This window comes from Puma concolor, chromosome B1, assembly GCF_028749965.1.
Source record: "Puma concolor isolate L17-30 chromosome B1, mPumCon1.1.hap2, whole genome shotgun sequence".
In the NCBI taxonomy this organism is placed as follows: Eukaryota; Metazoa; Chordata; class Mammalia; order Carnivora; family Felidae; genus Puma; species Puma concolor.
This window is the reverse complement of record NC_141670.1, coordinates 43529099-43817456: the sequence shown is the minus strand read 5'-3', so window position 1 is coordinate 43817456 and position 288358 is coordinate 43529099. Positions and strand designations below refer to the sequence as shown.

General features: G+C 36.1%; 2 protein-coding genes and 1 pseudogene across 10 annotated transcripts in view; all 3 read left to right on the top strand.

The window, feature by feature from the left end:
• Window positions 1-93452, top strand: part of LOC112858926 (disintegrin and metalloproteinase domain-containing protein 5-like) — a 141417-nt gene extending 47965 nt beyond the window's left edge. For both annotated transcript variants that reach the window (XM_086703653.1, XM_086703652.1), the window contains 13 exons: window positions 1-98; window positions 831-912; window positions 20100-20236; window positions 22992-23181; window positions 28222-28317; window positions 43481-43676; window positions 52401-52491; window positions 53017-53236; window positions 71649-71735; window positions 72432-72543; window positions 81639-81798; window positions 83744-83794; window positions 93299-93452. The exon at window positions 1-98 is cut by the window's left edge and continues 66 nt beyond it. In XM_086703653.1, the coding sequence (XP_086559779.1) occupies window positions 1-98; window positions 831-912; window positions 20100-20236; window positions 22992-23181; window positions 28222-28317; window positions 43481-43676; window positions 52401-52491; window positions 53017-53236; window positions 71649-71735; window positions 72432-72543; window positions 81639-81798; window positions 83744-83794; window positions 93299-93311 (1533 nt within the window). In that variant the 3' untranslated portion in view covers window positions 93312-93452. The remainder of the gene's footprint in view (window positions 99-830; window positions 913-20099; window positions 20237-22991; window positions 23182-28221; window positions 28318-43480; window positions 43677-52400; window positions 52492-53016; window positions 53237-71648; window positions 71736-72431; window positions 72544-81638; window positions 81799-83743; window positions 83795-93298) is intronic.
• Window positions 80359-81011, top strand: LOC147581602 (large ribosomal subunit protein eL15 pseudogene; annotated as a pseudogene).
• Window positions 93453-118585: 25133 nt separating the features above from the next.
• LOC112858927 (A disintegrin and metallopeptidase domain 3-like) lies at window positions 118586-279241 on the top strand. Of its 8 annotated transcripts, none has more exons than XM_086703646.1 (21): window positions 118586-118720; window positions 119287-119366; window positions 123735-123790; window positions 131372-131450; window positions 158573-158649; window positions 159350-159527; window positions 172500-172565; window positions 178027-178098; window positions 178335-178501; window positions 180091-180172; window positions 182332-182468; window positions 193985-194171; window positions 208690-208788; window positions 210385-210580; window positions 211059-211149; window positions 211659-211848; window positions 221675-221761; window positions 225832-225946; window positions 272363-272525; window positions 275798-275848; window positions 279066-279241. In XM_086703646.1, the coding sequence occupies exons 1-20, from the start codon at window positions 118663-118665 to the stop codon at window positions 275844-275846; spliced, it is 2229 nt and encodes a 742-aa protein (XP_086559772.1). In that variant the 5' UTR covers window positions 118586-118662; the 3' UTR covers window positions 275847-275848; window positions 279066-279241. The 8 variants fall into 8 exon arrangements, 7 of the variants coding, with proteins under 7 accessions (XP_086559772.1, XP_086559771.1, XP_086559770.1 ...); XM_086703645.1 differs by lacking the exon at window positions 279066-279241 and adding an exon at window positions 277200-278295 and having other exon boundaries at window positions 118609-118726; XM_086703644.1 differs by having other exon boundaries at window positions 118611-118726.
• The last annotated feature ends 9117 nt before the right edge of the window (window positions 279242-288358 follow it).

Sequence of the window (288358 nt, the reverse complement as noted above, 5' to 3'; positions counted from 1 at the left end):
ATTTCTACTACAGGGAATCCTAATATTATATTATCTAGATTTTTAGAATGGAAATACAAACATGTCTCCCAACCTCATCAGACTGCATACTTATTTGCGTGAGTATAGTATTCCATTTTTGTATAGCATTAAACAAATAACCCAAAATGATTTCATATGTTAATTATGAAAATAAGCATTTAATGAATATATACTGTGTCCTATAAATTTGATAGACACCATGGGATGGGAAAAACATGTAAATTTAGAAGTCCTTGTTTTCAAGGAGCTAATGTGAGGCAAGACTTAAAAACTTTTAAAACTCAACTGACATAAAATGACCTGATAAAAGTAAAATTACATGAAAATACTGAAATAACTAAAGAAGGTTAATGATGAGTGATATAATTTCTTTGGCTTTCCTTGTTATACTACTTGCTCTCTCTACATTTTTGTCTCCATTTGTTTTTTAAATAACATCAATATATAGAATTTATACATGCTCTAGAATCTAATGCACAGAAAAATCTATGCATCTTTAAGGAGATCACAGAAAACTGAATGTACAGGAAACCAGAATAAAAACTATAAACGTTAGTGCAGTAGCCTTTTGCATAAGCTATTAGGCCTTATCCTTATTACACTTCTGGAAGTTTATTAAATTTACAATTTACAAAATATCGAAATATTCTTAACACTGACGATTTGAAAAACGTATATTTAAATAGTTTAATTCAGAGTAGCATAGTGCTTAGGACATAGTAATTGTTTGATAATTCTTGCTATGAAAATGATTATCATTAATAATACCATTCTTAAATGCAATTCTGAGGAAAATTATTATTTTTTAGCTTCAAGAAACATCCTAGTTTTATAGGAGCCACATTTCCTGGGAAAATATGTAATAAGAATTATGCTGTAGGAGTTGCTCTGGTATGTAATTATTTTCCAAATCCTCATATTTTCATGTTTTAAAATTTTCTAAATATTTTAAATGAATAAGTATATTAGTTTAATCATCCTTTAATAGTTTTTATATTGCTAAATTGGAGCATTAATACTAAACTATATAATTGCTTTTTTTTTTAATTTTTTTTTAACGTTTATTTATTTTTGAGACAGGGAGAGACAGCATGAATGGGGGAGGGTCAGAGAGAGAGGGAGACACAGAATCCGAAACAGGCTCGGGCTCTGAGCTGTCAGCACAGAGCCCGACGCGGGGCTCGAACTCACGGACCATGAGATCATGACCTGAGCCGAAGTTGGATGCCCAACCGACTGAGCCACCCAGGCACCCCTATAATTGCTTTTAAAAACACAACAACTTTAAATTAAACTGATCACAATGCCATACTATTTTTAAAAAACATATTTGACTAAGTAAAAGTTTAATTGTTTTGAACAGTGGCATGCTTGTATCAATATTTATTATATAACCAATGTAATTTTATTGTTAGTTATTAAATGTCAGCTTCTTACAACATTAATAATTGGTGTAAATTCATGTGCTTTTTTATCACATGACTTTTTTTTTATTTTAACATAACTTTTATTGCATTCAATTCTTTATTATGTTTGGGATGAGCAGACTGTTGGAGGAAGAAACAGCCATCAAATGTTCATAACTACTGTTTTTTGGCAAAGTAAAAATGATCTCCTACTACAGAATTATATTCCTTTTACAAGTTATATAAAAAATGGGGAAGGGAACTAAAAGTACTTCAGAAGTCTGTGCTATGATTTTTTTTACTGATCCGTTTGCACAATTGGTTGTGTTTTAGTAGCAAGTAAAATGAAGCAAATTGCTATTGACAGATATTTAAAATCAGTTCTAGGGCGCCTGGGTGGCTCAGTCGGTTGAGCGTCCGACTTCGACTCAGGTCATGATCTCACGGTCTGTGAGTTCGAGTCCCATGTCTGTGGGCTGTGCTGACAGCCCTGAGCCTAGAGCCTGGAGCGTGGAGCCTGCTTCGGATTCTCTCTCTCTCTCTCTCTCTCTCTCTCTGTCCGTCTCAAAAATAAATAAAACATTTAAAAATTAAAATCAGTTCTTCACTTGTTAATATTCCTATAAAATACATATTGATTGATTAGATAAATCCAATAACAGTTGTGGGGTTGTTACTATGGGTAGAGAACAATCATACATTTCATAAGGATTTGTGTTTATTCTTAGTGCCTAGTTTTGGTTTTCTCTCAGTGAAAACTTGAGGAAAGACCATCAGAAATTGTCCAGGTCTTCATTGTTGTTGTTAATTCTTCTTTGAAAACAATGTTTCATTGCTGAAGACTAATTTTTAGATCGTGTGTGTGTGTGTGTGTGTGTGTGTGTGTGTGTGTGAAACAAATAAAGCAGACGATAATTATGGAGTATAAGTGGTTAGTATGTGTATGTTTTTCTGAGGCATTCTTTAAGACTTTAGTTTTGATTGGAATTTTTATAATAGGAATTTGTAAATAAAAAGGTGAATACACGAGTTAAGCAAGAATGCTATTAAAATATCAGTATAACATTAAAATATAAATATAAAAATAAATTATTTCTGATTGTGCCAACAACAAAGAGTTTGAAGATTAGATTTCAAAAAGATAGCTACCAGTCATAATATTCCAGAAGTTTTTTTAAAATTAAAAATTACTTCCTTGAATATTGTGGCTTTATTAAATGTCTTGAAATCACTATAGTTTAAGTCCTCTGACTTTGTTCTTTGTCAGTACTACATTGTACATAACTTTGCATTCTCATATAGATTTTAAAACCAGCTTTTCTAGTTACACACACACACACACACACACACACACACACACACACACACGCACACACACACACACAGGCTTAGATTTTGATTGGGATGGTGTATAATTTATGAATGAATTAGAGGAAATGATGTATTATCAACATTGGATCTTCCCATCCACTAACATGGTTTATGTCTCCATTATTGATGTCCTTAAAAAATTCTCTGTAGAGATTTCATACATCTGCTAAGTTTATTCATAGAGATTTTATATGTTCTGATGCTGTTGCAACTGGTATTGTTTAAATTTATCTTCCAGTTTTTCACTGCTAGTGTATATATATGTGGTCTATTTATGTATGTTTTTTACATATGACCTTGATGAATTTATATAGGAGATCCATTATTTTTTCCAGCTTTAATGAAATATAATTTTGCATATATCATTGTTTAACATGTACAGCATAATGATTTGATATATGTCTATGTTGTGAAATGTTTTCCACAGTTAGGTTAGTGAACATATCCATCACATCTCACATAACTGCCTTTGTGTGTGTGTGTGTGTGTGTGTGTGTGTGTGTGTGTGTGTGTGTGGTAAGAACCTTTAAGATCTACTCTATTGGCAACTTGCAAATGTACAATACAGTACTGTTAATTATAGTCACTATGCTGTACATTGCATCTTCAGAAACTAGAAGTTTGTACTATTTAACTATTGGCACTTATTCCTGCCCCTAGAAACCACCACTCTGTTCTCTATTTCTAGGATTCTGGTTGTGTTAGACTCCACATATGAGGAGATCATACAATATTTGTCTTTCTCTGTCTTATTTCACTTAACAATGCTCTCAAGATTCATACATGTTGTCACAAATGGCAGGATTTCCTCCTTATTTATGACTGAATATTATGTATATATGAATATATATCACAATTTATCCATTCATCTATCAGTGGACACTTAGGTTGTTATCATGTCTTGACTATTGTGAATAGGGCCACAGTGAACATGGGGTAAAAATGTCTCCTTGAGGCAGAGGGTTTTATTTTTTCCAGATATATACCCAGAAGTGGAATTTATGATTCATATGATAGCCCTATTTTTACTTTTTTCAGGAATCTCCACACTGTTTTCCATAGTGGAGGTACCCATGTACATCAGCAGTGTACAAGGGTTCCATTTTTTCCACCAGCATTTATTATCTATTTTCTTTTAGATAATAGTCATTCTATTAGGTGTGAGGTGATATCTCTTGTGGTTTTGATTTGTAATTCCCGGATGATTAGTGATGCTGACCATGTACCTTTTCACCTACCTGTTGGCCATTTGAATATCCTCTTTGGAGACATGTCTATTCAGGTTCTTAGACCATTTCTTAAACAGATTATTTGGGTTTTGGTAGTGAGCTGTATGTGTTCCTAATATATTTTGAATATTAACCCCTTATCAAATCTATAGTTTGAAAATATTTTTCCCAATATCTAGGTTGCCTTTTCATTTTATTGACTGGTATTTTGCTGTGCAGAACCTTTTATGTTAAATAAGTACTACTTATTTTTGCTTTTGTGGTTTTGTGTTATATCCATAAAATCATTGTGTAGACCAATGTCAAGGAGATTTTTCACTATGCTTTCTTATAGGAGTTTTATGATTTCACTTCTTACGTTTAAGTATTTAGTTCATTTTCAGGTAATTTTAGGAAGTAGTATGAGATAGAGGTCCAGTTTTGTTATTTGCATGTGAATATCCAGTTTTCCCAACATAATTTATTGAGGAGACTATCTTTTCTCAATTGAGTGTTCTCAGCTCCCTTGATAAATATTAGTTGACCATATACATGGAAGGGTTTATTTTTGGGCTATCTGTTCTGTTCCACTGGTCTTTGAGTCTGTTTTTATGGCACTAACACTTTTTGATTACTATAGGTTTACCATACAGTTTGAAAACAGTAAGTTTGATGCTTCCACCATAGCTCTTTTTTGAGGGAGAGCTTAAACAACCAATATTGTCACAATTCTGGATGCAAGAAAGTCTAACATCAAAGTGCTGACAGATACAGTGTATGGTGAAAGCTGACTTCTTGATTCATAAAACAACTTTTTCTTTTTGGTACTTATGTTTTTTTGTTTCAGTTTTTATCTAATTCTAGTTGGCTAACATATAGTGTAATATTGGTTTAGGAGTAGAATTTAGTGAACCATCACTTACATATAACACCCAGTGCTCACCACAACAGATGACCTCCTTAATACCCATCACCCATTTAGCCCATTCCCTACCAATCTCCCCTCCAGCAACTCTGTTTTTTGTCCTTGGTTAAGACTCTCTTATGGTCTTTGTCTTGCTTTGACTGACTTATTTCGCTTAGCATAATACACTCTAGATCCATCCATGTCGTTGCAAATGGCAAATTTTCATTCTTTTTGATCACCAAGTAGTATTCCATTGTGTAAATATATATCACATCTTTTTTATCCATTCATCAGTTGATAGACATTTGTGCTCTTTTCCTAATTTGGCTATTGTTGATAATGATGCTATAAACGTTGGGGTGCATGTGTCCTTGTGAATCACTATTTTTTTTTATCATTTGGGTAAATTCCTAGTAGTACAATTGCTGGGTCATAGGGTAGTTCTATTTTTAACTTTTTGAGAAACCTCCATACTGTTCTCCAGAAGGACTGCACCAGTTTGCATTACCACAAACAGTGTAAGAGGGTTCCCCTTTCCCTACATCTTTGCCAACATTTGTTCTTTCTTGTATTGTTAATTTTAGATATTCTGACAGGTATGAGGTGGTATTTCATCATAGTTTTGATTTGTAATTCTGTGATGATGAATGATGTTGATCATCTTTTCATGTGTCTGGTAGTGTCTGTTAAGTCTTTCTTGGAAAAATGGCTATTCAGGTTTTCTGCCTATTTCTTAGCTGGATTATTTGTTTTTTGGTTGTTGAATTTGATAAGTTCTTTATAGATTTTGGATACTAACCCCTTATCAGATGTGTCATTTACAAATATCTTCTCCCATTCCATGGATTGCCTTTTAGTTTTATTGATTATTTTCTTTGATATGCAGAAGATTTCTTTTTTTTTTTTTTTATCTTGATGAGGTCCCAATAGTTCATTTTTGCTTTTGTTTCCCTTGCCTCTGGAGATGTATCTTACTACATACTAGAAGTTGTTAGAGCTGAGGTCAAAGAGGATGTTGCCTGTGTTTTCCTCTAGGATTTTGATGATTTCCTATCTCACATTTAGGTCTTTCATCCATTTTGAGTTTATTTTTGTGTATGGTGTAAGAAAGTGGTCCAGGTTCATTCTTCTGCATGTCGCTGTCCAGTTTTCCCAACACCATTTGTTGAAAACACTGTCTTTTTTCCATTGGATATTCTTGCCTGCTTTGTTGAAGATTAATTGACCATAGGGTTGTGGTTTCATTTCAGGGTTTTATTCTATTCCATGGATCTATTCCATGGATCAGAACTGTCTTGATGAGTACAGCTTTGTGCTTGAAGTCAGGAATTGTGATGCTCCAGCTTTGCTTTTCCTTTCCAAGATTGCTTTAGTTCTTTGGGGTCTTTTGTGATTTCATACAAATTTTAGGTTTATTTTTTTTTAGCTCTGTGAAAAATGCTATTGGTATTTTGATAGGGATTGCAATACATGTGTACATTGCTTTGGGTAGTATAGACATTTTAACAATATTTGTTCTTCCAATCCATGAGCATGGGATGTTTTTCCATTTCTCTGTGCCATCTTCAGTTTCTTTCATCAGTGTTCTATATTCTTCAGAGGACAGATCTTTACCTCTTTGGTTAGGTTTATTCCTAGGTATCTTATGGTTTTTGGTGCAAGTATAAATGGGATTGATTCTTTGATTTCTTTCTTCTGTTTCATTAGTGGTGTATAGAAATGCAACAGTTTTGGTATGTTGATTTTGTATCCTGTGATTTGGTTGAACTTGTGTTTTGGTTCTAGACATTTTCTAGTGGAGTCTTTTGGGTTTTCTATATAGAGTATCATGTCATCTACAAATAGTGAAAGTTTGATTTCTTCCTTGCTGATTTTAATGTCTTTTATTTCTTTTTGTTGTCTGATTGCTGACTTCCAGTACTATGTTAGGTAACAGTGGTGAGAGCGGATATCAGGTTTGTTCCTGACCATAGAGGAAGAGTTCTCAGGTTTTCCCCATTGAGGATGATGTTAGCTGTGGGGTTTTTTATATGGCTTTAATGATATTGAGGTATGTTCCCTGTATCCCTATTTTGTTGAGGGTTTTTATGAAGAATGGATGCTGCATTCTGTCAAATTCTTTTTTGAATCTATTGGAAGGATCATGTGGTTCTTATTCTTTCTTTATTAATGTGGTGTATCACGTTGATTAATTTGGAAATATTGAACCACTCTTGCAGACCACAACTAAATCCCATTTGATTGTGGTGTGTAATTCTTTTAATGTACTGTTGGATATGATTTGCTATTATCTTGTTAGAAATTTTTGCATCCATATTAATTAGGGATATTGGCCCCATAATTTTCTATTTTAGTGGAATCCTTGTCTGGTTTTGGATTGAAGGTAATTCTGGCTTTGGAGAATGCGTTTGGAAGTTTTCCCTCCATTTCCACGTTTTGGAACAGTTTGAGAAGAACAGGTATTATTTCTTCTTTAATTTCTGGTATAAATCCCCCAGGAAGCCATCTGTCCCTGGACTTTTGTCTATTGGGAAATGTTTGGTTACTTATTCAGTCTTTGCTAGTTATGGATCTGTTCAAATTTTCTATTCTTCTTGTTTCAGTTTTGGTAGTTTATATGTTTCTATGGAAAATTCTTTCCATTTCTTCTAATTGCTCAATTTGTTGGCATATAATTTTTCATAATATTCTCTTATAATTATTTGTACTTCTGTGATGTTATCTCATTTGTGATTTTACTTATTTAGATCCTTTCTCTTTCTTTTTGGTAAGTCTGGCTAGGGGTTTATCAATATTATTAATTTTTTTTAAACAACCAGTTCCTAGCTTCATTGATCTTTTCTACTTTTTAAAAATTCTATGTCATTTATTTCTGCTCTAGTTTATATTATTTCCCTTCTTTTGCTGGATTTAGGCTTTATTTGCTATTCCTTTTCTAGCTCCTTTCGGTGTAAGTTTAGGTTGTGTGCTTGAGACTTTTCCTTCTTCTTCAGAAAGCTCTGTATTGCTATATACTTCCCTCTTAGTACTGCTTTTGCTGTATCCTGAAAGTTTTGGACCGTTGTGTTTTCATTTTCATTGGTTTCCATGTATTTATTTCTTCTTTAATTTCTTGGTTAACCCATTAAGTCTTTAGTAGGATGTTCTTAATGTTTTCTTGTGGTTGACTTCCAAGTTTCATAGCATATTGGTTAGAAAATATGCATGTTATGACCTCAGTCTTTTTGTATTGTTGAGGCCTGATTTGTGACCCAGCATATGATCTCTTCTGGAGAATGTCCCATATGCACTAGAAAAAAAATGTGTATTCTGCTCCTTTAGGATGATATATATGTGTTAAGTCCATCTGGTCCAGTGTGTCATTCAAAGCCATTGTTTCCTTTTTGATTTTCTGCTTAGATGATCTGTCCATTGTTGTAGTGGGGTGTTAAGGTCCCCACTATTACTGTATTGATATCAATGAGTTTTGTTGTATTTGTTATTTATTACTTTTTTTAGAGAGAGAGAAAGTGCGAGTGGGGAGAGAGGCAGAGAGAGAGAGAGAGAGAGAGAGAATCTCACACAAGCTCCATGTTTTCACAGATAGACCCCTTTATTATGATATAGTACCATTCTTCATCTCTTGTTCCAGTCTTTGTTTTAAAATATAGTTTGTCTGATATAAGTACAGCTACTCCTGCTTTCTTTTGATGTCTCATAGCTTGATAGATGGTTCTCCATCCCTTCCTATTCACTCTGCAGGTGTCTTAGGTCTAAAATGAGTCTCTTGTAGGCACCATATAGATGGGTTTCATTTTTTTTTTTTTAATTTTTTTTTCAACGTTTTTATTTATTTATGGGACAGACAGAGACAGAGCATGTACGGGGGAGGGGCAGAGAGAGAGGGAGACACAGAATCGGAAACAGGCTCCAGGCTCCGAGCCATCAGCCCAGAGCCTGATGCGGGGCTCGAACTCACGGACCGTGAGATCGTGACCTGGCTGAAGTCGGACGCTTAACCGACTGCGCCACCCAGGCGCCCCAATTTTTTTAAATCTGTTCTGATACCATATGTCCTTTGATTGGAGCATTTAATCCATTTACATTCAGAGTGATTACTGGTAGATATGAACTCATATACTGTCCAGGGCCTTGCACTTCAGGAAGTGTTTCTGGTATATGCTATGTGCACTTTGCTGTTGTGTTTTCACTGCTCTTAACTACTGATCAGTCCTCTGAAGGGTTTTTCCTTGTCTGCAGCGGGTATTATTTGGACCTTGTCCACTGTGTGGTGACAAGTGTGCACCATTCACTGAAGTCCATCGCTGCTGATGGGCAGGGGTAGAAATTGTGTCAGCCAGCTCTATCATCTTGGAGAGGGGAGTTCATGCCCACCACTGTTCAGGAATTCCCCACAGAAGAGCAAATAACCTCCCCTCAATTGTCCCAGGCATCCTTCAGATCTTTTACTTCACCCTGTCTTTGTCTGAGCCATCTGCCCACCTGGTATAACAGTGCTCCTGTGTTTTATCTCTGGCACAGAGCTGTGTTTCAAAACTTCAAATTTTAGGGACCCACTGCAGCACAGATTTGTGCTGATCTTTTGGGGGAGGTCTTGCTGTGCTGTGGCTGGTGCCAGTTTGTCCCAGAAGAGAAGTCACGTGAATGTACAGGGGCTTGGAGTTTATGGTAAAGAACAGCACAAAGCCAGAGTTCAGGTTAGCTGCCCTCAGCGGGTGCCTCTGTTCCTATGCTAATGAATGGGGAAGCTCAATGGTGCCCACCAGCTCTATTGTCCCCAGAAAAGCAGTGCCATCTTTCCCAAATGCACTCTAAGAAGGGGCACTGTCCCTTCCAGTGGGACCCAGGGGATATTCAGACCACGCTATCTGCTCCAGGGCCTCTGTACCCCTTCTCCACTGGAGCACCTCTATACCCACCAGACTCCACCCTGTGATGGTTTGGACTTATAAAACTTAAGACTTTGGGCTATGCTGCTTGTAAAAACTTGCAATCATCAGTCTCTCTTGTTTTGCCCATCTGTGATTTGGGGGATGTGTTTTTATTGTGCAATGCCCTGCACCCTGTTTTTTCTCTCTCTTTCCTCTCTCCTTGATCAGGGCTTCCTCCCCTCCACTGCATGGGTGATTCTTTTCTCCCCCCAGTCACATCTCTGAACCTCCTACCTTCCTTGATGTGGCCTCTTTTATCCCTCTAGTTGTGCAGTTTGTTCTCTCAGTCCTCAGATTGATTTCCTGGGTGTTCAGAATGATTTGGCATTTATCTAGCTGTGTTTGAAGGAAAAGGCAACTCTAGGGTCCCCCTACTATTCTCCCATCTTAGCTCCTGGTCTAGAAGGGGAATATGGGCATTTTAACAATATTAATTCTTCCAGTCATAGAATATCTTTCCACTTATTTGTGTCATCTTAAGTTTCTTTCATCAATATCTTATAGTTTCAATGTGCAGGTTTCTCATCTTCTCAGTTAAATTTATTCCTAGATATTGGGGCACGTGGGTGGCTCAGTCAGTTAACTGTCCGACTCCGACTCACATCATGACTCGTGGTTTGTGGGTTTGAGTCCCAGGTCACACTCTGTGCTGAAAGCCTGGAGTCTGGAGCCTGCTTCAGATTCTGTGTCTCCCTCTCTCTTTGCCCCTTCCTTGCTCATGCCCTCTCTCTCTCTCAAAAATAAAATGAACATTTAAAAAATTAAAAAAATTATTCCCAGCTATTTTATTCTTTTTAATGCAATTGTAAATGGGATTGTTTTCTTAACTTCTCTTTCTGATAGTTAGTTATTAGTGTATAGAAATGCTGCAGATTTCTATATATTGATTTTGTACACTGCAACTTTACTTAATTTATTAGTTCTTTTTTTTTTTTTTAACGTTTTATTTATCTTTGGGACAGAGAGAGACAGAGCATGAACGGGGGAGGGGCAGAGAGAGAGGGAGACACAGAATCGGAAACAGGCTCCAGGCTCTGAGCCATCAGCCCAGAGCCTGACGCGGGGCTCGAACTCACGGACCGCGAGATCGTGACCTGGCTGAAGTCGGACGCTCAACCGACTGCGCCACCCAGGCGCCCCTAATTTATTAGTTCTAACAGTTATTTTTTTTTTTTGGTAGAGTTTTAAGGTTTTCTATATTTGCAAATAATCACTGTTTACTTCTTTCAATTGGATGCCTTTTTTTTCTTGCCTAATTTCTTTCGCTAGGACTTTCAATACTATGTTAAATAAAAGTAACAGTAATGGAATTCCTGTCTTGTTTGTGATCTTAGAGAAAAAGCTCTCAGTTTTTCACCTTTGAGTATGATAGCTGTGAGCTTGCCATATATGGCCTTTATTATGTTAAGGTACATTCCCTCTAAACTCACTTTGATGAGCAATTTTAATCATAAATTGATGTTGAATTTTATCTTCTATTCATTGTCCTGTTTTTTCTTTTTTAATCTTTCTCTTTTTTGTCTTCTATGGTTTTCATTGTACATTTCATAGGATTCCATTTCCTCTCCTCTCATCATATCATCAGTTATATTAAGAAACCTACTTAAACATTTGTCCTAGAGTTTACATATACACTTGCAACTAACTTAATTGTAATGTAGTTTTAATTAACTAGACTAAGCTAACTGAACTAAAATAGCACTAATCTAGATGGGAAAAAAATTTAAGGTTACCTAGGATTTATTTTCATCAGATGTTAAAAGACATACAGACATGTTAATGACTGTCATGGAAGAGGGGAAGATGGCGGCATAGGAGGACCCTGGGCTCACCTCTTCCTGCTGGTCACATAGATTCCACCTACACCTGCCTAAATAACCCAGAAAACCGCCAGAAGACTAGCAGAATGGATTCTCAGGAGCCAAGCACAGAGGAGAGGCCCATGGAAGAGGGTAGGAGGACGGAGAGGTGGTGCGGGATACACGGACTGGAGGGAGGGAGCTGGGGCGGAGGGGCAGCCCGCCGGCCAAGCAGAGGTCCCAAGTCTGGCTTGCAAAAGTGGAGTTGCCGGACGGAGTGTGTTCGGACAGCAAGTGGGACTTAACATCTGGAAGGTTATAAGCTAACAGCTGTGCTCGGAGAGTGGGAGGGCTGGAGGACAACGAGAGGGAGAGTTGTTGAGCCCTGGACGACAGAGCTCAGCTTGGCCAGGAACAAAGGTGCTTGCCAGCACCATCTCCCTCGCCCATCCCCCAGCCGAAACCACAAAGGGAACCAGTTCCTGTCAGAGAACTTGCTTGCACCCCGCAAACACCCAACGCTGTGTTTCTGCGGATCCATCCCTCCTGCGGCTGGTCTGACTCCCTCCCGGTGCCGCAGGGCTCCTCCTGAAGCAGATCACGAAGGATAAGCAAGCTGAACCTGCCCCTCCCGCCCCAGTGCAACTTGCTGATCCACCCCAGCTAATACGCCATATCCCCAGCACCACAAGCCTGGCAGTGTACAAGTAGCACAGACGGGCCATGCCACTCCACAGTGAATCCCACCCCTAGGAGGGGGGAAGAGAAGGTACACACCAGTCTGACTGTGTCCCCAGCTGTAGGCTGGGGGCAGACATCAGGTCTGACTACAGCCCTGCCCACCAACGCAAGTTATTCAAGACAGCACAGGGGAAGTGCCCTGCAGTTCCGCACCACTCTAGGGACTATCCAAAATGACAAAAGGGAAGAATTCCCCTCAAAAGAATCTCCAGGAAATAACGACAGCTAACGAACTGATCAAAAAGGATTTAAACAATACAACAGAAAGTGAATTTAGAATAATAGTCATGAAATTAATCGCTGGGCTTGAAAACAGTACAAAAGACAGCAGAGAATCTCTTGCTACAGAGATCAAGGGACTAAGGAACAGCCAGGAAGAGCTAAAAAATGCTATAAATGAGCTGCAAAATAAAATGGAGACAACCACAGCTCGGATTGAGGAGGCAGAGGAGAGATGAGGTGAACTGGAAGATAAAATTATGGAAGAAGAGGAAGCTGAGAAAAATAGAGATAAAAAAAAATCCAGGAGTATGAGGGGAAAATTAGAGAACTAAGTGATGCACTAAAGAGAAATAATCTACACATAATTGGTGTTACAGAGGAGGAAGAGAGAGGGAAAGGTGCTGAAGGTATACTTGAAGAAATAATAGCTGAGAACTTCCCTGAAGTGGGGAAGGAAAAAGGCATTGAAATCCAAGAGGCACAGAGAACTCCCTTCAGACGTAACTTGAATCGATCTTCTGCACGACATATCATAGTGAAACTGGCAAAATACAGGGATAAAGAGAAAATTCTGAAAGCAGATAGGGATAAACGTGCTCTAACATATAAAGGGAGACTGATAAGACTCGTGACGGATCTGACTACTGAAACTTGGCAGGCCAGAAAGGAATAGCAGGAAATCTTCAATGTGATTAACAGAAAAAATATGCAGCCAAGAATCCTTTATCCAACAAGTCTGTCATTTAGAATAGAAGGAGAGATAAATGTCTTCCCAAACAAACAAAAACTGAAGGAATTTGTCACCACTAAACCAGCCCTACAAGAGATCCTAAGGGGGATCCTGTGAGACAAAGTACCAGAGACATTGCTACAAGCATAAAACCTACGGACATCACAATGACTCTAAACCCATATCTTTCTATAATAACACAATGTAAATGGACTAAATGCGCCAACAAAAACACTTAGGGTATCAGAATGGATAAAAAAACAAGACCCATCTATTTACTGTCTACAAGAGACTCATTTTAGACCTGAGGACACCTTCAGATTGAAAGTGAGGGGATGGAGAACTATTTATCATGCTACTGGAAGTCAAAAGAAAGCTGGAGTAGCCATAGTTATATCAGACAAATTAGACTTTAAATTAAAGGCTGTAACAAGAGATGAAGAAGGGCATTATGTAATAATTACAGGGTCTATCCATCAGGAAGAGCTAACAATTATAAATGTCTATGAGCCGAATACGGGAGCCCCCAAATATATAAAACACTTACAAACATAAGCAATCTTATTTATAAGAATGTGGTCATTGCAGGGGACTTTAACACTCCACTTACAGAAATGGATAGATCATCTAGACACACGGTCAATAAAGAAACAAGGGCCCTGAATGAGACATTGGATCAGATGGACTTGACAGATATATTTAGAACTCTGCATCCCAAAGCAACAGAATATACTTTCTTCTCGAGTGCACATGGAACATTCTCCAAGATAGATCACATACTGGGTCACAAAACAGACCTTCATAGGTATACAAGAATTGAGATCATACCATGCATACTTTCAGACCACAATGCTATGAAGCTTGAAATCAACCACAGGAAAAAGTCTGGAAAACCTCCAAAAGCATGGAGGTTAAAGAACACCCCACTAAAGAATGAATGGGTCAACCAGGCAATTAGAGAAGAAATTAAAAAATATATGGAAACAAATGAAAGTGAAAACACAACAATCCAAACGCTTTGGGATGCAGCGAAGGCAGTCCTGAGAGGAAAATACATTGCAATCCAGGCCTATCTCCACAAACAAGAAAAATCCCAGATACAAAATGTAACAGCACACCTAAAGGAAATAGAAGCAGAACAGCAAAGACAGCCTAAACCCAGCAGAAGAAGAGAAATAATGAAGATCAGAGCAGAAATAAACAATATAGAATCTAAAAAAAAAAAACTGTAGAGCAGATCAATGAAACCAAGAATTGGTTTTTTGAAAAAAATAAACAAAATTGATAAGCCTCTAGCCAAGATTCTCAAAAAGAAAAAGGAGATGACCCAAATAGATAAAATCATGAATGAAAATGGGATTATTACAACCAATCCCTCAGAGATACAAGTAATTATCAGGGAATACTATGAAAAATTATATGCCAACAAACTGGACAACCTGGAAGAAATAGACAAATTCCTAAACACCCACACACTTTCAAAAGTCAATCAGGAGGAATGAGAAAGCTTGAACAGACCCATAACCAGCGAAGAAATTGAATCGGTTATAAAAAATCTCCCAACAAATAAGAGTCCAGGACCAGATGGCTTCCCAGGAAAATTCTACCAGACATTTAAAGCAGAGATAATACTTATACTTCTCAAGCTATTCCAAAAAATAGAAAGGGAAGGAAAACTTCCAGACTCCTTCTATGAAGCCAGTATTACTTTGATTCCTAAACCAGAGACCCAGTAAAAAAAGAGAATTACAGGCCAATATCCCTGATGAATATGGATGCAAAAATTCTCAATAAGATACTAACAAATCGAATTCAACAGCATATAAAAAGAATTATTCACCATGATCAAGTGGGATTCATTCCTGGTATGCAGGGCTCGTTCAACATTTGCAAATCAATCAACGTGATACATCACATTAATAAAAGAAAAGATAAGAACCATATGATCCTGTCAATTGATGCAGAAAAGGCATTTGACAAAATTCAGCAACGTTTCTTAATAAAAACCCTCGAGAAAGTCGGGATAGGAGGAACATACTTAAAGATCATAAAAGCCATTTATGAAAAGCCCACAGCTAACATCATCCTCAATGGGGAAAAACTGAGAGCTTTTTCCCTGAGATCAGGAACACGACAGGGATGTCCACTCTCACCGCTGTTGTTTAACATAGTGTTGGAAGTTCTAGCATCAGCAATCAGACAACAAAAGGAAATCAAAGGCATCAAAATTGGCAAAGATGAAGTCAAGTTTTCACTTTTTGCAGATGACATGATAGTATATATGGAAAACCCGATAGACTCCACCAAAAGTCTGTTAGAACTGATACATGAATTTAGCAAAGTTGCAGGATACAAAATCAATGTACAGAAATCAGTTGCATTCTTATACACCAATAATGAAGCAACAGAAAGACAAATAAAGAAACTGATCCCATTTACAATTGCGCAAGAAGCATAAAATGCCTAGGAATAAATCTAACCAAAGATGTACAAGATCTGTATGCCGAAAACTATAGAAAGCTTATGAAGGAAATTGAAGAAGATATAAAGAAATAGAAAAACATCCCGTGCTCATGGATTGGAAGAGTAAATATTGTCAAAATGTCAATACTACCCAAAGCTATCTACACATTCAATGCAATCCCAATCAAAATTGCACCAGCATTCTTCTCGAAACTAGAACAAGCAATCCTAAAATTCATATGGAACCACAAAAGGCCCCGAATAGCAAAGGAATTTTGAAGAAGAAGACCAAAGCAGGAGGCATCACAATCCCAGACTTTAGCCTCTACTACAAAGCTGTAATCATCAAGACAGCATGGTATTGGCACAAAAACAGACACATAGACCCATGGAATAGAATAGAGAACCCAGAAATGGACCCACGAATGTATGGCCAACTAATCTTTGACAAAGCAGGAAAGAATATCCAATGGAAGAAAGGCAGTCTCTTTAACAAATGGTGCTGGGAGAACCAGACAGCAACATGCAGAAGGTTGAAACTAGACCACTTTCTCACACCATTCACAAAAATAAACTCAAAATGGATAAAGGACCTGAATGTGAGACAGGAAACCATTAAAACACTAGAGGAGAAAGCAGGAAAAGACCTCTCTGACCTCAGTCGTAGCAATTTCTTACTTGACACATCCCCAAAGGCAAGGGAATTAAAAGCAAAAATGAATACTGGGACCTTATGAAGATAAAAAGCTTCTGCACAGCAAAGGAAACAATCAACAAAACTAAAAGGCAACCAACGGAATGGGAAAAGATATTTGCAAATGACATATCGAACAAAGGGCTAGTATCCAAAATCTATAAAGAGCTCACCAAACTCCACACCCGAAAAACAAATAATCCAGTGAATATATGGGCAGAAAACATGAATAGACACTTCTCTAAAGAAGACATCCGGATGGCCAACAGGCACATGAAAAGATGCTCAACGTCGCTCCTCATCAGGGAAATACAAAGCAAAACCACACTCAGATATCACCTCATGCCAGTGAGAGTGGCCAAAATGAACAAATCAGGAGACTATAGATGCTGGAGAGGATGTGGAGAAACGGGAACCCTCTTGCACTGTTGGTGGGAATGCAAATTGGTGCAGCCGCTCTGGAAAACAGTGTGGAGGTTCCTCAAAAAACTAAAAATAGACCTACCCTATGACCCAGCAATAGCACTGCTAGGAATTTACCCAAGGGATACAGGAGTACGGATGCATAGGGGCACTTGTACCCCAATGTTTATAGCAGCACTCTCAACAATAGCCAAATTATGGAAAGAGCCTAAATGTCCATCAACTGATGAATGGATAGAGAAATTGTGGTTTATATACACAATTGAGTACTACGTGGCAATGAGAAAGAATGAAATATGGCCCTTTGTAGCAACGTGGATTGAACTGGAGAGTGTGATGCTAAGTGAAATAAGCCATACAGAGAAAGACAGATACCATATGTTTTCACTCTTATGTGGATCCTGAGAAACTTAACAGAAACCCATGGGGGAGGGGAAGGGGAAAAGAAAGAGATTAGAGTGGGAGAGAGCCAAAGCATAAGAGACTCTTAAAAATTGAGAACAAACAGGGTTGATGGGGGGTGGGAGGGAGGGGAGGGTGGATGATGGGTATTGAGGAGGGTACCTTTTGGGATGAGCACTGGGTGTTGTATGGAAACCAATCTGACAATAAATTTCATATATTGAAAAAAAAATGACTGTCATGCAGGAAGAAGTTTATCATACAGTTCCCTAGAAACAGAAGGCACACCATGCAGGGACCATACAAGGAAGCACCAAGATTGTTCAGACAGTGTAGTCAGCAAGGGGTAACATGGACAAAAACTTCTGTTGTTGTTTCTTTGGGGAGGAATGGGTAAGGCAAGGTAAGCAGGTCTTGGATTGGCTCATTTAAATAATTTCAGCAGTCTTTCTCGCATGGAGGCTGTACCTAGTTGTCTGGTGGTTAACTCTGGTGTGGTTTGGGCAGATGAAGAGTGGCCTAGGGTATGTCAGCCTAATAAAAGAAGGGATAGGGCATATGGGCTCTAGGTTCGTTGATTTGCATATGAAAGATACACTTGCAGGTAAGTTGTTTACTATTTTAAGAAATTGGGTAACCCTGGGATGGGAAGTCTAGCATTGGCAAAGCCCCAGATATTAAAGCATCACAATACATAAAATAAAATACATCATTAATACAATTAGCCCATTAATACAGTTTGATACATTACCAAATTTAAGGGGTAATAAAAGAGAAGACTTTTATATAGTAGGGCATAAGTTGTGTGAAACAGCACAGAAAACATTTTATTATGAGTAAAAGGGAGAAACACAGGTAGAAGTATAAGAAGTCTTAGAAGTGAAATGTGTTTCTTAGTTAATATTATTGATCTCTATAACTCTGGAGGGGATGCAGAATGTCCTGGCAAGTCATTGTATACTGTCCTAAGAGCTGCTCCTGATGAAAAGCTTGGATGGAGGAAGAAGGTGGTGCTTGAGTTCAAGCAGTTTTCAACTAAATGAAATTGCTTTTCTCTGAAGGTGGACTGAAATGTCTGATGCACCAGTTGATTGCTTTAGTGTCTGTAGTTGAACTATTAAGCAGCCAGCACAATATTGTGGGATGGAAAATTTAGAAACGTCTTCATGGATCATGGATGCCTTCTCTGAACTCTTCTTTATTTGCCATCTGTTCATAGTGCTTTAGCCTGGGTCATCAGGAACCCATCACTTTTTTTTAAGACTATTTTTTTTTAGAACAGTTTTAGATTTACCACAAAACTGAGGGTAAAGGTACACAGATTACCCATATACCTCCTGTCCCTAACATGCACAGCCTTCTGTATTATCCACATCCCTCACCAGAATGGGATATTTTTGTACTAAGGATGAACCTCATTGACCCATCAAAATCACCCAAAGTCCATAGTTTACCTGAGGGTTCAGTCTTGGTGTTGTACATAAGTTAGGGCAAAAGATGATAGATATCTATCATTTATGGTATTATAACAAGTGTTTTCACTCCCCTAAAAATCCTCTGTGTTCTGCCTATTAATTTCTCCCCTCCCTGTCTGCAACCACAGAGCTTTTTATTGTCTCCACAATTTTGTTTTTTTCTGGAAGTGATACAGTTGGATTCTACAATATGTAGCCTTTTCAGATTGGCCTTTTTTCACTTAATAATATGCACTCAAGCTTCCTCCATTTCTTTTCATGACTTGATAGCTCGTTTGTTTTTAGTGCTTAATAACATTCTGTTGTCTAAAATGTGCCACAGTTTATCTGTTCACCTACTGAAGGACATTGTGGTTGCTTGCAAGTTTTGGGAATTATGAATGAAGCTTCTGGAAACATCTTTGTGTAGAAATTGGAAACTATCCAAAGATGAACAATATACCTATTGAGGGTGTTTTGGTTTTCTATTGCTATGTAACCAATTATGCCAAAACTTAAAGAGATAAAAACAAGAGAGTTCTGTGGGTCAACAATTGAGGAGCAGCAGACAGGGTTATCTCATGGTTCAGCATGGGCAGGATTTTCTTCCAAACTTAGTCATTTGGCTGTGGTAGACCTCAGAAAATCTGTTTCCAAACTCATTCCTGTGGGCCTCTCTACAGGACTACTTCATGACATAGTAGCTGGCTTCCCACAGAGAGACTGAGACCTAGAATCCAAAAAGTCAGTCTTTTTATAATCTGTCTTGGAAATGGTGAACCATCTGTTCCTCTACATTTAGTTAATTAGAGGCAAGTCAAAAAGTCCAGTTTACACACAATGGAATGGAAATACTCAAAGACATGAATACCAGGAGGTAGATATCTTTGGGACTCATTTTAGAGTCTGCCTACTGGAGAGAGAATGTAAAATTGATTATTAAAATAAAAGATTAAAGTCATTTTCTTTAAAATAACTCAAAGAGGCAACATAATATGGTGCTTGAGACTCAGTTGGATTAGCTAAGATAGCTGATATTGTCATGAATAGTATTTTGAAATTAAACTACTGTGTTTACTTATCTATGTTTAATAAATCTATTATCCAAATGTTTATATAACTCTACTACAATTGCATTTACATAGGCATCTTGGATGCATTGATTTAAAAAATGAGTTTTATGTACTAATTTTTTTACTATAATTGTATTTAGAATAGTATATATATAATATACACTAATTTTTTATAGTATAGTAATTTTAATTTTGTTATAGTATAGTATACTATAGTATTCTTAGCTAACTCTTTTCTTTTTCCTTGTCTTTAGTATCCAGAGGATTTATCCCTGGAGTCATATACTATCAGTATTGTGCAGTTGCTTGGCTTTAATCTGGGATTGAGTTATGACAATCCTGACACTTGTTATTGTTCAGAAGATGTTTGCACAATGTCACCTAAAGCAGTGTGAGATAATTTTCTTTATTACACATATTCCTTTATTTATTTATTTTTGTTTGGTTAGGACCTTTTACACTTCTATTAGCCAAACTGAAGTAATTGACAATTATAGAACACTATACCTAACAACCACAGAATACACATTTTTCAAGTACAGCAGAACACAAACCAAAATAGGCCCACCACCTCCCCCATGTGTCTCCATGCCTGGAGAAATTCTCTTCCTCCTTCCTGCATTCTGGAGTCTGACTTGTATTTTTCTCCCCTGGCCAGATTGAAAGCACCCTCAAAGGAAAAGCCATATGAATTGTGTAATTTCAGTGATTGTGCATAAAGCTAAATTAAATGCTTTGATATTTGCATTTAAAACTGGCATTGTACGGTATAGGGATGAGTGGTACAATTCATGTTAGTAGTTTCAATTAAGAATTTTTTTATTTAGAAAGACATTAAATTGTAAATAAATAATAACACCATGACCCATTGAAAGACTGCTGAAGAAAGGAAAAAAGCCTTTATTTTAGAACCATTAATAATACATATTCCCTGCTCTATTTCTTAAATATATTTTTAAAGTTTATTTATTTTGAGAGAAAGAGAGAGAGAGAGAGAGAATGCACAAGTGGGGGAGGGACAGACAGAGAGGGAGAGAGAGAATCCCAAGCAGGCTCTGTGCTGTCAGTGCAGAATCCAGCGTGGAACTCAATCCCATGAACCGTGAAATCATGACCTGAGCCAAAATCAAGAATCAGATGCTCCACTGACTGAGCCACCCAGGCACCCCTTCTGTTGGTTTTTTCATCATTTCAACATTCTATTTGTTTCATATATTTTTCTCCTGATGTTCATGCTTTTTGTCCCTAAGAAGTACTTGGTCTACTTTTTACTACACACCTATTGCCCAGGAGAGTGCTCAGTAAATATGTTGCAAACAGTGACTAAATCAGCTCAGTATATTTTCTCATTATTTCATTTTATCCTTTGATTACTGAATCCATGATACCCCGAAGTTTTGTAAAGGCACAAAGTAGATAATAACTAAATTTATTTCTTCTTCCTTGGATAAGTGGTTACTCAGAAGAATATCCATTCTTTCACCATCTTCTTGAGCATTTTATTTATAAACTTTATAAAAATTCAACTTTGTCAAGGTATGTTTTTTGCTGCAATAAAATTTGTGCACTGTAAGTGTACAAGTTTATGACTTTTGACAAATACATAAATATCTTTGAACCACAGTATCAGTGAGATTATGCAACAGTTTCATTTCCCCAAAAGTTCCTTTGTGACCCTTATTGTCCTTCTACCTTTTATCCTTGCCCCAGGCAACAACTGATCTGATTTATTACTACAATTAGTTTTCCTTGCTTCAGAACTTTATGTAAATTGAATTAGTTGTGCTCTATTTTGAGTATTGAATCTATGACTCTGAATTATGTAAACATTTTTCTTTAATTATTTGAATATTTATAGTGCTTTAATTTAGGTATTTGTATGCCAAATCGTAACATCTGGACCATCTCAGTTTTGATTTCTTTTGACTGCTTTTTTTTTTTTACATTGACTATGGATCACATTTTTTATTTCTTTGTGTTCCTGTTGTTGTTATTATTATTATTAGCATATTAGATATTTTTGATAATACAATAGAAAGCTTGGATGCTCCTACCTTCCTCTGAAAAGCATTGATTCTTGGAAATTCAATTATTGGCTAATTATATTGAATTTTATATGCTTGGTTTTACACTTTGTTAATATGGATCTATAGAAAGCTCAGGTTATTTTAAAACCCCTATAACTTGGCCGGATTGAACTTCCAAATTCACTCTCTTCTGGGGATCTTGTCAGGGTTTGAATTTAGGCTCTATTGGAATTGAGATAGAGTAGATTCTAGTTAGGGCAGAGGTCAGCAAACAACCATCCCCGAGCTAATTTCGGTGGTAGCCCGTTTGTAAATAAAATTCTATTGAAATACAGCTAGACTTATTGTTCTACCTATTGTTTATGGTTGCTCTTGTACTACAGTGGCAGAGTTGAGTAGTTGTACCACAGTCTATGGCATATTAGTCTATAATATTTATTGCCTGGCCCTTTACAGAAAAAGCTTGTCACCCCCTGGTCTAGGACATGATCTTTACTCTTAAGTCAGATTCTTTATAGTGTTTTAGTTGGATGCTGAGCTATTACTAGAGAGCTATTACTAGCTAACAGCTCTCTCACTGTCAAGACAAGTACTTATGGTGCCCCTCCCATTGTGTAGCTCAAACCACAGGTTTTTATTTGAAAAATGTTTAATTATGTTGAACAAAAGCCCTAATATGTACTTAAGTTAATGCAAACATGTTTATATTGGCATTACAAGAAAAATGCAAGACATATTAAAAAAAATAAAAAAATGTGCTAAATACTGAGGCTAAACATTTAAAATTCAATTGTTTGGCATTGGCAAAGTAAATAAAGTGAACACAGTTCTTATGTTTAAAGGTTTAATAAATGTCATAAGACAGGTAAATAACACATCTTGTTTAAAACAGGATGAATGGCAATGAAAAGATTTTGGATTTTTTTTTCATTCCAAGAATTTTCATGGTGAAATTTTAAAAATATGGTAAAACATATTATCAATGCAATGAATAGTTTTCAAAATGTGCTTTTTTTCCCATAATGCTTTTTAAATATCTTTCTAAAACATCATACATTAGTGGAAATGCAGAGATATACAGCAATAATTTTTGTCATACCCATTTTTAAAATATTTTAGGCAGTCTCGGGGTGTAAAGGATTTTAGCACCTGTACGTTGGATGACTTTAAATACTTGGCCTCACATTCCGGCCTTGGATGTCTTCAGAGAATCCTTCCTGAAATGCCAGTTTATAAACAACAAAAGAAAAGGACATGTGGCAATGGACAATTGGAACAGGGTGAACAGTGTGATTGTGGCACTGTAAAGGTTAGTAGAAATTTTTTCAATTTTTAAAATTTCCTGTATATGTGTGTAATAGAAAAGAAGAAGATGAAGACCTTGTCTTTTAGAAAAATAAATTTAAAAAGACCTTCTTTGGGGAAGATGGAAGCTTTTAAGTTTCCTAATTTTGCTATTTTTTAAAGTGGACAGCAAAAGCCTTTTAGATAATATTTACCTTCTGACATTCTTTAGTGTATGCATCAACTCCAAACAAAATAATTACTTAACACAAAGAGTGTCTAAAGAGTTGAAGAAATATACTTTTAACATCAAGCAGTAACAAAAACAGGAATATCTAAAGACCATAGACTATTACCAATGGCATAGCAAAATGCATTGTTTGCTAATATAGAGTGAAAAGTGTGCTATTGGCAGGTGATGTCAATTAAAAGTATTTTTTAAAAAATCTATCACCTGTAGAAAATATATAAATATAGAACCAAACCCAAAGAAAGATGAAAGATGATAGAGGAAGCATTGACAACAAAGTGAAGTAGTCATAGGATAATAAAATGAAACAGCAATTGTAAAATATGGAACATATTATTAACTATATATTAATGTTATTAAATATACAATATGTAAAAATATGTAATACATTATATATAGACATATTTATATTTACTATATATGTGTGTATGTGTGTGTGTGTGTGTGTGTGTGTGTGTGTGTGTGTGTATTTAATGGCACTGGAACACATTTAAAAGAAAGAAGCCAGAGGAGAGTTTACTCTTGAAAAATTGCAGCTGGAACAGATAAGAATTGTGAGTTTATTTTTTCCTAGTCTTGGGTGCTCCTCTACTTCCACAGTTGTGGCAGAATGAAATAGCTGTGAAAAATTGCAGCTTTACTGACTCGGTGTGACAGAAAACAGATTTCAGGGATGAGAATCACTGGAAATTTAAGGGGAAAACCCTGAAAATAAGACAACTGTGAAAGTGCTAAAACCTAAAATCTGATGACTGATTTTACACATATTTGGCTGACTGCTAAAATATGCATAGTCCAGAAATACCCCACGGAGGAAAAAAGCAGGGTGAGACCATTGAAAGACACCGGTGCACCAGGTGAACCCTGTGAGTTCGATGATTTTTTTTGAGAGAATATTTTCTAACCATGTGCAATTCAGGCAGCAGAAATCCAAAGCCCTACTGGTTTCATTTATCAGAATGTAGAGCCTGAGACTGGCTACAACTGGAAATTAAAGAGGAATCTTCAGAAACAAGGCAATTACAGGTAGATTATACCCTGAAATCTAAGTACTGTCTCTGCCTAAATCCTTGCATGAATGCTACATTACATCAGGGAATCTGGCTAAAAATTCAGCAGTTGGAAGCCATATGAATTGAGCAAAGATAGCTGCGGTACATTGTAGGGGAAATAAAACTTACAGTTTGTTTCCAGGTTACTTAATTTCCTGTTAGAAAAAAAAAGCCTCTAGAAGGTCACAGCTGAATATGGGCATTATATCATTGTATCTATATTGTCTAACTTATTAATAAAAAATTAATAGACATTCAGAAAATTAGGAAAATGTGAACCATATTTAGGAAAATACGCAGTTAAGGGAAACTGACTCTGAGAAGTCCAAATATATTGTATTTTGCAGATAAAGACTTCACAGTAGTTATTTTGAATATTAGGAGCATGAAAGGACATTATGCTCAAACCATTTAAGGAAAAATTATCATAGTAAGTGAGCAGCTAGAGAATCTCAACAGATATAAGTTAACTACAAAAACCACATAAATTTAAAGTCTAGAAGTGAAAAGTACAACAAAAGCAGAATCAGTGAACTTGACCAAAAGCAGAGTAATCAATGAACTTGACCAATAGAACATTAAGAAAATATGATCTGTAGAATAGAGAGAAAAAAAATTGAAGAAAAATAGCAAAAAACCTCAGACACCTGAGAGTAGATATTTCTTATTTTTTCTTAAAAATTTTTTAATGTTTATTCATTTAATTTTGAGGGGGAGAGAGAGACAGACAGACTGTAAACAGGGGAGGGGCAGTGAGAGTGACACAGAATCCGAAGCAGGCTCCAGGCTCCAAGAGCCAAAGTCAGATACTTAACCAACTGAACCACCCAGGCACCCCAGAAACATTTTTCTTAAAAATTATTTATTTATTTTGAGAAAGAGAGAGAGAGAGAGAGAGAGAGAGAGAGAGAGAGAAAGTTCGAGCTGGAGAAGGGCAGGGAGCGAAGGAGAGAGAGAGAATCCCAAACAGGTTTCACACTGTTAGTGCAGAGCCCAATACAGGACTTGAACCCATGAATCGTGATATCATGACCTGAGCCAAAACCAAGAGTTGGACGCTTAACCAACTGAGTCCACCTGAAAGGAAATATTAAGTGGTCCAATGTAGGTGTAATTGGATTTCAAGATAAAGAAAAGAGAAAGTAGGCGGCAGAAAAAAATATGCAGGAATAATGCTGATTATTTTTCAAATTTGAAGGAAAATGTTTGCTTACAGATCCAAGATGCTCAGCAAACTACAAGCACATAGACACAAAAAACCCCACCTCTATACTTAGAGTAAAACCTCCCAAAGCCCCAAGATAAAAAGAAAAACTTAATTTCAGCCTAAAAAAAACAGGTTAGATACACAATACAGTGATACAAAATATAGCTGACTTCTTATAACAAATAATGGAGGTCAGTAGACTTTGAAATAACAAAAAGTGATGAAAGAAAAAAAAAGGTCAACAATCAAGATTTCTAGATTCAAAGTAATTACCCTTTAAAATGGAAGCAAATAAAGTTATTCTCAGTTAAGCAAAAGCTGAGACAATATGTCACAGTAAACTTGTACTACATAATATCCTAAAAATTTAAAATGTTTGAAGAATTAAAAATTCCTGAACACAGGAATTGGTAAATATGTGGGTAAAAATAAGTAGTTATATGTATGCTTTCTTTTCTGCTCTTAATTTTACTGACTACATTATATACATGCACAGATATGTAAATGTATACACACTTATTCACTGCATAAGTGATACAATACATATATGTGCCTATAAATATGTATTTGTATGTATATATACTAAATATACAAATATGTATGGGTATGTTTGTGGATATGGATGCATATATGTTTATATGCATATAAACACACAAAAATATATATGTACATATACACATTATGTGTATATGTGTGTGTATCTACATATCTACATCTATACAATAACAGCAGCAGCACTAAATGTGGAAGGTGAAATAAGCTGTTGCAAGATTTCTATTATTTACGTGAAGAAAATCAGTATTAATTCTAAGTAGATTAGAGTATTTGAAAGATACATACTATAAATCCCAGAGCAAATATTGAAAAATTATGCAGAGATACCGCTAAAAAGCCAATAGAGGAGTTTTAATGACATGCTAAACATATTTCATCAGCACAAAATAAGACAAGAAGAGAAGAATTGAGGAACAAAAACAAGATGAAATAAATGGAAACAAATGGTAAAATAACAAATTGAAATACATAAATATTAATAGTTACATTCAATGTAAATAGGCCAAGCACTCTGATCAGAAGCCAGAGATTATCAGACTACAAAAAAATCAAGAGACAAGAGATATATTTTAAGCCCAAATGCTCTGTTTGGCAGAAAATAATAGAATGGAAAAGGATATAACAAGTAAACAGTAAATATAAGAGAGCTAATAAGAGCTATATTAATATATAAAATAGAGATATACTAATGCTTCAAAATTATAAAAGGATAAATACATAAGGAAGTTATAACAATAATAAATATGTATACACTTATAAAAATATATCTACATGTACACACACACAGTAGATCTTCAAATTTCATGAAGCACTATCTTATTTGGAGGTTTATTTCACATCTCTTAGTAAGTGATAGAACAACTAGACAAAAATATCAGTAAGGATGTAGAAGACCTGAATAATACTACTACCAACCACCTTAATATAATGATATTTATAGGCCACTATATTTAATAACTTAATATAAAAATTACTTTCAAGGGAACTTGGAATATTCATCAGGATGTACTACATTTTGTGACATGAAATAAATCTCAAAATATTTTTTGTTGAGAATTAAATTAGAAATCAAGAATAATAAGATATCTTGAAAAGTTCCCAAATATTTAGAAATTAAGCTACCACTTCTAAATGGCTCTTGGCTCAAAGAAGAAATTACAAAAGCAATTAGGATATATTTTTAACAGTTATGAAAATTTGAACATAACATCGAAATCTATGAGATTCAGTTAAAACTGAATTATAGTGTTATGAGGAAAATCTATAGCTACAAATGCTTATAATGGAGAGAAGAAAGGTCTAAAATCAATGATTAAGAATGCTACTTCGGGTAACTAAAATATTAGTCCAATTAAATCCATGATAAGTAGAAGGAAATAATGATAAAGATAAAAGTAGAAATCAATGAGCTAGAAATCAGAAAATGAATATCAATGAAAATAAAGCCAGTGCTTTGAAAATAATCAATATATTTGATAAATCTCCTGCTGTTCTGATGAAAGAGAAATGAAGAAAAGAAAGAAATTCCCAGTATCAGTAATGAAAGAGGGTACGTAAAGAATATTAAAAACTACTTTATGTAAATAAATTTGACAATTTAGGTGAAATTGGCAAGTTTTTTTTTTTTTTTTTGCTTTTTAAAAATATTTATTTATTTATTTATTTATAATATGAAATTTATTGTCAAATTGGTTTCCATACAACACCCAGTGCTCATCCCAACAGGTGCCCTCCTCAATGCCCATCACCCACTTTCCCCTCCCTCCTACCCCCAATCAACCCTCAGTTTATTCTCAGTTTTTAAGAGTCTCTTATGGTTTGGCTCCCTCCCTCTCTAACCTTTGTTTTTCCTTTCCCTCCCCCATGGTCTTCTGTTAAGTTTCTCAGGATCCACATAAGAGTAAAAATATATGGTATCTGTCTTTCTCTGTATGATTTAAAAGATAAATTATCATAACTGATGTCAGAAGAGACAGTTCGAATTTGTCTATTTGTTTACAGAATTGTACACATAAAGACTGCTGTGATCCTAAAACATGTTCAATGAAAGCAAATAAACAGTGTGGCTCCGGGGAATGTTGCACACAAGATTGCAAGGTAAGAGGCAATCTATTTTAGAGTAGCTCAGCATTAAATTTCTTGAAATACTGTTTCAAAGAGCTGGGAAGTATGTCAATATCCTATCTGCCTTTCCCATTGTATTATATCCAAGTACACTGGACCCTTCTTACACTTCAGTCCATTTGGTAATCTGTCATTTCCAGAAGTCTCATGTACATATGCCTGATGATTCTTCTTTCCCAACTGTTACAAATCTTTCTTGTACCTGTTGAGACATTCCTATGATCAACATACATCTGAAGCAACCCACTTTAGTAAGGTCTTATTTTTTAACACCCTACCTTACATGGGGTCAAGAAGTTAGATTAGATTTTTTTTTGTTATTGTTGTTAGGTAAATTCTTTTTACCATCTTCTGGTAAAGTCTTCTGTTCCTTTGCAGTTCAGTTATTGTTACAATTAATTAGGTGCTCTTTATTTAAAGCATTTAAAGAATCCCTGAAATTGCCCCACACCCAGAAAAATTAACTGGAAATATAAAGAAAAAAGAAGCAAACTATGAAAAAAGTAAATGGCAGATGTTCAGATAGGATTGGAGTAAGAATATGCTTTTATCTTTAAAATTTTGTTCCTGGGGTGCCTGGGTGGCTCCGTTGGTTAAATGTCTGACTTTAGCTCAGGTCATGATGGCACGGTTCCTAAGTTCAAGCCCCACATGGGGCTCTGTGCTGACAGTTTGGAGCCTGGAGCCTGCTTCAGATTTTGTGTCTTCTTCTTTCTCTGCCCCTCGCCCACTCATGCTCTGTCTCTGTCTCTCTCTCTTAAAAATAAACATTAAAAATTTTTTTAAAAATTTTGTTCCCAAACTTTATTGGGATGTAATTGGCATATAACATTGTGTAAGTTTAAGGTGCACAATGTAATTACTTCATACGAGTATATATTGTGAAATGATTATAATAAGGTTAACACATCTACAACTTTACATAGCAAAAATATTTAACATTTACAAAGAAAATTTCAAATATACAATACATTATTAACTATAGTTACCATGCTGTACATTAGATCCCCATAGTGATTCATTTTATGGCGGAAAATGTGTACCCTTGACCAACATCTTTCCATTTTTCCCCACAGTTTTACTTCTTCCTTTCTTTAAAAACAATTTTTTTAATGTTTGTTTATTTTTGAGAAGGAGGGCATGGAGGGGCAGAGAGTGAGGGAGACAAAGAGTCTGAAGCAGGCTCCAGGCTCTGAGCTGTCAGCACAGAGCCTGATGTGGGGCTTGAACCCACAGACCGTGAGATCATGACCTGAACTGAAGTCGGATGCTTAACCGACTGAGCCACCCAGGTGCCCCTATTTCTTCCTTTCTGACTTGGATATCTTTTATTTCTTTTTTCTTGCCTAATTCCTCTGGCTAGGACTTCTAGTACTATGTTAAAAAGGAGTAGTAAGAAAGAAAAACTTTGTCTTGTTCCTGATCTTACAGTAAAAGATTTCAACTTTTCACAATTGAAAATTATGTTAGCTACGCCTTGTCATATATGGCCTTTATTATATTGATACATTTGCTCTATACCAAACTGTTGAGAACTTTGGTCATGAAAGTGTGTTGAATTTTGTCAGATATTTTTTCTTCATTTCTTTGGAGGATTACATGAATTTTACCCTTATTTATATTAATGGGGGTGTATTATGTTTATTGCTTTCTGTGTCATCCTTACATCCCAGGGATAAACCTCACTTGATCATGATATATGAAACTTTTAACATGCTGTTGAATTTGGTGTGCTGATATTTTGTTGAGAATGTTCGCATCTATGTTCATTAGGGATATCAGCCTGTAATTTTCTTTCTTTCCTTCTTTCTTTCTTTCTTTCTTTCTTTCTTTCTTTCTTTCTTTCTTTCTTTCTTTCTTTCTTTCTTTCTTTCTTTCTTCTTCTTCTTCTTCTTCTTCTTCTTCTTCTTCTTCTTCTTCTTCTAGTGTCTTTGTCTGTCTTTGGATCAGGGTAAAGCTGGCCTTGTAAAATGAGTTTGGGAGAGTTCTTTCCTTTTTAATTTTTGGGGGAGTTGAGAGAAATTAACATTAATTCTTTAAATATTTCATAGAATTCACCTGTGAAACCATCTAGTCCTGTTCTTTTATTTGTTAGGAAGTTTGATAACAGACTGAATATCTTTAGTTGTGATTACTTTGTTCAAGTTTTCCATTTCTTCTTGATTCAGTTTTGATAGATTGCCTGTTTCTAGGAATTTATCCATTTCTTGTAGTGTTATGCAATTTGTTGGTGGATAATTGTTATGGAAGTCTCTAATGATACTTTGTATTTCTATGGTATCAATTTCAGTGTCTCTTCTTTTCTTTCATAATTTTATTTTATTGAGTAGTCTAGCTAAAGTTTTGCCATTTTGTTTATCTTTTCAAAATCCATCTCTTGGTTTAATTTATTATTTTCCTATTGTCTCTCTGGTCTCTATTTCATTTATTTCTGCTCTGATCTTTCTTATTTCCTTTCTTCTACTAACTTGGGTCTTAGATTGTTTTCCTTTTTTAATTCCTTTAGGGGTAAAGTTAGGTTATTTGAGATTTTTTTTAATATAGGCATTTATTGCTGTAAACTTACCTCTTAGAATTGCTTTTGCTATATCGCATATGTTTTGGTATGTTGTTTTTTGTATTTGTTTTTGTTTATTTTAAGATACTTTTTATGATTTCCTTTTTTCCTACTTCTGTGGTCCATTAGTTCAGGTATGATGTTAAATTGTACATTTTGTGGATTTTTCAGTTTTTTTTTCTCTGAAGTTTCATAACATTGTGCTTGGAAAAGATATTAGATATTATTTCAGTTTCCTTAAATTTCATAAAACTTGCTTTGTGGACCAACATATGTTTTGTCCTGGAGAATGTTCCACATGTGCTTGAGAATATTTTGTTCTTATTGGACATAATGTTCTATATATGTCCTTAAGGTCCATTTGGTTTATAGTTTTATTCAGGCCTGCTATTTTCTTACTAATTTTCATTCTGATTGCTCTGTCCAATGTCAATAGTAGGGTATTGAAGTCCTCTACTATTATTGAATTGCTGTCTGTTTATCCCTTTGGTCTGTCAATATTTACTTAAGTTTTTAGGCATTCCAATATTTCATGCATGTGTAGTTACAAGTGTTATATTTTCTTGACCTTTTTTTTGTGATTGTTTTAATTGAAAGTCTGTTTTATATTACATAAGTATAGCAAACTCTGCTATACTTTTGGTTACCATTTGCATAGAATAGTTTTTTCTTCCCTATACTTTCAGCCCTTGCATGTCCATAAAGGTAATTTGAGTTTCCTATAGCCAGCTTATTGTTGGGTTCTACAATAGAAATTTGATTGGAAAAAATCCGTTTACATTTAAAGTAATTATTGATAGTTAAAAGGACTTTCTATTGCCATTTTGTTAATCATTTCCTGGTTTGTTTGTTTTAGTTCTTTTTTTCCTTTATTCCTTTCTTACTCTCTTCTTTTGTGATTTATTTTTTGTAGTGCCATTCCTTAATTTGTTTCTCTTTATATTTTGTGTATCCACTGTAGGTTTCTTCTTTGTGATTGTTATAAGGCTTACATAAAAAATTTTATAGATATAATAGATATAATAGTCTATTTTTTAAGTTTTTATTTTAATTCCAGTTAGTTAACATACAGTGTGTGATAATAGTTTTAGGTATACAATGTAGTAATTCAACAGTTCCATACATCACCCTGGGCTCATCACAAAAAGGGCACTTCTTAATTTTCATCACCTATTTAACCCATAACCCCACCTACTTCCTCTCTGATAACCATCAGTATGTTTTCTATAATTAAAAGACTGTTTCTTGCTTTGACTATCTCTTATTTTTTCTCCTTTCCTTGTTTGTTTTGTTTCTTAAATTCTACATATGAATGAAAACATATGGTATTTGTCTTTCTCTGTCTAACTTATTTTGCTGAGCTTGTTGTTGCAAGTGGCAAGATTTCATTCTTTTTTATGGCTGAATAATATTCTGTTGTATATATGTATATATACCACTTCTTTATTCATTCATCACTTGATGGACACTTAGGCTGATTCCATATCTTGGCTATCGTAAATAATGCTTCAATAAACATCAGGGTGCGTGTATCCCTTTAAACTAGCGTTTTTGTATTCTTTGGGTAAATACCTAGTCATGCGATTATTGGATTGTAAAGTAGTTTTATTTTTATTTTTTTAACTTTTTGTTTACACTTCTAGTAGTTAACATACAGTGTAATGTTAGTTTCAGGTGTACAATACAGTGATTGACACTTCCATACAACACCTGGTATTAATACTCATCACCTGTAATAATCTATTTTAAGCTGATAATAATCTACCTTCAATCATATACTAAAGCTCTACATTTTAAATTCTCATTTAATTCCCCCACATTTTGTGCTATTAATGTTACAATTTGCATCTTTTTATATTGTGCATCCTTTAACAAATTATGTAATAATATTTACTTTATAATACTATTATCTTTTAACTTTTTACTGGAGATAAAAGTATTTTGCCACCATTACAGTATTAGGGAATTATGAATTTGATTATATATTTACACTTACCGGTGCATTTTATACTTTTATGTTTTCATGAGTTATTGTCCTTTCATTTCAATTTGGTGAACTCCCTATAGGATTTCTTATAAGACAGGTCTAGAGGTGATGCACTCACTTAGCTTGTATTTATCTGGGAATGTCTTTAACCCTCCTTAATTTCTGAAGGAAATTTTTGCCTTGTATAGTTTTCTTATCCAGAAGTTTTTTTTTTTTTCTGCTGCTTCATTTTTGGTGTATAGAAATGCAAAAGATTTCTGCAAGTTGATTTTATATCCTGTGACTTTGCTGACAGTTTGAGAAGAATAGATGGCTTGTGAAGTCATCAGGCCCAGGATTCTTGTTTGTTGGGAGATTTTTGATAGATGATTCAATTTCTTTGCTGGTTATGGGTCTTTTCAAGTTTCCTATTTCTTTCTGTTGCAGTTTTGGTAGTTTGTATGTTTCCAGGAATTTATCCATTTCTTCCAGATTGCCCAGTTTGTTGGCATATAATTTTTCATAATATTCTCTTGTGGTGTTGGTCCCTTCTATTTCTGTGGTGTTGGTCCCTTCTTTCATTAGTGATTTTTATCTATTTGAGCCCTTTCTCCTTTCTTTTTGATAAGTCTAGTTAGGGGTTTACCAATTTTGTTAATTCTTGCAAAAAACCAGCTTTTAGTTTTGTTGATCTGTTCTACTGGTTTCTTATGTTTTTTTCTATATTATTTATTTCTCTAATCTTTATTATTTCTCTTCTATTGGCTTTAGGCTTTATTTGCTGTTCCTTTCCTAGCTCCTTTAGGTGTAAGTTTAGATTGTATATTTAGATTGTATATTTCTTGCTTCTTGAGATAGGCTTGAATTGCAATTTACTTTCCTATTAGGACTGCTTTTGCTGCATCCCAAACTGTTGTGTTTTCATTTGTATTTGCTTCCATGTATTTTTAATTTCTTCTTTAATTTCCTGGTTAACCCATTCATACTTCAGTAGGATGTTTTTTAACTTCCATGTTTGAGGGCTTTTTTTTTTTCCTTGTGGTTGACTTCAAGTTTCATAGCTTTATGGTCTGAAAATATGCATGGTATGATCTCGATCTTTTTGTACTTATTGAGAGCTGATTTGTGATCCAGTATGTGATCCCTTCTGGTGAATGTCCCATGTACATTTGAAAAGAATGTGTATTCTACTGCTTTAGGATGAAATATTCTGAATGCATCTGTTAAGTTCATCTGGTCCACTGTGTTATTCAAAGCCATTGTTTCCTTGTTGATTTTCTGCTTAGGTGATCTGTATATTGCTGTAAATGGGGTGTGAAAATCCCTTAGTATTATTATCAATGAGTGTCTTTGTGTTTTTTATTAATTTTTTTCTATATTTGGGTGCTCCTAATTAGAGACATAAACATTTTTTTTGTTAGAAAACCATGTTTATTAACATAATCATGAATCTTTTACATTTATTTATTTTATTTATTATTTATTAAATGTTTATTTTGAGAGAGAGAGAGAGAGAGAGAGAGAGAGAATGCATGCACGCAAGTGGGGGAGGAGCAGAGATAAAGGGAGAGTGAGAATCCCAAGCAGGCTCCACATTGTCAGCCCAGAGCCCAACTCGGGACTTGATCTCATGAACTGTGAGATCATGACCTGAGCTGAAATCAAGAGTCAGTCACTTAAGTGACTGAGCTACTCAGGCATCTCAGAAGTTTTTAATCTTAGTCAAAGAAAGTTGAAGTCCAAACGGATATAATATAACTGCTATAACTCTTCTTATACACAGGGAATAATGACAGTCATAAAACACAAAATAATATGAGACCACAGAGATTCACTGAGGCTATGTTTCTATTTCTGAAAGTGACAAATTCCATTGTTTTATATAATGGCTATGGTAAGCTTTTAAATGAAAGCCCCCACTCCCCACCACTTCCTTAACCCCTCCTTCCATATACAGATTTGGATAAGTGTAAATGGGATACTTTGCCTTATCCGGAAAACTTGTTCTGGAAGAAAGTAGAAGGAAGTTGAAATTGAATAAGGCTTGTGGGATTTTCCAAAGTTCAAAATACTATTGTGACTACTTGTGTGGTTCCCTGCCCCCAAATACATGCCCTACCAGATACTAGAGTGCTTAAAATTTCACAATGGATTTATTACTTTGGGTTTTAAGATGTCTTTGGGGCATGGAGAATCTCTCTGGGAGTGATAACACCCAGTATGACACATAGTGAATGTCCAATAGATGTTTTTTTGTTTGTTTTTTCTTTATTTTTAATCATTTTATTTATTCTTTAAATTTACATCCAAGTTAGTTAGCATATAGTGCAACAATGATTTCAGGAGTAAATTCCTTAATGCTCCTTACCCATTTAGCCCATCCCCCCCACAACCCCTTGAGTAACCCTCTGTTTGTTCTCCATTTTTAAGAGTCTCTTATGTTTTGTCCCCCTCCCTGTTTTTATATTATTTTTGCTTCCCTTCCCTTATGTTCATCTGTTTTGTCTGTTACAGTCCTCATATGAGTGAAGTCATATGATATTTGTCTTTCTCTGACTGACTAATTTTGTTTAGCATAATATCCTCTAGTTTCATCCACATAGTTGCAACTGGCAAGATTTCATTCTTTTTGATTACTAATACTCCATTGTATATATATACCACATCTTCTTTATCCATTCATCCACCAATGGACATTTGGGCTCTTTCCATACTTTGGCTATTATCAGTAGTGCTGCTATAAACATTGGGGTGCATGTGCCCTTTGGAAACATCATACCTGTATCCCTTGGATAAATACCTAGTAGTGCAGTTGCTGGCTCGTAGGGTAGTTTTTATTTTTAATTTTTTGAGGAACCTCCATACTGTTTTCCAGAGTGGCTGCACCAGTTTGCATCAGTGCAAAAGATCTTCTTTGTCCTCATCCTTGCTAACATCTGTTGTTTCCTGAGTTGTTCATTTTAGCCATTCTGACAGGTGTGAGGTGGTATCTCATTGTAGTTTTGATCTGTATTTCGCTGATGATGAGTGATGTTGAGCATTTTTTTCATGTGTCGGTTTGGCCATATGGATGTCTTTTTTTGAGAAGTGTCCATGCCCATGTCTTTTGCCCATTTCTTCACTGGATTATTTGTTTTTTTGGTGTTGAGTTGGATAAATTCTTTATACATTTTGGATACTAACCCTGTATCTGATATGTCATTTGCAAATATCTTCTCCCATTCTGTCAGTTGCCTTTTAGTTTTGCTGATTGTTTCCTTCTCTGTGCAGAAGCTTTTTATTTTGATGAGGTCCCAATAGTTCATTTTTGCTTTTGTTTCCCTTGCTTCCAGAGATGTGTTGAGTAAGAAGTTGCTGCGGCTGAGGTCAAAGAGGTTTTTGCCTGCTTTCTCCTCGAGGATTTTGATGGCTTCCTGTTTTACATTGAGGTCTTTCATCCATTTTGAGTTTATTTTTGTGTATGGTGTAAGAAAGTGGTCCAGGTTCATTCATCTGCATGTCGCTGTCCAGTTTTCCCAGCACCATGTGCTGAAGAGACTGTCTTTATGCCATTGGATATTCTTTCCTGCCCTGTCAAAGATTTGTTGGCCATACGTGTGTGAGTCCATTTCTGGGTTCTCTATTCTGTTCCATTGATCTGAGTGTCTGTTCTTGTGCCAGTACCATACTGTCTTGATGATTACAGCTTTGTAGTATAGCTTGGAGTCTGGGATTGTGATACCTCCTGCTTTGGTTTTCTTTTTCAAGATCACTGTGGCTATTTGGGGTCTTTTTGGGTTCCATACAAATTTTAGGATTATTTGTTCTAGCTGTGAAGAATGCTGGTGTTACTTTGATAGGGATTGCATTCAATATGTAGATTGTTTTGGGTAGTATCGACATTTTAACAATATTTGTTCTTCCTATCCAGGAGCATGGAATCTTTTTCCATTTTTTTGTGTCTTCCTCAATTTCTTTCATAAGCTTTCTATAGTTTTCAGTGTATAGATTTTTCACCTCTTTGGTTAGATTTATTCCTAGGTATTTTATCGTTTTTGGTGCTACTGTTAAGTGGGATCAATTCCTTGATTTCTCTTTCTGTCACTTCAACCGATTTCTGTGCATTGACTTTGTATCCTGCAACTTTGCTGAATTCATAGATCAGTTCTAGCCATTTTTTTGAGGAATCTTTTGGGTTTTCCATGTAGAGTATCATGTCATCTGCGAAGAGTGAAAGTTTGACCTCCCCCTGGCTGATTTGGATGCCTTTTATTTCTTTGTGTTGTCTGATTGCTGAAGCTAAGACTTCCAATACTGTGTTGAATAACAGTGGTGAGAGTAGACATCCCTGTCTTGTTCCTGACCTTAGGTGGAAAGCTCTCAGTTTTTCCCCATTGAGGGTGATATTAGTGTTGGGTCTTTCATATATGGTTTTTATGATCTTGATAGATGATCCTTCTATCCCTACTTTCCTGAGGGTTTTTATTTTTAATCCATTCTGATAACTTATATCTTTTGATTGGAGCCTTTAGTCCATTTATACTCTGAGTAATTATTGAAAGAGATGAATTTGGTGCCAATGTGTTACCTGTAGAATTGATATTTCTGGTAATGTCCTTTGGTCCTTTCTAGCCTTTGTTGCTTTTGGTCTTTTTTTTTTTTTTTGACTCAAAGGTTCCCCCTTAAAATTTCTTTGTAGGGCTGGTTTAGTGGTCATGAAGTCCTTTAGTTTTTGTTTGGGAAACTCTTTTCTACCTTCTATATTGAATGGCAGCCTTGCTGGATAGAGTATTTTTGGCTGCATATTGTTTACATTTAGCACATTGAATATATCTTACCACTCCTTTCTGGCTGCCAAATTTCTGTGGAAAGATCTGCTGTGAACCTGATCCCAACCTGATCCCTTATAGTTTAGGGACTTTTAAGTTTTTTCAAGATTCTTTCCTTGTCTTTGTATTTTGTGAGTTTGACTATGATATGTCTTGGTGATGGCTGGCCTTTGTTGAATTTAATGGGAGTTCTTGGTGCTTCTTGGAACACAGATTTGAAGTCTGTGTTCTTCCCCAGATTAGGGAAGTTTTCTGTGATAAATGGCTTACATAAACCTTCTGCCCCTTTTTTCTCTCTTTATCTTCTGGCACTCCTACTATACAAAGGTCATTATGTTTTAGTAAGTAATTGAGTTCCCTAATTCTGCTTTTGTGTCCCTGATCTTTGTTTCCCTCTTCTTTCCAGCTTCATTATTTTCCATAATTTTATCTTCTATATCACTAATTCACTCCTCTGCCTTACCCATCCTCATTTTTATGGCCTCCATTTGGGTTTGCATATTGGTAATAGCATTTTTAATTTCAGCCTGACTGGATTTTAGCTCTTTTAGCTCTGCAGAAACGGATTATCTGATGTATTCTATGCTTTTGCAAAGCTGCCTAGTATCCTTATCATTGTTCTTTTAAATTCTAGTTCAGATATCTTACTTATAACTACATTTACTAAGACCCCGGCTATCATTTCTTCTTTTCTTTCTTTTGAGTTGAATTCCTCCATCTTGTCATTTTGGAGGAAGAAACAACAACAACAACAACAACAACAACAACAACAATAATAGAATGAAATAAAAACAAAAATTGTGCAAAAATCAAATAAAGGAAGCTAGATCCTAGGTGTGTTTTGGTCTTCCTGTTAACACAAGCTTGATAGAAAACAGAGAAAAGAGCAAAAACTAAAAATTTTAAAAATAAAAAATAAAATAAAAAATTTTGCTTTTTCTGCATCCAAGACACAAAAGAAAAATAACAACAACAACAGCAAAAACCAACAACAATAATGAAAAATGAATAAACAAATTACAAACAAAAAATCCCAAATGAAGCTAGATCCAGTTTCCCCTAGAGCTAAAACCTTGCAGCAGTCTGTGGGCAGTAGATTAAGTTCGTGGGAGGGATTCACGCTGGTCTTCTGAGGGAGGAGCTTGCTGTTCTGATTCTGAATCCTACTTGCTCTAGTGGAGATGTGCCTCGAGGGCCGGGAGTGTGTGGGCTCTTGGTGTAACAGCTCCATTCTCCATTTGGTCATGCTTTTTAGCTTCCTGGTGTCCGACAGTATTGGTGGACTAAAGGTGAAAATGGCTTCACACTACTGTCTAGTCTCCAGAGTAGGAAATTCATGCCCTCACAGACACAGGATTGCATATCAGTCACCGCTCTTATATCCCCCACTTCTGTCAGCACCCTGCCTTCCCCTGTGTCCCAGATGTCTGCCTACCAGGCAGCATCTCTTTCCAGAATTTTATATCAGGTATGGTTGTGTTTCAAAATACTTCAGAGACCCTTGGGATTTGGACGCAGTGATCTTCTGGGGGAGGGTGTCACCACACTGTGGCCAGCATGTCTCAGGAAATAGTCATGCCACTGCTCAGTGGCAGGGACTCAGAGTTAATGGGAAGTCACAACACACAACTGGCACCAGGGTATGCTGCCTTCAGCCAGTGTCTGTGTTCCTTTATGGGTGAATGGGTGAAGGTGGCAGCTTGATGGTGCCAGCCCTGTCTTTTGCCCACAGAGAGGCTGTATCATCTCTACCAAGCATACTCCAAGCAGGGGAACTGCTTCTCCTTGAGCAACCCAGGTTATCCTCAGATGGCTCTGCACACTCCAGGGGCTCCACCCTGCTTCCTCCTGGGAACACCACCAGGGGCTGACCTCTGAAACTTCAGACTCTGTGCTCCACTCTTCGTAGAAAATACTGGTGGTATTGAAACTGTCCTTTTTCCTCTGTCAGTGGTTTTGGGGAACAGTTTTCTTATGCAGTCCCCTATGGATGTTTTCACTCTTTCTCTCTTGCTGCTTTCAGGGGGGAGTGCTTTCTTATGCAAATCTGATGCACTTCTCCTCCTACCTCCCATCTTTCTCCTCTCTGGGAAAACGGCTGTCTCCCCTCTGTGGCACCGGCACTGTGGCTATTCTCTCCCCCAGTTCACCTCTTTGCACCATGTACCTGTTGTGTTCTCTCCCTCAAATTATACAGGTTGTTCTGTTAGTCCTCAGATCAATTCCCTAGGTATTCAAAATGGCTTGATGTCCATCTAGCTATGTTCAAGGGACAAGACAAACCCAGGATCCCCTTACTACACCATATTAACTGCCCCAAGCCATAAGCTCTCTTTAATATTTTTTCTTTTTTGTTCTTCTGACTGGATAATTTTAAATGATTGCCCTTGAGTTAACTGTTTCTTCTGCTTGATCAGCTGTGCCTTTAAAGCTTTTTAATAGAATTTTTCAGTTCAGTCATTGTATTCTTCAGATCTAGAATTTCTTCTGTTTGGTTCTTTTTAAAAAAAATTCTCTCTTCTTTGTGAAACTTCTCATTTCATTCATGTATTGTTTTCCTGATTTTGTTTATGTCTATCTGTGCTCTCTTGTCTGAGCTTATGATGATTATTTTTAATTTTTTGTCAGACACTTTGTACATTTCCATTTCTTTCATTTGTCTTCCACAAGACCTCTCTTGTTGGCATCACGTTTCCTTGATTCTTGATGTTTCTTGAAGTCTTGAACTGCTGCCTTCACAATTGAAGTGTTTCACATCTCTTCTAGTGTTTACTAGCTGGCTTTGAGAGAGAAAGAAACCAGTCAGTAGTCAGACCAACTAGAGTTTTGGGGGTCTCTCAGACCTTTTTTATGGGTGTGCTTGTTCCACTCCTCTTCCCGGGTTGTTTCACACCTCCAGAGGGCCAGAGTTTAGGGTTGTACACCTTCTCTCAATCCCAGAAAGTCAGTATGGCTATGGAGAGCCCCTCAGAAAATTTCCATAAAACAGTGCCTTGAAGTGTTCAAGGTTGTGCAATTCAGCAAAGTCCAGCCAGGTGCTGATATCCATGTGTTGTCTGCAGGATTGTGCCCACTTGTTGGAGCCTCATGTGTGCCATCTGCTGGAGAGTTTGTTGTTCTGGCGACAGGTTGTGAGTGTGGAGTACTGGGGGTGTTAGTTGGCTTGTTGTGGGTGTCCTCAGATAACGCATCCTGTTGGCTCATGGGTGAGGTTCTTGCTGAAGTCTGTAAGACAGTTAATTAGATATGTGGCTGGTTGTTGTAATCTATGTGCTAGTTGATGTGAACCCCCATCTCTTTTCCCTACTCCTTGGTATCCCAAGACTATTTAAGTATGCCAATTCCCTAAGTGGTCTGAGTCGGGTGAGACAAAAGTAAGTCTCTTGGACAGTGTTTTGCAGGGCTGGGGAAACCAGCTTATCATCACTTTTATTTTCCTCTGTCAGAGAAATCACAAGCCAAGAGTCTCTCTTGGCATTGAGCTGTGCCACCTTGAGGAACGGATAATGTGGGTAAAATCAAACTGTTCTTACCATCTTCCAATGAATCTACTCTCAGATTTTTTGCTTCACCTGGGGACTAGAACCTTTCAGCCAGATTGTCATTCAAGGTAGTTGTTAAAACAGGCATTTCTGTGTGGATATGCAGCCAGGAATCTCCTATTCTAACATTTGCTGATGTTACTCTCCTCTTCTTTTCCATTATTTGATATAATTTAGTCATAATTATTCATATTAAGGGTAACTTTAAAAAAATTGACTAACCTATCAAACACAAGAAGTATAGAAGATTACTCAGTTTCCTGACATTGCTGCGTCAAAAGGGAATAACTTAAACCAGTTGTATCAACAGGGATATGTGAACAAGTGCTATTGAGACTGGAATAGTCGTTGGGCCTAATTATCAAAAGGTACATAGCCCAAGCTATGAATTTTCTGATATACATAATACTCTCTTTACTATGCAGTCAAGGCTGGTGTGGTGGTCAGAGGCAATAAATTAACCCACCCATTCCTTATTAGTTGTGTAAAGGGTCATAGCCCTGACAATGAATGACACATTACATGTACAGACTGAAAGTCTTGGCAAAAAATAAAAATAAATTAAAAACAAAATAAAAAAACAAAAAAGATTTTAAGAGAAAGCACTTCAGAAACAAGGAGTCAGCCATTTTTAAGTTTTAGGGCCATTTTGGAATTAGGGAGCCAAGTAAAGAAAAATTAACACCTCTTAATAAAGGAGCAAGTAGGATGATAAAACATTTGAGGAACTGCACATTTATAAGTAGTATTGAAAAAGAAGTTGGGTGAAAGAAGCCAATCTGAAAAAGTTACAGACTCTATGATTCCAAATATATGACATTCTGGAAAAGGTCAGACTATAAAAAGGACCATAAAAAGATCAGTGATTGTCAGGGACTGAAGGGGAGATGAATGGGCAGAGCATGAAGGATTTTTAGGGCAGTGGAAATACTTTGTAAGATACCATAACAATAGATACATGTCATTATACATATGTTTAAGCCCATAAAATATATAACAACAAGAAAGAACTTTCATGTAAACTATGGACTTTGAGTGATTATGATGTGTCACATAAGTTCAATTGTAACAAATGTACCACTCCAGTTGGAGATGTTGATTAGAGGGGAGGCTTTGTATGTGCTGATCAAGGGTTATATGGGAAGTCTCTGTACTTACCCCTCATATTTTCTGTGGCCCTTAAACTGCTATAAAAGACAGTCATAACAATAGAGGAAATTAGAATAAATGTAATATTTCCATTTATACATATTTATAACAGGAAGCATATTTTAAAGAAAGTAATATTAATACTTTTTCATTATACTTATATGTATTTTCCTTTAGAAACAATTTTGGTCATTGTTTTTTATTTGATTGTTAACTCTATAAGCTTGGGTGACACAAGTATTGTGTTTTGTCTTCCCACCCATCACTTGAAGAATTTGTGTCAGAATTGCTATATATTGCAAATACTTGCCAACATGGAAAAAAGTATACAGAAAACCTATTTTGGGGGTGGTGAATGTTACAGAGGAGCCTCTAGGACCTTTGAAAGCTAGAACAAATTTGACTTGGTTTGCATAGGATAGTGATGATAGCGATGAGGAACTGGGGCTTAGGTTGAGGAAAGGGTTTGCAGTGATGATATTTGGGTATTTGTTGGTGAAGACAGGTATACAGGAAATGAATCCTGGAAGCTATTAGCTAAAGCATAAGTGCTAAAGAGATCAGAGATATGTAATTGAGGACATTATTTTTTTACAGTTGTTTACAATATGATATGTGAAATAAACATTTCCTGTGTGTCCTTAAATTACCTTTAAAAACATCTAGAAACTGTTTTCTAAATCTTTATCATGTATATTTATTGTTTTGTAAATGGTTGATTTCTGCTTTAAGGAACAGCATATGGAGAAACCAAAGGCTGTCCATGTGAGCATAGCCATAATGGGTTGGAAGTAACTTTTTTGAAAGTAATTTTTATGTTAATTCCTTAGCTGTGCTTTTTGTCTTTCTTTTTTTTTAAAAAAAAATTATGGTAGTCTACTTATCTTTGAGTTTCTCACTTCTCTCACGAGCATTATCCACTCCTTTATCCACAGTAAATTTAGTTTTTTAAATTTCTGTGCAATGCTTAAGTAGTTAATGAGAAGACTTAATTTTCTCATTGCTCTTAGCAACTTAGGAAAAAGTAAATGAGTGAAAATTTAAAACTTGAAGGGAAGTAGAACTTGAGTATCATTAATGCATAATCTTTTCTTATGTTCCTTTTCCCTTCTAGCTAAAATCAATTGGTATACAGTGTAGGAAATCATATGACGAATGTGATTTCACTGAATATTGCAATGGAGTTTCCCCACACTGTATGCCTGACACTTATGCACGTAATGGACAAAGTTGTGATTCAGGCGATTCCTTCTGTTACAAAGGACGATGTCGCATATTTACCAAACAGTGTAAAGAATTGATTGGAGGAGGTAATGACCATAATTTTCTCCTTAGTTCCTAAATTCTGATTATTACAAGCTTTGTTATTCAATTTTATAGAACAAAAGTAAATGTGATTTTTAATGAGTGACATCTTGCCTAGTATGTATTAGTGTTAAAGGAAATAAAATTTTCTTGATTCTGAAAAATGAAAAAAAAAAACCCAGAATTTATATGGAATTCTTGTTTGCAAAGGAAGAAACCTCAAGTGGAAATGCAACTTGTCAGAATATTATATAGAATTTGTGGTGATGGGGTTTAGTTTAGGCTTAAATGAAACAAGGTTTTTACTAGAACAAAGCAGAGCTTACCAAAGCCAGTAGGGAGATTCAAGACACCCTCTCGTTAGAGATTCTTACCACAGTGCAGTGCCTTACAAGCAGGGAGAAAACATCTAGCTCTCAGCTTCACCCAGCAGAGAAGGATTTGCTTAGATATCCAACATGCATACATTTTCAAGGGGGATGCCCAAACATCTGGAATCTGTCCTGCCAGTTCTGGGAGCTCTGATGGGTCTGAACTGTCTAGATGTCCAGGGGCAACAGGGGTGGCAGCTTGAGCTATTAGACATCAATGGTACTCCTCCTGCTCACCACCAAGTGAGTAGATAAATAATCCTAGTTCCCAGCTTTCTATTTGGGAGGCAAAGACTTGATCCATTAGTCCAGATCCCCAAGTACCAAACAGAAATCATGATGCTTATAATATACTAACAACTCAAAAATGCGTTAGAGGTATTCAACAGCAGACTAGATCAAGCAAACAAAATGACCAATGAACTCAAGGAGAAGTCACTGGAAACGATTAAGTAAGAAGAGCAAATAAGATAAAGGAATGAGAAACAGTGACTTAAAGGACTTATGGAGCACCATTAGTGGGACTATATGCATTATGAGAGTTCCAGAAAAAAGAACAGAGAAGAAAAGGATCAGAAAGCACATTTGGGGCACCTGGGTAGCTCAGTGTGTTGAACATCTGACTCTTGGTTTTGGCTCACATTTGGTTAGTGGGATCAAGCCCCACATTGGATTCTGAACTGACAGTGTGGAGCCTGCTTGGTATTCTCTCTCCCCCACTCATGCTTGCTCTCTCTCTTTCCCTCTCTCTCTCTCACTCTTCCTAAAAATAAATAAATAAACTTTAAAAAAGAAAGAAAGAAAGCATATTCTAAGAAATAATGGTTAAAAACTTCCGAAGCTGGAAGAAGGAAATGGGATATCCAGATTGAGAAAGACCAAATAACCTCAAATAAGATAAACCCAAAGAAATCCATAAAATACATTATAATATAATTGCCAAAATTCAAAGACAAAGAGAGAATTTTTTAAGTAGAAAAAAAAGTAAGTTTTTACATCTAAAGGAACCCCCATAGGACTATGAGGAAAGTTTTCATCAGAAATCTTACAGTCTAGAAGGTAGTGGGAAGATATATTCAAAGCACTGAAAGAAAAAGCTACCAACAAAGAATATTATATCAGGCAAAACTGACTTTCAAAAATTAAGGGGATATAAAATCTTTCCAGACAAACAAAAGCCAAATGAATTCATGACCACTAGACCTGCCTTACACAAAATGCTAAAGGTAGTAATGCCAGCATTATGGTGGCATAAGACATCCCTCTTTTTGTGTTTCCCTTTTAACAAAAAATCCACATATATTTATTATATATAAGGTCTATTTTAGGAAGAACAGAAGATGGGAAAATTGTTCCCAAGCTCTAAGAAATTAAAATTTAGATGTAAACACCTAAAAGATGATGTTAAGAGTAAAATACTAATTAGTAATTAGTATTAGTAAGAAAATAATGCAATGAAGCTTTAAAAATGTTTTAGCTGAATTATTTTAAATAATATATAAGACAATGTCTACATATCAAATGAAATGTGTTCTTTTGTCTTTCCACAAATTTTTTATTGTGTTAAAATACACGTAACATAAAGTATACCATATTGAGCCATTCATAACTTTTCATCTTGTAAAACTGAAACTCAATACCTATTAAACAATAACTTTCCATTCTTTCTCCTTCAGTCCCTGGCAACCACCATTCTACTTTCTGTATCTTTGATTTTGACTATGCTAGGTACCATATCAGTAGAATCATATAGTATTTGTCTTTTTGTGACTGGCTGATTATTTCACTTAGCGTAATGTCCTCAAGATTCACCCATGTTGTAGAATATTGCAAAATTTCTATCCTTTTTAATGCTGAATAAAATTTCATTGTTTGTGTGTATATAGCACATTTTTATTTTTCCATGCATCCATTGATGAACACTTGGGTTGCTTTCAAATTTTTAGTTAATTTTTATTTTGTTTTTTGAGAGAGAGACAGAGTATGGGGCAGAGAGAGAGAGAGGGAGAAAGAGAGAATACCAGGTAGGTTCCATGTTGTCAGCACAGAGCCCGATGTGGGGCTTGAACCCACAAACTGCGAGATCATGACCTGAGCCGAAACCAAGAGTAAGACTTTGCCTCAGGTCATGATCTCACAGTTCGTGGATTTGAGCCCCACGTTGGGCTCTGTGCTGACAGCTCGAAGCCTGGAGCCTGCTTCAGATTCTGTGCCTCCTTCTCTCTCTGTCCCTCCTCTCTCCCCCCCACCCCCGTCTCTCTCTCAAAAATAAATAATGGGGGAAATAAAGATGTTATTTGAGTATTGAGTTTTTGTTACTCTACCTCCTTAAATTTAAATTTTGCACCATTCTAATCCTGGTCCTTGGGTAGAATTTGGAGGATTTGAGAAGTTTGAACTAGATTTAATCAAACCAAATCAAATCAAATCAGTAATTTGGGACAAGGCAAACAGATGCTAATTACTTATTGGGTGGGTTCAAGAGTAGGCCTTTTCAAAAGAGAATTGCTTATTATGGTAGATTCCGCTCACAAATCTATTTGTAGATTGTGTTTTGTAGCATCCTTTATGTGTATAGGTTGTGTCAGGAGAGAGAATGAAGTTTATTGAGCATGTTCTTCAACTATGAGAACTGTAAAGTTGCTAAGGAGAGCTCCTTTGCCAATTAATAGTGGTGACAAGAAAACATCTCAGTTTTTATTACATGTGACTAACATGATCAACACAACACACCTCTAAATAACCAAGTCAAAGTGATGGGGCAGCTATTATTACATTTGAATTTTTTGTGATTTAAAAATTAGACATAACTAAACATATGACAGGGTGAAGTAGGTGCACATTGGCGTCCTTCCTGATTTTAAAATTCAGTAATTATTTTTTTTAAGATTTTATTTTTTATTTTGAGAGAGTGTCAGTGGGGGAGAGGGGCAGAAGGAGAGAGAGAGGATCTTAAGCAGTTTCTGTGCTCAGCATAAAGCCAGACGTGGGGCTCAATCCCATGACCCTGAGATCATGACCTGAACCAAAATCAAGAGTCAGAAACTCAACTGACTGAGCCAAAAAATTATTCTTTTTTTTAAATTGAAGTATAGTTGACACATAATGTTACAGTAGTTTCAGGTGTACAACTTAGTGATTCAACAACTCTATACATTATGCTGTGCTCACCATAAGTGTAGCTACCATCTGTCACCATACAACACTATTACAACACCATTGACTATATTCCCTATGTTTTACTTTTTATCCCCATGACTTATTAATTCCATAACTGGAAGCCTGTATCTCCCATTACCCTTCACCCATTTGCCCATCTCCCATACTCCTTACTGGCAACCATTAATTTATTCTTTGCATTTATGGGTCTGTTTCTGCTTTTTGTTTTTGCTTTTTGTACATGTTTTGTTTCTTAGATTTCACATATAAGTGAAATCATATGGTTTTTGTTTTTCTCTTTCTGACTTATTTTACTTAGCATAATACCGTTTGGTCCATAAATTTTGTCACAGATGTCAGTATGTCATTATTTTTATGGCTGAGTAGTGTTCCATTGTGTGTGTGTGTGTATATATATATATATATATATATATATATATATATAAAAAGAATATTACATCTTCTTTAACCATTCATCTATTGATGGATGCTTAGGTTGTTCCATATTTTGGCTACTGTAAATAATGTTATAATAAACATAGGGATGCATGTATCTTTTTGAATTATGGTTTTTTTTGTCTGTTTGTTTTTTTGGGTATATACACAAGAGTGGAATTACTGAATCATATGATATTTCTATTTTTAATTTTTCAAGGCACCTCCATACTATTTTCAATAGTGGATACACCAATTTACATTCCTACCAAAGGCGCACAAGGGTTCTTTTTCCTTTACATCCTTGTCTTTATTTTTATTTTTTTTTACTTTTAAAATTTACATCCAAATTAGTTAGCATATAGTGCAACAATGATTTCAGGAGTAGATTCCTTAGTGCCCCTTACCCATTTAGTCCATCCCCCCTCCCACGACCCCTCCAGCAACCCTGTTTGTTCTCCATATTTATGAGTCTCTTCTGTTTTGCCCCCTCCCTGTTCATCCTTGTCTTTAATTGTCTTTTTGATTCTAGTCATTCTGAAAGGTATAAGGTGGTGTCTCATTTTGTTTTTTCTTTGAATTTTTATGATAATTAGTGATGAGTATCTTTTCAGGTGTCTGTTGGACATCTGCATGTCTTCTTTGGAAAATGTCTATTTAGGTCCTCTGCCCACTTTTTAAATTGGATTGTTTGCTTATTTTTGGTGTTGAGTTGTGTAAGTTCTTTACATAATTTGGAGCTTTTTTTTTTTTTACATAATTTGGATCTTAACCCTTTATTGGGTATATCATTTGCAAATATATTCTCCTATTTAGTAGATTGCCTTTTTTCTTTGTTGATGGTTCTCTTTGATGTGCAAAAGATTTTTAATTTGATGTAGTCTTGTTTATTTTTGCTTTTCTTTCCCTTGCCTGAGGAGACATATTTAGAAAAATGCTGCTATGACTGGTGTCAAAGAAATTACTGCCTGTGTTTTCTTCTGGGAGTTTTATGGTTTTGTGCCTTACTTTAGGTCTTTAATCCATTTTGAGTTTATTTTTGTGAATGGTGTGAGAAAGTAGGCCAATTTTTATTCTTTTTCATGTAGCTGTCCAGTTTTCCAGCACTATTTATTGAAGAGTCTGCCTTTTCCCCAGTGTATATTCTTGCCTCCTTTGTCATAGATTAATTAACAATGTAAGTATGGGTTTATTTCTGGTCTCTGGATTATGTTCTGTTGATCTATGTGTCTCTTTTTGTTCCAGTACCATACTGTTTTGATTACTACAGCTTTGCACCATATTTTGAAACCTGGGATTGTGATACTTCCAGTTTTGTTCTTCTTTCTCAACATTGCTTTGGCTGCTTGAGGTCTTTTGTGCTTCCATAAAAATTTTAATATTATTTGTTCTATTTATGTGAAAAATGCTGTTGAATTTTTGACAGGGATTTCATTGAATGTGTATGTTTTGGGTAGTATGAAAAATTTAATAATATTGATTCTTCCAATCCATGACCATGGAATCTTGCATTAGTTTGTGTCATCTTCAACTTCTTTTGTCAGTGCTTTAGTTTTCAGAGTACAGGTCTTTCACCTTGGTTAAGTTTATTCCTAGGTATTTTATTATTTTTTGGTGCAATTGTAAATGGAGTTGTTTTATTAATTTCTCTTTATTCTACTTCATTGTTAGTGTACACAGGCACAAGAAAATTTTGCATATCACTTTTATATCATGCAACTTTAATGAATTCTGCACATTTACTGAATTATTACTTCTAATAGTTTTTTTTGTGGAGTCTTTAGGCTTTTCTATATATAGTATCATGTCCTCTGCAAATAGTAACTGTTTTACTTCTCCCTAACCAATTTGAATTTCTTTTATTACTTTTTCTTGTCTAATCGCTGTGGCTAGAATTTCTAGTACTAAGTTGAATAAAAGTGTTGAGAGTGGACATTCTTGTATTTTTCCTGATCTTAGAGGAAAAGTGCTGTTTTTCACCATTGGGTCTGATGTTAGTTTTTCATATGTGACCTTTATTATGTTGAGGTATGTTCCCTCTAAACCCACTTTGTTGAGATTTATCATAAAAGGTTATTGAATTTTGTCAAATACTTTTTCTGCATTTGACGAATGATCATATGATTTTATCCCTCATTTTGTTAATGTGGTGTATCCACATTATTGAACCATCACTGCATCCCCAGAATAAATCCCACTTGATTGTGGTGGATGATCCTTTTCATATATTGTTGAATGTGATTTACTGATATTTATTGAGGATTTTGTATGTATGTTACTCAGAGATATTGACCTGCAGTTTTTGTTTTGTAGTATGTTTATGTGGTTTTGGTCTTAAGGTGATGCTGGCTGCATAGAGTATATTTGAAACTTTCCTCTTCTTTTATGTTTTGGAAGTTTGAGAAGAATAGGTATTAATTATACTTTAAATGTTTAGTAGAATTCTTGACCTTGACTTTTATTTTTTGGTAGTTTTTTGAGTTCTAATTTAATTTCATTACTAGTTATTGGTGTGTTCAGATTTTCTATTTATTGTTTTGTTAAATTGTTTTTTTAAAGAAAGAGAGAGTTTACATGAGCAGGGGAGAGGAGCAGAGGGAGGGAGGGAGGGAGAGAAAGAGAAAGAGAGAGATTGAGAGAGAGAGAGAGAGAGAGAGAATCTCAAGCAGGCTCCATGCTCAGTGCAGAACCCAACATGGGGCTTGATCCCATGACCCTGGAATCACAACCCAAGCCAAAATTAAGAGTTGCTCAACTAACTGAGATGCCCCTAAATTTTCTATTTTTTCTTGGTTCACTTTTGCAAGATTGTATGTTTCTAAGAATTTATCTATTTTTTTCTGGATTATCCAATTTGTTGGCATATAATTTTTCATAGTAGTCTCTTATAATTCTTTGTATTTCTGTGGTGTCAATTGTTATTTATGCTCTTTCATTCTGATTTTATTTATTTGAGTCCTCTCTCTTTTTTTCTTGATGAGTCTGGCTAAAGATTTATCAATTTTGTTTATCTTTTCAAAGAACCAGCAAGCTTTTGATTTCATTGATCTCTTCTGGTTTTTTTTGTTTGTTTGTTAAATTTTTTATTTATTTCTACTCTGATCTTTATTCTTTCCTTCCTTCAACTAACCTTGATCTTTGTTCTTGCAAGCTGAAGTGGGTGCAAACTGGCAGTGGGAGGGAGAGGGGAGAGTCCCAGAGCTCTTTGCACAGAGTGCAGAACTGAAACTGAAGTGGGTGAAGGTCATGTTGTCCCAGGGCACTCCATGCACAGGGTATCTAAAGCAAGGCAGGGCATGGGCTGGAGGTTCCCAGGGCACTTTGTGGGGTGGCTGGAGCTAAAGCAGGTGTGAGCTGGGAGGTCCCAGGGCATTCTGAGCTGGGAGTGCCCCCATAAATCCATCTATAGTCAAGGTGGTATGGGCCTGGTGTTTTCCCCGGGTGCTTTGCACCTATGTCAGTTGGGCAAGATGGTTGGAGCTGTAGTGAGCATGGACCAGGGGTGCCCTGGTGTGGCTTTGGCCACCTTGGTGGGATTACTGGGGATGTCATGGACTAGGAGCCTGGGACTCACTGAGGTAGTAGACCAGCTAGGGCACCCAGGCCCCTTTCCTGTCCATGCTATCAAGGTAGAAAGAAGATGCAAATCGTGGTGCTTGCCAGCCCCTCCAACCCAAAGGAGTTTTAGTAACTTCCCTGCCATGAGGCAAGATTCTAAGGCTAGTTCTTTTATATTCTAGCTGCTCCTTTAAACCACAGCTTTTTATCTGTGCCAGTAGGGTCCAGGGCTGGTATGGGCCAAGGACCCAGATCTCACTGAGAAAACTGTCAGCTGTGGTATCAGGATCCTGCTTTTGCCTATGCTATCAAGGTGGAGGGGATATGTTAACTGTGGTGCTTGCCAGCCCCTCTGACCCATAGAGAGTTCCAGCAGCTCTCCTAGTATTTGGCGGAGTTCTAGAACTGCATCTTTTATATTTTAGTTGCTCTTTTAAATTGCATCTTTTCCCCCTGTGATTTCAGGGCAGATGAATCTGCTCATGGTCCCTCAGTCCTATCCCTCCCTACTGGAGCATCAAGGGTGGAAGTTTCCTTTGCTACCATGTCTCCACCTCTCTTGTGATTCTCTTTATGGTCTTTCTGTCTTTCATTGTGTAGAAGCCATTCACTCAGTACTCAGTTCTTCAGGAGGAATTTCTCTATAAATAGATGTAGATTTGGTGTGTCCATGGAAGGAGGAGAATTCAGGGTCTTCGTAAGTTGCCACTTGGGACTGGAGCCCTTCAAAATTCTTTTTTTAGTGATTGTTAGCATATTAGGAAACAGAGATGAGGGCTTAAGTGTGGAAGAAGAAGAGTTAAGTCAAATGCTCTTTGGGTTTCTTATCAGCATTGCATTATAGATACTCTTTCTCTCTTGTTTCATTTGGACTAAGAACAAACTATGTTTTCACACTGGATAGGAAACTAAGACAGAAAGTAAACAATTTAGAGGACAAAGAGAGAGCTATAGCTACTTATATTCCTAATAATGTAACAGCATTTGAATAATTTTGCTGGTTATTTTCTGTTTGGTGCAGAACAAAGTCTATAGATTTAAAATGAGAAGCTCTCTTCTCATCAGATCTACTCCAGCAACTTTTTAATGCTAGGCAATTATAAGCCTCCTTAGGTATCACATTATAATTTCCAAAGTGAGTTTATTATTTATATAATGATTGTTGGAATTATGTTTTGTAATTTACTTAAATTTTTTTTCTTTCAGCTTCTAGAGGTGCTCCATTTGCTTGTTATGATGAAGTAAACTCAAGAGGAGATAGATATGGAAACTGTGGCCGAGACCATTGTAGTTATGCGTATGTATTTAGAAAATTATAATTGTGTTTGGGATGTTGGTTATATATTGCCAAGATCCTAGAATGTATATGATAATATATCTTATATCTTATTATATGGCAGTTTATCACACATTTCTTTGTTTCATGATCTGAGCTGAACAGTATTACCCATTGCCTACAAATAACATGTGCTCAGTGCCTATAATGTTATAACAACAATATTTATAGTGAGAATTATTTATCCTGTTTTACTAATGAGAGAATTGAAAACCAGTGATAATTTGCTCAAATTTCATAAGCTAATATCAGACAGATCAGGGCTGTCAGGTTGCAAATATCATTAATTTTTCCCTTGCCACTTCGCCTCACAAAACAAAAAGAGTCACATCATACATAAGTCACTGTGCTCAAAAAATTTGCTGAGAGAAAATTATTGAGACCTGGAGTTAAATTAGTAAGACACTTTTTAAAAAAACTTAGGTATATCAGCAATCTATGTTATTTCAGTAAAAAGAGAATATTTTTTCTGCCTTATGCTTCTAGTCATCTTCTATGTGGAAAATTAGTTTGTGCTTGGCCACACAAAGAATTAGTGTCACGTGCAAATTTATCTGTGATTTACACACATGTACGGGAAGAAATGTGTGTATCTACATATCGGAACCAAAACAAGGCAAATAAAAATCCATGGACAACAATTGACAGTCCTGAAGAAAGAGATGATACATTTGTAGAAGATGGATCTGTGTGTGGTCCTGATATGGTAACTAGAACAACAACACTTAAAGTGTTTTAAGAATTTTTTTATGGTTATACTCATTTTGAACATATACCAAACAATTCATTTTTAAACAGACTTATTGAGATATTATTTACCATAAAAGTTACCCATGATGTGTACAAATATTTGCTTTTGATTAATGTATGGAATTGTACAACCATCACCACATCCAGTTTTAGAACATAGCATTACTTCCCCAAATTTCCCTCTTGCCCATCTTTCCCCATAAGCAGCACATCCTATTTTCCCAGATACGAACATCTAACCATAATATGGTACATTTGTTATAATCAGTGAACTAATGCTGGTACATTCTTATTAAATAAATTCCATACTTCATTCAGATTTCTTTTACCTAAAGTCTTTTCCAGGATTCCACTCAGGATACCACATTACAATTATTAGTTATGTATCCTTAGGCTTCTCTTGACAGTTTCTCATAGTTTCTTTGTTTTTGATGACCTTGACAGTTTTGAGGAGAACTGGTCAGATACTCAGTAGAATGTCCCTCAAATTAAGATTTGTCTGATGTTTCTCTTATGATTAGGCTTGGGAGAAAGACCACAGAGGTAAAGTGCCTTTTCACCATATCATTATCAAATGTACATAACTTGTTGATTTTAACCTTGATGGCCTGCCTGATGTAATGTTTGTCAGATTTCTCACTGTAAAATTACTCTTTATTTCCCTTTCCATGTTGTCCTTCCTTGAAAGAAGTTACTGTTCATAGTCCATATTTCAGGAGTAGGAAGTTATGTTTCACCTTGGGGGCTCAATAGCTCATCTATTTTTCTCCGTTTATTTATTCAATCATTTATTTGTAAGATTATAGACTCATGGATATTTATGTTATAGTCTGGGTTATAAACCAGTGCTACTGTATTTCTTTCATTGTTCAACTTTTTCTAGCTTTGGCCATTGGGAGTTTTCTTTTAGTTGACTCATGTGTCTCTTTGACAAACTCCTAACATTTTGAGTTTTCGTTGTTGTTGTTGTTGTTCTTTTTGAATGCTTCCTTACTTTCTGGAATCACAAGATGTTCATTCATATTGTATGTTTCCTACCCCAGTTTCTAAAATCAGCCATTCTCTAAGAAGCCCTGGTTCATCTGAATGGGAAATGGTATTTAGAAAACAAGATCTAGAGGGTTGGAGGGAAGATGGCGGCGTAGGAGGACGCTGGGCTCACCGCGCGTCCTGCTGATCACTTAGATTCCACCTACACCTGCCTAAATAACCCAGAAAACCGCCAGAGGATTAGCAGAACGGAGTCGCCGGAGCCAAGCGCAGACGAGAGGCCCACGGAAGAGGGTAGGAAGGGCGGCGAGGCGGTGCGCGCTCCACAGACTGGCGGGAGGGAGCCGGGGCGGAGGGGTGGCTCGCCGGCCAAGCAGAGCCCCCGAGTCTGGCTTGCAAAAAGCGGAGGGGCCTGACGGACTGTGTTCCGACAGCAAGCGCGACTTAGCGTCTGGGAGGTCATAAGTTAACAGCTCTGCTCAGAAAGCGGGAAGGCTGGAGGACAAAGGGAAGGAGAGCTGCTGATCCCCGGACGACAGAGCTCAGTTTGGTGGGGAACAAAGGCGCTCGCCAGCGCCATCTCCCCCGCCCATCCCCCAGCCAAAATCCCAAAGAGAACCAGTTCCTGCCAGGGAACTTGCTCGCTCCGCGCGCAAACACCCAACTCTGCGCTTCTGCGGAGCCAAACCTCTGGCAGCGGATCTGACTCCCTCCTGCTGCCACAGGGCCCCTCCTGAAGAGGATCACCTAAGGAGAAGCAAGCTAAGCCTGCCCCTCCTGCCCCTGTGCACCTTGCCTACCCACCCCAGCTAAGACACAAGATCCCCAGCATCACAAGCCTGGCAGTGTGCAAGTAGCCCAGACAGGCCACCCCACCCCAGAGTGAATCCCGCCCATAGGAGAGGGGAAGAGAAGGCATGCACCAGTCTGACTGTGGACACAGCGGTGGGCTGGGGGCAGACATCAGGTCTGACTGCGGCTCCGCCCACCAACTCCAGTTATACACCACAGCACAGGGGAAGTGCCCTGCAGGTCCTCACCACGCCAGGGACTATCCAAAATGACCAAGCGGAAGAATTCCCCTCAGAAGAATCTCCAGGAAATAACAACAGCTAATGAGCTGATCAAAAAGGATTTAAATAATATAACAGAAAGTGAATTTAGAATAATAGTCATAAAATTAATCGCTGGGCTTGAAAACAGTATAGCGGACAGCAGAGAATCTCTTGCTACAGAGATCAAGGGACTAAGGAACAGTCACGAGGAGCTGAAAAACGCTTTAAACGAAATGCATAACAAAATGGAAACCACCACAGCTCGGATTGAAGAGGCAGAGGAGAGAATAGGTGAACTAGAAGATAAAGTTATGGAAAAAGAGGAAGCTGAGAAAAAGAGAGATAAAAAAATCCAGGAGTACGAGGGGAAAATTAGAGAACTAAGTGATACACTAAAAAGAAATAATCTACGCATAATTGGTATCCCAGAGGAGGAAGAGAGAGGGAAAGGTGCTGAAGGGGTACTTGAAGAAATCATAGCTGAGAACTTCCCTGAACTGGGGAAGGAAAAGGCATTGAAATCCAAGAGGCACAGAGAACTCCCTTCAGACGTAACTTGAATCGATCTTCTGCACGACATATCATAGTGAAACTGGCAAAATACAAGGATAAAGAGAAAATTCTGAAAGCAGCAAGGGGTAAACGTGCCCTCACATATAAAGGGAGACCTATAAGACTCGTGACTGATCTCTCTTTTGAAACTTGGCAGGCCAGAAAGAATTGGCACGAGATTTTCAGTGTGCTAGACAGAAAAAATATGCAGCCGAGAATCCTTTATCCAGCAAGTCTGTCATTTAGAATAGAAGGAGAGATAAAGGTCTTCCCAAACAAACAAAAACTGAAGGAATTTGTCACCACTAAACCAGCCCTACAAGAGATCCTAAGGGGGACCCTGTGAGACAAAGTACCAGAGACATCACTACAAGCATAAAACATACAGACATCACAATGACTCTAAACCCATACCTTTCTATAATAACACTGAATGTAAATGGATTAAATGCGCCAACCAAAAGACTTAGGGTATCAGAATGGATAAAAAAACAAGACCCATCTATTTGCTGTCTACAAGAGACTCATTTTAGACCTGAGGACACCTTTAGATTGAGAGTGAGGGGATGGAGAACTATTTATCATGCTACTGGAAGCCAAAAGAAAGCTGGAGTAGCCATACTTATATCAGACAAACTAGACTTTAAATTAAAGGCTGTAACAAGAGATGAAGAAGGACATTATATAATAGTGACAGGGTCTATCCATCAGGAAGAGCTAACAATAATAAATGTCTATGCACCGAATACCGGAGCGCCAAATATATAAAACAATTACTCATAAACATAAGCAACCTTATTGATAAGAATGTGGTAATTGCAGGGGACTTTAACACCCCACTTACAGAAATGGATAGATCAACTAGACACACGGTCAATAAAGAAACAAGGGCCCTGAATGAGACATTGGATCAGATGGACTTGACAGATATATTTAGAACTCTGCATCCCAAAGCAACAGAATATACTTTCTTCTCGAGTGCACATGGAACATTCTCCAAGATAGATCATATACTGGGTCACAAAACAGCCCTTCATAAGTTTACAAGAATTGAAATCATACCATGCATACTTTCAGACCACAATGCTATGAAGCTTGAAATCAACCACAGAAAAAAGTCTGGAAAACCTCCAAAAGCATGGAGGTTAAAGAACACCCTACTAACGAATGAGTGGGTCAACCAGGCAATTAGAGAAGAAATTAAAAAATATATGGAAACAAACGAAAATGAAAATACAACAATCCAAACGCTTTGGGATGCAGCGAAGGCAGTCCTGAGAGGAAAATACATTGCAATCCAGGCCTATCTCAAGAAACAAGAAAAATCCCAAATACAAAATCTAACAGCACACCTAAAGGAAATAGAAGCAGAACAGCAAAGGCAGCCTAAACCCAGCAGAAGAAGAGAAATAATAAAGATCAGAGCAGAAATAAACAATAAAGAATCTAAAAAAACTGTAGAGCAGATCAACGAAACCAAGAGTTGGTTTTTTGAAAAAATAAACAAAATTGACAAACCTCTAGCCAGGCTTCTCAAAAAGAAAAGGGAGATGACCCAAATAAATAAAATCATGAATGAAAATGGAATGATTACAACCAATCCCTCAGAGATACAAACAATTATCAGGGAATACTATGAAAAATTATATGCCAACAAATTGGACAACCTGGAAGAAATGGACAAATTCCTGAACACCCACACTCTTCCAAAACTCAATCAGGAGGAAATAGAAAGCTTGAACAGACCCATCACCAGCGAAGAAATTGAATCGGTTATCAAAAATCTCCCAACAAATAAGAGTCCAGGACCAGATGGCTTCCCAGGGGAGTTCTACCAGACGTTTAAAGCAGAGATAATACCTATCCTTCTCAAGCTATTCCAAGAAATAGAAAGGGAAGGAAAACTTCCAGACTCATTCTATGAAGCCAGTATTACTTTGATTCCTAAACCAGACAGAGACCCAGTAAAAAAAGAGAACTACAGGCCAATATCCCTGATGAATATGGATGCAAAAATTCTCAATAAGATACTAGCAAATCGAATTCAACGGCATATAAAAAGAATTATTCACCATGATCAAGTGGGATTCATTCCTGGGATGCAGGGCTGGTTCAACATTCGCAAATCAATCAACGTGATACATCACATTAACAAAAAAAAGGAGAAAAACCATATGATCCTGTCAATCGATGCAGAAAAGGCCTTCGACAAAATCCAGCACCCTTTCTTAATAAAAACTCTTGAGAAAGTCGGGATAGAAGGAACATACTTAAAGATCATAAAAGCCATTTATGAAAAGCCCACAGCTAACATCATCCTCAATGGGGAAAAACTGAGAGCTTTTTCCCTGAGATCAGGAACACGACAGGGATGCCCACTCTCACCGCTGTTATTTAACATAGTGCTGGAAGTTCTAGCAACAGCAATCAGACAACAAAAGGAAATCAAAGGCATCAAAATTGGCAAAGATGAAGTCAAGCTTTCGCTCTTTGCAGATGACATGATATTATACATGGAAAATCCGATAGACTCCACCAAAAGTCTGCTAGAACTGATACATGAATTCAGCAAAGTTGCAGGATACAAAATCAATGTACAGAAATCAGTTGCATTCTTATACACTAACAATGAAGCAACAGAAAGACAAATAAAGAAACTGATCCCATTCACAATTGCACCAAGAAGCATAAAATACCTAGGAATAAATCTAACCAAAGATGTAAAGGATCTGTATGCTGAAAACTATAGAAAGCTTATGAAGGTAATTGAAGAAGATTTAAAGAAATGGAAAGACATTCCCTGCTCATGGATTGGAAGAATAAATATTATCAAAATGTCAATACTACCCAAAGCTATCTACACATTCAATGCAATCCCAATCAAAATTGCACCAGCATTCTTCTCGAAACTAGATCAAGCAATCCTAAAATTCATATGGAACCACAAAAGGCCCCGAATAGCCAAAGTAATTTTGAAGAAGAAGACCAAAGCAGGAGGCATCACAATCCCAGACTTTAGCCTCTACTACAAAGCTGTCATCAACAAGACAGCATGGTATTGGCAGAAAAACAGACACATAGACCAATGGGATAGAATAGAAACCCCAGAACTAGACCCACAAACGTATGGCCAACTCATCTTTGACAAAGCAGGAAAGAACATCCAATGGAAAAAAGACAGTCTCTTTAACAAATGGTGCTGGGAGAACTGGACAGCAACATGCAGAAGGTTGAAACTAGACCACTTTCTCACACCATTCACAAAAATAAACTCAAAATGGATAAAGGACCTGAATGTGAGACAGGAAACCATCAAAACCTTAGAGGAGAAAGCAGGAAAAGACCTCTCTGACCTCAGCCGTAGCAATCTCTTACTCGACACATCCCCAAAGGCAAGGAAATTAAAAGCAAAAGTGAATTGCTGGGACCTTATGAAGATAAAAAGCTTCTGCACAGCAAAGGAAACAACCAACAAAACTAAAAGGCAACCAACGGAATGGGAAAAGATATTTGCAAATGACATATCGGACAAAGGGCTAGTATCCAAAATCTATAAAGAGCTCACCAAACTCCACACCCGAAAAGCAAATAACCCAGTGAAGAAATGGGCAGAAAACATGAATAGACACTTCTCTAAAGAAGACATCTGGATGGCCAACAGGCACATGAAAAGATGTTCAGCGTCGCTCCTTATCAGGGAAATACAAATCAAAACCACACTCAGGTATCACCTCACGCCAGTCAGAGTGTCCAAAATGAACAAATCAGGAGACTATAGATGCTGGAGAGGATGTGGAGAAACGGGAACCCTCTTGCACTGTTGGTGGGAATGCAAATTGGTGCAGCCGCTCTGGAAAGCAGTGTGGAGGTTCCTCAGAAAATTAAAAATAGACCTACCCTATGACCCAGCAATAGCACTGCTAGGAATTTATCCAAGGGACACAGGAGTACTGATGCATAGGGGCACTTGTACCCCAATGTTCATAGAAGCACTCTCAACAATAGCCAAATTATGGAAAGAGCCTAAATGTCCATCAACTGATGAATGGATAAAGAAATTGTGGTTTATATACACAATGGAGTACTACGTGGCAATGAGAAAAAATGAAATATGGCCTTTTGTAGCAACGTGGATGGAACTGGAGAGTGTGATGCTAAGTGAAATAAGCCATACAGAGAAAGACAGATACCATATGGTTTCACTCTTATGTGGATCCTGAGAAACTTAAGAGAAACCCATGGGGGAGGGGAACAAAAAAAAAAAAAAAAAAAAAAGAGGTTAGAGTGGGAGAGAGCCAAAGCACAAGAGACTGTTGAGAACTGAGAACAAACTAAGGGTTGATGGGGGGTGGGAGGGAGGAGAGGGTGGGTGATGGGTACTGAGGAGGGCACCTTTTGGGATGAGCACTGGGTGTTGTATGGAAACTAATTTGACAATAAATTTCATATATAAAAAAAAATAAATAAATAAAAAAAAATAAATAAAATATATATCAGGAAAAAAAAAAAAAAAAAAGAAAACAAGATCTAGGTATTAATTGTGCTTTTTCTACTGGAGTGTCACTGCTTCTTGTCCTATCAACAGACAGAGCTAGGAAATCTATGTCTTTATAATATTCATGTCTATGTAAACATATGGATAAATACATATGAATATATGGTGTATGTATACATGTATATATATTCACACTTACACTCATTATATGGGTGTGTGTGTGTGTATATATATATATACACATATATATGTGTATATATATATATTTCTATATATACCTACATTAAAAAGAATGAGGTCAAAATTATACTTCCAAATTGAATCCACAATATAAGGTTCATTCTAGCCTCCTACCTTTTCATATTTGTGACTGTTTTCAAAAAACCAAACAAAAGAAATAAAAAATATTTTATTCAAGAATTATTTGGGTTAATTCATTTTTCCTACGTGATGTGGTTATATTATTTATTTGAAAACAGTACACTTTGGGATTTTCTCTTGTCCTTGTTCATTTTATTTTATTTTAGTTATTGATATGTGAAATATAAAATAATTTTTAAGATTCAGAACTATATATGATTTTACTCAGAGAATTATCATCTTTTTATCCTTCTACTCCATTCCCATTCCTACAAACTTTCTATCCCATTCCCATTACTCTCCCCTACTCCCAATAGAAAAACAATTAGTTTTTATTATTTGTTTCTATTATCTTAGTTTTTATTTAATTTCTAGTTATCTTACCTTTTAGTTTTTGCACAGTGGAGCTGATACGTGCATTTTTTATATCTCTTTTATTAAACAAAAATTAGTATACTATATATGATTTTGCACTTTTTGCTTAACACATTTTGTTGGAATTAATCAGCTTTAGAGTGCTTCCTTATTATTTTACATTTTCTGGCTGAATTTTATTTGATTTATTAAAATTAATGCAATTTTTAAATTATAAAAAAATACAAAATGACTTGAAAATAGAGAAGAGGAAAAAGAGGAAAAAAGCATTCATACTATCATCACATAGAGATAAATTCTCTTTGTATTTCAGAACACTTATTTCTAGTATTTTTCGTGATTATGTTTTCACTGTTTTAATAATACAAAATTAATAAAAATGTAAATTATAAAGGTAATATATCTTTGAATAATTTTTGAAATGGCAAAAAATATGAAGAAGGATAACCATTACACAGAATCCATTTACTTAGAATTAGCCACAGTTATTGGTGGTCTTTTTTTTCAATTAAACTTTTTATTTTGAAATAATTACACTTTAATGGAAAGTAAAAATAGTTCAGAGAGGCCTTGCCTATCCTTCACCTAGATTGTCTTAATGTCTTTAACCTGTATGGTATAAAAAACAGGAAATTGACTTTGGTATAAACCTTATTTAGATTTCATCTCTTTTTATATGAGTGTGTGTGTGTGTGTGTGTGTGTAGTTCTGTGCCATTCTATAGCATGTGTATATTCATGGAACCACCACTACAATCAAGATACAGAACTGTTTCATCACAAAAATGGAACTGTCTAATGGCTTTACTTTGTATTCATACCTCTCCCCTCTATCCCTAATCCCTCATTCTAATCAATTCTCTATCTCTATAATTCTGTCATTTGGAGAATGTTATAATAATAGAATCATGTAGTAACCTGTAGAGATTAGTTTTTGTCACCCAGGGTAATATCCTTGGGATCTATTTAGGAGGATGCATGTGTCAATAGTTTCTTCATATTTAGTGCTGAGTAATATTCCATTGTATAAATGTACCACAGTTTGCTTAACTATTCATTCTTAACCATTAAGAGTATTTGGGTTTTTTCCAGTTTTCATCTATTACAAATAAAATTGCTATTGACATTTGTGTATAGGTTTTGTGTGGATGTAAGTTTTCATTTCCTGGAGTACAATTGCTGAGCCATGTGGCCAATGTATAAGTTCCTAAGGAATTGCAAATCTATTTTCCAGAGGGTTGTACCTTTTTACATACCCATCAACAATATATGAGAGATCCAGTTCCTCTGCATCTTCACCAGCATTTGGTATAAACAATAATTTTTATTTTAGCCATAATAATAGATGGATAGTGATATCTCATTGTGGTTTTAAGTTGCATTTTCTTTTTTATTTATTTATTTAAAAAAATTTTTTTTTAACATCTTATTTATTTTTGAGACAGGGAGAGACAGAGCATGAACAGGGGAGGGTCAGAGAGAGGGACACACAGAATCTGAAACAGGCTCCAGGCTCTGAGCTGTCAGCACAGAGCCCGATGCAGGGCTCAAACTCACGGACCCAGAGATCATGACCTGAGCTGAAGTCGGCCGCTAAACCGACTGAGCCACCCAAGCGCCCCTTAAGTTGCATTTTCTTTTTTTATTTTTAAATTTTTTTTTCAATGTTTATTTATTTTTTTTGGGACAGAGAGAGACAGAGCATGAACGGGGGAGGGGCAGAGAGAGAGGGAGACACAGAATCGGAAACAGGCTCCAGGCTCTAAGCCATCAGCCCAGAGCCTGACGCGGGGCTCCAACTCACGGACGGCGAGATCGTGACCTGGCTGAACTCGGACGCTTAACCCACTGCGCCACCCAGGCGCCCCAAGTTGCATTTTCTTAATGGCTAATGATGTATATCTTTTCGTGTGTTTATTTGCCATTTGTATATCACTGTCAATAAAATGTCTCCTGAAGTCCTTTTTGCATTTTCTGGTTGGATTTTTTTATTTATTTTTGCGAGAGAGAGAGTGAGCGAGGGAGGGGAAGAGAGTGTGAGACAGAGAATCGCAAGTAGACTCTGCATGGTCAGCACAGAGCCTGACTCAGAGCTTGAACCCATGAATCATAAGATCATGACTTGAGCCGAAATTGAGTTGGATGCTTAACTGACTGAGCCACCAAGGTGCCCAGTTTTTTTTTTTTTTTTTTGGTCAAGTTTTGAAATTTCTATACTGGATGCTAGTTTTTTTTTATCAGTTATGTGGCTTATAAATATTTTCTTTTAATCTGTAGCTTAATTTTCATCCTCTTCACATGGGCTTTCACACTTTCAAGTCAACTCAAAAAGCGCTTTGCCTAGTCCTAGATACCCAAAGTTTTCTCCTATCTGTTTTTCTAAATGTTCTTTATCTTGAGTAAATTTTTGAATAAGGTGTGAGATTTAGGTCAAGATTTAGGTCAAGATTGTGGATAATGCATTATGGTTCTGCAGAGAAACAGAATAGTGTCTGTGTGTATTTACAGAGACAGGAATGGCTTATTTCAAGGAATTAGGTCATTTAACTGTGGGCAGTTGGCAAATTTGAAATCTATAGGGCAGGCAGGCAGTCTGGAAATTCAGTTAAGAGTTGATATTACAGTGTTGAGTCTGAATTCTGCAGAGCAGCAGGATGGAAACCCTGGTTGGTTTCTGTGTTGCAATCAGGAGAATAATTCTTTATTGGGAAAACGTCAGTCTTTGCTCCTAAGGCCTTCAACTGATTAGATGGATCCCACCCACATTATGTAAGGTAATTTGCTTTACTCAGTGTCTCCTGACTTAAATGTTAATTGCATCTAAAAAATACCTTTCACATCAAACAACTGTGCGTCATAGCCTGTCCAACTTGACACGTAAAATTAGCCACCACAGTTGTGTAATTGTTCTGGTGCCATTTGTGGAAAAAACTACACTTCATTCATTACATTGCTTTGCACTTTTGTTCAGAAACTATTGATCATACTTATGTGGGTATATTTCTGGGGTTTTATTGGTTGGTTTTATGTTCCTCTACCAATAACACAGTGTTGATTACGTTAGCTATATAAGAAACCTTATTTTGTGGTAGAGTGATTCCTTTCATTTTATTCTGTCAAGATTGTTTTAGGTATTCTATCACTTGTACTTACCAATATAATTTTAGAGTAAGCTTCTTTTTTTCTTACAAGCCAACCTTGCTGAAATTTTAATAGAAATTGCATTAAACTTATATCAATTTATAGAGAATTGACATCTTTGTTACACTGGAACTTCCAACCCATGAACTTGGAATATTTCTCCGTTTATTAAAGCTTTCTTTGATTACTTCTATCATCATTTTGCATTCTTCAAAAAACCAATCTGGTACATTGTTTAAGTGTATACATATTTTTTTCATTTTCTTTTGAATGATTGTAATTATTAGAACTTTTTTTTATATAGTTGACACACAACGTTCCATTAATTTCAGGTGTACAACTTAGGGATTCAACTTCTTTTTATGTTATGCTATGATCACCACAAGTGTAGCTATCATCTGTCACAATACAATGCTCTTACAGTACTACTGACTATAGTCCCTGTGCTGCACCTTTTATTCCATGACTTGTTCATTCCATAACCAGAAGCCTGTATCTCTCATTCCCTTTCACCCATTTTGCTCATCCCCCCCACTTCCCTTGTCAACCATCAGTCTGTTCTCTGTATTTGTAGGCTGATTCTGCTTTTTTTGTTTGTTTACCCATTTTTGTTTTTTAGATTCCACATATGAGTAAAATCATATGATATTTGTCTTTCTCAGTCTGACTTCTTTCACTTAGCATAATACCCTCCAGCTCCATCCATATTGTCACAAATGGCAAGATCTCATCATTTCTTATGGCCGTGTAATATCAGAGCAGTACAGTACTGGCACAAAAATAGACACATAGATCAATAGAATAAAATAGAGAGCCCAGAAATAAATCCATGCCTGTGTGGTCAATTACTATATGACAAAGGAGGCAATAATATACTATGGGGGAAAAGACTGTCTCTTCAACAAATGGTGTTGGGAAAACTGGGCAGCTACATGCAAAAGAATGAAACTGAACCACTTTCTTACACCAGACACAAAAATAAATTCATAAGGTATTAAAGATCTAAATGTGAGACCTGAGACCATACAAATCTTAGGAGAGAACACAGGCAGCAATTTCTCTGACATAGAAACATCTTTCTAGAGATGTCTCCTAAAGCAAGAGAAACAAATGTAAAAATAAACTGTTGGGGCTACATGAAAAAAAAAAAACACTTTTGCACAGTGAAAGAAATTCTTTTGTGCTTTTAAACGTTTGTTTCCTCATGTTCATTGTTAGTTTATAGAAATGCCATTACTTTGTGTGTGTGTATCTTGCATCCTGTAATGTTGCTGAACTAACATACTAGTTCCAGGATTTTTTTTCAGAGTTTCTTTGGGATTTTCTACATAGACAAATCATGTAATTTGGAAATATAGACAATATTGTTTCTTCCTCATCATTCTATATACTTTTAATTTCTTTTTATTGCTTTACTGCCATGGCTAAAACTTCTAGTGCAGTATTGAATATAAATGACGAAAGTGGACATCCTTGCCTTGTTCCTGATCTTAGGGAGGAAAGTGTTAGGCCTTTGCATCACTAAACATGATGTTATTTGTAGTTTTGTTTTGTTTTCTTTTTGTAGATGCTCTTTATCATATTGAACTAATGTCCTCTACTGCTAAGTTACTGAGAGCTTTTATCCTGTGCCTTGGGTTTTTAATTTTTTTTTATTTTTGTCACATGTTTTTTTTCTTTGTCCTTTGATGTAGTCATATGATTTTTCTTCTTTACTTTGTTGATATGTTGGATTACACTGATAGATTTTTGAATGTTGAACCAGCCTTATATACCTGATATAAATTGTTCATGGTTTATAATTCTTTTTATACATTATTGGATTTAGTTTTCTAATATTTTGTTGAATAATTTCTGTATCTAAGTTCATGAGAGATATTGGTCTCTAGTTTTCTTTCTTTATACTGTGTTTATCTGATACTGAATATATTATATGACTTCATAAAATGAGTTTGGGAAGTACCCCCTTCTTTTCTATTTTCTGGAAGAGATTATTTAAAAAATATATTAATTGGTCTTGAAATGTTGGTTGAATTCTCCCCTGAAATAATCTAGGTCTGGAGTTTTCTAAGGAACTTTTAAATTATGAATTCAAAGTCAGTTGTTATAAGTATCTTCATGTTATCAGTATCTTATTGGTGAATTTTGGTCATTCATGATTTTCTAGGAGTTGGTCCATTTCTTCTGAGTTTTTGAATTTATGTCTGCAAAGTTGTTCATGGTATTTCTTATAATCTCTTTTAATGTCTGAAGGATTGGGTAGTGATAACCTTGACTCAATTTCTAATACTGGTGATAGTTCTTCTCTCTTTTTATACTTCTCAGTCTTGGTAGATATTCATCAGTTTAATATGGGTTTTCAAAGAACAATGTTTTTGTTTCATTGGTTTTCCACATCATTTTCCTATTTTCAGTTTCATTAATTTCTGCTCTTACTTTCTTTCCTTTTACTTTGGGTTTATTTTCCTCTTCTCCAGTTTCTTGAGGTAGTAACTTAAATTATTGATTTAAGGCCTTTCCTCATTTTGAATTTAAGCATCTTGTGCTATAAATTTCTGTCTCAGCACTGCTTTAGCTGTACCCCACATATTTTGATATGCTATAGTTTCATTTCCTTTCAGTTCTATGTGTTATTTACTTCCTTTGGGAGTTCTTCTTTGACATGTGAATTATTTAGAAGTGTGGTGCTTCCTGAAGGGATAGGAGGAGTTTCCCCAGGCCAAGCAACAGCACATCTCTCAGGGAGGAGGGGTGTATTAGAATCCTCCATTTGGTCCCTCCATCCCTTTCACCCCTACAGTTACTTTTATGTGTCTGGGTAGGGAAAGGACTCTCAGATCACTAAGATCTGAGAAGATCAAAAAAGCTTGCTGAGCTTATTTGTTTGTTATGTTTGCATCTCCCCTTCTGGTTGTACCCATCCACCCTGGTTCATCTAGACATGGTAATGGCTTTCCTGGTTTGGCTGCTTGCTCTGTTTAGGCTCCTTCTCCAATATTACTTGCCTGTCCCGGCACTTCCTAGAGAAGGAAAGAATCTCTAGAGTTTCAAGTTAGTGGGGCTGTGGGGTAAAAGTAGCTTCTCAACTGGACTGTTTGCCATGACTAAGTCCCTCTTGCTGGTTTTGCCCAGCTGTCCTTTTATTAGGAGGAAGAGAGGAGAGTCTTAGGTCCCAAGTGGAAGGAGAAAGATTCCTCTGGCCATTTACTATTGGTGGGGTTCTAAATGCATCCCTCTTGCAGCTGATGGTGTTAGTCTTGATATCCTCTGATGTTGTCAAAGGGGATAACATTTGATCTGGGGAAGGAATGAGCCTACCTGGATTCCCTTCTGGTACTAGTTTGAGGTGCAAGATCTGGATGGACTTCTGTTGGGTTGGAGCAGAGGGGAGATGGGGAGAAGCACAAGACACACTACTGTTCTTCCAGTTCAGGTCTCAAACCAACTAACCCTTTTTCTGACCACCATTGAGTTCTTCTTTTTGTCTCCCAAGCCATTTATAATTTTATAATATTTTATAATTGTACTTAGCAAGGACACACAGAAACAGGTCTATGTTATCTTCTCTAGACTCAAAATCATAATGAATTCTTTGAATATTTATTGTGATATTGTTTATATTTCCTATAAATTTTGCTTCATGACTTTTCAGTGCTAAGTTATTCCTTTCTTGTGTGTGTGTGTGTGTGTGTGTGTGTGTGTGTGTGTGTGTTTGTGTGTTTGTGACTTCCCGCATCTTTTCCAGACAAATGAATCCATGTAATGATATATAAATGTATCAAGTCTAAAGTCTAATCAGCAGTAAAAGCAAGTCAAACAAGGTTCAGGCCCCTACCATATTGAAATAATTCTCAGATGAGGAATTCAGATCCCTCTTTGCCTTATTTCCAAGTTTGAATAGATTTTCTTAAAAGTATTACATTTTGATCATTAATAATGTCAAATATTATTTCTCAGCATTAAAATGATGGGTCTTGGTTTTGGGTTGATTATATCAATAGGTGAACATACAATTTTGAGCAAACTAGAACCAGAGAGTTACTGTCTGACAAATTCAGAAGGAATTTGGTCTGGATCTTTAAAATGATATTTTACTATGAGGCTAGGAAACCAAGTCCAAGAAATTTTCCCTACCATATTTCACTTGAAATATTTATAAATATAGGTGAATGTCTCTCTTCCCAAGGTTCTGAAAGGCTGCTGATGTCCTTGGCCTGTCAGGAAGAACACATTCTTACTAAATGTGAACTCTCTATAAGTCTAGAACAGATATTATGGAACAGAAATCTTTTATCTATGATTATTTTCATTTCATATACTGTAGTTTTTATTCTAGAAGTTCTGTTGGTTCTTTTTAAAAATGTTTATTTATTTTTATAGAGCACACGTGAGCAGGCAAAGGGCACAGACAGAGGGAGAGAGAATCCCAAGTGGGGCTTGGACTCAGGAACCTTGAGATCATGACCTGAGCCAAAAGCAAAAGTCAGATGCTTAACTGACTGAGCCACCCAGGCGCCTCCTATTGGTTCTCTTTTTTTTATATCTCCTAATGCTTTTCTCATTATGTTCAGGTCCTTTTTATATCCTTGAGCCTATAAAGTTTGTTTATAACAGCTATTTTAACATTCTTGTCTGTTATTTCCGTCACTTTTAACATTAGTAATTATGGGCTCCGTTGGCTTGATTTTTCTACTATTTATGGGCCACATTTTCCTCCTTCATATTTTTATTACATACTGAATTTTATGAATTGAGTATTATTGAATGACTTCTTGCTTTAAAAATAATTGAACTTCTTTAAATTACTTGCAGGTTAGTTTCCTTTCAAGACTTGTTGTTACATTCTTTTTAGGGCAGAGAGTAAATTTGCCGCACTTCTAAGTTATGGCCCTTTATGGTCTCTACTGAATGTTCTGTGAATTCAACAAGGTCTGTATGTTTGGGCTGGTAGGACCTTGGACAATTTCCAGACTTCTGTGATTTTAGAAATTGTTCATCTTACAGATGTTTATAATCTTTCTTTCTCTGGAAGTTGTTCTTGGTCAGTAATTCCCTCTTATGAAATAGTCTTCCCAGCAAATTCTAGCTTCCAGCCTCCTAAGCCTTCATTTACCCAAATCTCTGTCTATTAGATTTTTAAGCTGTGTTTGGGTGTCATCTCACTATACCTTAGTCAGGAAATTCCTTTTAGGCAGAGAGCCTGGACAGTGGGAGGCCTCACCTAATTTGTCTTTCTTTTTTCTGAGATAATAGTCTTGTGCTGCTTGTTTTCCATTCTCCAGAAATAGTTGTTTCCTATTCTTTACCTATTTTTCTACTTTTTTATGGTAGAAAGGTAATTCTGGACCTTGCTATTTTAATCTGACTGGAATCATAAGTCCTTAATTTTTTTTGAGCCTGCATTGCCATGACAAGTAAAGAAACAGTAAGAATATTGTTTCTGATGTTTGAGGAATCAGTGAGAATCAGTTACTAGTTTTAAACTGCTTTAGTTATAAAAGCATAGATACTAAATTGAGGATTAGGGATGCAACAAGTAGAAAGGAAAAGGGCTTCCTCACGTACCATCAGAAAAGTAAAAAAATATAAAAGAAACCACAATTAATTTTCCTCATCATTTAATTCAGTCCTGTATAATTACATCGTATCCCTTGGATCGTGAATTAGTAGTTTGTTTCCATGTGGCCTGATGCTTCTGAATGTAAAGGATTCTAGTAAATCCTCCTGTAGCTTCGTAGTGTGGTCTGAAAATTGTCTAATTCATGCCAGCTTAAGCCCCACATCCTATATCTGTGAGTCTAATTCTTCAAGAATTTTTTATTTATTTTTTTTTTTTTTAATTTTTTTTTTTCAACGTTTTTTATTTATTTTTGGGACAGAGAGAAACAGAGCATGAACGGGGGAGGGGCAGAGAGAGAGGGAGACACAGCATCGGAAACAGGCTCCAGGCTCCGAGCCATCAGCCCAGAGCCTGACGCGGGGCTCGAACTCACGGACCGTGAGATCGTGACCTGGCTGAAGTCGGACGCTTAACCGACTGCGCCACCCAGGCGCCCCAAGAATTTTTTAAGTAAGTTTGTTAAATGAGTGAAAGAGAATGCAGGAGGCATTTCTGGTCACTTAGTGTATCCAGTTCCTTGGCTTCCAGACATTATATCTGGGTAAGGATATAGTTAGACAAGGTCTACTCCATTTTATTTCTAAGCTTACCATTTTTTAAAAAAAAATGTTTATTTTTGAGAGAGAGAGAGGGAGAGAGAGAGGGGCAGAGAGGGAGAGAGAGAATCCCAAGCAGGCTCCACACTGTCAGTGCAGAGCCTAACTTGGGACTCGATCTCATGAACTGTGAGATCATGACCTGAGCCAAAAACCAAGAGTCAGATGCTTAACCATCTGAGCCACACCAGCACCCCAACTGACATACATTTTTTGAGAGAAAGTCTCAAGATGTGCTTGCTAAATTCAAATTTATTTCTATATAATATATTTTGATAATAGTCCATGAAAATAACCAAAGTTTCAGTAACATCTTGCTCATCTGGAAGCATGTGGAATACAAATTTGATCTGTGGTCTCTTTCCCCTTCAATTCTAAATGATAGTGTATCAGATCTCTTTTTTCCAGTGTCCTGGTCCTCCTCTTTCTGCACACCTGGTTGTTACTATGATCCAAAGACAAAATTTACTCAAAAAGTAAAATCCTTTCACAAAGTACTGAATTTACTCAAAATTTTTCGATAAATGAAAAAAGTCACAAAAATTAATGCCATAAATTAGAACCGTATAAATCCACAAATTAAACATTCCTTTTCTTTGAAGGCTTTTTAGCCATCTCATAGTTGGGAGTCTTTCATTGCCCTATTATCTCAAATAATTATCTGTCATCCTTGCTGTTCTCTTTCTCATTTTTTTTTTTAACATGGAATCATAAGCTGTCTTCCTTTGCTGCTCATACCATGATATTAAGATCTCAACCTTCCACCTCATAGTTCTCAACCTTAACTGCCTGCAATAATGAGGGGACCCTGCCCCCAGAAATTTCAATATAAATGTCTCAGATGCAGCCCAGGCATGGGTATTTTTTAAACGCTTTTTAGATAATTCTTGAACTCCAGGAATTAGTCAAATTATTCTTCCAGATAGTTCTCTTTTTAAGAGGGTTTTTAGTGTTAGATGGTAAGAAAATAAAACTTCTAACTTCTCACATGTGATTACATCTTTATAATCTGAAGGCACATAGCTTATTTCACATTTATTTCAATGTTTCAATTATTACCTTTTTTTGTATTTTTATGCCAATTCTTGAAAGTTTGAGTTGTGAAATTTTCTTGTATTTTTCTTCTGTATTATCCAGGCACACAATCTGATTATTATGCCTATTTTCACTTCCTTTTGCTTTCAGTACTGTGTCAACTTTAACTGTGTAGAAATTCAATACCAGGTAAATTATCAGACGTGCAATTCTTCTCATCATTGCAATAGCCATGGAGTAAGTAATTTCAATTTTCATTTTAAGCAACATGTTTAACATTTCAGTAAACAGTTTGGAGACTTTTAAAAAAATCATTAAAATGACTAAAAATCATTTTCATGCTGCTAGGTGTCATTTAATAGTCTATAATTTATAACTTCAATCTTATTTTCTCAAGAAGTCTTGCCAAACTGTTTATTAGAGAAGATAAAGTAGAAACATTTAAGATGACTCTGGATGTATAAAGTATTTGGTAAATATATGGTGCAAATGTGCTATATGCACCATGAATTATTATACAACCAAAATAATCTTATTTTCACAGAATAAAGGTAGAAACTAGTAAACAAGGTCATTAGAATTTTCTTACTAGTCTTGCTCGTTAGAATCTGGGCTGTTCTGTGAAACTATCAACTAAATGATAATTAGTGGCATGTTACCGGTAATTACCAATATTTGGGTCTGGTTGTGGAAAGAGATGAAGAATTTTTAAAAAAATGCTTTGGCAGCAGAAGCTAAATATACTTACTAAAGTATGAACAATTTCAAGAGAAAATTTGTGAAAATTGTTGAATTTGTCTATTCAAGTTAAATTCTCTGGAATGGATAAACTCTCTGAAATAAATTCTCTGTTGAATAAGTATAGAATATTCATTGGTCTCTATTGAACCATCTTGGTCCACAAAAAAACGTTCTATTTTCTGATTACTCCAGATTTGCAACAATTTGAATCACTGCCATTGTCAAAATGGGTTTGCTCCTCCTGAATGCCTGGAGAAGAAGGGAGAATTTGGAAGCATAGATGATGGACACATACCTCCATCTGGTTAGTGTCTTTAAAATTTCATTATTCGAAGATAATATGTAAGAGAAGAAATTAAAATATAGATTCCAAGCTAGATTGCAAAACAACTGATACCAACAAGCATGGTTTTGTTTTATTTGTAAGATTTTTAAAAATCTAAGACGGTAGAAGTTTGATCTGTACTTTTATATTTTTTTTAATCTTTTTTTTTTTAACATTTATTTATTTTTGAGAGACAGAGAGAGACAGAACATGAGCAGGGATGGGCAGAGAGAGAGGGGAACACAGAATCTGAAGCAGGCTCCAGATTCTGACCTGTCAGTGCAGGGCCCAATGTGGGACTTGAACTCACGAGCCGTGAGATCATGAGCTGAGCCTAAGTTGGATGCTTAACCGACTGAGCCACCCAGGCACCCCTGTTTTATACTTTTATATTAATATTGATGTGGTTTACTAACAAAAAGTACACCCAATTAAATGTTAGACAATTTAAAAGTAGAAATTTCAGTGCATAAAATTTGACTAGTTAATTTAGATTGTTCACTTAGGGTTGTCTTATACAATTCTGGTTTAAAATAGTGTTTGTTAGTAGTTGTTATATTAATGCCACCAGAATTTTTCAAGCTATCTTTTATTCCTTTCTGCTGCATTGTAAGGGCTCTCATCTAATCTTTAGAAATATCCTCTCTAGAATCTCTTCCCTGAGTTTTCTGAGTAGTATTTTGAGTTTAAGCAGATCTAGGCAGGCCTGGGTATATCTGGGGGATAGTTCCTGGTTTTAGAAGATATTGGAGCCCACCTAGAATAACCTGGAATCAGAGGCTAGCCGTCCTTACCCCTTTCCTTTTGGGGAAAATAATGAAATTCCTTGGCAGATTTACATGAAGCTTGGATACTAGGGGAAAGGCAAACCTAGGGTGACCAACTTTTTACAGAGTTAACACACAGCCATATTAGACTGTGTTTTAGAACCCCCCCAAAAAAAGGGAATAATAATTTAACATGCAACATATAAGTATATATATATTTATTTTTACATATTTATTTATTTTCACATAAATATGTATAAAATAGATGTTTATTTAAAATTATATTATTCTGTGTTATTGATTGTTTTGTTACATGAATGCTCTTATTTAAGCAAAACACTAATAGAGCTCATTACCAGTGTCAATTGATAATAGTTTACAGTACAACAGATTAAGCGAATAATATATGTGAGCAAAAATATAACAATATTTAATAAGGATAATATTTTATAATATATTGTTTAATATAGCAATTGATGTTTACCTCTTTTTAAAAGGTCTTTACTGGATATTTAAATTTTGTAGGCTATTCTGTTGTATATTATTAAGATTCATAAATGTAAGACTTTTCAAAAGGACAGTATAAATATAATAGGATTAAATATATGCTCTATATTTAACAAAAAATAACAATGACATGATTCTTTTTGTCCTATGATATGGTCAGGTATAATTTTGACCCTTTCCATTTAATTGTCCAATTATCCTTCTCTGAATTGCTTGCAGACTTTCAGACATCCTTTCTTTTAAGCAGCAGCAAAATGGAATAGAGCCAAATATATAATTCCTTTTGACTTGAAGCTCTGCTTTATCAAGCCACTTAATAAATTCAGGTGTCTGTCCATTGTGATGGCTTCAGCCAGGGATCTTTTCAACAAATGTATTTGAACATGGCATACTTTGGGCTTTATTTGCTAGACACAGTAGGTTTTTATAATTGTAGAAATTAGTTTTCAGGTCTCCAAAAACTTTCATTAGCTTTGTTTCTACAGGTGTCTTCTGGTAGACCAGGTATCTTATGAATCAGTTCCTTTGCATATTTAAATTCATCATACAGGCTACCCGTTTCAAAAATTCTCATCATTTTTAAACAGTGCAAAGCACATTGGATGTCATAAGTAAAATTTTTTTTTCTTAGAGAACATGATTTAAAGCATAGAAGTAATTTGAGTTTGTGAAATTTAAGTTTAATTACAAATAAATTACAATTTTAATTGGGACCTGAGAAGGTCCTGTTTAACTTCTTGCCTTTTTCTAGTTACATTTTTTGAATTCTTAAACAGCCTTATTTCCATTATTTCATTGTATGAGTTGATGTCACAGCCTATGTGAAATTTTTGCCCCTAGGATTCACATATTATCAAATTGTTTCAGAGAAACAGTTTGTCAATTTCTGTTTTTACTGCAACCTTTCTTTCTATTTGAATCCTCAATGTATTGAAAAATTATAGAAATACATTCTTCTTGTCCAGTGTTTTAAGAAAAAGGTGTTATGTCAGGCCAGTATTTTCAACACATTTTCTATAGCCGGTAACACTAAGAGCAATCTTGTGCGTGTCCACTTCTGAAGAAGCATCACCTTCCATTTCATAAAGTTTAAAAAATCCCATTATGAGCTTCTACACACTTTGAGGAAACAAAAGTGACCAAAAGTTTTCATGATGAAAGCCTCTATATTACAGGTAAACATATCTCACTCCATTCAGCATTGTGTCCAAGGTGTGTAGGATATTTAGCAGGTAGGATCTTTTCCTTGTCTTTGATAAGAAGTTTATAGACTGGATGGGACTTGCAGAAGTTTACATTTGCACTGCCTGCTAAGTATGCATACAGATGAGCAAAGTCTAGTTTAGGTTTGAGCAAGATAACAAAATTTTTGCTTTATCTTATCTATAATTTCATTAAAATTTGCATAGAAATTAAGAAACTTTTTTTAAACTTCATTTTTGAAATCAAATTACGTCAGAGCTGGAGAAATACTTTGCTATCATACTCACTTGGTAGGACAGAATCCTTGCTACACTTAAGGGGCCAACAGATGTTATCAAAATTTTCACATTTTTCTCCCACCGGAAATTTTAGTGTAATCAGTGAATCAGGAAATGTAACTTCATTTGGTTTGGTAGGGGAATGAGTGATAGGGCAGTGCATGTTTGTTCCTATAGTGTGCTCAAGCTAATTTGCTGGTTATTTTTGTCGGGACTTTGGTGTCTTTTGGGGAGAGAAAAGTTTTTTGTTTGTTTTTATTTGGGAAACAAAAAGTGGAGTTGATTTAGACATACTTGCTTATTTCATCCAAGAAATTTGAGATTCAACCTCCAAATGTGCTTTCACATACCTATTGCATATTCCTTTTTTATTGAGATATAATTGACATATAGCATTATATTAGTTTCAGGTGTACAGTATGATTCAATATTTGTATATATTGTGAAATGATTGCTATAAGTCTAGTTAGCATCCATCACATACAGAGTTGTAGGTTTTTTTTTTTTTTGTGATGAGAACTTTTAAGGTCTATTCTGTTAGAAACTTTCAAATATGCAATACAGTATGACTTACCATAGTTACAATGCTATACATTACACTCCTAGGATTTATTTATTTTATAACTGGAAGTTTGTACCTTTGACCCTCTTCATCCATTTCATTTACTGCCACTCCCACACCTCTGGCAACCATCAATCTGTTCTCTGTATCTATGAGCTTGTATTTTTTTTTTTTTACATATAAATGAGATCATACAAATGTACTGTCTTTCTGTCTGACTGATTTCACTTAGCATAATGACCTTGAGGTCTATCCATGTTGTTACACATGGTAAGTCTTCATTCTTTTTATGGCTGAATAATATTCCATTATATATATATAACCCCATTTTTTATCCATTTATTCATTGATAGACATTTAAGTTGTGTCCATATCTTGGCTATTATAAATAATGCTGCAGTGAACATGGAAGTGCATATATAGTTTTGAGTTAGTGTTTTCATTTGCTTTGGCTATGTACCCAGAAGTGAAATTGCTGGATCATATGGTAATTCTATTTTTAATTTTTTTAAAACATGTGAGGTGATATCTTCTTATGGTTTTCAATGGTATTTCCCTCTTGATTAGTGATGTTGAGCATCTTTTCATGTATGTTAGCCATTTGAATGTTTTCTTTGGAAAAATTTCTATTCATGTCTTGTGCCCATTTAAAAATCAGATTTTTTTTTTTTTTTGCTGGTGAGTTGGATGAATTCTTAATATATTTTGGATATTAACCCCTTATTAGATATATTATTGGCAAATATTTTCTCTCATTCAATGGGTTGCCTTTTAATTTTGTTGATGGTTTCCATTGCTGTGCAGCTTTTTAGTTTGATGTAGTCCCGCTTGTTTATTTTTGCTTTTGTTGTTTTTACTTTTGATGTCAGATTTCAAAAAATTATCACCAAATCAATATCAAGGAGCTTACTACCTGTTTTATTCTAGGAGTTTTATGGTTTCAAGTACATTCAAGTCTTTAAAACATTTTGAGTTAATATTTGTATATTATGTAGAATAGTCCAATTTCATTCTTTAGCATGTGGATAACCAGTTTCCCCAATACCATTAATTTAAGAGACTGTCCTTTCCCCATTTTATATTCTTGGCTCCTTTGTCATAAAATAATTGACCATATATGTGTGGGTTTATTTCTGCATCCAAATTATTTTTGTCATATTGTGTAATATGCTCTGTTTGGTTATTTATATTTTCAATCCAGTGATATTAAAAATAGTCATGTAGGGTCACCTCATGACTGGGTGAAGGTCACCCAGTCTGGCTCTTGAGCTGGGCTCAGGTCATGATCTCACAGTTCATGGGTTTGAGCCCCATGTCAGGCTTTGTGCTGACAGTGCAGAGCCTACTTGGGATTCTCTCTCTCTCTCTCTCTCTCTCTCTCTCTCTCTGCCCCTATCTCTCTGCCCCCCCTCCACTCGTGTGCTATCTCTCTCAAAATAAACAAACTTAAAAAAAAATAGTCATTTAGTTTTCATGTTCAGTGATGTCCGGGTCATGCTGGTGTTAGTATTGTAATGATTCTGATTATCATCATCTGAGCTCTTAGAAAACATGATTATAATATTGACAATAAGAAAAATTATATTAGCACTCTCTTGACACAAAGCACAACAGTTAATCCAAAGACTAAGTCAAAGATGGACTGTTAATGATTTCAATACCCTTAGGCTGCACACTTAAGTCGCATCACTCAAAATGAACCACAAATTAGGGGTGCCTAGGCGGCTCAGTCACTTAAGTGTCCGACTTCGGCTCAGGTCATGATTTCACAGTCTGTGAGTTCGAGCCCCGCATCAGGCTCTGTGCTGACAGCTTAGAGCCTGGAGCCTGCTTCGGATTCTGTGTCTCCCTCTCTCTCTCTGCCCCTCCGCCGCTCATGCTCTATCTCTGTCTCTCAAAAAATGAATAAACGTTAAAAAAAATGAACCACAAATTACAATTGTCAACATCTGCAGTCAGAGTTAAAAACAGCAACCATAGAAGGCAGATAATTTATGCTTACTCATTTGACCCCAAAACAACGTTGCTTTTAGTTCCTGTTTTTTGTTTTTTTTTTTTTAATTTTTTTTTCAACGTTTTACTTATTTTTGGGACAGAGAGAGACAGAGCATGAACGGGCGAGGGGCAGAGAGAGAGGGAGACACAGAATCGGAAACAGGCTCCAGGCTCTGAGCCATCAGCCCAGAGCCCGACGTGGGGCTCGAACTCACGGACGGCGAGATCGTGACCTGGCTGAAGTCGGAGCTTAACCGACTGCGCCACCCAGGCGCCCCAGTTCCTGTTTTTTTTAACTTCCAAATGGATTTTGTTCTTTAACTTCAACCTTCCAAACCAGTTTTCATAACTCAGAAAATTTTGCATCTCAGTATTGGATTATTTGGTATTTGAGACTTCCCATATGACAACTTTGATGGTCCCAGGCAAATGTTTATGGTTGCTTTCCCTATATCACTCTGGGTCCAAATGGCAGTAGAATGGTGGCACTTGAACCTGGGATCAGAGGAAACCTTTTAATCCAACTAGTTTCCTTTGGTCAGCTGCCATAAGGTCTGTCTTAATCCCTTATATTCTGGGGCCTGTATGTCTACTATGAAAGCTCCTCATGCAGGAAGAATCCTTTCTTATTCATGGATGAATCAGTGTTTTTTGTTTTATTAAGGCCTCCAGCTGATTGGATGAGGCTTACTCACATTAAAGAAAGCTATCAGCTTTACTTAGTCTACTGGTTTAAATGTTAATCTTATTCCAATTCACACTCACAGAAACACCCAGGATAATATTTGACCAAATATCTGAGCATGTTGTGGCCTAGTCAAGTTGGACACATAAAATTAACCAGCACACACACTAACAATAGTATTTGCTAATAGGAAGATACTAGGAGCCCCTCGCTATAAAATTTTTTTGGTAGGGTGTACTTATCTGTATACATAGATTCTTCTTTTTTTAAAAAATTAATTAATTAATTAATTTTGAGAGAGACAGAGTGAGTGGCGGAGGGGAAGCGGGGGGAAAGAGGATCTGAAGTGGGCTCCATACTAATAGCAGAGTGCCTGATGCAGGGCTTGAACTCTCAAAGCATGAGATCATGACCTGAGCTGAAGTCGGACACTCAATTTACTGAGCCACCCAGGCATCCCTGATTATTCTAAATAAACCTGGAATCTATCTATTTATGGCAGAATAGCCAGTTGGAGAAACTGGGTAATCATGTAAGCTGCATAATTAACAGTGCCATTCATGACTACTTTACTCAAAGCTCTCATCTGTTTTTTTCTGAAATCATTCTGAATGTAGGGGAAAAAGGAAAAGAAGGGAAACTTTTAGGAGTTGCAGCTGATGGATTCAAGCTCTTTCATGAAAAACAAAACAAAACAAAACAAAAACACCTTTTTTCTGTACCTGATGTTTGCCTATAAAGTTTGGCAAGGGTAAGACCTCTGTTTTAGGGAGTCTGATTTAACAAACTCTTGAGCCATAAAGGCTAAGACATTTGGGGTAATAAAAGGGAGGAGGTGAAACACCATTAATAGTTAAATGCCTGAAAAATTCACTACATCTTTGGAATTAAGTAAAAGAAGCTTGAGGGAAGATTACTGGGGACTAATCTTAACCAATGTAAAATGGAGACCCAGAGTAAATAAGTGAATAAATATTCTTTCATGGTGGTTACTAGTAGTGTCTGTTAAAACTAGACAATAGGAGGTAAAGATGTAAGACCAGTTTTTTGGGTTTCTAGAAATCCTACTCATGTTCTGAGGCTTTCTGGGCATATATTACATTCCTTTTCGAATAACCCATGTGGCATCATTGATCATCCAAAAGACTATAAAACTGGCTGAGAATCAATCTGCAGTATTTGGCCAGAGAGGATGCCCTCTTCATCTGATTCACTGGCTTTCTGATCACAAATATAATGTCATCCTCTTTCCAGAGGTATTGGAAACCCCAATCACAAGCACAAAGTAGACTGGAAAAGTGTTGCTCCTAGCTTGAACTGACTTGAAAAATGCTACAGAAACTAAAAGAGAAGCACTGGGGCAGTCTTCAGAGGAGTATATTAAGCCCTGACCATGCACAACTGTAGCTGGGGGGTGGCTCCTCTACTTATCAGATCCTCCATTGTTTGAACTAGCAGAGAACAGTATTCTATACCAAATTAAAAAAAAACCAAAACTTGCCAATAAATTTTGGAGAAAGCAGAGCTTGATAACATTATAAACCCAGATCGGTGGCTGGTATATACAATAAGGTGGAAGTTGAGTACCCATATAGGTCAGATGCTCAGGAATGAATACAGATGTCAGCTGAGAATGAATAAGAACTGATGGGGAAAATGTAGATATTAACATCAGTCAAAAATGGGTCAAAGTCAAGTTTGGCCATGCATTCTACAAAATAATTCTAGAGCCATCTTAATTTCCTATGGCTATATATTTGATTAAAAACTTACTTAAGAGGAGAAAGACTTTTTTCTTTCTGTCTGGTGGCAGCTCTCAGCTCAAAGGTAAGCCAAGATGGGCGATTACAAGTACATCCAGGAGCTATGGAAGAAGAAGCAGTCCCATGTAATGCGCTTTCTTCTCGGGGTGTGTTGCTGGCACTATCGCCAGCTCTCTGCTCTCCACAGCCCCCTTTCCAGCCCCCCTAGCTGATAAAGCCCTTAAAGCCCACAGACTGGGAGTACAAGGCCAAGCAAGGTTATGTCATACATCAGATTCGTGTGCGACATGGTGGCCATAAATGCCCAGTCCCCGAGAGTGCTACCTATGGCAAGCCTGTCCATCATGGTGTTAACCAGCTAAAATTTTCCCAAAACCTTCAATCTGTTGCAGAGGAGTGAGCTAGATGCTACTGTGGGGTTCTAAGAGTCTTGAATTCTTACTGGGTTGGCGAAGATTCCACATACAAATTCTTTGAGATTATCCTCATTGATCCATTCCAAAAAGCTATTAGAAGAAACCCCTACACCCAGGGGATCACCAAACCAGTCCACAGGCACAGGGAGATGGGAAGGCTGACATCTGCAGACCACGAGAGCAGTGGCCTTGGAAAGGGCACACTATCGGTGGTTCTCCCCAAGCGGCATGGAGAAGATGCAACACTCTTCAGTTCTGCTGTTACCACTAATATAAATAATGCTTGTAAAATTCTTACCTAATAAACAATGTAGGACAGTAAAAAAATAAGAACTTAGTTAAATAATTTAGTTATTTAGTGAGTACTAATTTTTAATATTTAGAAAAAATATATAATGTAAGAGAAATTAAATGCCACATTTCCCAGATTTAGTTCTCATGTATAGGTACAATCCCAATACTCTCTATGATATACATGTTTGAATTTTGGATAAGCTATATCAGAAAGAAGTTGAAGAAATGGTTGCAAGCATTAAACGTATACTTCATGAAGGAAGATTACCTTCAATCAAATAAATCTATACTATAAATCTACTATAGGGTGTAAGGTTGAAAATTCCTGAGCAATAAAGCACTAGTAGCAGCCCATTTTATATTTTATATGTTAGTTTAAATGTTAATTTATAAGTTAGTTTAATTCATATTTTATGTTAGTTTTAATAGTTTGTATGTTAGTTTAATATTGTAATATATTCATAAAATATGAGTGAAATGTTTACTGTTTGGGAATAATGTAGGTAATGATATCCTCTACACATTTTCATTTGGTTAATAAAATTTCTAATATAATTTGAAATTATGAGTATAATATGAAATTACCTATAACTTTCCATTATAGGTAAAAGTGATTTGGGGGGACGATCTACCACTCCTTCAAAACACCGATTTGAACTCATTTTCTACATTTCTCTACCTCTGCTCATCATCACTGCTGCTGTTGTAATAAAGCAGAATAAAATAAGAGAGCTGTGCTACAGGGGGGAAACTGAAAGTGACAGGTATATTTTTGTTTACTCTTACTAAATTCAATGAGTCAAGAAAAAAGTATTCCTGTTTGATCAGGGATAATCTAAGACAGGAGGTAGAACAATATGAGGCGAGGCCCAGGGAAATATTTCAAATCTGTCTGATGTCCTCCTTTTTTTTGTTGTTTCTTAGTTTTACTCCTTACCATAACCATTCATTTTACCACTAGTATCACTTTCAGAGGAGCTATAGCTGCCAAGAGTATTGTGGAGGTCTGTTCAGCCTCTTAGTCTACCAGTTCTGTCTATATAGTCTTATTGTCTTCGGGCTTCATGAGAATATGTAATACTGCATCTCAAGGAATTTTTTAGATACAGCTACTCAGACCAGTGACAAATGACTTTATTAGAATGGCTCTCTCAGCTGAAAATAGTATTTATGAACCTGCTTCCGTAATATTTATTTTCCTAAGTATTGATGCTGCTAATTTATAAAAACATTTCTTAACCAGAAATTACATGTGCAGTTTATAACACAGGTTAGGACACAGAAGGCAGCATCATGAAATGGGAAAAAATTACATTTTAGCCTCAGAAAACCTATTTTTAATGCCTAAATCTTGCATGCAGAAACTATGGCACCTTGAGCAAGTGATTTAATCTCTATGTTCTTAAAATTATTCTCTATAAGAAGGACAGATTCCATATGTTTTTACTCTTATGTGGATCCTGAGAAACTTAACAGAAGACTATGGGGGAGGGGAAGAAAAAAAATGGTTAGAGAGGGAGGGAACCAAAACATAAGAGACTCCTAAAAACTGAGAACAAACTGAGGGTTTATGGGGGGTGGGAGGGAGGGGTGAGTGGGTGATGGGTATTGAAGACACCTGTGGGATGAGCACTGGGTGTTGTATGGAAACCAATCTGACAATAAATTTCATAATAAAAAATATTATTCTCTATAACTCTATACAATGTGAGATAATAAGCTTTCCTTATTATTTTCAAAAGTATAATAAACTTTTGGGTATACAAAACTAATAAGTGAAATCACCACATTATCTGTAATCTGTTACACAAATATTTAGTCATAATTATTAAGCCCCTTATTCACAATTTACTATGTTTTTCCACAGAGCGATTTACCTCTAGTTTTAACTTCCAGGAATTGGTAGAAAGAGAAGACATGAGTATATGTTATGAAAGGAAGAAAAAAATAGGAATATATAGAAAAATTAACTGAAATTTTTGACTGCTACTTTAAGGCTTTAGCTTAATTTGACCAGAGGAGTTAGGAGTATCATAGAAGCAAAGGGCCTGTCTGTACGTATGTGGGCTTATAAATAATTCAATAAATGTAAAAGTAAGGTGAGAGGAGTTAATCAACAAAGCAAGGTGGCTGATGGCATTTGTTCTAATATTAAGCATCCATCTATAGATGAATGCATACAGAAGATGTGGTAGATATACACAATGGAATATTACTCAACTATAAAAAATAACGAAATCTTGCCATTTATAACAACATGGATGGAACTAGAGTGTATTATGCTAAGTGAAATCAGTCGGAGAAAGACAAATATGATTTCACTCATATGCAGAATTTAAGAAATGAAACAAAGGAACAAACAAACAAAAAAAAAAAAGACAAACAAAAAGCAGACTCATACATATAGAGAACAAACTGGTTGCCAGATAGGAGGTGGGTTGAGGGAATGGATGAAATAGGTGAAGGGGATTAAGACTACACTTACCTCGATGGACACTGAGTAAAATGATTGTTGAATCATTATACCATACACCTGAAGGTAATATAACACTCAGAGTATGTTAATGTAATTCAAGAAAGACAAAAAAAGAATTGTACCTGTTTTATTTTGTTGGAAAGAGACATTTAACTTTTCTTTGAAAAATAGTCACTTAGTTGTTCGAGATTTAAAAATTTTCCCACTTAAAATAAACTTTGTCAATTTTATAGATCTGTGTCAGAAGAAAGCAGCAGTAACAGCAAATTATCCCCCAGTGAAAGGTGAATACAGAACAACGCGATTAACCATTGTGCATTGTATGTTTTGATCATTGTTTAGGAGCACTTCAAAATTATTAATTTGAAACCAAAATATTTGTTCATAAGATCCTTTATGTTTCTCACTGTTAGCATTTATAATACGAAAAAAACAAAGCTTGCTTTCATGATATCTCAACCTCTCTTTACCAACCTACCCTAAAGGAGTGATTTTTGTGTACACTCACAAGCATCAGTAAGCACATAATTTTTGGGATTTTTTTTTTTTTGAGCATTGGTAAAGAGCACTTATATCTTAATGACATTTTACTGCCACATGTAAAGAACACTGATATTATAAGGGATATCATATGTGCTTGTGGTTACACTATTATCTTAGAAAAAAATAACTGCTAGTAAGATAAAGACTTGACATTTTCATTCATTTTACTGTCTTAATTCATCTGGGAAAGTAAATTTAGAGATGAGACTATGGAGTAATCAAACAGAATATTTTGTAAAATTATATATTCCTCCTTTGTTATTGGTATATAAAAATTTCCCATACCGTATGATGGATAGAATATAAAAGGAGACAATATTTTATATAGCATCCCAGATTATTTTTCAAATTCTGTCTTCATCCTTGTAGTACACAGTTGCATGCTATGATATTTGTGTAACAAATATTGAGATACATGTCTGAATTGAGGGAATTCCTAATTTTAAAAGAAACTCTATTAAGTATGGACAGTCACCTTCCTAATCCTATTGTCAAGACTGACTGTTTTAGGTTCTACAAAAATTAGGCATATCATTGCTTTCTAGGTAATACTATACTTTAATCCTTTTAATCACAATGAAATACATATTACAGGACAGAGAACAATCAAATGTGGTTTATTTCATGATAATCTCTATCAAAAAGAGAAAAAGAAGAAATAATTGCACTCAAAGACTGGATGGAAACAAATAATTAAGGAAAGAGCAGAAATAAATGAAAAGGAAAATAAATAGAAAAATAACAAAAAATGAGCAAAGAGAGAGGCGGATTCTTAAAAATAGTAATGCATATAACTAACTGAAACTACACTGTGTATAAACCTTCTTTCAAGTAACATCTTCTTCATTAAAATATATGTGTAATGTAAGTTTATGTGTAGAAGGATATGAGAATGACTATATGCTTAACTCATTGGAATGTGTATAATACGTCCTTTACCTAACATTTTCTTTCATTAAGACAAGTGTTTATAAATGTATCTGTTGAAGCATATGAAAATAGAAAAAAAATTAGTCAGTGGCTCAAAATAAAAAGAGAAAGGTTATAAAATACCAATGTCAGGTAATAAAATTGCATATTTTTAAAATCTTTTGGACATTAGAAAAAAAGATAATAATAGTGATAAGTTAAAATCAATAAATTTAAATTTTTAGATGAAATATATGTACTTTCCAAAAACATATCTTTCCCAAAGTAGAATAGAGAAAAAAATGCAAATATGAATAAGTCTTTCCCATTAAATATCTGGAAACTGTCACTTAAAACTTTCTCACAAAGTTGATACTTGGGCATATTGTTTTCATGGCATGCAACAGGAACAAAAAAACCAAGATAAATTAAGCCAGCACTTCCTTAATCACGTTATCTTATATTGCATTGGCCAAACAAGTCACAATACCAAACTCAATGAGGGGATGTGTGTGATATACTCCACCCACTCTAATAGGAGATACTAAAAGGCCACATGGCAAAGAGCATGGATGAATAGACATATACCAGAAAAAGAATGAAGACATGGGAAAGTAATTCAAACCATTATATCTTTCAAATATTTAAAAAAGAAGTAATACCTGTCTTACACTAGTCATCTGGAGAATATAAAAAGAAGCATATCCCACGTTTCTCCATGTGGCCAGACTAACTTTAATACCAAAACTTGACAAAAGCTCTACTAGAAAGGAAAATTATAAATCACTTTCTGATTAAAGATGCAGCAATTTTAAATAAAACATTTCCAAGTAAATCTAGTTAGCATTGTAAAAGATAAATAGCCATGGAGGGGAAGGGTGAACTAATAATGATAAGTTCATTTAAAATTAGAAAGCCAATATAATATAATTTACCATATTGATAGAAGAGAACAATTATGTGATCATTTCTATAGGTGAAGAAAAAAATAGCCTTTCACTATAAAATGCCCACTTAACCAGTGATAGAAGGAGGCTATTGCAATTTGGTAAAGGAAATTTGAAACAAGAAAATATACAGCAAACATTCCAGTTAATGCTGAAATTGTGAATGTTTACCCCTGAGATCAGGAACATATTTCACAATTGTATTCTTTTTCAACATTGTATGGGTGATCCTAGCCAGGAAAATAAGGTAAGAAAAAAAAGTAGAAAGATTGGAAATAAAGAATGAATAATGTCATTGTTTGTAGATAATATGACTGTGTACATAGAAAAGTCTAAGAAATTACAAACAAATTAGAATTAATAAATGAATTTAAGGTGCCTGTATACAAGGCCAATATATAATCAGTTTTTTTAATGTTTGTTTGTTTATTTATTTATTTATTTATTTGAGAGAGAGAGAGACAGAGAGCCCACAAGTAGGGGAGGTCAGAGAGAGAAACACAGAATGTGAAGCAAGCTCCAGGCTCTGAGCTGTCAGCACAGGGCCCAATGCAGGGATTGACCTCATAAAGCCCGAGATCATGACCTGAACTGAAGTGGGCTGCTAAACCGACCAGGCACCCCAAGATTTTATTTTTAAGTAATTTCTATAACCAGTGTGTAGGGGGGGACAGAGGATCTGAAGTGGACTCCATGCTGACAGGCTGACATCTGCAAGCCCGATGTGGGGCTCGAACCAACGAACAGTGAGATCTTGACCTGAGTCAAAGTCGTATGTTCAACTTGACTGAGCCACCCAGGCACCCCAATATAAAATCAACTTTAACTTTATACATACACAAGCAACAAACAATGAGAAAATTAAAATTGAAAAATGCAACTATATATACTTTGTGTATGTGTGTATGTGAGAGAGAGAGACAGACAGACAGATACAGAGACAGACATACATGGGAATGTATTCAGTGAGAATATGAAAGAGATTTATACTTGAAATACGAAATATTGCTGAGAATTTTAAGAAGACCTAAATCAATTGAGGAACATGGTGTGTTCAATATTTTAAGATATAATTTTTTCCCAAATTGATCTATAGATTTAATGCAATCCTAAAATAAAAATCTTGACATTATTTTTGATGGAAAATTATAAAATGATTGTAAAATTTTTGTGAAAATAGAAATATAATAACATAATGTTGAAGATGAAAGAAAAAGAAAACTTTCACTGCTTAATATCAACACTTTCTATTCAGTGATCCATTAATTCTTGTTTTGTGTGTGAGGTAGTGATAAAAGTTTATTTTTCCCATATAGATATATAATTGATCCACAATTGTTCAAAAGAACATTCTTCTCTCCACCACATAGCAGTGGCGCCTTAAGAGTGGAATCTCTATTTTTTTTTGTTGGTTCCAAAAACAGACCCACAATATACACGTGTCTTATTTACTCTTGTTTTTAATTTTTTAAAAACATTTATTCCTTTTTTTAGAGACAGAGAGACAGTGTGAGCAGGGGAAGGACAGAGAAAGAGGGAGACAGAGAATCCAAAGCAAGTGCCAGGCTCTGAGCTGTCAGCGCAGAGCCCGACGTAGGGCTTGAACTCACAAACTGTGAGATCATAACCTGAGCCAAAGTCAGATGCTTAAACCACTTGAGCCATCCAGGCACCCCATGTCTTATTTACTCTTAAGTATAGTTGGCTATATTTATATTAGAAAAATATATGTTAAGTCAAAACCTGTCACAAGAAACACAGGTCATACATTATTTACACTATATGATGATAAAAAGGATTAATTCACCAGAAATATATATATATATGTATATATATATATGTATATACATATATACATATATGTATGTATACATATAATATATGTATATATATGTGTATATATATATATGCACCCCACATCAGAGCATCTAAATATATAAAGCAAACGTTGATAGATATGAACAGAGAAAGCCATAGACAGCTATACAGTAAAAGTAGGAGACTGCAGTATCTCACTTTCAATAATAGAACATCCACACAGCAAATCAACTTAAAAAGAACACCCTTGAGCAACCCTATAGACCAATGGGACCTAATAGACATATATGGAACTGTCTACCCAACAGTAGCAGAATATAAATTCTTAAGTGTACATGAAATATTCTTTAGTATAGATGAAGTATTAGTTGACAAAAGAAATCCTAACAAATTAAGAAAATTTATGTCATACCAGGTATCTTTTCTGACCACAATGGAATGAAACTAGAGATCAGTAGCAGAAGGAAAACTGGAATATTTACAAAAATGTAGAAATTAAACAGTACATTCTTGAAAAACCAATGAAGAAGAAATAAGAAGGAAATTAGAAAACTTTCTTTTGGAATATTTTTTAAGAAAATATCTTGAGACAAATGAAAATGAAGACACAGCATACCAAAACACAGCTTAGGGAAGCCTGGGTGGCTCAGTTGACTGGTTAAGTGTCAGACTTCAGCTCAGGTCATGATCTCACAGTTCATGGGTTCTAGCTCCACATCCAGCTCTGTGCTGACAGCTCAGAGCCTGGAGCCTGCTTCTGATTCTGTGTCTCCCTCTGTCTCTCTGCCCCTCCCCCACTCAGGCGCGCGCGCGCACTCTCTCTCTCTCTCTCTCTCTCTCTCTCTCTCTCTCAAAACTAAATAAACATTAAAAACAATTTTAAAAAGTAGTGCTTAGAGGGAAGTTTATATCAATAAAGGCCTACTTTTTTTAAAAAGTAGAAAGATCTCAAATAACAACCTAATTTTACATATCGAGAAATGAGAAAAAGAAGAACAAACTAAAGCCCAAAGTTAGCAGAAGGAAGGAAATAATAGAGATTAGAGCAGATAATAACAAAATAAAGAATAGAGCAGTTGGGGTGCCCGGGTGACTCAGTCAGTTGTGTCCGACTTTGGCTCAGGTCATGATCTTGCAGTTCGTGAGTTTGAGCCCTGGGCTTTGTGCTCAACAGCTCGGAGCCTGGAGCCTGCTTCAGATTCTGTGTCTCCCTGTCTCTCTGCTCCTCCTGCATTCTCTCTCTCTCTCTCTCTCTCTCTTTTAAGAATAAACAAATATTAAAAAAATGTTTTTTAAAGAATAGAAAAGCAATTGAAAAAATCAACAAAAGCACTGTTTTTTAAATGAAAATTAATTAAACTTTAGCTAGACTAACACAAAAAGAGAGAAGACTAATATGAATAAAATCAGAAATGAGAGAGCAGACATTACAACTGGTGCTACAAAAATAAAAAGAATCATAAAAAATTATTATGAACAATTACATACCAACAAACTGGAAAACCTGAAAGAAGTGAATAAATTTCTAAAAACACACAGCTAACCAAGGTTAAATTATGAAGAAATAGAAAGTGAACAGATCAATAACTAGTAAGAAGTTTGAACCAGTAATCAAAAACCTCCCAGCAAATAAAGTCCAGGATAGACTGGCTTTACTGGTGAACTCTACCAAACATTTAAGGAATAATTAATGCCAATCTTCCTCAAACTCTTCCAAGATATTGAAGAAGAGGGAACACTTTCAATCTCATTTTATGAGGCCAGCATTACCCTGACACCAAAACCATACAAGGACACCACAAGAAAAGAAAACCATAGGCTAATATCTGTGACTGGTATAGATGCAAAAGTCCTCAGCAAAATACTAGCAAAGTTCAACAGCACATTAAAGGATCATCCCCATAACAAAGTGATATCACATGGTTGTAAGGATGGTCCGACATACAAAAATTAATCAATGTGATATCTCACATTAACAAAATGAAGAATAAAAAATGGCAGGGTCATTTCAATGCATACAGAAAAGGCATTTGACAAAATTGAAAACATTTTTATGATACAGACTTTTAACAAATTAGGTGGAAGGAGATTACTTCAATATAATAAAGGCCATATATGCAAAGCTCACAGCTAATATCATACTCAACAGTGAAAAACTTACCACCACATCTTACTAAATCTAGTAGTGGAAGCTCTAGCCAGGACAGTTAAGCAACAAAAAGAAAATAATTTCTGATTTAGATGATTTATTTCTGATTTATTTCTAAATCAGAAAAGGAAGAAGTAAAATTGTTCCTGTTTGCAGGTGACATGATTTTATATTTTGAAAACCCTAAAAATGCAATAGGATCTGCTGAAAAATAAAATACTTAGGAATAAACTTAAGTAGGATGGTGAAAGACTTGCGTATTGATAACTGCGAGACATTGATGCCAGAAGTTAAGTAACACACAAATGAGAAGACATTATAGGTTTTTGATTGAAAGAATTCATACTGTTAAAATGTCCATACTACCCAAAGTTATCTGCAAATTTGATAACATTTCTATGGTATTTTTGACAGAAATACAAAAAACAATTCTAAAACTCATGTGGAACCACAAAGTACCCTGAAGAGCCAAAACATGCTGAGAAAGAAGAACAAAGCTGGAAGCCTCACACTTCCTGATCTCAAAACATACAGATGACCCTTGAACAACATGAGTTTGAACTGTGTGGGTCCACTCACACACAATGTTTAAATAAATACAGTATAGTGCTGTAAATGTATTTTCTCTTCTTTATGATATTCTTAATCTTTAGCTTACTTATTAATACAGTATATAATATATATATAAATTGAAGAAGAGGGAACACTTTTATGAGGCCAGCATTGGCTGTTTTAATTGACTGTTTTTATTGACTGTTTATATTTTAATTGACTGTTTATATTATCAGTAAGGCTTCCAGTCAACAGTAGCCTATTAGTAGTTAATTTTCAGGGAAGTCAAAAGTTATACACAGATTTTTAACTGCATGGGGGGTTGGTGCTCCTAATCCCTGTATTGTTCAAGGGTCAACTGCATTGCAAAGCTACTATAATCCAACAGTATGGTGCTCATATAAATACAGATACAGACCAATGGAACAGAATAGAGGGCTCAGACATCAACTCATGCATATATATATATATATATATATATATATATATATAGTCAACTGATCTTTGAAAAAAGTGCTGAGAATACACAATGGGGAAGAGAGTCTCTTTGAGAAATGGTGCTGGGAAAACCTGTAGGATATCCACATATAAAAGAATGAAATTTGACCCTTTCTTTACACCATACACAAAACAATTCAAAATGGATTAAACACTCAAATGTAAGACCTGAAACTGTAAAACTCCTAGAAGAAAACTTAGGGGAAAATCTTCATGACATTAGCCTTGGCAGTGATTTATGGGGTTGCTTATTTTCAAAAAACATTTTTTTGTATTTTTAATGTACTATCAAATTTTATTAAAATATATAGGATACTTTGGTAAGTATACAAGTTAAAGAGAAGTTTCTCAAAATCACAGTATTCAAGAAAAATTTCCTTTAACAATATAGATGCATATCTTCTTAAATGTTTTTCTAAGCAAAACATACATATACTTTTTTTTTTACTTAGAGACTATTATGGACAACTTTTAATATCTGAAGATATAGGTCTATGTCATCATTTTGTGACATATAGTATTCAATTTAAAAATGAAAAATAACTCATTTTAAAAATCTATCATTATGAATATTTAGACTACTTCCAGTTTTTCATTGTTGCAAACACCCTGTAATAAACATTATTATATAAATATACCTTTTAGAGCAATTGTCCAATTATAGTCTCAGAATAAATCCCTATAAGAGAAATTTATCAAAACATAAATATAATATATACACTATCATTGTCTTTGATACCTATCGCCAGATTACCTAGTTGTAGTGATAACCACCAATCCATTATATCAGGTTGTAACTTTTATAAGTTAGTTACTATTAAGTAGTCAGTTGCATATGTGAATGGTATACTTTCTGAACTATAGAATAACTTAAATTTTAGTTTATTTTTCTATCTTATTGAATTTTCTGTTACTTTCCACTGTGTCATTTAGTAATGAGCTATTTCTATAACAAGTGCAGCACAAATATAAAATACACAATACAGGGGTGCCTGGATAGTTCAGTCAGTTAAGTGGCAGACTCTTGGTTTTGGCTCAGGTCATGATCTCATGGTTTGTGAGTTTGAGCCTCGGGTAGGGCTTGCGCTGATAGCATGGAGCCTGGTTGGGATTCTGTCTCTCCCTCTCACTCTCTCTCTCTCTGTCTCAAAATAAATAAATAAACTTAAAAAAAAGAGAAAATACACAACATACTTATCTGAGATTACAGGAATTTTTGAGACTTTCTTTATATGAGAGATGCTTAGTGTATTTTTACCCTCTCCCATCTCTCATTGCACTGGTTTTTGTTATGTAAATTGGAATTTTAGACCTAGCCTACCATTAATAAATTCCCGTTTTTAAAACATGCCTTATTTTGGTTCCAGAATTTTTGTCATTTTCAATTTTGTACTGAAGTTTTCAACAAACATTTTGACTTTATTTTATGCTTAACTGGTTTCATTTTTCATTATAAAGGGTGATATTTAGATTTTAATTACATTAAGATCCTTTTCCATCCAGAGACATTGGTATTCCCAAATCTTACCTTGACTGTCCTTTCTTTCTTTTTTTAATGTTTATTTTTTTTCTCTTGAGAGAGAGAGAGAAAGGGAGAGAGAGAGAGACAGAGAGACAGAAAGAGAGAGAGGGAGACACAGAATCCAAAGTAGGCTCCAGACTCTGAGCTTTCTGCATGGAGTCGGATGCTGGGCTCGAACTCATGAACTATGAGATCATGACCTGAGCAGAAGTTGGTTGCCCAACAAACTGAGCCATCCAGGTGCCCCTTGACAGTCCTTTCTTAATTCATTCAATAAATTGTATCTGTATGTGAGTATGTGAATCATTCTGGTTCTTATGACAATTGATACAAGCAATAAACATTCATTTCAAAAATACAGGTATGCAAAAGAATGAAACAGTGATCATTAATTTTAGCACCCAGGATGATTATTGTTAAAATATTTTAATATATAGTTGCACACATGTGTGTGTGCATATATATTGGTGTTTTTATATTTTACCAAATGTGATTGTACTTAGAATTATTGCAATTTTTTTCTTTTTTATTCTAAATTAAAATTCATATATTTAGAATGGAAATTTCAAAGTACTTTGTTTTATTGACCTAAAAAGTTTCTGAACATAGGCAAATGAACAACATAAAGAATTTTAGGAATTCTTTAATTCCTGCTTCTATTACAAAACTAAGAGTATTTGCAGTTGAGGTAACAAATAATTGATTTTCTGGAATTAATTTTTACTTCCCTGATCCTTTCCCTTCAGTTAATTATAACCTTCAAGTTATTTGTGTTAGGGCTTGAAAAAAAGAGAAAAAAGCACCACTGGCATTTTGTTTGTGTTATATTCTATTTTGTTTTCTCTTGCAGCAACAGTCTGTAACAACATTGGCCTGGAGAAAGGACATTACCAAAGAAATCCTCAGAAACTGAACTAAACCAAGAAGGGAAAAATAATTTCACCCTCAACTCTGTTGGCACTACTGACGGTTTAAAGTATGAAATAATAAATCATCAGCACTTGCATCACCAAAATTATGTCTGATGTTTTATTTGTATTTTCAGTCTCAGCTTCCACCCTATGTACTCCAACATGAATCCATCAGAGGCTCTGAATCAGGTGAAAGCAGCCTAAGACCCTCATCTCATGAAGCCAAGAGGGCCTGCCAGTTCACTCTCAAGAGTGAAGTATACAGTGTCGCGTTTTTCCCTTAGGCTCCTTAGGTTGACCCGAGTCTTCTTTCCTCAGTCCAACCTCCCTTCTTCTCTTCAGAGCTCCTGGCTTTCAGCTAGCCTGTGACTTGCCCCAGTGGCACTTATAAAGATAGGATCCAAATTCAATCCAATGCTTCTCTCTTTGAAAGCTATATACATGCTTGAGCCTGTTGAGACTCCTATTTACCAAGAGCAGATTTACTGTAGAGCTAAGGAAGCAAAAGCATCAGGGCCACTTACTTACATAGGGCTCTTTTCAAAGTCAGGACCCAATTTTATATTCTCTTTTTCAGAGATAGTTCATCAAATTTGATAGAGTTTGGGCCCTACAGAATCTGAATTTTCCTCTTTGCCCCAACCTTGGCAGTGGTGTGCTGGAGCCAGTTCGTACCAGCTTACAAGAATTCATTACTAAAATTTGAGAAATTTTGCTCTCATATAAAAAGACAACAAATTTTCGGGGCGCCTGAGTGGCTCTGTTGGGTTAAGCGTCCGACTTTGGCTCAGGTCATGATCTCATGGTTTGTGACTTCAAACCCCGAGTCGGGCTCTGGGCTGATAGCTCAGAGCCTGGAGCCCGCTTTGGATTCTGTGTCTCCCTCTGTATGCCCCTCTGCTGCTTGCACTCTGTCTCTCGCATTGTCTCAGAAATAAATATTAAAAAAAATTTTTAAAAAGACAATACATTTTGGTGAAGATGTGGAGAAATTGGAACTGTTGCCCACTGTTGGTGGGAATGCAAAATGGTGCAGCTCTTATAGGAAAAAGTATGGTAGTTTTGGTATGGTAGAAAAGTATGGTAGAAAACTACCATATGATCCGGCAAAGATGGAGAAAAATCAGTTTGCTTTTAGATTAGAAAAGGGAGATGGATATTGAAAATAGGAGGGTGCCACTGAAATAAAATGTTTTGCTTCCTGGAAGACCACTTCTCTATTACTCATAATTTCATACAAATTGCGTAAAAGGCCAGTGAAAAGTTGGAAATTGGGTGGTTGTGTAAAACTTTGAGGATTTAGAAAGCTTATGAAAGAAATTGAAGAAGACACAAAAAAATGGAAAAAGATTCCATGCTCCTGGATAGGAAGAACAAATATTGTTAAAATATCGATACTACCCAAAGCAATCTACATATTCAATGCAATACCGATCAAAGTAACACCAGTATTCTTCACAGAACTAGAACAAATAATCCTAAAATTTGTATGGAGCCAGAAAAGACCCCAAATAGCCAAAGCAATCTTGAAAAAGAAAACCAAAGCAGGAGGCATCACAATCCCAGACTTCAAGCTATACTACAAAGCTGTAATCATCAAGACAGTATGGTACTGGCACAAGAACAGACACTCAGATCAATGGAACAGAATAGAAAACCCAGAAATGGACCCACAAACGTATGGCTAACTAATCTTTGACAAAGCAGGAAAGAATATCCAATGGAATAAAGACAGTCTCTTCAGCAAGTGGTGCTGGAAAAACTGGACAGTGACATGCAGAAGAATGAACCTGGACCACTTTCTTACACCATACACAAAAATAAACTCAAAATGGATGAAATACCTCAATGTAAGACAGGAAGCCATCAAAATCCTCAAGGAGAAAGCAGGCAAAAACTTCTTTGATCTTGCCCGCAGCAACTTCTTACTCCACACGTCTCTGGAGGCAAGGGAAACAAAAGCAAAAATGAACTACTGGGACCTCATCAAAATAAAAAGCTTCTGCACAGCGAAGGAAACAATCAGCAAAACTAAAAGGCAACCGACAGAATGGGAGAAGATATTTGCAAATGACCTATCAGATAAATGTTTAATATCCAAAATCTGTAAAGAACTTATCCAACTCAACACCGAAAAAACAAATAATCCAGTGAAGAAATGGGCAAAAGACATGAATAGACACTTCTCCAAGGAAGACATCCAGATGGTCAACTGGCACATGAAAAAATGCTCAACATCACTCATCATCAGGGAAATACAAATCAAAACCACAATGAGATACCACCTCACACCTGTCAGAAAGGCTCACATTAATAACTCAGGCAACAACAGATGTTGGCGAGGTTGTGGAGAAAAAAGATCTCTTTTGCATTGTTTGTGGGAATGCAAACTGGTACAGCCACTCTGGATAACAGTATGGAGGTTCCTCAAAAAGCTAAAAATAGAACTACCCTACACCCAGCAATTGCACTACTAGGTATTTATCCAAGGGATACAGGTGTGCTGTTTCGAAGGGACACATGCACCCCCATGTTTATAGCAGCACTATCAACAATAGCCAAAGTATGGAAAGAGCCCAAATGTCCATTGATGGATGAATGGATAAAGAAGAAGTGGTATATATATACAATGGTATATATATACAACGGCAATCAAAAAGAATGAAATCTTGCCATTTGCAACTACATGGATGGAACTGGAGGGTATTATGCTAAGTGAAATTAGAGAAAGACAAAACTCACATGACTTCACTCATATGAGGACTTTAAGAGACTAAAACAGACGAAAATAAGGGAAGGGAAACAAAAATAATATAAAAACAGGGAGGGGGACAAAACAGAAGAGACTCATAGATATGGAGAACAAATTAAAGGTTACGTGAGGGGTTGTGGGTGGAGGGATGGGCTAAATGGGTAAGGGGCACTAAGGAATCTACTCCTGAAATCATTGTTGCACTATATGCTAACTAATTTGGATGTAAATTTTAAAAAATAAAAAATAAAGTTAAATTATAAAAAATAACTTTGAGGATTTTTATTCCTATTTAGGAAACACAGGGCTTAGTAGTTCTGTATCAGTCAAAATATGTGCTGTTACTCAGATATATTTTCGTATGAAGTCATTTAATAGTAAATGTAAATTTTCAAATCAAAATGTAAAACCATTTCCTCATTGCTTATTGCACACAGGCTTTGATCCCTGACATTTTTCTGGAATCACTCTGGAAAAATTCCCTTATCTCTACAGTGTTAAATTCTATGGATTCATCTCAGTCCTCTTTTTCTGTTTTTGTTTATTTGTTAGTTTGTTTATAATTGATTATTCCTCATTTAAAATTTGTTCCTTCTTTCATTTCTGAAACATTTCATCTCTTCTGACTCCTAGTTGCACATCTACCTCTGAGAATTCTTTCTCAATGTACTTTGTTACCATCCATTTATTTTTCCTTAAATATTGATGTTATTCGCCCTTGACTTCCATCTCTTTTCATTGTACACCTGCAGTTCATAACTAACTGTGTGCATCATTCTACCTGGGGAGATTTTGCAAAATCCTTATTCTGAAAGCACCAACTCTTGAAATTTGTATCCAGTAGGATATATCTCTGATAATGCTGGTTATTCTCCTGATAGAAAATACTCTTCGTTGCTGTTAACTCAAATATATATATATATGGAGAGAGAGAGAGAGAGAGAGAGAGAGAGAGAGAGAGAGAGAGAGAATCTGAAGTGTGTGTATACACACACACACACACACACATACATACACACGCACGTATAGGTCAGTGTTTTATCTGAGTTCATATGCCAACCTAAATTCCTGGTAGCCTCATGATGAACTAGACACAGATTACCAAATTAATTCTTGTTGGTGATTGTACCTCTCCCTAAGTGTGTTATGCAAGGTCATTTTTTGATTTCCTGGGTGAAAGAAGAGCCCAACTTAGATAGGTAGAGCTCAGGACATGCAGAGTACTCACATATGGATCCCCTAGGAAAATATACAGAGCCTGCCTGCTTCTCCAGAATTATAATTAGAAACCAGGACACATTCCAAAGGAGAATGATTTCATCTATGACACTTGAGATGTTCCATACTAACATGCTCCCCTTTGACTCATAGCTTCAGCTGACCACTATTAAATGGATTCTGATGGATGGTTTATGTCATCTTGTACAGGTATGGCCCATTTTCTGGGCAGCGGAGTCTGTCCTTTATTTGATGACTAGACCTCCAGGCTTCTTCAGTCTTGCAGCTCTGTGTTCTCAGCACAGGACTCCATAGTTGCCAACAAAACTGAAGAAGGTGTGGAAAACTCCCTCCTGTCTGCTATCACTGTCAGTGATACAAAAAATGTATTCTTATGGTGGATTGGCTCAATTTAGTCACATAGTCCTAACTTCAAAGGAGGCCAGAAAAAATCAGAACTCATGGAATATTTGGTGACCATTATTGTCCCTACCACATATGAAATGGAAAAAAAATTAAGGCTGTGTGATATCTGTCATAACTGTGGCCTGCCACAGTTCCCATGATAGAAGACCTTCTAAAGAACCTTTTGACAGGGCTGCAGTCATAGATTTGACTAGATCAGCTCCTGTCACTCATAAGTCCCTATAGAATCAGTTTGCTAGTTTCTGGGTTGGATGTTAAACAAATTTCTGAGGTACACTGACAGTGGAAAAGTGCCATTGCGGTACTGACAGAGACTTTAGCCATTTTTAAAAGTTGGACACCCTGGATGCACCTAAGTATGTGCATAAGTATGTGCCATGTGTGACAGGCACAGGAATGTTCCTTACAGTCTTCTTGCTATAAGGAGCATGAGTGGTGAAGGGTCTGAGCTGCCACACTCTGAAATACACAAGTACCTTTTTGTCGAGGTCACACTGCCCATGATCTGCTCTCAACCAGTGGTGGAATGTTGATCAACATACTAAAGCAGGCATTCCTAGGAGACTTAGGACTCCTCTGACAGCTGACTCTGGCTTGAAGACTCCCCAACAGTCCTGCTGAAACTTCCTTATGTTGAATGAGCCCTCCTTAAACTATGTGAATCCTAGATTGCTGCCTTCCAGTTTTCCCTCCCTCTCTCCTCTCCTTGGGGTCAGACTTGCTTCAGTCTGCCACCTTTCTCAGCCTTTTCATCTTTCTGCCCATTTCCCACATAGTGGTCTTCCTCCTAATAAAATCTGTGCACATTTAGTCCTGTCTTGGCATCTGCTTCTCAGAAGATCCAGATTAAAACAATAACGAAAGTATTACGAGTAAATTGGTAGTATGATGTGGATTTGGTTTGGTTCATCGAATCTGGGAACAAATCAGGACAGGATCCTGGTTGGAAAAAAGGGCACAGATAGTCCCTAACACAAGGTGGCAGTATGATTCTAAAAATTTCATGGCAACCGGGAAAAGTAGCCCAGTAGAGGAGAATGTAGTGGTAGAGATGCAATTAACCAGGTTTTTAAAGTCAGTGGAGTTAGTGGATTACTGCTAAATTTTGTTAATGCCCTACAGAAGGATGATAAGAGAACTAAGGCTGTTGACAAGAAGTTACTGGCTATGCCTGTGAGCCATAGAGTATCAATGGTACTTACAAAGAGGCCTTTATCAGCCATTGTTGCCTATCAGACATAGGTGGATGGAAGGCAGAAGATCTATTTGTTACACTTCCAAGTTTAGAGACTTCTGAATACTCAAAGGAGCTCTGTTAGGCTGTGGGAAAAACCTGAGATCCTGAAAATAGGAAAGAGGACTTCTGGATGTATGCCACCGAGGATGTTGATTTTTTTCACCCACCTCCTCCACTCACTGGTTGGAAGCCACTGTGCTTGAAGATGCTGCAGAAATTTCTTCCTCACAGAACAATGGATGCCTTCACCCCTATCTCATAGGAATTTCTGATTTCTTTTTCTGACTCACAGGCCAATAATTAGGCTTAGATCCTATCAACACAGATGGTGATGTGCTGGCCAGGTGGTAATTCTTGGCTGCCAGAATCCAAGAGACCTAAATCAGCATGGGTGAAGGAGCAGCCAAGGGGACTTGACTCACAGGTAGTTTTGCGGAGAGTAAATAGAGGATTGTGGCTTTTGGATGCAAAATAGATAGGCAGCCAACTAGAGAGTTGCTTGACATCAGTAATGAAGAGAAAGCAAGAGTAGCAGGACACTGAGAATTGTTTTCCCAGTAAAAAAATCACAATACCTGAGTCCCAGTTCCCAGACCTGAACCATTTTTCAAATCTGAAACCCACTGACTGAAAACATGGTTTGGTTCCTTGTTGGTAAAACCTTCTAACTCCATGGAAAGTATAAACTGTCATGATACCTCCTGTCTTTCCCTAAAGGAAGCTGCAGCCAATTACTCAAGTGTCTGTACGCTGACAAAAGGGGACTGACATTATATTTTGAGGACAATTAGACACAAATTCTGGGTTGATATTGACATCATCAGCACCCTTGTTGGATTTGGGGCCTATGAGAACCAGGTGATAAATTGGTTCTTGGCTAAAGTTTGGCTCCAGTTGCCTCCTGGGTATATACACACCTCCAGTGGTCATTTACCCGTTCTCAAGTGCATAATTGGAACTGATACACTTGGCAGAGTAATCCCACATGGAATCCGTGATCTGTGGAGTAAAAGCTCTCCTAGTAGAAAAGACCAAAAGTAAATCTCTGACTGATACCATTTTCCCTTGGCCAAGATTGTAAATAAAAACAACATATCTTGTATGGGGACAGATGGTAGCTACACTTGTAGTGAGCAGAGCATAATGTATAGAGATGTTGAATCACCATGTTGTACTATTGAAACTAATATAACATTCTTTGTCAACTATACTCAAAAACAAAAAAACAAACAACAAACAAACAACAACAATAAAAACATATCTTTGGGGAAAGGAGATAGTGGAAATTAGTACCACTTTTAACCTGCAAGGGTGGTGGTCTCCATCATATTTTTGTTTAATTTCTCAGTCTTGTCCCAGCAAAATTGAGATGGAACCTGATAAATGATTAGACCAGTGCAGAGTTAACTAACTGTATAGTTGGCCCTTGAACAACAAGGGGTTAGGGATGCTCCACAGTTGAAAGTTCATGTGTAACTTTTTTGACTCCCCAAAAACTTTACTAAGAGCCTTCTGTTGTCCGGGAGCCTTGCCGATAACATGAATACTTGATTAATACATATTTTGTGTGTTATATGTATTATATCCTGTATCCTTACAATAAAGTAAGCTAGAGAAAAAATGTCATCAAGAAAATCATAAGGAAAAGAAAACACATTTACAGTACTATATGTATATTTATGGAAAAAAATCTGCATATCACTGGACCTGAGAAGCTCAAACTTGTGTTGTTCAAGGGTCAAGTGTATACCTAATTTCAATCAATGTGTCACATGTGGTATCATTTCTGGAGGTGATTAATAACACCTCAGGCGCATAGCATGTGGCCATTGATCTGGGGAATATATTCTTTTCCACTGAGATCAGAAATAGTTTACATTCACGTTTACATTCACTGACTGTGCTAATTCCCTGTGCAGCAGGAATAAGAAAATGAAAAATACAATACACACCAGAGGAATCTCTTCTTTCCTCAGTGTGCCTCTGGTATCCTCTAATGGCAAGGTTTAGCATCGCCTTCACTGGTAATGGATAAAATGTTTAGAATTCAATCCATTTTTGCAGAGTAGGTATTAAATAGTGAATTCAAATCTGAGAGGCAATGAATTGATAACTTGAATATGATCAGATAAAAGTGAAGGAAAAAGCCTAAGCTAGTTTATGGGTGGTTTGGCCTGGCCTTCTGAGTATAGGCCTGAAGAGTATTAAAGCATTGGGGACAAGGAGGTCTGGGGAAGAGGCATATGGGTACAAAGTGTTAATATTTTTGTATTACATATTAATGTCCACTAGAAAACATTCATTACCAAGAAAGGTACTAGAAAGAAAGTTCCCCCCAAAGGTATCATGATAGGCATATAAATGACATGGCCATGGTAGCTATATATAGGCTTGATACCATAGATTTCCACTTACTGAGGCAGACAGAGTTATTGCTGCCTCTGAATGTCAAACTTGTCAAAGGCAGAGACCAATATTAAGGTCCAATTTAGCACTTCTTTTTTTTTTTAGGAAAGTAGCTGCCACTTGGTGGCAAGTTGATCATATCAGAACTTCTTCCATCCTAGAAAGGCCAGAGTTTTCTTTTAATTTTGTTCAATTATTCATTCGCCTTTTCTACCTGCAGAGTCTTGGTTGGCACTACTGTTTATGGGATTACTGATATAACCAGTAATATAGTGGAATCCATAGGCATTAGAATCCCACATTGCATAGCATCTGACCGGGGCACCCACTTCACAGTGAAGAAGGTATGGGAATGAGCCCACGACCATGAGATCTACTGATTGTTTCTCATACTGTGCCACTTAACCTCATAGAACTCTTGAACAACTACCTAAAGGTGAAAATGAAGCACCAGCATGAAGGTGGTATTCTAAAATAATGGGATGATATCTGTGATGACTAATTTTATGAGTCAACTGACTCAAGTATAAAATGCTCAGATAGGTGGTAAAACATTACTTCTAGATATCTGAATAGAACAAAAAGGTAGACAAAGGGTGAATTTGCTCTCTCCTTGAGACACCCATCTTTTCCTGCCTTTGGACATCGGTACTCTTGTTTCTTGAGAACTCAGATCAAGGGCTTACATCATTAGCACCAAATTCTCAGCTCATCAAACTCATCAGACACTGATTATACCACCAGTTTGCCTGGTTCTCCAGCTTGCAGATGGCTGATCATGGGACTTCGTGGCTCCCATGATCACATGAAACAATTCTAAAATAAATTTCATATGTATCTTTATATATGTATATAGACATCCCATTGGTTTGGTTTCTGTGGATAACATTGACTAATACAATATCCTTAGGATGTAATATATTTATTAGTCCAGAATTCCTAATGTGTCACTAAAAGGAAGGAATATAGAATGGGAATATAGGGGTGGAAGTAGGAGTGGCCCCACCTACTTTTTTCCCAATGTCCAACTGGGGGATTTTTTTGGCTTTCTGCTCCACATTCTTGGATCTTTGGGTAAGAGATGATGATTCCCAAAGGAGGCAGGCTCTTTCCAGAAAAAAACAGCAAATTTCTAACTTTCTAACTAAAATACAAGGATCGCTGCTATCAGGGCACTTTGAACTTTTTGTGTCCAGTGACAAAAAAAGCAAAAAAAAAAAAAAAAGAAAAAAGAGTCACTGTCCTGGCAGGGACAGTGGACTCTGATTAGCAGGAGGAAGTGAGAGTGTTTTTACCCAATGGAGGCAGGGGTAACACAGTTGGAGCCCATGTGATAGACACCTGAGGGTGTCCCATTGTAACTATGAACGGATATGTTCAACAATGCTGAAATAAGGAAAGTTTGATTATTAAGGCTTCTGGCACTTCAGGATAAAGTTCTGGTTACACCATCAGGAAGCCAGGGAGACCTTCCAGGTGAGAGCTGAACAGGAGGGGAGTTTAGAAGAAGCAGTAGGTACCAGGGGTTTGGATTTCAACACATATTTTATTGTGATAAAAAATACATAACTTAAAATCTGCCCTCTTAACAAATTCTTAGTAGATAGTATTGTTAACCACAAGCACAATGTTATACATAGATCTCCAGAATGCTTTATTTTGCATGGTTGAAGTTCTATGTCCACTGAGGAGTAACTCCTCATTTTGCCCTGCCCCCAACCCCTGGCAACCACCACCACCATTTTACTCTATGCGTCTAAGTTTGACTACTGTAGATACCTAATATATAACTGGAATCATGTAGTATTTGTCCTTCTGTGACTTGCTTATTTCAATTGGCATAATTGTACTCAAGGTTGATCCATGTTATAGCATGTGACAGGATTTCTTTATATTTCACGGCTAAATAGTATTTCATTATATATATAAACCACATTTTTTTAACCCATTAATATGTTGACAGACATTTAAGTGCTACCATTGCTTCACTATTATGAACGTTGCTGCAATGAAAATGGAGTGCAAATATCTATTTGAGATCCTGATTTCAATTATTTTGAATAAATACCTAGGAAGGGGATGTCGCTCGGCCATATAGTTGTTCAATTTTCAGTTTGAGGAGGTTCGACACTGTTTTCCATAGCAGCTGCACATTTTTACATACCCACTAGCAGTGTAAAGGGGTTCCAATTCCTCCATATCCTCATCACAACTAGTCATTTTCTGAGTCTTTTTTTTTTTTTTTTTTTTTGTATGCCCATCCAAACACGTGTGAAGTAACATTTTGGTTTTGATTTACATTTCCCTGATGATTAATGATGTTGAACATCACTATTTTGCTATGGAGTTATAGGAGATTTTTGTAAGTTTTAGACATTCTTTTTTAAAAAAAAATTTTAATGTTTTACAGAGAGAGAGAGAGAGAGACAGAGAGAGAGAGAGAGAGACTGAGTGGGTGAGGGGCAGAGAGAGAAAGAGACACAGAACCTGAAGCGGCTCCAGGCTCTGAGCTGTCAGCACAGAGCCCAAACTCTGTGCTGGCTCAAACTCATGAACAGTGAGATGACCTGAGCTGAAGTTGGATGCTTAACCGACTGAGCCACACAGGCACTCTTGGACATCAATTCTTTATGATACACAGTATGAAAATATTTTCTCTCATTTTGTAGGTCACCTTTTCTTTTTTTTTTTCCATGCAGAAGCTTGCTAGTTTAATATAATCTCACTTGTTTATTTTTGCTTTTGTTGCCTGTGCTTTTGGTGTCATGGCTATGATTGCTGTTATGAAGTTTTTCCTGGAGTTAAGAAGCTACAATTTCAGGTCTTGCAATTAACTATTTAATCCACTTTGCATTGATTTTTGTGTGTGATGTCAGATAAGGGTTCACTTTCATTGCTTTGCTTGTGGATATCCAGTTTCCAAATATTATTTGTTGAAGACACTATGCTTATAGCAATGGATATTCTTGGCTCCTTTTCCAAAGATTAGTTGACTGTATAAGTGTGAGATGACTTCTGGGATCTCTATTGTGCACTATTTGTTCATGTGTTTGTCTTTTTTTTTTTAACGTTTATTTATTTTTGAGAGACAGAGAGAGACAGAGCGTGAGCAGGGGAGGGGCAGAGAGAGAGGGAGACAGAATTCAAAGTAGGCTCCAGGCTCTGAGCCGTCAGCACAGAGTCCAATGCAGGGCTCAAATCCATGAACTACGAGATCATGACCTGAGCCAAGTCAGACATTTAACTGACTGAGCCACCCAGGTGCCCTTATATGTCTGTCTTTATGCCAATACCATACTGTTCAATTACTGTAGCTTTTTAATCTTTTCAAATCAGGAAGTATGAGGCCTCCTGCTTAGTTCCTATTTCTCAAGATTGTTTTGGCTCCAAAAGGTCAATTTTTGTTCCATATGAATTTCAGGATTGTTTTCTATTTTTATAAAATAACACCATTAAAATTTTGATAGGAATTGTGTTGAGTCCATAGATCACTTTGGGTAGTTAGTATGAATATTTTAACAATATTAAATCCTGTAATCCAATAGCATAAAGTGCCTTTCCATTAATTTTTGCCTCAACTTCTTTCTGCAATGTTTTCTACTTTAAGTGTACAAGTCTGTCTCCTTATTGGTTAAGCTTACTCCTAAGTATCTTTTTGATGCTATTGTAAATGAGAGTTGTTTTTTTTTTTTATGAATTTCCTCTTTTGGTTGTTGATTGTATGTAAAAACACAACTGATTTTTGTATGTAGATTTTGTACCTTAAATCTTTGCTGAATTTGCTTATTAGTTCTATCCTCTCTTATTTTTTGGAAGAGTTAGAGAAATATAGGTATTAATAGTTCTTTGAATGATTAGTAGAATTCAACAGAAAACCATCTTGTCCTGGGCCTTTGTTTGCTGGGAAGTTTTTAACTACTGATTCAATCTCCTTAGCAGCAACTGGTGCATTTTCTATTTCTTCATGATTTAGTCTTGGAAGGTTGTAGCTTCAAGGAATTTATCCATTTCTTCTAGGTTGTTCAATTTGTTGGCATATAATTGTTCACAGTCATCTCATATGATCCTTTGTATGCCTGTGGTACCAGTTTTAACTTCTCTTTCATTTCTAATTTTATTTATTTGAGTCATCTCTGTTTTTCTTGGTAAGTCTTGCTAAGGGTTTGTCCAATTTTAAACTCTTTTTAAGGAACCAGCTCGTGATCTTTGATCTTGATCTTGATGTTGATTCATTGATCTTTCCTATATCATTTATTTCTACTCTGATTTTTATTATTTCTTTCCTTCTACTAACTTTGGGCTTAATTTGCCCTTCTTTAGTTTATTTATTTGCTAAAGTAGGTTGTTTATTTGATATAAATAATTTTTAAATTTTTTAAAAAGTTTATTTATTTTGAGAGAATCAGAGACAGCACGAGTGGGGAGGGGGCAGGAGGAAAGGGAGACAGAGAATCCAAGTAGACTCTGCACTGTTAGCATGGAGCCTGATGTGGGGTTTGAACTCACAAAACAGTGAGATCATGACCTGAGCCAAAACCAAGAATTGGACGCTTAACTGACTGAGCCACTCAGGGACCCTCTTATATATTTTTAAGTTTATTTTTAGAGAGAGAGAGAGAGAGAGAGAGCACATGAGTGGAAGGGGTAGAGAGAGCAAGCAATAGAGAATCCCAAACAGGCTCCACACTGTCAGCACAGAGCTGGAAGCAAGGCTCGAACTCAAGAATGGTGAGATCATGACCTGAGCTGAAATCAAGAGTTAGACACTTAAACAATTGAGCCAACTGACTGAACCATTGTGCAATTATTTGATATTTTTCTTGTTTCTTGAGATAGGCATTTATTGCTGTGAACTTCCCTCGTACACTTGATTTTGCTGCATCCCATAAGTTTTGGTATGTTGTTATTTCCCTTTTCATTTGTCTTGCAGTATTTTTTTATTATACTTTTTATTTCTTTGCTTAACATTTGAGGTTCTTTCATAATCTACATAAGTGTCATATGTCAGATATTCAGTCTGAAACTTTCTCCCAGTCTGAATTTTAATATTTTTAATCCTTGCAGCAGGGTTCCTCACAAAACATATGTTTCAAAATTTAATAAAATAAAATCTATATTTCTTTTTATGTGTTGTGGTTTTGGTGTTAAGGTCAACAACTTTTTGACTAGCCCTTAAAATCACAGATACTTTCTCCTAAGTTTTTCTTCCAAAGTTTTATTGTTTTACATTTTATACTTGCTCTTGGATCAAATTTTATCTAATTTTGCATAAGGTGTGAGATATCAGTCCAGGTTCATTCTTTTGTTTATGGATGCTTAATTGTAGTTGCATCATTGCACCAAGAAGTATAAAACACCTAGGGATAAACCTAACCAAAGTTGTAAAAGATCTGTATGCTGAAAACTATAGAAAGCTTATGAAGGAAATTGAAGAAGATATAAAGAAATGGAAAAACATTCCGTGCTCATGGATTGGAAGAATAAATATTGTCAAAATGTCAATACCATCTACACATTCAATGCAATCCCAATCAAAATTGCACCAGCATTCTTCTCAAAACTAGAACAAGCAATCCTAAAATTCATATGGAACCACAAAAGACCCCGAATAGCCAAAGTAATTTTGAAGAAGAAGATCGAAGCAGGAGGCATCACAACCCCAGACTTTAGCCTCTACTACAAAGCTGTAATCATCAAGACAGCGTGGTATTGGCACAAGAACAGACACTCAGATCAGTGGAACAGAATAGAAACCCCAGAACTAGACCCACAAATGTATGGCCAACTCATCTTTGACAAAGCAGGAAAGGACATCCAATGGAAAAAAGACAGTCTTTTTAACAAATGGTGCTGGGAGAACCGGACAGCAACATGCAGAAGATTGAAACTAGACCACTTTCTCACACCATTCACAAAAATAAACTCAAAATGGATAAAGGACTTGAATGTGATACAGGAAACCATCAAAACCTTAGAGGAGAAAGCAGGAAAAGACCTCTCTGACCTCAGCCGTAGCAATTTCTTACTTGACACATCCCCAAAGGCAAGGGAATTAAAAGCAAAAATGAACTACTGGGACCTTATGAAGATAAAAAGCTTCTGCACAGCAAAGGAAACAACCAACAAAACTAAAAGGCAACCAATGGAATGGGAAAAGATATTTGCAAATGACATATCAGACAAAGGGCTAGTATCCAAAATCTATAAAGAGCTCACCAAACTCCACACCTGAAAAACAAATAACCCAGTGAAGAAATGGGCAGAAAACATGAATAGACACTTCTCTAAAGAAGACATCCAGATGGCCAACAGGCACATGAAAAGATGCTCAACGTCGCTCCTCATCAGGGAAATACAAATCAAAACCATACTCAGGTATCACCTCACACCAGTCAGAGTGGCCAAAATGAACAAATCAGGAGACTATAGATGCTGGTGAGGATGTGGAGAAACGGGAACCCTCTTGCACTGTTGGTGGGAATGCAAACTGGTGCAGCCACTCTGGAAAACAGTGTGGAGGTTCCTCAAAAAATTAAAAATAGACCTACCCTATGACCCAGCAATAGCACTGCTAAGAATTTACCCAAGGGATACAGGAGTACGGATGCATAGGGGCACTTGTTCCCCAATGTTTATAGCAGCACTCTCAACAATAGCCAAATTATGGAAAGAGCCTAAATGTCCATCAACTGATGAATGGATAAAGAAATTGTGGTTTATATACACAATGGAATACTACGTGGCAATGAGAAAAAATGAAATATGGCCCTTTGTAGCAACATGGATGGAACTGGAGAGTGTTGTGCTGGGTAAGTGGGCCATGCAGAGAGAGACAGATACCGTGTGTTTTTGCTCTTGTGTGGATCCTGAGAGACTTGGAGGGGACCCATGGGGGAGGGGAAGGAAAAAAAAAAGAGGTTGGAATGGGAGGGAGCCAGAGCATAGGAGACTCTTAAAAACTGAGAACAAACTGACGGTTGATGGGGGGTGGGAGGGAGAGGAGGGCGGGTGATGGGTATTGAGGAGGCCACCTTTTGGGATGAGCACTGGGTGTTGTATGGAAACCAATTTGACAATAAATTTCATACATTGAAAAAAAAGGTGTCTCTTGTGGTTTGGCTCCCTCCCTCCCTAGCTTTATTTTCCTTCCCTTCCCCCATGGTTTTCTGTTGGGTTTCTCAGGATCCACATGGGAGTGGAGACGTGTGGTGTCTGTCTTTCTCTGTATGACTTGTTTCACTTAGCATAACACTCCTAAATGTCCATCAACTGATGAATGGATAAAGAAATTGTGGTTTATATACACAATGGAATACTACGTGGCAATGAGAAAGAATGAAATATGGCCTTTTGTAGCAACGTGGATGGAACTGGAGAGTGTTATGCTAAGTCAATTTATTTGTTCTTAACACTCATGTTTAGATTACCTGCAAAAACTTCATTAGACATGAATCAAAGTTGATCATTAGTTTTTGCTGACAAATTTTGCAACAGAGATAACTTGAATTTATTTGCCTTTAAGTAAACCCAGGCAGAATAAAAGTTTTATATTTAATGCTAAAAAAAAAATGTAGTTGCATCATTTATTTAAAAGGCTAAAATTTTCTCATTCAATTACTTTAGAAATTTTGTTAAAAACCAATCTGGCATGTTCATGTAGATTTATTTCTAGGTTCTCTACTCCATTCAACTGTTCTCTATCTTCAGCCAGTACTATACTGTCTTGTAACTATAGTTATTAGTAAGACAACATAAAGTACAGTGTTCATTTTACTCATCTTTTTCAAAATTGGTTTAAACATTCTAGATCTTTTGCATTTTCATATACATTTTGTAATTACCTTGTCTATATCTACAAAAACAATTGCTGCAATTTTAATATGAGTATTCCATTGTCACACACACACACACACACACAATTGCCAACAAGTTGGGAAATCTGGTAGAAATGGACACATTCTTAGAAACTCACACACTACTATAACTGAAACAGGAAGAAATAGAAAATTTGAACAGGCCCTTATCCAGCAAATAAATTGAATCAGTTATCAAAAATCACACAACATATAAGATTCCAGGGCCAGATGGTTTTCAGGGGAATTCTACCAGACATTTAAAGAAGAGTTAATACCTATTCTTCTCAAACTATTCCAAAAAATAGAAATGGAAGGAAAGCTCCCAAACTCATTCCATGAAGGTAGCATTACCTTGATTCCAAAACCAGACATAAGCCCCCTTAAAAGTAGAATGGTAGGGAATATCCTTTATGAACCAGAATGCAAAAATTCTCAAGATATTAGCAAATCCAATTCAACAGTACATTAAAAGAATTACTCAGCATGACCAAGTGGGATTTATTCCTAGGATTCAGGTCTGGTTCAATATTCACAAGTCAATCAACATGATACACCACATTAAAAGAAGAAAGAATAAGAACCATATGATCTGCTCAATAGATACAGAAAAAACATATGACAAAATAGACATGTTTCTTGATAAAAAAAAAAACCCTCAAGAAAGTAGGGGTAGAAGGAATACAACCCAACATCATAAAGGCCATATATGAAAGACCCACAGCTAATAGCATCTTCAATGGGGAAAAACTGAGAGCTTTCCCCCTAAGGTCAGGAACTCACCAAGGATGTCCACTCTCACCACTGTTGTTCAACATAGTACTGGAAGTCTTGGCCTCAGCCATCAGAAAATAAAAAGAAAGGAAAGGCATACAAATTGGCAAGGAAGAAGTCAAACTTTCACTCTGCAGGTGACATGATCCTCTACATGGCAAATTCAAAAGATTCCACCAAAAACTGATAGAACTGATACAAGAATTCAGCAAAGTCATAGAATATAAAATCAATGTACAGAAATTGTTTTTAATTTCTACACACCAATAATGAATCAGAAAAAGAGAAATCAAGGAATTGATCCCATTTACAATTGTACCAAAATCATAAGATACCTAGGAATAAACCTAACCAAAGAGTTAAAAGATTCCTATGCTGAGAACTACAGAAATCTTATGAAATAAATTGAAGATGACAAAAAGAAATGGAAAAAAATTCCATGTTCACGGATTGGGAGAACAAATATTGTTAAAATATCAAAACTACTGAAAGCAATCTGCATATTCAATGGAATCCCTACCAAAATAACACCAACATTTTGCACTGAGCTAGAATAAACAATCCTAAAATTTGTATGGAACCAGAAAAAAAGCCAAATTGCCAAAGTAATGTTGAAAAAGAAAATCAAAGCTGAAGGCATCACAATTCCAGACTTCAAGCTCTATTTCACAGCTGTAGTCATCAAGACAGTATGTACTGGCACAAAAACAGACACATGATCAATGGAACAGAATAGAGAACCCAGAAATGGGCCCACAAATGTAAAGCCAACTAATCTGCCACAAAGAATGAAAGAGTATCCAGTGGGGGTGGGGGGAAACAGTCTCTTCAGCAAATGGTGCTGGGAAAACTGGACAATGACATGAAGAAGAACACACCTGCACCACTTTCTTACACAATACACAAAAATAAATTCAACATGGATGAAAGACCTAAATGTGAGACAGGAAACCATCATAATCCTGGAGTATAAAACAGGCAACAACCTATTTGACATCAGCCATAGCAGCTTCTTATTGGTCATGTCTCTAGAGGCAAGGGAAATAAAAACTAAAATGAATTATTGGGACCTCATTAAGGTAAAAAGCTTCTGCATAGTAAAAGAAACAATTAACAAAACTAAAAAGCAACCAACAAAATGGAAGAAGGTATTTGCAAATGACATATCAAATAAAGGGTTTGTATCCAAAATCTATGAAGAATTTGTCAAACTCAACACCCAAGACACAAATAATCCAGTGAAGAAATGAGCAGAAGATATGAATGGACACTTTTCCAAAGAAGACATCCAGATGGCCCTAACAGACACATGAAAAGATGCTCAACATCACTCATCATCAGAGAAATACAAATCAAAACCTCAATGAGATACCACCTCACACCTGTCAGAATGGCAAAAATTAACAACTCAGGAAACAACAGATATTGGCAAGAATGTGGAGAAAGAGGAACGCTTTTGCACTGTTGGTGGGAATGCAAACTTGTGCAGCCACCCTGGAAAACAGTATGAAGTTGCTTCAAAAAAATTGAAAATAAAGCTACCCTAGCCCCAGTATTTGCACTACTAGGTATTTATTCAAAGGATACAAAAATGCTGACTCAAAGGGACACATGCACCCCAATGTTTATAGCAGGGCTATTGAAAATAGCCAAAGTATGGAAAGGGCCCAAATGTCCATTGATGGATAAATATATATATATATATATATATATATATATATATATATATATATTCATACACACACACACAGACACACACACACAATGGAATGCTAGTGGGTGATCAAAAGGAAGGAAATCTTGCCATTTGCAACAATGTGGACAGAACTAGAGTGTATTATGCTAAGCAAAATAAGTCAGTCAAAGACACATATCATATGATTTCACTCATCTGAAATTTAAGAATTTAAGAAACACAACAGCTGAACATAGGGGAAGGGAAGGAACAATAAGGTAAAAACAGAAAGGGAAGCAAACCATGAGACTCTTAAATACAGAGAACAAACTGAGTGTTGCTGGAGGAAGGCAGGTGGGGGGAATGGGCCAAATGGGTGATGGACATTAAGGAGGGCACCTGTTGGGTTGATCATTGGGTGTGTTACGTAAGTGATGAATCACTGGGTTCTACTCCTGAAGCCAATAGTGTATTGTATGTTAACTAACTTGAATTTAAATAAATAAACTAAAAAGTAACAATAAGTTACATTTGATCCAAATGTCAAAGTTTTATTTTGGATGAAAATACAGACACACACACACACACACACACACACACACACACACACAGATCTTCTACTTACTATCAGAAATTAAGAACACAGGGGCGCCTGGGTGGCACAGTCGGTTAAGCGTCCGACTTCAGCCAGGTCACGATCTCGCGGTCCGTGAGTTCGAGCCCCGCGTCGGGCTCTGGGCTGATGGCTCAGAGCCTGGAGCCTGTTTCCGATTCTGTGTCTCCCTCTCTCTCTGCCCCTCGCCCGTTCATGCTCTGTCTCTCTCTGTCCCAAAAATAAGTAAAACGTTGAAAAAAAAATTAAAAAAAAAAAAAGAAATTAAGAACACAATTCCATTTATAATGGTATCAAAAGAATAAAATACCTAGGAATACATTTGACCAAGGTGGTAAAAGACCTATACTGTGAAAATTATAAGGCATTAATGAAAATGAAGAAACACACAACATGGAAAGATACACAAAAGCTATATTCTTTTTTTCCCTTTTTTACTCTCATTTTCTTCCCCAGTAATTTAATGATTTCTTGTAGGGGTATGCTTCTACTAGTTTCTCTACACCAACCCTTCAAGAAATATAAAGGGTGACACTTTGAGTAGAAAGGAGAGACTAAAAGTGACAAAGACAAGAAAATATACAGAAACATGGCAAAACAAGTAATGAAATGGCAATAAATACATATCTACAAATAGTTACTTTGAATGTAAATCAGAAGATATAAGATGATATAAGATATATCAGAAGATATAAGATGTCAATCAGAAGATATAAGATGTCAGAATGGATAAAAAAATCAGACCCATCTATATGCTGCCTACAAGAGATTCATTTTATATCTAAGGACACCTGAAGATGGAAAGTGAGGGGATGGAGAAACATTTAGAACACAAATGGATGTCAAAAGAAAGCCAGAGTAGCAATACCTACATCAGAAAAACTAGATTTGAAAAAAAAGACTGTAACAAGAGACAAGAGGGGCACTATACAATCATAAAGGGGAAAATCCCATAAGAATATCTAAAAGTTATAAATATTTATGCTTCCAATTATAAATATAAATACTGCCAACATGGTAGTATTCAAATATGTTAAAGAATAACAAACATAAAGGAACTCATTGAAAATAATACAATAATAGTAGGTGACTGTAACACCCCACTTACATCAATGGACAGATTATCTAAACAGAAAATAGACAAATAAATAATGGCTTTAAATGACACACTGGAACATATGGACTAAACAGATATATTCAGGACATTCCTTCCTAAAATAGAAATATATATATTATTTTCAAGGGCACATGGAACATTCTCCAGAATGCATCACATATTATTAGGTCACAATAAAGGTCCCAACAAATACAGAAAGATTGAAATCATACCATGAACCTTTTCCAACTACAACACTGTGAAACTAGAGGTCAACCACAAGAAATATCTGAAAAGACCACAAATACATGGAGGTTAAACAACATGCCATAAATAATGAATTGGTAAACTGGAAAATCAAAGAAGAAATTTTAAAAAATACATGGAACAAATGAAATATTCAAAAATAAATCCAAAATGTATTAAATACCTAAGTGTGAGACAGGAAATCATTAAAATCCTAGAGGAGAACACAGGCAGCAACCACTTTGAGATCAGCACATTGGTCATCACAATGTCTTCTAGATATGTCTCCTGACTCAAGGGAAACAAAAGTAAAAATAAACTATTGTGACTACATGTCATAGACTCTGGGTCTAAAGTTCTCTCTTGTCTACCAAGAGAGTGGGATGCAAGATGAAAAGCAGGAGATGGCTAATGTCCAGGAAAAGACAAAAGCCCTGAATAAGGGTCCTTGCCCCGTTTTTATTAGGATCAGAAGGCTTACACACATGGCAATGGACGCACAAAGAGACAATGAATCTGTGAACATTAAATTGTGGATGTGAGGGAAATGGGGTCTTGAAGATATTTGGGGTTAGGGGTTGGGTTAATACAAAGCAAAATCCTGACAGTGGGCAGTCAGGCAGAAGGTTGTTTACAGCAGACATGAGGCAGCACCTCTGTTTATCTTAGCTAGCCTAGAGGATGAGATAGGTAGGGGAAATAACCTCAGAGTGAACAAGGCACATTTCTTTTCTTAATCTCCACTGTGGGCTGCTCCACCTGCAGCGCAGTGGTCTATAGGCCAATTTACCTGTTTATCTAACTTGGTCTTTTCATCCTGTGAAAGCAGCTTTTTGCTATAATACTAAATTGGGGGTGCTTCCACCTTGAATACCTAATCTTGTTTATTTCATATACCTATGTATTGTGCACCTTTGTGCCCTTATTTCTGGGCCTTTGCCCCTCCCTCTTTATTCTGAGTGCTCTGCACCTCCTCTCTATTCTGGGGTGCCTTTGCACCTCCCTATTCTTGCTTGCCTTGTCTTGTTTACCCAAACTTGGGTGTGAGCATCCTATGGCTTTATATTTCTTTATGCCTGGTTAACCCATTGGTGTAAGCCTGGGGGATTCCTAAGCTTATCCCCCACAACTACATCAAAATAAAAACCTTCTCCACATTGAAGGAAACAATCAACAAAACCAAAAGGCAACCTATGGAATGGGAGATGATATTTGCAAATGACATATCTGATACAGGATTTCTATAAAAAATCTATAAAGATGTTATCAAACTTGACACCCAAAAAACAAATAGTCCATGAATGGATGTTTTTTCAAAGAAGACATACAGGTGGCCAAGGGACACATGAAAAGATGTTCAACATCAGTGATCATAAGGAAAATGCAAATCAAAACTATAATGAGAAATCACATCACACCTGTCAGAATGGCAAAAGTTAACAACACAATAAACAATAGGATATGGAGAAAGGTGAACTCTCTTGCACTGTTTGTAGGAATGGAAATTGGTGCAGCCACTCTGGAAAGTAGTGTGGAGGCTCCTCAAAAAGTTAAAAATAGAAATATGCTATGATCCAGCAATTACACTACTAGGTATTTACCCAAAGGAGACAAAAATACGAATTCAAAGGCACACATGCACTACAATGTTATAACAGCATTATCTACAATAGCCAAACTATGGAAAGAGCCCAAGTGTCCATCAACTGATTAGTGGATAAATAAGAAGTGTTACACACACACACACACACACACACACACACACACACACACACACCCGGAATACTACTCAGCCATAAAAAATGAAATCTTGCCATTTGCAATGATGTGGATGGAGCTAGGAAGTATAATGCTAAGTGAAATAAGTCAGTCTGAGAAAGACAAATACCTTATGATTTCACTCATACATGGAATTTAAGAAACAAAACAAATGAGCAGAAGGAGAAAAAGAGAGGCAAACAAAGAAACATACTTTTGGGGTGACTCTTGATTTCAGCTCAGGCCATGATCTTAAGGTCTGTGAGATAAAGCCCCGCCTCAGGCTCCCTGCTGAACGTGGATCCTGCTGGGGATTTTCTTTCCCGTCCTCTGCCCCTCTTCCCCGCCTCTCAAAATAAAGAAAAAACATTAAAAGAAAAGAAACAAACTCTTAACTGTAAGCAATGGTTTCCAAAATGGAGATGGGTGGGGATGGGTGAAATAGGTGATACAGATTAAGGAGTGCACTTGTGTGTACACTATCGTACACCTGAAACTAATGTTACACTGTATGTTAACTAACTGGAATTTGAACAAAAACTTAAGAAAATGATAACTGAGGGGCGTCTGGGTGGTTCAGTTGGTTAAGCATCCAACTTCGGCTCAGTCATTATCTTGCAGTCTGTGAGTTTGAGCTCTGTGCTGACAGCTCAGAGCTTGGATCCTGCTTCGGATTCTGTGTCTCCCTCTCTCTCTGCCCCTCCCCTGCTCACACTCTGTCTCTCTCCCTGTCTCTCTCTCTGAATAGATAAATAAATAAACAAATAAATAAACATGCATTAAAAAAATTAAAGAAAATGATAACTGAAGGTAATTTTCTTAAAAGTTATAAAGAAGGCCATAAAAAACAAAATTGGTGCCCCTCTCATCCCAGTGGCTTAGTCTTCTCAACAATTTCATCAACTTCCACATTAAATTATTCAGCAAACTGATTTTTCTTCCTAAATATTTCTCTGGTATTTTTACTACTTTTATTTTTCTTCCCACTCTAATCCTAGGCTGAGAACATTTTTGACCTAAGCTATGTAAAATTCCCTTCAAAAAAAAAATTCCCCTCAATGAACCTATTGCTTCCAGTTGTCATTATTTAATCTTACCATCCCCAAGTTATTACAAGTTATCTTTTTTTTTTTTATTTGAGAGAAAGAGAGAGAGAGAGAGAGAGAGAGCACAAGGGAGAGGAGCAGAGAGGGGAAGAAAGGGAGAGAATCTTAAGCAGGCTCCATGCTCAGTACCAAGCCCAACTCAGGGTTTGATCCCATAACCCTGGGATCATGACCTGAGCTGAAATCAAAATTCAGATGCTCAACCAACCAAGCCACCCAGGAACCCCTACAAGTTATCATTCTAACACAAAATCCATCATTTATTTTCAGTAAAACTCTTGGATGATATATTTAAGAATAAAGTCCTAAACTTCACTAACAACCATACAAATCTATATGGCTCACATCTCAACTGTTATAACCACCTCTAGGTTCACTTGATATCTGTAAAGAAAACAAAATTATATTAGCTTTATTCCCAAAGAATTTTTTATTTCTAGCTATGGTATCTCTTATACACATTCAGTTTTCTGTTAGTTTCTGAGGCACTTGGAGATAGGGATGGTGTCACACATAATTTGATATCTGCCTGGTTTCAGGCTTGTAATAAGCATATAAAAATTATTGAATTAAATTCAAATGACTTGAATGCCTATGAATCATGCCCAGAAAAATTAGCAATTGATACCAACAATGCAAATACAGTAATGAATTTAGATAATAAGTATATATTTCCCTTTTGGTTTTATCAGGTTATAGACAATCAGGGAGAAATTTTACTTTAAGAGCAACATAATTTTGATATGTTAATTCCCTCATTTTTTATATAATTTGACAAAAAGATGAAATACTAATTTTAAGGTACATAGACACATTCAAGCACATTAAATGAATACAGTATACACCAAGGACCACAATAAAACTAAATGCTTAGGCTATAAGTACTTTAGTGAAATATGCAAAATTGCTATTTTTAAGTTAAATCCCTTTTGTTACCATTTGTTACCTGTACCAATATTTTCTTGATAAATAGACACTAAAAGTAGTTTTAGGAAAAATATGAAAAAGGTATATATATATATTCTTAAAAGGCTATACTCCGTTACATTTTTTTTTCTTTTTACAAATTGAGAAAATCATTTGTTTTGTGGATAAATATTGTATTTAAGGAATGTGAGGAGAAGTATTCCATGGAAGGACAACTTGAGAATTGTCTGGCAAAAAAGTCCTGGCAAAACTGAAATCATGCAAGTCATCAACTTGCATATTAAGCCAAAAAATGAAATTTCTTTCCAAGTTATTCCGTTTTCATGTGTGAATGTCATACCAATGGGGAAAATGTTTACATTTAACCTTTTACTAGCCACAGATTTTTCCAAGAAGCCAAGTTATTCACAATGGAATAAATAAAATAATGGGAAAATAAAGTTGTTCTTACAGGATTTCACAGTTGTGATTTGTTTTTTGGTTTTGGTCTGATACTTAAACTGCTAATCCATAATGAGGGATTAAAACACTTGCATACACCATTTCATATTTAACTTTTACTTAATTTCCTTAACCAAAGGGTTTTCTAAGAAACAAAGTTATCTACGATAGAAGAATTTATTTATACGATTTTTTTACACTCTTTATGTGTGTGCACGTGTGTTTGTTTCGACCTGAGACTTAAAATAGAAATACCGCAGTAGCCACGGTTAAAACATGCAACCGTCTGCTACTAACCATATTGTGAATTTCCATTTTGTTTTTCTCCACTAAAGTAATTCAGTCATTGTGCCAGAAAATGATCACGTGGACCACTGATACAGCCAAGCACTTCACCAGCAGATGGTCCATTTCCAAAGGAGAAAACTTCACTTTGACCCTTATGTAATCCCTAAATGTGTTTCAAATATCCGCATTTGGAAAATAAAGCCCAAGCCCAAACCCACTTGTACACCAAGCCAGGCTGCCTTGTGCCTCCACAGCCCTGAGGGCGGTGGGTGGGCGCCTGGAGCTGCGGCTGTGCCCGCAGGTCAGCAGAAGGGGCGGGGCGTGAGGAACAGCAGCGACCCCTCCCCCATCGCCCTGCTGCCTGCCCTGCCCGCGCCGCCGGCTCTGCCCCCGCTCCCTGCAGGCCCGGAGCTCAGGGCCCAGCGCGCGAGCGGCCGCCATTCCGCAGCCAACCGCCATCACCGTGGCAGGGCCGGCAGGACGCGCAATGCTGCCTGTCCTGCTGATCCTCTCAGGCCTGGGCCGGCTGACCTCCGCCGGCCATCGTGAGTGTAGGACCTGCTCCGTAGAGGGTCACCTGTCGCAGAGCCTGTGGGCGTGGCGGGCTCCAGAAGCTTGCTCCTGAACCCTGTGCCCGGGTGGGGGGAGCCCTGCGTGCTGTCAGAGCCCGCCTAGAGTCAGGATCCTGCGGGGCCTGCTGCTGGGAGGGCTCAGAACAGGACTGGGACAGTTGTCCTCACGTGCCTGACCCTGCACTTGGAGGAGGGGGCGAGCAGCTTCTGGGAGGTGGGGCCTCCAGAGCAGCTCTTCTTCACCTATTGGGGCTGAGGTCAGCAAGTCCCAAAGTGTCTCTGGAAGGTGGTAGGGTCACGTCCCATTTCTAGGTAGCCTCTTCTGGAATGCACAAAGTCTGATTCCGTGGTGGGAACGTACCTGCGTGTGTGTGTGTGTGTGTGTGTGTGTGTGTGTGTGAGAGAGAGAGAGAGAGAGAGAGAGAGAGAGAGAGAGAGTTCGTGGAAGTTCAAAGAGTGATGTGATGTGACAGGACCACTGAAGAATGAGGATGCTGTCAGGCATTGGGGAATGCTTACAGGTGTTTTCCTTACTGTAGATCCTGAAACATCACTTCTACAAATAACAGTGCCACGGAAGATAGAGACAAACACCGATGGTGAAGTTTCAGAAACGCATGTAATTAAGAAATCACTTCTTTTTTGAGTGCTTTATTTTTACTGGACTGCGTGACCCAAATCAGCCCATGCACATATTCCTTTGAAATTTTGTGTCTTGATTTTTCTCATTTTCCAATGAACGTTATGAATCATTTTTAAAACACAGACTCAGAAAAAAGTGCCCCAAATCCCTATCACACAAAATGATATATATAGCCTACTGGACTTTTTTTTTTTTTTTAACAGAATATGTATATTTAAATATTTATCCTGTGTAAATGAGGTTACACTAACATTTACTTTTTATTTAACATAACTTTTTATGTTATTTATTTATTTATTTATTTATTTATTTAATTTATTTAACATAATGTTTAAAATGACAATATATGGGGTGCCTGGGTGGCTCAGTTGTTTAGGCGGCTGACTTAGGGCATGATCTCACAGTCTGTGAGTTGGAGCCCTGCGTTGGGCTCTGTGCTGACAGCTCAGAGTCTGGAGCCTGCTTCAGATTCTATGTATCCCTCTCTCTCTGCCCCTCCCCTGCTCATGCTTTGTCTCTCTCTGTCTCAGAAATAAATAAAAACGTTAAAAAATTTTTTTAAATGACAATATATAATTTCTTCATGCCTATATTTGCGTATGTAGGCGTATGTTTGTTAAAATAGAAGTGATATTATTTTAAATCTGATTAAAAAGTAAAGCAAATACATTGTAAAATTAAGTCTAGACAGGACAGAGTTGTTCAGAAAGTGAATGTCCGCCTCAGTTTCTAAAGGTAGTAAATTTGAACTGAATGAATTTTTAGAGATATGCACACACCTGCACATATAATTTTAGTAATAATATATGAGTGTGATAATTGGCTTTTAATTTATTTATAAAGTTAGAATATACTTTTATGATAATAAATAAAACTGTCATTTTTCATAGCCATTCACATATGGATGTAACATTGTTTGTCAGATTTAAACATGTAGTTTTATAAACCTTCTTGGTAGTCATTTCCATAGGATCAATGGGCAAGCCATTTTAAAAAAATGGTGCAGGGGCACCTGGGTGGCTCAGTTGGTTAAGTGTCTGACTTTGGCTCAGGTTATGATCTTGTGGTTCCTGAGTTTGAGCCGTGTGTTGGGTTCTGTGCTGACAGCTTGGAGCCTGGAGCCTGCTTTGGATTCTCACTCTTCCTGCCCCTCCCCTGCTAATGCTCTGTCTCTCAAAAATAAATAAACATTAAAATTTTTTTTAAATGATGCGTATTACAAAATATCTATCAGAAAAGTTTTATTGTAGTTAACTTTCATTAACAAAGAATAATGATGCTTCTTGAGGGCTTTTGCAGGCTTGGTTCAGACTTCTTATACCTGTTTTTTTTTTTTTTTTAAGTTTATTTATTTTGAGAGAGACAGAGTGTGAGCGGGGCAGGGGCAGAGAGAGAGAGAGAAGGAGGATCTCAGGCAGGCCCTGTGCTGTCAGTGCAGAGCCTGATGTGGTTTTTGAACTCACAAAACTGTGAGATCATGACCTGAGCCAAAATCGAGTTAGATGCTCAACCAACTGAGCCACCCAGGCACTCCCGGCTTCTCGTTCCTGTCAATGTGATAAGTATAATGAATGCTTCACTTTTAATTGGCATTTTTAAATTAAGTCTTAAGATGCTTTTACATATATTGCCTATTTGAATCTTTTTTTTCTTGTTAATTTCTTACTGATTTTGATTTCCCTTTTTAAAAAAGTTTTATTTATTTTAGAGAGAAAAAGCAGGGAAGGGACAGAGAGAGGGAAACACAGAATCCCAAGAAGGCTCTAAACTGTCAGGACAGAGCCCGATGTAGGGCTTGAACTCACAAACTGTGCGATCATGATCTGAGCCCAGCAGTCAGACGCTTAACTAACTGAACCACCCAGGTGCCCCTTGTCTTCCCTTTTTTTATGTATTAGTTTTGGTTAGGACACTTTGTTTTCAAGAAAGATGTGTTGATGTAAAGACACACGGGAATATGATAGGAATCCAAGGATTGGAACCTCTGTAGCAATATCTGAGAGGAGCATTGAATTGTCAACTGGAAAACTGTTAGACGCTGGGGTGGGTTTTATAGACTGAGTGGTCTGTTTGTCTCCTTTTATGGCACACACACACACACACACACAATCCAGTAATTATGTGTTCATGAAAGCTATTACACCCAAACAAATACCCAGAGAATTTAAAATGTTTAGGACATATACTGGGAACATGCTAACCAAAAGCAAACACGAGTATCCATGACAAAAGCGGGAGAAAACCAACATTTAGTACACATACCCACACACCATTATGAGAGATAAGCATGCTACTTAATAAAATATTCAGTTCACTAGGAATATATAACAGTTCTAAATTTGTATGTTTTTAGAAAAATGCTCTCACATATAAGGACTGATTACACTAAAGGAAGAATTTTTCAAATCCATTTTCATAGTGATATCTTAAAATGTTTTTCTCAAATGTTGGTTTACAAATCATAAAGGGATTCATAAAGACAATTTGGACAACAAAAATATTTGACGGGTTTATATAGAAGTGAACCCATCAAATTGAATATATTGTTTTTTCCTCTCTGCTATTTGTTTGGACTCACTAAACTCTATGGGATATCACCATAAGGCTTTTATTTAATGGCAAAGCATATAGTGCAGCAAGAGAAAGAGAATTCAGGCAAATATCAGGAATTCCAGAAGCACTCACAGTGAGCTTCATATGAACCCAGTCTCTGCGTTCCTAGAACATGTTGAGTCTCTGGCTTGAAATAATGAGACTTATGGTAGGAATTTTGGCTTTCGGAGGACTCCTTAAAAAGCTTTCAGTGATGCTTTAAGTAGCCAAGCCAACCTTGTCAAACTGGTTAGGGAAACATTAAAGAAGTTAACTTTAGTCAAAAGAGTTTTTGAACCTTAAAAAGTACCCTATAAACCTCACTGTCTTTGTCTCAACAGAGAGTCAGAACATCTAGACTTGTAGGCAACTCCAGAAATAAAGGTAGTGTTTTTCTAATCCAGCTGTAATTCAACTATATAGTAAATAATGCACATTCTTCTCAAGAATATACAGATAATTCAACAAAATTGACAAAAACAAGGAAAAAATGTTAAAATATCAAATTCTGACAATACAGTATTTATCTTGTAACAATTCAATTAAGTTAAATCTTAAAACAATTTAAAATGTATATGGAAATTTAAAAATACACTTCTACATTATTCATGGGTTGAAGAAGAAATCGTAAGTCATAATGGATATTAAACAATAATAGATGAGATTGAAGAAATTACAACCCCAAATTCAAGTCATATTCTGAAATGACATAGAGGCATACTTTACAGTCATTTGCAATTTTGTAAATTTTATTCCTCTTTGCACCCACCAACAAAGATTCAAAAAATGTACTGAAGAAAACTATAGATTAAAAGGAGAAAAACAATGTCACAATAATTTGGGGAGATGTCAACACACCTTTTTCAAGAGTTGTAAGTTATAAAAGACAGAACACTATAGAAGGTTTAAAATGACTTATGCAGAAAACTGTACCCAATGACAACCATGCTCAATAGCAAAATTCACATTTTTCCCCATGTTTTCTACATTTTGCAAATGTGGAAATTAACCATGTGTATGTTTTATGATAATGTCACAAATTGGATTCTTTGGGATGTGGTCTTTGAGAGGATTCTCATGAAGGCAGGTATGCTCTTGTGATGAGCGCCTGTGGAAAGGATGAGAAGAAGCAGGAATGGGGAGACAGAGACTCAACTGAGTCTCAACAAAGTGTGAAGCTGGCATGGCCCATCAAGATCTGGAGTTGGAATGACGGGGCTTCTCATTAAATGGGGGCTGTATCAGAAAGTTGTGAGTTGGTGTGAGGTGACCCTCTTCAGCTGAGGCAATTCCTAAAGAGGACAGGGAGATGAAGATTCTGTGGGTAGCACTTCTGACAGCTTGGGGACGCTTCCTATCATCTTAAAAGGGGACCCATGTTGTATTTAATTTTCAATTTATTTGGGGTAGAAATTGCAAAGTAGAGAAAAGATAATGAAATTCAGGTTTCTTCCAAGATTACTCAACATTTCTAAATGTACCATTTTAAATTAAAATTTCATTATGATAATAAATGTTAATGACTAATGCTCTTAGTTTTGAAACAGATTTAGACTCCTTGATTTCATTGAAATTTAATTATGGTTAATTCTGTCATATATTCCAAGATGGAGAGAAGATAGCAATATACTTATATATGCATATGTTATTTTGAGACATGTGTGATATGATCTATGTTTATATGAAAGAGTAAATAAATTTTAAGAATTTTGATTTCTAATAATTACGTTCTCTCTGAATACTTTGCTGTAGGTCACTTATGCCATCAAAATTGACCAGAAAATATACACTCTCCACCTTGAAAAACAGTAAGTAGACATTCTTCTTTTCATACAGTTGTTTTTAGTTTCTGAAATTTTTACAGTCACTACCCTAAGTTGAGCCTAAACAAGAGCATGACTCTTATATTTAACATGTTACATCTTTGTGATTCAAGTCAGACTAGAGTTCCAAGTTTTCATCTTGAGATTTTAAGTCTAATGTTTGAGCCAAATTCTAATTTCATGATGTAAAGTTAATGTATATCAGATAGATGAAAATTAGTCTATATAACTCTTTACAATATAGCCACAACTGTAACAATTAAGGCAATAGCTTTATTTGTCCATATTGAATTTTGTTCATGCTGTCATTTTATATATGACTTTATGATTATATACATGATTTTAAGCATTTTACTTGATATTACACCAACATTTTTTTTTAATATTTAAAATTTTTTTTCTGCATCTATTGACAGGATCATATGGTTCTTACCTTTTCTTTTATTAATGTGATGTCTCACATTGATTGATTTGTGAATATTGAACTAGCCCTGCAGCCCAGGAATGAATCCCACTTGATCATGGTGAATGATTCTTTTTATATGCTGTTGAATTCAGTTTGCTAGTATCTTGTTGAGGATTTTTGCATCCATATTCATCAGGAATATTGGCCTGTAGGTCTTTAAAAATTTTTTTAATGTTTTTTTTTTAGTGTTTTTAATGTTTTTTAAAATGTTGCGAATGTTTTTTAATGTTTTTAATATTTTTTTAATGTTTATTCATTGTTGAGAGAGAGAGAGACAGAGCACGAGTCAGGGAGGGGCAGAGAGAGAGGGAGACAGAATCCGAAGCAGGCTCCAGGCTCTGAGCTGTCAGCACAGAGCCTGATGCAAGGCTCGTACCCATGAACTGTGAGATCATGACCTGAGCTGAGGTGGGAGGCTTAACCGACTGAGCCACGCAGGTGCCCCAACACCAACATTTTTTTAATCTCTTAAATTTTCACTCTGTGAAGAAACCAATTTCACCAATTAATAACCTTGTGTGTATCTTTCCACCATTTTATTTCTATTCTAAATCTCACCTTTCCTTTAAATAAAATATGTAGAAACCTACTAAAATGGTTTGTTTTTAGACAAATGGAAATACTGTTCTGTGATTGGCAGGTCTTATTTAATAACAGTGTTCATTTTCTTGCTTCATATATATATCTTAGCTCATTCTTTAACAGCTAACATCTGTAGTATGGCAGGTTGATAGGTAATGAGGTTGTTTCCAGGGATTGTCACTAAAGAGGCCTGCAATAAACATCCTTGTATGTGTGTTTTTATGTAATAGAGATTTTGTTTTGTAGGCCTGATATCAAGAAATGTGTTTCTGGATCAGGAAGTATGAATAAAAGTAATAATAGTGATAATGATAACAACAAAACAACAAAAGTAACTGACATTATGGGGCACATATCAATTACCAGACATAGTTCTAAGCAGTTTGCATATAGTTACTGGTATAATGTCCAGACCAACCTTCTTTATTACTCACATTTTATATTAGGATTTTGAGAGATAATGCCAGTTTCTGAAAAGACAGTAGCAGTTTCGATTTTCAAAAGCATGCAAGATGTGCCAAAATATTATACTGCATCTTTGTGTCAATTTGTATTTCCCTAAATAAAGTATCTAAACAATTATCAACTATTTTCATTTTCCTGTTTCCTGGTTCTAATTTAATATTTATTTTTCAGAGCAGTTTTAGGTTCACAGCAATATTGAGTGGAAGGTACAGTGTTTCTGCATATACCCTGTGCCTCCCCGCACACATGTATAGCCTCCCCATTATCAACATGCCCCACCAGAGTGATATATTTGTTATAATTGATGAGCCTGCACGTCATTATCACCCAAAGTCCATGCTTTATATTAGTCCAATATTTTTTATATTTGCTTTTTTCTTTTGAAGGATTAGACATTTAAAAAAGGAAAATTCTGAGAATAATATAATTACTTTCTTATCATGAAAGACACACATGTAAGCATTTTATTTATCTATTTTTCTAAAAGGTGTACATGACAGGTAATAGTGAAATCTATCATTTCAATTTCCAGAAATAGTTCTTTCACTCCCCAGTGCTAATCACAGTTATGATACTGACACATACTCTAGTGTCATGATTTTATCCTTATTCATCTGTATGCCTAGAGATTAATAAAAATAATCATGTTTTGCTTGATTTATTGGCTTTGGCTCAGGTCATGATCTCGTGATTCATGAGATTGAGCCTTGCATTGGACTCTGAGCTAATAGCACTGAGCCTGCCTGGGATTCTCTCTATCCCTCTCTCTCTGCTTCTCTCTCTCTCTCTCTCAAAATAAATAAAATTAAATTAAAAAAAAAATCATCATGTTTTGAGTACTACTTTAAATACACATAAATGGCACAATACTTCTCTATATAATTTATCTTAATATGGTGGACCACTAAAGTGATCCCAATTCTTTACCTTTGCCTTTATCTTCACTCTTTGCCATGTAACTTTGAGTTCTTATCATCAAGAGGTGGAATATATGCATCACACCCCAGCCTCCCCACTCCCAGCCCTTGGATATGAGTTTATCTGTGCAAGGCCAACTTCATGGGTGTATGGTCCTCTAGGACTCTATGGTTAGACATGCTCTGTACTTGGTTTAATTCTCTGTTGTTGCTTCCCTGAGATTCTTAATACTTTTGAACAAGAGAGCTTGTATTTTAATTTCACTACGGGCCCTGCAAATCATGTAGCCCATTCTATGGCTATCTGACTTACTTTGGCCAAAAAGATGTTAGCTGACTTGATTTAAACAGAGGTTTGAAAAAGCTCCCCTGCGTTCCTGCTCTCCATCTTGTTTGTCTGCCATCCCCATGAGAATATGCTTGGGCCAACTTGCTGGGAGATGGAGACAGGTGGGGCACAGCCAAGGTGCCCTAATCATCTCTAGATAAGTCAACATTCAGCTGAATCCCAGACCATTGATCAAGCCCGGCCGCCATTAGCAGAACTACTAAGTCTACTCACACTTGACCCAGAAGTGTGAGCAATAGATACTAATTATGTTATTGGGTGTGTTTCTGGTTTTGAGGCTGTGCTTTTTGTGCAAATTTTTTCATAACATCTTTATTTGAGAGTCATTCATACAGATTTGTGCAGAATGAGTTCATTGATTGTAAATACATATGTAGCCATCGAATAAATATATCTCACTTGTTATTTGTCAACCTATATATTTATAGCAAGAAAAGCTGTATTGTGGCTATCTTTGGCCATGATGTTCTGGGCTCCAGTGAAATTGAAGGGCAATAAATGATACAATTGTCAAGAGTGCTGTATGCTACTAATTTTTACTTCCAAGGATTTATACCAGTCTTCACTCACACCAATAATTCAAAAACATTTCTGTTCTCTACATTCTCAATAAAATAAGTATCTTCACTCACTTATTTTTGTTAATGCATAAGAAATGCTATTTTATTGTTATTTCTATTCATTTGTTTTGGGTTATTTATTTTCAATCTATGGCTTATCCTTCTGCTTTTCTTTCTGTTTTTTTTTTTCCCATGATCAATCTGTGGGAAGTTTTGTTTCCTGTAGATATTAACTCTTTATACGTTCTGTATGTTGCAAACATGCTGTCCAGCTTACTTATTGTCTTCTTCGTTTGTGGGATTTATTGCTAAAAAAATGAAATATTCATATAATCATTATACTCATATTTTCTTTCATAGGTTCTCAGATTCCTCACTTGTGTCACTCACATCTTGAATTTATAATATTCCTGTATAATTTTAAAAATTCTTTTTACATTTATGATGTAAATCCAATGCTTTCAGTTTCTTTACCTACCAACTGTTTTTGCATTTTCCAAGTTTTATTTCTGCTCTCTTTTTATTTTTTCCTTTTATTGCAATTTTATGCAATATTGTATTAGTTTAGTTTGTATTGTTTAGTTAGACTAGTTTCAGATTATTTTCTTCAGATGGGTTGCTTTCTAAACCTGTTCATATCTGCAAATGTCCCTTTTGTTCTCATAATTGAATAAATCCCTTAATTTTTCATTTTATTTAAAAAAACTTTTTTTAACGTTTATTTATTTTTGAGACAGAGAGAGACAGAGCATGAACGGGGGAGGGGCAGAGAAAGAGGGAGACACAGAATCGGAAGCAGGCTCCAGGCTCTGAGCCATCAGCCCAGAGCCCCACGTGGGGCTTGAACTCACAGACCGCGAGATCGTGACCTGAGCTGAAGTCGGACGCTTAACTGACTGAGCCACCCAGGCGCCCCTTAATTTTTCATTTTAGTTTCAAATCATTACACATTAAAAAAAAATTTTTTTTTATTACGTTTAGTTTTGAGAAGCAGAGAGAGACAGAGCATGAGTGGGGGAGGGGCAGAGAGAGAGGGAGACACAGAATCTGAAGCAGGCTCCGGGCTCTGAGCTGTCAGCACACAGCCTGATGCGGGGCTCGAACTCATGAACTGTGAGATCATGACCTGAGCCGAAGTCGGATGCTTAACCGACTGAGCCACCCAGGCACCCCAAATCATACACATTTTAAAACATTTTATGGAAATATATGGTCTCATCCAGGGTCTTATGGATCTGCCCTTTATAGTATAGGTTTTCCTTCAATAATTTTTACATCTAGATTTTGGCTGTGTTTTTTACCTATTTGGTAGTAAATGTGTTCTGTTTATTGGCTAGGCCTCTAATTCTGTTCTCAGCACACAAATTCTCTTTGGGACATTTATTAAATTATTTTTAACTGTCATCATCATTTTAGTTTGAGTATTTTTTTTCTTAAATGATATGCTTTGAAAGCCTATTAACTTTTTAACTTGTTAACTTTGCTTTAAATAATCATTATTTTCTGTAATCAATTTCTTCATTCAACCTCATAGGGAACTTGCTTTGAAGTTTTGTCTTTTTCCCTTTTGTTGTTCATTTTCCTTACATTGAATGTTGTTTTCCATTGAATGGTCATTTGTATTTTTTTTATTTCACTAAGCAGACTTCTTTGTTGTTTTGGGTAGAAGCAAAAGTATACTTTTATACCCAGGATGAATAAACTTGCAAACTAAACTTTTATCCTTTTATTTAAAAAAAATTATTTATTTAAGTTCAAGTTAGTTAACATATAGCATAGTATTGGCTTCAGGGGTAGAACCCAGTGATTCATCACTTACATATAACACCCAGTGCTTATCCCAACAAGTGCCCTCCTTAAGGCCTATAGCCCATTTGGCCCTTTTCTCCCCCTGCCCCCACCTCCCCTCCGGCAACCCTCAGTTTGTTCTTCATATTTAAGAGTCTCTTATGGGTGCTCCTGGGTGGCTTACTCGGTTAAGCCTCTGACTTTGGCTCAGGTCATGATCTCATGGTTTGTGAGTTTGGGCCCCATGTAGGGCTCTGTGCTGACAGCTCAGAGCCTGGAGCGTGCTTCAGATTCTGTGTCTCCCTCTCTCTGCCCCTCCCATGTTCCCATTCAGTCTCTTTCTTACTCTCTCTCAAAAATAAATAAACATTGAAAAAAAAGTCTCTTATGGTCTGCCTCCCTCTCTGTTTTTATCTTATTTTTCCTTCCCTTCCTTTATGTTCATCTGTTGTGTTTCTTAAATTCCACGTATGAGTGAAATTATATGATATTTGTTTTTCTCTGACTGACTTATTTCGCTTAGCATGATACACTCTAATTCCATCCACGTTGTTGCAAATGGCAAGATTTCATTCTTTTCATCACCAAGAAGTATTCCATTGTGTGTGTGTGTGTGTGTATATATATATATATATACATATATGTATATATGTATATATATGTATATATGTATACATATATGTATATATGTGTATATATATATATATATATATATATATATATATATACACACCACACTTCTTCTTTATTCATCAGTCATTGGGTATTTGGGCTCTTTCCATACTTTGGCTATTTGTTGACAGTGCTGATATAAATATTGGGGTGCATGTGGCCCTATGAATCAGCATTTTTGTATCCTTTCAATAAATACCTAGTAGTGCAGTTGCTGGGTTGTAGGGTAGTTCTATTTTTAGTTTTTTGAGGAACTTACATACTGTTTTCCAGAGTGGTTGTACCAGTGTACATTACCATGAACAGTGCAAAAGAGTTCCCCTTTCTCCACATTTTTGCCAACATCTGTTGTTTCCTGAGTTGTTAATTTTTGCCATTCTGATAGGTGTGAGGTGGTATCTCACTGAGGTTTCGATTTGTATTTCTCTGATGATGAGTGATGCTGAGCATCCTTTCGTGTGTCTGTTAGCCATCTGGATGTCTTCTTTGGAAAAGTATCTATTCATATCTTCTGCCCATTACTTCACTGGATTATTTGTCTTTTGGTGGTTGAGTTGGTAAGTTCTTTATAGATTTTGGATACTAACTCTTTATCTGATATGTCATTTGCAAATATGTTCTCCTTTTAATTATGCTTTTCAGAAATCTGTTGAATTTCGTTTTCCTGGGATATGATTCTGGGTTTCCATTTCCACCACCTTCATTTCCATGCTTAGTTGCTAAAATGAGGCTCTGCCCTTGTGTCAGAATTTGTGTTCTAGGTACTTGCATATAAACCAACCCAGAATATTTGGGATGTCCTTGAATATGTGTGCAATATGAGGTGATAAATATCAGTTTTTTTTCTGGGAAGCCCTCTGGTTTTGTTATTTAAATTGAGGAAAAGAGAAAGCTGTCAGGAATGAGCAAAGATGAAGGAGGTCTGGAAAGAGAAGTAGTGGTGAAAGTATGCACTCCGTGAATGCTCTAGTCCTTCTTTGACTCTTGGCCTTGAACTGCCCCTTGATATCTGGAATCCTTGAGAAACCCCAGTTCTCTCCACAATAAATAATGGTGTCAGATTGTTCCGTAAGAATCGCTATCTTCTTGTAAGATTTCACTTTGGTACCATTTATGTGAGGTTTGTCTGTAGAGATCATTTAGCTTATGAAATTTGAGCAAAACACTAGTCTTCTAAAAAAGGCTTTAAGAACTATTGTGTGCTTCTACAATTTCTTTTCCTCTTCTGCTACAAGAAAAGCATGTTTCGGCGGGTAGGAGGTATGTCTTTTCCCAGGTTCCAGAATGAAGATAGTGTGGAGTTGACAATAAACATGTAAAGAACATTCACTGTTGATTTAAGGCATTGAGAATTCTGAGGTTGTTTTTACCACAGCACAATTTCATGAAAACTATCAGAAAAAGCATATATTTTTTGTTTCTTATCAATCCATGGCTACTTGTTAGCAAATATATTTATGCCCTGAGATTTACTGATGGTCGGATCTTAAAGAAAATTTGTTGTGGGAATCTGGAAGTCCTGGTTTTTATTATACATAGATCTATGTCATTATGATGTCCCTACTGATATCTGATTATACTGCTTATTATGTTTTCCTATATACAAAACATGCTGTCAGAAAGCAAATGAGATAATGGAGAGATGGCTCAATTTAATTTTTGGATATTTGAAACTGTAAAATTGAATGTAAATTATGCTTAATTTCATGATTTTGCTTGTATTTATATTACTATTACAGTGAAGTGTCATTCCTTTCGTTGAATTAGGTCATTTTTAGACCCTCATTTCCTTGTGTATGCATACAACAAATCAGGAACATTGTATCCAGATTCTTCATTTATGAAGGTAAGTTTTGCTTTGTGTTCTGTAGATTTATGTGTTTTTATATATATGTATGTGTATATATATATATATGTATATACATACATACATACATACATACATACATACATATATATATACATACATCATTAAAGTGCTGTTGGTGGAAAGCAAAAGGATGCCTTCTATCCCACAGAATTATTGGGCAAACAGATTAGAAGCCCAAATATAAGGTGGCAATGTGTAGGAAGGCAGACTGAATAGAACAACTACTTTTCAAACTTGGAACTCGAATCTCCTATCCAAACAGGTCCTTTAAACTATGACAAGTGTAGAGGTCTTAGAGGGAAAGTGAGTTAAGGAGCTAAGAATAAGAAACCCCAAAACACGGAGTCATTTTGTTTATTTGTTTGTTTATTTGTTTATTTATTTTTTTGTTTTTGGAAAATATTTTTAAATTTTATTTTTGTAATTTGCATCCAAATTAGTTAGCATATAGTGCAACAATGATTTCAGGAATAGATTCATTAATGTCCCTTACCCATTGAGCCCATCTCCCCTCCCACAACCCCTCCAGGAACCCTCTGTTTGTTCTTCTTATTTAAGAGTCTCTTATGTTTTGTCCCCCTCCCTGTTTTTATATTATTTTTGCTTCCATTCCCTCATGTTCATCTGTTTTGTCTCTTACAGTCCTCATATGAGTGAAGTCATATGATATTTGTCTTTCTCTGACTGACTAATTTTGTTTAGCATAATATCCTCTAGTTTCATCCACATAGTTGCAAATGGCAAGATTTCATTCTTTTTGATTACTGAGTAATACTCCATTGTATATCTATACCACATCTTCTTTATCCGTTCATCCACCAATGGACATTTGGGCTCTTTCCATACTTTGGCTATGATCAGTAGTGCTGCTATAAACATTGGAGTGCATGTGCCCTTTGGAAACATCATACCTATATCCCTTGGATAAATGCCTAGTAGTGCAATTGCTGGCTCGTAGGGTAGTTCTATTTTTAATTTTTGAGGAACCTCCATACTGTTTTCCAGAGTGGCTGCACCAGTTTGCATCAGTGCAAAAGAGATCTTCTTTCTCTGCATCCTTGCCAACATCTGTTGTTTCCTGAGTTGTTCATTTTAGCCATTCTGACAGGTGTGAGGTGGTATCTCATTGTAGTTTTGATCTGTATTTCCCTGATGATGAGTGATGTTGAGCATTTTTTTCATCTGTCAGTTTGGCCATATGGATGTCTTCTTTGGTGAAGTGTTTATTCATGTCTTTTGCCCATTTCTTCACTGGATTATTTGATTTTTGGGTGTTGAGTTTGATAAATTCTTTATAGATTTTGGATACTAACCCTTTATCTGATATGTAGTTTGCAAATATCTTCTCCCATTCTGTTGGTTGGTTGCCTTTTAATTTTGCTGATTGTTTCCTTTGCTGTGCAGGTCCCAATAGTTCATTTTTGCTTTTGTTTCCCTTGTCTCTGGAGATGTGTTGAGTAAGAAGTTGCTGTGGCCGAGGTCAAAAAGAGGTTTTTGCCTGCTTTCTCCTTGAGGATTTTGATGGCTTCCTGTCTTACATTGAGGTATTTCATCCATTTTGAGTTTATTTTTGTGTATGGTGTAAGAAAGTGGCCCAGGTTCATTCATCTGCATGTCGCTGTCCAGTTTTCCCAGCACCACTTGCTGAAGAGACTGTCTTTATTCCATTGGATATTCTTTCCTGCTTTGTCAAAGATTAGTTGGCCATACGTTTGTGGGTCCATTTCTGGGTTTTCCATTCTGTTCCATTGATTTGAGTGTCTGTTCTTGTGCCAGTACCATACTGTCTTGATGATTACAGCTTTGTAGTGTAGCTTGAAGTCTGGGATTGTGATGAGCTTTGTAGTATAGCTTGAAGTCTGGGATTGTGATGCCTCCTGTTTGGTTTTCTTTTTCAAGATTGCTTTGGCTATTTGGGGTCTTTTCTGGTTCCATAAAAATTTTAGGATTATTTTTTCTAGCTCTGTGAAGAATGCTGGTGTTACTTTGATAGGGATTGCATTCAATATGTAGATTGCTTTGGGAAATATTGACATTTTAACAATATTTGTTCTTCCTATCCAGGAGCATGGAATCTTTTTCCATTTTTTTGTGTCTTCTTCAATTTCTTTCATAAGCTTTCTATAGTTTTCAGTGTATAGATTTTTCACCTCTTTGGTTAGATTTATTCCTAGGTATTTTATGGTTTTTGGTGCAACTGTAAATGGGATCGATTCCTTGATTTCTCTTTCTGTCACTTTGCTGTTGGTGTATAGGAATGCAACCGATTTCTGTGCATTGGCTTTATATTCTGCAACTTTGCTGATTTCATGAATCAGTTCTACCAGTTTTTTGTGGAATCTTTTGGGTTTTCCATATAGAATATCATGTCATCTGTGAAGACTAAAAGTTTGACCTCCTCCTGGCTGATTTGGATGTCTTTTATTTCTTTGTGTTGTCTGATTGCTGAAGCTAAGACTTCTAATACTATGTTGAATAACAGTGGTGAGAGTGGACATCCCTGTCTTTTTCCTGACCTTAGGGGGAAAGCTCTCAGTTTTTCCCCATTGAGGATGATATTAGTGTTGGGTCTTTTGTATATGGCTTTTATGATTTTGAAGTATGATCCTTCTATCCCTACTTTCTTGAGGGTTTTGTCAAGAAAGCATGCTGTATTTTGTCAAATGCTTTCTCTGCATCTATTGAGAGGATCATATGTTCTTGTCCTTTCTTTTTTTGATGTTATGAATCACATTGATTGTTTTGTGGATATTGAACCAGTCCTGCGTCACAGGTATAAATCCCACTTGGTCGGGATGAATAAATTTTTTAATGTATTGTTAGATCCGGGTGGCTAATACCTTGTTGAGGATTTTTGCATCCATGTTCATCAGGGAAATTGGTATATAGTTCTCCTTTTTAGTGGGGTCTCTGTCTGGTTTTGGAATCAAGGTAATGGTGGTTTCATAGAAAAAGTTTGGAAGTTTTTCTTCCATTTCTATTTTTTTGGAACAGCTTCAAGAGAATAGGTGTTAACTCTTCTTTAAATGTTTGGGAAAATTCCCCTGGAAAGCCATCTGGCCCTGGACTCTTGTGTTTTGGGAGATTTTTGATTACTAATTTGATTTCTCTACTGGTTATGGGTCTGTTCAAATTTTCTATTTCTTCCTGTTTCAGTTTTGGTAGTGTATATGGTTCTAGGAATTTTTCCATTTCTTTCAGATTGCCCATTTTATTGGCATATAATTTCTCATAATATTCTCTTACCATTGTTTTTATTTTCTGCTGTGTTGGTTGTGATCTCTCCTCTTTCATTCTTGATTTTATTTATTTGGGTCCTTTTCTTTTTCTTTTTGATCAAACTGGGTAGTGGTTTATCAATTTTGTCAATTTTTTCAAAGACCCAGCTTCTGGTTTCATTGATCTGTTCTGTTTTTTTTTTTGTTTGTTTGTTTGTTTGTTTGTTTTTTTTTTTTTTTGGTCTCTATAGCATTAATTTCTGCTCTAATCTTTATTATTTCCTGTCTTCTGATAGTTTTGGGTTTTATTTGCTGTTCTTTTTCCAGCTCTTTAAGGCGTAAGGTTAGGTTGTATATCTGAGATCTTTCTTCCTTCTTTAGGAAGGCCTGGATTGCTATATACTTTCCTCTAATGACTGCCTTTCCTGTGTCCCAGAGGTTTTGGGTTGTGGTGTTATCATTTTCATTGGCTTCCATGAACTTTTTAATTTCCTCTTTAACTTCTTGGTTAGCCCATTCATTCTTTAGTAGGATGTTATTTACTCTCCAAGTATTTGGAGTTCTTTAGTCTCCAAGTATTTGTTACCTTTTCAAATTTTTTTCTTGTGGTTGATTTGGAGTTTCATAGTGTTGTGGTCTGAAAACATGCCTGGTATGATCTCAGTCTTTTTGTACTTGTTGAGTGCTGATTTATGTCCCAGTATGTTGTCTATTCTGGACAATATTTCATGTGCGCTGGAGAAGAATGTATATTCTGCTGCTTTAGGATGAAATGTTCTGAACATATCTTTTAAGTCCATCTGGTCCAGTGTGTCATTCAAAGCCATTGTTTCCTTGTTGATGTTTTGATTGGATGATCTGTGCATTGCTGTGAGCAGGGTGTTGAGGTCTCCTACTATTATATTACTATCAATGAGTTTCTTTATGTTTGTGATTAATTGCTTTATATATTTGGGTGCTGACACATTTGGCACATAAATGTTTACAATTGTTAGGTCTTCTTGGTGGATAGACCCCTTGATTATGATATAATGCTCTTCTTCATCTCTTGATACAATCTTTACTTTAAAGACTAGATTGTCTGATATAAGTATGGCTACTCTGGCTTTCTTTTGTTGACCATAGATGGTTCTCCATCCCCTTGCATTCAATATCAAGGTGTCTTTAGGTCTAAAGTGGGTCCCTTGTAAACAGCATATAGATGGATCTTGTTTTCTTATCCATTATGTCACCCTATGTCTTTTTATTGGAACATTTAGTCCATTGACGTTTAGAGCGAGTACTGAAAGATATGAATTTATTGCCATTATGTTGCTTGTAGAGTTGGAGTTTCTGGTGGTGTTCTCTGGTCCTTTCTAGTCTTTGTTGCTTTTGGTCTTTATTTATTTGTTTTTGTTTTTTCATCTTTTCTCCCCTCAGAGAGGTAAAAAATGAGGTAAATAAAAAAATTAAAATTAAATTAGATTAAATTAAAATAAAAAAATAACATTAAGGAAATACTAAAATTAAAAAATTAAAAACAAACACACACACACAAAATGGAATAAATGATGCTATATTTTTACTCTGGGTGTTGAAAGGGGCTTGATAGATTAGAGAAAATAGGGGAAAGAAAAAACGAAAAGAAAAAAAACAAAAGGAAATTCTTTGAAATTTTGATACATGGATACACTGAAGTAGACTAAAATTAATTGATGGAAGTAAAATAGAATTTGAAAATATTACACAAAAGTAGAAAATATAGTAGAAAAAATTAAAAGTGTTTTTAACAAAAATTGGAAATAAAAATTATTTTTTTCTCTTTCTGTATTCAAGAAAAAGAAAAGAAACAAAAAAGAAAAGAAAGGAAATTGAATAGATGGACCAGCGAACAGTGACATACAACTGAAATTACTTTATTTTTCCCTAGAAGTCAAATTATGATGCGCTTTAGTCTATGCACTAAGCAGGCAGAGAGACTTGTGTTCCTGAGGAGTGAAGTTTGCCCATTTGGGCATGACTTAGAGTAATGGCTCTGTTCTCCACTAGATGGCGCTGCTTAGCTTACTGGGGTGGATTTTTGTGGTGCTTGTAGGTGTGTATGTTCATGTGCAGGAGTGGTGAAAATGGCGCACCCAGCTACCTAGTCTGTAGTATTGGAACTCTGTTCTCCCTGAACAGCAATTGTGCACCCATCCTTTGGCTTCTGTCCACTCCCCGCTTTTACACAGTCCGTGACCAAGCCCCAGACAGTGTCTCCTTCCTGAGTTTTGTCTCAGATGCAGCTATTTTTCCCAACCTGTTACTTCTGAGGGACTGTGGCTTTGACCTGTTCTGCCCCTCTGCAGGAGGGTCTCACCATGCAATGGCTGGGTGCTGGCTGCACCCAGGAAGTTTGTGGGAACATGCTTCTGCTGATGCCTAGAGACTGTGGCCGGGTGCCAGTCCACCCCAGAAAAAGTTTGTGTGATAGTGTAGCAGCAGAGTTCGAGGGATTATTGAAAATCACAACACACATCTGACACCATGCTTCACCCTTAACGATGTTGTTCCAGCACCAGTGAATGTGGTTGTTCTCCTGGGTCCACTGGGCCCTTGCCTTGGGGGGACCCACACAGCCTCTACCAGGTGTCCTCCCAGCAGGAGAACCACCTCTCCCTGTGTGGCCTGACGAACCCCAGGCTCCACTTTGCTCCAGGGGATTTGCCCTTCCCACCAGAGCACTGCCAGGTTTCTAGCTGTGGAGTTTCAGACTCTGCAGTCCCCCTGTTTATAGTCTTAATGTAGTTTAAACCTCTCCTTTCTCCTTTCTCCCTTTTTAGTTCAGTCCCTGTGGCTGTTTCCACTTTTCCACTTTCTCTCCAGCTGCTTTTGGGGGGGTGCTTTTCCCATATTCCCCTCCTCCCCCCATCTCCGTCCTCTCTCTGCACACAAAAGCAGCTCCCTGTCCTCCGTGGCTTCTCTCTTCCCCAGTTCACCTTTCCATGTTGTGTACCTGCTGAATTCTGTGGTTCAGGTTGTGCAGATTGTTGTGTTAATTCTCAGATCAGTTTTCTAGGTGTGCAGGATGGTTTAATGTTGGTCTGGCTGTATTTCATGGAGACGAGACACACAAAATCTTTCATGCTGTTCCACCATCTTGGCTCTTCCCCAGAGTCATTTTAATTGAGATTTTGTAGGGCCTGAGCAGAGGAGGAAGTAGTGGGAATTACTGTGTGGAATGACCTTATAGAAAGAACTGCCTTATAGAAAGGGAAAGTGAGGATGCAAAAGCATGTTGAGTATAGAATCTGAATAGGTTGACATGGGAAACATAGGAGTTTGTGTTGTTCCCAAAATGCAGATAGGAGTCAAGAAATTTTAAGTATGTGAGAAAGTTAGCTTTAGTCTGTGAGATATTTATTTTGTGAGAACAGATGATTGGGAAGAAGTAAATGCAAGTGAAGGGTCAGATTCTATTGCCACATTGCAACTGAGAGACAATGAAATTAAAAATAGTACAACATTGTTTTGTTTTTTACCATATGCAAGTAAAAAGCAGAACAAAATACATGAGACTCCTATTTTGAGACATTTGGCAATAGGCTGATCAGGAATTTTTTTTTCTCTGAGAGAAAAGAAAGGCCAGAAGATGAGTCACATTCAACTTGGCCCTCTGAGGATAAAGTCTTAACCAGAGCATAGGGAGTTGGAACCAGGCAGAACTTGAAGAATTTGGAGTTCAGCACTGCTGAAGCAGCTGTAACTGGCATGACACAGAACCAGAGAAAAGGGGCCATGAGACGTATGATTTTTTATGGAGAGGGGAGTTGCCCTTATGTCCCTGACTAAAGATTAGCCTGCCTATGTGCTGGATAAAACTCTACTAAAGGGCAGAGAGTAAAATGGAGATAATACTAAAGGTCAAACAGTGTTGGGAGATGTTATATTTTCAGCCTGGACAGAGTAGGGTGACTTTGCTGACACCCAGATATTCAACTGAGACCAGAAAGACTGATTCTTAGGAGGAAAGATCAAGCTTTGGCGTAAGAGATACTCTTATCACCCCAGTTCCCTACCCAACGTCTAAAACTCAGAAACAAGAGGGTTCAGAATGGTTGCCATTAAATTAATTTGCCTTCCTATACCAAATGCAAAACTCTACAAAGGGTTAAAACATAGTAGATGAAAGAAATAATGCAGATAAGGGTAGAAATTAATGAGATAGAAAAATGAAAAAGAATAGAAAAAATTAAAGGCCAGAATTTAGTTCTTTACAAGGACTAATTAACATTAATAACCCCAAGACTCTTCTAGAACAAAAACAAATTCCATCAATATTAAGGATGTAGGGAGACATGATGAGTCATACAGAAAATAAAATGATATTTTGGAGGATTATGAAAGCTTTATGTCAATAAATTCGGTAATTTAGATGAAATGACAACTTTGCTGAAAAGGACAACTTATCAAAATTGAGAGGAGAAATAATAGAAAATCTCAATCACTTGAAATCTATTTAAGAAATTGAATTTCTAAACAACCACATTCCCACAAAGAAACACCAGCTCTACATGTTCTCACACTTTACCTTGTCTAGTCTTTAACTATTTAAAGTATTGCTTCTATGAACATTCATGTGAAATTTTTTGTGTGGACACAATTTTTATTTTTCTGGGATATGTGCCCAGGAATATGATTGCTAGGTCATAAGGTAAGTTTGTTTGTTTTTTAAAATAAATTATCAAGTATTTTCCAGAGTGTCTGTACCATTTTACACTTCCACTGGCAATGTAGGAAAGATGGAATGTCTGCATTTTTGCCACCATTTCATCAGTATTTAAATTTTTTTTAGGGGCACCTGAGTGGCTCATTTGGTTAAGCATCTGACTCCTGATGTCAGCTCAGGTCAAGATCTCACAGTTGTGAGATCAAGCCTGGCATCTGGCTCCATGCTGGGCATGGAACCTGCTTAAGATTCTCTCTCTCCCTCTCCCTGTGTCCCTCCCCCTTGCTCGCTTGCTCTCTCTCTCTCAAAAAAAAAAAAAACTAAAAGTAACAAGATTTTAAATTTTAGTCATTATGATAGATGTGTAGTGATATCTCATGCAATTTTAATTTGCATTTCCCTAATGTCCAGTGATATTGAACATATTTTCATGAAACGAAATGTCTATTAATGTCCTTTACCCATTTTCTACTGGGATTGGTTTGTTTTTTATTGTTGGTTTTTAAATAGTTTATATATTTTTAAATACAAGTCCTCTGCCAGATAGGTGGTTTGCCAATATTTATTCCCAGTCTGTAATTTATCTTTGCATCCTCTCTATAAGGTCTCTTATTGATCAGAAAATTTTAATTTTGATGAGAATTAATTTATCAACTTTTCCTTTTATGAATGGAGGCTGAGGTATCAAATTTAGGAACTCCATGTATCCCTAGTTCCTCAAGATTGCATGTTATTTTTTTTTGTCTTAAAAGCTTTATATTTTTATTTACATTTAATTGTTCACTTTGAGATAATTTAGTGTAGGGTGTGATACTTGAATGAATCAAGCCTCATTCTTTTGACTGAAGAAGTGATTTCTTCCAACACCATTGATATAAAAGGTTGTTCTGCATCAAATTGCTCATGCATCTTTGTCAAAAAGTCAATGGGGCATATTTTTGTGGAAATATTTCTGGGTTCTTTATTTTCTTCAGTTCTTCTCTGTGTCTATACTACTGTCAATACCATCCTATTTTCCTTAGTTTACCTTAGTAAATTGGCATTTACATAGGCCACCATGATTCCTCCTACTTTACTCTTTTTCAAGATTTTTAGACTATAGTAAATATTTTGCTTTTTCATATAAATTTTGGACTAAATTACTTCATGAATACAAACAAATTTGCTGGTATTGTGATAGACATTGTATTAACCCTATAGATCAATTTGGCAAGAATTAACATTTTTTGACATGTTGAGTCTTCCAACCCATGAATGCAGTGAGTCTCTTCATTTATTTCATTTATGTCTTTCAATAGCATTTTGTAATTTTAGCATTCATATCCTTCACAGAGTTTTTTTTAAAGTTATATACCAGATCATTTTATTTTCTTTGGAGCAACTGTAAATGGTATTGTATTTTAATTTCAGTTTCCACATGTTGTTATCTAGAAATGCAATTTATTTGTTTGTGTTGATCTGGTTACATCCTTGCTGAAGTCACACATTAATTTTATAAAGTTTTTTTTTTAGATAGATTCCTTGAGATTTTTTTTTACATAGATATGTCTTTTACAAATAGGGACATTTTTCTTTTTTCCTTTTCAGTCTGTATGCTTTTTATTTCTTTGCTTTGCTTTACTGTGCTTGTTACAACTTCTAGTGCTGTGTTGAATCACAATAGTGAGGGCAAACTTTCTCACCTTGTTCCCAATCTTAGTGATAATGTATTCAGTCTTTCTGAATCTTTTTGAGGATAATGGTTGTTGTTTTTTTTAAATATACTCCTTATAAATTTGAGGAAATCTTTACTTCTAGATTGCTAACAGCTTTTTTTCCCCCATCAAATGTTGTGTGTTACAGATGGCTTTCTGTATGATATGATCATATGAGTTTTCTATTTTAGCCTGTTGATATGATGGATTTCATGACTTATTTTCAGATTTAAAACAGTATTGCATATCTTGAAAGCTACAATTTGGTTCTGGTGGATAATTCTTCTTATCCATGACTGGATTTGATTTGCTAATAATTTCTTGAAGAATTTTTTATCAAGGTTCATGAGAAATATTGGTTTATAATTTTCTCTTTTTGTACTGACTTTATCTAATTTTTCTGTTAGTGTATTAACGGCCTCATAAAATAAATTGGGAAGTGTTATTTCCTATTTTATTTTCTGGAAAATGTTATATAAAGTACATGTTAATTTTTAAGATATTTGGTAAAATTCTTTAGTGACATCCCTAGGCCTGGGAATTTTTGTGTGTATGCATGTGGAAGATTTTTATTTACTAACTCAGTTTATTTAATAGTTTTAGGAATATCTTCTTTATCTGTTTTATATGTATCGTTATGGTGGTTTGTGGTTTTTAAGGAATAGGTCCATTCCATTTCAGGTATGGAATTTATGGGTGCAGTTTTGTCACAGTCCTTACTATCCTTTTAATAGAAGTGTTTCATTTCTGACGTCAATGATTGCCATCTTCTCTCTGCTTAACTTTGTCAGTCCTGCTAGAGATTTTTCAATTTATTGAATTTATCAAAGAAGTAGTGTTTTTTGCTTTTTCCATACTATTGTCTTATTTCAATGTCATAGCATTTAGCTGTTAGGTTTATTTTCTCCCTTATACCTTATTTTGGGTTAATTTTTTTCTAGTTCATTGATAGAACAACATATTATCAATTTGTGACCTTCCCTCTTTACTATTATAAGCATTTTAAGACTACAATTTCCTGCTTAGCACTGCTTGAGCTGCAGCCTAAAAGTATATATTGTATTTTCACTTTAATACAGTTATATGTACTTTTAAAATTTCCTTCGAGACTTCTTGATTCATGGGTTTTTAAAAGTGTATTGTTCAAATTTGGAGAGTTTTCCTGTTGTCCTTGTCTTTTGATTTCTAGTTTGATTTCATTATGTTTAGAAAATATATCTTATATGATTTCTATCCTTTTAAATTTGTGAAGGTTTGCTTTATGATTTGTTTCCCAAATTTTTATGTAAATTCGAATTAGTTAACCTGTAGTGTAATGTTGGTTTCAAGAGTAGAATTTAGTGATTCATCACTTACATATGACACCAAGTGTTCATCATAACAAGTGCCCTCCTTAATACCCATCGCCCATTTAGCACATCCCCAAGCCACCTCCCTCCACCAACCCTATTTGTTCTCTATCATTAAGAGTCTCTTATTATTTGCTTCCCTCTCTCCTTTTTTCCACCTTGCCATGTGTTTATCTGTTTTCTTTCCTAAATTTAACATATGAGTGAAATCATATGGTATTTATCTTTTCTCTAACTTACTTCACTTAGCATAATATACTCCAGTTCCATCTACGTCATAGGAAATGGCAAGAATTCATTCTTTTTGATGACTGAGTAATATATACATATATATACCACATCTTTTTTATCCATTCATCAGTCGATGGACATTTGGGCTCTTTCCATACTTTGGCTATTGTTGATATTGCTGCTATAAAAATCAGGTGTATGCGCCTCTTCAAATCTGTATTTTTGTGTTCTTTTGGTAAATACCAAATGCTGGATCATAGGGTAGTTCTATTTTTAACTTTTTGAGAAATCTCCATACTGTTCTCCAGAGTGGCTTCACCAGTTTGCATTCCCAAAACAATATAAGAGGGTTCTCGCCTCTCAGCATCCTCACCAACATCTGTTGTTTCCTGTGTTGTTAGTTTTAGCCACTCTGACAGGTGTGAAGTGGTATTTCATTGTGCTTTTGATTTGTATTTCGCTGATGATGAGTGATGTTTAGCATCTTCTCATGTTTCTGTTAGTTAGCTAGATGTCTTCTTTGGAAAAGCATCTATTCAGGTCTTCTGCCCATTTCTTAACTTGATTATTTGTTTTTTGGGTGTTGAGTTTGATATATTCCTTACAGATTTTGGATATTAACCTTTCATCAGATATGTTATTTGCAAATATCTTCTCTTGCCTTTCATCTTCATTGATTGTTTCCTTCTATCTGCAGAAACTTTTTATCTTGATGAAGACTCAATAGTTCATTTTTTCTCTTGTTTCCTTTGCCTCAGGAGATGTGTCTAGTAAGAAGTTGCTACGGTCAATGTCAGAGAGGTTGTTGCCTGTGTTCTCTAGGATTTTGATGGTTTCCTGTCTTACATGTAGGTCTTTCATCCATTTTGAATTTATTTTTGTGCATGGTCCAGTTTAATTCTTCTGCTTGTTTCTGTCTGGTTTTCCCAACACCATTTGTTGAAGAGGCTGTATTTTTTCCATTGGATATTCTTTGCTGCTTTGTTGAAGATGAGTTGACCATATAGTTGTGAATTCATTTCTGGGTTTTCTATTCTGTTCCATTGATCTATGTGTCTGCATTTGTGGCAATACCATACTGTCTTGGTGACTGCAGCTTTGTAATAAAGCTTGAAGCCCAGAATCATTATGCCCCCTGTTTTGCTTTTCTTTTTCAGTATTGCTTTGGCTATTCGAGGTCTTTTATGATTACGTAGAATTTTTAGTATTGTTTGTTTTCGGTCTGTGAAAAATGCTGATGGTATTTTGATAGGGATTGCATTAAATGTGTAGATTGCTTTGGGTAGTATAGACATTTTAGCAATGTTTGTTCTTCTAATCCATGAAGATGGATTTTTTTCCCCATTTATGTGCCCTCTTCACTTTGTTTCATAAGTGTGCTATAGTTTTCAGAGTACAGATCTTTTACCTCTTTAGTTAGATTTATTCCTAGGTATCTTATGGTTTTTGGTGCAATTGTAAATGAGATTGATTCCTTGATTTCTCTTTCTGCTGCTTCATTATTGGTGTATAGAATTGAAACCAATTTCTGTATATTGATTTTGTAGCCTGCAACTTTGCTGTATTCATGAATTGGTTTTAGCAATTTTTTGGTGGAGTCTTTCATGTTTTCTGCAGAGTATCATGTCATCTGCAAATAGTGAAAGTTTGACTTATTCCTTGCAGAATTGTATGCCTTTTATTTCTTTTTCTGGTCTGATTGCTGAGGCTAAGACTTCCAGTCCTATGTTAAATAGAAATGGTGAGAGTGGACATCCCTGTCTTGTTCCTGACCTTAGAGGAAAAGCTCTCAGAGTTCCCCATTGATGATGATATTAGCTGTGGCCTTTTGTATTTGGCTTTTATGGTGTTGAGGTATGTTTTGTCTGTACCTACTTTGTTGAGGCTTTTTATCAAGAATGGAAGTGGTATTTTTATCAAATGCTTTTTCTGCATTTATTGAGAAGATCGTATGGATCTTATTCTTTCTTTTATTAATGTGGTGTATCACCTTGATTGATTTGCAAATATTGAACCATGGACTAAATCCCACTTGATTATGGTGAATAATTCTTCTCATGTACTATTGGATTTGATTTGCTAATATCTTGTTGAGAATTTTTGCATCCATGTTTATCAGGAATATTGGCCTATAATTTTTGGTTTTAGTGGGGACTTTGGTTTTGGAATCAAGGTAATGCTGGCCTAATTGAATGAGTCTGGAAGTTTTCTTTCCATTTCTATTTTTTTGGAACAATTTGAAAAGAATAGGTATTAACTCTTCTTTAAATGTTTGGTTGAATTCCCCTGGGAAGCCATCTGGCCCTGGACTTTTGGGGATTTTTGGTTGCTGATTTAATTTATTTACTGGTTATGGGTCTGTTCAAATTTTCTATTTCTTCCTGTTTCAGTTTTGGTAATTTGTATTTTTCTAGTAGTTCATCTATTTCTTTAAGATTCCCCAGTTTTTTTTTTTTTGCATATAATTTTTCATAATATTCTCATATAACTGTTTGTATTTCTGTGGTGTTGATTGTGAGCTCTTCTCTTTCATTAATGATTTTATTTATTTAGATCCTTTGTCTTTTCTTTTTGATAAGTCTGGCTAGTTGGTTATCAATATTACTAATTCTTTGAAAGAACCAGCTCTTAGTTTTATTGATATGTTCTGCTCTTTTTTGTTTGTGTATTTCTATATTGTTTATTTCTGCTCTAATCTTTATTATTTCCCTTCTTCTACAGGCATTAGGCTTTATTTGCTGTTGCTTTTCTAGGTCCTTCAGGTGTAAGGATAGGTTATGTATTTGAGACTTTTCTTGCTCCTTGAAGTATTACAATATACTTCCCTCTCAGGAATGCTTAGTTGCATCCCAAAGTTTGCACCATCATGTTTTCATTTCACATGCTTCCATGTATTTTTTAAATGTCTTCTTTAGTTTCCTGGTTAACCCATTGGTTCTTAATAGGTTGTTCTTTAATCTCCATGTATTTGTGGTCTTTCCACATTTTTTCTTGTGGTTGACTTCAAGTTTCATAGTGTTGTGGTCTGAAAATATGCATGGGACAATGTCCATCTTTTTGTACTTGTGGCCTTGATTTGTGACCCCATATGTAATCTATTCTGGAGAATGTTCCATGTGTACTTGAGAAGACATTGTATACTGTTGCTTTAAGATGAGATATCCTGGATGCCTGTTTAGTCCATCTGGTCTAGAGTGTCATTGAAAGCCATTGTTTCCTTGTTAATTTTTCTGCTTATGTGATCTATCCATTGAGGGAAGTGGGCTGTTAAAGTCCCTTACTGTTATTGTATTATTATCAATGAATTTTTTAATGTTTATTATTAGTTGATTTTTACATTTAGGTTCCTACAAGTTGGGGGCATAAATATTTACATTGTTAAATCTTCTTGGGGGATACACTCCTTTTGTTGATATAGGGCCCTTCTTCATCTCCTCTTACCGTGTTTGTTATAAAATCTAGTTTGTCTGATATAAGTATCACTACTCCAACTTTCTTTTCACACCCATTAGCATGATAGATTGTTCTCCATCCCCTCACTTTCAATCTGCAGATCTCTTTAGGTCTAAAATGAGTCTCTTGTAGGCACCATATAGATGTGTCTTCTTTTCTTTAATTCATTCTTATGCCCCTTGTCTTTCGTTTGGAGCATTTAGTCCAATTACATTCAGAGTGATTATTGAAAGATGAATTTAGTGCCATTGTGTTACCTCTAAAGTTGGTGTTTCTGGTGATGGTCTCTGTTTTTTTCTGGTCTTTGTTGATTTTGGTCTTTCTTTCCCTTAAAATTTCTTGTAGGGCTAGTTAGTAGTCACCAACTCCTTAATTTTTATTTGTCTGGAAACTCTTTATCTTTCCTCTTGCTTGATAAAGCATTCTTTCTGCATATTTTGCTATTCAGCATGTTGAATATATCATGTCATTCTCTTCTGTCCTGCCACGTTTCTGTGGACATATCTTCTGTGAACCTGTTCTGTCTTCCATTGTAGGTTAAGGACTTTTTTCCCTTGTTGCTTTCAGGATTTGTTTCCTGTGTGTGTATTTTGTTAATTTGACTATGATATGTCTTAGTGATGGCTGGCTTTTGTTGAAAGGGAATTATTTGTGCTTCTAGGATTTCGATGTCTCTTACCTTCCCCAGATTAGGGAAATTTTAGCTATACTTTGCTCAAAAAAGCCTTCTCTTCCTTTTACTTTCTCTTCTTCTTCTGGGACTCCTTTGAGGTGAATATTAATGTGCTTTAAGAAGCCACTGAGTTCCCTAAGTCTACATTCATGATCCAATACCTTCCTTTCCCTCTTTTTTCAGCTTCATTATTTTCCATAATTTTATCTTCAGTACCACTGATTTGTTCCTCTGCTTCCTCCATCCTGTTGTCACTGCATCCACTTGGTCTTGCATCTTGGTTATAGCATTTCTTTTTAACTTCTTCTCGACTAGTTTTTAGTTCTTTTATCTTTGCAGGAAGGAATTCTCTGTTGTCTTCTATGCTTTTCTCAAGCCCAGTTAGTATCCTTATGATTGTTGTTTTTAAATTCTGTTTCAGACATCTTACTTGTATCTGTGTTGATTAAATCATTAGCCGTGACTTCTTTCTGTTCTTTCTTTGGGGATGAATTCCTTCATCTGTCATTTTGTCTGTGCAACTAGTTTTTTGTGTGATTATTAGGAAAGTCTTTTTTTTTTTTAATTTCTGCTCCTGAGAGAAATGGCTACGGTAAAAAGTGGTCCAAACACACACACACACACACACACACACACACACACACACACACACAAAGGGAAGCTAGATCCTATTTCCCTTAGAGCTGAAGCTTTGCAGCACCCTATGAATGGTAGAATTAGTATGTGCGAGTGGTTTGTGTTGTGTTTTATGAGGGTGAAGCCTGCTGCACAGATTCTCAGGTGAACTTGCCCTACTGGAGATACACCTGCAGGGTGCAGCGGGGTGGGGCTTGGTGTAAGTGGTTCTAGCCTACACTGTGTGGCACTGTTTTGCTCATTGAAGTCGGTCAGTGTTGATGGGCATGGAGGAAAATAGCATTGTCCTGTTGTTTCCTACCTCAAGCAGGAAATTTGTGCCCACCACTCTTCAGGAAGCCCTCACAGAAGAGCCAACAATTATCCCTCTTGTGTCCCTGGCTTCTGCCAGATCCCTGCCTTCACTCTGCCTGTGTCTGAACTGTCTGCCTGCCAGGTGGTATAGTACTCCTGTATTTTATCTCAGGTGTACAGCTGGATTTCACAACTCCAAATATTAGAGATCCACCCTGTGAGGACCTGTGCTGACCCTCTCTGGGAGGGTCTCACTGCACTTTTGCCCTTTGATGGTTTGTCCTGGAAATTGGTTTTACAACTGTGCAGTGGTTTAGAATTTATGGTATTGTGCAGCCAAAACCTGGCACTGAGATTTGCTGCCCTCAGCCAGTGCATCTGTTCCTATGCTCGAGAATGGGGCAGCTCAATGGCACCTGGCTGGGTCTTTTGTCCCTGGAGAGGCCATGCCACCACTCCCATGTGCACTCCAAGTAGGGGAACTGTGTTTCTCCATGTGATCCAGGGGCCAGGCTGCCTGCTCTCAGGTCTCTCCTCTCCTTCCCTACTAGAGTACCATCAAATCCTCCATGCACTACCCTGGTGATGGCACAGACCTCCAAAGCTTCAGATTTGTGCTCCATTACTTATGAAAACTTGCAGTGGGTGGTCAGCCCCTCTTTTCCCAGTCAGTGGTTTTGGAGAATAGTTTTTCTTGTGCAGTCTCTTGCACATGCTTTCACTCTTTCTGTCTTGTTCCTCTCTCCATGATCAGGGCTCCTTCCCTTCGCAGCACCTGCAGTTATTTTCTCCCCCAAATCAACTCCCCACAGCTCCTACCTTCCACAGTGTGGCCACTTTGCCACCTCAGGTTTGCCATGTCTTCTTGATGGATTGATGCTTTTATGATTATGCAATGACTCTCTTTGTCCCAAGTAGATTTCTTTGCTACTAAGTCCACTTTATCTGGTATTAGTAGAGCCACTTTGGTTTATTTTTATGAATACTCATGTCACATGTATTTTTCCACTATTTTCATTTCAGTCTACCTCTGTTATGTTTGAAATGAGATTCTTAAGAGTATTTAGTTGGGTCACAGTGTGTTTCTTTTTTCTCCTGTATACTGTGTATTTTGTTTACTATTTTTAGACTATTTATATATAAATTAATTATTGATGTCTTAGGGTTTTTGTTTGCCATAACCCAGGTGTTTCTTTTTTGTTTTTGTTTTTGTTTTTTTTTTCTATGTTACTAATTCCTTTGTCTCTTCTTGCCTTCATCTGGGTATTTGGACATTTTGTAGATTACATCATGATTTATTTATAGTGTTTTAAAATATTTCCTTTTAAAGTATTTCCTACTATTATAGACTTTATACTATTTCAGTAAAATATTGAAACTGTTACTGTTTGGGTTCATTTATCCTCTGCACTTTTAAAATACAATTGATTAAATATTCCTTTACATACGTTAAGTATCAGATAATATTTTATGATTTTTGTCTCAACAACCAAATAAGATTTAAGAAACTCATGAATGAAGAGATTGCCCATTATATTTACCACTATATTAATCCATCTCCCCCCACCCCACCCAATTCTTTATGATGCTCCAAGCCTTCATGTGATATTATCACCTTTGTTTTTTGGAATTTCTTTTTGACATTCTTTAGGGGACCTTTTAACATGTTTTTTAGTGATGGTTATTTTTAATATTTTTGTCTTTTAACTTTTATACTAGAATTAAAAGTAATTTACCCTCTACCATAATATTAATACAGCACTCAGCCTTTTCTATATATATAACTTTATATATATAAATCTCTCTATGTATAACTATATATACATAACTTTATATATATAAATCTATATGTATATAACTATATATACATATAACTTTGTATATATAATTTTGTGTGGGGGGGAGGGTGGTGAGAACGCTTAAGGTTTACTCTCAGCAAATTTCAAGTATAGAACATGTTATTATTATTATTAATTAATTAATTTATTTTTTGAGAGGGAGAGAGATAGTACATGAGTGGGGGAGGGGTATAACACATTATTTTTTTTTAATTTTTTTTTTTCTTTTTCAACGTTTTTTTTAATTTATTTTTGGGACAGAGAGAGACAGAGCATGAACGGGGAGGGGCAGAGAGAGAGGGAGACACAGAATTGGAAACAGGCTCCAGGCTCCGAGCCATCAGCCCAGAGCCTGACGCAGGGCTCGAACTCACGGACCGCGAGATCGTGACCTGGCTGAAGTCGGAAGCTCAACCGACTGCGCCACCCAGGCGCCCCATATTATTTTTAACTATAGTCACCATGCTATACATTGGATCCCCAGAGCTTAATCATCTTATAACTTAAGGCTTATACCTTTTTTAAAATATTTATTTTGAGAGAGAGAGCACGGGGTGGGGAGGGGCGGAGAGAGAGGGAGACACAGCATCTGAAGCAGGCTCCAGGCTCCAAGCTGTTAGCATAGAGCCCGATGTGGGGCTCAAACCCACAAACGGTGAGATCATGACCTGAGCTGACAGCAGAAGCTTAATCAACCCAGGTGCTCCAAAGCTTATACCTTTTGACTAGCATCTCTCCATTTCTCCCAACCCCCACCACCTGGTAACCAGCATTCTACTCTGTTTTAATGAGTTCAACTTTTTGTTTTTAGATTTCACACCTAAGTGAGATCTTACTGTATTTGTATTTCTCAGGTTGATTTCATTTTGTACAATGTCCTCTAGGTTCATCCATGTTGTTGTAAGTGGCAGAATTTCCTTCTCTCTCATGGGTGAATAATATTCACACACATACATAACACATTTTCTATGCCCATTCATCCATCCTTGAAAATTTCGGTTGTTTCCATATAATGGGTATTGTGAATATTCCTGCAATGAACATATGAATGGAGGTATCTCTTTGAGAAACTGATTTCCTTTCTTTTGGATGTATATCTAGAAGTGAGATTGCTGAATCATAGTTCAGTTTTGTTTTTAATTTTTTGAGCGATCTCCATATTGTTTTCCATTATGACCATACTCATTTACATTCTTACTGACCACATACAATGGTTCCCTTTTCTCCACATCCTTGCCAACACTTGTTATCTCTTGTCTTTTTGATAAAAAGCCACCCTATTGGGTAAGAAGTGATATCTCATTGTTTTGATTTGCATTTCCTCATGATTAGTGATGTTGAGCACCTTTTTATACATCTGTTGTATATCTTCTTTGGAGAAACATCTTTTCATGTCCTTTGCTCATTTGTTATTGGATTATTTGTTTTTCTGCTGTTGAGTTATATAAATACCTCATATATTTTGGTTAACCTCTTACAGATATGTGGTTTGCAAATATTTTCTCCCAATACATATATTGCCTTGTCATTTTGTTGAGTATTTCCTTTGCTGTGCAGAAACTTTTTAGTTTGATGCAGTTCCATTTAAAACTTTTTGCTTTTATTTCCTGTGATTTTCATGTCAAAGCCAAAAACTGATTGCCAAGACCAACATCAAGGAGGTTTTCCTGTATTTCTTCTAGTTTTATGGCTTTATATCTTTAAGTCTTTAATTCATTTCAAGTTAATTTTTGTTAAGTGGTGTAAGGTAGGGGTCCAATATCATTATTTTGCATTTGGATATTTAGTTTTTTTCACCATTTATTAAAGAGACTATCCTTTCCCCATTGTTTGTTTTTGGTACCCTTGTGAAAGATTAGTTGATGTTTTATGTGTGGGTATATATCTAGGCTCTTAATTCTGTTCTGTTCTTCTGTTGTTTTTTTAAGCCAGTATCATAATTTCCTGATTACTGTAGATTTGCCATAGGGTTTGAAATCAGGAATTGTGATTCCTCAGCTTTCTCCAGGTTGCTTTGGCTATTTGGATTCTTTTGTGGCTCCATAAAAATTTTAGTTTTTTTTTTCTGGTCCTGTGAAGAATTCCAGTGAATTAGGGATTGTGTTGATTTGTAGATTGCTTTAGGTAGTATGGACATTTAATAATATTTTTTTAAAATTCATGAATGCAGGATATCTTACTATTGCATCTTCATCAGTTTCTTTCATCACTGTATTATAGTTTATAGGGTATATATAGATCTTCCTTTATTAAATTTATTCCTTTTTTATTCTTTTGGGTGCTATTATAAATGGGTTTGCTTTTAAAGCAAGTTTATTAATTTTAAATTTGTTAGTGTATAGAATCAAGTGATTTTTACATGTAGATTTTGTCCTGTGAAACATTACTGATTTTTCTTTTTTAACCTGTTTCTGTAATTGCTTACCTTACATTACTTCATTTTTGAATGTTGAACCAGCTTTGCATACTTTAGACAAATCCAAGTTGTTGATGATTTATAATTATTTTTATTAATTGTTGGACTTGATTTGCTAATATGTTGCTTAGGATTTTTGCATATATGTTCATGAGAGACATTAGTCTGAAGTTTTCTTTTAATATTTTTGACTGGTATTAGGATAATACTGTCCCCACAGAATGAGTGAGAAAGTATTCCCTCTGCTTCTATACTCTGAAAGAATTTGTAGAGAATTGGTATAATTTCTTCCTTAAATGTTTGGAGGAGTTCAACAATGAACCCATCTGGTCCTTGTGCATTCTGTTTTGGAAGATTATTAATTTTATATTTGATTAATAAATACACACCCATTCAGATTGTCTATTTCATCTTGTGTAAGGGTTGACGAATTGTGTTCTTCAAGGAGTTGGTCCACTTCAGCTACATTTTCAAATTTGTGGGTGAGGAGTTGCTCATCATATTCCTATATTATCTTTTTAGTACTTATGGGATCCATAGTTATGCTGCCTTTTTAATTTTGATATTAGTAATTATTTTCTCTCATTTAAGTTAGACTGTGTGGCTAGAAGCTTATTGATTTTATTGATATTTTCAAAGAACCAGCTTGTGGTTTTATTCATTTTCTGTGTTGATTTCCTGTTTTCAGTGTCTTATAATTTCCTTTTTTTTTAGTTTACTTTGGATTCAATTTGCTCTTCTTTTTTTAGTTACTTAAGGGGGAAACTTAGATTGTTGACTTTAGATCTTTCTTCTTTTTAAATATATGCATTAAATGCTATAGATTTCCCCCTAAACACTATTTTTGCTGCTTCCCATAAATTTGAAAAGCTGTGTTTTATTTCTATTTAGTTAAAACAAAATTTCTTTTGACATTTCTTTTTTGATCCATGTGTCCTTTAGAAGCATGAAGTTTTTAAAAATTTTCTTTTATTTTGATAGAACACATGCATGAGCTGGGGAAGGAGGAGCAGAGAGAAAGGGAGAGAGACAGACAGACAGATGGAGAGAATCCCAAGCAGGCTCTGTGCTGACAGTATGGGAGTTCAAACTCACGAACAGTGAGATCATGACCTGAGTCAAAAGCAAGAGTTGGACGCTTAACAACTGAGCCACTCAAACATCCCGGGAAGCATGTGTTTGGGATTTTCCAGCTATCTTCTTGTTATTGACTTGTAATTTAATTCCACTGTGGTCTAATAGCAGACATTGTATTATTTCTATTCTTTTAAGTTGCTAGTGTGCTTTTTATGGCTCGGAATGTCTGTCTTGGTGAGTGTTCCATATGAACTTGAGAAAAATGTGTATTCTGCTATTTTTGGATGAAGTAGTCTATAGATGTCAGTTATATCCAGTTGATTGGTGATGTTGCTGAATTCAACTGTGTCCACTTTCAAATTATACTGTATCATATCACAAGTAGTGTGAGTCCCTTATAATAAAAAATAACCCTAGTTCTTTCCTCCCATCCCTTGTATCATTGCTTTCATTCACTTTACTTATATATAAGCATATTATATATATGAAATATGAATATAAAATGTATATCTGATATATAAGGTGTCCATATAAACATATGTAGTTAAATACATTGTTGCTATTATTTGAACAATTTTTATATCAGTTAAGGATAAGAAAAAAGTTTTTATTTTACTATCATATGCCCTTATCAACAGTCTGCCTTTATGTAGATTCAGGTTTCTGACCTATATCATTTTCCTTTTCTATATAGGATTTTTTCAAAATATTTCTTGAAAACAAGTCTGCTGGCAATAAATTCCCTTAATTTTTGTTTGTTCCATAAATTCTTTACTTCTTTCTTTTTGAAGGATAATTTTGCAAGATATAGAATCCTTGGTTGGCAGGGTGTTTTTTCTCTCAATGCTTTAAATATTTTGCTTTAATCTTTTCTTGTGTGCATGATTTATGAAGAGAAATCTTATGTAATTCTTATTATTGTTCTTCTATAGTTAAAAGTCTTTCCCCCCGGCTTCTTTTAGGACTTTTTCTTTATATTTGATTTTCTGTAGTTTGAAAATGATGTTCCAAGGTGTAGTGGGTTTTATTTGTTTGTTTGTTTTTTTAATTCTGTGTGGAATTCTGTGAGCTGTTTGGATCTGTGATTTGGTGTCTGACATTAATTTGGGGAAATTATCAGTTATTATTGTTCAAATATATCTTCTGCTCCTTTCTCTTTTTCTTCTCTTTCTGTTATTCCCATAGTGTGTATGTTACAACTTTTGTGGTTGTACCATAGTCTTTGAATATATTCTTCTGTTTTAGCCTTTTTTTTTCTTTTCAGATTTTAAAGTTTTGTTGATATATCCTCAAGTGCAGAGATTCTTTCCTCAGTCACTTCTCAACTACCAGTGAGCCATTAAAGGTACTCTTCATTTCTGTTACGGTGTTTTTTCATCTCTAGCATTTATTTTTGGTGCTTTCTGAGGATTTCTATCTTTCTGATTACATTGGTCATCTATTCTTACACAGTGTCTAGTTTATCCATTAGAGCACTTAGTATAATAATAAATATTATTCTAACATTCCTGCCATGTCTGTTTCTGATACTTGCTCTGTCTTTTCAAATTGTGTTTTTGCCTTTGGTATTTTTTCTCAATAGCTGGACATGATGTAGCAGGTGAAAGGAACTGCTATAAATATGCCTTCAGTAATGTAGTGGTCAGCTGTGAGGAGAAAAGTGTTCTTTAGTCATATGGTTAACTTTCAGTGTTTTACTTGGCCTGTGCCTCTGGACTATGCACATCACAAATCTTTCTCAGTTTTTCTTTTTCTTCCTCCTTAGGTGGGGCAGAATGGCCCAAGTGGGCTGGAGTTGGGTATTTCTCTTCCCCAGGTCAGTTAGGCTTTGATAATACCCCAGTAAGTTAGTCTGTTTGCTACTCAGACCTGTCTTTAAGTTGATATTTTTCTTATGCTTGATCTAGTCTGCTGTTGAAACTTTCTAGTGAATTTTTCTATCTCTTTTTTAAATTATTAATTTGTTTGTCACTCATTATCAGGGAAATACAAATCAAAACCACACTGAGATGCCACCTCACACCAGGAAGAGTGGCTAAAATGAACAACTCAGGAAACAACAGATGCTGGTGAGGATGTGGAGAAACTGGAACCCTCTTGCACTGTTGGTGGGAATGTAAACTGGTGAAGCTGCACTGGAAAACAGTGAGGAGGTTCCTCAAAAAATTAAAAATATAACTGCCCTATGATCCAGGAATAGCACTACTAGGAATTTATGCAAGGGATACAAGAGTGTTGATTCATAGAGGCACATGTACCCTAATGTTTATAGCAGCACTTTCAACAATAGCCAAATTATGGAAAGAGCCTAAATGTCCATCAACTGATGAATAGATAAAGAAGATGTGGTTCATATATACAATGGAATACTACTTGGCAATGAGAAAGAATGAAATCCTGCCATTTGCAGCAATGTGGATGGAGTTGAAAGGTATTATGCTGAGTGAAATAAGTCAGTCAGAGAAGGACAGATATCATGTTTTACCTCATAATGTGGATCTTGAGAAACTTAACAGAGGACCATGGGGGAAGAGAAGGGGAAAAATAGTTACAAACCATAGAGACTCTTAAACACTGAGAACACACTGAGGGTTAATTGGGTGCTGGGGGAGAGGGGAAACTGGGTGATGGGCATTGAGGAGGGCACTTGTTGGGATGAGCACTGGGTGCTGTATGTAAGTGATGAACCATGGGGGTCTACCCCAAAAAGCCAAGAGCATACTTTACACACTGTATGTTAGCCAATTTGACAATAAATTATATTAAAAACAAAAAGAAAAAAAATTCTTACTTTGTTCATGCATTGTTCTCTTGACCTCAGTGTGTATCTGTATGAGAGTTATTTTTTTATTGAGGTATAATTGGCATTAACATTATATCAGGTTCAGATGTTCAACATGATTCAGTATTTGTATATGTTGTCAAATCATTACCACAGTTATTCTAGTTAACATCCATCACCATACAGTTACTGGATTTTAAGATCTATTCTCTTAGCAACTTTCAAATAGACAATATAGTATAATATAGAATAATTAACTGCAGTCACTGTACTGTACATTATATCCCCATTACTTATTATTTTGTAGCTGGAAGTTTGTGTCTGAGAGTTCTTTTTAACTTCTCTCTAATGTTAATCATTTAAATTCATTTCAATAGGGTCAATTTCTGGAGATTTATCTTGTTCCTTGTTTGAAACATTTTTTTCCTGATTCTTCATTTTACTTGACTCACTGTTTGGGTTGTTGGCTCATAGTCAAAGCAGTCACCTCTCCCAGTCTTCACCAACTGGCCTTATGCAGATGCGGACTCCCCAAATCAGCCTTGCCATTGATTTTGGGGGCCTCTACTAACTTTTTATTTCTTCAGGTAGAAGCAGGCACCTGTTTTTGTCCTGCTGTCTCTGTGCTGGTTAGGAAGGAGGATCAAAGGTATCTACCATTCCAAGCTGCTATCTCTGGTCTCTAGATTGTAGAGGCAACTAGATTGTACCAGTTCTATCAGTGCTCCAGGATTGGTGAGACAGATGCTAATTCTATGAGCAGTTTTGGTGGAGTGGGGCACTGCTTGCATGAATAAACTTTTTCCTTCTCTAGTGAAAGGCAGAAAGCTAGAATTTGCATTAACTTACTCTGTGCTGATCAATTACTCTGTGTTGCAGATCAATTATGTGTAACTAGTCCAAGTCACCACCCTTATTTTTGCCTGGGTTGCTAGCTGTGCTGAACTCATCAGGGCTCCAAGACTGGTGACACAGTTCTTTTTGTAGCCCCTTCAGAAAAATTGGGGCACCTGATATGTGAAAAATCCCTTTCCTTCCCTGGTCAAGCTGGGAAACAAAGGGTCTCTTTGTGATCATATGGCAGTGCCCTGGACAGTGTCCCTGATGTAAGGTATACCAAATCTCCATATTGGCTTTAATGGGTCTGATTTTGCATTCTCCTAGAGTGGTGCAGAAGCCTTTCAATTAGTTTTTGATTAATCATAAAGAGAATTTGTCCATGTATTACTGCTAAATTGGTGTATTTGTTCTATGGTAGGGGGTCCAGGGCTTCCTACTCTATCTTCCTGACCAGAATTTCAGCCTTTATTTCTCTGAGTACTTTTCAACTCCACGTTCTTTCTGTTTTCTTTCTTGGATTCTGATATATATTTTAGATCTGCTATTGTTCCACAGCTTATTTGAGGCTCTAGGATTTTCTTAGCTCATTTTTCTGTTTCATATATTGGATAAATTCCACTGATCTGTCCTCAAGTTCAGAGATTCTAACTCTTGTCATCTCCACTTTACTTTTGAGCCTATCCTAATAATTTATTTGCTTTCTTTGTGGCTTTTATTTCTATTCTGTAATTTCTTTCAAGATAATTTGTAATTGTTCACTGAAGCATTTATCCATGGCTGGTTTAAAATCTTATCTGCTAGTTCCAACATGTGTCTCATATCAATATTGGCATCGGTTGGTTGTTTTCTCTCTCTTTTTTTTCTTCAGTTCTTGATATAGTGGGTGATTTTTGCTTGTGTCCTTGGTATTTAAGTCTTCTGTTTTTGAAGGCAGTCACCCAGTTTAAGTTTAGATTTAGAGTGTGTTGTTTGAATGATAATTTAGCTTTCTTGTAGGTTTTAAAGTTATTCTGTTGTGCTTTGTTCTTCTAGCTCTACTGGACCTCTGCTATTGCAGCCTGTGGTGGTAAGAGGTATTACCTGTGCCACTGCCTCTCAGTGAGGAAAGTTCCTATCTGGAACAAATGGAAATAATATGTATGGCAGCTAATAATGTATAATAACAACATATAAACAAATTCATAGGAAAGAATGTGAATCATTATAGCATAGCATTAGCAAAGGAACAGAACTGACTGTACAATCACTAGAATTTTAAGTGGAGAGATGGGAATATTCACTGAAAGAGAGTATTAGGGGAGAACCTGGGAAGACTAATGCTGTGAAAGTCCATGGAGAGGAGAGCTTGGAATAAGATGATAAACATGGTGAGATATTACAGAGAAATTAAAAAAAAAAAGAAATATCATTTAAGATACTTTTGGGTAACTTAAAAAATAAGTGAAATGTTCAGATTTGAAGTCAAATTACTACTGTGAGATACATAAAGTTAGTAGTTATAAACTATACATTCAAGAAATGTGGCTTAGAAAGAAAAGATGCAGTAAAGGAAGTTGAAAAAAATTTAGAATTATAGCAAGGATTATCTAGGGAAGGATAAGAGTCATGATTATTCTTAATCAAAAAGTGTTAAGAGGAAGAGATTGCAAGTAATGCAATATCTGGTGGATAATATGGTAATGGATACATCTGAATGTTTGATGATGTTTAGGAAGTAAGGATAAACCAAAAACTTTATTTACAAATCATTCATGCACTTGTTGTGATGAGCGCTGGATGTTGTATAGAAGTATTGACACTGTGTTGTGCACCTGAATCTAATATTACACTGTGTGTTAACCAACTGAATTTAAATAAAAACTTAAAAAGCCCAATTATTCATGAATGTATCTTCATGCACTCCTCTTTAGGGCCATTGCCTTTATCAAGGATATGCTGCAGAGGTTCCAAAATCAGTTGTGACACTTAGCACTTGTTCTGGACTCAGGTAATGGCATTTTCTAGAGATGAACATGATTGAAAATCTTGTGTGGTCTTTAAAAAAATTTTTTTTAAGTTTATTTATTTTTGAGAGACAGAGACAAAGATAGAGACAGAGTGTGAATGGGGGAGGGGCAGACAGAGAGAGAGATATAGAATCTGAAGCAGTCCAGGCTCAGAGCTGTCAGCACAGAGCCTGAAGTGGGGCTTGAACCCATGAACTGCAAGATCATGACTTCAGCTGAAGTTGGACAGTTAACTGAGCCACCCAGCCGTCCCCAAAATCTTGTGTGATCTTTTAATTTTCAGAAACATCTTGAAGGATAGAATGAAGACAAAGAAAATAGAGATTTTGATTGTGTTTCTTCCCATATACTTTCTTTTCCTCCTTCTCTTTTTTAATCACTGTCCCAGGCATGCAGTCATAATACTTATGCAGAAATAGCTTCCACTAACTAGTTTGAAGAATATTCAAATTTCTTAGTCACACTAGAACCACAATGACTCCAAATGGCATAATAGAGAGAAGCTATAAAATTGTGTTTGAAAGTTTATCAAAGTACAAAGAGATGATTCTTAGATATTAGACCACAAGCACCACTGTTAAATTTCTATAAAATTTTTTATTTAATGGTGATTTACATTTCTCAGTGGGTACTCTATATTAATTATCTTTTTATTTCTTTTTTATGTGTTTAAATATTTAGGGGATTATTGCAGTTGGAGAACGTCAGTTATGGCATTGAACCATTGGAATCTGCAGCTGCATATGAGCATATGCTTTATCAAATAAAGAATAATAAAATTGAGTTTTTGCCCTTACAAGAAAATTATCCCACGACCCAAGTGGTAGATCAGTCCTACCGGATACTTGTGAAATCAGAAGTAAGTAACCACTTAAATGTGATCTTCACTTGTGTTATCTTTGATAAATTTATTCACATTGGAATGTGTTACATTTGGAAAACAGATTTATTTATTTATTTATTTATTTATTTTATTTATATATGAAATTTATTGTCAAATTGGTTTCCATACAACACCCAGTGCTCATCCCAAAAGGTGCCCTCCTCAGTAGCCATCACCCACCCTCTCCTCCCTCCCACCCCCCATCAACCCTTGGTTTGTTCTCAGTTCTCAACAGTCTCTTATGCTTTGGCTCTCTCCCACTCTAACCTCTTTTTTTTTTTTTTTGTTCCCTTCCCCCATGGGTTTCTCTTAAGTTTCTCAGGATCCACATAAGAGTGAAACCATATGGTATCTGTCTTTCTCTGTATGGCTTATTTCACTTAGCATCACACTCTCCAGTTCCATCCACGTTGCTACAAAAGGCCATATTTCATTTTTTCTCATTGCCACGTAGTACTCCATTGTGTATATAAACCACAATTTCTTTATCCATTCATCAGTTGATGGACATTTAGGCTCTTTCCATAATTTGGCTATTGTTGAGAGTGCTGCTATGAACATTGGGGTCCAAGTGCCCCTATGCATCAGTACTCCTGTGTCCCTTGGATAAATTCCTAGCAGTGCTATTGCTGGGTCATAGGGTAGGTCTATTTTTAATTTTCTGAGGAACCTCCACACTGCTTTCCAGAGCGGCTGCACCAATTTGCATTCCCACCAACAGTGCAAGAGGGTTCCCGTTTCTCCACATCCTCTCCAGCATCTATAGTGTCCTGATTTGTTCATTTTGGCCACTCTGACTGGCGTGAGGTGATATCTGTGTGTGGTTTTGATTTGTATTTCCCTGATAAGGAGCGACGCTGAACATCTTTTCATGTGCCTGTTGGCCATCCGGATGTCTTCTTTAGAGAAGTGTCTATTCATGTTTTCTGCCCATTTCTTCACTGGGTTATTTGCTTTTCGGGTGTGGAGTTTGGTGAGCTCTTTATAGATTTTGGATACTAGCCCTTTGTCCGATATGTCATTTGCAAATATCTTTTCCCATTCCGTTGGTTGCCTTTTAGTTTTGTTGGTTGTTTCCTTTGCTGTGCAGAAGCTTTTTATCTTCATAAGGTCCCAGTAATTCACTTTTGCTTTTAATTCCCTTGCCTTTGGGGATGTGTCGAGTAAGAGATTGCTACGGCTGAGGTCAGAGAGGTCTTTTCCTGCTTTCTCCTCTAAGGTTTTGATGGTTTCCTGTCTCACATTCAGGTCCTTTATCCATTTTGAGTTTATTTTTGTGAATGGTGTGAGAAAGTGGTCTAGTTTCAACCTTCTGCATGTTGCTGTCCAGTTCTCCCAGCACCATTAGTTAAAGAGACTGTCTTTTTTCCATTGGATGTTCTTTCCTGCTTTGTCAAAGATGAGTTGGCCATACGTTCGTGGGTCTAGTTCTGGGGTTTCTATTCTATTCCATTGGTCTATGTGTCTGTTTTTGTGCCAATACCATGCTGTCTTGATGATGACAGCTTTGTAGTAGAGGCTAAAGTCTGGGATTGTGATGCCTCCTGCTTTGGTCTTCTTCTTCAAAATTACTTTGGCTATTCGGGGCCTTTTGTGGTTCCATATGAATTTTAGGATTGCTTGTTCTAGTTTCGAGAAGAATGCTGGTGCAATTTTGATTGGGATTGCATTGAATGTGTAGATAGCTTTGGGTAGTATTGACATTTTGACAATATTTATTCTTCTAATCCATGAGCAGGGAATGTCTTTCCATTTCTTTAAATCTTCTTCAATTACCTTCATAAGCTTTCTATAGTTTTCAGCATACAGATCCTTTACATCTTTGGTTAGATTTATTCCTAGGTATTTTATGCTTCTTGGTGCAATTGTGAATGGGATCAGTTTCTTTATTTGTCTTTCTGTTGCTTCATTGTTAGTGTATAAGAATGCAACTGATTTCTGTACATTGATTTTGTATCCTGCAACTTTGCTGAATTCATGTATCAGTTCTAGCAGACTTTTGGTGGAGTCTATCGGATTTTCCACGTATAATATCATGTCATCTGCAAAGAGCGAAAGCTTGACTTCATCTTTGCCAATTTTGACGCCTTTGATTTCCTTTTGTTGTCTGATTGCTGATGCTAGAACTTCCAGCACTATGTTAAACAACAGAGGTGAGAGTGGGCATCCCTGTCGTGTTCCTGATCTCAGGGAAAAAGCTCTCAGTTTTTCCCCGTTGAGGATGATGTTAGCTGTGGGCTTTTCATAAATGGCTTTTATGATCTTTAAGTATGTTCCTTCTATCCCGACTTTCTCAAGGGTTTTTATTAAGAAAGGGTGCTGGGGGCGCCTGGGTGGCGCAGTCGGTTAAGTGTCCGACTTCAGCCAGGTCACGATCTCGCGGTCCGTGAGTTCGAGCCCCGCGTCGGGCTCTGGGCTAATGGCTCAGAGCCTGGAGCCTGTTTCCGATTCTGTGTCTCCCTCTCTCTCTGCCCCTCCCCCGTTCATGGTCTGTCTCTCTCTGTCCCAAAAATAAATAAACGTTGAAAAAAAAAATTAAAAAAAAAAGAAAGGGTGCTGGATTTTGTCAAAGGCCTTTTCTGCATCGATTGACAGGATCATATGGTGTTTCTCTTTTTTTTTGTTAATGTGATGTATCACGTTGATTGATTTGCGAATGTTGAACCAGCCCTGCATCCCAGGAATGAATCCCACTTGATCACGGTGAATAATTCTTTTTATATGCCGTTGAATTCGATTTGCTAGTATCTTATTGAGAATTTTTGCATCCATATTCATCAGGGATATTGGCCTGTAGTTCTCTTTTTTTACTGGGTCTCTGTCTGGTTTAGGAATCAAAGTAATACTGGCTTCATAGAATGAGTCTGGAAGTTTTCCTTCCCTTTCTATTTCTTGGAATAGCTTGAGAAGGATAGGTATTATCTCTGCTTTAAACGTCTGGTAGAACTCCCCTGGGAAGCCATCTGGTCCTGGACTCTTATTTGTTGGGAGATTTTTGATAACCGATTCAATTTCTTTGCTGGTTATGGGTCTGTTCAAGCTTTCTATTTCCTCCTGATTGAGCTTTGGAAGAGTGTGGGTGTTCAGGAATTTGTCCATTTCTTCCAGGTTGTCCAATTTGTTGGCATATAATTTTTCATAGTATTCCCTGATAATTGTTTGTATCTCTGAGGGATTGGTTGTAATCATTCCATTTTCATTCATGATTTTATCTATTTGGGTCATCTCCCTTTTCTTTTTGAGAAGCCTGGCTAGAGGTTTGTCAATTTTGTTTATTTTTTCAAAAAACCAACTCTTGGTTTCATTGATCTGCTCTACAGTTTTTTTAGATTCTATATTGTTTATTTCTGCTCTGATCTTTATTATTTCTCTTCTTCTGCTGGGTTTAGGCTGCCTTTGCTGTTCTGCTTCTATTTCCTTTAGGTGTGCTGTTAGATTTTGTATTTGGGATTTTTCTTGTTTCTTGAGATAGGCCTGGATTGCAATGTATTTTCCTCTCAGGACTGCCTTCGCTGCGTCCCAAAGCGTTTGGATTGTTGTATTTTCATTTTCGTTTGTTTCCATATATTTTTTAATTTCTTCTCTAATTGCCTGGTTGACCCACTCATTCGTTAGTAGGGTGTTCTTTAACCTCCATGCTTTTGGAGGTTTTCCAGACGTTTTTCTGTGGTTGATTTCAAGCTTCATAGCATTGTGGTCTGAAAGTATGCATGGTATGATTTCAATTCTTGTAAACTTATGAAGGGCTGTTTTGTGACCCAGTATATGATCTATCTTGGAGAATGTTCCATGTGCACTCGAGAAGAAAGTATATTCTGTTGCTTTGGGATGCAGAGTTCTAAATATATCTGTCAAGTCCATCTGATCCAATGTCTCATTCAGGGCCCTTGTTTCTTTATTGACCGTGTGTCTAGATGATCTATCCATTTCTGTAAGTGGGGTGTTAAAGTCCCCTGCAATTACCACGTTCTTCTCAATAAGGTTGCTTATGAGTAATTGTTTTATATATTTGGGCGCTCCAGTATTCGGCGCATAGACATTTATAATTGTTAGCTCTTCCTGATGGATAGACCCTGTCACTATTATATAATGTCCTTCTTCATCTCTTGTTACAGCCTTTAATTTAAAGTCTAGTTTGTCTGATATAAGGATGGCTACTCCAGCTTTCTTTTGGCTTCCAGTAGCATGATAAATTGATCTCCATCCCCTCACTCTCAATCTAAAGGTGTCCTCAGGTCTAAAATGAGTCTCTTGTAGACAGCAAATAGATGGGTCTTGTTTTTTTATCCATTCTGATACCCTATGTCTTTTGGTTGGCGCATTTAATCCATTTACATTCAGTGTTATTATAGAAAGATATGGGTTTAGAGTCATTGTGATGTCTGTATGTTTTATGCTTGTAGTGATGTCTCTGGTACTTTGTCTCACAGGGTCCCCCTTAGGATCTCTTGTAGGGCTGGTTTAGTGGTGACAAATTCCTTCAGTTTTTGTTTGTTTGGGAAGACCTTTATCTCTCCTTCTATTCTAAATGACAGACTTGCTGGATAAAGGATTCTCGGCTGCATATTTTTTCTGTCTAGCACACTGAAAATCTCGTGCCAATTCTTTCTGGCCTGCCAAGTTTCAAAAGAGAGATCAGTCACGAGTCTTATAGGTCTCCCTTTATATGTGAGGGCATGTTTACCCCTTGCTGCTTTCAGAATTTTCTCTTTATCCTTGTATTTTGCCAGTTTCACTATGATATGTCGTGCAGAAGATCGATTCAAGTTATGTCTGAAGGGAGTTCTCTGTGCCTCTTGGATTTCAATGCCTTTTTCCTTCCCCACTTCAGGGAAGTTCTCAGCTATTATTTCTTCAAGTACCCCTTCAGCACCTTTCCCTCTCTCTTCCTCCTCTGGGATACCAATTATGCGTAGATTATTTCTTTTTAGTGTATCACTTAGTTCTCTAATTTTCCGCTCATACTCCTGGATTTTTTTATCTCTCTTTTTCTCAGCTTCCTCTTTTTCCATAACTTTATCTTCTAGTTCACCTATTCTCTCCTCTGCCTCTTCAATCCGAGCCGTGGTGGTTTCCATTTTGTTATGCATTTCGTTTAAAGCGTTTTTCAGCTCCTCGTGACTGTTCCTTAGGCCCTTGATCTCTGTAGCAAGAGATTCTCTGCTGTCAGCTATACTGTTTTCAAGCCCAGCGATTAATTTTATGACTATTATTCTAAATTCACTTTCTGTTATATTATTTAAATCCTTTTTGATCAGCTCATTAGCTGTTGTTATTTCCTGGAGATTCTTCTGAGGGGAATTCTTCCGCTTGGTCATTTTGGATAGTCCCTGGCGTGGTGAGGACCTGCAGGGCACTTCCCCTGTGCTGTGGTGTATAACTGGAGTTGGTGGGCGGAGCCACAGTCAGACCTGATGTCTGCCCCCAGCCCACCGCTGGGGCCACAGTCAGACTGGTGCATGCCTTCTCTTCCCCTCTCCTAGGGGCGGGATTCACTGTGGGGTGGGGTGGCCTGTCTGGGCTACTTGCACATTGCCAGGCTTGTGATGCTGGGGATCTGGCGTCTTAGCTGGGGTGGGCAGGCAAGGTGCACAGGGTCAGGAGGGGCAGGCTTAGCTTGCTTCTCCTTAGGTGATCCACTTCAGGAGGGGCCCTGTGGCAGCAGGAGGGAGTCAGATCCGCTGCCGGAGGTTTGGCTCCGCAGAAGCGCAGAGTTGGGTGTTTGCGCGGAGCGAGCAAGTTCCCTGGCAGGAACTGGTTCTCTTTGGGATTTTGGCTGGGGGATGGGCGGGGAAATGGCGCTGGCGAGTGCCTTTGTTCCCCACCAAACTGAGCTCTGTCGTCAGGGGGCTCAGCAGCTCTCCTTCCCTTTGTTCTCCAGCCTTCCCGCTTTCTGAGCAGAGCTGTTAACTTATGACCTCCCAGCCGCTAAGTCTCGCTTGCTGTGGGAACACAGTCTGTCAGGCCCCTCCGCTTTTTGCAAGCCAGATTCGGGGGCTCTGCTTGGCCGGCGAGCCGCCCCTCCGCCCCGGCTCCCTCCCGCCAGTCCGTGGAGCGCGCACCGCCTCGCCGCCCTTCCTACCCTCTTCCGTGGGCCTCTCGTCTGCGCTTGGCTCCGGCGACTCCGTTCTGCTAATCCTCTGGCGGTTTTCTGGGTTATTTAGGCAGGTGTAGGTGGAATCTAAGTGATCAGCAGGACGCGCGGTGAGCCCAGCGTCCTCCTACGCCACCATCTTCCGGGAATTTTATATCTTTTATGAAGTAACTTGACAATTGCTTTTCATCCTGAATTTGATACACTTAAATCTATAGGTTTAGTAAACATGTTTTCACATGACTAATGCTTTTATGAGCACAAAAAAAGAAAGTGAATATCTTCAGTCAAAGCAACTGAAAAAAATAACATAAAAGTTTCTATTTTAAGCATATTTTAACATTCATGAAAGTAAACACAGATACACTTATAAACAAGGAAATACCTTCATTATAATCCAGAGTTGAAAAGTAGAAGAGAAACCAAACAATATACTACAAAGGTTTTATCTATTAAAAGAATATTAAACACATGTCTTTACCCCCCTGCCCCTTTTTAAAAACCCACTGAAATGAAAAGGAAGTTTTAAACCAGCATAAGCATACAAACACAAGAAAACAGGAGAGGAGTAATAACAATGGACGTTGGAGATAGCTGATTTAGTGCCCCAAATTTGAATTCCAAACTGGGTAATTGGGATAGGCTATTGGAAACTTGACATGTACTGCAGTACTATTCAAATGTTTTTGGAATTGCCTGTCCAGTTGCCCTAGGAAGTGATTTTAAAGGTGGGCCCAAGAAGATAATTCGTTGAAAATAAGTTGTATAAGTATTTAGCAACCTTGGCTTCCTGTACTAATCAACTGGAGACTGACATACTTGAAAGCTGTTTTCTTTGGGGAGTCTCTGAAATGGGGACACCACACACAGATGTTCTATTGTATTTCCAGGTGGAAGAGGAATATCATACTGAAACTGGTGTGTTTAAATTAAACTTGGCACATTGGATATTGGGAACCAGGCTTACACATTCTAAGAATTGTATTGGAAGACCCCTCTTCAGGAAGGAATTAAACTAGCCAAAAGAATCAAAACTAATCATATCGACAGGGTTTTCCCTGCCAACAACCCAGACACATTGCTTTCTCTGAAAAAAATAGCCTGTAAATTCCATTTATGGTCATAGGGATGTGGGAATAAACTGTTAAATACTCAATTGCTAATAAATGAAGGGGCCCTAGACATTGATGAAAGAATTTAATATGGAAGATAGAGACATGAAAAAACAAATTTTTAAAGCTTGAGGTATCAAAGAATACAGAGGGTGAAGAAAACAAAATGGCAATATCCTCAGAGGAATAAGGGAAAATATTTCATCTATAAATTTAAGAATAGAGTGCTATTTAAAAAATTACATTCAGCCTATAATTGTTCTTAGAAATTTAAAATTATGATAATAAAAATGAAAAAAAAGAGAAACCTCAATAGGAAGTTCACAAAATAAAATTTTAGAAATCACACAAAAAGTAAAGTATAAAGACAAATGACAGGGAAATTTGAAAGATAAGAAATTAAAATAAAATAAGAATTTGGGTGATACAATAGGAGTCCCAGTATGAATAAAGAGAGGAAATAAAGAGTTGAATAAATCATAAATAATCCAAGAAAAATTCTCAGAATTATTTAAGGTGAGTTTCTGTTCTGATATTTAAAAAATCGGGTTTCTTATATAGTCAAGATGCAGAATAGCCTGAAATTTCCTAGCAGCAATACTGGAAGTTGAAAGACAATACCACAATTACTTAAAGTGAGGCAAAGTAATTTCCAGTCTGTAATTCTGTACCAACCCAGAACTACATAACTGAAATTTTTTGATTGAAACTATTTCTTTTCCTCCTAATGTGACATGTTCTTACCCCCAAAATGAAACAAATAATTAAGCAGAAACAAAGAGACCCTAATCTCATCCTGATTGAAGATAGTAACCAAAAGCAATCACAACCAAATTCACAAACAATAGTTGCCAAATATCATGAACTTTCAACCAGATGAAAACATGGAAGAATTGTGTAAGCAGCTGTCCTCAATCGGTATTTTTCATGAGAATCACTATTAGGTCAAATGTCACTAGATTTTGAAACAAACAATTCCTAACTCTCAGTGGCTTAACAGGTTTATGTCTTGCTCATGAAAATACCATAGTGGATGAAACTCTCCGGTTGATTCCCTTCCTAGCTTTGGCTCAGGAGTCCCCTACTAGGTTATTTGAATTTAGTCAAGAGTAAAGGGAGAAGTGTGAATGCATCCCCACCCCAAGAGTTGGGCCTGGACAGGTGTCTCATAGACATCTCTTCTGTTGGAGAAGGAAACAAATATCCTTGGATAATTGGCCATTTCTTATAATAAAACAAAAGTGTAATAAAAGTCACTAATCCCCACCCTTTGTTCAAGAATGGTTTGACTTGAAAGAACTACATATGTTGTAAAATAATAATAATTGGAAAGGAGTAAACACGGAGCATATGAAATAGAAGTATAAAATGTAAGGTGGAAAAACACAAAATCCAAAGTGAATGAAAAAACTTCTAGTTTATATTCATGTACTGCCTCATAGGTGCCACATATTGTTTTAAGAGCTTTACATATATCCTATCTTTCCAATTTTTTCAACAATTCTAAAAGTTGGTACTGTTACCCCCTTTTTCAGATTAGGATACAGATTTATAGAGTTTAAATTATTTTCCTAGGAAATTCTCTGGTAACATGTAGCATTAAAATTCAAACCCAGAGGGGCGCCTGGGTGGCGCAGTCGGTTGAACGGCCGACTTCAGCCAGGTCACGATCTCGCGGTCCGTGAGTTCGAGCCCCACGTCAGGCTCTGGGCTGATGGCTCAGAGCCTGGAGCCTGTTTCCGATTCTGTGTCTCCCTCTCTCTCTGCCCCTCCCCCGTTCATGCTCTGTCTCTCTCTGTCCCAAAAATAAATAAACGTTGAAAAAAAAAATTTAAAAAAAATAAATAAATAAAATAAAATTCAAACCCAGATAATATGACCATGACCCCAGAGATATGGTCTGTAGTACGCTAAGGGCCTACCTTTATATAGTCTGTTTAAAAGATCCTTGGAAGTGCTCAGGAAGTAAATGTAAGAGAAAAAGCTATTTTAAAAATGAAAGACATTGATAATAAGACTAACAAATAAGAGAATAGACACTGTGAGATTACAGTCAGGTTTAAGAGAATAGAAAGCAATTATATATAAACAATGGTAGAGAAAAACCTAAGAATGTGTAATGGTGAATTTTATGTGTCAACTTGACTGGGATATATTGATCAGATAGTTGGTCAAGTTTTGTGGGTGTTTCTGCGAGGGTGTTTTTGAATAGGATTAACATCTAAATCAGTAGACTTTGAGTAAAGCAGAAATGCCTTTCATATTTGGATGGACCTCATCCAATCAGTTGATGTCCTGACTAGGACAAAAGGATGGACCATCCCACAGAATCGTCTAGGTAACTGCCTTCAGACTGGAAATTCATGATAAAAACTAGGAATAGAAAACTTCTTTGACCTGATAAAGAACATCTATAAGTATCTACCTAACATAATGAATGCTAAGTGATAGAATGTTTTGCCGCTCTTATGGACTGCATGCTCTATCCCCAAATTCATATGTTAAAACTCTAACCCCCAGTAAGATGGTATTAGGAAGTTGAGGCCTTTGAAAAATAATTGGGGTTAAATTAGGTGGTGAGTGTAAGGCTCTCATGATGGGATTTATGCTTTTATTAAAAATTAAGAGACATGGATCTCTCTCTCTGTTCTGTTGTGTGAGCATATAAAAGGAAGATGGCCATTTGCAAACTAGGAAGAGTGGTCTCACCAGATACCACCTCTGCTGGTGCCTTGATCTTGAACTTCCCAGCCTCTAGGACTGTGAGAAATATGTGTTTGTTGTTTAAGCCACCTAGCCTGTGGTATATTTGTTACAGCCTGAACTGACTAAACAGCCCCTAAGATTAGGAATAATTCAAGGATGTCTGCCTTCTCTACTTTCAGTCAACATTTTACTGGAATTTCTGGATAATACAATAAGAAAAAGAATAATAAATGGCATACATTTTTTAAAGGAAAAAATAACCTTATGTTTTTAGTGACCTAACTCTGTATATAGGAGATCACAAAGAAACTCTACCAAAGCTATCAGGAATATAAGAGTCTAGCAAAGTCACAGGAAACAAAGATATTGATGTTGTTAAGATGTTCATTTCCCCCTTATGGATCTGTAGATTCAGTGTAATCCCAATCAAAATTCCAGAAAACATTTTTGTGAAAATCGGTTCTCAAATTCATAAGAACATGCAAAGATCCTAGAATAGTCACACAGTTTTAAAAAGAAGAACCAAATAGGGCCGTCTGGGTGGCTCAGTCGGTTAAGTGTCTGAATTCGGCTCAGGTCATGATCTCACAGCTCTTGAGTTGGAGCTGGCTTCAGGCTCTGTGCTGACGGCTCTCTTTGCCCCTCCCCCACTTGCTCTCTGTCTCTCTGTCTCCCAAAAATAAATAAACATTTAAAAAATAAATAAAAATAAGAACAAAATAGAGGACTTACATTACCTCTGTTTTTTTTTTAAGGGCTAGGTAGTATATATTTTAGGCTTGTGAGGTATATGATCTATTGCAGCTACCTCACTCTACCTTTGTAGCATGAAAGCAGCATAAATAACATATAAACAAATGGGTGTGGCTTTATTCCAATAAGATATTTTTTACAAAACAGGTGGCCATACCTTGGGTTATAGTTTGCTGACCCCTGCTATAGAGATATATACCGTGATTGGTGTAAGCATAGACATATAGATCAGTGGAACAGAATAGGTCAGAAGTAGACCCACATACTAATGGCAGATTGATTTTCCACAAAGGTGCTGGGGACTTTAAAAGGTTAAAGAATAATGTCTGCATTAAATGCTGCTAGAAGACTGGACATCCATATGGAATAAAATGAATCTTGACTCTTATTTAAAAAACTGAATTAGAGCATTGGCTTAAATATCAAAACATAAAATTTCTAGTAGGGAACTTAGGAGAAACCAAATTAATGAGCCATAAACATGTGAAAAGCTGTTTCACATTAAGCATCAGGGAACTGCCAATTAAAACCTCAATAAGATATCAGCACGCACCAATAAATGGAAATGATGGAAAAGACAATATCAAATATAGGCAAAAATGAAGAGCAATTGGGACTCTTATTCTGGGTGAAAATGCAGAATGATCAAACTACTTTAGAAAGCAATCTGGCACTTTTGTATTTACTTTACACACTCACAATTATCACATAACTCAAGTATTCCATCTTCAGATATTTACCAAGAACAATGAAAGAATATAGCTAACTGCACAAAGATCTGTGCATGGATATTCATAGCAGCTTTGTTTATAATAGCTAAAATGGGGGGCACCTGGGTTGTTCAGTAGGTTGAGCATCCGACTTCGGCTCAGGTCATGATCTCATGGCTTGTGAGTCCAGCCCCACGTCAGGCTCTGTGCTGACGGTTCAGAGCCTGGAGCCTGCTTCGGATTCTGTGTCTTTCTCTCTTTCTCTCTGCCCCTCCCCCACTCACACTCTGTCTCTCAAAAATAAATAAACATTAAAAAAATAAAAAAAAATTAGCCAAAATGGCTAAATAATCCAAATGATCATTGTCAACTGAGAAAGGAGCTGAAATAAAATAAAAGCATTTATTTGGGGTCTCAGAAATGCAATTTGGTGAGTACAGATTTGGGTAGCAATCCAATTGTCCCCTAGGGAACAAAAGTGAAGGTTTTATTTTAAAGATGAAAGGGGATGCTTGCATATGTTGCTTACAAAGATTTTGGATGTTGTTGGCAGAAAACTAAACTTGGCTAAACATAATTGGCTGCTAAGGCTGTCACTAAGCAAAAGTTTGTTACTATAGCAAGTTGCAGATGTTTGTGCAGACTCCTTGGAATATTTAAGTTTGGATCCAACTCAGAAATTTGTGGTTCCATCCAGTGAGGAGGTACATAAGGCCCACCTCCTTAATGGCCTCCCAGTTTCATTTTAAAACCCCTTGATGTAAGTGACTCCGTTTTATTTCACCTTTCACATCATCAACAGGTAAATGTATGAAAAAGTTGTGTTGTATTCCTAAAATGGTGCACTACTTAGTAATAAGAACTGATGAATTACTAACAATCACAACAACATGGGTGAATTCTGAGTGAAAGAAGTCCGATATAAAAGTACACATCATATGATTCCAGTTACATGAAATTCTCTACCCTGTGGTGAGAAAATCAGATTATTGCTTGCCTTGAGCCATGTGGGCAATTGACTGAAGAACATGATAGAAATTTTCTTTATCTTACTTATGGAAATTATTACATGGATATTTACATTAGTACTAATTCATATAACTGTATTCTAAAAATGGATGCATTCTATTGAGTGTAGCCACAAGTTAATATAGATAATAAAAATAATGAGAAAATAGAGGCAAACATCTGGTGTAAAATTGATGGGGACTTATTTAGTTTGAAGGTTGCAGAGGGAGGGTCTTGGAGGAAGGTTTTAAGAGGAAAGAAACATGGTTTCTCTGGTAACTTTTTGAGGATTCTAATGATTAAGAATATAGGTAAAAGCTTCTGATTTGTTCCTAGAATTTGTATTTGGAATCTCACCTGCTTATTTATTCAGTGGGCATTTATTCTTTTATTTTCCTATTATTTATATCTTGATGAATCTGTATTTATATGTATCTATACCTCTCTTTGTGTATGTATGTCTATATATATATGTATACATATTTGTAATTAATGTAGATGATGACTACAAACAATATAAGAATTAAAAAAATGTTTTATTTAACTGATGTCCTCTGTTTCACAGAAAAAATCAGATGTTGAGCTATTGAAAAGAATTCTGAAAATTCAAATCATTATGGATAAAGCCTTGGTTCGTATTACTGATATATTTCATCATATCTTTGTCTTATGTTTAAATTCAAAGGGAATATGAAAAAGAAACTTCCCTTGGTTGCAATACAGGTATTATCCTCTGTTAACATTATGTATCTCTGTATAGCAAGACATAAAAAAAAATGTTGTCCATTGGTTTTACATTGACATATGGGGACCAATATCTATGATGTTGATTTCCAAATCATTATAGAATTCTAGCAATAATGTACAGATATGTATGTATGGAAGGGTTCTACTACACTAAATCTGTTGGATTACAGCTAGCTATAGAAATTTCTGAATCTGCTCCAAATTGTGGTAAACTCTTTTCCTTAAGTAAGTTTCCATTTTAACACAAGCTATTTTATTACTCAATTGGAGATCCTTGTTAAATATTATCTTTTATAAGATTATGTGTACAATTGCTTGAGTTCTCTAGTGGAAGTTTCGTATTTCAAAAATGAGGTTTATTCATAGGAATATTTTTTTAGTTATGAAAATTTTTGTTTATGTAATCAGTTTGAGTAAAGTCATATGAGTAAAAAGTTAAAAGATCAGATTTGTCCATTATCACTGATATTTTTGCGTAAAGTGTCTCAGTGAGTGTCATAATGTCATAAAAGGAAATATTTAGGTCTTTAAATAATTTTTAAAAATCAGTAACTTACTGTAAAGAATAGATAGACAAAATAAATAAATAATAAAAAAGCACATATAGTTTTATTACCAGGTGATAAATCATATGCACACATCCTGTTTTTAATGTGTACATGCATATTTGTATGTATTCATATACCTTGTTTTATGTATGCTATTTTGTAAATTAATTTATAATGCTTTATTTCCCACTTATTAATGAAATATATTATTTCAATTTAATTTTGATGTTCACAATATCCAATTAATAAAATATTTAATATAATTTAATCTGATTTACTAGCTAATGCCCTTTGGGAACTTTTTTCATTTTGTTTTAATTATTCAAATTATTATTTAAATTCTAGTTAGTTAACATATAATGTAATATTAGTTTCAGGGGTAGAAGTTAGTGATTCATCACTTATATAATGCCCAGTGCTCATCACAAAAAGTGCCCTCCTTAAATACCCATCACCCATCTAACCCATCCCCTACCCAGCTCCCCTCCAGCAACCTTCAGTTTGTTCTCTATGCTTAAGTGTCTCTTTTATAGTTCGCCTTTCCCCTATGGTCATCTCTTGTTTTTTGTTTTTTAAATTTCACATATGAGTGAAATTATATGGTATTTGTTTTTCTCTGACTTATTTTGATTAGCATAATACACTCTAGCTCCATCTACAGGTTACAAATGGCAAGATTTCATTCTTTTTTATGGCTGAGTGTATATATATATGTATATATATATATATATATATATATATATATATACATATATATGCATATATATGTGAACAATATATATATGTAATATATATGAATATATATGTGAACAATAGCCAAGTTATGGAAAGAGACCAAGCATCCATTATTTATTAATGGATACAGATGTATGTACAAAGATGTACATAGATGTACATGACATGTACATGTACAAAGATGTACATAGATGTACATGTACATGTACAAAGATGTACATACATCTGTATCCATTAAATAATGGATGCTTGGTCTCTTTCCATAACTTGGCTATTGTTCCCAATGATGCTATAAGCTTCAGGGTGCATGTATCCCTTTGAATCAGTATTTTTGTATGCTTTGAGTAAATACCTAGTGGTGCAATTGCTAAGTCATCGGGTAGTAGTATTTTAACTGTTTGAAGACTCTCCATACTGTTTTTTCAGAGTGACTGAGCCAGTTTGCATTCACTCCGACAGTGTAAGAGGGTTCCCCTCTCTCTGCATGCTTGCCAACACCTGTTATTTCCTAATATTTTAATTTCAGCTATTCTGACAGGTGTGGGGTGGTATCTCATTGTGGTTTTGATTTGTATTTCCCTGTTGATCATTGATGTTAAGCATGTTTTCATGTGTCTTGTTAGCCATCTGTATGTCTTCTTTGGAAAAATGTCTATTCATATCCTCACCCATTATGTAACTGGAATTTTTTGGGAGGCGTTGAGTTTGATAAAAGTTCTTTATAGATTTTGGATACTAACCCTTTATCAGATAGGTCATTTGCAAATACCTTCTCCCATTCCATAGAATGCCTTCTAGTATTATTGACTATTTACTTCCCTGTGCAGAAGCTTTTTACCTTGATGAGGTTTCAATAGTTCATTTTTGCCTCCAAGATGTGTCTAGTAAGAAGTTGCTACAACCTATGTCAAAGAGGTTGCTATCTGTCTGTCTGTGTTCTCCTCTAGGATTTTGATGGTTTCTTGTCTCACACTTAGATCTTTCTTCCATTATAAATTTAGTTTTGTGTAGGGTGTAAGAAAGTGGTCCAGTTTCATTCCTCTGCTTGTTGCTGTTCATTTTACACAATACCATTTGTTGAAGAGATTGTTTTTCTCCCCCATTGGATATACTTTCCTGCTTTGTCTAAGATTAGTTGACCATATAGTTTATTCTTTTTCTTGTGGGCTCCTATCATACCAATGTTACTATCCTTTAAGAAGTCACTGAGTTCCCAAGTCTACATTCATGATCCAGCACCTTTCAATCCCTCTTATTTTCAGCTTCATTATTTTCCATAATATCATGTTTCATCATTTGTTCTTTCCTCTGATTCTTCCATCCTTGTGCTCATTACATCCAATTGGTTTCACATCAGTTACAGTATTTTTTATTTCATTCTGAAGTTTTTAGGTCTTTTATCTCTATAGAAAGGACTCCCTGTGTCTTTTATGCTTTTCTCAAGCCTAGCTAGTATCCTTATGACTGTTGTTTTTAAATTCTGAGTCAGACATATTATTTATATCTGTTTCAATTAGATCCCTGATCATGACCTTTTCTTGTTCTTTCTTTTGGGATGTGTTCCTCCATCTTGGCATTTTGTCTAGGTCTGTCTTATCCTGTGTGTTAGGAAAGCCTCTTATGTTTCCTGCTCCTGGAAGTAATCACTTTATTAAGAAGAGGTCATTTACTGTCCAGGGCCTGATGCATCAGGAAGTGTTTCTGGCATATGATGTGTGCACTTTGCTGCTGTGTTTGGTTGCCCTTTCCTTCCGTTCATTTCTTGGCAGAGCTTTTCCTTGCCTGCAGTGGGGAGTGTTTGGACCTTGTTCAGAGTGTGGCGAGTTTTAAAAGCTGTATTGAAAAGAGGCCTGATCCTATTTCCACTAGAGCTCTCTCTCTCTCTCTCTCTCTCTCTCTGTCTCTCTCTGTCTCTGTGTGTCTGCCTGTCTCTCTCTCTTTCTCTCCTCTCTCTCTCTGAAATCAGGGATCCTTCCCTTCTGCAGCACCCATGATTCTGATCCCCCCCCCCACCAGCCAAATCACATCTCTGCACCTCCTACCCTACACAATATGGCCTCTTCTCTCCCTAGTCAGGCAGTTTGTTCTGAAGGTCCTCAGATAGATTTCTTGGGTGTTCAGAATGATCTGATATTTATCTAGCTTTTTCCAAAGGAGGAGATAAGCATAGTGCCCCCAAGGGCTGCTAATTAAATCTAAATAGCCTTTTTTTCTTTCTCCATTTAGCTGGATACTCTTACTATTCCAATAAGAACAGAAGTCATTTTCAATGCAAATGACATGCAAAACAAAACAAAGAAACCCCAAAACAACTACAAAAAATTCCAAGAGTTCCTTAAAATATGCTATGATTAGTATTTCTTCTTTTATGTTTGGTTTATCTGTCTTAAATTTTGAAGTATAGCTTTGTAAACAGAATATTGATAGGTCTTTTTTTTTCTCTGCTCAGATAATCTCTGCCTTTGCAAACTCTTGTGTTTACTGTTAATTTGTCTGCTTGATCTATGAATGATTAAGAGAACTATGTAAAAATTCCTGATAGTCAATTTCTATTTATAATTTTGTTAAATTTTATTTTATACATTTTGTTGCTATGCTATTAGTTATAGTCAAATTTAAAATGCTTTCATGTTTCCTGATAATTGAATATTTTTATCAATGCATTGTAATAATTATTATGTCCATTTTTTGCTTTGTTTTTTCATATTAATGTAACTTATATTAAGTAATATAACTATCATATAACATACGCTTTTTGTCTATTATTTTACTTGTATATATTTTCATGCTTTGACTCTTAATATCTCTATGTACTTATAATTTAGAGGTTTTTATTTTAATTTGCACTTAGTAGATTTTAATAGTCTCTGTCATTTGCCTACTATTTGGTCTGTTGATAATTTGTGATTATTGACATATATGGTTTTATTTCCGTACTCATATTTTTTATTTCCTTTGTCTTGCTTTTCATATTTTCAGTTATGCAAAGGATCAGTCACCTTCACTCATACCACCCATGCTGCACTGTGTAAATATACAGTATCATTTATTGTGAAAGTTTATATACAGAGAAATAGCAAAGTATAAATAGTATTTATTTTATTAAAAAAAATTTTAATGATATTTATTTTTGAGACAGAGAGAGGGAGAGAGACAGAGCACAAGCAGGGGAAGGGCATAGAGAGAGGGAGACACAGAATCCAAAGCAGGCTCCAGGCTCTGAGCTGTCAGCACAAAGCCCGAAGTGGGGCTCAAACTCAAGGGCCATGAGATCATGACCTGAGCCAAAGTCAGGCACTTAACCAACTGAGACACTCAGGTGCCCCATAAATAGTCTTTAAAGACCTAGGAGGATAACATCTTTTGGCCATATCAGAGAACTCTATCCATCACATTTGATTTTCTGTTAATAGTCTTCTATAGATTTGTTGGAAATTATTGAAGATACCAAGTTGCCAATTTTATGTTTTCAGCTAACACCTACAAATGTGTGCACACATAATTAGAAATATTTAGAGAAAATATGATTTTTGTTTCTTTGAATGGACATATTCTTGAAATTATTCACTATTATGGCCCTCAGAGCTCTGTGTTTAGAAACTACACTCCTTATCCAGGATATACAGTCATGTCATCTTATTTGGATGAAGGCAGATGATGGCAGCATACTATAGCAGAAAAAAAAAGACAGTAGTTTAGTTAGTTGGAGACTTGAGTTCTGCTTCTTATCCTTTTGACTATTTTCTGTATATGTAAGAGATGATCACAATCTTCTTACTTTAAGGTTACATTCTCTTACATTCTGTATATGTAAGAGTTCTGCTTCTTATCCTTTTGACTATTTTCTGTATATGTAAGAGGTAATCACAATCTTCTTACTTTAAGGTTATTGACTAATATGTAAAGTCCCTAGGTTTATGCCTAAAACTTATGAAGCCTTGATAATAATTCTATTTTTCCCTTTCACTTGAGCATTGCATTATTTTAACATTTTGTATCCATTTAAAATGTGTTAGTTTAGTAATTTTCATTAGTGATTAAGAAACAAAATTTGTATTTCAGTTTGATTTAATGGGCTCTGAAGTAGCAGCTGCAACTGAGAAAGTTGTCCATATCGTTGGTGTAATCAACACTGTAAGTATTCATGTTTCATTTAAATAAGAAACATTCCATATTAATGCAGTAATATTGTTTGTATATGTAGCATTTCCAGGTTTTTTGAAAGTATAGTCCTACCAACTAGTTTCATCCACCAATGGATTTCATCTCCAAAAAAGTGTAAATTGAATATATATTAGCATTATGTATAGAGATGTAATGTTATATTTATGATAACCTAAAACTGTATATTATGTATCTTCTGTTTTCAGATATTTTCCCAGCTTAAAGTGACAGTTATGCTAACTTCTTTGGAGCTCTGGTCTGATCAAAATAAGATTTCGCTTAGTGGGGATGCTAATGAAGTACTACAAAGATTTGTGTCATGGAAAGAACAATTTTTGTTTCAGAGGTCCCATGATATGGCATACTTATTAATGTAAGTATCTTATTTTCATTGATATAGGGTTTATCAAATTATTTAATATGTTAGCTATCAATATTATATACAAAATATGTTATGCATTTATGACAAGACACCTCAAAAAAAGATTGTATATATACCATATTGACAAAAAGAAAAATATAAAAATCTGAAGACAATGTAAGACACTAAGTCATAGTAAGCCATTATTAGAGTAGACTGTTTATCTATGGAAATGTAATAAACTTGAAAATTCAGAAAACCTTGAGATAAGCATGGGGCCTGAATGATTTTAAAGATTTTTTCAGAGGTAAATAATTGAAACCATTATTTTAACTTTAAATACAAAGTACATTAGTTAACAGAATGCAATAGTTGCATATAATGCTGGTTAAAATAATATATCAAAATAGTAATGTGGTTACCATCTGGTATATCTATACTGACCAAAGGAGTAGCTATTTAACTACTTGCACTATTTCTTTCAAGAGTATATATGTTTTTTTGTTTTAATTATTTGATTATTTAGATGCAAATAATAAAAACAGTTCTGAACATCTGAATAATATGCAATAGATTTATAAATCTATTGATGTTTCCTGTGGAATTTAAGGGCAGGTTTGGGGACTCAGGAGCTATAGTAACTAAGGATTGAAATGTATAAGGACACTTTCTACGTTCTATCTCTTTTTTTCTTTTTTCTTTAAAATAATTTTTTTAATGTTTATTTTTGATAGAGAGAGAAAGAGAGAGAGCACAAGCACAAGCAGGGGAGGGGTAGAGAGAGAGAGCGAGACAGAGAATGCGAAGCAGGCTCCAGGCTCTGAGCTGTCAGCACAGAGCCCAATGTGGGGCTTGAATCCACCAACTGTGAGATCATGACCTGAGCCAAAGTCAGAAGCTTAACCGACTGAGCCACCCAGGTGCCCAATCTTTTTTTTCTTAATGAGTCCACTGCATATTCTGTCTCCTTGTCTCCCTGTCCTCCATTCCAACATTTTTTAGATACTGTAGGGGTTCACTATGTGCAAATCATGGAAGTAAGCTATCTTGGCTTGTACGTCTTAGGACTATATCCATCCAGTGATGGCAACAGTGATAATTAATGTTTTGGAAGGATTAAGCACTGCTGGGTTTTGAGCTGTATACCATATAATGTTAAAGTAGACTTTAGAACTTAACTTTGTAGGAACTGTGTAGGAACTGTAGGAACCGTAGGAACCGTAGGAACTGTAGGAAACATAGCTTTAGGGACACCTGGGTAGCTCAGTAGGTTAAGTGTCTGATTTCCGCTCAGGTCATGATCTCATGACGGGTGAGTTCGAGCCTTGCATCAGGCTCTGTGCTGAAGTCTGGAGCCTGCTTGAAGCCTGGAGCCTGCTTCAGATTCTGTGTCTCCCTCTTTCTCTCTGCCTCTCCTCCACTCAGACTCTGTCTCTCTCTCTCTCTCTCTCTCTTAAAAATAAGTAAACATTAAAAAAATTTTTTTAAACAAAGCTTTATTGAGAAATTTAATTCTTAAAAGTCATTAAGTCAGTAATAATTTAAAATGCATTTATTCAGAAGAAAAAGTTTATTATATGAAAATGTATTATTTATTATAGTTATAGGAACCATCTTAATTATGTGGGAGCAACATATCATGGAATGGCATGTAATCCAAAGTTTGCTGCGGGAATTGCTCTGGTATGCATTTTATTCCCATGTATTCAGTAATTATCTCATGTATTAAAAGTTAATATCTACTTCAAGAAACAAAATATGTATAGTTTTCTACCATGCTGTTTTGACAAATTTTTATAAAATGCTTTTTTTGTTAGATTTGAAACTCAAATGTTATAATTTTTAGTCTTTCGCTATTGTGGTAAAATACACATACCATAAAACTACCATTGTTGCTAGTTTTAAGTGTACAATTCAGTAGTACTAAGGTAAGTTCACATTGTTGTAAAACAGATCTCCAGAACTTTTCATCTTACTTAAATAAATATTTATACTTTTTGACCAACATGGTCCTATTTTCCACTTCCTATTTCCAATCTAGCCCCCAGAATCCACCATTCTATTCTGTTTCTGTGAGTATGACATTTTTAGATTCCACATATAAGAGAGATCATATAATATTTGTCTTTTTGTGTCTGGCTTATTTCACTTTGCATAATTTCATCCAAGTTCATCTATGTTGTTGCAAATGGCAGGGTTTCATTCTTTTTATGGCTGAATAATATTCATACAAATACATATATATGACATTTTTTATACATTTATCTGTCAATGGACACTTAGGTTATTTCCATACCTTGGCTACTGTGAGTAATGCTGCATGAATAGGGGAGTGCAGATAGCTCATCAATATATTGATTTTAATTATTTTGGGTATATACCCAGAAGTAGGTATTTGCTACATCATATAGTAGGTCTACTTTTTTTTTTTCAACGTTTATTTATTTTTGGGACAGAGAGAGACAGAGCATGAACGGGGGAGGGGCAGAGAGAGAGGGAGACACAGAATTGGAAACAGGCTCCAGGCTCTGAGCCATCAGCCCAGAGCCTGATGCAGGGCTCGAACTCCCGGACCGCGAGATCGTGACCTGGCTGAAGTCGGACGCTTAACCGACTGCGCCACCCAGGCGCCCCTAGGTCTACTTTTAATATTGTGAGGAACCATCATACTTATTTCTAGGATGATTGAAACAGTTTATAATTCTACCAAAAGTTCACATTTTATATTAATCACATCTTTATCAACACATTATCTTCTGTTTTTGTTCTTGTTTTTTAATAGCAGCTATTCTAACTGGTATGAAGTGATATTTCATTGTGGTTTTGATTTGCACTTCTATGATTACTAGTGATATGAGCATATTTTCATATGCTTTTTGCTTTTTGCATATTATCTCTGGAGAAATGTCTATTCAAGTGCTTAGTCTATTTTTTTTTTTTTTTTTTTTTTTTTTTTTACCATATAATCCAGCAGTTGTCCTCTTTGGCATTTCCCAAATGACTTGAATACTTATGTTCACATGAAAACCTGTATATGAATGTTTATAGTAGCTTTATTCATAATTGCTAAAAATTGGAAGCAACCACGATATCCTTTAATACATGAATGGATAAACAAACTGGAGTAAATTGATATAAAGGAATACTGTCCAATTTTTAAAAATGAGCCATCAAGCCATGAAGACATGGAGAAAAATGCGTAGTGGCTAGTGAGAGAAGCCAATCTGAAAACGCTACATCCTGTGTATTCTGAAAAAGGAAAAATTGGAGATGGTAAAAAGATTACCGGTTGCTGGGGGTTTGTGTCTTGGTGACATCATTACTTTCCAAGTGTTTTTTTGAAGACAAAAATGCTACCTGCAAGTTGTCATTGTATTCTGTCTTTAAAAAAAATTAATTTGGCTCTCTCCCAAAAATATTTCTGAAGTCAAAACTGATTGAAAATTCAACCCTTAAGAATCTGTTTATTTTTCTAAGTGTTCATTGAAAAGTAATATAGTTACTGAAACAATGCATTCTCTTCTAAAATTTTGTTAAAGCTTATTGAAATATAATATGTAATAAAACCATATGGTAGCATTAATCTTATTTTGTCATATATCAGTGCTATTTGGATTCAACATACTACAACCCAAAAAGAAAAACAAAATTTGCCTATTTTTTTTTTCTAATTTTCCATAGTCCTAAGAAAATAGTGATATTTGGCACAGTAGTTTCTTAAATTTGTATTTGAATTTAGGTTATATGGCCAAAAAGAAAAGATCAAGGGGGTAAAAAAAAATGCCTCCTGTCAAGAAACAGAAAAAACAATTCTGTTTTGTTTTGTTTTGTTTTGCATTTAGTATCCGCAGATGATAACTTTAGATGCATTTTCAGTTGTTATGGCACAGTTGCTTGGAATTAATCTGGGATTAACATACGATGAGATCTACAATTGTTACTGCCCAGGAACTACATGCATAATGAATCCTGAAGCAATGTAAGATTTTATTTTTTATCAAATTTGTGTCTTCTTTTGGGAATTGTTTGTAGTAGTCACTGATGTGTAATCTCTTGCAATACAACTTGAGTAAGAATATTTTTATTAAATACATAAGGTGCTTGTTTAAACTTATTTAAAGTGGAGTATTTCATATTGTAGAAAATGTGTTTAATATTTCTACATTCAATGTTACACAGAAAGTGAATGTTGATGATTACTTTCTGGGGGTTTACCACACTCTTGAGGTGAAATTCATTCAACTAACAATATTATGTAATAATCATCACAGTAATCACTGTGTTGCAGGGATTGTATTAGTCTTACAAATGGTTAACAAGATAGATATGTCTTAAATATCTTAGTCTATCAGGGTCTAAAAATTAAAAATTAGGCACAAGAATAAACAAAGAATAAACTAAGCTTATGCCAAGAAGGAAATAAATAGGGAATACATTTGAAGAAGAAACTTTCTGATAAAGGAAAGTTTTCCTGAGGAAACAGTTATGAGGGAAATTAATCTGGTCATGTATGTAAAGAGCTTGTTCAAAACTTTTCAGGGCCAGCAAATGAAGTGATATTCGAATAGCAAGTAGATTGAAAAGCTCAAAAGACTAGAATAAGGAAATTGGGGGGAAGGATAAAAATGAAAAAGAAAATGGCTGGGACTATAAGGAAGAATGTTTTAGCCCTTGGGGAAAGAAAGTAAAATGCAATGAGACTAAAGCATAACAAGTCAGGGAAATAAGTCAGGCGGTGATTCAGGAATGTATGAAAGAGCCTGATTATGTAATCATAATGAAGAGTTGGAGTTTTATCATAAATGTTAACAAAACACATTTTAAATTGATTTATGCAGTATGGATAGTAAAATTACCTTAAAATGAATATAAAATATATCAGAGGGAACAACTATATAGTAATATTTTGGAGATGATTCTCATTAATACAATATATTAAGATTGAGAGGGAAAAAGATATGAAGAATTATTTGTAGGCTTTTAAATATCACAATTATTAACAGATATTGAAAAAGGCAATTATTTAGGAAAAGAGAAGTCTTAAGGGCAGTTTATGTTAATTTGGGGATTCTGAGTTATCAGAGTTAAATACACAGTTATACAGGTTCTGATCTCAGAGGACAAGGAATTTGGAATGTGTGAGCCATCAATTTATTGATGGAAGTTAAAACCATGAACAGAATATTTTGAAAGAAGTTGAAAGAGTGATGAGAGAGGTGCCTTAAGATTTAGCTTTGTGTCCTTTCGTATTTACAGGCTGAGTAATTGAGGAAAACCAGTGATATGTAGTGAGAAAGGAAAGAAGAAAATATTAGAACAAGAACCAAAATGGAATGGAGTTTTACCTAGGGAAGAATATGTTGTAAGAATAAGGGAGAGGATGGAAATCAAATGGTAAAAAGTGTCAGCATGGTATTTTAGCCTCCCACAAAATGGTATTTTATTCTCTCAAAAATACAGAGTGAAACTTGGAAAATAAACAAAAAAATAAAAGCACAAGTTTCCCAAATTGAAATGCACCAAAAATACCACAAGGTATTTCTCTCCAAATAACTGGATATGAGGATCACCTAAAGGTGCACAGAGGAGAGACTGTTCCCTCTTCTTGGAACACATCTGTGAGAGGTGGCATTCACAGAGATGCCTCTCCAGGGACACAAGAGTTGGTGTCCCTGGAGTGGTGCCATTTCCTCACCTGTTCCTCAGCATAAACGCAGAGACACCTGCTGAGGGGGGGCTAACCTGAATGGACACTGGCCGTTTAGGCTGCTTGCTTCAAATCTCATGTCCCTGTGCTCTCGTGTGACTGCCTTTCACGGTAAATCTGCATCCATCCCAACATAGCCAGACCTTCCCCCAGAAGACCAGCACAGTCTCCCACCATAGCACACCCCTAAAGTTTGGAGTTTTAACAGTCAGCAGCTTGGCTGGGATAGAGCTGCACTGTGTGGCTCCAGACAAGCAAGCAACCCAGAGACAGTGTGAAGACAGCAACCTGAAAAATGGCTGGGACATAGGAGGGGAAATTATTCACTCTTCCGAGAGTACTTCCCTGAGAGCAGCAGCATGGAGACCCCTCTCTGAGGACAGAGGAGCTGGCTGGTGCCATTTCCCTCTTCTGTCTCTTACCAGCTTCAATAAACAGCACAGCTCCAATACTGGCTGCCTAACCTGCAAGTCCCACCCTCCTGTGCTCTGCTGCTACTGCTTTTCTCAGGCAAGGGTGCCTGAGAACCAGTGCAGCAGTCCCCTTCCCCAGAACACCAGCAGAAACACCTGCATGCACCACATCTCCCAAACACAGTTTTACAAGGCTTCAATTCTAGTGGAAGTAGCCTCAAGTCTCATTTACCAAGCTGACTAGAGCACACTTAGTTAAAACTCACCAGTCTGGTCAGGGTCCAAACACTCCCCACTATAGGCTAGGAAACCTTTTGCAGAGGATTGGCCTGAAGGATAGAGCAACCAAAACACAGCAGCACAGTGCACACAGAACACACCAGAGACATTCCCTGAAGTGCCAGCTCTTCGGCACTATATGACCTTTTCTTCATAAAGCCATTACTCTCAGGAGCAGGAAGCATAACAGGTTTCTCTAACACACAGAAGAAGAGACTTAGACAAAATAACAAGACAGAGGAATTCATCCCAAAAGATAGAACAAGAAAGGTCACAGCCAGAGATCTAAGAGAAATTATCTCTCTCTTTATCTATCTATCTATCTATCTATCTATCTATCTATAATATGCTTGATGGAGAATTTAAAGCATCAATTATAAGCATACTCGCTGGGCTTGAGAAAAGAATGGATGATATCAGGGAAGCCCTTTCCACAGAGAGAAAAGAATTTTAAAAAATCAGAAATAAAAAATGGAATAACTGAAATTCAAAACAGATTGGATGTAATGACTACAAGGATGGACAAAGTAGAGGAATGAGTAAGTGATACAGAATATAAAATAATGGAAAAGAATGAAGCTGAACAAGAAGGAGAAGGCTTATTTGAGGAAATAAAAGCTGAAAACTTTCCTAATCTGGGGAAGGAAACTTCCCTAATCTGGAATCCAAATCCAGGAGGTACAGAGAACTCCCATCAAAATCAACAAAAGCAGGCTAACACCAAGACATATTGTAGTTAAATTTGCAAAATATAGTGATAAAGAAGACATCCTAAAAGCAGCAAGGAAAAAGAAGTCCCTAACTTACAATGGAATGCATAACTCTAGCTGCAGATCTCTCCTCAGAAACATGGCAAACTAGAAGGGAGTGTCATGATATATTTAATGAGCTGAACGAGAAAAATCTGTAGCCAAGAATACTCCATCCATCAAGGCTATAATTCAGAATAAAGAGTTTCCCAGACAAACAAAAAACTAAAGGACTTGTGACCCTTCATCCAGCCCTGCAAGAAATATCAAAGGGGACTCTTCGAGTGGGAAGGAAAGACAAAATGGACAAAGACTGGAAAGGAACAGAGAAAATCTCCAGAACTAATGACAAAACAAGTAATAAAAAGGCACTAAATACATATTTTTCAATAATTACTCTGAATGTGAATGGACTAAATGCTATAATCACAAAACATAGGGTATCAGACTGGATAAAAAACAAGATCCATCTATATGCTGTCTGCAAGAGACTCATTTTGGACCTAAGGACACCTGCAGACTGAAAGTGAATGGCTAGAAAACCATTTGTCATGCAAATGGAAGTCAAAAGAAAGCTGGAGTAGCAATATCAGACAAACTACATTTTAAATCAAAGACTGTAACAAGGGATGAACAAGGGCATTATATCATAATGAAGGGAACTATCCAACAAGGTCTAATAATAGTAAATAGTAAATCTCATGCTCCCAACGTGAAAGCACTCAATCAATAAAAATAGCAAACATAGATGAATCCATTGATAATAATACAATAATAGTAGGGGAATTTAACACTCCACTTATACTGATGGGCAGATCATCTAAGCAGAAAATCAACAGAGAAACAATGGCTTTGAATGACACAATGGGCTAGCTGGACTTAACAGATATATTCAGAATATTTCATCCCAAAGCAGCAGAATACACATTCTTTTTGAGTCCACATGGGACATTCTCTGGAATAGATCACATACTAAGTCACAAATCAGGCTTAACAAATATTAAAAGAATGACATCATACCATGCATATTTTCTGATCACTATGCTATGAAACTTGAAGTCAACCATAATAAAAAATTTGGAAAGACTACAAATACATGAAGGCTAAAGAACATCTTACTAAAGAATGAATGGGTCAACCAGGAAATCAAAGAACAAATTAAATAATACATGGAAACAATGAAAATGAAAACACAACAGTCCAAAAAATTTTAGATGTAGCACCAGTGGTCCTAAGAGGGAAGTATATGGCAATGCAGGCCTACCTCTGGAAGTAAGAAAAATCTCAAGTAATAATCTCAAATCTTATTCTTATACTTAAAGGAGCTAAAGAAAAAATAACAAATTAAGCCTAAAGCCAGCAGAAGGAAGAAAACAGAAATGATTAGAACAGACATAAATGATACAGAAACCTAAAAAAAAATAGAACAGATGATGAAATCAGGAGCTGGTTCCTTGAAATAATTAAAAAAATTGATAACCCCCTAGCCAGACTTATCAAGAAGAAAAGACTCAAATAAATAGAATCACAAATGAGAGAGTAGAAATAACAGCCAAGACCATAGAGAAACAAATTTATAAAAGAATATTATGAAAAATTATATGCCAACAAATTGGACAACCTGGAAGAAATGTATAAACTTTTAGAAACATATAAACTACAACTGAAACAGGAAGAAATAGAAAACTTGACATGATTAGCAGCAAAGAAATGGAATCAGTATTCAAAAATCTCAGGACAAACAAAAGTCCAGGGCCAGATGGCTTCACAGGTAAATTCTATCAGACATCTAAAGAAGATTAATACCTACTCTCTCAAACCATTCCAAGATATAAAAAACAAAGGAAAATTTACAAACTCATTTCAGCAGGCCAGCATTAACTTGAATCAAAAACCTGACAAAAGACTCCAGTATAAAGGAGATTTACAGGCCAATATTGAAATGAAATGGATAAAAAAAATTCTCATAAGGTACTAGCAAACTGAATGATAGTACATTAAAAGAATCATTCACCATGATCAAGTGGGATTTATTCCTGGGCTACAAGGGTGGTTCATACTTGCAAATCAGTCAACATGATACACCATATTAATAAAAGATAGGATAAGAAACATATGACCATATGTGAAAAACCCATTGCTAATATCCTCATTAAGGGAAACCTGAGAGCTTTTCCTGTAAGGTCAGGAACAAGATGGGGATGTTCACTCTCACCATTGTTATTTAACATAGTACTGGAAGTCCTAGCCTCAGCAATCAGACAACAAAACATAATAAAAGGCAAGGAAGAAGTCCAACTTTCACTATTTACAGATGGCATGATAATCTATATGGAAAACACAAAAGACTCCACCAAAAATTGCCAGAACTGATAAATGAATTGAATAAGTGGCAGGATACAAAATCAACATAGAGAAATCTGTTGAATTTCTATACACCAGTAATAAAGTAGCAGGAAGAGAAATCAAGCAATCGATCCCACTTACAACTGCACCAAAAATCCTAAGATAACTTAGAATAAACTTAACCAAAGAGGGAAAAGATCTGTACTCTGAAAACTTTTGTAAAACACCGATGAAAGAAATTGAAGATGACACAAGGAAATGGAAGATCACTCCATGCTCATGGATTGAAAGAACAAATATTGTTAATATGTTTATATTACCCAAAGCAATCTACAATTTTAATTCAATCCCTATCAAAATACCAACAGCGTTTTTCACAGAGCTAGAACAAACAATCCTGAAATTTGTATGGAACCTCAAAAGACCCCAAATAGACAAGAATCTCGAAGAAGAAAAGCAAAGCTGGAACTATCACAATTTTGGACTCCAAGTTATGTTACACTCCTGTAGTGATTAAGACAGTATGGTACTGGTACAGAAAAAGAATCAGAGATCAGGAGAACAGAATAGAAAACCCAGCAATGGACCCAAAATTATATGGTCAACTAATTTTTGATAAAGCATGAAAGAATATCCAATGGAAAACACACAGTGTCTTCAACAAATGGTGTTGGGAAAACTGGACAGCAATATTCAGAAGAATGAAACTGCACCACTTTCTTACACCATACACAAAAATAAATTCAAAATGGATAAGGGGCCTAAACGTTAGACAGGAAACCATCAGAATCCTAGAGGGCAACACAGGCAGCAACCTCTTTGACATCAGCTGTAGCAACTTCTTATTAGATGTGTCTCCTGAGACAAGGGGAACAAAAGCAAAAATGAAATATTAGGACTTTATCCAGATAAAAATCTTCTGCACAGGGAAGGAGCACTCAATAAAAGTAAAAGACAATGTTTGGAATAGGAGAAGATATTTGCAAATGACATATCTGATGAAGAGTTAGTATCCAAAATCTATAAAGAACTTATTAAGCTCAACACCCAAAAAGCAAATAATCCAGTTAAACAATGGGAAGAAGTCATGAATAGATCTTTTTCCAAAGAAGATGAGATGGCTAACAGACACAAGAAAAGAATCATCTGAGAAATGCAAATCAAAACTACAATGAGATACCACCTCACACCAGTCAGAATGGCTGACGTTAACAACCCAGGAAGCAACAGGTATTAGTAAGGATGAGGAGAAAGTCCCACTGTTGGTGGGACTGAAAACTGGTGCAGCCACTCCAGAAAACAGTATGGACCTTCCTCAAAAATTAAAAATAGAACTACCATGTGATCCAGCAATTGTACTACTGGGTATTTACCCATAGGATCCAAAAGACTGATTTGGATAAAAAACAAGAGTTGTCAACATGGTGGAGAAGTAGGGGATCCGAAGTTCCTTCTTCCCTCAAACACAGTAGTGTTGAGGCCAGTGGACTTGGAATTCCAAGAGTCCAGGCTTCAGAGTCACAGAGACATCTCCAGGGGCCCACGGGGACAACTTGGCAGGCCATAGGTGCATGATTGTGAACTGGGAGAGATATAACAGGTGGCATAGGCACAGAGAGGAGGGATCCTCTTTTATGGAGAGACAAAAGGAAGAGAAAGAGAGGGTGTGGAAGTGTAGGATTGTATTTGGACAAGAGAAAAACCATGGACTGGAGATCGGAAAAAAACGGAGAAAGATCCAATTTCTAACTGCAGGGCTTTCTCGGAACTGGGACTGGCTGCCCTGTTCATGCGCCTGGGAGGAGGGGAGCTAGCCCTGGGCTTGGTAACTAGCTCAGAGGCGCAGTCCGCAGTGGGAGAAAGCAATCCCCTCCCTGGAGTGCTGGGGGAATAAGGTATATAGCCATTCTAAGGACAAAGGACCCTGCCTGCGCCCGCCAGCCAGAGGCCCATTATAGGCAGGGCACTTCCCCAGAACCTGGGTGTGCAGAGCAAGATCTTTTAAGACGTCAGGGTTTGAATTCCAGTCAAGTGCCTAGTAGGCGTGGGAGACTGTGGAGCAGGGGCAGGGGGAAGCAACCTGCTCTCACCTATGCAGCACTGTGAGGACAGCCTGGGGGGAGGGGGACACCTCAGGGGACGGTGTCACCATTTTTCTCCTCATCACCAAAAAGGTGGGGCTTCAGGGTACCAAGGGGCCCACAGTGGAGGCAGGTCGCCTACACCAAACCACACCCCTGTGGACATGGTAACTAGCTATCTATTGGAGTGGGATTGATGCTGACCAATCAGACAGCCCTCTTCCAGATCAGTGCAGCCACTGGTTCTGAGGCACCCAGGGTTTTGCATTTTTTAATTTAATTCTTGGTCAATTCTATATATTTTTTTCTTCTTCTTCTTCCTTTTCTTCCTCTTATATTTCCCTTCTCTAGTCTGGTTATTCTGGTTGTATAAGCAGACATATTTAATATGTTCTCTTTACACCTGTTCTGTATCTCCTTATTCTTTATTTTCCTCTCTCTCTAGATTAAACCATATAGTTTCTCTGCCTGGTCAATTTTATTTTATTTTATTTTATTTTATTTTATTTTATTTTATTTTATTTTATTTTATATTTTATTTTATTTTATTTTATTTTTCCCCGCCCCAGTCATTTCTCTCTTTGTATGGGATAAGGCTTCTTCCACCACCACCACCATCCCCTTTTTTTTAAAAAATTGTTTTTCCCAAGGTTACTTCAATGAACAAATCAATGCACACCTGGTGGAGGGTTCAAACCACCACTACAAGTAGGGAGATATGGCAACCAGAGTCACAACAACAGACAGCATGTAACACACTGCAAAAATACCTCCTGATGGGCCAGGCCTTGGACAATGTATGACCCCTCTTTAATATCATAGTGCTTGCCAGTTCAGGACACATAACAAGCTATTAAAACATATAAGGGAAAGAAAACTAGCCAAAATGATAAAACAGAAGAATTCTCAAAAGAAATTCCAAGAAGAAATGACAGCTAAAGAATTGCTCTAAACAGATATAAGCAATATGTATGATCAAGCATTTAGAATAATAGTCATAAGTTTAATCACTGGGCTTGAAAAAAGCATAGAAGTTAGCAGAGAATCTATTGCTGCAGAGATCAAGGAACTGAAAAATAGTCATGACAAATTAAGAAATGTAAATGAGGTGCAGAATAAACTAGATGCAGTGACAGTGAGGTTGGAAGAGGCAGAGGTGAGAATAAGTGAAATAGAAGACAAAATTATGGAAAATGATGAAGCTGAGAAAAAGAGAGATAAAAAGTACTATACCATGAGAGGAGAATTAGAGAACTAAATGATTCAATGAAGGGTAATAATATCCATATTATAGGAGTTCCAGAAAAAGAAGAGAGAGAAAGGGGCAGAAGGTTTACTTGAACAAATTATAGCTGAAAACTTCCCCAATCTGGGGAAGGAAGCAGACATCCAAATCCAGGAGACATAGAGAACTCCCTTCGGACATAACAGGAATAGGTCTTCTCCATGACGTATTATAGTGAAACTGGCAAAATACAAAGACAAAGGATTCTGAAAGCAGCTAGGAATAAACAGGCCTTAACCTAAAAGGGTAGACACATAAGGTTAGTAGTAGAACTTTCCACTGAAACTTGCCAGGCCACAAGATAGTGGCAGAAAATATTCAATGTACTGAATAGGAAAAATATGCAGCCAAGAATCCTTTATCCAGCAAGGCTGTCATTCAGAATAGAAGGAGAGATAAAGGCTTTCCAAGACAAACAAAAACTGAAGGAGTTCATGACCACTAAACTAGCCCTGCAAGAGATCCTAAGGGGGACTCTGTGAGTGGAATGCTGCAAAGACTACAAAGGTCCAGAGATACCATCGCAAGCATGAAACCTACAGATAACACAATGACACTAAATCCATATCTTTCAATAATAATGGATGAAATACTCTGATGTAAATGGTGTAAATGCTCCAATCAAAAGACATAGGGTATCAGAATGGATAAAAAAAATGGATTTAAAAAAAAAAAAAGATCCATCTATATGCTGTCTACAAGAGACCCATTTTAGACCTGAGGATACCTTCAGATTGAAAGTGAGGGGATGGAGAACTATTTATCATGCTACTGGAAGTCAAAAGAAATCTGGAATAGCCATACTAATATCAGACAAACTGGATTTTAAACTAAAGGTTGTAACAAGAGATGAAGAAGGGCATTATATCACAATTACAGTGTCTATCCATCAAGAAGAGATAACGATTATAAATGTTTATGCACCTAATTTGAAAGCACCCAAATATATACATCAATCACAAACATAAGCAATCTTATTGATAAGAATACAATAATTGCAGGTGATGTTAATATTCCACTTACAACAATGGACAGATCATCTAGGCAGGAAATCAATAAAGAAACAATGGCCCTGAATGATACACTGGACTAGATGGACTTGACAGATAAATTCAGAACTTTTCGTCCAGAAGTAGCAGAATACACATTCTTCTCGAGTGCACATGGAACATTCTCTGAGATCACATACTGGATCACAAGACTGATTTCAAGGGATACATGCATACCCTGATGTTTCTAGCAGCATTCTAGACAAATTATGAAAAGAGCCCAAATATCCATTGATTGATGAATGGATAAATATGTGATATATATATATATATATATATATATATATATATATATATATATATATATATATATATATATATATTAGAATATTACCCAGCCATAAAAAAGAATGAGATCTTTCCATTTACAATGATATGGATGGACCTCGAGAGTATAATGCTAAGCAAAATAAGTCAGTCAGAGAAAGACAAATTCCATATGATTTCCTTCATGTGGAATTTGAGAAATAAAACAGATGAACATGGAGAAAAAAGAGACAAAGCAGAAGAAAGATTTTTAAGTATAGAGACTATAGAGAACAAACTGAGGGTTGTTGAATGGGAGGTTGGGCTAAATGGGTGATAGGTATTATGGAGGGCACTTGTGATGAGCACTGGGTGTTGCATGTAAGTGATGAATCATTAAATTCTATATCAGAAACCAATAATACACTACATGTTAACTAAGTGGAATTTAAATAAAATTTTAAATTTTAAGAAACTGAAAAAAATACATGTAATTATTGACTCTCAACTGGATCTTTTTGCTATAAAGTGCCAATATTTTGATGAAGGGTAAATTTGGATGACATCTGAAGATTAGATATTAGTAATGCATAATTATTTCCTGATTTTGAAAGGTTTTAGAATTAATATCTATGTAAGAACTGTACATTAAAATATTTAGAGTTACTAGGATTGTGTTTGACAACTTATTCCTCATTGTCCCAGGAAAAAATTTATTCTTTTGGATGATTTTTATGTCATTTCCTTATATTTTAGGTTGTTACAAAATCAAATAAAAAATCATTATATATTACATATAGAAGCACAGAAATATTAACATAGGCAACAAAATAAAAAGAATATAGGGTTTATACATTTTTTGTAATCAATGTTGAGATATTTTAATTGATCAATTTTGTTATCAAAGTAGAAATGCTTGTGATTTTTCACTAACATTTTCAATTATATTTCTTCAGTTTTCTACATAAATTTTCTATTATGTTTCATTTTCTTATAATTAGTGCTTATAGTAATGATTATAATTTTGATGTTGGAAATCATAATGAAAGTAATAATAGGATATGTGTAAAGAGATTTTTGTGTGGCAAGCATTGTGTTTTAATATATTCTAACTCATGTCACCTTAACTTCCTCTACATGTTCTATTATATTGAGTTACCATAGAAATAAACTTATTGCTGTTATTTATAACTTGTATTAACAATAAAAACACTTCCTTCCTTCTTGGCTCTTTGGTAAGTGAAATATTACAGAATTTATAGTACTTTTCAGTAATTCATAGAGTGTTACTTTGATACTGATTTTATTCCATTTATCTGAAGAATATGATTTATTTTTAGACATTCCCATGGTGTAAAGTATTTTAGCAGTTGCAGCATGGATGAATTTAAGCACAAGGTTTCACAGCCTGAATTTGAATGTCTTCAGAATAAAACAGTTTCAGAAGTGGTTCGCCAAGGAAGAACTGCAATTTGTGGTAATAAAATTGTGGAACCACCAGAACAGTGTGATTGTGGTCTTCCAGAGGTTAGTGACAAACATTAATAATTTATCTAAAGATTTGTTTTTGTGTTTCTCATGTAGTTTTATAAATATAGATGTGATATAGGAGGACTTTCTTTGAAATGCTGAACCATTTTATTAAACATCTAAGATACGGAGGTATGGGGCTTTTGATAACTGACATCCTGAATTTGAAGCATTTGAAGAGTTTAAGTGAGGGGTAAGTGTAGCATGGATTAAAGAGGTAGATTTTCTTTATTATGTAACCATTAGTAGCAATACCCACCTTTCTGTATCATAAACATTATTAACATCTATACTATAATCATTACCTCAATCATGTCCTGAATTCCTCCAGAGAGACTGTATTGGTTCATTAAGTTCTTACATGTATGTTGTTGTTTACCTCCTCATCTCCTGATTTCTGTCCTTGCATCTGGGGTAACTTTATTTAACTTAACTTCACAGAATTGGGTTAATAATCCTTGGTTTGTTACTGTTATATTTAAGTATTTGCCATTACCTTTTTTTTTTCTTTCAGTTCTTGGTAAGATAGCAAATCTGCATTTTATTATGCCTGTCTTTATATTGCATGTTGATTTTTTGGAATGTCCCATATTTGGTTGAGAAAATGTAAACTCTTGAATTGTTAGAAACTAAATTCTATATAACTTGATTACATCATAATTTTTAAGTGATTGCTTCAAATCTTCTGTATGAATCTTATTTACCTGAACTCTTGGCACTTGAGAGATAATATTTATGTTTTCAACTATGCAGTTGGATTTGCCTAATTCTTACTATAGGCTATTCAATTTATGCTTTCTGTGTTTTGAAGCTTTTTGATATGGTAGAGAATTATGGTGGAGATTGTTATATCTTCCTGGAAATGTAACTTTTATTTTCAAATACTGAATCTCTTTATTCCAGTGTTGCTTTCTGTTTTAAAGTCTATTTAGTCTGACATATCTATATATCTATGCACACACTAGTTTCCCTTAATTAGCATTTCTATGATATTTCTGTATTCTCATTTACTTTTCCTGTACTGTTAAGTTCAAGATCTACATTGGGTTTTAATTTATTATCCTATCTATCTTTTATTTATCAGATTATCCTCTTAAACATTTTTGTGATTAATTTTTGCATATTTTTAATTAACTAAAGTCTATAATTTATTCAGATTTCTTTCTTTTTTTATGTTCAAGTTTGTTTGTTGGTTTATTTACTTATTTATAGAGGGAGGGGAAGAGAGAGAAGGAGAGAGAGATCCTAAGCAGGCTCTGCACCTGTCAGTATGGAGCCTGACTCAAACTCACGAACCATGAGATCATGACCTGAGCCAAAATCAAGTCAGATGCTTAACCAATTGAGCCACCTAGGCATCCCCAGGTTTCTTTTCTTTATAGTGAATAGCGTCTTTCTGTGCCAGGATCTTCTCTAGTATACCTCATTACATTTAGGTGTTATGACTCCTTACAGTCCTCCGTACTGCATATTTTTTATAACTTTAGTTGCCCCAAATTTCCATATTTTTATGTTCATTTTGCCACATTTGTTTTTTAATTGAATTTTTGTTCATTTCTTTTGATCTGTGTGTTTTGTTTTTCTTTCTTCCTCTATTTAAGCAATTTAGTGGATATATACTTTTTATTTTCCTTTACTGATTATTCTTGCATTTTTGCTATACATATTTAAGTTTTAACCATATCTAGGCCACTTTCAGAATAATGGGGTTTACAATTTACAACCCAATTAACTTACATAACATTTTTATAAATATTGCATTTCTGTCACCTCTGTGCTTTACATTAGAAAATTCCTTATAACTTTTATTCTGAAAATATTTACTTTATTTTACCGATCATTTCTTTTGGTTGTTAGGGTTTTTTGCATGTCAAAGTTTCACTGTGAAGAATTTTATTTAAATTATATTCTCTTTCTTAAAATACACATTAGTATTTTTTAGTTCTCCTTAAAGGAAGTTTTCTGCCTACTTTAATGATAAATATTTATGTGATATATAATTGTGAAATACAATACACATGAAATATATGCATGAAAGATGAACAAAGTGTGTAATGGATATATACTTAAAAAGCATCTGAATAATTTGCACTCAGGCCTTATCAACTAAGTTTGAAAGTGATCACTCCTCTTCAGTTTTCAGGAAGAGTTTAGGAGGGTAACATTTAGTTAAATTTTTTGTGAACATTTGGAAGAATTCACCAGTGAAGCCAACTGGACTTGGTCTTACGATTCTTTGGAGTTTTTTGATTACTGACACTATCTCCTTACTAGTAGTCAATCTATTCATATTTTCTGTTTCTTAATGATTCAGTTTTGGTATATGTATTTCTAGGAAGTTATCCATTTCTACTAAGTTGTTCAATTATGGGCATATAATTTTTCATAGTAGTCTCTTATGAACCTTTGTACTTCATGGTATCAGTTGTAACCTCTCCTCTTCCATTTCTGATTTTATTATGAAACTTCTTTTTCTGTTTCTTGGTGAGTCTAGCTAAAACTTTGTCAATATTTTTAATCTTTTAAAAGAATTGACTCTTGGTTTCATTGATCTTTTAGATTGGGATTTCAGTCTCCATTTAATTTACTAACATCTGATTTTTGTTATTTTCTTTTTTCTACTAACTTTGTTCTTCTTTTTCTAGTTCCTATAGGTATAAAATTAAATTGTTTAAAATTTTTTTGTTGTTTGAGGTAGGCCTATATTGCTATGTACTTTCCACTTGGAAATGCTTTTACTGCATCCCATAGATTTTTTTTTATGTTGCATTTAAATTTCATTCATCTCAAGGTATATTTTGAGTTTTAAAAAATTTCTTTATTGACTTATTTGTTATTCACTATCATACTATTTTACCACCATATACTGAATTTTTAATTTTTCTAGTTTTCTTTTTGTAATTGATCTCTTGTTTCATACCTTTGTCAGAAAAGATGTTTGATATGATTTTAGTCTTCTTAAAAGTACTGAGACTTCTTTTGTGGCCAACACATGATCTAAAATGGAGAATGTTCCATGTGCACTTGAGAAAAATGTGTATTCTTGCTGCTTCTGGATGGAATGCTCTGTATATGTCTATTAATTTATCTGGTCAAATGTGTATTCTTTTATTAGAAAAATAAAGTAGTAATAATTCTAAAATTTCGTAAGTCTATGGTAATATATTTTTAAAAGTGTGTGAAATTTTTTTTTTTCCTCTCCAAATTTTTATGTAAACTCCCATTAGTTAACATGCTTCAGTAGTAGAATGTAGTAGTAGTAGAATGTAGTGATTCGTCACTTACATATAAGGCCCAGGAGTCATCACAAGTGCCCACCTTAATAGTCATCACCCATTTAACCCATCCCCCACCCTCCTCCCCTCCAGCAATCCTTAGTTTGTTCTCTATAGTTAAGAGTCTGTTAATGGATTTGCCTCTTTCTTCTTTCCCCTCTATGTTTATCTACTTTATTTTTTAAGTTCGACATGTGAGTGAAATCATTGGAGTGCATGTATCCATTTCTCAGTACCATAATGGACTGTGCTGCAACGCTTAGGAGAGAGGAAAGGGCAGGCCAACTATCATCAGTTCACTGCCACACCTTAACCAACATATATAGCTTTCATTCTATTTGGATGAAACCCTATATCCTTGCTCTGTTTATTTTTGAAGGAAGGTGCCAAAGGTGTTGGGTCAATGCTAATCCAAATGCATTATGTCAGATAAGGAATTGAGGCCCTCTTGTCTTCCTTTTACTTGTCCACAGTAAAGCACAAGAGTGGCCAGGAACAGTCCATTGTCATGGCCCAAGTATTTAAGTACCATGGGTCTTCTTTAGGTCAGTAGTGAGAATTTCTCCCAAGGGCAGACTATTAATGTTCTCATTAGATTCTCTCTGGTTTAATATCCAGATCTACATGAACCTATGGCTCAGACTTCAATTATTGGTTGATTTATTTATCTTCTGGCCCTTGACTTGCATGGAATTTTGTTTGGACTTTGCCAATGCATCCATTCTGGAGACCTTATTGCCCAGTTCATGAATAGTTTCCAGAGACTATTCCTAGACACAAGAGGAAAATGAGTTGTCTCTGATAGGCTGGTTGCACTAGAATGGTTTTAAGTGAACTGATTTGGGTGACTATTTCATCATCTGAGCACTTAGTCTTTATTAAAAATCTAGGACAGAGTCACAGTGCACCTAAGGGAAGAGGTAGCTTGACCCACTGGATTTCAAGGTATTTATTGGAGAATGGAGATTCATTATGGATAGGCCAGTTTTATTATGGCTGTAAAGACCTACTGCAATAAGCCCCAAGAGGTTTTCACATTCCCATTCTTCATGTGCATGCCATTAGCCAGAGTGGTCATTGACCAACTGTACTTAGAGAATGAAGTTAGTTCTTTTTTTTTTTTAATTTTTTTTAAAGATTTATTTATTGTTGAGAGACAAAGAAAGACAGAGCATGAGCAGGGGAGGGGAAGAGAGGGAGAGAGGGAGACATAGAATCTGAAGCAGGCTCCAGGCTCTGAGCTGTCAGCACAGAGCCCTATGTGGGGCTTGAACTCATATACCACGAGATCATGACCTCAGCCGAAATCGGACACTTAACTGACTGAGCCACCCAGGCGCCCTGAGAATGAGGTTAGTTCTTGAGTGACAATGACTTCCTAGCCTTCAAATCTAGCAACACTAGCATAGATCTCTAATATTGTAATTGGATGAGGTAGCTTTAATAATTTTATCAGGTTTTTGCCCAAGTATATCTAATTTCTTTCCTTTCTCTTGCATTGTCAGAACATAACTCAGTAAATGTTGGAGTGATTAACTGCTCTTAGTCACCATGAATTTTACTATCTATAACTCTGGCCACCATCAGAAAGAAAGTAGATTCACTTTCTTGATAGTGTAGGTGAGTGAACAACAACCATAATAACATTTTTTTTCTTTTTTTAGTATTATAAGACCATCATTCCCCACTGATGGAACTTATCAGGAGTCTCAACAATGATAGTCAAAAACCATTTGTCCCATTGTCACTAAAGATGTCAGTACCCAATTCTGCTTCTGTCTGCCATACCTAGCCAAATGATCCATAGAACCCATCTTTGTGTCTAGAAATGCATTGTGACCTTGTCTTTGGTTTTAAACAAAAAGATTTGTGATGTGTCTAGGTGGTCTTCATTATATTTATTTATATTTGTTTTTCTTCTGACTTGCTGATGTTTTTGGAAGTGAGTGATGATATACTTAATTAAATGTGGAGAAAAAGATATAGAACATTTACATTACCATAGTTTCCCATACCTCCTTAAGTAAATCCTATAAGAATCTAAATTTCTGATTTCTGTCATAACTCATTATTTTTGTCCCCTATTGAAATTCATATGAATGAATCATACATTATGGATCTTTTTTGATTCTGGAACATTTGCTTTATATATTTTTGATATTCATCCATATGATTGAATGTATCTGTAGTTCATTTGTATTTGTTATAGAGTAGTATTTCTTTGTATGGATATTCTTGGAGTGTTTGTCCATCAAATTATTAATGAACATTTAGGTTGTTTTTGTTTGGGACTATTATAAAAAAAGCTCCTAAAATATTCATATCCAAATCTTGCTTGGACTTATGTTTTCATTTCTCTTGGGTAAATATATAGGAGTGGAATTGCTGAGTGACATGGTAGTTGATTAACTATTAAACCTATAACAACATGTCAAACTTCTTTCCAAAATGTTGTAACATTTTATATGCCAACCATCTGTGTATGAGAGTTGTAATTTTTCCTTATCGTCATCAACTTTTGTTATTGCCAGTCTTTTTCATTTTAGTCATTTGAATTTGTGCTGGTATCTCATTGTGTTTTTAATTTGTGTTTCCTCTAGGAATAATTATACTGGACAGTGTTTCATATGATTACGGGACTTTCATATGCCTCCTTTTTAAAGTGTCTGTTCAAACATTTTGTACATATTTATAAGGTTATTTGCTTTTTTATTATGTAGTTAGAGAAATTCTTTTTTTAAAATAATGTTTACTTAATTTTAAGAAAGAGAAAGAGAGAGTGAGTGAGGGGCAGAGAGAGGGAGACACAGAATCTGAACTGTCTGAACTGTCAACACAGAGCCTGATGTAGGGCTTGAACTCACAAACCAGGAGATCATGACCTGAGCCAAAGTTGGATGCTTAGGCAACTGAGCCACCCAGGCACCCCTAGAAATTCTTAATATAAACTATATGCAAGTCTTTTGCCATATTTTCTCCCAGTATGTGGCTTGGTTTTGTATCTTCTTAAAGATATCTTTCAAAAAGTCAAATTTTTAATTGGGTGGAGTTCAGTTTATCTTTTTTTTTTTCTTTTATGTGTTATGCTACTTGCGCCCTATCTATCCCATGGTTGTGAAGCTTTCTCATAAGTGTTCTAGAAGTTTATTGATTTTAGCTTTTATATGTATATCTATGATCTGTTTTGAGAAATGTTTGTAAGTTAAGAATCAGGATATATTTTTTCTATATGTATATCCAATTGTTCCAGGACCATTTGTTGAATAGCTATATTTTTCTTGGCACCTGTATTGAAAAACGGTTCATCACATACTTTGTGTTCCATTGTTTCATATATCTAGCCTTATACCAATACCAGCTCTCCTTACCCTAACTCATAAAATCAGGTAAAATGTGTCTTCATATTTTGCACTTCTTTAATCAAGATAGATTTGGTGATTTCAGGTCTTTGCATTTCTATGTAAAATTTAGAATCAACTTTTCTATTTCTACTCACATCCCCTAAAGAAAAAAAATCCTAATTCTGCTGGAATTTTGACTGGGATTTTTAAAAATCTATAGATGAATTTGTAAAGAAGTGAGTTATTCATAATGTTATGATTTCAAACCATGATCATGGCATATTGTTCCATTTATTTAGGTATCTTTAATTCTTAAAGTTAACCCTAAACATTTAATGTTTTGAATGTTATTGTAAATTGGATACTTAAAAAAATTTTAATTCCCAGTATCCTTTGCAGGCATATAGAAATAGAATTAAGTCATGAAAGTTGTTGATTCCTCCAATTAATGTTACTTTGAATGACTGACTTATATTTTGGAAAATACTTACAAAATAATCAGGATTCCCAACCAAAATGAGTATATGAAAATGAATATGCTTCTGTATTTTATTCCAGAAATAGAGAACCACTTCAGTAAGATATTAAATATTGAGGAGACATTTAAAAATGGTTTGGACAACTAGGAGAAAAGAAAACATCCTTTTGATTCTCAAATTTCTCAATGATATACCTTGGCTACCTGTTTTATAAAGTTCTGGCTTCCAGTCCCATGATGGCATTCTGTTCCTAAAGCATAAGTCTTTAAGAGTCAATTTCTAAGTCAGGTATTTAGTCTAGATTTGGGTATTGTGAAAATTTGCTCTCTACTGTAGGCTTTCTCTTTGATACTAGCCTTGGAATTTCCTGTCATGTCATTGATTTTTGCTCCCCCTGCCTGAATTAATATTTAGTTTCCATTCAATCCTCTAGCTGCACTAAATACTATTGACAGTTTTTCAATAAAATATTTAAATTGTGAAGCATAATACACTTTAGTTAATATTGAAATATAAAAATAAAAAAAGAATATCATCTGACTCCTGTAAATTTAAACTTGTTATATAGTGATAAAGGTCTGATATACTTTAATAATACACTAATGTTGCAGTTAGTGTAATTATAACATTATATCTAATTTTGTATAAGGTCTGATATACTTTAATAATACACTAATGTTGCAGTTAGTGTAATTATAACATTATATCTAATTTTGTATAAGGTCTGATATACTTTAATAATACACTAATGTTGCAGTTAGTGTAATTATAACATTATATCTAATTTTGTATAAAATATTATGTGATAATCCAGGTAGTACAAGAGATCAAGAATAAATTATTATTTTATAAATGCACTTGATATATTTACTGTTTTGAAAGAAAGATCCCTGATTACAGCTTCTCTTACAGCATAACACTCAAAACATTCTATATATTATAGTTTTCAGTTTATAGATCTTTCACCTCTTTTGTTAAGTTTATTCCGAAGTAATTTATTCTTTTTGGTGCATTTATAAATGGCATTGTTCTCTAATTTTTCCTTCTGCTACTTTGTGGTTTTGTTATTAGTGTATAGAGATACTACTGGTTTCTGTGTATTAATTTTGTATCCTGCAACTTTACTGAATTAATTTATTACTTCTAGTAGTTTTTTAGGGGAGTCTTTAGAATGTTTTGTGTCTAGTATTATGTTATCTGCAAATAGAGACAGTTCAACTTCTTCTTTACCAATATGGATACCTCTTTTTTCTTTTTCTCGTGTGATTGCTGTGGCTAGGACTTCTAGTACTATGTTGAAAAAAGTGGTAAGAGTGGACATTCTTGTCTTGTGTCTGATCTTAGAAGAAAATCTCTATTTTTCAACATTGAGTATTATGTTGGATGTGGTAAAGGATCTGTACTCTGAAAACTGAAAAACATTCATAAAAGAAATTGAAGATGACACAAACAATGGAAAGATATTCCATGATTATGTATTGGAAGAATTAATATTGCTAAAATGTCCATATTACTTAAAGCAATCTACAGATTCAGTGCAATCCCTATTAAAATACAAACAGCATTTTTCACAGAACTAGAACAAATAGCACTAAAATTTGTATAGAACCATCAAAGACCCTGAATAGTCAAAGTGATCTTGAGAAAGAACAAAGATGGAGGTATCACAATCTCAGATTCCAAGATATCCTACAATTCTGTAGAAATGGCCTTTGGGGACCTCCATCCACTCAAGAGAGACACCAAAGCACATCCCTGTCTGCTGCTGCTAACGTGAGTTGTGCCTCTGGCCTGCCCTGCTTTGGGGGGATCCAACCTAAGACTACCACTCAGCACAAATTTTGCTAACGCTGTGAGTGACTTATTGAGCTACCACCTTGCTCCATGCCCAGCCTCTGTGCTCATGGCCTCACACCGTGCTTAGCCACCACATGACTGTGGTCACCTCAGCAACCACATGCCAGACCCTGGCTGCAGCCACTAACATGCTCCCACAACAGGGGTATAATCAGTGCAGAAGTCTAGACTGAAGGGAAAAGGTACTCAAACACCATAGCAGGACACAAGCAACACATATAGGAGACTCCTCTGAAGTGCCAAGTTCTGGTGAACCAAGGACACTGCACTACAGGACACTACAGGACCTCTTCATAAAGCCACTACTTTCAAGAGCAGAGGATGTAGGTGATTTTCCTAACACACAGACACAGAGAGATAGACAAAATTAGAGGAATTTGTCTCAAATGAAAGAACATGACAAAATCATAGCAGGGGACTTAATTGAAACAAAAAGAAGTAATATGCCTGATAGAGAATTTAATGATTGTAAAGATACTGGGCTTCCAAAAAAAGTGGATGACATCAGTGGTGACTCTGGACAAAGACATAAAAATAACATATCAGAGATGAAGAACTCAATAAATGAAATTTAAAAAGCAATGGAGGGGAACCTGGGTGGCTCAGTCAGTTAAGTGTCCAACCTTGGTTTAGGTCATGATCTCGTGGTTCATGGGTTTGGGCCCAGCATCAGGCTCTTTGCTGACAGCTCAGAGCCTGAAGACTGCTTCGGATTTTGTGTCTTCCCCTCTCTCTGTCCCTCCTCTGTTCATGCTCTGTCTCTGTCTCTCAACAATAAATAAATGTGAAAAAAAATTTTAAAAAGCAGTGGATGAATTAAATAGTAGGCCACAAGAAGGGAAACAGAGATAAATAATATGCCTGATGGAGAATTTAAAGTAATGATACTCACCTGACTTGAGAAAAACATGGAGGACATCAGTGAGACTCTTGACAAATAGATACAAAATAACATATCAGAGATGAATAACTGAATTAATGAAATTAAAAATATAATAGATGTAATAAATATTAGGCTACAGGAAGCAGAGGAATGTATCAGTGATCTGGAGGATAGAGTAATGGAAAGCAATCAAACTGAACAAGGGAGAGACAAATACTGCATTATGAAAATATAATTAGAGAACTCAGTGACTCCATTAAGCATAATCACATTCACATTAGGGATCCCAGAGGGGAGGAGAGGGAATGGGGGCTGAAAATGTATTTGATAAAATAATAGTTGAAAACTTCCCAAATCTGGGGAGAGAGATAGAGATCCAAATTCAGGAGGCACAGAAATCCCCCAGCAAATTCAACCCAAAGAGGCCCACACCAAGGCACATAGTAATTAAAATGGGAAAAAAAATAAGTGATAAAGAATTTTAAAGGTTGTAAATGAAAAGAAAACATTTACATATAATGGAAACTCCACAAGGCTATGAGGTTAACTTCAGCAGAAATTTTTGTAGGCTGTAAGGGACTGGCATGATGTATTCAGAGTGCTGAGGGAAAAATCTGTATCCAAGATGTTCTACCTAGCAAGGCTATCATTCAGAATAGAAGAGATAAAGAGTTTCTCTGACAAAGAAAAACTAAAGGATTTCATAGCTACTAAACTAGCTCTACAAGAGATATTAAAGGGGGCCCTTTGAGTGCAAAGACCATAAGTGATAATATGAAAAGTAAAAAATATAAAAAATATAAAAAATATAAAAAAATATAAAGGTAAAAATATGTGTTTCTGTAAAAAGTAGCCAAGGTTTTCATAAAAGGATATAAAATATGATGCCTAATATCTGAAGTGTGAAAGGGAGAGGAGTAATGAATGAGATCAAAATTAAGCTACCATCAATTTAATATAGACTGCTATATGTAGAAGTTGTTATATATAAACCTTGTAGTAACCACAAATAAAAAAAAAAACAGTAATAGAAATTCTGCAAAAAATAGAATAAGGTATTCAGGTGTATCACTAAAGAAAACCAAAAAACTATGAAAGAGATAAAGAGAAGAAAGGATCAGAGAAAAGCTATCAAAAAATCACAAATCAGATAATAAAATGGCAATAAATATCTATCAAAAGTTACTTGGAATGTGAATGGACTCGAAGCAAAAGACTCATTTCAGACTTAAAGACACCTGCAGATTGAAAGTGAGGAGATAGAGAAACACTAATCAGGGAAATGGATGTCAAAAGAAACCCAGAGTAGCAATACTTACTTAGACAAAATAGACTTTAAAAAAAGTTTAAATTCTAATCAATGTACAGTGTAATATTACTTTTAGATATACAATATAGTGATTCAACAGTTCCATACAGCACCTGGTGCTCATCAAAACAAGTTCAGTTCTTAACCCCATCACCTGTTTAACACGTCTCCCCATGCATCCCCCTTCTAGTAACTATCAGTTTGTTCTCTATAGTTAAGAGTCTGTTTCTTTGTTTGGCTCTCTTTTTCCCCTTTGCTCATTTGTTTCTTAACTTTCACATATGTGTGAAATCATATATTTGTCTTTCTCTGACTTATTTCACTTAGCATAATACTCTTTAGATCCATCCATGTCATTGCAATTGGCAAGATTTCATTCTTTTTTATGGCTGAATAACATTCCATTGTACATACATGTCACATCTTCTTTATCAATTTATAAATCAGCGGACACTTGGGCTGTTTCCATAATTTGGCTATTGTAGTTAATGCTGCTATTGACACTGGGGTGCATGCATTCCTTTGAATGAGTGTTTTGTATTTTGGGAATATATACTCAGTAGTATTTTTGTATTCTTTGGTTAAATACCTAGTAGTGCAATTGCTGGGTCATAGGGTAGTTCTATTTTTAACTATTTGAGGAATCTCCTTACTATTTCCCAGAGTGGCTGAACCTGTTTGCATTCCCACCAACAGTGCAAAGGGTTCCCCTTTCTCAACATCCTCACAAACTGAGAAACAGACTCTTAATTATAGGGAAGAAACAGATGTTTGCCAGAGGAGAGGTAGCTGAGGTAATGAGTTAATTAGGTGACGGGATTAAGGAGTGCACTTGTCATAATGAACACTGTGTGATGTATGAAATCTGAAACTAATATAGCACTGTATGTTAAATATACTGAAACTAAAATTAAAAAAGAAAAAAAAAAGAAAAAAAAAGGCAACCTACTGATTAGGATGAGATATTTGCAAATGAGATGCCTGATAAGGGATTAATATACAAAAAATATATAGAATTTATATGACTCAACATTATTTAAAAATGGGCAGAGAAGTTGAATAGACATTTTTTTCAAAGAAGACATCCAAATGGCCAATGGACACATGAAAAGATGCTCAACATCACTAATCATTAGGGAAATGCAAATCAAAATCACAATGAGATCTCACCTTACACCAGAAAGAATGGGTAACAATCAAAAAGATAAGAAATAAATATTAGAGAGGATGAGGAGAAAGGGTCCCTGTATACTGTTGGTGGAGCCATTAGGGAATGAAGTATGGAGGATCCTCAAAAAATGAAAAATAGAAATTCATATGGTTCAATATTTCCACTACCAATATTTACCCAAAGAAAGCAAAAACACTATTTCAAAAATATACATCCACCCCTACACTTATTGCAACACTATTTACAATAGCCAAGACATGGAAGCTACCTACCGTCAATGGATGAGTGGATAAGGAAAAGTGGTATATATACCATGGTGTGTGTATATATAAATATAAATAAATAAATATATATATATTAATATACACACATTTATATGTGTGTGTGTGTGTGTATATATATATATATGTACCATGCACACACACATACACACACACACACACAATGAGGTATAATGCAGCTGTAGAAAAGGTTGAGATTGTGCCATTTGAGACAACATGGATGTACCTAGATGACAATTTTTAAGTGAAAACAGACTGAGATAGACAAGTAACATACTATTGCACTCATAAGTTGAATCTAAAACAAAACAAACAAACAAACAAAAAAAAAAACCCCACCAAATGAACAAGCAAAAAGCAGAATCAGACCTATAAATACAGAGAACAAACTGATGGTTCCTAGAGAGGTATGAAGGGAATGGTAGGGCAAATGGGTGAATTGGGAGAGGGAGATACAGGCTATGGAATGAATAAGTCACAGGAATAAAGTGCATAGTGTAAGGGATATAGTCATTGATATTGTGAATAACATATAAACTTGTCAAAGCACAAAGTTGTACACCTGAAACTAATATATAATGTGTGAATTATACTAAAAAAACTCAATGTAAAGTGAAAAGAAATGCATACATATATATAACACAAACATTTTACACACATACTATAAACTCACATATTTAGTGGGATCATGGTGGAATAAAGTTTTATCCATAAACTTAAAGAACAAAACCAGAAAAAAAGATGATAGTTCTTAGATTTTATGAGTCGACCATTTCACAATACCACAATATCAAAAAGTTACCAAAAAAAACCCACCCAAACAAAAGTAAGTTGTCATGACAAATTTTAAATGTAGTGATATATGTTGGTGGCTAGGGCTTAATATCATTAATATAATGCTTACAAATAAAGGAAATAAACACATGAATACATCAACATAAATATAGACACAGAAATATTAAATAAATAATAGTGTGCAAGTATGTAAAATTTTCTGTATACTAATAATAAAAATATTAATATTGAAGCAAGTAGAAACACATAGTGATTTGTGACTATCCCCTTTACTAATTTTTAAATATTACTATCAGTCTTGTGACATATCATTATTTTATGCTACAGGAAGAAGGAAATTGAAGTATATTATGAAGAGCCATTAATATTTTTGTGCTCTCTTATCTAATAATTTCTAGAATTAATATTTAATGTAAGGTCTGTGAGTAAAAAAATTACAAACTTTTTTCTTTGAAACATTATTTATGTTAATAAAACGTTGTTATAATTTAGAACCTCTATTCTGTCACATCCATAAGTTATTAAATATTCCAAAGATGATATCTTGAAGAGGTTTGGTAAGATAGAAAAGTACTAATGATACAATGAATGAAAAAAATCTAAGAATTTAGAGTGCATACATTTATATATTCCTATAAGATTGAAAGAAACTGCATTGAGTTTTTTACAGTCAATTCCTTGAGCATGGAAGAATGAATGATTTCATTACCATTGTTTTTCCAATGCTGAAAATATAAGTTTAACTGAAGTGGTGTTAAAAATAAATACAGGGGCGCCTGGGTGGCGCAGTCGGTTAAGCGTCCGACTTCAGCCAGGTCACGATCTCGCGGTCCGTGAGTTCGAGCCCCGCGTCGGGCTCTGGGCTGATGGCTCAGAGCCTGGAGCCTGTTTCTGATTCTGTGTCTCCCTCTCTCTCTGCCCCTCCCCCGTTCATGCTCTGTCTCTCTCTGTCCCAAAAATAAATAAACGTTGAAAAAAAAAATAATAAATAAATAAATAAATACAGAAGTAAAAATCATGCTATGATTGTAATTAACTTAGGGAAATATTTTGTGTATTTTGACAATAAATACAATTACATATTTTATTGAAAATTCCTATTATTTTTTTCTGTTTGCTTTTAGGAATGCGCTCACAAAAAATGCTGTAATCCTGTAAGTTGTACTCTTATTGGAAATGCAGAGTGTGGCAGTGGACCATGCTGTGATAGAAGAACTTGTCTGGTAAGCTTTCAAAATACTACATGATTTCCTTTCATAATTTGTGTTCTTGTGTGTCCATTTTTTAAGCATTTTTTAAGCTTTGTTTTTTTGCACAACTTCAAATATGTAACTTTATGGACCTGATTCATACATAATTGATTTCTAAGTTCAGAAGATGTACTTAGATCTTTTTCAGCCTTCTTAGCTATGCCTTCCATTGCACTGTTTCTAGTCTCTACTCAGGGCCCATCCAGTTATTATTCAATATCAATTCCAGATTATTTGGGTGCTATGAATTTCTCTTGGTCATATCTGAATGTAGCTCTTCATAACCAAGCAACTTATGACAAAAAATTAAAAATAAGGCACCCAACACACAGTTGATGTACAATGTTTGAATAAACAAATAATAATAATAATAATAACAATAAAGCTCTCATTTTGAGAATAGCAGAAAAGGAGTCCATGTAGAGTAGTCAGCAACATATAGCATGTCTACTATTCAAGTTTTATCTTTTCAAGGGACCGCTGGTCCTGGAACTGAATTGAATCCTTAACTTCCTTTGGGAAATTTCCCCTTCACATTCCTTTATAGCCACACCTGAAAGGAGACTCAGTAAGATTTGACTTTTGGGGATTGCTTCATCTTGCCTTTTTTGTGTCACTTTCAGGAGTCAACGACAATCAAAATCTGATTAGAAATTTGCCAGGTTGTCTGTCAGTAAAATCTATCCTAATATAATTCTACTTTGTTCTGTGTGTGTTTTTCACTCTTTATGCTAATAATTAAAGCCACTTGTCCCTTGTCTTCAAGGATGCAAACGTGGTTTCTGCTACTTAGCAATAAACCTTGTTGCTCTTCCCTTCACCAGAGCGCTCACCTTGTCCTTTGTTTCCAAATCAGCATGATTGAACAAATAAGGCTTTTCTACACAGCCCATTGCCCTTTCTCTACAACCCAAAGGGCAGTTCTTTAAAATGGGGACAATTCTTACATTTGGTAGAGACTTTAAAAGGATTAGGTGAAGAAAAACTTGCCATAAAACTTACCATTTGCAGGTGAACAATTTAGTGATATTCAGTACTTTCAGTGTTATGCAACTGCCACCTCTATCTAGTTCCAAAACAAGTTCCTCAATCAAACAGGAGACTCCTGGAGCATTAATAAGCACTTGCTCTCCTTTCTTCCTTCCCCTCAGTCCTGGCTGGACAACACCAATTGGACAGCACCAATTTGTGTTCTGTCTGGAGTAACCTATTCTGGTTATTTCATACGAACCATAGAATATGTGACCTTTTGTGTCTGGATTTCTTCACTTAACATAGTGTTGAATATTCATTCATCTTGTAGCCTATGTATCAGTGTTCCTTTATACGGCTGAAAATATTCCATTGCATGAATATACCACAGTTTATTAATCTATTCATTCATTGATGAACATTTAGGTTTTTTCCAATCTATTTCACTCGCGGTTTCAAGTAAATTCGTAATTTGACTTTAAGTAGTTAAAATGCAATAATAATGGAAATGATAGAAATACACTGTTCTTGTTTAATTTTTTTTACATTTTTTGGTTTACTACTTTAAAAATATATTTGTTTTTCTTTGTCTCATAGATAGCTGAAAGAGGACGTTTATGTAGGAAAATGACAGATCCATGTGATTTTCCAGAATTTTGCAATGGAACATCTGAGGCTTGTGTACCTGATGTGAAATCTGCTGATTTAGAACCATGTAATAATAATACTGCCTATTGCTATGAGGGAATATGCCGAGATCCAGATGTACAGTGTGAAGCATTATTTGGAAAATGTAATAGCTGTATCTTTTTTCTGGGGTTCCTTTTCAAACTGTATTTTTCTACAGTCAGTAAAACATCCTATAGCCATAATAAAGGGTAATGTTTGTTTAAAATCCAAATTTGAAAAAAAATAGTTAATCATTATGACTTTGAACTATATCAAGAGGCAAAATAGGCCTAATAAGTACAGAACAAAAAAAATAGTATATTAATCAAATTTCACGTGATTGACGCAAAGAGGAGTAGAATATTAGAATTGTAGGTAAGAGAGCAAATGACTGCTTTCTTAATCATTTCTGCCTTTGACACAATTTTCCTATTCTCAAGTGGGTAGTTTTTAGTGTTTCTCCTTCTTGTATAGCCAGTAGATGACACTAAAAAATTATAGTAGATGACACTTACTGGGCATTGCTGTTGTCCAGATGTTTCTATATTAATTTACCACTTTTGTTTTTTTAAGATAGTAATTGTAACTATTTATATTTTCAGTTGCTAAAGTTTCTACTTATCTATGTGCACAAGAAGTGAATTTTCACGCAGATCAATTTGGAAACTGTGCCAAACATGGTTGCAATTTTCGGTGTGTATTTAGACTACTATACTTAAAATTTTTTTTTTTAATGTTTATTTACTTTTTACACAGAGAGAGAGATAGATCATGAGTGGGGAGGGGGGTGGAAGTGAGAGGGAGACACAGAATCCAAAACAGGCTCTAGGCTCAGAGGTGTCAGCACAGAGCCTGACGCGGGGCCTGAACCCATGAACCATGAGATCATGACCTGAGTGGAAGTTGGCCGCCCAACTGACTAAGCCACTCAGGTGCTCAAGACTACTATACTTTTTAAAATGCATGTTTGTGTGTGTGTGTGTGTGTGTGCGTGCGCACGCAAAAATAAGTTAATATAAATGAGAGATGAACCTAGTATATACAGATAAATTTATTTGTCATGCTTCATATGTTCTGAATAACTTTGGTGTTATGATCTGAATAACATTTTGAATTATCTTCATGTTCTGAATTGTTAATGATTTAATATATTGTGTTCCTAAGAGACATATGAGCAACCTTTTTTTGCCTTATATTGCCAGGCATATCCTTTGTGGAAAGATAGTTTGTCACTGGACACATTCACAGATAGTACCAGTAAAAACTTTTAATGTTCAATATACTTACCTTGGAGGCCATATATGTTTGTCAGCATATTTGAGAAATGAAACACAATCTTCAGAGTATGATTTTACTCAAGTGCATAATGGCACGATATGTGGTCAAAATAAGGTAAATAAAAATTTTACTTTGTTCCATATACGATGTTTGTGTGTCTGAGTATCTGTGTATGAATGTGTTTGTGCATGAGAAAGAAAAAAAGTGAGAGATATAAGGAAGGATGAGGTCCAACATGGTAGTCTGGGAAGACCCTGAACTCACTTCCTCCCTGGACAAACTGAATCTTCACTGAGATATCAAGCAGTTCCTCCTGGAGAGAGAGACAGAGAGAGAGAGAGGGAGATTTCAAATTTTTCATTTATAAATAATGTTACAAATTTTGGTTACTGTATCATGATCTTAAGATTGGAAGGACAGAATTTCTTTTAGTCAAAGGAATGCTTGCTTCATTATCTGTCATTCTTTTATTATAAGTTTTGCTGTAGATATTTAAACTTGTTTTTTCATACTTAAGAATCTAAGCCTCTTTGTTAGGCCAGGATCTAATCTGCAAAAATTTGTATGAACAAAGAACAAAAAAGAATCAGATAATATGCCAGAAAAGCAAGTCAGAACAACCTAAGAACAACAAAGAAAAGCAAAAAAAAAAAAAAAAAAAAGCCAAGCCAAGAATTTGATCTTTCTGTAATTGACAAGGGGAATAAGTTTGATATACATATCAAGTTTATATATATATATATACACACACACGTACATATATATATATATACACATACATATATACATATATATATATATATATGCATACACACATATACATACATACATATATAAAATTTGGCCTTGCCACAAGACACAATAATAAAACAGAGTTTAAGCTTTATTTTTTCTTAAAAATTTTGAGAAACAGAATAAAAGATTTTTAAATTGGTACCATTAAAAAATTAGTTGACTGGGGTGCCTGGGTGGCTCAGTTGGTTAAGTGTGTGACTCTTGGTTTCAGCTCAGGTCATGATCTCATGATTTGTGGGATTGAGACCTGCACTGGGCTTTGTGCTGACAGTGTGGAGCCTGCTTGGAATTCACCCTCTCCCTCACTCTCTGCCTCTCCCATGCTCACACTCTCTTGCTCTCTTTCAAAATAAATAAATAAAAAGTTTTAAAAACTAGTTGACCAAAGGAAAAAAGTAAACAATTATCTCACATTTTATTAAAATATTTGCATTAAGATATAATATTTTAAGAAATGACAATTCAGAGAAAAATGGAAGTGACTAGTAAACATCTCAGAATGAGAAAAGATATTCTGACATAAAAATGAGGTATTGCAAAGAAAGTTACTAGTACTGACTACATTAAAAATAATATGTCATCCTTTCAAAGATAATCTAAACTGAAAAAATAATTTACAATAAATATGACAGAGCAAATGCATAAATTCATTAACTAATTTAATCTTTCATTAGTACACACTAAAATGGGGTGTGTGTGTGTGTGTGTGTGTGTGTGTGTGGTATAATTTGGTCTTTGTCCCTGGTTTCTGGCATGGAGCATCTAAATCCCCTTAGAATTTCCTGTGTGATAGGAATGTTTTTTGTTATTCATCCCCTCCCAATCAAACCTGAGTTTATGCTAATGAAGTGACTTAGGGTGGGGTTTCTAGACAGGTTCAGGATGGGGTTGGTTACCAGAAAGACCAAATGACTAGAGTTTAAACTTTTAGCCTCACTCACAGACCATCAGGAAGGAAAGTGGTGTGGCTAGAGTTTGAACTTTATAAAAACTTTTGAACATTGAGATTCAGAGACTTTCTAAACTGATGAACAAATCAACTTGCTGCAATGATGAGATGTTTGGAGATGTTATGGAAACTATGACTTCCTCCTTGCCCCTTCACTCCCAATATATCTTGCACTCTATATTTCTTCCATTTAGCTGTTGCTGAGTTGTATCCTTTGTAATAAACTGGTAAACATAAGTAAAGTGTTTTCCTGAGTTCTGTGAGCCAAATGAGCAAATTAGCAAACCTGAGGAGGGGGCCATGGAAATCTCCAATTTATAGCCAGTTGGTCAAAAGTGTGGATGGTGTGGGATTTGCATCTGGTATCTGAAATGGGGGCAGTCTTGTGGCATTGAACCTTTCAAGTTGTGCAATCGGATTTTAACTCCAAATAGTGTCAGAATTGACTTATATGGAATTGTGGGACACCCAGTTGGTATCAGAGAAAACATCACATAATATATATGTATATCACAATATATGTGTATATTATGTATATGTGTGCATGCACACACATGCACACACACACACTGATATAGATCAGTGCAAAAAAAATCTCATGAAATTGAACATATGACTAAGAAACATGAAAAAGTTCTACCTAACTTGTGATTAAGTAAATACAAAGTAAATGAATATGTAACCATTATTTTTGTGTTATTTGGGCATTGAGAATAATATTTGATGGTGAGAAGCATACCTTACTATCATCTTAAACCTAGTATAAATTAGCACCTGCTTTCTGGAAAGTGATTTAGAAATGTGTAAAGAGTTTAATATATTAACATACTTTTTAAGCTATTTTTAATGTAATAATAAATTAATTTTTAGATATAAGAAATATACATTTGTATAGAGCAATTATGATGTGAGTTACAATACAGAATAAAATGAAGACACATTAAACACCCAATTGTAGGTAGGCCAGACAAATTACAGTATACTATATTTATCCAGTGACATTTGTAAATAATTGTTAGTTACATGGATATATATTTCCAATATAGTGAGTGAGAAGTCAGGGAAAAACCTACAAAACATGCATTTGTACTGTTTGGATTGCACATGGAAATTCTGTGGTTTGTGATTTTTACTAAATATTGTTTTTTTGGCTTAAGTTGTCTTGCTGTTCCTTCACAAGCCGAAATTGTAGCAGCCCTGTGACTTTATGTCTTTATAGCTTTACAATGGTAAAAAATGAAATTTTTATAAAGAGTCTTAGAATCATGATATTGTGAGATTGATAGCATTTAAAGGGATTTATAACCTAGGAAGACTAAATAAAAGACACGCAAGACAGCTTCCTCATTGACAATTGCAAAGTAGTGCAAAGCATTACTAGACAGAGAAGATCTACATAATAGAGGGATAAGCCATCCTCATTTATTTTTAAGACTTAATATTGTTATGATGTCAATGTTCTCAAAATCAATTAATGAATATGATACCATCAAAAATCAAACTCCAGATTTTTGTTTTTGGTTTTGCTTTTATTTATTTATTTTTTTGGTGGAGGAGGGGATGCATTGTTGTTGAAAATTGAAAACTGACTTAAAGGTTTATATGAAAATGCAAAGGGCAGAAATACAAAATGGTCACTAATTTTTTAAAAAATTTAAATCCAAGTGCGTTAACATATAGTGTAATAATGGTTTCAGTAGAATTTAGTGATTCATTACTTAAATATAACACCAAGTGCTCTTCCCAATAAGTGTCCTCCTTAATGCCCATCACCCATTTAGCCCATCCCCCTGCCCAACACCCCTCCAACACCCCTCAGTTTGCTCTCTGTCTTTAAACGCCTTTTATGGTTTGCCTCCCTCTCTGTTTTTATCCTACTTTTCCTTCTGTTCTCCTATATTCATCCGTTTTTTTTCTTAAATTCCACATATGAGTGTAATCATATGATATTTGTCTTTCTTTGGTTAATTTTCCTTTGCATAATACATACTAGTTACGGGACGCCTGGGTGGCTCAGTCAGTTAAGCGGCTGACTTCGGCTCAGGTCATGATCTCGCGGTCTGTGAGTTCGAGCCCTGCGTCGGGCTCTGTGCTGACAGCTCAGAGCCTGCAGCCTGTTTCAATTCTGTGTCTCCCTCTCTCTGACCCTCCCCCATTCATGCTCTGTCTCTCTGTGTGTCAAAAATAAATAAACGTTAAAAAAAAATTAAAAAAAAATACGTTCTAGTTCCATCCACATTATTGCAAAAGGCAAGATTTCATTCTTTTTTTTTTTTTTTCAACGTTTTTTATTTATTTTTGGGACAGAGAGAGACAGAGCATGAACGGGGGAGGGGCAGAGAGAGAGGGAGACACAGAATCGGAAACAGGCTCCAGGCTCCGAGCCATCAGCCCAGAGCCTGACGCGGGGCTCGAACTCACCGACCGCGAGATCGTGACCTGGCTGAAGTCGGAGGCTTAACCGACTGCGCCACCCAGGCGCCCCAAGATTTCATTCTTTTTGATCACCGAGTAATATACCACTGTATGTATATACACCGTATCTTCTTTATCCATTCAGAAGAATAAACCTGGACCACTTTCTTATACCATACACAAAAATAAACTCAAAATGGATGAAAGACCTAAATGTAAGACAGGAAACCATCAAAACCCTAGAGGAAACAGGCAACAAACACTTTGGCCTCAGTCACAGTGACTTCTTACTAAATATGTCTCTGGAGGCAAGGGAAACAAAAGCAAAAATGAACTACAGGAACCTCATCAAAATAAAAAACTTCCGCACAGTGAAGGAAACAATCAACAAAAAAAGCCAACCGGTGGAATGGGAGAAGATATTTGCAAATGACATGTGGGATAAAGGGTTAGTATCCAAAATCTATAAAGAACTTACCAAACTCAATACCCAAATAACAAATTGTCAATGTAATTTTATTTAAAAAAATTTTTTTTTCAACGTTTATTTATTTTTGGACAGAGAGAGACAGAGCATGAACAGGGGAGGGGCAGAGAGAGAGCGAGACACAGAATCAGAAACAGGCCCCAGGCTCTGAGCCATCAGCCCAGAGCCTGACGCGGGCTCGAACTCACGGACCGGAGATCGTGACCTGGCTGAAGTCGGACGCTTAACCAACTGCGCCACCCAGGCGCCCCCTTTTCTTTTTAATTTTTTTTTTCAACGTTTATTTATTTTTGGGACAGAGAGAGACAGAGCATGAACGGGGGAGGGGCAGAGAGAGAGGGAGACACAAAATCGGAATCAACGTAATTTTAAAGAAGAAAATGGAAACTGGAAATTCATACTACCAAATATCAAGATTTATTGTAAAGTTAAAACAATTAAAGCATTGCAATATTGGTATGATGATAAACTGACTTCTAGACTAAAATAGAAAATATTATTTCAGAGGAACTGCAGATCAAAATGTTTTAATAAATACCTCAGAGAAAGCTTAGGGTCTGATATACTCAAAGATTTCTTAAATGCTACAAAATGAGTTAAATATAAAGGAAAATATTGATAAATGTATTATGTGATGATTAAAAATTACAGGTAGAGATTTGGGGTTCCAGAATGATGTACTATACATACTTTCCTATTGTGTACAGTTAAAAACAGTTTTATATGTAAAGCTAACATAATACTGTGAAAGCTGAAGAGAGAAAGGCAAGACTAGGTAGGGACTTTGGAACCCAAGGAACAACACAGCAGTGAGTTTCCTTTCATTTTTGCCTCATATATCGCAACCTGGGTGTCAGAAAAGCTAGCAACTCGGAAGTGCCAAATGGAACTGACAAAAAAGAGTCATCAAGGAAAGCCTGACTTCTTTATCCAAAGGGGCAGTCAAGAAAACAGTATACTTTTAAATAATAACTGCTCTACTTCAACCACACAACATAGAAAGAATTGTGGTCATACCTTCACTCTAACCAGGGTGGTATGAGCAGAAGCCTACTGGTGTCTGTCTTTCCCTGACCCTTGTAGTAATTAGGAGGCCCTCTCATCTCAGGTGATATCTCTTGTCCCTTGTCTAGAACTCTAACAGAGAACTGCTAAAACAGGTTTAAACAGGATTCAGAATCGCATAATATTCAAAATATCTAGGTTTCAATAAAAAATCAGTCTTAATACCAAGAACCAAGAAAATCTCAATTTGAAAGAGAAAAAAACACTAACATCATAACACCAAGATTACACCAATATACTTTAAAGAATGTAAAGCAGCCATCATTAGCATATTTCAAGAGCAATTACAAACATGCTCTTGAAACTACTAATGGAACGATAGAAAGTTCCAGCACACACAGAGAAGATATAAAAAAGAACCAACTGGAAATTTTAGAAATAAAAAAAAAATTATAGGGGCACCTGGGTGGCTCAGTCGGTTAAGTATATGACTCTTGGTTTCAGCTCAGGTCATGATCTCACAGTTTTGTTAGTTTGAGCCCCGCATTGAACTGTGCTGACAGAGCAGAGCCTGCTTGGGATTCTCTCTCTCTCCCTCTCTATCTGTCCCTCCCCCACTCACAAATGTTTCTGTCTCTCTCAAAATAAATAAATAAACTTAAAAAATAATAATTTATAAAACTCGGTGATGGGCTCAGGAGCAGAATGAAGGTGGCAGGTTAAAGAATCAGTAAAGCTGAGGATAGAACCATAGAAAATACCCAATCTGAATAACAGAAAGTACACTGAAAAAACAATGAATAGAGCCTCAGGGATGTGTGAGATTATAGCAAAAGATACAATATCCATGATATTGTCATTCTAGAAGAATAAGAGAAAGAATTTAAGAATGGAAAAGTATATGAGGAAATAATGCCTGGAAAGTTTCCAGATTTGCCAAAAGGCATAAGCCTAAAAATGCAAGAAGCAGAAAGAATGTCATATAGGATGAACCTAGTAAAATTCACAGTTGGATACAGCATAATTAAATTTATGAAAATTAAGACAAAGAATCTTAAAAGTGGTGAGAGTGAAACAACATCTTACCTTCAGGGAAAATACAATTACAATGACAAGAACTGAAATGAGACCATATGGGAACTAGATATACAAATGCCACAGATTACTGTGCTGATTTGTCCCACCAGCCGTATGACTGCTTAAAGCTTTACAGATCAATTCACTCATCTCTCCAGCAGTGATTGTCTCCTGGGAAAGTCTGATCATTAGCCTATGCCCAACTGGCCAATGTCCCCATGTGGGGAAAACAAAGAAAGGAGTGAGGGAGGAAGGAAATGGAAGGAAGGGAAGTGAAGGGAAGGGGGGAAGTGAGGGAGGAAGAAAGTTTCTCCCTATTTGGTTCAGTAGGAGCTTTAAACTGGCATGACTTTTTACTCTCACACTATTGCTAATAAAAAAAAAAAAAACAAAAACTAATTGGCAGCCTTTTCCATGTGACAGGGGTTTGTCACATGACAGTCTTCATTGTGGAAACTGGCTTTTAGGCCATGATACTGCATTGGATGGCACTCTTCTAGAGGACAAACCATTTGAAAAGCCCCAATTCTGTAGTCACCATTAATTCAGTTGCTTTAGAAAACAAAATACCTTTCTAAACTTTCTCCTTAAGGATAAAAGTGTTGTGTCGACTAAATTTTGTAACTGAGAGAAAGGAGAGGTGAGTAGTGAATATGAAAGCTAACTACTTCTGTGGTTTTGAGGACAGATTTCCATTGATAATTCTGCATTTTAGCCACCCTTCCCTACCTGCCTTTTTGACTCTTCTTCCTCTGCTTTTCCTTCTTACTCAGGCTGCAGTTCCTCCAGAGCATTCAAGGTTGATCAACCAGGGTCTCTCCTTTACCATTGTATTTGATGATGTTGCTTCCTCGCCTCATTTTATCCACCAGGGCCTTCATTTTATTTCAAAATCCCAGGAAGGTCTTAAATCTTTTATCTTCAAATTGCCTCTTTCTGATACTCCTTTACTCACATTAATTAGGAAAAGGGGAGCTGTTGTGAGTGAATTTGATGTGGAGTTTTTCTGTGGTTATTTTAAAAATTCATCCAAGATATACTTTATTTTATGTGTTACTTTTCCTTGTTCAGTTGATTTCAGAGTGGTTGGAAAGGAAAGACTTCTTTATCTTACTCTCACTAAATGTGGGTCCTTTGTAAAAATTATCTTGATAGATAAAAAGAAAGAGGGAGAGGAGGGAGACTTTATTTATTAACATCTAATAGAAAGTACATCTGGAAGAAAAGTACATCTTCCTTATTAATCATTATGAAATTTTAAATAAAACACTCATATATTGAATACTGTTATATACTGGGTGAAGAGTATACTGCATGGAGATAGGCATATTCCAGCAATGTAAGTTTGCTTAATATTGGATATGACAGAAAGCCTTCTGATTTTTTTATTTATAAGGCTTAGAACAGGAGAAGTGATTCTAGTTCACGTACATAGGCCAGGGAAGATGAACATATCTCAGCACATTCATTTCAAACTTGAAAAGGGATGTGTTTGGGACATTTAAATGTCCAAAACTAGATAAGCTAATCAATGAATTGATGATTAAAATTAACTCCCTTTTTCCAACCTGGGACTCTACAAAGATATGCTTATATAATCCAGGCATTTCTCTTTAGGAAATATGTATTTTCTTATATTGTTTTTTCTTTTCTTTGAAACATGGTATGGCTGCTTCTGGGACACTTTTTGTGTCTCCTGTTCAAAGAAGGAAGTCTTATATATTAATTTATATTCAAAACATCATCTCAACCATTGCCCAGGCCTGGCTACTTTTGTAGCGTCTCTTGTTTTTGCTGTCATGACAAAAGAGCCAGCTGCAAATTGATCCGTTACTTGAAGGAAATTGTATCAGAAGCATGGGTCTTAACTTTTCCTGACTTTTCCCCCTAAAGACAACCCAATGAAATATGACTAGTTATTATTGCCTCAATGGCAATGTTTAAGGAGCACTAGAATGAAAATGATTTTGTGCACAGGTAATGCTGGTTTGTACAAAATTTTGTTATTCTTGCTGGCTTCATCAGAGCACTTCCAGTTACTGAAAAACTGATATTCTATCCTTTATGATTGGTTAATGGTGATAGAAAATAATGATTTTTAAGACTATTCATCATACAATGTATATTCTATCAGATAACCTGAGAAAAGCTGACAGATAATTTTTACTGACTTCCCTAAAGATATTAAAATTAAATTAAAATTTGGATAGAGGAATAAGCACTTAAAGTCCACATGCAAATGAGGTAAATAAACAAATAATTTAAAAAGTATCTTGTGTTTAGTGAGCATTTACTATGTGTGTCCAACAAATTATTTCATCCTTATAACCTACATTTGAATAAATTTGGGTTATCAATTGCTGTTCCAAATTCAAAGTTGGATAAGCTAAAGCACGGAGGGATTAAATAACTTTCTCTAGAACACGGTGCGAATGTAAAAGACAGATATTGTCATTAAAGTTGAAAATAAATATAAAAATTATAAGAACACTGATATTTAGCATTGATCAATATGAGGCTCTGTGACTAAAGTAGTTCCTGCACTGAGTATTGGCTCTATCAATAACTTATGCATGTCCCCAAAACAGCACATTTATTTTTTCAAATATAAAATGAGGATGGGGCCCCTGGTTGACTCAGTTGGTTAAGCATCCAACTTCAGCTCAGGTCATGATCTCGCGGTTTGTGGGTTCCAGCCTGGCATCAGGCTCTATGCTCTCGGAGCCTGGAGCCTGCTTCAGATTCTGTGTCTCTCTGTCTCTGTGCCCCTACCCCGCTTGTGCTCTCTCTTTCAAAAATAAATAAGTAAACATTTTAAATGAGGATAAAAACATCTCTTTCACGGGGTCAATCTGAGTATATACTATTAAAATGCATAGAAATGCCAGATCCTAGCTCATTACAAATAGTACAAATTGGCTGTTTTTGTTCTTACACCAATTAGTATCAATAAACTCACAGCTGTGCTCCCTCATGGGGAAAATAGAATCTCATTCTCAAAATGTTATGTGTAGTAATTATATGCCATTTGGACTCCCAGCTTCTTTTATTAGAAGAAGTAGATGTCATGAAATCCAGAGTGGTGTGTGCGTGCGTGCTGTGTGTGTGTGCATGTGTATCTGTATCTATCTTCTGCATCTAATTTCTGTATCAAGTACAATTGCTCAACTCTTGATTTTAAATATTTTCTGTTGGTCGTTTTAACATTTCAGTATTGTTATAAAGGATTCTGTAGAGAAAGAAGTGAGAACCCAGTAAAAACAAATTGTGACTCAGTAAAAAATTGCAGTGGACATGGGGTATGTAATAGTTTCTCTATTTTTATATATAGTGTTTAAAATCCATTAGTGGCATTTTCCACTAATGGTTAAGAATTATTTGATATGGAAATTTCTTTTAGAAACTTGCAGTTAAATTAGGAAATGGAATCCACTACTTATACTTATGTACATGATTTATGTGTTAAGATTATTAAAGGCCTCATGGGCTAATAAGCTTTGAACTTTGTACAAAAATGCAAAATGAAACAGTCTGTTATTATGTTAGATTAAGAGTGTGAAATTTTGGAAATGGGCTTGTTGAAGGCTACAAATATACTTTTATACATGCTTATATAAATTTTGCTTACAATTGAATGTATGTGTACTGATATATATGTAAACACACACTTAATATACTTATATTACATGTATTACACATATTTTTGTGAGAGCAGTTTCTTGTCCACTCAGATCTCTTTTATTCCTTAGCGGCTTCAATTTATTTCCTTGTATGTTTCCTCCATACTATATTTGAAAATTCATTTACTGATGGACTTTTAGATAATGTTAAATTTTTACTTGACTAATGTTGTTAATGGCACAATGAACATTGTTGTACACTCACCTTTGCACAATTATCTGATTTCTTAAATTGGTAGCAATGAAATCAGATGGGTCAAACTTATGCAGCATTTACATTTTCAGAAATATTTTGTTTTTAAGAAATATTGTACCAGTTTTGCTCTCACCTATCATGGATGAAAATGTGCATTTTCTGAAATTCTGGCCAGACTAGCTTCTCAGGTTTTTTAATCTCTTCTCACACGCTAAACTATTGTTAATTCACATTTAGTTAATAAATAAAGTCGTTAAGCATGTATGTGTGGTCATATTTGCCATTTATATTTCTCTATTTGTCCATTCACTGTGAAATTATCTATTAGGGTATAGAAATTTTGTAAATTTTGTAAATTTTTCCAAGCCGGCATTTGGCTTTAACTCTGTGGCTAGTGTCTCCTTGCCATGTCAATGCTTCATATTTTATATAATAATCCAGGAAAAAAGTGACCTAGCTGTGTGACAAGTATCAAAATTTTCTCCCAAATCACTTACATGTCCTATTATTAACAGTTTCTTTTCTGTTTCTTTCCTTTCTTACTTAAAGTTTAATTTTTGCATGAACCTATTTCTAGATTCTCGGTTCTGCTTTTGACCCCTGTTTTTTCTTTTCTTTTCTTTAAACTTAAATTTTAGTTAACATACAGTGCAATATTGGCTTCAGTAGAATTCAGTGATTCGTCACTTATGTACAACCCCGCTGCTCATAAAAACAAGTGCTCTCCTTAGTACCCATCACCCATCTCCCATCCACCTGTCTCTCTCAATCCATAGTTTGTTCTCTATCATTTAGAGTCTCTTGTGGTTTGTTTCCCCCTCTTCTCTTTTTTTTACTCCCTTCCCGTATGTTTGTCTGCTTTGTTTCTTAAATTCCACAATGAGTGAAGCCATATTGTATTTGTCCTTCTCTGATTGACTAATTTCACTTAGCATTATACATTCTAGCTCCATCTGTATCATTGCAAATGGCAACATTTCATTCTTCTTGATGGCTGAGTAATATTCCATTGTATATGGACAAGTCGATGGACATTTGGGCTCTCTCCAAAGTTTGGCTATTGTTGATAATGCTGCTATGCTATGAACACTGGAGTGCAGGGGAACCTAGGTGGCTCAGTCGGTTTAGCATCTGACCTCAGCTCAGGTCATGATCTTACAGTTTGTGGGCTTAAGCCCCATATTGGGCTCTGCTCTCACAGAGCAGAGTCTGCTTCAGATTCTGTCTCCCTCTCTTTCTCTGCCTCTCCATGTTCATGCTCTCTCTCTCTCTAAATAATAAAACAAACATAAAAAACATTGGGGTTCATGCACCTCCTCAATCTGTATTTTTGTATCCTTTGGGTAAATATCTACTAGTGCAATTTCTGGGTCATAGAGTAGTTCTGCTTTTAACTTTTTGAGGAACCTTCATATTGTTTTCCAGAGTGGCTGCACCAGTTTGCATTCCCACCAACAGTGTAAAAGTGTTCTGCTTTTTCCGCATCCTCACCAACACTTGCTATTTCTTGTGTTGTTAATTTTAGCCATTCTGACAGGTGTGAGGTGGTATTTCATCATGGTTTTGATTTATATTTCCCTGATGATGAGTGATGCTGGGCATCTTTTCATGTGTCTGTTGACCATCTGTATGTCTTTGGAAGAGTGTCTATTCATGTCTTCTGCCCATTTCTTAACTGGATTATTTCTTTTCTGGGTGTTGAGTTTGATAAGTTCTTTATAGATTTTCGATACTAACCCTCATCTGATATGTAATTTGCAAATATCTTCTCCAACTCTGTAGGCTGCCTTTTAGTTTTGTTGATTGTTTCCTTTGCTGTGCACAAGCTTTTTATTTGAAGTCCCAATAGTTCATGTTCATTTTTGTTTCCCTTGCCTTTGGTGAAGCATCTAGTAAGAAATTGCTCCAACCAAGGTCAAAGAGGTTTCAAAATCCTTTAGGATTTTGATGGTTTCCTGTTTCACATTTAGGTCTTTCATCCATTTTGAATTTGTTTTGTGTATGGTGTAAGAAAGTGTTGCCCAGTTTCATTCTTCTGCATTTAGCTGTCTGATTTCCCAATACCATTTGCTGAAGAGACTTTTTCCATTGAATATACTTTTACTATTTTGTCAAAGATTAGTTGGCAATCTAGTTGTCATATAATTGCGGGTCAATTTCTGGGTTTTCTATTCTGTTCCATTGATCTATACGTCTGTTTTTGGTGCCACTACCATTGTGTCCTGATGGCTACAGTTTTGTAATATAGCTTGAAATCTTGAATTGTGATGCCTCCAGTTTTGTTTTTCTTTTTCAGGATTGCTTTGACTATTTGGAGTCTTTTGTGGTTCCATACAAATTTTAGGATTGTTTGTTTTAGCTCCATGAAAAATGCTGGTGTTATTTTGATAGGGATTACATTAAATGTGTAGATTGCTTTGGGTAGTATAGATATTTTAACAATGTTTGTTCTTCCAGTACACAAGCATGGAATACTTTTCCATTTCTTTGTGTCCTCTTCAATTTCTTTCACAAGTGTTCTATAGTTTTTAGAGTATAGATCTTTTACCTCTTTAGTTAGACTTATTCCTAGGTGTCTTATTGTTTTTTGGTACAATTGCAAATGGGATTGATTCCTTGATTTCTCTTTCTGCTTCTTTGCTATTGGTGTATAGAAATGCAACAGATTTATGCACGGTGATTTTCTATCCTGTGACTGCTGAATTTGTGTACTTGTTATAGCAATTTTTTGGTGGAATCATTCAGGTTTTCTACATAGAGTATCATGTTGTCTGCAAATAGTGAAAGTTTGACTTCTTCCTTGCAGATTTGTATGCCTTTATTTCTTTCTGTTGTCAATTGCTGAGGCTAACCCTTCCAGTCCTATGTTAAACAGTAATGGTGAGAGTGACATCCTTGTCTTGTTCCTGACACTACGGGAAAGGCTGTCAGTTTTTTTCCCAATTGACGATGATATTAGCTGTGACCCTTTCGATTCATCCACGAGATCACCTTTATAGATATTTTCTAGCCTTCCTATTTCTAACAAATACATTTGTATCTATTTCTGGTTAAGCATGCTTTTTCCTCTTTGTTTTCCCCCATCATTTTGGTAAAAGTTCCCTCTTGTCACAGGTATTTTTGTTTAATCGAACACAATTCATATTATATGTCAACTCCCACCATTTTATAATTTCTAGCTTTACAATTTCTATAGTTTTTTAGAAGAATGCATTTCAGTTGTATCATAATGTTACCTATTTTTATTTAAAAACACAAGTGACTAATAAATGGAAATATCTATGACATTGAAAAGATATTGCATTGACATTTTTTATGTTAGATTTTATTTTAAAAATTACTTTCTGCATGAAAATACCATTAAAACTACCTATAATATATGAAATTATCATATTTTAATAACATATTATCTAACAGACACAAATAATGCACTTAATTTTTATCTTGTACATAAAATGTTCTCTTTTTTTTGTTTGTTTGGTTTTGATTTTAGGTTTGCAATAATAGGTTTAATTGTCACTGTGATGTTGGATATTCTCCTCCAAATTGTTATCTAAAACCATCATCACCAGGAGGAAGTTATAATGATGGGTATTGGTTTCCAGAGGGTTAGTATCTAGACGAGTGTGCTTCAGTAGAGCTTTATGTACTTATAGAAATGGTCTCCACTGATTATGTGGCTATTGAGTAACTGACATGTGGATAGTGCAACTAAAGAACTATAATTTCCATTTTATTTTACTTTATTTACTTTATTTAACTTAAATTTAAGTAGCCGCTTGTGGCTAGTGGCAACTATAACAGTACAGCTTTAGATCATGTTGTCAATGAAAATTTGTATATACTTTTTAGTTCCAATCAAGGAGTGAGCATGCTAATAGCCCTTTAATTTTAACCATGGTTCCCAAAACATTTCTGTTTATACGGCAGAGTTTTCTAGATAGGTATGGTTAAAGTACAGAACAGGTGATAGTTTTATTATGTATTTATATATTCCAAGGATGTTAACTATTGTGATGTGCTAATTCACAAATGAGTTTGCATCTTTAGTTAACCATACTATTGAAAGGTAAAGATAATAAAATCTATATCCATAGTATATGGATAGTAAATGGTATGAAACATTTTAAAATTTATTTGGTGAAACTTCATGAACAAATAAAGCATATTTGTTTTTTCTAAATTTTAAAATGTAAAAATCTCATAACAGTATAATTCCATTAATGTCTTTCCATCATTTGCACTTTTGTAATTATATATATATATATATATATATATATGTGTGTGTGTGTGTGTGTGTGTTGTTAACCTGACAATACATTATTATATTTGCTTAAGTAGCTAATAGAATGTTAAAGATTTCTTTAATATAAATATTTACATTTACTCATCCATTTACTGTTTTCAGGGGGCTTTTTAACTCCTCCAGTACATTCAGATTTCCATGTGCATCATATTTTTTCACACTGAAAAACTTCCTTTTGTGTTTCTTTTTATTTGTACCTTGCAGTGACCAATGGCCTTGGTTTTTATCTTCAAAATGTTTTTATAAAAATGTCTAAAATTGTGAAGTGTATTTTCACTGAAAGTAGAATTCTACATTGGGAATTTTTACTTTCAGTAGTTCAAAGATGTAACCCATTTGTATCCTGGCTTACATTTTCAGATGAGAATACAGTATCTATTGTATCATTCATCCCAATAATATGTTTCTTTTATTCTTTGTCTGAGTCTCAGACATATTTTATATATTTGATTTTCAACAGTTTCACTATGGTTTACCAATATGTGTTTCTCTTTGAATTTATCCTGCTTTGATTGGCGGAGATTCTTAAATCTATACATTGATATATTTTTGAAAATTTTGAAAAAAAATAAGCCATCAGCTCTTAATATTTTGTTTTTATTAAGCATATGTGGTTTTTCAAAAGTTTTTATACAGTAACATTCACTCTGTGGTATACAGTTCAATGGATATTGAAAAAAAAAGCACAGGCTCTTGTTCCCAACACCTCGGAACTTCCCCTGGATTTCCCTTTGTATTCCTCCCCCACTGCCAATTCCTGGCAACCAATTACCTGCTCTTGTCCCTATAGATTGGCCTTTTCCAGAATGTCATATTAAGTACATATGCCTTTGAGATCAGTTCCTGTTGCCATATGTTTTAAGAGTTCATTCTTTTATTATTCAATAGGTTTCTACATAGAAAAGATATAATTTGCTTATACATTCAGCCATTGAAAGGTATTTTGGTTGTTTCTTGATTTTGGCTATTATGAATAAAGCTACTATGAACATGTGCACATAAGCTTTGTGTATATATATATATATATATATATATATATAAGTTCTCACTTTGGGATACATATCTAAGAGTGAGACTGTTGAGTCATTTACTAAGTGCATTATTTCAGTAAGTGTATTTTTAATTTTATAAGAAACAGCCAAACTATCTTCCAAAGTGGCTGTACCACTTTTTTTCTCTCTCTCTATTCTCTCTATGAGATTTCCAGTTTCTCTGCATAGATGATCCACACTTCACAAGCCTTTGATATTGTCAGTTTTTTGGTTTTGTTTGGTGTTGCCACTTTTAGATGTGTGATGTTCCATTGTGATTTCCATTTAACTTTTTATGTTGAAGTAATTATAGATTCACAAAAAGAAATGCAGAGAGAAGTCCTTTGTACTCTTTACTCAGCCTCCATCAGTGTTACTATGATTCAATACTATAGTACAATATCAAAACCATGAAATGGACATTAATAAAACGTACAGACCTTATCCAGATTTCACCAGTATACATGCACTCATTTGCGGATGTATATATGTGTGTGTGAGTGCACAGGTGTGTGTATTTAGTTCTATGCAGTTTTACCACGTGTTCAAATTTGTGTAACCACCACCACAATCAAGATACAGAACTCTATTATCACTATATGGGCCCTAATAATACCCTTTTATATAGCTACACTGATCCCTTCTTTCTGCCAATTTTAACTCATGGCAACCACTAAACCACTCTCTCTAGTTATATTATTTCATGAATGTTACATAAATGGGATCACAGAATTTGTATCTCTTGGAGTTTGGCTTCTTTCTTTTGCATAATTTTCATGATTGCATCCAAGTTGTTGCATTTATAAATACTTTATTTCTTTTTATTGATGACTAGTATTCCTTTGTATGGATGTATCAAAATATGTCAAATTATTTACTCACTGAAGTACATTTGGGTGTTTGACAATTTATAGCTATTATGAATAGATATGAAATGATAATTTGTGTAGAAAATTATGCATGAAAGTAAATTTTTAATTCCCTAGGAAATATCCCAAGAATTAAATTACTGGGTCCATGATAAGTAATTTATAGTTTTAGATGCAAACTACCAAACTATTTTCAGAGTGGCTGTAACATTTGACATTCCCACCAATAACATATGAATGACCAGTTTATTGGCATCCTTGCCAACATTTGATGATATCACTTTTTTTAGCCAGTCTGTTAGCTATGTATTAATATCATTATGGATTCATTTTGCACTTCCTTAATAGGTAATGATGTTGAATATATTTAAGATGCTTATTTGGCATCTGTATATCCTCTTCAGTGAAAAATCTATTCATGTTTTTTGCCCATTTTCTAATTAAATTGTGAGTTTTAAGTGTTGAGTTTTCAGATTTTTAAAAAATTTTCTAGGTACATGTATTTTGTTGGATATGTAATCTTAACATATTTTCTTCAATTCTATAATTATTTTTTGCAGACCCAATTTTTTAACAAATATATTCATTTTGATAAGTTGTACTTTTTTTCATTTTTCAATCATGCTTTTGATGTCAAGTGTATGAACTCTTTGTTAACCTTAAATCCCAAACTTTCTGCCATATTTCTATTTTATTTATTTATTAATTAACATAATTTATTGTCGAATTGGCTTACATACACCACCGAGTGTTCATCCCAACAAGTGCCCTCCTTGATGTCCATCACCCACTTTCCCCTCTCCCCCACCACCCATCAACCCTCAGTTTATTCTCTGTATTTAAGGGTCTCTTATGGTTTGCATCCCTCCCTCTCTGTTTCTAAAAGGTGTTAGTTTTGTGTCTTAACTTTTAAGTCTATGGATTTATTTTGAGTTACTTTTTGTAAAAGGTGATAGATTAACATTTTGATTAATGCGTATCCAAATGCTCCACCATAATTCTGTGAAAAAAACTACCTTCATTCATTGAATTGTTTTTTCACATTATAAACAAAATTAATTGGACATTTTTGCGTTGGTGTATTTCTCAGTTATCTATACTGTTTTCCATTGCTTTATGTGTCATTTTCTCCACCACTGCTATGATGTTTTTATTATTGTTGTTGTACAGTAATATTTAACATTGGGAAAAGTGATTCCTCCTACTATATTATTTTTTAAAATTGTTTTGGCTACCCTAGAGTCTCCTTTCCATATACATTTTAGAATAAACTTGTCTATGTTTATTGAAAAATAATGCTGTTATAAATTATGTTAAACCTAAGGATCAATTTAGGAAGATTTTACATCTTTGCTTTTTATTACTAAATCTTCCAATAATACACAGTATGTTTCTCCATTTATTTAGGCCTTCTTTGATTTCCTTCATCAGATTTTGTAATTTTCATCAGATACTCTGCATATTTTATTATTTCATATTTGTTATTTCATTTTCTTTTTATCGATTGTAAATGATGTTGCACTATAATTGAATATATTTTTATTTTATGATATAAACACCAATTAAAATGATTAATCACAATGTTGATCACTCCTACATCATCTAACTCCTTCCATTCAACTTTGCATACACTTTTGTCCACTGGCGAACCATATCAAATAAATGTTCATGTCCATATACAGTAAAAGATGAAAGAATATTATCCTAGATCCTTGTTTACAATAAGGAATGTTACAAATATCTGTGATAAAATATTGGTTGCTGAAGATAACTGTCTGGATGACAATACCATATTTCTTGCTTGCCATTAGAAATATTCTTTTTAAGCATTAATTATTGAGTTGAAGGAAAATTTTGATATCATTATCTGAAGAGTTGTACTATGAGATTTAATTAACATGATTAATATCTGCATCACCATTAGAGGATAGTGTTCTCTGTTTCTTTGCATTTGTCTGATTAAGAATTCTAAAATGTCCTCCATCAACATTATTTTCTTTACAATTATGGGCAGTTAAAGAAAATTTTTGAATTCTTACTTGTATTTAATAGAAGCTAAGATAAAAATATGGAATTTTACTCCAATGCCCTTTTGTATCTTCTTGAAAATTGATATATTACTTGGGAAACAAAATAACAAAATAAGAAAACTGAAATTTTCCAGTGGGAAAAGTTAGGGAGCCCTGAAATAAACCTTTGCATATATGATCTAATGATTTTCAGTAAGAATGCCATGACCATTCAGTGGAAGAAAGGGCAGTCTTCTCAACAAATGGTATTGAGATAATTGGGTATCAATATGCAAAAGACTGAGGTGGATGCTTACTTATACAATAGACAAAATAACTCCATGGATCAAAGTTTTTAAATGTACCAGCTAAAACTATAAAATTCTCCAAAGGAAATGTGGGGAAATCTTTATAACATTAGATTTGGCAATGACTTCTTGCATATGACACCAGAAGCACAGGCAAAGAAAAAATAATTGGAATTCATCATAATTGAAAACTGTTGTTCATCAAGGGACACTATCAACAAAGTGAAAATGTAACCCACAAAATGGGAGAAAGTGTTTTTAATCATGTATCTGATGAAGGATTAATATCCGGAATATGTAAAGAACTCTTATAACTCAACAGGAAACCAATAACCCAATTAAAAAATGGTCCAAGGGCTTGAATAGACATTTTTCTGAAGAAGATATACAAATGGCCTAGAAGTATATGAAAAGATGCTTAACATCACTAACTGTTAGGGAATTGCAGGTCAGAACTACAAGATTCCATTCATATCTATTATGATAGTTATTATAAAAAATTTTCTGAAAATATCAAATGTTGATAAGGATGTGGAAAAATTAAACCTGCTGTAAGCATTGCTGGTGGGAATGTAAAATGATGCATCCTCTGTAGAAAATAGTATGGTAATTCTTTCTTTTTAATTAATAATTTATTTATTTTTTAATTTATATCCAAGTTAGTATATTGTGGAACAATGATATCAAGAGTAGTGTCCCTTACCCATTTAGCCCATGCCCTGCCCTCCCAAAACACCTCCAGCAACCCTCTGTTTGTGCTCTACATTTAAGAGTATCTTATGTTTTGTCCCACTCCCTGTTTTTATATTATTTTTGCTTCCCTTCTCATATGTTCATCTGTTTTGTATCTTGAATTCCTCATATGAGTGAAGTCATATGATATTTGTCTGTCTCTGACTGACTCATTTCGCTTAGCATAATACCTTCTAGTTCCATTCACATAGTTGAAAATGGCAAGGTTTCATTTTTTTGATTGCCGAGTAATACTCCATTGTATATATATATACCACATCTTCTTTATCCATTCATCCATAGATGGACATTTGAGCTCTTTCCATGCTTGGGCTATTGTCAATAGTTCTGTTATAAACATTGGGGTGCATGTGCCCCTTTGAAACAGCATACCTTTATCCCTTGGATAAATACTTAGTACAATTGCTGGGTCATAGGGTAGTTCTATTTTTAATTTTTTGAGGAACCTGTTTTCCAGAGTTTCTCTGTTTTCCAGAGTTGCTGCACCAGCTTGCATTCCCACCAGCAATGCAAAAGAGATCGTCTTTCTCTGAGTTGTTAATGTTGGCCATTCTGACAGGAGTGAGGTGGTATCTCATTGTGGCTTTTATTTATATTTCCCTGATGATGAGTGATGTTGAGCATTCTTTCATGTGTCGGTTGGCCATCTGGAGCCCTTCTTTGGAGAAGTGTCTAATCATGTCTCTTGTCCATTCCTTCACTGAATTATTTGTTTTTGGGGTGTTGACTTTGATAAGTTCTTTATAGATTTTGAATACTAACCCCTTATCTGATATGTCATTTACAAATATCTTCTCCCATTCCGTCGGTTGCCTTTTAGTTTTGCTGATTGTTTCCTTCACTGTGCAGAAGCTTTTTATTTGGTGAGGTCCCAATAGTTCATTTTTGCTTTGGTTTCCTTGCCTTCAGAGACGTATTGAGTAAGAAGTTGCTGCGGCTGAGGTCAAAGAGGTTTTTGCCTGCTTTCTCCTCGAGGATTTCACTGGTTTCCTGTCTTACATTTAGGTCTTTCACCCATTTTGAGCTTATTTTGGTCTCGATCTTTTTGTACTTGTTGAGGGCTGATTTCTCTCCAAGTATGTGGTCTATTCTGGAGAATGTTCCATGTGCACTGGAGAAGAATGTGTATTCTGTTGCTTTAGGCTGAAATGTTCTGAATATATCTGTTAAGTCCATCCAGTCCAGTTTGTCATTCAAAGCCATTGTTTCCTTGTTGATTTTCTGTTTAGATGATCTGCCCATTGCCATAAGTAGGGTATTGAAGTCCCCTACTATTATGGTATTATTATCAATGAATTACTTTATGTTTGTCATTACTTGATTTATCTATTTGGGTTCTTCCACATTTGGAGCATACATAGTTACAATTGTTAGAGGTTCTTGGTGGATAGACCCCTTAATTATGATATATTGCCCTTCTTCATCTCTTGTGACAGTCTTTATTTTAAATTCTAGATTGCCTGATATAAGTATTGCTACTCCAACTTTCTTTTGGCAATGATTAGCATGATAGATAGTTCTCCATCCCCTTACTTTCAAGATGAACGTGTCTTTAGGTCTACAGTGGGTCTCTTGTAAACAGAATACAGATGGATCTTGTTTTCTTACCCTATGTCTTTTGTTTGGAGCATTTAGTCTATTGACATTTAGAGTGAGTACTGAAAAATATGAATTTATTGCTATTATGTTGCCTTAGATTTGGCGTTTCTGGTGGTATTCTCTGGTCCTTTCTAGTCTTTGTTACTTTTTATCTTTTTTTCCCATCTTTTCTCCCCTCAGAGAATCCCCCTTAAAATTTATTGCAATGTTGAGTTAGTGGTCACAGACTCCTTTAATTTTTGTTTTCTGGGAAGCTTTGTCCTCTCCATCTATTTTAAATCACAGCCTTGATGGATAAACAATTCTTGGCTGCATATTTTTCCAATTTAACACATTCAGTATATCCTGCCACTCCTTTCTGGCCTGCCAAGTTTCTGTGGATAGGTTTTCTGCAAACCTGATCTGTCTTCTGTTGTAGGTTAAGGACTTTTTCCCCCTTGCTGCTTTCATGATTCTTTCCTTGCCTGAATGTTTTGTGAATTTGACTATGATATGCCTTGTTAATAGTCGGTTTTTGTTGAATCTAATGGGAGTTCTCTGTGCTCCTTGGATTTTGACGTCTGTGTTTTTCCCCAGGTTAGGAAAGTTTTCTGATATGATTTGCTCACATAACCCTTCTACCCCCTTTTCTCTCTGTTCATCTTCTGGGACCCCTATGATTCTGATGTTTTTCCTTTTTAATGAGTCACCGATTTCTCTAATTCTTAAATCATGCTCTTTTGTCTTAGTCTCCTTCTTTTTTTTCTGCTTCATTTTTCCAGATGTTTGTCCTCTATATCTATCGCAAATTCATTGCTCTGATTCATCCATCCTTGCCGCAGTGGCGTCTATTCAAGATTACACCTCAGTTATAGCATTTTTTATTTCATCCCAACTAGCTTTTACCTCTGCATAAAGGGATTCTAATCTGTTTTAAATCCCAGCTAGTATTCTTACTGTCGTGATTCTAAATAATAAAAATGGAAAATAAAATATTTTTTCCTCCTTCTGTATTCAAGAATAAGAAAAGAAAAGAAAAATTAAATAGATCAGCAGACTGAAATAGGATTGAAATTACATTGGTTTCCCCCAGAAGTCAAACTATGAATCACTTTATAGTCCGTAAACAAAGCAGGTGGAGAGACTTGTGGTGTTGCTGAAGAGTGAGGTTGTCCCGGTTGGCGGGGCTTAGTGTAACGACTCTGTTCTCCACTAGATAGAGAAGATTAGCTTACTGGGGTGGACATGTAGATGTGTATGGGCATGCATGGGAAGGGTGACAATGGTGTCACTCAGCTACCCAGTATCTAGAATCAGAACTCTGTGCTCTTCCCGACCAGCAATCATGCACCCCTCTTTTGTCTCCAGCTCCCATCCACTCCCCACTTTTATACTGTCTGTGACCAAGCTGTCAGGTTGCCAGGTGGCATCTCCCTCCTGAGTTTTATCTCAAATGCGGCTGTGTTTCCCAAACCCTCACTTCTGAGGGACTGTGGCTTTGACACACTCAGATCTTCTGGTAATGGGTCTCACCAAGCGATAGCCAGGTGCTGGCTGCACCCAGGAATGTTTGTGGGACCATGCTGCTGCCAATGCCCAGAGACTGCAGCTGGGTGCCAGCGAGCCCCAGAAGAAGTTTGTGCGATCTTGTAGCAGCAGCATTTCAGGGATTATGGAAAATTAAAACACACATCTGGCACCAGGCTTCCCCCTTAACATCCTTGTTCCAGCACCAGTGAATGTGGTTGTTCTCCAGGGTCCCTTGGGACTTTTGCCTGTTGGGTGGTTGCACAGACTCTATCAAATGTCCTCTCAGCAGGGGAGCCGCCTCTCCCCATGTGGCCCAAGGACCCCTTGGACCTCACTCTCTGCTACTGGAGATTTTCCCTTCCCACCAGAGCACTGCCAGGTATTGAACTTCAAAGTTTCGGACTTTGCACTCCCTCAGTTTATAGAATCTTAATGGAATATAAAGCCTCTCCTTTCTCCTTTCTCCCTTTTTTGTTCAGAACCCTGCATACTCTCTTTTCTCTCCAGCTGCTTTCATACTCTCCCCCCCATCTCCATCCACTCTCTATGTGCAGAAACAGCTCCCTGCGCCCCACAGCTTCTCTCTCCCCCAGTTCACCTAACCATGCTGTGTACCTGCTGAGTTCTCTGGTTCAGGTTGTGCAGATTGTTGTGTTAATCCTCAAATCAGTTTTCTGGGTGTGAAGGATGGTTTAGTGTTGATCTGGTTATATTTCAGGTTTGAGGGATGCAAAAAATCTTCTATGTTCTTCTTCCATGGCTCCTCCCTCTACAGTCTTCATAAAATTAAACATAGAATTACCATATCCTGCAATTTCACTTGTAGGGATATACCCAAAACTATTGAAAGCATGGACTCAAACATATCTTTGTACACTCATGTTCATAGCAGCAGTATTTACATTAGCCAAAAGGTGGAAACCCCCACACATTCACTGACAGATAAATGGAGAAACAAAATGTGGTATTACATACAATGGACTATTATTCAACTTCAAAAAAGGATGAAATTCTGAAACATGCTACAAGATAGATACAACTTAAGACTGTATGCTAACTAAAATAAGCCAGTCATATTAGGATAATCATGTTTTTATGAAGTACATAGTCAGTTTATTATAAAGTAGAATGGGAGTTGCTATGGGCTGTGGGAAGGAGAAATGATAACATAATGTTTAAAAGGCTCAGTTTGGGACAATGAACAAGTTCTAGAGTTTGACAGTGATAATTGATAACAATGTGAGTGTATTTAATGCCACTGACTGCAAACTTAAAACTATTTAGAATGATATATATTATGTGTTGTGTATTCTACCACAACAAAAAATTAAATTAGGAAAACTTCCATTTATGATGCACCAGAAATCATATAGTATTTGTAAATACAGCAGTTAGGGTCTCTTGGGTGGCACAGTTGCTTAGGCATCCAACTCTAGGTTTTGGTTCAGGTCATGATCTCATGGTTCATGTGTTCGAGGCCCACGTGCTGCAGTGCTAACAGTGCAGAGCCTACTTGGGATTCTCTGTCTCCCTCTCTCTCTCTCTCTGCCTCCTCCTGCTCTCTCTCTCTCAAAATGGATAAGTAACGTTAAAAAAAGAAATAAAATATTTAGATATAATTTCAAAATTAATGAAAAGCTTAAGGCATACACTGAAAACTAAAAAAAAAATTATTGAAAGAACGATCTGCATAAAGGTAAAAACATATCATGTTCTCAATGTTGTTGGAAGTCTCAACATTGTTAATATAGAAATATTTTCCAATTGGATCTGTAAATTCAAAACAATTCTTAACAAACCCAAGCAGCATTTTTTTGCATAAATTGACAAGTTGATTTTATTTATTTATTTATTTATGTATTTATTTATTTTAATTAAAAATTTTTTTAATGAAACTTATTGTCAAATTGGTTTCCATACAACACCCTGTGCTCATCCCAACAGGTGCCCTCCTGAATATCCAACACCCACCCTCCCCTCCCTCTCACCCCCCATCAACCCTCAGTTTGTTCTCAGTTTTTAAGAGTCTCTTATGCTTTGGCTCTCTCCCACTCTAACCCCTTTTTTTCCCCCCTTCCCCTCCCCCATGGGTTTCTGTTAAGTTTCTCAGGATCCACATAAGAGTGAAAACATATGGTATCTGTCTTTCTCTGTATGGCTTATTTCACTTAGCATAACACTCTCCAGTTCCATCCATGTTGCTACAAAGGGCCATATTTCATTCTTTCTCATTGCTACATAGTATTGCATTGTTTATACAAACTACAATTTCTTTATCCATTAATCCGTTGACGGACATTTAGGCTCTTTCCATAATTTGGCTATTGTTGAAAGTGCTGCTATAAACATTGGGATACAAGCACCCCTATGCATCAGCACTCCTGTATCCCTTGGGTAAATTCCTAGCAGTGCTATTCCTGGGTCATAATGTAGGTCTATTTTTAATTTTGAGGAAACTCCACACTGTTTTCCAGAGTGGCTGCACCAGTTTGCATTCCCACCAACAGTGCAAGAGGGTTCCCATATCTCCACATCAACTCCAGCATCTATAGCCTCCTGATTTGTTCATTTTAGACACTCTGACTGGCATGAGGTGGTATCTGAGTGTGGTTTTGATTTGTATTTCCCTGATGAGGAGCAACACTGAGCATCTTTTCATGTGCCTGTTGGCCAGCCGGATGTGTTCTTTAGAGAAGTGTCTATTCATGTTTTCTGCCCATTTATTCACTGGATTATTTGTTTTTTGGGTGTGGAGTTTGGTGAGCTCTTTATAGATTTTGGATACTAGCCCTTTGTCTGATATGTCATTTGCAAATAATTTTTCCCATTCTGTTGCCTTTTAGTTTTGTTGATTGTTTCCTTGCAGTGCAGAAGCTTTTTATCTTCATGAGGTCACAATAGTTCATTTTTGCTTTTAATTCCCTTGCCTTTGGGGATGTGTCAAGTAAGAAATTGCTGCGGCTGAGGTCAGAGAGGTTTTTCCTGCTTTCTCCTCTAGGGTTTTGATGGTTTCCTGTCTCACATTCAGGTCCTTTATCTGTTTTGAGTTTATTTTTGTGAATGGTGTAAGAAAGTGGTCTAGTTTCATCCTTCTGCATGTTGCTGTCCAGTTTTCCCAGCAAGCACCATTTGTTAAAGAGACTGTCTTTTTTCCATTGGATATTTTTTCCTGTTTTGTGAAAGATTAGTTGGCATATGTTTGTGGGTCTAGTTCTGGGGTTTCTATTCTATTCCATTGGTCTATGTGTCTGTTTTTGTGCCAATACCATGCTGTCTGGATGATTACAGCTTTGTAGTAGAGGCTAAAGTCTGGGATTGTGATGCCTCCTGCTTTGGTCTTCTTCAAAATTACTTTGGCTATTCGGGGTCTTTTGTGGTTCCATAGAAATTTTAGGATTGCTTTGCATTAAATATTTAGATAGCTTTGGGTAGTATTGACATTTTAACAATATTTATTCTTCCAATCCACGAGCATGGAATGTTTTCCATTTCTTTATATCCTCTTCAATTTCCTTCATAAGTTTTCTATAGTTTTCAGCATACAGATCTTTTACATCTTTGGTTAGGTTTATTCCTAGGTATTTTATGAATCTTGGTACAATTGTGAATGGAATCAGTTTCTTTATTTGTCTTTCTGTTGTTTCACTCTTAGTGTATAAGAATGCAACTGATTTCTGTACATTGATTTTGTATCCTGCAATTTTGCTGAATTCATGTATCAGTTCTAGTAGATTTTGGTGGAGTCTATAGGGTTTTCCATGTATATAGTATTATGTCATCTGCAAAAAGTGAAAGCTTGACTTCATCTTTGCCAATTTTGATGCCTTTGATTTCCTTTTGTTGTCTGATTGCTGATGCTAGAACTTCCAACAGTATGTTAAACAACAGCGGTGAGAGTGCACATCCCTGTCGCGTTCCTGATCTCAGGGGGAAAGCTTTCAGTTTTTCCCCATTGAGGATGATATTAGCTGTGGGATATTCATAAATGGCTTTTATTATGTTTAAATATATTCCTTCTACCCCAACTTTCTTGAGGGTTTTTATTAAGAAAGGATGCTGTATTTTGTCAAATGCTTTTTCTGCATCGATTGACAGGATCATATGGTTCTTATTTTTTCTTTTATTAATGTGATGTATCACGTTGATTGATTTGCGAATGTTGAACCAGCCCTGCAGCCCAGGAAAAAAATCCCACTTGATCATGGTGTATATTTCTTTTTATATGCTGTTGCATTCGATTTGCTAGTATCTTGTTGAGAATTTTTGCATCCATATTCATCAGGGATATTGGCCTGTAGTTTTGGTTTTTTTGATGGGTCTCTGTCTGGTTTAGGAATCAAAAGTAATGCTGCCTTCATAGAATGAGTCTGGAAGTTTTCCTTCCATTTCTATTTTTTGGAATAGTTTGAGAAGAATGGGTATTGTCTCTGCTTTAAATGTCTGGTAGAATTCCCTGGGAAGCCATCTGGTCCTGGACTCTTATTTGTTGGGAGATTTTTGATAACTTATTCAATTTCTTTGCTGGCTATGGGTCTGTTCAAGTTTTCTATTTCTTCCTGTTTGAGTTTTGGATGCGTGTGGGTGTTTAGGAATTTGTACATTTCTTCTAGGTTGTCCAGTTTGTTGGCATATAATTTTTCATAGTATTCCCTGATAATTGATTGTATTTCTGAGGGATTGGTTGTAATAATTCCATTTTCATTCATGATTTTATCTATTTGGGTCTTCTCCCTTTTCTTTTTGAGAAGCTTGGCTAGAGGCTTATCAATTTTATTTTTTCAAAAAACCAACTCTTGATATCCTTGATCTGCTCTACAGTGTTTTTAGATTCTATATTATTTCTTCTCTGATCTTTATTATTTCCTTCTTCTGCTGGGTTTGGGCGTCTTTGGTGTTCTGCTCTATTTCCTTTACGCGTGCTGTTAGATTTTATATTTGGGATATTTCTTGTTTCTTGAGATAGGCTTGTATTGCAATGTGTTTTCCTCTCAGGACTGCCTTCGCTGCATTCCAAAGTGTTTGGATTGTTGTATTTTCATTTTCATTTGTTTCCATATATTTTTTAATTTATTCTCTAATTTCCTGGTTGACCCATTCATTCTTTAGTAGGGTGTTCTTTAATCTCCACACTTTTGGAGGTTTTCCAGACTATTTCCTGTGGTTGATTTCAAGCTTCATAGCATTGTGGTCTGAAAGTATGCATGGTATGATTTCAATTCTTATATACTTATGAAGGGCTGTTTTGTAACCCAGTATGTGATCTATCTTGGAGAATGTTCCATGTGCACTTGAGAAGAGAATATATTCTGTTGCTTTGGGATGCAGAGTTCTAAATATACCTCTCAAGTCCATCTGATCCAATGTCTCATTCAAGGCCCTTGTTTCTTTATTCACCATGTGTCTAGATGATCTATCCATTGTTGTAACTGGAGTATTAAATTTCCTGCAATTACCACATTCTTATCAATAAGGTTGCTTATGTTTGTGAGTAATTGTTTTATATATTTGGGAGTTCCTGTATTTGGTGTATAGATATTTATAATCATTAGCTCTTCCTGACGGATAGACCCTGTAATGATTATATAATGCCCTTCTTCATCTCTTGTTACAGCCTTTAATTTAAAGTCTAGTGTGTCTGAATAAGCTTTCTTTTGACTTCCAGTAGCATGATAAATAGTTCTCCATCCCCTCACTTTCAATATGATGGTGTCCTCAGGTCTAAAATGAGTCTCTTGTAGACAGCAAATCGATGGGTCTTGTTTTTGTATCCATCCTGGTACTCTATGTCTTTTGGTTGGAGCATTTAGTCCATTTACATTCAGTGTTATTATAGAAAGATATGGGTTTAGAGTCATTGTGATGTCTGTAGGTTTCATGCTTGTAGTGATATCTCTGGTACTTTGTAGTCTTTGCAACATTTCACTCACAGAATCCCCCTTAGGATCTCTTGGAGGGATGGTTTAGTGGTGATGAATTCCTGCATTTTTTGTTTGTTTGGAAAAACCTTTATCTCTCATTCTATTCTGAAAGAAAGACTTGCTGAATAAAGGATTCTTGGCTGCATATTTTTTCTGTTCATCACATTGACGATTTCCTGCCATTCCTTTCTGGCTTGCCAAGTTTCAGTTGATAGATCTGTCACTAGCATTATCGGTCTCCCTTTATATGTTAGAGCATGTTTATCCCTAACTGCTTTCAGAATTTTCTCTTTATCCTTGTATTTTGCCAGTATCACTATGATATGTCATGCAGAAGATCGATTCAAGTTACGTCTGAATGGAGTTCTCTGTACCTCTTGGATTTCAATGTCTTTTTCCTTCCCCAGATCAGGGAAGTTCTCAGCTATGATTTGTTCAAGTACACCTTCAGCCCCTTTCTCTCTCTCTTCCTCTTCTGGAATTCTTATGATATGATTATTGTTCCATTTGATTGCATCACTAGTTCTCTAAATCTCCCCTCATACTGCTGGAGTTTTTTATCTTTTTCTCAGCTTCCTCTTTTTCCATCATCTTATCTTCTAATTCACCTATTCTCTCCTCTGCCTCTTCAATCCGAGCTGTGGTCGCCTCCTTTTTATTTTGCACCTGATTTTAGCATTTTTTACCTCCTGATGACTGTTTCTTAGTCCCTTGATGTCTGTAGCAATAGATTCTCTGCTGTCCTCTATACCTTTTTCAAGTCCAGTGATTAACTTTGTGACTATTATTTTAAATTCATGTTCTGTTATATTGCTTAAATCGTTTTTGATCAAGTCGTTAGCTGTCGCTACTTCTTGGAGTTTCTTTTGAGTAGAATTCTTCCATTTCATCATTTTGGTAGTCCCTAGAGTGGCGTGCAACTGTATGACACTTCCCCTGTGCTGTCCAGAGTAACTTGTGTTGGTGGGCGGGGCCATAGTCAGACCTGATGTCTGCTCCCAGCCCACCGCTGGGGCCACAGTCAGACTGGTGTGTACCTTATCTTCCCCTCTTCTAAAGGTATGACTCACTGTGGAGTGGTGTGGCCCCTGTCTGGGCTACTTGCGCACTGCCTTGTGGTGCTACTTCTATGGGACCTGGCGCATTAGCCATGGCGGATCCACAAGGTGCACAGTGGCGGGAGGGGCAGGCTTAGCTCTCTTTGCCATCAGTGGTCCCCTGTGGGAGGGTCTCTTCAGCACCAGGAGGTAGGCAGGCAGAGCCATCGGAGGGATGGATCCACAGAAACACAACGTTGGGTGTTTGTGTGGTGCATGCAAGTTCAGTTACAGGAACTGGTTCCCTTTGGGATCAGCTGGGGAATGGGGGAGGGATATGGGCTTTCCAGCGCCTTTGTTCCCTGCCAAGCTGAGCTCTGTCTTCAGGGGCTCAGCAACTTTCCCTCCCGGTGTCCTCTTGCCCTCCCACTCTCAGCAGAGCATTGACTTTTAACATTCCGGATGTTAAGTCCCACTGGCCGTCAGAACTCACGTAGTCTGGTCCCTCTGCTTTTGCAAGCCAGATTCGGGGGCTCTGCCTTGCCTGGTGGGCTGCCCCTGCACCTCCTCTTCTCTCTCCCGCCAGTCCGTGTAGTGTGCACCGCCTCTCCACCCTTCCTACTCTCTTCTGTGGGCCTTTTGTCTACGCTTGGCTCCAGAGAGTCCGTTCTGCTAGTCTTCTGACAGTTTTCAGGGTTATGTAGGCAGACGTGGGTGGAATTTAAGTGAGCAGTAGGACGTGGTGAGCCCAGCGTCCTCTTACACTGCCATCTTCTCCCTGAGAATCCCGACAAGTTGATTTTAAAAGTCATACAGAAGTTCAAGGGACACAGAATGGTAAAAAATAATCTTGAAAACATACTTTCAAGATAATTTGAAATTGAAAACACTTTTCTCAATTCCAAAACATATTATAGTGTTAAAATAACCAAGACAATGTAGTACTGTCCTATGGATAAAGATAGACATTATTTCAATGGAATAGAATATAGTCCAGAAACATTATACTTACAGTCACTAGTTTTTTATAAGAATTCCAAAGCAATTCCACTGGGGGAAAGAGTGTTTCCCCAAAATGGTGTTAGGACAAGTGCAATGGCATGTTAGGACATGCAAAAGAAAGAAGTGAGATGGGTACATCATAACAATAAAAAAATTGAGTGAAAATGGATCATAGATCTAAAAGCATTATGGAACACCTAGAACACATATGAGTAAATCTTTATGAACTTGGCATATGCTGTGATATAAAAGACGACAAAGCACATATGAAAAAAGAAGATAGATTCTGTGAATTACATCAAAATTAATCAGTTTTTTGTAAGTTGTTATTTATTTATTTATTTATTTATGCAATGAGAAGCCTACTTTTAATGCTAAACTCAGTTAGAAGGGATAAGAAGGATTACAGAGCTGAGTGGAGGCTTTCACAATTTTCCCACTGTGGGCTCCTACTCAAAACCTAATGACTCCATCTCAGAGGGAACTTCCTCAACAACCACATTTATTTTTTATTTATTTATTTTTATTTTTATTTTTATTTTTTTTATTATTATTTTTTATTTATATATGAAATTTATTGTCAAATTGGTTTCCATACAACACCCAGTGCTCATCCCAAAAGGTGCCCTCCTCAATACCCATCACCCACCCTCTCCTCCCTCCCACCCCCCATCAACCCTCACTTTGCTCTCAGTTCTCAACAGTCTCTTATGCTTTGGCTCTCTCCCACTCTAATCTCTTTTTTTTTTTTTTTTTTTTGTTCCCCTCCCCCATGGGTTTCTCTTAAGTTTCTCAGGATCCACATAAGAGTGAAACCATATGGTATCTGTCTTTCTCTGTATGGCTTATTTCACTTAGCATCACACTCTCCAGTTCCATCCACGTTGCTACAAAAGGCCATATTTCATTTTTTCTCATTGCCACGTAGTACTCCATTGTGTATATAAACCACAATTTCTTTATCCATTCATCAGTTGATGGACATTTAGGCTCTTTCCATAATTTGGCTATTGTTGAGAGTGCTGCTATGAACATTGGGGTCCAAGTGCCCCTATGCATCAGTACTCCTGTGTCCCTTGGATAAATTCCTAGCAGTGCTATTGCTGGGTCATAGGGTAGGTCTATTTTTAATTTTCTGAGGAACCTCCACACTGCTTTCCAGAGCGGCTGCACCAATTTGCATTCCCACCAACAGTGCAAGAGGGTTTCCGTTTCTCCACATCCTCTCCAGCATCTATAGTGTCCTGATTTGTTCATTTTGGCCACTCTGACTGGTGTGAGGTGATACCTGAGTGTGGTTTTGATTTGTATTTCCCTGATAAGGAGCGACGCTGAACATCTTTTCATGTGCCTGTTGGCCATCCGGATGTCTTCTTTAGAGAAGTGTCTATTCATGTTTTCTGCCCATTTCTTCACTGGGTTATTTGCTTTTCGGGTGTGGAGTTTGGTGAGCTCTTTATAGATTTTGGATACTAGCCCTTTGTCCGATATGTCATTTGCAAATATCTTTTCCCATTCCGTTGGTTGCCTTTTAGTTTTGTTGGTTGTTTCCTTTGCTGTGCAGAAGCTTTTTATCTTCATAAGGTCCCAGTAATTCACTTTTGCTTTTAATTCCCTTGCCTTTGGGGATGTGTCGAGTAAGAGATTGCTACGGCTGAGGTCAGAGAGGTCTTTTCCTGCTTTCTCCTCTAAGGTTTTGATGGTTTCCTGTCTCACATTCAGGTCCTTTATCCATTTTGAGTTTATTTTTGTGAATGGTGTGAGAAAGTGGTCTAGTTTCAACCTTCTGCATGTTGCTGTCCAGTTCTCCCAGCACCATTAGTTAAAGAGACTGTCTTTTTTCCATTGGATGTTCTTTCCTGCTTTGTCAAAGATGAGTTGGCCATACGTTCGTGGGTCTAGTTCTGGGGTTTCTATTCTATTCCATTGGTCTATGTGTCTGTTTTTGTGCCAATACCATGCTGTCTTGATGATGACAGCTTTGTAGTAGAGGCTAAAGTCTGGGATTGTGATGCCTCCTGCTTTGGTCTTCTTCTTCAAAATTACTTTGGCTATTCGGGGCCTTTTGTGGTTCCATATGAATTTTAGGATTGCTTGTTCTAGTTTTGAGAAGAATGCTGGTGCAATTTTGATTGGGATTGCATTGAATGTGTAGATAGCTTTGGGTAGTATTGACATTTTGACAATATTTATTCTTCCAATCCATGAGCAGGGAATGTCTTTCCATTTCTTTAAATCTTCTTCAATTACCTTCATAAGCTTTCTATAGTTTTCGGCATACAGATCCTTTACATCTTTGGTTAGATTTATTCCTATGCTTCTTGGTGCAATTGTGAATGGGATCCGTTTCTTTATTTGTCTTTCTGTTGCTTCATTGTTAGTGTATAAGAATGCAACTGATTTCTGTACATTGATTTTGTATCCTGCAACTTTGCTGAATTCATGTATCAGTTCTAGCAGACTTTTGGTGGAGTCTATCGGATTTTCCATGTATAATATCATGTCATCTGCAAAAAGCGAAAGCTTGACTTCATCTTTGCCAATTTTGATGCCTTTGATTTCCTTTTGTTGTCTGATTGCTGATGCTAGAACTTCCAGCACTATGTTAAACAACAGCGGTGAGAGTGGGCATCCCTGTCGTGTTCCTGATCTCAGGGGAAAAGCTCTCAGTTTTTCCCCGTTGAGGATGATGTTAGCTGTGGGCTTTTCATAAATGGCTTTTATGATCTTTAAGTATGTTCCTTCTATCCCAACTTTCTCAAGGGTTTTTATTAAGAAAGCGTGCTGGATTTTGTCAAAGGCCTTTTCTGCATCGATTGACAGGATCATATGGTTTTTCTCTTTTTTTTTGTTAATGTGATGTATCACGTTGATTGATTTGCGAATGTTGAACCAGCCCTGCATCCCAGGAATGAATCCCACTTGATCATGGTGAATGATTCTTTTTATATGCCGTTGAATTCGATTTTCTAGTATCTTATTGAGAATTTTGGCATCCATATTCATCAGGGATATTGGCCTGTAGTTCTCTTTTTTTACTGGGTCTCTGTCTGGTTTAGGAATCAAAGTAATACTGGCTTCATAGAATGAGTCTGGAAGTTTTCCTTCCCTTTCTATTTCTTGGAATAGCTTGAGAAGGATAGGTATTATCTCTGCTTTAAACGTCTGGTAGAACTCCCCTGGGAAGCCATCTGGTCCTGGACTCTTATTTGTTGGGAGATTTTTGATAACCGATTCAATTTCTTCACTGGTTATGGGTCTGTTCAAGCTTTCTATTTCCTCCTGATTGAGTTTTGGAAGAGTGTGGGTGTTCAGGAATTTGTCCATTTCTTCCAGGTTGTCCAATTTGTTGGCATATAATTTTTCATAGTATTCCCTGATAATTGTTTGTATCTCTGAGGGATTGGTTGTAATAATTCCATTTTCATTCATGATTTTATCTGTTTGGGTCATCTCCCTTTTCTTTTTGAGAAGCCTGGCTAGAGGTTTGTCAATTTTGTTTATTTTTTCAAAAAACCAACTCTTGGTTTTGTTGATCTGCTCTACAGTTTTTTTAGATTCTATATTGTTTATTTCTGCTCTGATCTTTATTATTTCTCTTCTTCTGCTGGGTTTAGGCTGCCTTTGCTGTTCTGCTTCTAGTTCCTTTAGGTGTGCTGTTAGATTTTGTATTTGGGATTTTTCTTGTTTCTTGAGATAGGCCTGGATTGCAATGTATTTTCCTCTCAGGACTGCCTTCGCTGCGTCCCAAAGCGTTTGGATTGTTGTATTTTCATTTTCGTTTGTTTCCATATATTTTTTAATTTCTTCTCTAATTGCCTGGTTGACCCACTCATTCGTTAGTAGGGTGTTCTTTAACCTCCATGCTTTGGGAGGTTTTCCAGACTTTTTTCTGTGGTTGATTTCAAGCTTCATAGCATTGTGGTCTGAAAGTATGCATGGTATGATTTCAATTCTTGTAAACTTATGAAGGGCTGTTTTGTGACCCAGTATATGATCTATCTTGGAGAATGTTCCATGTGCACTCGAGAAGAAAGTATATTCTGTTGCTTTGGGATGCAGAGTTCTAAATATATCTGTCAAGTCCATCTGATCCAATGTCTCATTCAGGGCCCTTGTTTCTTTATTGACCGTGTGTCTAGATGATCTATCCATTTCTGTGAGTGGGGTGTTAAAGTCCCCTGCAATTACCACATTCTTATCAATAAGGTTGCTTATGTTTATGAGTAATTGTTTTATATATTTGGGCGCCCCGGTATTCGGCTCATAGACATTTATAATTGTTAGCTCTTCCTGATGGATAGACCCTGTCACTATTATATAATGTCCTTCTTCATCCTTGTTACAGCCTTTAATTTAAAGTCTAGTTTGTCTGATAGAAGTATGGCTACTCCAGCTTTCTTTTGGCTTCCAGTAGCATGATAAATAGTTCTCCATCCCCTCACTCTCAATCTAAAGGTGTCCTCAGGTCTAAAATGAGTCTCTTGTAGACAGCAAATAGATGGGTCTTGTTTTTTTATCCATTCTGATACCCTATGTCTTTTGGTTGGCGCATTTAATCCATTTACATTCAGTGTTATTATAGAAAGATATGGGTTTAGAGTCATTGTGATGTCTGTATGTTTTATGCTTGTAGTGATGTCTCTGGTACTTTGTCTCACAGGGTCCCCCTTAGGATCTCTTGTAGGGCTGGTTTAGTGGTGACAAATTCCTTCAGTTTTTGTTTGTTTGGGAAGACCTTTATCTCTCCTTCTATTCTAAATGACAGACTTGCTGGATAAAGGATTCTCGGCTGCATATTTTTTCTGTCTAGCACACTGAAAATCTCGTGCCAATTCTTTCTGGCCTGCCAAGTTTCAAAAGAGAGATCAGTCACGAGTCTTATAGGTCTCCCTTTATATGTGAGGGCACGTTTACCCCTTGCTGCTTTCAGAATTTTCTCTTTATCCTTGTATTTTGCCAGTTTCACTATGATATGTCGTGCAGAAGATCGATTCAAGTTACGTCTGAAGGGAGTTCTCTGTGCCTCTTGGATTTCAATGCCTTTTTCCTTCCCCACTTCAGGGAAGTTCTCAGCTATTATTTCTTCAAGTACCCCTTCAGCACCTTTCCCTCTCTCTTCCTCCTCTGGGATACCAATTATGCGTAGATTATTTCTTTTTAGTGCATCACTTAGTTCTCTAATTTTCCGCTCATACTCCTGGATTTTTTTATGTCTCTTTTTCTCAGCTTCCTCTTTTTCCATAACTTTATCTTCTAGTTCACCTATTCTCTCCTCTGCCTCTTCAATCCGAGCCGTGGTGGTTTCCATTTTGTTATGCATTTCGTTTAAAGCGTTTTTCAGCTCCTCGTGACTGTTCCTTAGTCCCTTGATCTCTGTAGCAAGAGATTCTCTGCTGTCAGCTATACTGTTTTCAAGCCCAGCGATTAATTTTATGACTATTATTCTAAATTCACTTTCTGTTATATTATTTAAATCCTTTTTGATCAGCTCATTAGCTGTTGTTATTTCCTGGAGATTCTTCTGAGGGGAATTCTTCCGCTTGGTCATTTTGGATAGTCCCTGGCGTGGTGAGGACCTGCAGGGCACTTCCCCTGTGCTGTGGTGTATAACTGGAGTTGGTAGGCAGGGCCGCAGTCAGACCTGATGTCTGCCCCCAGCCCACCGCTGTGTCCACAGTCAGACTGGTGCGTGCCTTCTCTTCCCCTCTCCTAGGGGCAGGATTCACTGTGGGGTGGGGTGGCCTGTCTGGGCTACTTGCACACTGCCAGGCTTGTGATGCTGGGGATCTGGCGTCTTAGCTGGGGTGGGTAGGCAAGGTGCATGGGGGCAGGAGGGGCAGGCTTAGCTTGCTTCTCCTTAGGTGATCCACTTCAGGAGGGGCCCTGTGGCAGCAGGAGGGAGTCAGATCCGCTGCCGGAGGTTTGGCTCCGCAGAAGTGCAGAGTTGGGTGTTTGTGCGGAGCGAGCAAGTTCCCTGGCAGGAACTGGTTCTCTTTGGGATTTTGGCTGGGGGATGGGCGGGGGAGATGGCGCTGGCGAGTGCCTTTGTTCCCCACCAAACTGAGCTCTGTCGTCAGGGGGCTCAGCAGCTCTCCTTCCCTTTGTTCTCCAGCCTTCCCGCTTCCTGAGCAGAGCTGTTAACTTATGACCTCCCAGACGCTAAGTCGTGCTTGCTGTCGGAACACAGTCCGTCAGGCCCCTCCGCTTTTTGCAAGCCAGACTCGGGGGCTCTGCTTGGCCGGCGAGCCGCCCCTCCGCCCCGGCTCCCTCCCGCCAGTCCGTGGAGTGCGCACCGCCTCGCCGCCCTTCCTACCCTCTTCCGTGGGCCTCTCGTCTGCGCTTGGCTCTGGCGACTCCATTCTGCTAATCCTCTGGCGGTTTTCTGGGTTATTTAGGCAGGTGTAGGTGGAATCTAAGTGATCAGCAGGACGCGCGGTGAGCCCAGCGTCCTCCTACGCCGCCATCTTCACTCTCTTAGGTCATTAATCTATTTTGATTTTATTTTTGTGTGGTGTAAGAAAGTGGTCCAGTTTCAGTCATTTGCATGTAGCTGTCCAGTTTTCCCAACATTATTTGTTGAAAAGAATATCTTTTTCCCATTGGATATTCTTTCCTGCTTTGTCAAAGATTAATTGATCATATAATTGTGAGTTCATGCCTGGGTTTTCTATTCTGTTCTATAGATTTGTGTGTCTGTTTTTGTAAGAGTGCCACAATGTTCTGATTACTACAGCTTTGTAGAATAATTTGAAGTCAGGGATTGTGATACTTCCAGCTTTGCTTTTCTTTTTAAAGATTGCTTTTGCTATTCAGAGTCTTGTGGATCCATACAAATTTTAATGTTGTTTGTTCTAGCTCTGTGAAAAATGCTGTTAGTATTTTGATAGGGATTGCATTAAAATTGTAGAATTCTTGGTTTAGTATAGATATTTTAACAATATTTGTTCTTTGAATCCATGAACATAGAGTATCTTTCCACTTCTTTGTGTCATCTTTAATTTTTTTCATCAATGTTTTATAGTTTTCAGAGTACAGGTCTTTCACCTCTTTGGTTAAGTTTATTCTGAGGTATCTTATTATTATTTGGCACAGTTGTAAATGGCATTGTTTTTTTTTAATTTCTCTTTCTGCTGCTTCATTATTGGTATATAGAAATGTAACAGAATTATGGAGATTGGTATTGTATCTTGTGACTTTATTTACTTCATTTATTAGTTCTAGCAGTTTTTTTGGTGCAGTTTCAGGTTTTCTATACAGTGTATCATGTCATTTGCAAGTAGTAAAAGTTTGACTTCCTTGCTGATTTGGATGCCTTTTATTTCTTTTTGCTGATTGCTGAGGATAGGACTTCCAGTACTATGTTAAATAACAGTGGTGAGAGGGGACATCCTTATCTTGTTCCTGACCATACAGGAAAAGCTCTCAGCTTTCCCCCATTGAGGATGAGATTAGCTATAGGTTTTTAGTATATGACCTTTATTATGTTGAGTTATGTTCCTTCTACCCTACTTTGTTTAGGATTTTTATTAAGAATGGATGTTGGACTTTGTAAAATGCTTTTTCTGCATCTACTGAGAGAATCATATGATTCTTTTCTTCTATTAATGTGGTGTATCACATTGATTGATTTGCAAATATTGCACCCTGTAGCCCAGGAATAAATCCCAGTTGATCTTGGTGAATGGGTTTTTTAATGTATTGTTGGATTGTGTTAGAAACACAATTTTCTTGTGTTTTCTTGTATTTTGTTGAGGATAGTTGCATCTATGTTCATCAGAGATTAGCCTGTAGTTATCTTTTTTGTAGTGCCTTTATCTGATTTTTGTTTCAGGGCAATGCTGGCCTCATAGAATGAATTTGAAAGATTGCCTTCTTCTGATTTTTGGAACAGTTTGAGAAAAATATATATTAACTGCTCTTTAAATGTTTGGTAGAATTCACATGTAAATCCATCTGGTCCTGGACTTTTTTGGGAGTTTTTTTCTTTATTTTTTTTTAACATTTATTCATTTTTGAGAGGCAGAGCATGAGTAGGGGAGGGGCAGAGAGAAAGGGAGACACAGAATCTGAAGCAGGCTCCAGACTCTGAGCTGTCAGCAGAGCCCAATGTGGGGTTCGAACTCGACCCATGAGATCATGACCTGGGCTGGGGTCGGATGCTTAACTGACTGAACCACCCAGGCACCCCTGTTGGGAGTTTTTTATTACTAATTCAATTTCTCTGCTAGCAATTAGTCTGTTCAAAAATGCTATTTCTTCCTGTTTCATTTTTGGTAGTTTATGTTTCTAGGAACGTATCCATTTCTTCTGCATTGTTAAATTTGTTGACATGTAGTTTTTCATAATATTCTCTTATAACTATTTGAATTTCTGTGGTGTTGGTGTTATTTGTCCTTTCTCATTTGTTTATTTGGTTCTTTTTTCTTATTGAAAGTCTGGCTAGAGGTTTATCAATTATATTTATTTCTCTTAAAACCTCAGCTTCTGGTTTTATTAATCTATTGTATTATTTTCTATATTATTTATTTTACCTTAATCCTTATTTCCTTTCTTCTAATGGTTTTAAGTTTTGTTTGTTGTTGTTGTTGTTTTTTAGCTCTTTTAGGTGTAATGTTAAGGTCTTTATTTGAGAATTTTTTCTATTTTCAAATTTTTATTTAAATTATAGTTAATTAACATATGGCCAATATTGGTTTCAGGAGCAGAATTTGGGGATTCATCACTTACATATAAAACCCAGTGCTCATTGCAAGTGCCTTCCTTTATACCCATCACCCATTTAGCCTATCTCCCCACCCACCACCTGTCCATCAACCTTCAGTTTGTTCTCTATACTTCAGAGTCTCTTATGGTTTACTTGCCTCTCTCTTTATACTCCGCCCCCTTTGCCTATGTTCATCTGTTTTGTTTCTTAAATTCCACATATGAGTGAAATTATAAGGTATTTTTCTTTCTCTGACTTATTTTGGTAGGTATATCACACTCTAGTTCCATCCATGTTGTTGCAAAGTTTTTGATAGTTGAGTTTAAATATATATACATACACATACATATATACATACATATATATGTATACACATATATATATATATAATTGCAAATATATGTGCTACAATTTCTTTATACATTCATCAATAGTGGACATTTGAACTCTTTCCATAATATGGCTATTATTAACACTGCTGCTATAAACATCAGGGTTCATGTGCCCCTTTGAATCAGTATTTTTGTAATCTTCGGGTACATACTTAGTAGTGCAATTGCTAGATCATAGGGTATTCTATCTTTAACTTTTTGAGGAACGTCCATACTATTTTCTAGAGTGGCTGCACCAGTTTGCATTCCTGCCAACAGTGTAAGAGTGTTCATCTTTCTCCGTATCCTCGCCAGCATCTTTTGTTTCCTGTCCTGTTAATTTTAGCCATTCAGACAGATGTGAGGTGGTATCTCATCATGGCTTTGAATTATATTTCCCTGATGATGAGTGATATTGAACATCTTTTCATGTGTCCATTGGCCATCTTGATGTCTTCTTTGATGTCTAAATATGTTTTCTGTCCATTTCTTAACTGGATTATGTGTTTTTTGGGACTTGAGTTTGATAAGTTATTAAAATCATTGGGTACTAACCCTTTATCTGATAATGTTGTTTGCAAACATGTTTTCCCATACCGAAGGTTACCTTTTAGTTTTGTTGATTGCTTGTTTCACTGTGCAGAAGCCTATTATCTGGACCAAGTTCATTTTTTGCTTTTCTTTCCCTTGCCTCAGGAGACGTGTCTAGTAAGAAGATGCTACGGCCAAGGTCAAAGATTGCTGCCTGTGTTCTCCACTAGGATTTTGATGGTTTCCTGTCTCATATTTAAGTCTATCATGTATTTTGAATTTATTTTTGTGTAAGGTTAAGAAACTGGTTTAGTTTCATTCTACAGCATGTTGTTATCCAATTTTCCTAACACCATTTGTTGAAGAGACTTTTTTCCCCTCACTGGATAATCATTCCTGCTTTGTCAAAGTTGACTGTATAAATGGGTTTTCTGGGTTTTTTTTATGTTCCATTGATCTATATTTCTGTTTTTTTTTTTTTTTTTTGTGCTGTTACCATACAGTCTTGATGATTACAGCTTAGCAATATAGTTGAATCCTGAATTGTGATGCCTCCGGATTTGTTTTTCTTTTTCAGGATCACTTTGGCTATTAAGGGTCTTTTGTGGTTCCATACAAATTTTAGGATTATTTGTTCTAGCTCTGTGACAAATGCTGCTGTTATTTTGCTAGATATTGCATTAAATGTGTATATTGCTTTGGGTAGTATAAACATTTTAACAATATTCTGCCAATCCATGAGCATGCAATGTTGTTCCTTTCTTTGTATCCTCTTCAAATTACTTCATAAGTGTTCTGTAATTTTCAGGGTACAGGTATTTTACCTTTTTGGTTAGTTTTATTCCTAGGTATCTTATGCCTCTTGGTGAAACTGTTAATTCCCTGATTTCTCTTTCTGCTTCTTTATCATTGGTGTATAGAAATGCAATAAATTGTTGTACATTGATTTTATCCTGTACCTTTGCTGATTTCAAGTATCAGTTCTGCCATTTTTTTTGGGTGCAGTCTTTCATGTTTTCTACATAGAGTATCATGTTGCCTGCAAATGGTGAAAGCTTGACTTCTTCCTTGCTGATTTGTATGCCTTTTATTTCTTTTTGTTGTCTTATTGCTGAGGCTAGAACTTCCAGAGTTATGTTAAGTAACAATGGTGAGAGTGGATATCCCTGTCTTATTCCTGACCTTAGAGGAAAAGCTCTCAGTTTTTCCCCATTGAGGATGATATTAGCGGTGGGTCTTTAGTATATGACTTCTTTGCCAATTTGGATGGTTTTTATTTCTTTTTTGCTTTTTTTTTTTAAGTTAAATTTTTATTTTAAAAAGGTAGCACTGGAGGCACTAGTGAAATAGAGAAATAAGAAAATCCACAATCATAATTGAACATTTTAACACATATTTCTCAGTGGAAACTAGTGGAACAATCAATTAATCACCAAGAACACACCATATTTGAACAACATGTTTAAGACACTTGTCTTGAGTGACATATCTAGTAGTGAGCCCACCAACTGAAGAATAAACATTCTTTTCATTTTTTTTCAATATGTGAAGTTTATTGTCAAATTGGTTTCCATACAACACCGAGTGCTCATCCCAAAAGGTGCCCTCCTCAATACCCATCACCCACCCTCCCCTCCCTCCCACCCCCCATCAACCCTCAGTTTGTTCTCAGTTTTTAAGAGTCTCTTATGCTTTGGCTCTCTCCCACTCTAACCCCTTTTTTTCCCCCCTTCCCCTCCCCCATGGGTTTCTGTTAAGTTTCTCAGGATCCACATAAGAGTGAAAACATATGGTATCTGTCTTTCTCTGTATGGCTTATTTCACTTAGCATAACACTCTCCAGTTCCATCCATGTTGCTACAAAGGGCCATATTTCATTCTTTCTCATTGCCACATAGTACTCCATTGTGTATATAAACCACAATTTCTTTATCCATTCATAAGTTGATGGACATTTAGGCTCTTTCCATAATTTGGCTATTGTTGAGACTGCTGCTATAAACATTGGGGAACAAGTGCCCCTATGCATCAGTACTCCTGTATCCCTTGGGTAAATTCCTAGCAGTGCTATTCCTGGGTCATAGGGTAGGTCTATTTTTAATTTTTTGAGGAACCTTCACACTGTTTTCCAGAGTGGCTGCACCAGTTTGCATTCCCACCAACAGTGCAAGAGGGTTCCCATTTCTCCACATCCTCTCCAGTATCTATGGTCTCCTGATTTGTTCATTTTGGCCACTCTGACTGGCATGAGGTGGTATCTGAGTGTGGTTTTGATTTGTATTTCCCTGATGAGGAGTGATGTTGAGCATCTTTTCATGAGCCTGTTGGCCATCCGGATGTGTTCTTTAGAGAAGTGTCTATTCATGTTTTCTGCCCATTTCTTCACTGGGTTATTTGTTTTTCGGGTGTGGAGTTTGGTGAGCTCTTTATAGATTTTAGATACTAGCTCTTTGTCTGATATGTCATTTGCAAATATCTTTTCCCATTCCGTTGGTTGCCTTTTAGTTTTGTTGGTTGTTTCCTTTGCTGAGGATGATGTTAGCTGTGGGCTTTTCATAAATGGCTTTTATGATCTTTAAGTATGTTCCTTCTATCCCGACTTTCTCGAGGGTTTTTATTAAGAAAGGTTGCTGAATTTTGTCAAATGCCTTTTCTGCATTGATTGACAGGATCATATGGTTCTTATCTTTTCTTTTATTAATGTGATGTATCACGTTAATTGATTTGCAAATGTTGAACCAGCCCTACATTCCAGGAATGAATCCCACTTGATCGTGGTGAATAATTCTTGTTATATGCTGTTGAATTCGATTTGCTAGTATCTTATTGAGAATTTTTGCATCCATATCCATCAGGGATATTGACCTGTAGTTCTCTTTTTTTACTGGGTCTCTGTCTGGTTTAGGAATCAAAGTAATACTGGCTTCATAGAATGAGTCCGGAAGTTTTCCTTCCCTTTCAATTTCTTGGAATAGCTTGAGAAGGATAGGTATTATCTCTGCTTTAAACATCTGGTAGAACTCCCCTGGGAAGCCATCTGGTCCTGGACTCTTATTTGTTGGGAGATTTTTGATGACTGATTCAATTTCTTCGCTGGTTATGGGTCTGTTCAAGCTTTCTATTTCCTCCTGATTGAGTTTGGAAGTGTGTGGGTGTTTAGGAATTTGTCCATTTCTTCCAGGTTGTTCAGTTTGTTGGCATATAATTTTTCATAGTATTCCCTGATAATTGCTTGTATCTCTGAGGGATTGGTTGTAATAATTCCATTTTCATTCATGATTTTATCTATTTGGGTCATCTCCCTTTTCTTTTTGAGAAGCCTGGCTAGAGGTTTATCAATTTTGTTTATTTTTTCAAAAAAACCAACTCTTGGTTTCGTTGATCTGCTCTACAGTTTTTCAGGTTCTATATTGTTTATTTCTGCTCTGATCCTTATTATTTCTCTTCTTCTGCTGGGTTTAGGCTGTCTTTGCTGTTCTGCTTCTATTTCCTTTAGGTGTGCTGTTAGATTTTGTATTTGGGATTTGTCTTGTTTCTTGAGATAGGCGTGTATTGCAATGTATTTTCCTCTCAGAACTGTCTTCGCTATACATTCTTTTCAAAAGCATGTGGAATATTTTCAAAAACTGACCATATGTTGGGCTTTTGTTGTCTGGTTGCTCAGGCTAAGACTTCTAGTACAATGTTAAATACTAATGGTTAAAGTGGACAGCCTTGTCTTGTTCCTGACAGTAGGGGAAAGGCTCTCAGTTTTTCCCCACTGAGGGAAAGATAGTACCTGTGGGTCTTTCATATATGGCCTTTATGATGTTGAGTTATGTTCCTTCTATCCCTACTTTGTTGAGGGTTTTTATCAAGAATGGATGGTGTATTTTGTGAAATGCTTTTTCTGTATCTATTGAGAGGATCATATGTTTCTTATCCATTCTTTTATTAATATTATGTATCACAGTGATTGATTTGCAAATATTGTACTGCACCTGCAACCTAGGAATAAATACCACTTGATCATGGTGGATGATTGTTTTAATGTACTGCTGGATTCAGTTTGCCTCCATGTTCATCCGGGATATTGGCCTGTAATTCTCATTTTTAGTTGCGTCTTTGCCTGGTTTTGGAATCAGGGTAATGCTGGCCTCATAAAATAAGTTTGAAATTTTTCTTTTATTTCTATTTTTTCGAATAATTTGAGAAGAATAGGTATTAACTCTTCTTTAAATACCTGATAGATTCCCTTTGGGAAGTCATATGGCCTGGACTTATGTTTGTTGGGAGATTTTTGTTTACTGATTCAATTCCTTGGTTATGAATCTGTTCAAATTTCCTGTTTTTTTTCCTGTTTTGGTTTTGGTTGTTTGTATTTTTCCGGAAATTCATTCATTTCTTCCAGATTGCCCAATTTATAGCATTTAAGTTTTCATAGTACAGTAAAACCTTAGATTGTGAGTAACTTGTTCTGGTGAGTATTCTGCAAGGGGAGCAAACATTTCTAATGAATTTTCACTTGATAAACGAGCGATGTCTTGCAATATGAGTAGTACCTGATGCTGAATGTCACATGATCACAAATGAGCCAATGGTTCTCCTCTCTTTCTCTTGCTGCGGGATTGTGGGTTATCCCCTTCCATGCTAGGATGTTTGGTCTAAGGCCACAGTTTTTGGCAGAAATCTGTGATTTTTCAGAATGTTTGAAGGTGTCCACAAGTGGCACACCTTGTATTTTTGTCACTTCAAAGCACCTGTGGACAATCATTTGCTTTTCCATACAAGAATAAGCTTAGGAATGCTTTGCTTCATTCTCGGTCAAGTTACCTGCAGATAAAGACTCTTTCCTCTGCTGACTTATTGCCAGTTACATTAAATACAGTCTATAATAAGATTTTGTTAACACTGTACTGTAGTCAACATCCGTGTGAGCATATGCAATGACCACCATGTAAACAATGGTTGAAAAGAAAGGCAGTAAGAAGATGATTACAGTGGATGTTAAGAATGGAATTATTAAGAAGTACAAGTGAAGTATGTGAGTGGCCAAAATTGAAAGCTTTTATAGGAAGTCTACATCTGCATCTCGTCTGCAGAGGAGGAGAAAAAGGCAGAGGAATCCCTCACTTCAAATGAGATTAAGGAGATGTGTAAAATGTGAGAAACAGTGCAAAATTTTGTAGTAGAAATGTACCACCTGAAGAAGACTGTAGCAGTGTGAGTGATGTATCTGTTTAATGACAATGCAATACCACATTTCCACAAAATCCTCAAAAGGAGGCAAAAGCAAGTGTCATTGAATAGGTTCCTTGTTAAAGTTGCATCAAAAGAAAAAGATTCAATTGAGCCAAAAGATAGCAGTGATTCCATTAGTGATAGTGAAAATTTTCCTATACAACAACAACCCTCCTCTCTCTTGTCTCCCTCACACCAGCAATGGAGTTTTCAAAGGTAAGTGCAGGTCAACTTATTTTTCTTTATATTTTGTATTTTCTTGATTATTTTGTATTATAGTATTGTAATCAGTTTTATATAAATATTTTTTGGGTTGTGGAATGAATCAGCTGAGTTCCCATTATTTCTTACGGGGAAATTTGCTTTCATGTGCAAGTGCTTTGGATTACAAACATGTTTCCGGAACGAGTTATGCTCCCAAACCAAGGTTGTACTGTATTATTTATATCCATTTTGTTTAGCTCCCTGGCTATGACCTCTTTTTGTTCTTTCTTTTGAGATGAATTCCTCCATCTTGGCATTTGTCTAGAACTCTTTATTGTGTGTGTTAGGAAAATTTTCCTTGTCTTATTTCCACTATAGTGGAAGCTTTGAAGCACTCTGTAGATATGGTGCATGTGGGTGGATTTATGCTGGTCTTCTAGGGGAAAGGTCAGCTGCTGCTCTGGCTCTCAATCACATTTGCCTTATTAAAAAAGGGAATTGTAGAGCGCAGGGTGGTGGGGCTTGTTGCAAGTGCCTCAAGCCTCCACTGGGTGTGCTATGCTGCTCACTGAAGTCTGTCTGTGCTGAGAGAAGGGGTGAAAAATGGTGTCAGCCCACTCTCTTCCCTCAAGGGGATTTCACACCTGTTGCTGTTCAGAAAGCCCTCTCCTTTTGTGACCCAGGCTTCCTTCAGATCCCTGCCTTCACCCTGTCTTTTTCTGAGCCATCTGCCCACCTGGTGGGGCAGTGCTCTTGTGTTTTCTCTCAGGCAGACAGCTGGGTTTCATTCAAAACTCCAAATTTTAGGGACATGGCACAGACCTGCCTTGATCCTCTGGGGGAGGGTCTTGCCACACTGTGGCTGGTACTGGTTTGCCCCAGGAAAGCAGTCACATGAATGCACAGGGGCTTGGATTTTATGGCAAAGCATATCAAAAGCCAGCGTTCAGGTAGGTGGTCTTCAGCAAGCATCTCTGATCATATGCTAATGAATGGGACAGGTCACTGGTGTTCTCCAGCTCTTTGTACCCTGAGAGGCAGTGAAGCCTCTCCCAAATGCACTCCCAAGAATGGGGGCTGTCTCCCTCATTGTGACCCAAGGGATCCTTAGAGCACACTGACTGCTCCTAGGCCTCTGCCCTCCTTCACAGGAGTATGGCTACATTTGTCAGTCTCCACCCCAGCGATGTCTAAAACTTCAGACTTTTAGCTCTGCTGTTGTAAAAACTTGTTATAATCATCCTCTCTTGTTTTCTCAGTCAATGGTTTGGGAGAAGTGCTTTCCCTGTGCCATCCCCTCCATGCTATTTTATCTTTCTCTCTCTCTTCTCTCTCCATGATCAGAGCTCCCTCCCCTCAGCAGCACTCGCAATTGTTTCTTCCTCAAATCATGTCTCTGTACTTCCTGCCTTCCACGATGTGGACTCTTCTCCCTCTGTCAGTTCTCAGATAGATTTCCTGGTTGTTCAGAATGATTTGATAATTATATAGCTGTGTTTGAGGGACAAGGCAAGCATGAGGTCCTCGTATCACTTTGCCATCTTAACTCCTCCCTCTTTTTGAGATTTTTCTTGCTTCTTGAAGTACACCCTTATTGCTATAAACTTCCCTCTTAGAAGAGCTTTTGCTGTGTCACAAAGCTTTTGAACTGTTGTGTTTTCATTTTCATTTGTTTACATGTACTTTTTGATTTCTTGTTTTATTTTTGATTGCTCCATTCATTGTTTAGTAGCATGTTATATAAACTTCAGTTATTTGTGGTCTTTCCAGATATTTTCTTGTAGTTGATTCTAGTTTCATAGTGTGGTCAGAAAAAATGCCTGGTATGACTTCAATCTTTTTCAATTTGTTGAGACTTGTTTTGTGGCCTAATGCATGATTTATTCTGAAGAATGTCCCATGTGCACTGGAAAAAAATGCGTATTCTGCTGCTTTAGGATGCAATGTTCTGAATACATCTGTTAAGTCCATCTAGCCCAATATGTCATTTAAAGCATTCTTGTTGATTTTCTGTTTGGATTATGTGTCTATTGATGTAAATGGAATATTAAACTTCCCTACTACTGTATTATTATCCTCTTTCCTTTATGTTTGTTATTAATCATTTTATGTATTTGGGTGCTCTCATGTTGGTTTCATAAACATTTACAATTGTTATATCTTCTTGTTGGATTGTTCCCTTTATGACTATATAGTGTCCTTCCTTGTCTCTTGCTACCATCTTTGTTTCAAAGTCTATTTTGTCCAATATAAGTATTGCTATCATGGCTTTCTTTTCACATCCATTTCCATGTTCAATGTTTCTCTATCCCTTCACTTTCAATCTGCAAGTGTCTTTATGTCTGAAATGAGTCTCTTGTAGGCAGCATACAGATGGGTCTTTTTATTATTATTATTTATTCTATCTCCTATGTATTTTGACTAGAACATTTAGTCTACTTGAATTAAAAGTAATTATTGACAGACATTGTCATTTTATTACTTGTTTTGTGATTGTTTCTGAAGATTTTCTCTGATACTTTCTTGTCTTTTTGTCTTTCATGGCTTGCTGGTTACCTTTAGTGATATATTTGGATTTCATTCTCTTTATTCTTTGTGTATGTATTAGTGTTTTTTGATTTGTCTTTACCATTAGGTTTATATACATGATCTTTTGCATATAGCAATCTATATTATGTTGAGGGTCATTTAAATTTGAACCCATTTTTTACTCCTCTCCTCCATATTTTTTAGGTGTATGGTGTAATGTTTTACATCCTTTTATTTTGTGAGTTCCTGGACTGATTTTTTTTTTTTTTTTTTTTTTTGCAGATATGTTCATTTTTACTGCTTTTGTGTTTCCTCCCTTCATACTGTCATTTTTGGTGTTTCCTTTCCACTCAAAGAGTCCCCTTTAATACTTCTTGTGGGGCTTGTTTAGTGATCATGAACTCCTATAGTTTTTGTCTAGGAAACTCTTTATCTTTCTATTCTAAATGATAACCTTGCTGGATAGGATATTCTTGGCTGCATGTTTTCCCCATTCAGCACTTTGAATACATCATCCCACTCTTTTCTAGCTTGGAAAGTATTGCTGAAAATACTGATGATAGCCTTATGGAGTTTCCTTTGTATGTAGCTGTCTTCTTTTGTTTTCCTGTTTTTAGTATTCTTTCTTTTTTATTTAAAAAAAAAATTTTTTTTCAACGTTTATTTATTTTTGGGACAGAGAGAGACAGAGCATGAACGGGGGAGGGGCAGAGAGAGAGGGAGACACAGAATCGGAAACAGGCTCCAGGCTCTGAGCCATCAGCCCAGAGCCCGACGCGGGGCTCGAACTCCCGGACCGCGAGATCGTGACCTGGCTGAAGTCGGACGCTTAACCGACTGCGCCACCCAGGCGCCCCAGTATTCTTTCTTTTTTAAAGAAAGTTTTTTTTAATGTTTATTTATTTTTTTTATAGATACAGAGACAGAGCCTGAGCAGTGGAGAGACAGAGAGGGAGACACAGAATTGGAAGCAGGCTCCAGGCTCTGAGCTGTCAGCACAGAGCCCGACACGGGGCTCGAACCCACAAACTGTAAGATCATGACCTGAGCTGAAGTCAGATGTTTAACTGACTGAGCCACCCAGGCGCCCCAGTATTTTTTCTTAAAAAAAATTTTTTTTTAATGTTTATTTCTTTTTGAGAGAGAGAGGCAGAGAGAGAGGGAGACACAGAATCTGAGGCAGATTCCAGGCTCCAACCTGTCAGCACAGAGCCTGATGTGGGGCTTGAACTCGTGAACCATGAGATTATGACCTGAGCTGAAGAACATTTAACCAACTGAGCCACTCAGTCACCACAATTTTTTCTTTATCACTATATTTTGCCAATTTAATTACATTATGTCTTATTGTGGGTACTTGTGTTGATTTTTCTGTGCGTCCTGGATTTGGTATCTATTTTCTTCCTCAGATTAGGAAAGTTTTCAGCTACTATTTCTTCAAATAAATTCTCTGCCTATTTTTTCTCCCTATTCTTCTTCTGAGCCTCTTATAGTATGAATGTTATTATGTTTGATGAAGTTGCTGAGTTTCCAGTTTATTCTTGTTTTGTATAATTCTTTTTCTTTTTTTGTTCCACTTGATTATTTCCTATTACTGTCCTTTAGGTCATTAAATTGTTCCTCTGCTTCCTCCAGCCTGCTGTTCCTTCTACCAACTGTGTGTCTCATTTCATTTACTGAACTCTTTATCTCTGCTTTGTTATTCCTTATCTCTGTTAGTTGTCTCACTGATGTCCTCCACTCTTTTTTCACGTCCAGTGAGTATCCTTATGATCACTGCTTTAAATTCTCTATCAGGCATGTTACTTATATCTGTCTCACTTAGATCTCAAGCCATAGACTTGTCCTCTTTCATTTGTGACATTTCCTCATCTTCTCATTATGTGTAAGTCTCTGTGCCTGTTTCTATGAGTTAAGAAAGTCAGCTATGTCTCTTGTTCTTGAAGATAATGGCTTTATGAAGAAGATGTCTTGTAGTACCCTGCAGTGTAGTGTCCCCTGTTCTTCAAGACCTGGCACTTCTAAGAGTGTCTCCAATGTGTGTTGCATGTACTCTGCTATTTAGTCCTGGTTGATTTATACTTCAGGTCCATCATCTGCACAGGCTCTCTTTTCCTGTTGTGGGCAGTGTTTGGTCCCTGACCTGAATGTGACTATTTTAACAAGGTGTGCTCTGGCCTTCTTGTGAAATGAGACTTGTTGCTGCTGCCACCAGAACTGAGGCCTTGCAAAACTCCTGTGTCTGAAGATGAGGTGTTGGCAGGGATTTGGGACAATATTCTGAGAAAAAGGGTCTGCTATTCTGGGACTGAGGCAAGCATGATAGGGAAGGGTGTTTCTTCAGGAACACAGGGAAGTGGGGCTTTGTATAAAAAGTTAGGTAATGAGTGTCAATGCTAGTTCTTCAAGTGGTCCTGTCTTCATGCTAAGGGATGGGGGAGGGAAATGGAACTTTCCAATTCTTTAGTTCCAGAAATTTCTATGAATGCTGCCTGTCTGGAACACATTCAGAGATGAGCAACTAACCTCCCCACTGTGCACCCCAGGCACTCTTGAGATCACTGTTTCCATGCTGTATGTCCATAGGCTGTTTGCCCTGCCTTCTCTCCAAGAGCAGCCCCAATGCCTCTGAGATCTCCCACAGCTAAGCATGCTGACCTTTAAAACTCTAGGCTTTAAGATCTGCTGGTTACAAGAACTCACAAAATTCAGGCCCTCTCACTTTCTAAGCCAATTGCTATGAAGATTCACTTTCCCTTTGTGCGCCCTTGTGTGCTAATCTGTCTTTCACCTTCTAAGCAAACTTGGCTCCCTCTCCCCTACAGCAGCCATTATCCATTTCTCTCCAAAGTTACATCTCCACACTTCTTACATTCTTCAGAGTGTCCTTTCTCTCTCTTTAGTTGTGGAGTTTGTTCTGCTAGTCCTTAGATCTATTTCTGGGATATTTAGGATGATTTGATAGTTATCTAGTTATTTTTGTGGGATGATATGAGCCTGGGGTCCTCCACTCTTCTGCCATTTCCTGCAATCTCAAAATTAAAAACTTTTGTATTGCAAATGATACAACAAGAAAGTGAAGGAAAACTATAGAGTGGGAGAACATGTTTGAAAATCTTATATCTCGTATAGGACTTGTATCCAGAATATGTAAAGAACATAATAAAAAGACAACCCAAATAAAATTGAGAAAGGCTTTAAATAAACACATCTTGGGGTGCTTGGGTGGCTCAGTTGGTTAAATGTCCAACTCTTGATTTCAGCTGAAGTTATGATCTCATGGTTTCATGGGTTTGAGCCCTGGGTCGGGGCCTGTGCTGATAGTGTGGATCTTGCTTGGGATTCTCTCTCTCCCATTCTCTCTGCCTCTCCCTGCTCACCCTGGCTCTGTCTCTCTCAAAAATAAATAAATAGAATTAAAAAAACTAAGTAAACACATCCCTGGGGTGCCTGGGTGGCTCAGTCGGTTAAGCATATGACTCGGTTTCAGCTCAGGTCATGATCTCATGATTTTGTGGGTTTGAGCCCCACGTCAGGCTTTGTGCTGGCAGTGCAGAGCTTGCTTAGGGTTCTTTCTCTCTCCCTCTCTCTTTGCTCCTTCCCCGCTCACACTGTCTGTCTCTCTCAAATACATAAATAAAAACTTAAAAAAAAACCCACATCTCCATAGAAGGTATATAAATAGCCATAAGCCCAAGAAAAGATGCTGAACATTCTAGAAAAATGAAAATCAAAACCATAATGAGATACCACTTCACACATTAAAATGATCATAATAAAAAATATAGGCAACATGTGCTAGTGAGAATGTGGAGCAATTGAAATCTTCTTGGGGCCCTTTCTCCAGCACTGCTTCAACTCTGGTATCTCCGTTCCATTCTCTACCCAGTAATCAACTGTCTAATTAGCTTTAGGCTGATACATATATATTATATATATGAAATATATATACATTCCTTATCTTTCTTGCCAAGGACTCCTGGGAGGCGCCTTCTAACATTTCTGCTGTCTTTCATCTAAAAACATCTTTCTCACCAGTGCACCCTGCAGATTTTAGCCTTTTTGACTGTTGTGAATTCTTCCTCTACCTCGTTAACTCATTGGGAATTCTGTGCTTTGCCTAGGACTCCAGTTCTCTCTGTTGAAATTGGCAAGTTTTCTATAGGTAAAATTGGATTTTCCTTAAAGTCAATGTCATGTTTTCCTTCCTTCATATAAATCTTGCATTTCCTATTGTCTTGCAAACATTTCCTGTGTGTCTTTTTTCCTGTTTTATAATTTTATTGTAAGAGGGCTAGTTTGGTTCCATTAAATGAAAATATTTCATCTTAACCAAAGTGGAAGCCTTATCTTTTTCCTTAGAATAATGGATATTGTTGGGGCGCCTGGGTGGCACAGTCGGTTAGGCATCCGACTTCAGCCAGGTCACGATCTCGCGGTCCGGGAGTTCGAGCCCCGCGTCGGGCTCTGGGCTGATGGCTCAGAGCCTGGAGCCTGTTTCCGATTCTGTGTCTCCCTCTCTCTCTGCCCCTCCCCCGTTCATGCTCTGTCTCTCTCTGTCCCAAAAAAAAAAAAAAAAAAAAAAAGTTGAAAAAAAAAAAAAAGAATAATGGATATTGTCCAATTAATCCAATAATGATTAGTCCAATTTCTTAAATCAGTCTTTGCAGTAATTAAGTACATGAGAAGGAAGCTCCACTTCCAATATGATACAATTTTAAGTTAAGGTGAATTGATGGAGAGTTGATCTTCTGATGGATAAGGCAAGAAGGAGAACTTTAAAAGTATTGAGTTCTACCATAGCTTAAGTCTGCTAAAAATTTTCTTATTTTCAATGTTTTTGCATATATTTTGCCAATTTACTTTCTGTTATACATAAAGCATCCTGAGTAACCTTTTTTGGGTAAATCACTTATCAAAACATAGTTGGATTATGTCTGCATTTTAAAATTACTGAATTTTTGGTTTTTTTGGGGGGCCATTAAGTTCATGTGCATTAAATATCATCATAGTTGTTTTGGTGGTAATTCTGATTCCTTAATTTAGTTTGTTGTATTTTAGTTGTCCGGCTTATTTCTTTTGTTTAATTGAATCAAGATTTCATAGATACTTTTCCCAATTTTCCATAATGTCTATGTAAACTTAGGGGAATGTTTATTTTCTAATTAATACAGTCAAAGTTAGAATAGTATCACCTTATGCAGGTAATATGGAATTTTAACATAGTTTACTATTATTGTTTTTTTAAGAGTGATTATATAAAGGAAATTAAAGTACATTTAATGAGCACTGAGCAATGTATAGAATTGTTAAATTGTTTATTGTACACTTGATATATATATATATGTATATGTATATATAATTTATTGCCAAATTGGTTTTCATACAACACCCAGTGCTCATCCCAACAGGTGCCGTCCTCAATGCCCATCACCCACTTTCCCCTCCCCCCCATCAACCCTCAGTTTGTTCTCAGTATTTATGAGTATCTTATAGTTTACCCCCTTCCCTCTCTGTAAATTTTTCCCCCCTTCCTCTACCCCACGGTCTTCTATTAAGTTTCTCAGGATCCACATATGTGTGAAAATATACGGTATCTGTCTTTCTCTGCCTGACTTATTTCACTTAGCATAATACTTTCCAGTTCTGTCCACATTGCTACAAATGGCAGATTTCATTCTTTCTTATTGCCAAGTAGTATTCCATTGTATATATAAACCACATCTTCTTTAACCATTTGTTAGTTGATGGACATTTATGCTCTTTCCATAATTTGGCTATTGTTGAAAGTGCTGCTATAAACATTGGGGTGCAAGTGCCTCTATGCATCAACACTCCTGTATCCTTTGGGTCAATTCCTAGCAGTGCTATTACATAGAGTAGATCATAGGGTAGATCCATTTTTAATTTTTTGAGGAACCTTCACACTGTTTTCCAGAGTAGTTGCACCAGTTTGCACTCCCACCAACAGTGGAGGAGGGTTCCATTTCTCCACCTCCTCTCCAGCATCTATAGTCTCCTGATTTGTTCATTTTAGCCACTCTGACAGGCGTGAGGTGATATCTCAGTGTAATTTCGATTTGTATTTCCCCGATGAGGAGTAACGTTGAGCATCTTTTCATGTGCCTGTTGGCCATCTGGATGTCTTCTTTAGAATAGTGTCTATTAATATTTTCTGCCCATTTCTTCACGGGATTTTTTGTCTTTCAGGTGTGGAATTTGGTGAGTTCTTTATAGATTTTGGACACTAGCCCTTTATCTGATATGTCATTTGCAAATATCTTTTCCCATTCCATTGGTTGCCTTTTAATTTTGTTGATTGTTTCCTTTGCAGTGCAGAAGATTTTTATCTTCATGAGGTCACAATAGTTCATTTTTTCTTTTCATTCTCTTGCTTTTGGAGATGTGTGTCCAGTAAAAAATTGCTGCGGCTGAGGTCAGAGAAGTTTTTTCCTGCTTTCTCCTCTAGGGTTTTGATGGTTTCCTGTCTCACATTCAGGACCTTCAACCATTTTGAGTTTATTTTTGTGAATGGTGTAAGAAAGTGGTCTAATTTCAATCTTCTGCATGTTGCTGTCCAGTTCTCAAAGCACCATTTGTTAAAGAGACTGTCTTTTTTCCATTAGATATTCTTTCCTGCTTTGTCAAAGATTAGTTGGCCATACTTTTGTGGGTCCAATTCTGGGTTTTCTATTGTATTCCATTGGTCTATGAGTCTGTTCTTGTGCCAATACCATACTGTCTTGATGATTACAGCATTGTAGTAGAGGCTAAAGTCTGGGATTGTGATGCCTCCTGCTTTGGTCTTCTTCAAAATTACTTTGGCTATTCAGGGCCTTTTGTGTTTCCATATGAATTTTAGGATTGCTTGTTCTAGCTTTGAGAAGAATGCTGGTGCAATTTTGATTGGGATTGCATTAGATAGCTTTGGGTAGTATTGACATTTTAACAATATTTATTCTTTCAATCCATGAGCACAGAATGTTTTTCCACTTCTTTATATCCTCTTCAATTTCCTTCATAAGCTTTCTATAGTTTTCAGCATACAGATCTTTTACATCTTTGGTTAGGTTTATTCCTAGGTATTTTATGCTTCTTGGTGCAATTGTGAATGGGATTGGTTTCTTTATTTTTCTTTCTGTTGCTTCATTATTGGTTTATAAAAATGCAACTGATTTCTGTACATTAATTTTGTATCCTGCGACTTTGCTGAATTCATGTATCAGTTCTAGCAGACTTTTGGTGGAGTCTGTTGGGTTTTCCGTGTAGAGTATCATGTCATCTGCAAAAAGTGAAAGTTTGACTTTATCTTTGCCATTTTTTATGCCTTTGATTTCCTTTTGTTGTCTGATTGCTGATGCTAGAACTTCCAACACTATGTTAAACAACAGCGATGAGAGTGGACATCCTTGTCATGTTCCTGATCTCAGGGGGATAACTTCAGTTTTTCCCCAATCAGGATGATATTAGCTATGGGCTTTTCATAACTGGCTTCTATGATGTTTAAGTATGTTCCCTCTATCCCAACTTTCTTGAAGGTTTTTTTATTAAGAAAGGATGCTGTATTTTGTCAAATGCTTTTCCCACATCGATTGACAGGATCATATGGTTCTTATCTTTTCTTTTATTAACGTGATGTATCACACTGATTGATTTGCGAATATTGAACCAGCCCTGCAGCCCAGGAATGAATCCCACTTGATCATGGTGAATAATTCTTTTTATATGCTGTTGAATTCGATTTGCTAGTATCTTATTGAGAATTTTTGCATCCATATTCATCAGGGATATTAGCCTGTAGTTCTTTTTTTTTTTTGCTGGGTCTCTGTCTAGTTTGGGAATCAAAGTAATACTGGCTTCATAGAATGAGTCTGGAAGTTTTCCTTCCCTTTCTATCCTTTGCAACAGCTTGAGAAGGATTGGTGTTATTTCTGCTTTAAATGTCTGGCAGAATTCCCCAGGGAAGCCATCTGGTCCAGGACTCTTATTTGTTGGGAGATTTTTGATAATTAATTCAATTTCTTCACTAGTTATGGGCCTGTTCAAAATTTCTATTTCTTCCCATTTGAGTTTTGGAAGTGTGTGGGTGTTTAGGAATTTGTCCATTTCTTCCAGGTTATCCAGTTTTTTGGCATGTAATTTTTCATAGTATTCACTGATAATTGCTTGTATTTCTGAGGGATTGGTTGTAAGAATTCCATTTTCGTTGATGATTTTATCTATTTGGGTCACCTCCCTTTTCTTTTTGAAGAAGCCTGGCGAGAGGCTTATCAATTTTGTTTATTTTTTCAAAAAACCAACTCTTGGCTTCCTTGGTCTCCTCTACTGTTTTTTGTTTTTGTTTTTGTTTTTTTGTTTTTTTTGTTTTTTTTTTTTTTTTTTTTTGCCATTTTTGGATTCTATACTGTTTATTTCTGCTCTGATCCTTATTATTTCTCTTCTTCTGCTGGGTTTGGGGTGTCTTTGCTGTTCTGCCTCGATTTCCTTTAGGTGTGCTGTTAGAGTTTGTATTTGGGATTTTTCTTGTTTCTTGAGATAGGCCTGGATTGCAATGTATTTTCCTCTCAGGACTGCCTTCACTGCATCCCAAAGCATTTGGTGTTGTATTTTCATTTTCATTTGTTTCCATATTTTAAAATATTTTTTCTCTAATTGCCTGGTTGACCCATTTATTCTTTAGTAGGACGTTTTTTTAAACTCCATGGTTTTTGGAGGTTTTCCAGACTTTTCCTGTGGTTGATTTCAAACTTCATAGCATTGTGGTCTGAAAGTGTGCATGGTATGATCTCAATTCTTTTATACTTATGAAGGGCTATTTTGTGACCCAGTATGTAATCTATCTTGGAGAATGTTCCATGCACACTCAAGAAAATATATTTTGTTGTTTTGGGATGCAGAGTTCTAAACATATCTGTCAAGTCCATTGGTCCAATGTGTCATTCAGGGCCCTTGTTTCTTTATGGATTCTCTGTCTAGATGATCTATCCATTGTTGTAAGTGGAGTATTAAAGTCCCCTGCAATTACCACATTCTAATCAATAAGGTTGCTTATGTTTGTGATTAATTGTTTTATATATTTGGGGGCTCCCGTATTCGGTGTATAGACATTTATAATCGTTAGCTCTTCCTGATGGATAGACCCTGTAATGATTATATAATACCCTTCTTCATCTCTTGTTACAGCCTTTAAAGTCTAGTGTGTCTGATATAAGTATGGTTACTCCAGCTTTCTTTTGACTTCCAGTAGCATGATAGATAGTTCCCTCCATCCCCTCACATTCAATCTGAAGGTGTCCTCAGGTCTAAAATGAGTCTCTTGTAGACAGCAAATAGATGGGTCTTGTTTTTTTTTTTTTTTTTTTTTTTTTAACTCATTCTGATACCCTATGTCTTTAGATTGGAGCATTTAGTCAATTTACATTCAGTGTTATTATTGAAAAATATGGGTTTAGAGTCATTGTGATATCTGTAGGTTTCATGCTTGTTAGTGATGTCTTTGGTACTTTGTGATCCTTGCAACATTTCACTCATAGAGTCCCCTTTAGGATCTCTTGTAGGGCTGGTTTAGTGGTGATGAATTCCTGCAGTTTTTGTTTGTTTGGAAAAACCTTTATCTCTCCTTCTATTCTGAAAGACAGACTTGCTGAATAAAGGATTCTTGGCTGCATATTTTTCCTGTTCATCACATGAAGATTGTTAAGGTCCATTTATCCCTAGCTGGTTTCAGAATTCTCTCTTTATTCTTGTATTTTGCCAGTTTCACTATGATATGAAGATCAATTCAAGTTACGTCTGAAGGGAGTTCTATGTGCCTCTTGGATTTCAATGCCTGTTTCCTTCCCCAGATCAGGGAAATTCTCAGCTATGATTTGTTCAAGTACACCTTCAGCCTCTTTCTCTCTGTCTTATTTTTCTGGAATTCCTATGATATGGATATTGTTCTGTTGATTGCGTCACTTAGTTCTCCAATTCTCCCTTCATACTCCTGGATTTTTTTTTGTCTCTCTTTTTCTCAGCTTCCTCTTTTTCCATAATTTTATCTTTTAATTCACCTATTCTCCCCTCTGCCTTTTCAATCCATGCTGTGGTTGCCTCCATCTTATTTTTCACTTCATTTATAGCATATTTTTAGTTCATCATGACTATTTTTTTAGTCCCTTGATCTCTGTAGCAATATATTCTCTGCTGTCCTCTATGCTTTTTTTCAAGCCTAGCAATTAATTTTATGACTATTATTCTAAATTCTTGTTCAGTTATGTTGCTGAAATCATTTTTGATCAAATCGTTAGCTGTCTCTCCTTCCTGGAATTTCTTTTGAGGAGAATTCTTCCGTTTAGTCATTTTGGCTAGTTTTCTGTCCCTTATGCATTTTAAAAACTTGTGTGCTCTGTACCTGCGAACCCTGCTATATTATAGGATGGTCATACACTATCCAGGGCCTGGCCCTTCAGGAGGTGTTTTCTTTGGAGATTGTTACTTGCTCTCTTTTTGTGACTTTGGTTATTTTATTACCCTACTCATAGTGATATTTTGGACCCTCCACCAAGTGTGTTTTGATTTGTTTCTTGGAGTAGCCCTTTTCTCCATTTTTCCCATTTTCCTCCAGTTAGATTCAGTCTCTTTTCCTCCAAGGCTCTGGGGTTAAAAGTCCTTTGGCTTCTGCACTTCTTTCTTTGAAAGATGTGGGAAGTATGGGTCCCCCTACTTCTCCACCATGTTGGTCCTGGTTTTTTTGTTCTTTAGTGGGAACTCTACAGTTGTAGAAGCACCTCCACATTTCATTGCCTTCAGCCACTCCCCGGAATTATTTACATTGGTTCCCAGTCATCTTTGGTGCAACTCTGGAGTCTTGAGTATTTCTACAGTTATTCAACATCCTGATTCAGTCACAGAGGCCGTGAGGCAGTGCTGTAAGTTGTATCTCTGCCTTTCATCCACAGTCTTCCTTATGAGGCTTGCTTGGTGGTCACAAGACAAATAGATCTCTGCACTGGCCACCAAAATCTAAGTTTATGTGGAAGCCTTCATTGCATTCAGACATGTATACATGCAATCAGTCTTAACACCTTACTCTCTCCAACTATGTCCCTGAAACAGCACCCACCTGTTATATTGTACACTTGAAAGTAATGTAACACTATATGTTGATTATACTTAAGTAAAAAAAGGAAATTAAATAAAAAGGGAACAAAAAACTTTTAAATAAAAGTAAGCACCAGTAATGGCAATAATTTTTTTATCAAATCATTTTTAACAGTTCTTTCTTTTTACTGTAATTTTTAATTTTTTTTTTACATTTTATTTATTTTTGATAGAGAGAGACAGAGCATAAGTGGGGGAGGGGCAGAGAGAGAGGGAGACACAGAATCCGAAGCAGGCTCCAGGCTCCAAGCTGCCAGCACAGAGCCCAAAGCGGGGTTCGAACTCACAAACTGCTAGATCATGACCTGAGCTGAAGTCAGACGCTTAACCAACTGAGCCGCCCAGGCACCCTTACTTTAATTTTTAAATTTAAAAATTTAGTAGATATTAATATCAGTTTAATATGTTTTAAATTTTTTTTTTCAACGTTTTTTTATTTTATTTTTGGGACAGAGAGAGACAGAGCATGAACGGGGAGGGGCAGAGAGAGAGAGGGAGACACAGAATCGGAAACAGGCTCCAGGCTCCGAGCCATCAGCCCAGAGCCCGACACAGGGCTCGAACTCCCGGACCGCGAGATCGTGACCTGGCTGAAGTCGGACGCTTAACCGACTGCGCCACCCAGGCGCCCCAGTTTAATATGTTTTAAGTAGCAGTTCATAAAAGGGAATATAATAGAAAAATATGTTCAAATATAACACATAAAGATTAAAAATATACCTAAAGATTAAATACAAGTTTATATTAATATTGAGCTTCTAAAAATATATAACTACTTTGGGGCATAGTCACAGAATACTGGAAAACATTTTTATTTTTTTAATATTTTAAAAATGTTTTTAGTTTTTAAAACATTTTAAAATATATATTGTTTATTCTATGACTGTATTATTTGAATCCAAAATTTTTATAATTGAAATTACTAATAAACTTTGAGTTTCAGTTTTGAAAATGTTAAAATATATTCTCGTGTTTTCAGAGAAAGGTCAAAACATACCTGCAAAACGACATGCTGCTCCTGAAAAAAATGGCCTCTTAATCAGTTTCTACATTTTTCTACCTTTCCTTATTTTAATTGCCATTATTGCTCTTAAATGGAATAAAATAAGATTTTGGAACAGAGTGGAAACAGTAAGTGGAGAGTAAGTAAATCTATTATTTTAAAAAATTAATATTAAAATCCATTTGGGGAATAACTAAAATGTAACTCAGAATACAATAAGTAGGCCTTAAAAATGTTGAATTTGGATCTTGGATGAATTTGGTTAGGATTTATAAATATTGAGGCTTGTTATATACCACAGTTTTTCAGATTTCAAGTAGTCATTCCTTTTCTTATAAGTCCAGAAATAACCAAAGGTACTTAGTAAATTCACAGTGCCTCTCAAATTGAAAGCCATGTTTGCTACACATGCTTGTCTACTACCTAAGCAATCTCCTTTTGTTTGTTTTTTTGGCATTGACATTCAGTTGTGTCAAGGAGATTAATAGAGTTAGAGACTAATAGAGCGGTAAAGAAAGCCATGTTTGCTATACTTGCTTGTCTACTACCTAACCAATCTCATTTTTTTTCTTTTTTTTTTTGACATTGACATTCACTTGTGCCAAGGAGATTAATAGAGATAGAGAAGGAAATTTTGTGAATTAAAGAGGTAGAAGGTGAGAAAAATGTTTAAAAAACATGATAGGAAAAGGAGAATACACATGACAATGCCCATTTTACACTTATTTAATATTGCTCATCTGTTTCTAAAATTAGAACTCAGTTATTTGAAATGGACACCAAAATAAATCTAGTTAATATCTGTCACCATACATGGTTACAAAATGTTATTTTCTTGTGATGAAGACTTAAGATCTATTGTCTTGGCAAGTTTCAAATATGCAATACTTTATTATTACCACCATGTTATACATTATATATTCATGATTTATTTTATAACTGGGAAGTTTCTACCTTTTCCCTCCCTCACTCATTTACTTATCCCACAACCCCAACTTTGGTAATCACCAATTTGTTCTGATTATCTATGGGCTTGCTTTTGTTTTGTTATGTTTTTTTAAATTTGATTCCACATGTAAGTGAGATAGTATGGTAGTTGTTTTTCTCTAACTTATTTCACTTACACACAGATTTTTTTCTTTACCATATCACCAACACAAGTCACAGTTTTGCTCCATGGATATTCAGGAAAAAGAATGCAGAAGTAAAGATAAATGCGTCTCATTATTCTTTGTGGACGGAAAATGTCTCTGTTTCTCACTTGTGAAAATAAAGATAAAATAATGATATAAAGCTTCCATCAAAAACCCTCTTAAGATAGTGGATTTATAGGAAACATACCTCAACATAGACCATATATGAAAAACCCACACCTAATATCATACTCAAAGATGAAACTTTGAGAACTTTTCCTCTAAGCTTAGCAACAAGGCATCCACTTTTGCCACTTTTGTCAACATAGTACTGGAAGTCCTAGCCATAGCAATTAGACAACAGCAACAAAAAAGTTTTTAATCCAAATTAGTAAGGAAAAAGTAAAATTGTCACTCTTTGCAAATGACAGGGTACCATATATGGAAAAGCCTAAAGACTAAACCAAAAAATTGTTATAACTAATAAATGAATTCAGCAAAGTTGAAGTATACAAAATTAATATACACAAATCAGTTGTGATTACATACAATAATAATTAAGTAGCAGAAAGAGAAATTAAGGAAATAACTCCATATGCAATTGGAACAAAAAGAATAAAATACCTAGGAATAAACTTAACCAAAGAAGTAAAGAACTTTACTCTGAAAACTAAAAGACATTGATGAAATAAATTGAAAATGACACAAATGGAAAGATATTTTGTGTACATGGATTGGAAGAATTAATATTGTTAAAATATCCATACTACCCAAAGCTGACTACAGGTTAAATACAATCCCAGTCAAATTACCAGTGATATTTTTTTACAGAACTAGAACAAACACTAAAATTTTTATAAGACCACCCAAGACCACAAATACTCAAATCAATCTTGAGAAAGAAGAACAATGCTAGAGGTATCACGATCCCAGATTTCAAGATATACTACAAAGCTGTAGTAATCAAAACAGTATGGTGTTATCACAAAAATAGACACATCAATCAATGGAACAAAATGAAGAGCAGAGAAATAAACCCATGATTATATGGACTATTAATATGCAACCAAGGAGTCTCTTAGAATATGCAATGAGAAAAAGTCTCTGCAACAAATGGTGCTGGAGAAACTGGACAGCTACATGTAAAAGAATAAAACCAGACCACTTTCTTATACAATGCACAAAAAACAAAATGGATTAAAGACCTAAATATGAGACCTGAAACCATAAAAATCCTACAAGAAAACATAGGCAGTAATTTCTTTGACATTGATCGTAGTAACATTTTTCTAGATATGTCTCCTCAGACAAAGGAAATAAAAGCAAGAATAAACTATTGAGACTACACCAAAATAAGCCTATGCACAGTGACAGAAACCATCAAGAAAACAAAAAAGCAACCTATTGAACGGGAGAAGACATTTCTAAATGATATATTAGATAAGTGATTAATATCTAAAATACATAAAGAATTTATACAATTGAATACCAAAAAACCCCGCAAATAATCTGGTTAAAATATGGGCAGAGAACCTGAATATTTTTCCAAAGAAAATATACAGATAGTAAACAGACAAATGAAAAGATGTTCAACATCACTAATCATTAGGGAAATGTAAATCAAAACCACAATGAGATATGGCCTTACACCTGTCATAATGGCTAGAATCAAAACAAAACAAAACAAAACAAAAAAACAAGAAATGACAAGTGTTGGCAAATATGTAGAGAAAGAAAAAAACAAACCTTGTGCACTCTTGGTGGGAATGTAAATAGGTGCAGGTATTGTGGAAAACAGTAAAACTAAAAAGAAAATACCTAGAAGATATTACACTAAATGAAATGTCAGACTGAGAAGACAAATTTCATGAGTCCACTTATAAGTGGAAAAAATAATGAATAAACAAACAGAAAGCAGAATCAGACCTATAAATACAAAGAACAAATTAATGGTTGCTAGAGGGGAGTGGAGTTGAAGGGTTGGAGAAAATGGGTAAATGGGAGAGAAGATGTAGACTTTTACTAATGGCATGAATAAGTCATGGTAATAAAAGACACAGCATAGAAAATATAGTCACTGACATTGTAATAGTGCTGTACTAGGACAGATGGTAGGTGCACTTGTGGTGAACATAGCATAATGTATACACTTGTCAAGTCACTAAGTTGTACACCTAAAATTAATGTAACGTTGTGTGTCAACTATACTCCAAAAAGAGAGAAAAACATAAAATTACAATGGTTTCTAACCCTAATTAATGCTATTTCTTTTTCACAGATCTATATCAGAAGACAACAATAGTAATAGCAACCAGTCATCAAGTTAAAGGTAAATTGAAGGAATAAAATTATTGAAAATGATATAATTCATAAAATAGTTTTAAAAATTTAACAATACCTCAGTGTAAAAAAACTATTATTCCATATTCCTTCATCGTGATTGCTATTTATCAATATCATATACTAAAAAAAAGACTAAAAACATTTAATAATTTTGGTTTTTTTGTTTTTTTTTTGTTTTTTTTTTAACATTTATTTATTTTTGAGACAGAGAGAGACAGAGCATGAACAGGGGAGGGGCAGAGAGAGAGGGAGTCACAGAATCTGAAACAGGCTCCAGGCTTTGAGCTGTCAGCACAGAGCCCGACACGGGGCTCGAACTCACGGACCGTGAGATCATGACCTGAGCCGAAGTCGGACGCTCAACCGACCAAGCCACCCAGGCGCCCCAATAATTTTGTTTTATATTAGCTTATAAATATTTAATGTTAACTAATATTAGCCAGAGATTTATCAACCAACATTTTGGTAATAAGAAATGACTTTAAAGAGATTTTAAATATGTTCTTAAAATATTTATGAGCCATGATGCATCCTGCTCCCACATTTAAGGTTCTAATTTGATAGATTTACACAGATTGACTCCCAGCATTTATATTTTTTCCCCATAAGCCTCCACAGTTATTGTTAGCCTTATTTTAGAAATGAGGAAACAAACATGAAAAATTTAAATAATCATCCATGTGTACAGAATTTTAGTAAATTTTGAAGCTGGAGTTTCATTCCAGACAACCAGACTCCAAGGATTAACTCTTAAAGAACTCAACATCTGGGGACATCTGGGTGGCTTAGTCAATTAAATGTCCAACTCTTGATTTCAGCTCAGGTCATGATCTCATGGTCGTGAGATTGAGCCCTACTTCAGGCTCTGGTCTGGGAGTAGAGTCTGCTTGAGATTTTCTTTCTCCTCCCTCTTCCCCTCCTTTGCTTGTGCATTCTCTCACTCTCAAAAAAATCCCCCAAAACAAAACAAAAGAAACAACAACAACACACACACACACACACACACACACACACACACACAATTTTGACACATGTAGCATGAGGTATGCCTGGTGAAGGGAAATGAAATTTACATTTATTGAGGACCAATTAGATGTCAAGCAAAATGATAAATGCATTGTCCCTCCAGAGAAGAGAGACAAATTCTTTACTATGAGAAGGGGTAACATTGGCATTTGTATAGATTCAATATATCTATCTGTATATTTTCTGTATGTGTATATACATATATATATATACAGATGTATCTGAATATATCTGACATATCTGAATATGTATGTATATATTCAAATGTATAAGTCATATACATAAAGAAATCATAATATTTTACATTTTAGACCTATCACTGGGAGTAAATGGAAGAATTAAAAATTCAACCATGAATGAAAACAAGAGTTCATCCAATTACTAATCAGCCATTCCTCCTTATCTAACCTTGATGGAGAGTTAAGTCAATGGATCTCTGTTTCCCTATCTGCCACCAAAACAAACAAACAAACAAACAAAACACTAACTACTATCCTCCATGTAAAATAGTCTTATTTCTCAGTAGGGAGAGTTGGGAGAGTTGGTGGTGAGGGAGGAGGTGGATATTGGTTTCAAATATAATTGAATGAGTGGGCCCTATTCAGCAAGAGATGTGTAAACAAAGTATTGGAGGAAGTTGCAAGTATTGACTCAGTTTATTTATTTAAAAGGAGGTACTTGAATTCCCAGGTTCAGTTCACATGGGACTTTTATTTAAATGTAAAGGATACAGTGCAAGAGAGAGTGTGGGCAAAAATGGGCACCGGAGAGATATCTCATGCACAAGGCCTCATGGTTCCTTTAAATTTTAAACAGTCCATTATAAATTCCACTGCCAATGTCTTGGCAAAAAGTGAAACCAAGCATCCAGGCTTTCCTAGAGATAAAGATAGAGCTTTTCCATTCCGGCTGTAAATCAACTCCTTACAGAGGCATAGAGTTGGCAGAGGTCGCCATGCATATATCTAGGCAGGAGCTTTCCAAGCATGTGAATGATCCAATGAAAAAATAAGTCAGAAATGTTTGATGATTAACAGTGATGTCAGTTTAGCTGGAGCAGAGTTAGCAAGGGGACTGTGGTCGTGAGTAGGTCAGACAGTAAAACTCTTTTAGGCTGTGGGAAGTGTTGAGAGCTGTGTTTTATTCTGAGAGGAAATCATTGGAAGATTAATGTTCAAGACTTCCACTTTAAAAGGCTGGTTTGTTAAAATAAATAAATTAAAAAAAGACTGATTTGTTGAAAATAGTTTGTATGATGGCAAGAGGAGAAGTGGAGAAACCAGTTGGTGGAGAAACTACTGTAATAATCCAGGAGGGAAAGGATGGTACCTCAGACCAGGGGTAGTAAAGATGGTTTTAGGAATAAATTTTGAAGGATACCAACAGAATGAACTGGCAGCTTCAATATAAAGTGTAAGAAAATGTGCTTAAATAACGTTTATTGATTAAGCAGCAAGATAAGCAAGGTTAAATGTAAACACAGACCTGTTTTCAAATGTATGCTCTTATTACATTTTAAAATTTATATTAAAATTTATGAATGTTGCAAGAGAAAATCTACATGGATAATTGTGAACCAAGACAAATGTTTGGCATGCCATGATGAGGAGCATGTTTTCTTACACACGAGAAAGTATTTCTCATCTAAAGTATTTTTGAAGTAGTAAGGGAGGGATTCAGCATGATATGGTTGGCTTTTTTACATATTTAGGGAAAAAGTCAGACTCAGTAAGAACTGGAGGCTAGTGAATCAACTCCAACTGTATGTGTATGGGTCACCTGTTGGAAAGGCACAGAGGATTTCTTGAAATACTCTTCCTCTGAAGATAAAAATAGACAAATTAGTAGTTACTTATTTCTTCACATATTCTACTGTTCTTTTCCTCTCTGTTTCCTTGCTGGTGACTTTCTTTTATCCATGTGAAGTGTAGAAACTGTGTAAATATAATGCTTGTGAATATGACTTTTAATATTTCCTTTTACTGTGGCTATCACAGACAACTTAGGAAAAAAAACAGGTTTACACATTTTGTGAAACACAGGTCTAGATTGTGACACTATAATCAGTGTCTCATATACCAATGATTTGCTATATCTCTAGTTGTCTAGTAAAATGAGATCACTTTTATTAACAATTAAAATTTAGCATATCTCTTTCTGTATTTGTTTTACAACAGTGACTAAACAATGTCAAAAAGCCATAGGTTGGAAAAAGGATATTACCAAGATGCTAACCATTAATTGACCTGATTCAAGAATGAAAAAAAAAAAAACAAAAACCTATTCTCTCCTTTTGTTATGGCTTAAAGCTTTTCAACTTCACAAACAAAAATAAATCCTGAGAGTGAAAGTATGTAGGTTTGTGTCTATTGATTCTTCTACATGTTGTGATCCTTTATGGGAAAATAAGCAACTTTTGAACCAGAGAAGTTGTCACATCCCCAGATGTGAACATTCCTTATTCACTGAAGACACCCCACAGTCCACACCTCTTCCAACTGCCCGTGATTCCCTGCTATATCCCTTCCAGGCTTAGGGATATTGAGAGGAAATGTTGCCAGGTAAGGCCAGCCCCAGAATGAACCCCCAGATAGACACTAACATCCATTCCATCTCCAGGGAATTGCTCCAGCTGTGTTTCTGGTCATAGATAACTGTTGTGTCTCCAGGTGAGAATTCTGTGGCCTCATGTAATTTGGGATCTAGGATATATCATTGTCCTTTGGGGAAGACAGACTTGCTCCTCCTCTTTTGCTGGAGATGAGCTTTACTGGGTAATATTTTCTTGCTTCAGGATCCCCCTCCCCATCTCCCTCTTACTAAGATGAGTGCACTTCTCAAAGTGCACCTTAAAGTGTTGTACATGGATAAGGGAGCCATCAACCTAGCCGGAATCTAATGAGAACCTACAGAGTCTCCCTCAATAAACAAGGATGCTCCTGGTTCAGGGTTGGGGGTACCTCACCACAGAGGCTAAGAGATTCCTTTTCCAAATGTCCATCAACTGATGAATGGATAAACATTGTATGAATAGTGATCTATGCATGCAATGGAATATTATCCAGCCATAAAAAGGGACAAAACACTGATACCTCTACAACATGAACGAACCTTTGAAACCATTCTGCTAAGTAAGTAAAACTAATCACAAAACCCATATGTTATTCATTTGTATGAAATATCCAGAATGGGGACATCTATAGCGACAAAGGGTGGTGGTTATTTTCGGCTGGGTTAAGTGGGGATGAAAAGCTGGGGTGAGGGGTGAGGTGATAGCTAAAGGGTACAGGGTTCCTTTTGAGATGATGCAACTAAAATAGACTGTGGTGATGGCTGCACATATCTGTGAATATATGGAAAATACTAAACACATTCAGTTGTATAATTTAGTGGTCACTTGTGTGGCAAAAAAAAATATATCAGGATGATTCTACCATAACTTTACCACATCCTTATTGTGACTTATTTTGGGTCATTATAATTACTGGCCTGCCTTATTTTAATAATTTATGAGGATCCCATGTACACTACCACTTAGCAGATCCAAGTTTTAAGCCTGACTGGACTTTAACATTGCAACTATTGGCACAATTCATCCTTGTAATAGGGTGTACTGGGATAAAAGAAAGTATAGGAGAGAGGTGGGTGGAGGTCAGTTGGGTCTTGGACATGTGTGATTTAAGATTTCTCTTAGAATATTTAAAGAAAATTGCATGCTCTTTTCCAGCCAAGACAAATTTCCTGTTTGCCTTGCTGCCCCTCCGTCCCCCACCTCTGCAGTTTCCCTGCAAGTGCTTAGAGTAACTGTTAACAAAACACTTGGGTCGCATTAAATTTTTTTTTAATTTACATTTATTTATTTTTGATAGAGAGAGAGAGGGCACAAGTGGGGGAAGGGCAGAGATGGAAGGAGACAGAGAACCCAAAGCAAGCTCCAGGCTCCAAGCTGTCAGCACAGACCCTGACGCGGGACTCAAACCCAGAAACCACAAGATCATGACCTGAGCCAAAGTCGGACGCCCAAACGACTGAGCCACCCAGGCACCCCTTGGGTTGCATTTTAAAGTTTCCTTTCCCTTTCTTCAACTGATTACAATCTAATTACTGTAAGGATAGGCACACAGTTGATGAAAAGTGCTTTTTGATTGCCTTATCAAAGATCAAATACAATATTCTTGATTTTTCCTTATTTGCAGAGATACTAAATTAAGTCAGCAGTAGTACGATTTAAGTAGAAAATTTCTTATAAAAAATGTTTTTTTCCTTTTTTCTCCACCAGAGCAAATAAAACATGCCAGAAAAACATGACATGTAGAATAGTAATTACCAAGAACTTCAACAGAAAAGCAAATCATACTCATTTACCCCTATGTCACTACTGAAGAGTTTAATCAATGACAACTTAGCCAGAACAAATAAGTTGTGTGCAAAGGCATAAGCTTGTGTCTGTTGCCTTCTCTCCCTCCACGTGTGGCAGCTGACAAGCCACTTGGGAGCCCTAAGGGTGGGCCAGCATGAGCTGAAAACAATGCAGTCTTTACTCAAAGAGACAAGGACAGTGTGGTGGACACCTGAGTACTCCTGCCCACAAACCTCAGAGCTGCCCAATGGACCTCAGCCCTGGCCATGCTGGGTGCACTATGGCCCAGCCTACTTCTTTCTCTTTGCACTGCTCTATGAGCTTGGAACACTTCACACCTGCCTGGGTAAGAGGACTCCTCCCTCAATATCCTCTTTTTGTCTCCAAGCAGGACCAGGATCTTCCTGGAGAGCAATTTCCTGTAACTCCGTGATCCCTATCTGTCCCCTGCTAAATCTTCAGCTGGTTCCTTCCTCTGTGTCACCCTAACCTCAAGGTCAGGGCTGAGGATGTTAGCCAAGGTATCAACTCTTTGAATCAAGGGTCAAGGGTTTGAGGATTGCTGGAAAGAGGGCAGAATGGGATGACTCTAGCCTCACCTTATCCCACAGATACAAGTAGATAATACATCAGTGTAAAGAACTCAGAAATAACTAAGATGTACAGAGCCAATGTCACAACTAAATGAAGAGAAGAGACTGCGCTGAAGAGTGCAGGAAGGGTGTAGATGTTGTGGGTAGCTAAATGGACCTACAGGACTGTCAATAGGAAGGAGGAGCCTGCAGGCATGGAGAGGAGAGAGAAGCAGACTCTTGCACTGGGGAGCCCTCACAGACAAGATGAATCCCCATGACATTTGGCTTTGAAACCAGACGGGTTGATTTTCATCAGTTCTTACAACCAGTAGGACTTAAAGCCTGGAGTTTTAAAAATCAGCAGGATCAGCTCTGGGAAAGCCAGGAGGTGAGGGGAAATTGAGTCCCTCGCCTTAAAGAGAGAGCACAAAAATTAACCCTGCAGAGATACAGCATAGAAACAGCAGTGTGAAAAACACATGGGGCACGCAGGAAAGAGAACTGTTTGCTAATCTAAGAGCATGTATTTCAAGGGCACAGATTTTTTAGGAGACTCCTCTAGGAACTAAGGAGCTGGCAAGCTCCATTTCCCTGCCCCATGACCCAGCAAAAACACAGGGCCACTAGCTGAAACCAGTGTAGCACTGACACTAACTAGCTAACTTGCTACCACGGCATGTCTCACCCCTCTGCAATTTGGTGGATCCATCCCATCAAATATGCTCTTGCCCAGAGTTCATCCAAGGCGGTGCTACAAGCCTGGCAATGAGCAAGCAGCCCTGACACAGGTCAGCATTACTCCAAAGTGACACCTTCCCCAAGTAAGGGAAAGATAACCGCACACTCCAGTAGCCTCAGGAGTGGGATGGGGACAGACACCTGGTCTGACTGCTGGCTCCACCCACCAATGAAAGCTTTTCAGGGGACAACACAGGGAAAGTGCCCTGAAGTTTGGTGCTACTGCATCTCTGACAAATGCCTGTTCTAACTCAAATCAAGCCTAAGGCAGCCCCAGATTGGCTCACTAACACCATAGAGACCAAAGATTGCCCACAACAGGCAAAGAGAGACACTGCAGATGACTGGACTGAAGGGAGATGCAGTCCAATCATGATAGCAGGGTACATACAACACACATAGGAGACACTCCTGAAGCACTTGGTTCTAGTGAACAGAGGACATTACACTGCAGGGCACCACAGGATCCCTTCTTCATAGGATCACTGTGTTCAAGAGCAGGAGATGTTTTCAACTTTTCCTAATGCAGAGAAACAGACACAGAGAGTTATAAAAAAATGAGGAGACAGAGGAATATGTCCAAAATCGGAAAAAAAATAGAACAAAATCATAGCAAGACCTAAGGATAACAGAAATAAGCAATATGCCTGATTGAGAATTTAAAGCAATGATCATAAAGATACTCACTGGACTTGAGAAAAAAGTGGAAGACAACTTTGAGACCCTTAAAAAAAGATTTAAAAAAGCCAATTAGAGATGAAGAATAAATAAATGAAATTAAAATTATACTAGATGGAATAAAGAGTAGACTAGAAAGAGCAGAAAAGTGAATCAGTGACCTAGAGGACAGAGCAATGGAAAGCAACCAAGCCAAGTAGGTAAGAGGAAAAAAACTACGCAGAAAGACCTAGGGAATTCAGTAACTCTATCAAGTATAATAACGTTCACATTATAGCAATCCCAGGAGGAGAAGAAAGAGAGAAGGGGACAGAAAACGTATTTGAACAAATAATAACTGAAAACTGTCTGAATCTGGGGACGGAAACAGAAATCTAGATCCAAAAGGCACAGAGATAATCCAAAAAAATCAACCCAAGGAGGTCCACACCAAAACACATAGTAATTTGAAAAATAGCGATAAAGAGAGAATTTTGAAAGCAGCAATATAAAAGAAGACAGTTACATACAAGGGAAACCCCATATGGCTATTAGCTGAGTTTTCAGCAGACACTTTTCTGTGTTATATTCAAAGTCCTGAAAGGAAAAAAATCTGCAGCCAAGAATACTCTATCCAACAAGGCTATCATTCAGAATAGAAGGAGAGACCAAGAGTTTCTCAAACAAATATTAAAAGAATTTATGACCACCAAAAGACTCCTTCAAGAAATGTTAAAGAGGGCTCTTTGAGCGGAAAGGAAAGACCATAAGTAGGAGTAAGGAAAGTAGAAAGCACAAAAGCAATGAAAATATGTATATCTTTAAAAGTCAAGGGATTCACAAAATAACAGAATGTAAAGTATGACACCATATACCTTAAATGTGGGGAAAGAGGAAAGAATGGGTTCAAACTTAAGTGACTATCAACTTAATATACACTGCTATATGCGGAAGGTGTTATATACAAGCCTAATGGTAAAGATAAATAAAAAATCAGTAATGACAGTAATTCCATTACAATTAAAACTACCTTTGGTTGGAAAATTCTTTGCATAAAAGTTTATTTTCCTCTATTTTTTTTTTTCTGATTTACTTCTGTTTGTACATTGCCATTGCATGATCATTTTATTTTTTTTTTATTTATTTATTTAAAAAAAATTTTTTTTTTCAACGTTTATTTATTTTTGGGACAGAGAGACAGAGCATGAACGGGGGAGGGGCAGAGAGAGAGGGAGACACAGAATCGGAAACAGGCTCCAGGCTCTGAGCCATCAGCCCAGAGCCTGATGCGGGGCTCGAACTCACGGACCGAGAGATCGTGACCTGGCTGAAGTCGGACGCTTAACCGACTGCGCCACCCAGGCGCCCCAGCATGATCATTTTAAACTTCAAATTGTTTACATAAAATTTCCTGTCAAAAAGTACATGAAACAGTTTTACATAAGGTGTTCAATACCTGTCTACATTTTTTTTTTTTTTTTTTAATTTTTTTTTTTTTCAACGTTTATTTATTTTTGGGACAGAGAGAGACAGAGCATGAACGGGGGAGGGGCAGAGAGAGAGGGAGACACAGAATCGGAAACAGGCTCCAGGCTCCGAGCCATCAGCCCAGAGCCTGACGCGGGGCTCGAACTCCCGGACCGCGAGATCGTGACCTGGCTGAAGTCGGACGCTCAACCGACTGCGCCACCCAGGCGCCCCTGTCTACATTTTTTATATTTTATATATGGAAATCCTGAAGCCATTTTATTCTGTGATAGAGTATGCTAATGTTCTCCCTTCTATTTCTTAGAGTTGGCCTCCTTCATCTCTCTAATTTACCTCCTTTAATCCATTATCCCATTTTTAGACAAATATTTTCCCCAAAACGGCAACCATTTAAACTGTAGTCAATTAAATAATCGCCTTGCTTTGTTTTTGCATCTTCTCTATAAAAACCTCTGGCTTATCTCTCCACTGTATATCCCTAACCATTTGGGTTTTGTCACTGCCTTATTTGAAGGGTTGTTTGTGCAGATAAACTCTTCAACATGTAATGTGCCTCAGTTTATCATTTTACAATACATATCAATATAATAGAGAATGAAAGAATATATATATATACTATATATAATGATGTGTAAATTTTATATAAAAATCATGTTTTAATAAATATATCAAGATACATGAATATTTTCATTGATATACTTATCTTTATACATATATATATGCAAGTATATCAAAGATTATGTATTTACATAGTTTATATATATATAAATACACACAGGGATGTGTGTGTATATATACATATTTCAGAAATGTATATATACACCTAGATGAACACACAAATATATAAAAACTATATTTACCTCATCACATATATGTTAATAAATGCATATATAATTAGATATATACATATATAAATACATACATACACATATTTGAAAGATATATGTGTGTATGTGTGTGTGTATATGTGTAGGAATATATTAAGAATATAGGTATCTGATATCCTGACTTTTATAGGAATTTGGAGAGGATATGAATTTTTATATGATGCCTGCTGATTGTTGAATGCAGGACATGTGTGAAAATCTTCACATTGCTCGTGTACTAACTCAATTGCGAATACCTCTGGACTGCGACACCAATTGCACAGTTTCCTTGTGACTTCTTATACATTCATTAATGTACCTTAATCCACGATAGTATCAGATTATGCCATTGGAAATGGCAAATATCTCTGTTTTTGGCATATATCTTAAGCATATATATCACTGTGTGTTTATTCTCTCTTATGGAATATTAGAGTAAATCGCACTCATCTGTGTTTTTCATAAATCAGTCCTATGAAAGTATAAATTACATACCATGGAATGAGACAATATTAAGTTGTAAAGTAAGATATTATCATATTACACATTTATTATACCTATGTAATAATTAACCTGGTCAAGATACAGAATATCTCCAACATCTCAAAATCACTTATTATGTCCTTTTTCAGATTTCATCTTACTTGACCCAGGCACTGTCAATCTGATCTCTATTGCTACATTGTCATCTGTACTATAATTTTACATCAAAAGCCACATCCAGGATGCACTCTATTATGTTTCACCCTGAATAATGTTTCTGAGTTTCATATATATTGTATGTTTGTTAGTGTCTCGTTTTTTTATTGCTGGATAATATACCCCTATTTAAAATATCAAAATTTCTTTATTCAACTAATGGGTATCAGGGTATTTTTTCCAGTTTCTACTATGACTAACGTTACTGTAAAAATTTATGCAGAAGTCTTTTTTTGGACATACATAATTTCTTTGGAGGTAAACACCTAGGAGTGGTTTGTATGGGTCTTATAGTAAGAGTACTCTTACCTTTAGGAATTTACTAAAATGTTTTCCAAAATGTATAATTTCATATACCTGCACGCAATGCATGGGAGTTCCACTTGCTCCAAATCTTGGCCAATATTTAATAATGTCAGTCTTTGTAATTTTAGCTATTGTGATGGATATGTAGTAGTGATTTAAATGGAATTGTGATTTAAATAGTTTCTCTGAAGATAAACATTGTCTTTTTATGTGTTTATTAGACATCTGTGTCATTATCTACTTTCGTAAAATGTTGACTAACATAGTTTGCCTATTTTTTAAAATTATTGATACAGATATTTTATCATATATACACATATGCTATTTTTTCCAATCCTATGGTTTGATTTTTTACTTAACAGTGCTTTTCAAAAATCAGATTTTGTTAATTTCAATGAAGTCCAACTTATTTTTTGTTTTTCTTTTTTGGTTGGTGAATTTTGCACCCACCTAAAAATATTTCTATACATATGTTCATGAAGACTTTCCCTATATTTTCCCTATATGTAAGTTTTATGCTTTTAGTAATTATGTTTGGCTTAAAGATTCATTTCAAATTAGCATTTTTAAAATTTTTTTTTTCAACTTTTTTTTTTTTAATTTATTTTTGGGACAGAGAGAGACAGAGCATGAACGGGGGAGGGGCAGAGAGAGAGGGAGACACAGAATCGGAAACAGGCTCCAGGCTCCGAGCCATCAGCCCAGAGCCTGACGCGGGGCTCGAACTCCCGGACCGCGAGATCGTGACCTGGCTGAAGTCGGACGCTTAACCGACTGCGCCACCCAGGCGCCCCTTAAATTAGCATTTTTATATGGCATGATGAAAGGTTTGGGGTTTCTGTCAGAGTAACAGCGTAGTTTTCCTAGAACCATTTGTTGGCATGACAGTGCTTTACTCATGGAATTACTTTGTTATCTTTGCTACAAAGAAATCCAGTGTGTGTGCGTGTGTGTGTGTGTGTGTGTGTGTGTGTGTGTATTTATGTACACATACATATAGACATATAGAGGGAGGGTGAGAGAGATGAAAAGATAATCTGTTTCTGTAATCTGTATTCTGTTGCACTGATCTGTGTCTCTTTGAAGTCATTAACACACGAGCTTAATTAATGCAGCTTTATAGTACATAGTGCAGATTGGGTTCCAGACCACTGGATAATATTGCAAATATTGCAATAAAGTGAATCAATACACTTTTTGGTTTTCCAGTCCCTATAAAAGTTATATTTACCCTATACTGCACAAGTCTATTAACTGTGCAATAGCTTTATGTGCCAAAAATCAATGTACATATCTTAATTAAAAAAATACTTTATTGTTAAAAAATGTTAACTATCATCTGAGCTCTCATTATTGGTAATCACTGGTGACAGATCACTATAACAAATATAATGAGAATACATTATATTGCAAGAATTACTAAAATGTGACACGGAGACATGAAGTGAGTAAATGCTGTTGGAAAGAGTCATGCCTATTGAATTTCTCAAATTCCTCAATGAATTCTTCAATGAAGGTTTCCACAAGCCTTCAATTTGTTAAAAAAAAAAAGCAGTATCTGTGAAATGCAATAAGACAAAGTGCAATAAAATGTAGTATACCTGTATATCTTTTCTTTTCTTTAAAAGTAGTTTTGGCTTTTTAAGTTCTTTTCATTTCCATAAAACTTTTATAATTACCTTGATAAATTCTAACACATGCACTAACATGCACACTCCTACAAGCTTGATGGGATTTTTATTGGAATGTCTCTGGATTTCTAGATCAATTTTGTGAAGGTA

Bases quoted from the DNA above. Each gene is read 5' to 3' on its own strand.
- LOC112858927 (XM_086703644.1), top strand. From the start codon at position 118,663: ATGCTGCCTGTCCTGCTGATCCTCTCAGGCCTGGGCCGGCTGACCTCC. The intron at 118,727-119,286 runs GTAGGACCTGCT...TCCTTACTGTAG, and splicing joins CTCCGCCGGCCATCGTGAGT to ATCCTGAAACATCACTTCTA. The intron at 221,762-225,831 runs GTATGTAATAGT...TTTTGATTTTAG, and splicing joins AAAATTGCAGTGGACATGGG to GTTTGCAATAATAGGTTTAA.